The sequence below is a fragment of the Melozone crissalis genome, unplaced genomic scaffold (genome assembly GCF_028551555.1).
Source record: "Melozone crissalis strain CALT ecotype California unplaced genomic scaffold, PUWL_Pcris_2 ptg000019l_1, whole genome shotgun sequence".
Taxonomy (NCBI): domain Eukaryota; kingdom Metazoa; phylum Chordata; class Aves; order Passeriformes; family Passerellidae; genus Melozone; species Melozone crissalis.
This window is the reverse complement of record NW_026535797.1, coordinates 30,015,279-30,303,636: the sequence shown is the minus strand read 5'-3', so window position 1 is coordinate 30,303,636 and position 288,358 is coordinate 30,015,279. Positions and strand designations below refer to the sequence as shown.

Genomic DNA, 288,358 nt, shown 5'->3' with positions numbered 1-288,358 from the left:
CAGGACAGGAGTAATCCACTCCTGAAGATGCTTAGGTAAAGTGGCCTCCCCTACCCCCCGAACAAAAAGCAAAACATTTTTTATTTGAAGAATATAGTTGGGTAATGTGTGGAATACTATGCTCCAATAGAGACAGCCATAGCAAAACCAGTTTTTTTTCACCTCCCACTAATACTCCCTGGCCTCTGTGCTGCTCAGCACACTGACACCAACCAATTTCAGTGCTGCCCCACTCCCAGAGAAATGCTCATACAGGTCATTGATAGAGCAGTGTTTGAGCAGGGTGGCCCAGGGGCAGGCAGGAAAGAGATGTTTTCCATGTAGAATACTTAAGAAAAACCTTTTAACAATCTTACCTGAGATATACACTGGTTTCCTGCCCAGTTTATCTGACAAAGGGCCAAATGTGATATTTCCAATGAGCATTCCAGCAAAAACCAGGGATGATGCAAGGCTTAATCTGTAGGCTTCTTGTTCAATTAGGTACCACTATAAAAAAACATCCTTATTGAAAGTATTCCCTCCCCCCAATAATAAAAGCTATCAAAACTATTCTCTTATCATTTCCCACTTCTTGTTTTATATTCCATTAAACTTTTATTCAAAGTTTGATAGGTAAGCCAACAGTAGTGATATTCTTTCCTCCATAACAGATTCTAACACGTTTCCTTCTGGGAATTTCATTGTAATAAATTAAAATTGTTCCATGTGGTAAGCAACATTAGCTGCACCCCAATTCCCAAGCTTTGGCAAGGCAGCTTATCTTGGGCTATTAAAACAAGGACCTGTGAAAAGCAGAGCTATTTCACCACTAAACCAGCAGAGTTATTTCAATGAGCAGGTATTAAAATTTCTTCCCTAAGAAGTACAATGCACATTCACTACTGCAGTACTTAGAGAGTTAATGCTGTGCTTTCTGAGCAATAAATGATCCCTGGTGCCTTTCCTTACCACACACATGTTCAACTCTTGAAGAGAACCAGAAAGGGATTACAGCAAAATGTCTTGGTTCATAAAAATGCTCAGAACTAGTTATGGGCCACTCATTGGTATTTCGGTATCTTATTGTGCATGTGCATTTATAATAAAAGACAAGTTAAAATAAATTATAGGTTTCTCTATAAAATATATTTTCTACCTCATCTAAAAATCTAAACAGAGGCAGCACAACCACAAGTCATCAAAGAGAAGAAAATTAATTGAGAGTGGATTAAAAATACTATTTATTTCCCAATGAGGCAAGGCACATAGACAGCTTGTACAGTGATTAGTTCCTGAAGCAGAACATAAGAACCACTGGGGAGTTTTTTAGAGAATGCTCCCTGCAAAACCAGAAAGAACTGAGAATATTAAAGTTCCATTAAGTTTAATCTCCATCAACAAAATAAAGGAAATAAACTCTACAGAAGCAGCCCTTGCAGGGCAGAACAAGAGAAAAGATTGCTTTCACAAACTGGTACTTTTGCTGCTCAGTGGCTGCATGTCTGTGCTTTAGCAAGTCTGATACAGTGATCTGTGAAGAATATAACTTCTAAAAGAATGCAGCTATCTACTTTATTTGCACAAAGGGAGCTTGTTAAATATTCTTCAAAATTAACTGTAGCTTGCCAACAAAAACGTTGCCAAGGAGAGAAGGGGCTACCAAGAGAGGAGGTTGGTCCAGGCAGGACTTTGGGGGATGCAGCCACATCTCTGCAGCAAACTGGCACTCCAAGGGGAGCTGCAAGAGACAGCCCAGAGAAGAGCAGAACAGCTTGGCAGTTGTTCCATCATGGTTTGAACAAGGGAGCAGCTTTCCTTCTTCCATGGCCTCTATTTTAAGAGAATCATTGTTTCACATCAAGATATAATCTAGACTGGATAATTTCAAGCCTCTACCAAAGGTTTATTTTGCTCAGTAGCCTTCTCCAAAGGCCAGGAGATTGTCCTGCCAATTCAATGATCAATCTGAACTACTATAAATGCTCTCTTCACCCAGGGGTTTGCAGAGTAACACCTAAAAGCTCCACGTTCTGTGAACAGCACAAGAAACTCCTTCAAGTTAGCAAGAATAGAGACATGAACCATCATTAATTAAACCTGGCAAAAAAGGGTTTGACCAAAGCACAATGAGTGGCTGCTGGTACAGTTTCTTCATGACTAGCACACATGGTAATGGCTGCATTTTGCCTAGCATTACATTTGTTTACAATCACACTAACTTTATAGAGGGTTTTAGATTTGCTTTGGGGCTTTTTAAAAAAGTCTTTCTCCTCAGCCATACAAAGAAATTCTGTTGTTTAAGGCAGTAAGGTAGGATGACTTTCCCTCAGTTTTCTTAGTTCATTTTTACTAAAATGAGTATAAAGATTGGCTGGAGTGGTGCAGCTCTCTGAGGAAGCAGTGAGTGCCACACAACACAGTGAGTGTGGTACACAGGAAAAGCTGTGAGGCTCAAAGTGCTGCTTACCTTGGAACTGCTGCAGCCTGAAAAAAACAGACTTTCTAAACTTTCTTAGCTTCCCCATCCACATAGCCACTGCACATTAGCAGACAGCAGTGAAATCCTACATTTTGAATTCCTTGTAGTCTCTGCTCCAGCTGCTTTCATAATTCCTATCCTAATGCAAACAGAGCAATCTGCTGCTGAAGTTTGGCAAAGGCAGGCAGACACAAGACAGGCTCCCATTCTGTTCCTGAATGCATCTACAGAAAGGAGGAAAATAATTTTGGAAGTCTATTGATTTCACAATATGTATTGGATTTCCCATCATATTCCACCATTTATTTTCCCATACTAGTGGGGAAAATACACAATGTCTCAGAACTTAAAAAACCCCCAAAACCAAAAAACCAAACAACAACAAAACTCCCCAAAGACCTGTCACCATTGCTGCTGCTGAATATTTAACATTTTAACCCAAGATACACATACCAGCACTAGTTTTGAATACTCAGATTATTCCCTGAGAGGGTCTTACCAGCATCATATTAAAAAGCAGGAAGGCAGCTTTTAGCCCACATTCAGGAGTGCTCTCACTACCTGCTAAATGTCAGCTGAAGAAATAAAGGTTAAAAAGTCAGCATTGCTTTCTGACATCCACAATTTCTTGGCAGGGTGCTTGTACTGCATGAACTTTTCTGACATCAGAAACTGAATCACTGCAAGGTCCCTTAAGAGTCAGTCTGTGCTTCTGGGATGGATCTTCATAATGCTTAAAAACTATTTATTGCTATTGTCTTTTAAATCTTTCTCCTCAATATCAAGAAATTCTTTTATTTGAGGAAGTAAGCCAGGAAACTTGCAAACAAGGCCCAGAAAATGTGGTTACTGAGGATTTTGCTTGGGTTTTGGTAGGGGTGTTAACAGATGACTCAAAAGGAGATTTGAAAAAGGAAAGGGCCAAATTCATCTATGCATCTCCTCCCCTGGATTACCAGAAGAACTCTGACTAGGGAATGCAAAACAAAATCAGTTTGATGTCCAGCAGTTCCCCAGGAAGTTACACTCTTTTGGGACACTGAGCATCTCAATTTTGATTTACTCTGAACCATACATCTAATCAAACCAGGTGACACCACAGCATGTCCAAGTTGCCTTTAGCAGGGTACATCTCATTTCAGCCTAAATTAGCTTCAGACTTCATGGCAGAACCTCAAGGGCAGTTTAGTCATACTTTAAAGAGTTTTTCAAGTTTCTCCAAAGTTCAGCTAGGTTGTTTTTGGTGCTTGAACCATTATAATAAGTAACAGAACACAGATTACACAGTGACTAGTTTGTTAATAGTAATTCAGGTAATAAAATATCCACTGCATCTTGCTCAAAGCAGCATTTATTAAAGTCAGCATCAAGATAAGTCAATGCATAATGAAGTTTCCATCCTACAAATATGTAAACAAGTTGACAGCAAGTTATTATTACAATATAAAAATTAAAGCTTACATTGCATTTTTTTAAAGCTACTATCTTCAGTCTAAATGTATATTCTCTGGTTTGTAGCATTTAAAAATACAAGTTCTTGAAAAATGTTAAAGTATTGCCTTGGCACATACATTTTTGTAGAAAAAGTACTTAAAAATACCAACTTCCCATTAATAAAACCAACACCAAAAATAAAACACATTTTTGTCACGAACAGCACATTGAATGTGTCCAGCGTTTTCTTCACCATTCTCTTTTACCAAATTATCTTCTATTTTAAAATTCATTATAGTTTGCAAAATGTTTGTTGGATGTTACTCACTTACTTTCATACACCAAAGGAATTAGCAATATTGGCAATTACATTGCAATCAAAGTCCAGCCTAAGCTCACTTGCAGCTGAGGCCACCAATGCAATCCTCATCTCAGACTGGCTATTTTAACAAGCACAGCAGGCTCTTGCTAAGAAAGCTGAGTCAGTTCACACATATTTTGGAAAGGCTTGAAACCTTGATATGATTTAAACAGAAAAACATATTCTCTTTTAAAGCACTTTTAAACCCCAAGTCTTTGATTGACTACAGTCAAATTAGCAGTCCTGATGGTGGCAGTCAGTCAGTTCTCAGGAAACACTTTGTTCAGAAGATTAGATAATTTGACATCAACTACATTTTACATTCCAAATCCAAAAAGAATGTTAAACATCAATTTTTAACATTTTTTTTTCAAGAATTTTCCTGGCAAGAGCTAGACAGATGACTTCTGCAGTTGCTAAGGCAAAAAATGTTTGAAAATTCCCTGTAACCAAAGTTAAAAGACTTTTAGTATTTTAGAAAGTTAAAACCAAAGTTAAAAGACTTTTAGTAGTGTTTCAAAACCTAAGTAAACTAAACTCAACAAGGAGAGAGAACTATGTATCACTGGGATAAAAGCTGATCATGCCACTGTGCCCTGACAAGCACCACCTAACAATGAACAGTAAGAAGAAAAAATGAAGATAGTCCAGTGAACCAGTTTGAGGATGAATTCAAAGATCAAAATCAGGCTGGCAAGAAAATATTTTTACAGTTGGCTGAATTAGACTGAAGAAAACAGCTAGGAAAATATTGAAGGTTTGATCATGTAAGACAGTTACCTGAAAGAAAAGAAGCACATTTACATGCAAACAGTAATGAATATGAATAATACTGCCAGCTTTCCTAATTACATACAAGTTCCAGGAAAAGGAGGATTTATTTAGCCTTTATCACTACTGAGTTAGTAAGTTAAGTCTGTCAGAAGTTGCAGCCTCAGGTACATAGAGACACATAGAGCAACTTCCTGACAGGAGTGTGGTAGAGCCTGAAACACTTCAATGATCTCTAGCCCTAGAAATGTGTTAAAAACATAAAACAACCCCCAAAACAGGATCTACATGAACCTGTACAGGAATTGTAATTCTGATAAAAATGGCTTACTCTACTCCTTCATGCAGGATTAAGATTTGTACAAAGATGATAATTTTTTTGCCATGCTTGATGGTAAAACAAGCATGATTAGTTACAGCAAAATGTGTCAGCAAGTTTTCAACTCTACAGCAAGAGTTAAGAGATTCCATCCCAGGCCCAGGTCAGTCTACTATTCAGAGAGGGGTGAGATGCAAATACAAGAGCTTAGGGTTCCTTAGTGTCTTACACACAGACAAACCTCAGGGAAACAGAGGAGAAGCACAAACATTCTGGGGCAGAAGTCCCACACTCCAGGGGAGGTTGCTTTTGTGATCACTCCTTGCCCACAGCTCCTTAGAAAAGCTGGATAACAAGGTACAGGTTTGGTTAAAGGATGGGATTTTTGCACTGTACTCATTTGGGAGAGAGCAGCCTTCCTGTCTTCTTGTTCCTGTGTTTCTGAATGAAGTATTACAGGTTTCAGCTTTTAATCACACATGGCCTGCTGGGACTTCTCCCTAAAGCACTGAGGTTCCTCAGAGATGCTGAAGTGCTGTTGTACTTGAGCACAGCTTTGCACAGGGCTTGCAGACACTTCCCACAGCCAGGGAGGAACAACACCAACACAGACCAGCTGCATTTGTACCCACACAACTCAAGCCCTGGCTGAAGCATGCAGAAAACTACTCTGAATGCTGCAGACCAGCAGTGAATTGCTATGGCTGTAACAGAAAAAGAACTGCCCAAGCCTCAGGAATATATTTAAAATCTCTGCTGGAGACTTGCAGATGACTGTCAATACCTGGGGAAAGGCCTAAGGATTGAAGTCAGAGATCCCAGGATAAGAGGAATCCATGCCATTTCCTCTTTGAGGGAAGTAACAAGGTCTGTCCCAAAGATACATAATAAAACACTATCTGCAAAAAGTGGTGGCTTCTCCCTGAATCCACAGTAGAAATAGAGTCACACAGCAAACTAAAGTCAGCCTAATTCTCAGATCTGCAGAAAACAGTACCAAAGGTGACCTAAAAAAAGTAATTTTGACAAGTCACTGCATATTGAAAGACATTTCAAAATTAATCTCTGTGCAGATATGCCATGGGATTCTAGGTTATAAAATGACTGACTAAATCAACTAGACTTTTAGAAGAAGTTATTTATATGCAAATATTTTAGTAATAACTTCAGCAATAAAAGAAAGTACTACACAGGCCATTTTAAAATCCACATATGGCATGAAATATACACTCATACATGTTCTGAAGTGCATATATATATAAATATATTTGTTCTTAAAGCAATGTAGAGCAAAACTAAACCAGGGCCTGACTAAGCTCAAACATACCTTGATGGCAGCATGACTTTAACACACAGCTCATGGGCTGATCAGATCCCTGAGGCAGATCACTGGAATTGCTACAAGTTGTACTTACCACAATTTTAACCAAAAACTGATTTAAATCATGTCACATCTCTTTAGATGGAGGAAGACAGACACAAACAAAACAACCTCACAAATAAAAAAAAAAACAAAACCCCCCAAAAAAAACACACACAGAGACAAAACCCACACAGCCCTATTATACATAGAAAGGCACCTGATAATATTGTTAGTAGCAAATATCTACAGCATCCTAAGTGTACTTAAGGAATCAAGATGAATTTTAAAAAGATCATAAAATACAAGAATTGCTGGCATTCAAAATGTAACTCTAACCTATTTAGCAAGTCACTAAAATGACATGTGCAGTTGTAAATCATTAAGAGTGTGCAAAACTACAGAGTTTTGCATAAAGTGCTATATGTACCCCCAGTTTGCTAAGGTTGGCAATATGATGCAAGATGATGTTAAGGATGTATCCAACCTACCTCACCTTTCCTTTTTCTTTCCCACCATAATCCACTGTCCTTTCAACTGTACATGTAAAAATCACACAAAGGCCTTTTCAGGAATTGTAGTTCAGAAAAATATTTCAAGTATATCTATCTTTCAATGTAAACTTGGGGACAGTATGGTTCAATTCTCACAAGCTGTAGGTACTTAAATCTTCTGCTAATTTAACTGGAGTTGCAATTATTTCAATCTGTTCAATACCTCTGGAAAAGAGTATTTCCCATTCCTCATTTAACTCCTATTTAAGGAGTGCTGAAATTCATGCTGTAACTTGTCCAGACTTAAATCTAAACGATTCTAGAAAAACAGAGTAATACTTGATCTGATCACTTGGGTTCACAAAAACAAGTCCTACCATATCTGTTCATACAGACTCATTTTAGGAATTGTACACAGATCTTTAACACTTGAATTCAAGTTATTATAGTACAGCAGTTTCTCTGGCAGGCATTGTGCAGTACACTTAAAAGTATACAGCAGGTCTCTTCTTTACTCTGTATTTCAGTGATCCATATCGTATCTGGGGGGGAAAATAAAATTATAACAAAGAGTTGAGTCACACCAAGCAGAAATATGATTCACCTGCCCACTAATCTTATTTTGCAAATGTCTTTCAGTGTGCTTTGGACACGCCAGTTTCACTAAGAGAATCTGCCTATGAGTAAATAACAAAGTTTCAACAGAATTGGGCAAGAAGAATAAGTATCATCTGTTTTCCTGGAATGACCCAAAAGTTACTCCACAGAGATTTATCCTGAAGTAGCTTTAAATTTTGTGATGCATGCACATACAAAGTGCCTTGAATACTAACTAGGATCTTCTCTTTGTAGAATCACAGAGAGTCAGGCTGTGTGTCTATAGGAACTAAAAAATTCTGAATATTCTTTATCTATTAAACAGGAGATGCTTAAGTGTGCACAACATGCAAATGATAATATTGCTATCCATAACCCTTCCAAGGTGAGCAGCTCCCGCAACTGGGTTCAGTGGTGTCAGAATTAGCATTGCAAGCACAGAGTCTGTTTCATCTCCTCTCCCCTGCTCCTTGCTTAGTTCATTTCATTCATGTATTTCCCCTAAACACTCCAAACTACAAAAGCTCCAAACCTAGATATTGTTATCACATACTTCCTTCCCCATTTAGCATTCCAGAACCCAGTTATTGCTGACAACTTCTCCAGGATTAAAAATCAATGTCCGCACTATGAAAAATGCCAATATAGACTGAAGAAACAAACTCCATGAACCAGGATTACACTTGCCTCTTTACGGCCTTTAATCGTTTTCACTGATTTCATACTCTGAGTTCTTCGAAGGCCTCTCTGAGCACACATTTCATCCTCTGAATGTGTCCCCTCCATCTCTTCATCTGTTTTATCATCTCCAGGATTTTTTTCCAGTGGAGTTTTATAACCTTTAAAAAAATAATTTAAAAAAAGTAGCTGTAACTTTTTGATTTCTAAGAAAGCCGTGATTTTCATCTTTACCACACATGATTTATCCTTTTAAATGATGTGCTCATTTCAAAACAGAAACATCAACTCTGCCACGAGTTTGATACTTCTAATCCTGCCACGTGGTTCCACAGGTGTGAAATGCAGTGATTCTTCATTTGTCAAAACTGGAACCACAAGTCTGCTGACATCTTCTGCTTTACACTAAACTGCAAAAGCCTTAGTGGTCATCTTAAAAAGTACTCAAGATTTTTGGATATAATCCCCATGAGAGGGAGGTTACGGTTACATAAACCTTTAAAGGTCCCTTGAACACAAACCATTCCATGACTTTCATTCATAGGATCCCTCTTCATTCTCTCATCCTCCTGCATTTTTAACACCAAAGCTCCTTCCATATCAGTAACACACCCAACTACTGTTAAGGGTTGTTAACATCCTGCAAAACCAGGACCAAGATTATTACCTGAGACTCTCACTAGAGGGCACAAACTGCTTAAAAACTCACCCTGAAAAGCTCCTTGGGGTCCAACAGCCCCGAATCCCCATCACAGACCTATCAAAAAGCTCCCAAATCCACTCTGGTTCCTTCTTCTGCCAAACTCTCCTTTTATCCCAGAATCTACAGGCTGTAACACTCAGGAACACCTTTTGGACTCCAAACCAAACTTTATTAATGACCTGTGTACATTTCATCTTAAGCCAATGTTTTATTTAGGCTTAGCTAATTTTTTTCCTCAGTGTTTTTTCCCTAGAACTTAGAATCACATAATCTATTCCACAGCTATTTGAGGCAGACATTCTGCTGTTCTGTTCTGCCATTTTAGAGTTAACACATCTCTGTTTCCAGTACAGTTTCAATTCATCCTTTTCAACACAAAAGATTTCAATCACATCTGTTTCTCTGTTTCAAACTAGCAGTGCCTGCAGTGACACCAATACTTCTTATCTCTGTTTGTAACATGTGATGCATCAGCATCCCATCAGAGCATTCCCTTTTTCACTGCCAGCTCAGCACCACCCTATGATCCATGTCCTACAATTTGCAGAGAACTCCCAGCTCAGACCACAAAAAATAAGATTGTGCTAAGCACAGCAGAATATTGATACACAGCGTTCCTAAATCTATGTGCACTTTTGATCTTTTTAAAGTTCCTAATGCTGCAGAAAATTCAAAGAAAACATGAGAGGTGTATGCTAGATAGCAGACCAGGAGCAGAAACAATTAATTAAATTCAACTAGCTGTAAGAAAGCTTTTTGACATTTAAGATTGAATCTCACAATCAGTGATTATTTATGTAGTATAAATTGAAGCAATAAAAAAAAATAAATTTAGAGCATTTTCAAGCTATTTCAGCTAGGTAGGTAATGCTGTCTTAGTGAGGAACAGACCCTGCACAACAGCTGCAGTGATATCATCTCTAGTGCAGCTCTTTATGAATTCTTGGCTTTCTCTGCAGCCAGCAGCTCCAGTTCACACTGCCCTGCACAGGATACCCTCTGGAAACAATGTGCAATTCAGCTTAGCTGCCTTCAGCTGGCCATCTATTCCTTACAAACACCATGGCCTACCACACTACCCATGGAATCCCTTGGACCCCACAAACACTACTCCTCCCCAAAACAGAGGGATAAGAAGGAATGACAGGCTTAGGTGAAAAGAAATAGCCCAGATCTACTTCTTTTGTGGGAAATATCAGCTCCTTGACATCATAGCCTTGCCATTTAAAAAGGTGTAGTTACCAGGCTTCCAGCAAAACCTTCCTTCAAGCATGACAAGCTCAAGAGCAAAGTGATGATGACAATAACAGTACATGTAATATAATAATAAAATAACAGTATCTCTGAACAAAACCATATATTGGTGACCACACACCATCTTTCAAGTGCTGACTGGCATCAGTCCATTATGAAAACTTGATGCCTTTATTATTCCTATCACCATAAGCAATTTTCCATTTTGATCTAATACTACAAGCCTGGTGAATTAATTTCTATTAATTTTCTCTTCTATTTACTCAGCTTCCATATGTTTGCACATTTAACTTCTTGTACATTTGTCACAGAAACTCCACTTAATCACATAATGTTTGACTTCCAATTAATTTTTACTTTGGTAATAAATTCTTGCTGCCAATTGGCAAGGACAGGAGTAATGAATACAGTATGATTACACTGAGAGTGGCTGTGAGAAGAAAGTAATTCAGGAAAGATTTCTTAACTGTCATAATTTACTTTGCTTGAGTGTACTCTGTTTAAGTGTATTGGAATTCTTTGAGGCCTTTTCCATTTAGAAATGGGATGAATGTGTTTCTGCTATTGCCCTTGTGCTTTGGGAGAATTGTTCTTTTAGGTAGGGAAGAAAAAAAGATACATACCTGAAGATTCACTTGTAGAGGCTCTGGTTTTCTTTTTAGCTTCTGGCAATGTCTGATAAGCTCTCTGTCCAACAGGCTCATCTCCTTGTATAGTAGTCAAATCGTGCATACTGAAACTTCTCAGTTTCTCAGTTATTGCACCTTGGCTCTGAAATACAACAACAATATCTTTGGAATCCAGGCAGAGGTTTAACTTTGCTGCTCAGCTTGGGTTAAGATGCTTAAGCCCATGCTTCCTTGCTGCACAACAAAATCCATTGAACAGACACATGCAGTTGCTTTACACTTGTGAAGGTATTGCTTTTACCCACATTGCTCCCACATGACAAAGTTACACAAGCTGGCAGCTTAATTACAAATGCTGCACTTCAACCCTTTCATCTGAGCAAATAAAGGCTGAGGGTAAGTGTTTAAAAGAAACACATTAGAAATGTTCACTTCAGACATGGCAGTTCAAGGTGGCATGACAGTAACACTTCCACTTTAAAGAGTATGGTTGAAGATAGTTTTCTGCTATTTTATATTTTATCCTCCACAAATTTGAATAAGGTTAAGGAGAAAAGTGTTAAAAATACACTCTGTAACATTAACTCAAATAACTGAGAAACTGGCAGCACTATAAAAGCAGCTCCAGTTGACAGAAACTTGAAACCACAAACCAAAGAGGTCCTGCCTGGACTCCAGGCTAACAGGTCCTCTTACTAATACAGCTTTACTGACATAATACCAACCCCAAATCTAACCCCACACAGGTGAATAGTTAATCACACATCAAGTATTCCTTCTCCAACTGTCTTCCCTTTTTTTTCCATATGGAACATATGGAAGTTTCTCTGTTGGAAAGAAAGGTCACCCAGCAGCTCCTTCATCTTACATCAGATGATGTTATTATTAAAGCATTAAAGATTAATTTATTGCATAAGCAACTAAAAGACTAAGACCACGAGAACAAGTACTCAAAGTCATGTTAAAATAATACTTAATTCTTCCATCTCTGGCATAAGGCAAAAAATAACCATTTCAGGGGAAGGTTGACAAGCCCGTGCATGAATTCCACTTCAAGCAAGCGTTAAAGACTTTGTTTCATTCTTACAAATGAAGCTTTTAAGTAAAATTCTTCATTTGACCAGCATGCTAGTTAGCAGGAGCAGAAACCTGGGTACAATTCCATTCACCTTTCTCTGCAACAGCACCAGCAGAAGGCAATTCTGGCACTGCTGGCCACAGCCATTTGCTCCCATTCTCATGACAACTGTTTTTGCAGTTGGTAGACCAGCACACTGAATTAGTCCACGTTAAAAATAGCCATGTAAAGTGAACAGACAGTTGAATTAAAGTTCCTGAAGTCTGTGTGGGTACCAAAAGGCAGGGGGAAAAGTGCCGGAAACCTAATATTAATTTTTTGATGACTAGTTACTAGTATAGCACATAAAATTAAGACAGTGGACAGCATTCTACTAAAGCACAACAAACTTATGATAATGCTTACCCAATCATTGTCACCAAACAACAAAGAAAAGATTTCTTGTGAGAGAAGTAGAAGCCTTAACTTCTCTTCCTACATACTTGTAGGATGACTCAGTTCTCACAAACTGAAGTACATCTTGTCTTTGAGTTAAAGTGCACTACGAACACTGCACAGTGTCTGTATTAAAGATTGTAAAAATCCCAAAGTCAAATTTCTTCCCCAAAATGGCTCATTTGAGGCAGGTGTCCTAAAGTCTCTCTAAGGCAGGAAAAATCCTGCCCCTCCACTACTCCACTTCTTGCACTGAAAAGCATTTCAAGTAAACTACATCAGGAACCAGCTATGCCTGAGACCTTTATCAGCTGCTAGGACATGGAGGAGAGCTGCAGAAAGAACTGCTTCTTTTGACAAGTAACAGCTTACACTAAATATATTACCCTGCTATAACATACAAGAGTGTTCATCAGGCTGTGTCCAATGCTTAAAGACATTGAACAGGACTCAAGTCTCAGTCACTGAACACTGAAATATTTTACTGAATATGTAAAATGGACCTAGCTGGTTCTCAGCAGAATCCATACAAATTCAGTACAATTCCACTCACCAAGAGTGAACAGACTCTACTTAAAACAGTGACAGAAGCTGGTTTTGGCCAGCAGCAAAGTATAGAAAGACACGCTTGTTTAACAGCTGCCCAGCAAGTTCATTCATCATGTGATATACTACAAAAAGACATTTGGAAATTGTATAGAATAATGCAATAAGGATTATAACAACTAACAAATTAAGAATTCACATTACAAGCCTATATTTCTTATTCCACTGTGGATAGAGGACTAGATCCAAGCTAGGAACATTCAGCCCTATTTTCCAGTGCAGCTTTTGGATACAGAGTTTTGTTTTTCAAAGGAGGAAAAAAAGTCAAGTATGTGCCATAAAATAACACTGTGCCCCTAACCAAACTGCATGGTTCAGCAGGAGCTCCTGTGGAGCACTGCCTCACTCAGGGAGCACAGCAGGGATTTACACAATGGGCCCTTCATTCCAAAACTACTTGCCAAGATGGAAAGTTTTACTCAAGTTACACACAGCAAACATTGAGAAGTTTGAAGGGATATAGACACAAATAAAGATGCAGCACACATGCCTGGGAGTCACAGTAGAATGGAAGCTGTGCTGTGCTGGACAGTCCCCATCACACACTGCACCAATCCTATGCAGCTACTCCCTACAGGGCCCCCAGTCCCTGTTCCACCCCTGGAATATCCAGTCTAGCCAATTCAAGATTGATTTCTACTTGAACTCCACTGCATGGACTGAAGGACCAATTTCAAGGTGTTCTGTGGGAATGTGCATAGCACTGTGCTCACACTGCATTTAAGACTTCAGAAGATTCTTCCACCCCCATGCCCAAAAGCAGCAGTTAATTGCTTTCTGCTGAAACAAAGCATTCTGTGTAGATCTGGATTACTATCAGCTCAGAATGAAAGTCTGGCTGAAAAATATTAAATTCCTTCCTACTGCAGGAAATGTGAGATTAAATACCCTTTACAGCAGGAAATGTGAGAGTAACATTCCCATTTAGAATAATAATGCTTTAAGAACTTTACTATTTTGTTTGAAAGGTCAAAGAGTTACAGCTTGAAAGCAACATGTTTGCCCTAAAAGCAGAGCAATTCAGGTGTAGGTGGAGCTGAAGAGGATCTCCTGCCTCCACTCCCATGCCATGGATGTGGCAGCAGCCATCACCTCTCCCCAGATACTGCTCAGGAGAAGGTGGCAGAGCAGTTATCACTGGTGGCTCATCACATCACCAGTCCCTGCCAGTAAGCAAGGAATGCACCAGGCTGCACTCAGCCCAGAGGCTGGGAACTAAATTACACCCCAAAAGATTGAGACACATACATTTACAATTAGAGTGCCAGGGATAAAGAAAATAAATCACATAACTTCAGCACTAAAATTTCTAAGTAGGCAAACACTGAAGAGAGATGAACTGCGAAGTCTGTGTGTTGTCTTAAACAAAATGCAAGTCTGAAAGAATGATTTTTCTTCATTATTCAATAGCATTTCCTAAAACATACTAAACTTGTTTAAGAGTCCACATGCATTAGCAGTAACCAATGTGAAACACCAATTAAAGTTGTAATATGTTTCTAAATCAATTCTTTGAAATAAACATAGCCCATTTAAGGGTCTCCTTTCAAGACTACTCAGTCTCTAGTAAGCTATTAGTCTCATCAGCTGACCCTCATCTATGAAATGCCATTTTCCATTCTGTTATTGAGCATGTACTTTTATGGAAGTGGCTGTAAACAAACCCCACACTGTGTGCCTCAGGGACTCTGCTGTTCAATGGCACTTGCAGCCCTCAGGGGGCAGGATCACTGTCACTGACTGGAGCTGCCTGCCTGCCTTGGACAGGTTCCCAATGCATGCAGCACCCACATTCTCAGCTGTTCTCTCCCTGATCCCATCCAAGCTGACAGGGAATGACTCCTGCTCCCTCTGAGCCTGCCCAGAGACTGCTGTCCCGTGAATGACCCCTGCAGCACGCCAGGCAGCCCAGCAGGGAGGAGGATGACAGCACTGCTGCTCCCTAGAGAGATCCTGGCTGTGTGCCACAGCTGGCTGCAGCACAGCTCCTTCCTCTGCCCTGCCCTGAGTGGGGATAAGGGGAAGGGTGAGCAAGGCCAGGAGAAAAACACTCCAGCAGCAAAAAGGCAGCAGACTCAGGATGACCAGAAGGCATTCAGGAAACACAGCCCTGTGACAGTGTTCACAGGGGTCTGAGGATGAGGGAAGAGATGAGGATCTGACCTCATGTTTCAGAAGGCTTGATTTATTATTTTATCATATATATTACATTAAAACTACACTAAAAGAATAGAACAAAGGATTTCATCAGAAGGCTGGCTAAGAATAGAAAGAATGATAACAAAGGTTTCTGACTGACCATGACAGTCCAGACAGCCAGACTGTGATTGGCCATTAATTAGAAACATCCAACCTGAGACCAATCACAGATGCACCTGTAGCATTCCACAGCAGCAGATAATCATTGTTTACATCTTGTTCCTGAGGCCTCTCAGCTCCTCATGAGAAAAAATCCTAAGGATTTTTCATAAAACATGTCTGTGACACAGCCCTCAAAACATATTATCACCACCACCAGCACTTTACAAATGAACACTGTTTGTGTGACCTCATAAAGAGGGACAGAGTATTTCACAGCTTAAGTAGCAGTTCCCCTGCTCATAGTGGTAAGGACACCAGGTTTCACTAGTAGCTCAAGAAATCTGAATTCATGGGTTGGCTGAAATTTAAACATAGAGGTAACCATCATCTCAGAAGACCTGAAAAGCAGATGCATCACTGGAACTTAAATGTTGTGGACATAATTTCCCCAAATCCATAAACTACTGAGCCTATTAAGGCATCTTGTTTCTGATTCTTTTACTAATAAAAATTTCCTTCAGTATAAAGAAAAAATTTAACACAGACTATCTTTCATCTCTAAATCTCCAGAAATCAGGATTTTACAAATATTTGTTTTCTGATAGGCTAATTTAACACAATTTATTTTGCCAATGTATGCTATTTAGGAGGTTTTGAAACACTACATTTTATATGAACAGTGGCTAACTACTACCAGCTAAAAATATCAATATGAGAATGCAAGCTATAAGCCACTACTCCTGCCAAATACATTTCAATTTCAAATAGGGGAGCAGGTTTAAATCTATGTCAAATTCCAGCAGACTGACCTGGCTGGCTGCTCCAACCTCCCTAACAGAGGCAACAATGGTAATCCCCTATTCCTGTGACAACCCTTGAAAAAAATCACTCTCTCCCACATTTGATATTCCAAATATTTCAGCAAGCTTCCAATCCATTTTAACATCCTCTTAAAGTCAGCATAAGCAGTTTTCTTGGACACTTTAGTGTCTTTTGACATAGGTTTAACCTTGCACACATGTTTAGCCTCTCCCCCTCTCCTAATTTGAGATCTGCTCTGTCAGAATAAGCAGGTGTGCTCTATGAAAAAAAAAGAACAGTGATGAAAGTGTGCCCTCTTTCCCATCAAGACTGATCTCACTACTACAGTTCTGTTCCTGAAATCCTATAGCATGCTCCACCAGCTCCTGGTGGAGGGATAATCTTTTCACCTGCTGGAGGCAGCAGTCAACTCCTGAAAAACAGGGAACAAAATCAAGAACACATGCATTGTGTCCATTTGCCTGCATGGAGCAGGCACGCGCAGCATTTTGGAATGACAAACCCAAGAGGCTTAACGTGCCAAAATAAAGATTTTCTTCAGTGAGTCTCCTCTTTCACACTGTTAAAAAATCATGCCTATTTTAGGGCTATGGTATTGCGGTGGTTGTTTTTCCCAAGCATCTGATCTGCACTGAACTAATTCTGTACAAATATTCATGAGCATGTTCAACAAGTTTTAACAAATGGAGCAGGCATCTTGCCAGTCACAGCTGAATAGCAATGAAATCTAAACACAGACACTTCAGAAAAAGTTATTAATTATTTCAGAAGAAAGTGGGAGGAGATACTGGTGTTACTTATTTTACAGTATTTCTGCTACACCCTAAAAATTAACAAGGAAATATCCAACCACAGCCAAACATAAGGGGCACACACAAAGCATAAGAATCCTTACAGGTGCTTATTGTAATAAATGTCTAATACAAAGAATTTGCATTTTAGCATTTAGCAATTAAACTTTTTCTCCCAGTAGAGCACTTTGGGTGTTTGTTTGTTGGGTTTATTTGGTTTATTTAAATAACCTATTTTCACTCTGGGTACTTTCATTCCTTTGGAGGTGCACTCTATTGCATTCTAAATTATTTCATGTCTCAAGGCAATATTAAGAATTTGAATAACAAAAAACCCCTACAGCGATCAAATTTAATCATTTTCCCAGTATTTCATGCTCATTATGACCATATTTAAAAACAAAAAGTCATAATGTTACCACCCACACATATCTTTAAAAAGAGAGAAAATGAACAAACAAGATATGCATGACTACTTTTCCAAAGCTTTTTGAGGTAGCATGTGAAAATGTAATTTTTAGGTATGCCTTTTATTTATAATGCAGGAAGTTCACATAGAAGTCCAGACATTTAAGCTAGATGCCAGCTGTACATACTCAACTCTGACAGCCAGGGATCTCTACACTGTCTTCTGTTATCTACTGACAGTGCTCAGATTTTCAGTGCTGTTACTATGAGCACAATGGCTCCATTTATTCCCAGAAAGAAATTAATGCTGATTGCCTTAAACCTGCGATTTCACTTGGACATACACCTTTCTTTTTGTTTGTTTTATTTTTTGTTTTTGTTTAAATTACTAATAGGTAGGACACACATTGTCTGAAGTATATTCCTTTCAGTGGTGCACAAATTGCTTAGAATCTGACATATAAGCTTGTATTTTCTCTTCCTACACCCAGAGTTCTCTGAAACACTGAAGGTGAAGAGTTTTGAAGGAAGGTCATCTGGGAAAAACAACAGATCACTCCATAATTTAATGGAAAACAATGACAAAGCAAGTGTATGCTAAACACCAATAGGCAGGCTTATGCTTAGTATATTAATTTAATAATTCATCCAACAAGTTGCAAACAGGTTAACTGTGTCAAGAGAATTTTTAACCATGGTAGTAGTCTTTCATGCCTTAATTCATATGTGGCATTACCTCAGGCTGATTGGAGAAAAACAGCAGAAAAGCCAGAAATCCTTTCAAAAGTTTGTTTATCAACAAGAAAGCACCACAGAGACAGAAAAGAAACAATGGTCACCTTTATTAAAAGCCTGCACAGAAAACTGAATGGTACCTTTTGAATTAGAGTTAACTGATCTGATCACCCAAGAAGTAACTACAAGCCATCTTAAACAAACACAGTATAAGGAGGAGAGGGCTGCAAGCCTTTAATTGTGTTCCAAGTTTTCCGTACACTTGCAGAATTTACCTTTTTTATATGAGAGTGGTAAATTCTCAGTACAACTGCACTATTCTATATCAAACTCAAAAGCAATTAATGCAAGCAGAAACTTACCTTTACAGCTGCTGTCACTGCAGCAGTTGCTGCCAAATTCAACCCTTGCCTTCCAAAATTCACCATGGTCTCATAGCCTCTTTCTTTGGCTTGGACTATGTACTCATCAATCTCCTAAAAGAAAAACATTTTAAATTTTAGAAGGCTGTTCATAAGAGAGTAAGATTACTCCACAGTATTATTATTTTTCCATCAGTAAAGGAAGACAGAAGAAATATTTAAGAAAATATTTAATGGGATATATCTTTGTATTCAGATGTTTCCTTCATTACAATTCTCTCATTTTACAAAAGGATTATATGTGGTCAAACAAGAAGGTAAAGCAGATCACTTTTGTACAGCTCAGAAACATTGCAACAAGTTCCTTACAGAGAGTGAGCTTAACTGGCTGGACAGAAGCTTTTCAAGAAATAACATCCTCTAACACGAGCTCCCTGGAAAGATAGAGCCAACTTACAAAGAGATTCCAAAGCCACAGCTTTGAAATAGTTCAGTACCAAGGACAATTCAGTCATGGCATTTATCCCCAGCTCTGGTAAATGCCTGGAGTTGAAGATAAAGCCTGTAAGGTGCTTCCCAACAGCTTGGAGACTACAGGGAAGTATCTCCTCACCTTACCAAGCTGCAAATTGTTCCCAGCACAACCCTCAGAAGGACAAGATGACCTTACTGTTCCTATCAGTGGTGATTTTGTCAGCTACTTGCTTTGCCCCATAAAGGCCAAGTCTAGCCTTATGAACTGACCTTTAGAAATGCTATTTTCTGTAGTGTGAGGTTTCTCAGTGCTTGTCTCCACACCTTGGCTAATTGCTCTTTCCACACATCCAAACTGATGCTGAAAAAGAGCTAAGCAGAGCTGTGTCCCTGTCATACTTGGACTCAAGCTAACCATCTTCTAGCTATTTTTATGTTTGGGTATTTACTGCTGCAGACTGGTCTATCCTTCAAACTCAGTAACAAGTCTCTCCTCTTATCTTGTCAGTTTGCAAACCAAAAAAAGTCATTCATGTCAATCATCTTGAGAAGTGTTATTACTAGTTTATCCTAGGAAAAAAAGTTAACATCAACAGCTTTTAGGAAAGCTGTGTTCATGCTTCTGTGCAGAGAGTACTGTACATGTGCTTGCAGCACTACTGCAAGCATTGCTACTTTTACACAGGGGGTATTAGTTGTTGGCTGTCTTGGGTTTGCACTGAAGGTAGTTGAGATAGCAATTTGTGTTTGGACCTAAGTGTTTATTTTTTCTTATTAGAAAAACAGTTTCATCATGAGTTTGGCAGCTTTTCATTAGAAGGCACAAATTGATCAACAATTTTTTGTTACAAGGTATTTTAAGACTACACAATCTAATTAAGAATTGACACTTAGATTATTTTTTCTTTTAACTCAGTAACTGATCCTAAAGAGCTGCAATGCAGATTTGTCCTAATTACAAAATGCTACTCAAACCTATGAAGAGAAGGAAGAAGCATGAAGAAGAAACCCAGGATGACAACCTGTGCCCTCCATCTTGCTTCCATCCACCACATACTAAAAATCCCAAAACCTCAATTTCCCACCAAGTGATACACCTACACCACTTCCTATAACCTATTTCACACTTTTGTGGGTTCTAGTTTATCTTGACATCTAGGAAACTTTCTCCATGAATGAGGGTCAGAGTCAGCGCTCCCCTGGGGGTCAGGGCATCCCAGAGCAGACAGAGAAATATTCCCAATGCCCTGGGTTTCCACAGAAATTCAAGGTGCATCATTTCCATTCAACTGGGCTGCTCAGAGTGCCTAAAGCAGAGCAGGGAACACCAAACTCTCATGGCAATGGAAGCAGGACCTTGTCTGCTCAGACCAGTTAAACAGAAGCACAGACAGGGACAGTCATGTGCACTTGCCTCTGCTAGTCTAAATTGGTGCTGCCAGGCAAGACAGTAACAAGCTGCTCTGCTTTTGTAGTGTATCTAGCAACAGCTTTTATTTCAGCATATGGTGTTTCCATATTAGGCACTAAAAATCTGAGAAGTAATTTCTTACCCTTTCTTTAGAAGAAAGCAGTGGGTGGAGGAATTTTCTGTAGATTAAACTTGCCCCTCTAGTATATGGGGAAAGGAGCCAGATGACAAAAGCTATCTTCAGTTCATAGTACAGTGGAAACCTACAGACAAGTTAAAGGTTGCACAAAATCAACAACTGCAGTAAGAAAATGCACAGTAATTATAAAGAGATATCATGAAGTCATTATGAAGAGATATTAAGTCATTATGAAGAGATAGTTTTTTAAAAAAACACAATTATCTTAGCAGATGGGATTCCTCAAATACAAGAAGTTACACTAGACAAAAAATAAATGAGTTATGGATTTATGGACTACTGTCATTTAAGAAACGACAACAGATAATATACCTGCTTTTCATTATACATTCCTGCCATCCTTTTAAGAGTTCCATTCCCCTGTTCAGCTTCTACAGTGAAGCTGGAAATGTTGCAGTCCCTAATTGAAGTGACAGTGTACAGCAAACTTAAAAACAGATGCTGTTCATCTATGCACCAAGATATTTTCCTGTAAAAATGGCTATTCAACAAGCATAACTTCTTTACACAAAATAAATAAGTACAAATTAAAAAACATCAAAAACAAAGATAGTTTCCTCTAGAGCTCATAAAAAGCAGGATCTTACCAAGAGACTGTTAGGTCAGTTATTGTTTCAGTCACTGTGTAAAGAGCAAACACAATCCAGTACATCATCCAGCGAACCTGGAAATAAAAACATCGTCTTCACTAAGAGCTTGGATTTCACCTTTACACATAACATACTGAACACTGTACAGTGTGTTCAGAGTTGTCAAAGCAAGACATTCAACAGTAGTTTGTTCTATAACAGTTAAGAGAGTCTCTCATTTTTCTTGAGCATTTGCTCAAATTTGGTTGCCTAAGCTGATTACGTCTGTCAGAATAAATACTACAGAAATAGTTCCCATGCATTTATCTTCCCTAAGCTATCAGATGCCAAATGCAATGTATTTCCAAAATGGGTCACTGCAAACCCCCACTGGTTATTTGTACAAACTGAACATCCACATGTTCTTTAAATTCCTAGAAAAAAACAAAACCCTGCAACAACAACAACAACAAAACAAAAACAAAACCACACAAAAACAAACAAACAAAAACATTAAAAAACAAACAAAAACCCAAACAAACCAAACCCGCAAAGAATAAAACAAAACCACCAAAATTGTTAGAGCCTAGTTTGAGCCCTAAATTCATGGTGCTGTCTTTCAAAGGGAGGATATATATACACACACACCTCCCCACAGAGGATGTGGCTCAGATTTAATCTTCACTTTTAAAACAATCTTTTTTGAAGTGGATTTAAATAACTACTCAAAACCTAATGATACACTGCTGCCTGTTTCATGGATGTGCATTATAGTTTAAAACCACTTCCTCTGTCAGAACCTGAGACCCATTTATCTTAAATGCTTTTCAGTGTTTCAGTTTGAAAAGAAACTCAGTCATGTGATAACATTCTTCACTTCAGTCTCTCAGAGGATTTAGATATTTTAGGCTTGAATAAACGAAGACAAATGTACACAGCAGCTGAAGTCATTACTGACAGGCCATGTGACATTTAGACTGGTGACCCTTCCATGAACCTGAGTCAACACCTGAATAAAACAAAATTTAATCCAACCTTGCCCCATTAGCTTAGGCATAATGCAATGCAATTTTTAAGATGCCACACAAGACTGTATTTTTCCCCAAAATTATTTATCCTGTATTTTCTTTAATCAACATCTATTTTACCCAATCAAGAACAACAGTGGAAGTGGAATTTCTCCTGGGCTGCTAGGAACAGTAAAGAAAGCCCTGCAGAAGGGCACATGAGATGTGCCAGGAGTCCTTCTGAGGACTGGGCAAAGACTCTATAAAACACAAATGATATTCTAGTACAACTAATGCAGTAGGGTACCAAAAGTATCCTTGACAAATGAACCTGAGTGACTTAGAGGGGTTTTCATACCAGGAAAAAAGAAAAAAATGACATTAAAAATGGAAGGTCAGATTTCACACTACCCAGAACACTGTCATCTCCTCCAAGTAACAGAAGCTTTGACTGAGTTTTATTTTTCATGTTAAAAGAGTGATTACACATTTGTTTCATTGAGGGGTTTTTTTCCTAGCATCCAAGTGTTAAGCTCATCTTTGTTGGCTCTATCTGAAGCACATTCTTTCAGGTCAGGATTTTGAAGCCAGGATTTAAAAGGCTAGTCTGGTCAGACTTATAAACTACATTTCAGATTTCAAGTACTTTGGTGCAACACAGTGAAAAAAAGGTCTCAAATATCTTAGTCAACTCCACTAAACCAGGGTAATTACAAGAACAAATCTCCTCAAAGGCACAGATTCTAATTTTTAGCACTGAATTCCATAAGTCTTTTACATTACCACAGTCAGCTCAACACTTTATCCCTCAGAAATAATCTTTGATTAATTTGCTGCATCATGACCTACACAACAAGTCAGGATGTCTATTCTTTTTATTTGGTTGCTTTTTAGTGGTGGAAGTAGTGGCTGAGTAAAATATTTTACTGTTAAAAAGCTCAAAGTTGAGCAACACAGATGGCTCCTGAGCCACACAAAACCCTGGAAAGGAAGTTGTGCTTGGGCCATAATGTGAGTGGCAGCAAACCTGTGCCATTTGCAAAGCTGCATTTAAATCTAAACCCTTTACTGAGAAAGAAAATGACCCAGCTGGGAAAATGACAGCCATGGATCATCCCCAAGACCTATCAGGACAGTCATCCCAGGCAGCAATGGAGTGATAATTCACTGATGAATCATTGTCATGCCCTGCTAATGAAAACATCACTGGGATGGCTCTTATTCATCTTGGTCCCATGAATATTTTCTATGTGACTGCAAGTTCTGGGACTGCTCAAAGACCACAGGTTCACACTAAAAGAACTGAAAAAATATAATTTCAGGCCCTACTAGCAGGGGTCCTCTGTAAGGATGCCCAAGAAAGACACTTAGGTCATGGCTGACTGGACAACTGAGGTGAGAAAAATAACCTCAGCATTCTAAAATATTGCTTCTCTTTTTCTAGAAAACATAGTGCAAGGGGCAATGGCAACCTCTTAAAGTGATTTCCTTTATTTAGGTTGGAAACTGCTATGCCCTACTTAGCCTGTGGATCAGTTTTGAAGGAGCAGGGAGGAAAAGCAGATTATAAATTCCTTGCATTATGGACTTTCCTGACAGAGTAATACAAGAATGAGACAGAAAATTCTCCTCTTAGTTTTGGTGATTTTTTCTCCCATGAGTTCAACTCTGGCAGGCACCAGCTCAAATAAGCTCCAATCAGCTTCTACAGAGAAATCAGAAGTACAAGTATTTTGTCCTCTGAGGCCTTTATAGGGTGATGAGGCTAAATTAAGACATTCAAGGGGAGGAACAACAGCTACCAACTACAGTTTACAGTTACCAGCTACCAATTACAGTTTACAACTACAACCAGGTACAAAGTGGAGACACCACCCATGCGACAAGAGCCCTGGGTCACATCTCTGGCTGCCGAGTTCAGAGTAACTGCTGGCCCTGACCCCACCCTGAGGAGTTATGGCCAGGATTCAGGACAGGTTACCTGCTGAAATCAAGCCAGGCTGTCTCTTAAAACAGGGAAGTAGCACAGTGACTAAAGCTCCTTGTGACTGCAACTGGTTAACATTCTCATGATTATCTCATTGCTCACACTGACAAGTCAATAATTTAATAGCTTAATTAAAAACTGAAGTAACTATAATTGTGTTTTTCTCAATCTCTCTCTTCTGTGTTCTGCTTCTTTCCTCCACACCACCTTAACCAAATCTTTTCCTTCCTTGGTTACATTTTTTCTCCTCTTTTAGGAAAAATAGATTAACAAGAACTAACCTTTTTTTAGGTAGATTCTGAGTTCCCTGCTGAGCTCTATACAATGATATTAAGCTGCTGCTGCTCTTCTAGAGGTCACCATGAATCAGTTTGTCCATACTTACACTTAAGGTGTTGGCAGAATTAGCAAACTTGCATTCTATCCCCTGCCTAAAAGTGCATTATTTCTTTGCTGAAATGGAACCAAGACTTTAAGGTTTACATTAAAAATACTCTTTAAAAAATCACACTACAGCATAGTGTGTTGAACATGTTTCAGTATAAAACCATGTAAAGTATGAGATATCTTAACTTTAGCCCTCCAAACAAAATCAGAGCATTACCACTAGGGTCACACAAGTGTTCTATCTAACAGTAATACACTCAATTCAAGCTTTCATAAGATTTATTACACAATGAAAATGCCACAGATCTATATCAGCAGAGGTGTGTAATTAAACAATTAAAAGGAATGAGACTCACATATTCCTTCACATTTTTTGTCTTCACAGCTTTGTATGAGTAGTATGCAGGGTACAGCATCCCAAACACCAACCTATTGGAAAACAGAGAGAGCCTTCAGGATCTGTTCCACACTATATATCAAAAAGTGACAATACATCATCAGAACAATGCAGCCAACTTAATAGAAAAAACCCGGTTGTCTAGCATTGAAAAAAAAATTGAAAATAAAAATCAGTGTTATATGTTCCTCAGAGGAAGTTTGGAAGTTTCATGATAGACAAAACTAGAACGACATGGACAGAAAAGGGTGGATGCCCTAAAGACAACAAACTGTTTTGTAAGACTGTTTCTAATAGATAATGTAAAACCAGTTGTTCTGGTTCTTTTACAAGTCAAACCAGTCCTGCAGCCTGTCCACACCAGAAAATAGTGCTGGCAGTGCTACCACACTTAAAAACCCTCTGAACCTATCAGTAGTTAATCACAATCATCTACTTTTATCAGATTATCAGAAATTTCCTTCCAAAAGAATTTTAAGACAACACTGACTTACAAAATTTCATCTCCTTTTGCTAGAACTCTGCAACAGCAATATTTAGAAATGGAGGAAAAGTGGGAATTAATTGAATTGATTTTTGTTCCTGTGGAAAACTCTGTTCAGTAGCGCACCAGCTCTAATGTCTCTCACCTTCCCTTGCTCTGGCTGAAATTATAAAGTATCAGAGATAAGAAAAGCCTTTGCTCATCCTTTAACCCATAAAATAGCCTTTATAAGGGTGGAAAAGGTTTGTTCAAAGAGAAGATAGAGAAGAGGTTCCTGAACATCATAACCACCATCAACTGTCTGACATGCATAATAACCCCAACAGTTACTGGTTACCTGTGCACCTCCCCATAATTCTAAAAACAGCACTCCAAAGTTATTTAAATAACTATTAGTAGCCTGCTCATGTAAGTATCTTGCAATGAAGCAGATGAAAGGAAAACAGCTTGAGTCTTTCACTTTACAGATTTTTCAGCTACACCTTTCCACTCACTCTGTTCAGGTAGCATCACTTCTATTAAAAAAATGTATTTTTAAATTTAAACAGCAATTTATCCTCTGAACATATCATTCTTGAGTTGCTATAAATATGAACAGGGACAAAACAAAATATTAAGAACAGTTCTTCAGAAACAACTGATCTTAAGCAGAAATATAACTACAGCAAGAGTATCATAAAACTAAAGATGACCTCAAGTTAAATAAGAACACTAGCATAAGAAACACAAGAAAGGTAGCTAATTTTTCCCATCTAGAAAAATCTTTTACTCAATATTAGTCAAATCAGAAGTTTAAAAACACCTATTTGAGTAACCACTTTTTCTTTTAAAGAATTTTTCTGAAAATCACTTTAAAACAGAGTGCAGCAGTTAACACCACCATATATCATTATTATATTATTCTAAATTTTTATTATATATACACCAATATATAATAATTTAGTAGTGTTTTCAATACTATAAAAGGAAAGTATTAGAAAAGCTTCTGTTTGTTCACTAGAAGTGGGTAGATAGGATGAAAACAAAACATCAGCACATTTAGTCAGTAATAATAGGAACCAGTACCATCAAGTTTTTATCTCCTTACAGCCAGAGCTGACATTGAAAGTGTGCCATGATGCTGCTGCCAGCTCTGGCACCATCTTCTTCACAAAGGAAAAGTCCCCTGACTTTAGTTAAACCTACCAGGCATTTTTACAGGCCAAAAGCCAACTTGTCACCAGTGAGTGTAGCTGAAGGCCAGCAAGCTCCCTTTTACCTTGCATCTGTCTGTGCATGCTGGATCAGTACAGTGGCAGCAGAGATCACTGCAGCTGAGTGGGGCAGAACCAGCCAGAAAGGAACAGCAGGGAGCCTGGGCACACAGATGGCTACAAAAACCCTCATATTCCAGTCCTTTTCCTCTCCGCATCCACACCTCCCAAGAGCCCAAAGCTGTCAGCAGCACCTACTGCTGCACATTAGAAGAACATCCATCCTCTGATATTTCTACAGAAACCATACAACTACTTTAAGGATGTTCCCAATTATTCTATGGCTTTTCAAATTGAAAAGCTCCAGTGTTATTTTTCCAAGTGTGGTTTGCATTTCAGACTGAGCATCAGCACACTGCACCAATGGAGCAGACAAAAACAAAGGCAGTTTCCACAGATGGGAACAGATTTCAGCTGAGTGTGACATCATTTACTTTATATTATTAGTAGATACATGGATAATCCTGCTTACCAATGTCATTTCAGTGCCAGTTGGAAGCCCAGCTATTTCAGGTTTTTAGCTGGACTCAGTAGCTGCCATAGCATTCCATTTTTGGTGCAGCCACCTCCTCTAAGACATTTTGCTCAGGTAAAGAAAAATGTTCCTCAAATATATTAGGAGATAAAAACACAAAGAAAGAAGTATCAAAGAGCCTTTAAATCTGAATAAAACAATGAATTTGCATATCCATATTGTATTTTTAAAAAATCCAACCTACTGCCTTTATTACCACATAATCTATGGTCTTAAGAGTTTTAATAGCTTTAAAGTGAATAATTGCTTGAAAGGCTCATTTATGAAGCAAAGCAACAGAGTTTGTATCTGCAGACAACTGAAACATCAGCCATCTGTACACATGTTGCTGTGGCACTGAACATATTTCACCTGGATAGCAACAACTCTAAAGCCACAGTTAAAAAAAACTAAAAATAAAACAAACTAAGACACAAATAAAAGCCACTCAAAAGTACTACTTGCATCCAGACTCCTCAAACACTAAGCCATCAACATTAACAACAATGCATTTAAGGGTTCAGTCTGTTCACATTGCCAAAGTATTGCCCAAAGCATGGAATAGTGTTTGGCACTTTATTCTTTCATTCCTCCAAATGCAAAAAGGGAACACTCTCCGCTCCTTACCTAACAGTTAAAGCAATCCAGGAAACTCTTTTAGTACGAGATGCTTTGGAGACAGCATCATTCACTAAATTCCCTTTCCTTAAAAATTTTGTAATAGAGATGACACCCATTTTTCACTCACTTAAAGGCTGAGGATCTCCACAGACTGACACAGAGCCAGACACTGTGTGCATCTCCAGTAGGAATATGTACCTACACCCTTGAGTGGCAGGCTGCAGAATAAAAGAATCCTCCATGCCTCCAAAAAACCATGGACCTGATAAACTGCCTTGCTTTGCTGACCATGCCCAGTTCCCCTTCTCAGTACCAAGTGTTTCCCAGTTACATTAGGAGTGGTTTCATCCCTGTCACAAACATACACAAGTTTTTCTAAGAGCTGCTCAGACAAAATGGAAATACCAGAAGTAGTGTAGATGACACTGTACTACCTGTGCAGAAACTAGGTCTGGTAGTGGTAAAACAATTTCACTTCTGGATGAAGTATAATTGCTATTCCACATATGATTATCTAGTTTAGCCTAAGCAAGATTTGATTTGAAAGCAAGTTTGCTAATGAAAACTAAAGAGCAGAATAAAAATCTACAGAACAATGCTTGAATCTTTGGCTGGCTGTTCCTGGCTGTAAAAAAGGCAAACAGAGCCATATGCCTCACCAATGGGATTTCAGTCAGCACACACTGGAAGAGCAGAAGCATTTTTGCTTAGACTGTTTACTGCCCATATACTTCCAAGCCACTCCCATCAAAGATCAGGAATTTGGGCTTTGCTCTCCTTTTGTTTTGGCTACCAAGTGATGAGGCTCCAGTTATGGATTGAGTTTTGCCTGCTATGCACCTCCGTGGCACTCTCAAGCTCGAAATAAGGCACAAGGAGTACATGGAAGAATCCTATTCAGGGGGGAAAGCCAAAAACCCTGTATGTGTTGCGTTAACCCAACACCAGGTGCCCACCAAAGCCATTTTGTCACTCCCCCCCTCAGATGGGCAGGGGAGAGAAAATAAAACAGAAAGGTCAAAGGCTGTGGGGAGAGATAAGGACAGAGATCACTCACATGTTACTGTCATGGGCAATTGCCAACCCAGTTTGGGTAATCTGACTGTTAATCTATTACCAATCAAATCAGAATAGGAAAATGAGAAATAAGAGTAAAACTGTGGCAAACAAACCCAATACACTGCCAAAAACACAAGACTCTCAAATCCTGCCTTACCCCTCCCCCTGAGTGTTACAGCTAGGCAATGACTTCTAGACTAAGCCAGCTACCAGCTACAGTTCACATGTCCTGACAAACAAAAGCTTGCCCTGGCATTTTTGTCCTGAATGTTTCTGAAAAGCACTACACTAAACAAAGTCATTCTGTCCAGCACCTGACAGAATTTAGCTCCATTTTGCTATTCAGATACACAACACTAACCATACAATCCACAGTAAAACACCAGTAACTACAAAAACTACACTTGGAACAAAATGCTACAGGACAAGGGAGCATGAGAATCAGCTCCTGAACCCCTCAGGAAATTGTATCCCACTTTTTTTCCAATCCCCCTGGCTTTGGGCAAGGAGCAGGGAAAATCATGTAAATCCTATTAAAAGAACATGTCTGCCAACAGTAGTGAACTTGAAATTCAGCAACTCCTTCAGCAGACTGCAGTTACCAAAATGCAGGAATGCAATGAGAAACAGGTCTGTTAAAATCTTCACAGCATTCTTATGAGCAGAATATAAAAGCCAGAGAACAAAAATGCCTTAATAGTTAAAGAATATCCCCAGAAGCACTGACAGAGCTGAATAAAGCACATTCTTGAGCAGAGTAAGGCAGCTATTAACTTTCCAACTTAGCTGGAATTCTCCAAAGCAACTGCCAGATTCTTCCAAAGAACAGCAAAACCAATAGTAAGGCAATTACTCAAGCAGTCAGAAACCACCCTAGAATTTTAAGAGGAAAAGTGACATCCCTACTGATTCCTCCAAAATGTGGGACTTTTCTATGCCAGGAACTTTCATTTAATGGGTCCCAAGTATAACAATTGTCTGAAAGGAGATAATTAAGCCTTTTTTCCAATGCAGCCGTCTAGGCTCCATTACAAGTACCCAATCTAGTCATGTTTATGGGCTAATTATTGATCCACCCCAAATTATCTGGCACCTTTTGCCAGATAACTCTTCAAGTTGTCTCAACATGGAGATATCCCTGTCTGAACCTTGAAGGAAATCTAAAAAGGGCACAACAACAAAAAAAATTAGAAAAAATTCTCTTCTGTAAAGGATGTTCTGCACTGGAGTGTGTGTTCAAGTGCTGATGCACTTATGGGATCACAGGGGCCTGTGGCAGTCTGGAACAAGGGACAGCTAAAAAACAACTCCTGAAGCAAAATCCAGGCTGCCCTCTCTAATGAGTCAGCCTGGAAACTCTTCCACGTGGTCAAGTTGCATCAGTGTTTTAACACAGTTCTCCCAGTCACCCTTTCACGAGTTGACAGGGCATTACTGGTACACTAAACCTGTGAATCCACTCACCTCCTGTACAGCACAGAAGTACTTGGGGAGAAGCTATTTGCCTATCATTCTAACTCAAAGAATCTTCATCTGTACCTGGAGAGAGTGCCCAAAATTTGTGTCCACAAGTGAGCAGTGTTTCTTGTGCTGCTGGATAGCCCAGGTATATTTTAACAAAAGGGCATAAGTCTGGAGATACCATCATCATGTCATAAATAACCAACAAAAAACCCCAAACATAAATCCTGCTCAAAACACAGTCAAAAGGCCCAACAAACCCAGTTGTACAGAATATTCCAAAAAGCTCATACTGGAAGGCAAATAAAAATTGTTATAAAGCCCTTAATCACTTGTCTGCATGCTGACCTATTCACCTCCTGCTTTATGATCCATGTTTGACTCGTGCTGTAAGAGCGTCCTGCCCATCCCATCCCATCCCTCCTTCCTGTTTACAGTCTCCCAGGTGAGCTCACACCTTGCAGCACTCACACCAGGAACTGCAACCACACCTTCTGCAGCACTGCCTCAAGATAAAGGGCAAACACTGAATGCCTTCAAACACAGAACAACCCTTGGAAGAGAACTTCCATCTCCCACCTAGCTCTCATCTCAAACTCAATACCAAAAGTTCATCCCTGCTGGAGAAGTATTCATTTCAAAACTGCTCACACTCACTTAAATCTCAAGTAAGTTATTTCCTTCAAACACATAAAATCATCTCTGATTTCTCTGTTGCTAGACATCTTACCACTGGAAGCAAAGTATTTGTGGCCCCATGTCAGCCAGGAGCACAACTGAACACTGAGAAATAGCCAACAATTAGGAACAAATGCAGGGACTCCTCAGACAGCCCTTAAGACAGCCTTGCACATGACTTTGATCAAAGAAAAAGATGTGTCCTTGCACTGAACTGTGCTTTTCTTCTAATGATCAGCAAGGACTGACAGCTGGATTAAGGATGTCAGAACAAAAACTGACTGATTTGCTGTTTTTCATGTTTTAAATAACATGAAACCAAGCCTAGTTTTCAGGAGATAATTTCTGTTTTCACTTAGTATACGCATGAATAAACTTATTTCATAAAGCAGGTGAACAGGATAAAAAAAATTCTAGTCTTAATTGTAAGTTTAAAGATGAAAGCTGATACCTACATGCATGTTCAAAGAAACTGTCACATCAAGAGTTTACATAACAAAGGTAATTGACAGATGACAGAGAAACACACTCATGAGCTTTCTTGCTTAGGAAAAAGTTCTTTACACTCACTGCTCTTGGAGGTACTACAACCTACACATGCAGTTTTCATGAGCAACATGATCCTTTCCATTTAGGAGCTTCTGAGAGCTCCTAAAAGACATGGGTAATTTAATGCAGATCATGTGCTGAACAAGATTAACAGGAACATTACAGATCTAGAATTAGGTGTTTCATTTTGTTATGAGGTTTAAAGTTACAAATACACTTGGTAGTTTCTTGGCTTCCATAAATTTAATTTTAAAATCTATCAGCTCTCTTATTTATGCTACTTAATTTTGTGCCTAGTGTCTTCAAAATTATGTTGGAAGCTTCTACAAATGTTTAGGCCTTTATTTCTGTGTAAGAACATGACATCCTTCATATCAAGGAGAAGAATCCAGAATACACCTTAGAACACCTTCCATTGCAATCTATATGGTATATTGGAAAATTGTTCATTACAGTAACTTCAGTAACTTGTGTCAAGCCAGCAGTCACTTCTCAAAGCTTTCTCTGCTCTGTGCCACAGCAAATTTTGAAACAAGGAAAGTTAAATGGATGTTTGGAGAACCAAAGCCAGAATAAAGAAAACAAAGCAAAGACTTATGTTGGCACTGCCAAGTCCTGCACATTTTTAAACACGTTTAACAGTGTTAAAGCTTCAGTTCCTGGAAGCCTCAGAGGTCTCAGTCCTGGTGAAATGACCAGGTAAAATCAGATTTGCATACAAAGATAATATTTTATCCAGCACAAAATTGGAACAGGAGCAGTAAAGCAGCACAGCTGAAGAGCAGCAATACTAATTAAGTTCTGCAGGTGACAGAAAACTAAAAGAAACTTTGCCAAAAACACATGAACACCACATCGCTAGAATAAAAAAAAAAAAATCAAAAAAGCCCAGCAGAATCCATTCTCATTACAGCAACTGTACTTAATTTTTAAAGCAGCCTCACTCATTTAAGGTATGCAAGTCCCAAGAGAAGATAACTCAGTGTTTAAGTGGCAGTAATCTCTTTCACTGCTGTGGGAAGAAAAAAAAATTTGGTTGCCCAAAAGCATCCAAGGCCAGCTTTTTATTTATTAAAGGTAATTTGGGCATATTTACCCTGAGTTATATCACCTTCAATCAAGCTATAGAAGTCACAATGGGAAGCTAATGTACAGACATACCATAGACCTAAGTCTCAACTGCAGGAGATGGGGACAAATTCTTTGCAATAAAGTGTTTTATTTTCCCTATTGTCTCAGCAGCTGCCTAAGGAGAAAGTTTCCTGATGGACTCAATGCTTGAACTGTAGGTTCAGGAAATCAGTACTTTAATATTACCTTCAATATTAGAGGAAACTGAGTTCAGATTCTCTCAAGGCTCTGAAGTCATGCCCATTCTCAACTATTTTTCAAATTTAAAGCTTTATTCAGCTTTGACAAGTGGCTTCAAATCTCACTGCTCCACTGCAGTTCCTCTTCCAGGCTTGGCCATCACTTATGGCCTAGGCTTATTCCCTCTAACACCTCCAAATGCCATAGTCCAAAAATTATTTCCACTTGGATTCTTACCTTTTCAGCTTTGGTTTTCACTCTATATTAAGTCTGCCAGAGACTTGAGCTAATTTCACAAGTTAAAACCCACAGTTATTGTTTGCTGCTCTAAGAGTATCTTTATTTTTGGAAATATTAATCAACATCAAAATAACTGGCTATAGGAAACTAGCATTTAAAATAGGAGTGGTCCCAAATAAAAGTTGTTTCTGCTTATTCCAAGAGAACGCACATTTCATTTTTGAGCTGTCTGTTAGTGTAAGGCAAACCACACTGCATGTAACCACCCATTCATATGGGCTGCATTTAAAAAAAAAAGTGTCCATGCTGCTATAGGTCACACTGTGCAGAATATTAATCTCTCTGGGTGGCTCCAGAGAGAAAAGTGAAGTTCATAACCCAAAGGCTCAGAAAGGTCCTACTTAATCATTACAGATTCCTGAACCCAAGGGTGTCATCAGAGACCAGCCTCAATGACCTGCCTCTCCCAAAAATGCTACAGAAATACCACAATCTGAGCAAAGGGATAAGTGAAACCATATAACACCAACTTTTGAAGTAAAAGTAAGCATGCCTTATCTCTACTCCAGACAGCTGCTGGTTTTGTTTTTAATCATCCAAAGTTATACACGTTAATTTTTTGCCCTAAGTTGCTTGATTTTCAAACAATTCTGTTAATCTTATAACCCAGAAATGCACTTCTGAAGCCTCTTAGAGCATTCAAAGAACAAACCTTTCCACTGGACACAGGAAAAGGTTTCTATGAACTTTGGATTTGGCAGATGCTGCTGAGGCAGCATCTGGACTTGTCATTGCCCGTAATGTGTTTCCTCAGTTATACCTGGTACACAGAGAACTCTGAAGATTCTCTTGGACACCAAGTTCAGGCTAACAAGCAGAATCTCCACCAGCCTTATTCATGCAGTTCTATTAGTAACAAAAATACAATGCTAAAATACCTTAATTTCCTCCCTTTTGAACCCAAATAATTTATGGGGGTTTTTTTTAGACTCATGCATTAATTAGTTTGAGAGTTAGGTTCAAGGGTTTGCTCTCAAAAACAAGTAAAACACACTATGCTAATTAACAAAAAAAAAATTCATGAGAGAAGAATTCTGTTAACACAATTATGTTTCACTGGTTATATGTAAATGGGCTAAGAAACCAGAAGATACAAAAGAAATGTGTGCCTTTTCAGAAGTGTTATTTTCCAAATGCAAATGTAAGATAATTTGCCCAATTCATATTATCCTCTTTATACAAATGTAAATTTCATTTTGTCTCCACCATTCAAGGGTAACTTTTAGACAAGAAAAACTAGCCCTCAAAGTTCTGTAAGTAGAATAGTAAAAACAACATTGCTAACATTGCAACTACAGCAAATTAATGACTGCCAAAGCAGCCATGTAAAACATAGGTTTTATGTTTCTGTGGATATAGTGTCTTTCAAGTGAACCATAAGCTGTTCACTGCTGAAAATTTTGAATAGGTCAGCTTCTAAAACATTCTAATACTAAATACACTGCAACTGAGTAATCCTAGATATGCTTTTAGACATCTATAAAGGCAAGGATGCATTCTAGAAAAAAGTCCTAATCTGGGAAAAAATATTAGCAGACAAGTGAATAATGACAGCACAAAGCCAAATAATTCTTTGGGGGTTTTATATTAGTTTAAGGTAATGTTACTACACTTAAAAACTAATCAGGCTATCTTTAAGCTTCCCGACTCTCCACAGTTGTGATCAATGAGTTACAAAACAGGGTGGGGGGAGGAAATAACAAAAACAGACAGTGGTAGGAAGGCACAAGCACAAAATGTTTTCTGATTTTCCCCTTTCAGCACTGGAAGTTCCAACAGCTTTAACACAAAGTGCAGCATTATGTCAGGCTTCTCATATCAGGAAAAACTCTGCTTGGGAAATCCTTGCACTTAAAGGCAGGTTGCAGGCTTTTGAAACAAACTGCACCTGGTTTTCAACATCAAACACAAGTTCCAACTGTCTTTGGGATGCATGAGTAATGTTCCAAAGATGATAAACACAGGGCAAACATTCATCTAGTTAAACCCATCTCCATGTTGATGCTTGCAGACTGCTAGGAAACACAAGAGAAACAGAAGTAACACCCTTCTATTTTGTCAGTGATAAACTGAGCAGCAAAGAACAGAGATGGCTGACAAGAAGCTCAGTGCAGAGATAGCCTCTGTGGGGTGTTTTATTTCCCTCATACAAAAACCATCTTGTCAGGTTGGTTGTTCTGTGCCACTGAGGCCAGCTGTGTTTGAAGTCATACTGGTCAGCAAAAAACTTGCAATCACCTTCCCTGCCTAGACCCTGCACAGCTCCTCTCATTTGTCCTGGAGCAAACTTATGATCTAGTCTGGCAGGCCCTGCCAACAGAGGGATTGTGCTGTTGGCAGATGGAATATTCTCTTCTGTATAAACCTAGTACTTACACAGGTTTCAAAATGTTGGAATTTCAAAAGCAGAATAAAAAGGACCTAAAAAAAGCTTAGGGAAAACTCCTTTGCACATGGAGCACTGGAACACAGGACTTTGCCAGACACGTTTTACACACATTTTGAAGATGATTTCTATCAATATTAAAATTATTGAGCCAAAGCAACTTTTTTTGAAACAAATCAGAATTTGGCTCAGGATCTTCCTCAGTCCTACCCAAGCATATAGGGAGCTGCCTCTATGTACAAACCCAGGAAAGCCAAGCAATCCTGTCCAGGCTGCAGAAATGCTCAATAGCCTACAATGTGCTGGCTCAAAGCAGACATTGCTTTGTGGAACACTGCAGGAGTGGAGGTTGTTTGTTTTCATTAGAAACACCCTTTTGTGCCAGATCATGCAGTTCTTGGTATTTCCATATCTACAAGGCAGAGGACACACATGTGGGGCTCAGCACATTTTGTAACACAGAACATGCCAAGACCATGAAGTAAGAATGTCAGATTCCACGGGACACCTCTAGACATGCTCCATCTGTTTTGGGGAAGCTTCAGTCCAGCTGCCTGCCACAGGCACACTGAGCCTGCTCTGCACTCCCACCACCCTGTAAACATGGCAAAGAGCAGCTAGGCTGCAGAGCAAATGTTGATTTAAGGCAAGGTGTGCCAGACAAGCAGTAGGGACACTTCTTTCTTACAAGTTGGCAGAGACAGAAATTTTGCATTGTACTAACTCAAGAGGTGTTACAAGTCACATACAAGTGAGCAGAAACTTCTCATTGTGTATGTTAGGATTACCTCACTGAGAAGCTGAACTACTGGAGAGAAGAGTTCTGATGATTTCACTGCTTCATTATGTAAATGATTTTAAACTTTCACACAGTCAGGACAATACACTTAATCCCTAGACTTACATATGCTCACAGATTTCAACCCATGAAACTGAAAACCCTTTAAAAAATCTGACACCTTGTTTGATTAGAACAGCTGCACTGTTATTACTGGAACTAGATTCATAAGAAGAAAGAATAAGCAGCAATGTGAAAGCAAAGAATGCAGTTTCAGAGCATGCTTTAATCATAACCTAAAGCCTAAAATAATGCTGGTTTTGTCCTGCAATCTTTCATTCTCAACACAGCACTTACTTAGCAACTACACAGCAGCAGCGTGAGCTGGTGCAGTTCATTGCAACTAACAAAAGATGAACTTCTATCAACACTAATTTTCATTCTAGTTGACAGAACAGACTCACACAGTGCTCAGAGTTTGGATCATGTGGAAAGTGAATGAGGAGAGGATGAAGGACAGGATAGCCCCTCCCAGCAAAGGGGCAGTGAAATGAAATAGCATGAAATGCCAAGGGTAACTGATACAGTCACTGATTCATTCCAGTTCTGAGATGAGACAAACACTGCAGCACATCTCACTCACGCTGTGACAGCAGCTCCTTTTCCCCCACAGGTGCAGCAGCAATTTATAGGCCTTTAAACCAAAGAAAACTGTCAGAAATTCAGCATCCCACAGCAGCCAACATCCTTCACGCTTCAGCAGCAACCATGGTGCCAGAGAGCAGGCTACAGTCACAAACTCTCCCACAAAGGCCTCCTCTGCCTTGAAGATCAGGCTATGGAGCTATAGCTATTCCTTTTACACACATGGTGCTATTGTTACCTGATTCCATCCCATTTGCTGGGATCACTTCAAGACATGTGACAGCATGTTGATTAGCACACAAGAGGGTAAATATTATTGCAGTTTATGCTTTTAATTTAAAAAATATTATATTCCAAGAACAAGACACAATCTAGGTTTCCAGCCAAAGCATACAGAGTTACATAAAACATGATCCACATGCTAAGCCAGGTATTAGACAACAATTCAATCAACACAGAAGCTATGGCTGCAGCCACCCCTTCTCAGATTTACAGTAATTCTAGGGGCAGCTGGACATCTGGAAATGTCAAACAACAACAGAAGCATTGAAAGTAGAGTAAGATAATGCCTTGGAAACTATCATTAAAGAAACAGCTCCATTGTGTAAAGCAGCAAAAGCTGAAAGAGACTAATACTACATAGCTTCAGGTCACCTCCTGTGTCCCCCAGACAGTCTTTGTCCAGCTTAAAGCAATTAGTTATAATCTAATATCAGATTCAAGGAATATTTGCAAGGCTCTAAACTTGGGGTGGGGAAGAGAGACATTATAAATACAAGCAAACAGAAAGCTAACTACTAGTACCCAAAACAAATCCATCCTTCTGTGGAGCACTGCAACTTTTCCTTCCAACATTGATGGATACTGACCCACTTAACTGGAAACAAACCATGTACTTAAAGATGAAGGGAGAGTGTGCTGCAAAGCAACACAGATGGGAGAACTTTCATTTTTAAGTGAGGAGGGAAAGAAGCTAACAGATTACAGCAGACAGTCTGCTTTAACAGATTGCAAGAACAAAATGGCCATCTACTTGGTATTTAGGATGCTTTCACATCTCCGCTTGGCACAAGAGGATGGTCTGATCTCATCCATACCAGGCTGTGACTGACAAGTATTCAGTGTGTTTACTATTAAATACTGTCTCAGCAACTGATGTGTACACAAGCACTCAGACCTTACAAATGAGAAGAATGAGCAATCCAAGTGGATGAAAAGTCAGGCACAAGCTCTATTTGAAGTTAACAAGATGGGCAGTCACAAATTAAAAAAATTATTTTCACCATCAAAAACTGGGAACATGATGTGCCACACTGACATGTTTTCTGAGATTCTGAATGAAATAATTTATCTTATTGTTAGTTTTGTTATGTGAAAAAAAAAGGAAAAACCCTGCAGTAAATATTCCAAAAATTGTTGCAACAGCAACAGTGTGTTTTAGAAATAATGAGCTATACTTACTGCAACAGCACCCAATTGATATACAATTTGAAAATGGAAAGATGTTTTAATTGTGCACTTCAAGTCTTCTGCTTCTTGACATAAAGATATGCAATTAGTACAAGGTATTTCACAAGTTTAAATGCTTAAGAATAATAGCACTGATAGAGCAAAGGGAAAAGATTTCATTAAAACCAAGTTCTGCTGAAGATTCTTATGTGTAACAGTGAATTTGAACCACTCCCTGTTTCCTGTGCATGACTCCTCAAGACAACTCACATGCAATTAAGAATTCAAATTCCCTACTAACTCCATTCCCTAGTTCCTTAAAATGTCCACCAAAGTATTTTAGTGGAGTTAATGAATTCCAAATTGCAAACTCCCAAACTGAATCAGAAGGCAGTTTGCTTGGGACACACATGTGTCCCAAGCCCAGCACGTCAGAAGTCAGCAGAGGGCACTGCGACTCACCCACAAATTAATATTTTGCTGCTCTTTTGGCCCTGAAACACAGGAGGTCAGTCAGGAGTGCAGAACTCTGCCACAGACAGACAAACTGCTGCTCCTTTCCATCACCAGTCAAGGTGACAAGGACTTATGCACCAGGAAGTCACCACAGCAGAATCCAAATGCTACATAACAAAGAGCCTCAGGTCCTCACAGCTACACAGTATTTAAAAATCTGTTTCTTACGGCTTCTAAGGGAAGGATAGGACACACCTTCCAAACTACAAACACACAGTTCAGAGACTCGAAGTGACTGAAACAGGTACATCTGCGAAGAGACCAGAGGAAAACAGATCAAAAAAGGAAGATAATGGGCACTGAGAAAATAGGACAAGAACACTCTCAACATTCTATTGAAATTGATGACCTCTGGTGTCACACATCTACTTCTATGCTACTTCTCACCTTCTGTTTCCACAAGAATTTTGCTTTATTAGCAAAGTTAAACAACAATCTCAAAGCTGTCCAAGTTCTCAGTGAACACTTCCACCTTCCTGAGAAATTAAACACTGGCAAACTATTTAAATCCCACATCTAGGAAACAAGGACACAAGAAGATGGAAAGGATTTATAAATAATATTTAGGACTCCCTTTTTAGCAAAAATAATTAGGGCACACAGATGAGTGACCAATGGCAACAAGGAAACCAAACTCCACAGAACTGCACAGTACATTATCTTTTACTTTACTGCCTTTTGCAATAAATCTGTGGAGAACAGAAGCTGTTCTCTTCATTCCCTGTGCTGTAGGGTTAGGCTCATGGAGATTTTAACTTACGCAAATACAACCCTTAGGAATTCAGGGGGAAAAACCCAACCACCTACAGAAGAACCTGGTCATCAGAAATGAAGGTACTCAGCATTGCTGCCATCTCCCCTGAAACCAACACAGTCTAAGTAGTTAAAATAAGAATTCTCTGGCTGGTGCTCTTATGTAACAAAGCAGAAACAGGTTGAGCAGCTCCATCTGATGTACAGAAAGCTGGAGTATGCCTCTTGCCTATAGCACCGTGTAAAGCCTGTGGGAAGACCACGCTGCCAAAGTGCACCAACAGCAATTCCTCCCACAGACTCTCCTCCAAACCTCTCTCGTCCCTTGCCAGTTCTGGAACGTGATGTTCCACTTTGCAAGTTGCAATTATGTGACAAGTCTCAGGGACTGCAGGAAGAGGGAGAAGGACTGCTACTTATCGAGGTGGTTGGGCTGCAGCAGGAAAATATACGTGGCAGTATGAGAAAGTAGGAGAAAACTTGACAAAGTTTTCAGATGAAATTACACCAGACAGCTTAAGGGGGATATCTTTCACCAACAAAACAGGACAATCCTATTATGCCCTGCTGTGGGTCACACACTCCTGCTACACACTTTATGCTAATTCGGATGTTTGTTGGACTGCTTTGTGAGCAGATTCATTTCATTTGCCTGGCAAAAGCTCACTCACAGCAAATCTCAGCTCAAACCACCCAATAAGCACTGGGGACCCCAGAGTCACTATCCTTGCCATCCAGCAAGGAGCATGAGGAAGATTCTGCTACCCAAATATTACTCAGCCTTTATGAGGGACTTTATGACATTCAAATGAACTCAATAACTCATCAGTCTCAGGAAGGAACAGTGCAATGCCTATGAAAAAATTCAGAGGTGTCACTGCAGTTTACTCTTTCTCAAATAGAACTTACACAACAGGTAAAATAAAGGTTCTCGCCCTAAGAAAGTTTGTCTCTTTGGCTTTCAAAAACTCGAGTTTATGAGGTGCAGAACACAACACTGCCAACCTATCTCTTCAGCTGATAAGCTACACTCAGCACAGACCGCCATCTCACACGCGCAAGCATTCTTCTAGTCCTCTCAACTCTGCTAGAAGTTAAAAAGGAAAAGTTACGAGATTTTATAGGTTACTTGGGATCAATTTACAAGCAACGGTTGCAATCTGTGCGTGCCAGGCACAAGCAGCGCGAGTTGGCTGGCTCCGCAGCCCCGGGAAACGTGCACTAAGAGCAGGAGATCCACATTACGGGTAACCACAATCCCGGTGAGGATCCTGTGGAGTTTCTGGGAGCACAAGAACTCTCAGCGACACGGACCCCAAGAGGAGCGGGGAGCGCAGAGCACCCGCCTTCGGAGGCTGGGGGAAGGAGAAAAGGGACGCAGCCCCCCGCCCGCCGCTCATCGGGACCATCCCCGCCGCGGGAAATAAGGCGCCTCCCGCAGCCCCAGCCCGGCACTCACACGACCGCTCGGGAGATCATCCAGGACACCATCGCGGCGGCGGCGGCAGCGACGCGTCCCCTCAGCCAGCCGGGCCGCAATGGCCGCAGCCCTGCCGCGCCCCGCCCCATTGGCTCGGGGGCTGCGCGCCTGCGCCCTGCGGCCGCGCGGGCGGGGCGGGAGCGGAGCGGGGCCCGTGGGAGAGCTCGGCGCGGCGAGAGGGGAGCGGGGCCGGCGGCTGGGAAAGGTGTGCGTCTGCTCCTGCCTCTTCATCCAGGACGTGTCTGAGCAGCCGTCCTAGACCCCGATATAGATACAGCCTTTGCAAAGCACCTGGAAGAGAGAGGAGCAGATAGGAGTCGTTAGGATTGCAGTAAGGCACTTTACTCTCACCGCCCCTATTTGAAACACAGTGACCAACTCTAGCAATAGGAGGGGTGCGATGCTCACCCCTTGCCTTGGTCTTTGCCCGTGTGCTCGCAATGCTGTAGGATGTTCGGTAAGCCAAAACATTCATGTGGTTTATTGAAATCACCTCAGGCTGGCCTGCTGCCCCGGAGCGTGCCGAGGCACTCGTGTGCTGGAGGGGTGGGTAAGGCCACTGTGTCACCCCGGGACAGCGGTGGGTCAGGCCGCTGTGGCACCCCGGGACAGCGGGTGGGTCAGGCCGCTGTGGCACCCCGGGACAACCGTGGGTAAGGCTGCGGTGTCACCCAGGGACAGCGGGTGGGTAACGCTACGGTGTCACCCCGGGACAGCGGTGGGTCGGGCCGCTGTGGCACCCAGGGACAGCCGTGGGTAAGGCCGCCGTGGCACCCCGGGACGGCTGTGCAGCCCTGCCGTAAGCACAATGTGGGGCCAGCCCGCCCCTGCGCTCCTGCATCCCCCCTGGAGCGCTAGGAGAAGGTGTTGCTCCTCTGTGCTCGCCAACAAGCACTCAGAACCAAGAGTGTTTAAGGTCACCTCCTTAGGTGGGCCACACAGACTGCTACATGCAGTTAATCCAAAACTGCAGATGACCAGATAGATACACATGAAAGGATTAGTGCTTTTTCTGCCTTGTTACTTTTGTTTCTTCCCTTAGCCATCTTTTTTACCGGCTGCTGCCCAAGGCCTGGGAGCAAGCAAGAATGATCCAAAATGTAACCCAGTCCAGGTACTCTTGCCAAGGTCGTGGTCTGGCAGGCTGAGACATGGAGGAGAAGCTGATTGCTTCCTGATACCTTAGTTAATCCATCTCTGCATATTAGTTTTACACTTCCTGAAAAACTGTCTGCACACATAAAACAACAATATTTTCCTGAAACTGACTGCTTTATCATTTCTCAGAAGGCTAGCTTGTATGAAGTCCTGCCCAAGCCACTGCTGAAAACATTCCATTTTACTCTTGTGATTTCAACGAGTGTAACAGAGCAATATCCAAAGTGATGAATGTCGATGCTGCTGAACATGCCACTCAGAGCTAAGGTAGGGAAAGAGCAGATTACAGTTTCAGCACCACTCCTGTTGCCTCTCACAGTAAATAACATGCCAAAGTCATTGTGACAATCCCTAGAAGAAATTAATACTTTAACACATCTTTAAGTGCAGATTATAGAGTTTCTCTGCCTGCCATACAGAAAGAAGAAAGAGCTTCATCTGTGTAAGCTACTATCATATTCAGGTGAGAGGTGCCAGGTAAATGCAGGATGGTTTCTGTTCCACCAGAATTCCTCACCTCTTCCCACCACTAAAACCCAGCCATGGCCATCTTCACTCCCCTGCAGCCTTCAAACACACCACACACAGCCAAAAAGAGAGAAAGAAAGAGGGTAAATAAACAATTGTGGAACATTTCAACAGTGTTTGAAAACTGTTCTTAGAGTTGTATACTGTGAAATTTGAAGCCTGAAACGAGAAAGCAGACAATGTAAAAAGAAATTATTTTTAACCATGCAGAAATTCTTGCAAACAATGATATTGCCCCATCTTGGGTGTCTCTTCACACTGACCTTTATAGGGGGTTACTGATGCAGGAAGAGGTAGAGAGGAATTTGTTTGTGAACAATTTAAAGTACACCACTCATCAATCTTATTTTTGCAACAGGCCTAACCTGAAAGCATTCTTCCTTTCATTCAATGAAAGCAGAAATCTGAACCACTGCTTCTGTGCACTTTGAATAACAAACCCCTCCAGTGGTGGACTGGGCAGAGGAAATTCACACAGCAGAGCATTTGTAATATAAATTACCTGGCAGAGATGACATTTTAGGCTCCAGTTCTGTAAACTCCTGCTGCCTGCCTGCTGCTCCACTGAAGTTTGTAGCATTCCAGTCCATTTAGAGCAAACAAAGATGAGAGCTCTGGTTCACAGCATGTGGAATTAAGTATACAATACATTTCTTTAATGCAAGCAATTATGTTTGGTACTAGCTCAGAGAACCATTCCAGGAAAAGACTTATACTCTTTTTTACTGTCTCAGATTGTATATACAATAATTCCATAGCTGCATAATTTATTTTATATGGAATACGTTTATACAAAATAAAAAGTGGTTTTCCTCTAAGAGACATTTATTTTTCTTGTGTTTGTTACCATGGTGATACTGTCTCTGTTAGAAAGCTAAATTTACATTTAAAGAGACATTTTTTTAAAAGGGTAAAGGCAGATGGTTCCTAAGAGTAATTTATCTTGCTCAGAAGATTACAATTTATTTCACAGAATGTTTTGAGACTAAATTCAGTGCAACAAACTGGGTGGTGGTTGCTGAGCCCTCAGCAGACAGGCACAGGGATGCCCCATGAACTTCCCTGTATTCCAGCTCACACATAATGCTAATCCATGCTCCTGCATGGCAGAAACACAGGGAGCAGCACAGCAATTAAATCCATGCCATGTACTTAGTCAAACCTGACGTGTCTTACTCATCTGTCTATTTCTGTCTAAGGAGGGGACTTACAGGTATCTCATTATGGGATATTTTTAACACCCCTTCCAAAAGCCACTTAATATAGTTAAAAGTTGCTTTAAATAGTTTTTACAGTCGTTGGAAAATCATTTGTAAAGGCCACCTACCTTCTTTGATATAATACAATGTATGTATACAAACATCAATGTTGAGCTTTCACCTCTTTTACAGGTAAACAAATATTTCAATTACATTGCAGCTGTGCAATCAGTGGATGAGCAACATTTAGGAAGACACAAGCTAGTCTGTGACAGAGGGATTCAGTTCCCTGCAATACAAGGATATGCTCCACAAAGACAACACCAGTTGCATCACACAGGTTAAAAATACACATAGGTTGATCACAGGGATGGGTTTTTCATAGCTGCACTCTTTTATATTCATCTATTCTAGCTGAGCCTCAAATCTAGAATAATTTGAAAAAAATAGAGATTTCTTTCAGTCCTAAATCATACCAAATATGTTTGTAATTTTGGGACCAGAACACAGATTATGCCAGTTTATCTGTTAAAACAGCAATACAGAATGGGTGAAAATTACTATTTCTTACACTGCTCTAATGATGTTATTACCATAACTGATGATTAATTAATATGGTTGAAAAGTATAGTTTATGCTACCTTCAAGTATTTAACTCTTCATCTACCTTTCCTCTGCATGAGGCAACAGCAAAGGTAAGCTCTAATCTCTAAATAAAAAGCCCTTCTGCCCTAATGGGCTTTAATTTGAAAGTGAATGTTGGGCAATGCTATGGATGTTTTAGGAAATCAAAGCAGCTGAAGCTTTTTCTCACACCTATTTCAGCCTCCCAGCACAGCATCTTGCTGAGGAACATGGCAAAGCCAGTTGGTGTCTAATATTGGTGTCTTAAGTTTTTTTTATTCCAGCACACAGACAGAATTCTGACAGGCCATAAGTTTATTTCTTTCAGGAATGTTTGTGTGAACTTTACTAACATTCCAAATTAGGAATGTAAAGCACCCAACTTAATAAAAAAGCAAAGATTCAAATGCATGTTTCTACCTTTTTTTTTTCATTTGGTAGGTTTAACCACTATTGTTCTCAGTCTTATTACAGTCTGACATTCCTATTAAAGCTCTTGCTTCAATATGAATAAGTAGAAACCTTGGGTTTTGAATCATCTCTTTCCCTCATGTTTACAGATATACCTGCAAGGGCAAAACCTGAGAACACACAAACTGCAACATGTTCTAAAATTCATGGTTTAAGGCATTTCTTGATGGCAGTTTCCTGACTTTCAGAGCCCTGAGAACTGCAGTTAGTACTGAATTTTAAGCAAAATGGAATTTGGAATTAAAAAAAGCATCTACCTAGAGTTGTAGGATGCCTGCACTGTGTAGTAGAGGGGAATCCTTGCAAGCAGAGGAGTTAGCAAATGCAGCAGGCCCAGAGACTTGTTTTTTCAAAACTATGAAAGAATGATGTCTAGCACTGTTAATTCCATGAGTTGTAGGTCAGGAAAAGCAGATAAGGCTGAGACAGAACTGAAAGCAATTCAGAACAGCCCTATAAATATAAAGGCAAAGCCTTCTCATCATTCCAGCACCAGCCTGTTTTGACTGCAGCAGTCAATTCAGACAGAATCCAATTAATCTTATAAATACAAATATTAAAAGGGTACTCTACTTACTATTTTAAAGAAAACTTACCATGCTGTGAAAAGGTTTATCATGCAACTGCTGATTTGTTTTATCAATTTTTAATGGGTTACAATGGGTTAAGTGCCTCCAGTTCTTTCTTACCAGAAACATAAAAGCAAACCCATTAGGATTTTTTTTTCTGAAGGGAAATGTGATCTGAAGCAGAAGGGGAAAGTTCAGAACAGCTCCATCTGAGACTTTCTCCTGGCAGCAGTTGTGTGTCCACCCTACCTTATTGCTTCCATTTGCAGTTGAAAGCATTTAAAATGTGGCCCCCACAAGGGCAAGCTGAGGCAACAGAGGAGCTCATTTCCAGCCCAGGAGGCTCTCACAAAGCCACTCTGCTGTACCTGTCACTTTGCTGCTGCTGTGTTGGTAAGCTATAGGCAGAAATGTCTGACATGTAAGATAGAAATGTCTGACATGTGTTGCATGTGGACCTTCAAATATTACCCTGTAGGTAAGTGTAACCATACTGATCACTAGGGCAGTCCAGTGGAGAGGTTTGTGTAGTTATTTCTCCCATGTTCCCATTGGGTCTAGGAGTGACATTAAAGCTGTTGAACTGTTCAAAAGCTGCACCTGAATGTTTCAGTATATATACACCTCCCTCATGAGAGCAGACCCATTTTAAATGGTGAGCTACACATAATCTGGCATCTGATGATGCACTCTTTGGGATTTGAAATCTGTATAGAGAGACAGACACCAAAGCCATATTATTCCTTCCTGTCTGGGCAGTATCATCTCAGCTATATTCCATCACTACTTGTGATGCATCACATTTAATAATTATAGCAATCTGCTGGAGATTGTTTCTAAACACACCTTCTGCTTTTGATGTTTGTGATCCCTGTGGAAAGCTTATGTTATTTTATAGTCTGCTGACTAAGCTCATGTGCACACCAGCTGCATTTTATCAGGGAACAAGGATTGCCTTTTGAACTGACTGATGGATTTTACTTACAATGAAGAGGAGATACACCTTCTTTAGCAACACTTGGAATGGTGTTCAGCACCATCTCTATTTGCAGAATGTCAGAGTCTCCAGATAAACAATGCCTGTTCAACATTGCCACCAGCCCAAAACATAGCTTAGAAACAGAAAGGACCCAAAGCTTTTCTGCTGCATAAGGAAACAAGGATCACCCCCTGTCATTACTTGTTCCTAAAGCCTTGCAACAGCAATTACACACCTTTTCTTAACTATGCTTACTAGTCCTTCATTATACTACTGGGAAGCTTTTCCTTGTATCAAAGTTAAGCTGAGTCAAGGAGTATTCAGCAGTTTTTATCCTGCCTCCCCCAAGTATGGCAGGAAAAATGTTAATTTCCTCTGCAGCACCTTAAAAAACTAAACTGAATACTTATGTATCAAATCCTCCTTGGAATAAAGAATTCCTTACGGCATATTTTCTAGTCCTTTTGATTCCTTTTCTAATCAAACTTTCTTGAAATGCAGAGCCCAGACCCATACGCAGAGCTTGAGAGGAGAATAATCAGCACCAAGACCTGAAGGACTGCCTGGTACATTATCCAGCAACTCAAAAGGCTGCCAGCAAAGGACACTGGGCTATCAGGTTTCCCTTTTCTTGTTTCCCACACTCTCAGGGCAGCACAGCATGATCAGCTGGGACAGATACTCAGGAGAACCTCTGCTGTGAGGCAGGATGGCAATTCCTATGTGCAGCCCCAAGTCAGCCTTTAGCCAGCTGACCCCACTCTGCCCTGCTTGCTCATTCCAAGACAGGTCTGCTCAAAACTGCTGACAAACAAATGCATTTAAGGAAGCTGTTTTATTAAACAATATCCTGATTTGTTTTCCCTTGGAGCTATGTTTTCTGCCTTCTCATTACTTGAGTTCCTTTTTCCCCCAAGTGTTATCGCTCTGCATTCTCCCCTGAACTGGGGAAAAGGTCTCTCTAGATTTTAAAACTGGAAGGGAATATCAAATCATTTCATCCAACTTAAACCCTAGACACAGAATCATTAATTCATGTGTTGTGTCAGATAACCTTTGTTTCCTAGAAGTAGTGCTGCCAACAAAGGATATTGATTTGAAGGCATCAGAACATCGACTTTTTTTTTTAATTTTCACCAGTAACTTTTTCCCTCTAGAAAACTAGGCCCATGCTTTTAAACTTTGAATTTGCCTTTAGCTTCCAGTTTAGGTTTCTGCTATGCTTTAAGTGATAGATTAGAGATGTCTTTCTCACTTGCTAGGTCTCCACAAGGATTAATGTTTGCCTAAGTCACATTTCAGTCTCTTGATAAATGAAACTGCAAGTTTCATTTAAAGTTTTTTTTTTTAGTCCCTAAATGCTTTATGGTAGATTTCTAGCTCTAACCCCAAATTTGTCCAGCATTTTCATATGCTGAACTTTGTAACCACATTTCTGTTAACTTCACCAACTTTCTGTTTGAGTGGCATAAGATAATAAATCAGCCACCCTCTTTTTTCTTTTGTTCTCTTTAACAGAGAAAACAGAATCTTCTTGGGTGCTCATATTCAGTTGTTTGTCCTCTGATCCAGGCACCTGCCTTGCATGCGCCTTCTCAAGCTCCTGGCTACCAGTCTGAATGTTTTGTTGATGTCTGTTCTTGAAGGGCTCACCTAACACAGGAAAAATAACTTTCCTTTCGGAGCCCAGGCTATTAAACACTTCCATTAAGATGCTGTTCTCCCTTACTGGAAGTTAAGAGAGTTAGCACAAGATTTCCCAAGATTCTTCAAAGAAAGGGGATGGACCCCAAAGGCATGGCTGGATAGGAGCACCCATGTCTCCTCACTCCTGCAAGCTCAACAAGGACAACTCCTGCTGTGCCACCTGACTGCCCTCCCTTCCTCCCCACCTCTGAAAAAGCTTCCCAGGCTTGTCCTGAGGTGCAAAATCAAAGCATGTTTCTATAATATATATCACAATCATACAAAGGGTGCAGTAGATCAACAGCAAAACAGGATACACAGCCCTTATACAGCCTCTGACTTTCAATTTGCAAAGCTTCTGGAGGCAGCATTCATTTCCACCCTGCAAGAAACAAGTACTTGCTTCTTGCTATACAGAGTGACTCAAGTGAGCACTGAAGAAAATAAAGATGACCTAGAAAAAAAGAAGTTGGCACTTAGGATTGTTTTCTTGTTCAACATGGCCAAAACCAGCAGATACACACAGCAAAACATCTCTTACAGAAATTTCTACAAAACGTCGCTACACAGAAATTTGTTTCTGCCTAAAAAGATTTTTCCCATTTTCTGTGGCAAGCAAGTCACCCTTGAGTTTTCTCCTCTGTTATTTGAGTAGAACATTGCCAGCCAACAGAAAACATTTCTATGTAGTCTTCTGTAGTACTCTAAGGACACAAGTGCAAGCTGTTTAATATATTAGCAATAATTGTCAAAGGTTTGAAGCCTCTCTGGAGAGCAGCAGGAGGTTTGCACATGGATTTTTACACTGCCAGAAATCCCAAGCAGTGTGTGTTACTATCCACTCAGAAGGCAGCCTGAGAAGTCTCTCATACTCAAAACTCTGCCACCTTTGCTCTCCAGCTATCCTTTTAGTTCTGAGGAAAGTTGACTCTGAGAAAAGGAGCACAGACAGTCTTTCAGCCTGTCTAGACATTGTGGATGCTGAATGTTTAATAGCCTGGTGTAGCATAGTTGGATTAGAGCAGTAGAAAGTGATGAAGGCAGGAAAAACAGTAGGCAGAACAACTGGTTTAACAGACATAAATGCACCGTGTCTGTAGATGCTCTGAGCTGGTAGCCTGCAGGTGGCTAGGAAAAAATCTTGATGTCAAACACATTCTATCTAGATAAATCAGAGCTTCACCTTTTTTGCATACCCCTTGTTTCCCAGAATTCACTAGAAATAACTGTTGGACATCAAATTCTACACAAAAGGCAATCTCCAGCAAGCCAAAAATGACTATCAGTAGCTGGTTTGTTTTGGCTTCCTTTCACACAATATTAATGTACAGACAGTTCTTCCACATACTCTTTTTTCATCCTCTCTCACACATTTTGGGAAAAATCTATCAAGATACATGAAACCTGAATTTAAAAAACCCTGACAAAACTAAAGTGCTACCTAAAATTCAGGACCTTCAGCAGCTCATCTCTGGAGTACTTAGGACCACAAATTACACAAATGATGGATGGTCCTCCTTAAATGAACACTAATTGTGGATAGCTGAATTAAAAATAAAGTCACCTTTATGGTTTTGAGTGGCTTTAATATTTATGTTTGACCCACTGGGTTCATAAGCATAAAACAAGTATTCAAGTTTCACCAGTATGGAGCAAGTCTTGTTGCTTATGCAAATGCTAAAAGGAGGATATGAATGCCTTTCCTCACTTTATTTCCCTGCAGATGAGATGCACCACAACTGTGAGCACCACTAAATCTCTCTTGCATCAATTAGTTCAGCCATCAATTGGTTCAGCAGTTATCAAACATGTGCTTTCAGACCTCTTTTTTGTCTCAAGAAAGTTAACTTAAGCAACATGAAACAAGTGTTAAATTACTGGGTTGTAACTTAGAGGGCTCAAAGCAGTTTATGATGTAAGAAAATTGGAGTCAACACAAGGCTCTGAGGTGGTGCTTACTGCAACCATTTCCTTGAACTTCCATTTCATCTTTCCATCAACATTCATTGCAAACAAGAAAGACACTGGATTTGCATTACATTTGGGCATATGAGAGTCACAAATTACAGATTTAATAAGAGTCATTTAAGGCCTCCTCCTGGAAAGGGAACATCTCTCCCCTGCCCAGCCATGCAGGCTGGCTCATCACCTGCCTTGGACCTTGACCTTTCTGAATCATGTCAATGCTGAGTGCAGTCAAGTCTGCTTCAGGTAAATAACCACTGGGATTACAGAGCCATCAGACATGGCTTGATGGCCTTTTCTGAGGCCCATGTTAATGCAGTGCTTTTAAAACACAGGCCAGACCATGCTGGGGAATATTCTGCATAATACATTCTCATTATGATTACAGTTGCAACTTGTTTTGTAATTTGGGGTCATCTTTTTAAGGTATGGTCAAATAATGAATATTTACAGGTAGCTACTGCTACAATTTAGTAATGCCAAAACAAAGTTCTAGGAGCATCATTTTGATCAAAAGTGAAAAGATGAAAGGGAGGATGGATATAGAGCACCAAGAGAAGAAGATATATCTTCATTTACTTTAATTTCACCTTTAATTTACTTTAAGTTACTTTAATTTTACCTCACTTAAACTACTTCTGATATTTAAGACAAGTATTTTAGTTTCATATTCTGAAAGTAGGATCAGTATCTAAACATAGAAAGGGTGGCACAGTCCTCCTGCTGGGACCCAGTAGGTTCTTGGTTTAGGACTCAACAGCAAGAGCAAGCCCATCCTCAGACCACTCACTGAAAGGAGGCAGGTCTTCTGCAGACCTGTACAGTGTGTGCACAGTGCATGGAAACACATGCACACACCTTACTAAAATGTCTTGAGCAGGTCTTGTATTTTGAGTATTTTTTAATATTAAAAATCCGCACATGCTAAAGTAATTGTTCCTTTGGATTCCTGCATATCATCCTACAAAATAGTATCAGACCAGGCCAGATAAGTTCCTGTATAGATAAAAATTCAAAAATAGTAATTTCTCTGAGTAGAAGTTTCAGGTTCAAAAGTCATATGCAACAGGAAAATAATGATACAAAATGTGATTGAGCATCAGTCACCCTGGGAACAACAGCAATGCAGATACCTGCAACTACTGAGGACTAAGCACATCTTTCTCCACTAATCCTTTCCAAAGCTGTTTTTCCCAATTCAGTCATGTTTACTGTCAGTGGTGCTTCAGCTACAGAGTTCATGCTTTTCTAAGTTTTACCTGCAATTGGGACTTACCTCAGTGAGAAAAACATTTGCCTGGTTGGTACACTATAGTAGCTGCTGCTTGCATTCAGAGTTTATTTACTGAAGACAAACATTTTCTGTTGGTTGAACTTCAGACAACTGGGCAAGAACAACCAATTTCTGCTTCCACCTTTTCCAGTAGTCACTGCAGGAGCAACAGCAAGGATACAAATGTAGGAAGCGGGTCCCAGCACTTCTGGAATGGGAATCTGTGGAAGGTAACTTAGGGAGAGATTTGGATTCCTTTGGTGCCACAAAAATGAATAACAAGTGTAATACATATGTAGTACTAATCAGGGTGTTATTTACACAAACAGCTGTAATTTATATAAAATAAATAGCTACCATTTACACAAATGGTTGCTGAAATCTTTTTTCAAAGACAAAATGGAGGAGCAGTGGTGCCCAGGGAAAGGGCAAGAGGCAATGATCACAGGCTGAAATACAGGAAATTCCATTTGAACTTAAGAAAATACTTTTTCCACTATGATAGATTGCACAGAGAGACTCAAGTCTCCAGCCTTGAAGAAATATTTAAAGCATGGCTGGACATGGCCCCAAGGAGCCTGCTGTAGGTGGCCCTGCTCTGAGCAGGGAGGGGTCAGAGCAGACAATGTCCAGAGGTTCCTTCCAGCCCCAGCTAGTTCCTGACTCCAGGACAACCTTCTCATTCAGTTAAGTGACACAGCAACAGCCAAACACAATCTACTGCTCTTAAATCCAAGACATGCAAGTCCCCTCTCATCTCTATGCTTATGTAGGTTTGTGCCTTTTCAGATTGTCATTATAAGTGATGTTTCATTACAGTTCTGGCAGTAAGGGCAGACTTAAATCAATTGCCTTTATAGGGTCAATTTCAAATGTCGTCTGAACAAATGGGACAGACAGACCCTGGAACACTTCTAATGAGAACAGGAAATTAATCAAAGAATTTACTGGCTGCAGACAAAATTTGTGATAGCTTTAATTGGGATAACAGTGCCAGGAAAAACACAAAAGTACCACTGCTTGATCAGCACAGATTCAGTAACATAATTTGTTTACACCCTGTGCCAGACAACACTATGATATATAAAGACCTAACCCTTACCAAAGAGATAAATATTGTTAAATAATAGCTATTACTGAATTGCAGAACACAGCTGACACTAATTTGTTATCCTTTCCTGATACAGAAACTCAACAAGACAGGCAGCTGGAATACAGGAAAGAAACCTGTGTGTCAGTTGTAAGCCAATTGGCAGACAATTTGCTGGCAGGAAGAAAGAGCAAGCATGGCATAAAAATATTCATCAGACAAATTTGTTAAAGAGTGCTTACCATGTGATATGCACTGTTACTGTTTTAGACAAAACTGGCAAACAATTATACTTGGTGAGATAAAGATATAGGGGAAATACTGCAATTGCATTAAGAAAATGCAAAGGAATTTGGATGGCAGAGTAGTAAATGAGGCTGAGAAAAGATGTTATGGAAATTTCAAAAAGAAAAAGTAGCTATTTTTTTCATATGCCCTTAAGAGCTTTTTTGCCTTCCTCAGTTTCAGAAGGGCCCAACCTGTTAATAGCTTTTCTTCCCCAGACAAGCATAAGGAATGTTGTCATATTCCCCATCTAGTACACTTCAATGGCAGCTGAAATCAGCTGTTTCTTACCTCAGCTTTAGACCTTTCCTAAAGCCCAAAGTCTCCCATTTGATTCTTATTGTGCATATTGTAGAGCAGCATTGTAAACCATTTCCTTACCATAACCATCACCTGTTTTAGTTATATGAGGATAAGGAATACCAGCATCCAAGTAAATTCAGTCCAAAGGTGCTGTTAACAGGAGCTGCTGCTTTTGAAGGGGGCACCACCCCAACACAAATCATAGAGAAGCTAGAGCTTCAGAAGGGAGGAAGCTTCCTGCACTGCAGCACCAATACAGCTCTTAATAGTTTTTTTAAAAAAATACATCATACGTTTTAAAATAAATATTAAGAAATTTATGTGCAGAACAGTAATAAGATTATACAAGTTCTGTTCCAAGTACTTCAGTGCAGTATTTGTGGGGTGCTGTGGAGACCTTTAACAACTCAGGAGGCAGAAAACTCCAGCCAGATATAGTTGTACGTTTTCCCTTCTTTTATCTTTGCTACACAATATCCTAGTGATCTCCAGTGAGGATAAGAACTCAACCCACCTCCCAGTTAATTCAAAGAAGATCTGTAAATTTACTTCAGTGTTGAATATACCCTGCTCTTTTTATCAGTAACAGTATCTACTCATGAAATGAGCTATTAAACACCTTTCATCCAGCACAGATATTCCTCTACAATATTCTAGGAAACTTTAGCACATCTTAAAACTGAGATAGAAGTCTGATAGAAGCAATAACTGCCTTAACATGGCTGTTTGTGATTTCAAGGATTTTCTTTTTAGTACTACCCATCTGCTAACCTTCAAAAGCAACTAATTGTAAAAACACAGTGATACCAAGAGCCAAGCACTTAACATTAGGTAAAAAATACACACAAGATAATGTACAAAGCTGCTGCCCCAGGAGCCCACGTGAGAGAAGCCCACACTTCCACACACTCACCTATCTTTCCAGTTCATAATGCCCCAACAGCAGAAAAAGCCTTACTGACTGACCTTTATACAGCTTAGGTGTGAGTGGGGAGGAAGCACTACTGGAAGCAAAGGTTCATGGGAAGGTGATTAACTAATTTAAAGGGTGATTGGTTTCAGGTTTTCTGTGTGAGTGATTGATAAGAGAAAGGAGCACTGTCGCTGGGAGCAGCCTAAGGTAAGCCAGGTCCTTTCAGGAGGTCCATCAGCAGTGCTGAGGCTGCTCAGGTTCTGAGTAAGCTGTCTCTTCTGGTGTTTTGTTCTGTAGGTGGATCCCCTCAACTAAATAAAACTTTGTTCTCAGTTCTTGTTCTATCTTCTGGGCATTACAGTGTGTGCTGAGGGAGAGCTGTTATGGGCTGACTGATATGCCTAAAGCTCAGTCTGATTCTTGAGAAGAACCAAGCCTCAAGCTGGCATCAGCAGCAAGATGAAAAGCAGGAAAGAAATTTGAGTGGAAATTTAACATTGCCAGAAGGCCACAAAAATATATACACCAGTGCTGCTGTGCATCATCCTTGCTCTTAATGCTTGCACCTGGGTTGAGTGACCAGTAGAAATGGCATCTTCCATCTGTGCCTTGAAGAAACTGAGAACGTTTTCCTCCAAACAAATTCAAATAAGTTATTTTAGATGGAGACATTATCTGATAAGGCCGAAGCAGGGCCATACAGTTTCACCTTAGGAATTAAATCCTTAAGTATTCAAGGAAAGGTGGAGACTGAAAGCCTTGTGATCTCTGTTCCCCCACCCTCTGCATTTTACCTTTACAGGATGTAAACCCATCAGCAGGGGGAGGGTCTGTTTGTCCTACACCAAGGTGTAGTGCTGGTCTAATGGTGATTTACCCTCAGGCTGCATTTAAAAAGCGCTTGAAGGTGATGCCATCCCCAGCAGGAGGGAGTCGGCCAACCCCGGGGCAGGGTCAAGGGGTGGGCACATCCCAGCAGCTCCAGGTCTGAGCAGAACCCATCCCTGCAACCTCATCGGGCTGAGTGTGTATTTAAAGCAGATGTGGGGTTCCCAGGAGTTCTGTTTGCTGACTCAAGAGTAAGGCAGTGGTTAAGGGGGGGCAGGAAATGGGGGCCAGGGGTTGTACAGGGATAGATTGATATCTTAAGACGTCAGCAAATTTCTGAGGAAGAGAATATATTGAAGGCTGCATTTACTCAAAATGTTCAACTTTTTTTTTTTGTGCCATCTCATTAGCTGGAACAGAAGGAAATGCTGGAATTGGAATATGTTGTGTTCATCTGTTCTAGGCTATAAATTGACTGTGAAACATCACATGGAGGCTCAGTAGAGCTCCTTGCTGTTGTCAGCATTGATGGAGTGGCACCCTGTGAAAGGCACTGTTTTCTTTTGCAGATATGGTTGGAGTGATTCACAAATGCAGTTAACTTAAATCTTCCTCCTTTGTGTGCTGTAGCAACAGCCGGGATGGTATTAAAGAAGTCCTGAGGATGAAACCTGGACACGGTGGGGTGCTCTATTTACCTGCAGTGTAAACATAGCAGTAAATTTGCAGCTTTTTTACAACTGTGAAAGCCAAGAGACAGGGAAATATTAGGAGTGGTCAGTCGACAGACCCAGATGGAGAGTGACTGTAGACAGCTGGAGATGCAATAGATCACCACACAGGATGTTAGTGGTAGAGCTGGGGAGGTAATGCCACAAACCACAACTTTTACTCTCTTGCACTTTGTACCTCCAGGTGTTCAGTGCAGCCTTTGCATCTACATTAAATAGCTGTCTTTAAAGAATCACACCTTCTCACTGATTCCATGTCCCATTCAGTGTTCAAGGACTTTCTCACAACTCAAATAATTGTGCTTTCAAGGAGGATGTGTTAAGAAAAGCCCATGGACTCTCTGTAGAAGACACTTGGAAATCAAAAGTTGGCTTTGTATCAGAAATAACGGATGTTTGATGAATTTGTTTTCTCTTGGCTATGAATTTTTAAGTTACAAAACTCTTAAACCAGCCTGTTAAATATAGATTCTTAATTTTCTGCTGCTGAACACTGGAAAACATTAAATGTGGCTTTCCAAATTTCCAAGGAATTATGAATTCAGATGAAATTGGTGGTCCTAAGGAAAGGTAAGATAGATCTAGAAGTATATAGCATATATTTTAGAAAGAATTAGTTCTGTATTAATTCTGCTTAAGAGTTGTGACACTGACAAGTCATTTCGCCTTTTTCTCTCAATTTTTCTTCCTGTAAAATGGAAATAATAATTTCTAAATATGGCATTTATCCGTATGGAGAAGGTGCAATTACTGCTAGTACAGTCTGTGCTTCATTTCAATCAAGAAGTTAGAAAAAGCTCTCAGTAAATATCTGGATTTTGCACCTAACCAATGTGTGTACTTTCAGGGAGAAAAAGTTGAGTTTGTCCACAGTCAATTTCCCAAGAGAAGCTCTCCTTCCCTGGGGCTCAGCCTAGAGCTCTTTTGCTTTATTCTTTGGTGGACTTCTCCATCCTGAAGGTGTCAGCTCTATTTTGTTGTTGCCTATGGGCATCTGGCTCTGGGTATTGCTCCTGAGCTCCAGGAGGATGATTCCTCTGGTCTTTTCAGAGTAATCTACAAGAAGAGACTTCCTTATGCCACTTTTTTCAGAAGAGACATCAATTCATAACATCCCTAATCCTTTAAATCGTATGAATTTTGATGCTTTTACTTTTCAGTTAAAATATTCCTTAATATTTATCAAACAAATAAGGGAGGTGTTGCTTTGAAAGGGGAGTTAATGTATTGGTTTGATGCTTGCAAAGGCTTCTGAAAAAGGAAGAAATCCTACTGGAGTGTGGTAGGGCACAGACTGTTTAAAAAGTTCGTGTCTAAGCTATTTTCAGGCCTTGGCCCACAGCACCATGACTTTGTGTTGTTGAAGACAGAGGTTCTGAGTTGATTTATAGTTGATTTACTCTTATCCTGAGCATTTAGTGCTCTCCCAATTTCTTCACAGAGAAACAAGGAGAGAAGGAAGCAGCAAAGAAGAAACGGGTAAGCAAAGAGAGACCAAGAAAATAAGTTGCTGGAGGTGGAAAATGTTCAGCAATCTGTGGGTCTTGTATGCTGATCCACCTGAACATAGTAATTTTGACCTTCCTAAAGCACCTATGGGTTAAAAAAGCTGCTCCAAGATGAATAAATGAAAGAAGAGCTGAGGTGTGAGTTGTTGGGGAGTAGAGCTGCCCTGCAATATGTCAAGGCTTTCCGTGTTCCATCTCAGTGGTGTTGTGGGGAGCAGGGTAAAGCCCTGCCCATCTCACCTGGCATCTGGGAACTGAGAGCTAACCATGGGAATTGCCACCTAAATGTCAATGGTACTTGATCTTACTGATATTTTCAGGTGATTAACAACTATAAAATGGTTCTGCATTGAACAATAGCCTTCTGTGAATTCTAATCTATACTAAAACATAATTCTAGTGTCAGTGCCTTGAAATGAATTTTTGGAACAAATTAAAAATATTTGATTCTTAATAGTTTGTTATTCTGTGATAAATTCACAAGTTCAGTCTATTAGAGGCATGTAAATTGGCATTTTGGGGTATATTTTATGTTTTATTGCACATTAATGTCATTTAATTGTAGAGTTCAATAATATCTGAAATTACTCTTTGATTAAACAAGAGGGAATGAATACAAGAACTTTGATATGATTAATATTTATTTAATCGGTTTTGTAACTTCCTTTTCCTTTATGCATAACTGCCCAGTACTTACATAATTTTTGTTCTTTCTGTAAGACTGCAGTACACTTTTGTCGGTTGTAGCATTACCTTGGAACATGAATAAAGATTTAATTTGGCTCAAATGCATTATGGTTGTGCTTCTAAAGAGCACAGCTCCATCCATTGCAGCCTGGGATGCCAGGCATCTATAGGTTCCATTATAAATGTTATGTCTTGTAAATTATTCTAATCCTGTGAACAAACGTGTCATGGTGAATGATGAATTGATTTCTTTTTTTGTTTGTTTTCTGTTAATTAACTTCTCTTGTACCAGAAGTTATTTGTTTCACTAAAATATACAGGAATGTGAGAAGCTGGCAATCTTGATTTATGTTTTTCACCTCATAATCTATTTTTCAAAAATGCACTATTCAAATTTGCTTTTAGTGCTAGATGAGAGATCATTAACCTGCTCTCTTGAGCGCAAGCAAACCAGTAAAGGCAGGCAGAAGTTCAGGAAAGCTACACCTCCAGATAACGTGAAGGAAAAACTCTTTCAATGCAAACATGGCATTGCCACAGCATGGGCACAGGAGCCATGGAAAGAACAACAAACCCAGAGCCCCTGCTCCAGAATCAGAACGTGGCTGCACGGTTGCTCAGCGGCTGCAGCCCAAGCTCTCAGCTCCTGTGAGCCTCTGAGCTGACTTCTTGGATATGCACTGTTTGCTGGCATCCAGCAGAACTCAACAGTGCCTTCTGGAGCACTGGAGTGCCCCTGAAAGCCTCTGAGGGATTAAACCGACATTGCATTCCCGGGGAGTTCTGTAGTCTGCAGTAGGGGAAAGTGGATGGATTGGATGGGTGTCTTTGTGGAACTCCCCAACAAACTGACTTCAGGGAGAAGGTGCTGCAGGTGGCAGACCTGCTCCTGCCTCTCCCAAACCCTGCAGGGCTGGGACAGCAGCATGCTGGTGCCTGGCTCTTGGGGTACCTTGCCAGCCTGGGCCCCCACAGAATGGGTCAGGCTCGAAGGGACCACAGGGGAGCACTGGTCCAACCTCCCTGCTTAGCAGGGCTGTCCTAGACAACACGGCACCGGGTTGTGTCCAGGCAGGTCCAGAGTATCTCTAGCGAGGCATACTGCACCCTCCCTGGACAATCTGTTCCAGTCTCATTAGCACAGTGAAGAAGTTCTTTTTCTTCTTCTGGTGGAACTTCAGTGCATCACAGCCCCACCTTGCCTGTCGCTTCGTGTCCTATCGCCTGGTGCCACCGGGGAGAGCCTGGTTCCATCTTCCCGGTACCCCGCCGTCGCACATTTATGCCCATTAATGAGGTCTCGGAGTGGTGCGCCTTGAGCAGGGTGTGGGCGAGCCCGCGGAGGACGGACAGCGCTTCTTCCACCGAGGGAAGAACCCCGGAGAGGCCGTGCCCGAGCTGCCGCCGTGGCACCGGAGGCAGGGAGCGGGTACCCCGCCAGCGTCCGATCACCGCGGAGCTGCTCTCGGGGGGCTCCGCGGCGGCAGGTGAGGGTCGTGCTGCCCCGGCCGGGGCTGGGCAGGGGGTGACGGGACGCGCCCCCGCGGGGTCCCGGTGCCACCGCAGCGGCCGCGGACTCTTTGCCGCGGGGCGGCCGCTAGCCCCGCGCTGCCTGGCGGAGGGAGACGTCGCGCGGCGTCGGTCTCCATGGCAGTGGGGCTGCGTGGGCGGAGTGGTCGGGGCCGCAGCGCGGCGGGCGGGCGCGCGAGGGAGGGAGGGAGGAGGTGAGGGAGGGCGCGCGCACCCCCGGCCCGCCCCCGCCCCTCGCTCGCTGTTTGTGTCGGGCTGTGGCGGCGGCGGCGCGGCCGAGGGGCTCCGACCCTCCCGCCGCTGCGAGCCCGAGAGCCCCGCGCCCGTCCCCGCCCCACGCCCGCCATGCGCGGCCCCTAGAGCAGCGGGCTCGGCGGCTGGTGCGGTGCCTGCGCGGCGGCGGCCATGGCGGTGGAGACGCGGCCGGAGCTGGTGGGGAAGCGGTTCCTGTGCCTGGGCGGCGAGGAACCGCCAGAGAGCGGGCGCTGGCGGGCTGGGGTCATCCGCGCCGTGTCCCAGCGGGACTCGCACAGCCCCGACCTGGCGGTAAGAGCCGCGGCTCGGGCCGGCCCGGGGGCTGCGGCGGGGGGCGGCGGGCCCGGCGTGACACGGCCCCGCGCCCGGCCGGGCACAGGGACGTGGAGCGGGGGTCACGGCTGGCGCCAGGTGCGGATCCTCGCGCCGTGCGCGGCCGCTCCGTGCCCCGGCCCGCGGGGCGACAGGGCCGGTGCCCGGCCTGGCCAGCGGGGGACAATCGGGCTGCCCCCGGAGCAGCGGGGGAGAATGCGGCTGATCCAGGGGAATGCAGGAACTGCCGCCGCGTAGCACTGTCCGACTGGGTCCGGCGCGCTGGTGAACGCTGTTATTAAAAGAATGTCATTGTTTCCCTTCCTTTCATGCCCGCTGTCAGTGTTTTCCTAAGGGGTGTAGGAATGTGCGTGTAGGTTAGCGAAGGAGCCAGGATACGTGTGTGCTCTGTTGTGCTCAGACACACTCTCGCTGTGGGGGGGAAACACGGCCAGGATTTCCTTGGGTTGGTGTTCTGAATGCATAATCTGGAAAATGGAGTTTTATTGTGCTCCCCGGACTTCGGCGTTATATTGTTCGTGAATTCCGCAGTCACAGGAGTGCTGTGTTACCTCTGTGGTTGTCTCCTGCCATGTTTTTATGTCATTTAATGCTTCTGGAAACACATTTAAAAATCTCACGACTATGTAAATGGGCATTACGTAGGCTGAAAAAAGGAATCACCGGACTGCGCTGGGCAATCCATATTGCTGCTGGCAAGGGGGAGGCGTTCGCAGCCCAGCACTGATCGGGGTGGAATGTTGCCTTTTTTACAAACTCATCAGGCAAACAATTGCCTGGTATTAGAGACTATCGATTGCTTAGTTCCAAGTGTGAACCACAGAATTAAGAACTCTTGTTTTTGTTCGTACCAGACTTTAGGCTTTGTTTCAAAAACAGAAAGTGGACTTGAGATGCTACTTTTTTGCTATATTCTGGGTTAGTTTTCTTGGTTGTTTGGTTGGTTTTGTTTGGTTTTTTTTGTTTTTCTTTTGGCATGCTGTTCTGGATTTTTTCCCATTCTCCAGCTATAATTCACGGAGCCCTTGGATTCAATCTCATAATTCAAGTTCATGCCCTTCTTTATGAAATGGTTTGTGTTTTCAGCCTTTGGCCTTTGGATTGTGAGAATCGTCTAGAACACTTTATTTTTAGAACCTATTTTGGATGTTATTCTTGCAGGGCAGTCTCTAGAATCTATATACAGTTATGGAAACACTGAGTAAGGTTTAAGGAGGTATTTACTAACATTTACAAGTCAGAGCCATAATTTGTAAACTCTAGGGGCAGAGTTGACATAAAGAGAGAAAGGCATTTCAGGGGCTGTGTCTGTTTTGTTAAATGCATGCTGCCGATTGTAAAAACTTGTTCCTCTTCTTGACTTTGGTGTCTGTTTTTCTCTTCAGATGCTCTTTCTGTACAATCCTTGGTAGTTTAAGGAAGAACTGTCACGTTTCAGCTGGTTTTTGAGGCAGGATGACTAAGGGTATGGTTATTGTTGTAGTGGAGCACCATTTGCATAGCTCCAAAGTACCTGAGCAGCAGGATGGATGCTCCAGCATTTCAGCCTGGGTGCAGTGCAGTGCTAACGTGGCCATATTCCTTCTGGTGTTCAGGAGAGCTGCACAGCACTGCATTATGCTATGTACATACACTCCCAGTCACCTACGAGTGCTGGAATCTCTGGGAGTTCTTGAAAATAATTTCTAGGTCTAAAGAGGTGCAGTAGTACTTAACTACAGGAACATCATTGCCCTATTTAAAGTGCAGTATTTGGGGTTTGTGTTATGTGTTCTCTGCCTGCAAAGCACAAAGAATGGATAGAGGAAAAAATTATTAGGTTTCTTTAAGCAACAGGTAGTTTCTGCAGGTTGGACTGTCTTTCTGCATTTATAATGAACATTAGCTTCTTGTTTGTCGGTATTTTCTAAGTGATGATCCTCCTGCCCTGCCCCCAGCAGAGGATGAGGATGTTTTTCTGTTAGCTCTGTCCTATGTGTGCTATCCTAGCTGGAGTAACCACTGCCCTTATCCTTCCATGGCTGTTGTTTGGAGGTGGCCATCCCTGTGAATAGCTGCAGACCTTTCTGCTCCCTGTCACTCGAGCGGAGCAGTAATTCTTGTTGACAGTTTCATTGCTGCCCACAGGGTGCGGTATAAAAATGTTGAAATTGACTTTTTGTCAATTTCGCGTTTTCCTGGTCCCACCAGAATGGAGTGGATGAATGAGAAATGCAGAAGCTGCCCTGAACCACAGGACAGGAGGAGGGAGCAGTGGGCATTTCAATGTGAATTGCAACTGGCTGGGACTGAGTTACCTCCTAATCCTGGCTTTGGAAGGCAGTGCTATTTGCATTGACTTTGTGTCTTTTCTTCTTGAGGAAGTGTGAACCCCCCCAGTCAATTTCAACCAGTTTAAAAACAGGGAGATGTTTAAGACTGCCTTCCCCTAGTCTGTGAAAATTGATATCTGAGAACCCTCTCCCCAAAAACCATAAAAGCAAGGAGGTCATGGCATTTGGTGTTGTCCAGGCAATCTCCAGCTGGCCAGCCAGCATGCACCCAGCCTGAGAGCAGCTGCAGCATATGCTGTCTGTCTGTCTGTCTCACACCATTCAGACATAGGTGATGGAATGAGAAGGTGGGTTTAAGGGCATGACAAAGAGCTGAGCATTAATGGAAGTGTGAGAGCAAGCCTCAGTGTGTGCCTGTGGGAATATATGGACAAATGGGGAGTTTTATGGGGTGCAGGAGCTCAAGGAGACATGGGCAAGTTTAGAGGCAACTGAGGTAATTAATGTGAAATGGCCACAGGGCTTATAGGAGCAAATCCAGAGGAACCTGAGCTTCATTAGTTCTGCTGTAAACAGAACTACTCATTAAATCAGGAACTCCAGACCTGAAGGCTGGACTAGCTGCTCTCCACCTTTGAGCAGGGAAATCAAGAGGCCAGTTTTCATATGCTCCTAAATTTGTTTCCTGATTGTATTTTTATAGATAAATTAATTATTATTTTCATAGTTGAAATTATTGTCCTGGTAGGAAAACACAGGAAAGAACTCAATCTCAGTTTTCTAGTATTTTCCTCTTGCTAGGTCTCCCCTAATCCATTAGTGCACTAAATAAAGTAAAAAGTATATTAAATAACTCTTTCCTTATACTTTTCATGACTTCAATATAGCTGATATGAAAGATCTCGTTTATAATGTATTTCTTTACAAAGAAAGAGAACACTATCGAAGTATATTTTCTCCCACTGCTTTCTAAAAAATTTTGCCTTCCTCAGCTTTCTTATTAATTCACCACTAGTGGGGAATACGTTGAGAACAGCTGGCACTGGTTGTGGGTGCTGTTGGTCTCCTGCAATATGAGTGCTCCTGCCATTACATGAGACCCTCCATGCCAGGATTTGGAAGCTGTACCTCTTTCTTAGTCATCCTGTAATGCTTACAGAAGTTGTAAACACCTGCCACACAGGTATAATGTGTGCAATGTAGAAAATCCAATCCAGGAGTTTTCTTGCTGGTTTTCATGGTCTGAGCTTTGTAAGTTAGACCTCTTGATCTTTCTTTCTTGGACATTGTTGTTGCATGCAAAACATTTGTTTAAAAATCAAAGCAAGGACAGAAGTTTGATATATGTGTTTGTGTGTATCTGTGTGTGTGTTTCATAGCCATTGAGAGAATTCATAGCCATTTTTCAGCCTCACGCTGAGTGTTGTTAGAGGAAACTGGGAGCTGTGTTTTTCCTTCCTTCTAACTGCCTGGAAAAGCTTGTGTGCTGCTCTGATTACAGTGATAACTCTGGGCAAGTAAAGAAATGGCCAGGAGGAAGGAGGTGGAGTCAGTGCCATACGATCTCCCTGGTCTTTACTGTCCCATAAGAATTGCTTTCTGGGCCATAGGTTGCAAAACTTTGATGTGGTGATGAAAGAGAAAATGGAAGTAAACTTTTAAACATACAGTGTGCAACTCTTAATAAAGGAATATCTCATTAATTTTAAAATCCTGAAATCTCAGTAATTTTTAAGTTCTTGTTTATTGATGCATGAATTTTCTGCCATGATGCACATGGTTTGGAAGACAGCATAAAAATTGAGTTGGTAGTCTCTAATGGATTATGATAGGCAGACTAACATCTAATAATTGTGCATAGGGAAATGTATTGTGGCAATAAATCACCATATCAGATTGTCTTCATAAAAGCCTAAATATTAATGATAGTTTGAAGCAGCTGTGTGATTTTTACAGTAAAGTCAGTAAGATATAATGCTGTAAACAATACACTTTTGGTGAGTTGTAGTTTTTTGTTATCTCATATTTGGTGATTTATAAACAGGCAATTGTTAAAAATTCAGTAAGTCTGGTAAAGCCACTTGAAGATGATATCAGCAGATTGTGTATGTGTTTTAACTGAATTTGTCTCCATTTAAAAGTAAAGTGGAAGTTCACAAAATGTAATGAAAATTTAACACTACTGTGTTACACTTAATATGAAAATAATTTTAAATAATTTTGGATAATTGGAAAATAATATATTTTAGACAAGTACTCCATACTGTGATTAGTTTCTCACTAAATGATGAAGTTAAGGTACCTTCACTGTTAGTGGAGCTGCTCTTACCTAGTCTTTTTACAAATTGTAATTGTTTTCATCTTCCTGCTTCTGCATTCGCCAAGTTTATGAATGGGATCTGTCTTTGTCATAGAGGTACAGAATTGCACTTCTGTAGGTTACACTTGGTTCCTGCCATATATTGATTTTTAGTGCAGTGTGCTGCATGTTGTCCTCTGTCCTCCTTTTGCTAAGATAGTATTATAAGGAGAAAGTGCATGTGTTAATTTTTTGAACACATTTGAGCTGGTCTATTGAAAATGAAATTTCTTTTTTCATTCCTTACTGTTGAAGTATGTGCTCTGCAGCGTTGACTTGCTAGCATTGACATAAACTGGAAGACACAGAAAAATCTTCAGTAAAATTATTGTAGAAACTAAACAAATAAATATGTTTCAAACTCGTTGTGCACAGCTTGTTGAGGGTTAATGGAATTTAAAAATTTTGTATGTTTCTGCACTAGCATCTGGGTTAAAGATGAAGAGCAAGTTGTTGGTGAGGATCCTGTCACGTTATTTCCTTCAGCTATTGGAGATGACACTAAAGACATGCCAGAGTTTATCACATCACTGCTGCCTCTGAATGAAGGAATGTTGTTGTAGGATGTGTTTTGAATCTGGTTTGAAAGGAGTGGGAGAAGCTCAAAATTCGACAGGGATTTAGGCCTTTTTCAGTTGTTTCTGCTGTTCTGTATCAGTGCTGATGCCAACAAGAGTCTTGGAAGTTTGGTGTGTCAGCTGGGCAGGCTCTTCTTGAAAACTTCCTACTTCCTTTTGTGTTTCTAGTAAGGTTGAGCTTCTCATCCTGTGTCTGTGAATGTGGCCTCATCTGTATTCCAGAGACAGCTCAGGAAGGAGGATCTCTTTCATAGTAATTTGACAAAAAGATCAAACAGAGGAGTAGTCCTATGGAATTGACTGCAAGGATTCAGTGCTTTATACTCTGCCCTTCCCTCTTCACTTCTCTTACTGAAAGAAACCCGAGTATGATGTAGATCAATAAGTAAATGTACCTGCACTGAAGGATTTTGAGTAAAGTTTGTTTGAATGTCAGGATTGCAAAGAGAATTTAGGTGTCCTGAGCTGGGGATGAACCATTTAATTTGTTGCCTAGTTGCAAAGTAAGCATCAGTGAACAAAGTATGGAAAAAGAAAGGTTTTATCCTCTAGTTAAATCTTTCAGGAGGCTCTTAGGAAGCAATATCAGGTATTTTCTTAATTAAAAAATTGCTTTTGCCTTTTATATGTTTTGTGTACAAATACTGTATTATTTCACATTTGCGTTACCTCAGATTTTTCCTCTTCTGGAACTTTGACTCTTCAGAGCTATCTGAAAGCATGGCCTAGCCATCATGAAGAGTTGTAAAAAATGAGCAACTATTTTATAAGAAACCATTCTTCTTGTGCACCTTCCAGGATCTCTGAACCTGCTTGAGAAGGTTCAGAATATCAGCAGAACTGATCTTTAGTAATAGCGAGAATGTATTTTAAAAGTGATCCTTGTGAAATTTGGCCAAAAATCAGCTCAGCCTTCTTCTAATCCTACTATCAGTGAACTGTAGAGATTCTTAGTTGCATCAGGGATCTTCAGTCTTTACTGGGATTAAGCTTGCCTTTCCCATTCAGTTGGACTTGCTAAACTGCTGCTGCTTTTGCTGAAAAGAAAAAAGTAAGTGCAGATCATCTGAGAAGTTCAGCTGAAGTTGGCAGGGAGTGTTTGTCTGGGAAGAGACATCTCTGTGACTCCACTGCTGTGCTCTGGGCTTTGATGTCCCATGTTGCTTCAGGGAGGGTTTCCCTCCTCACCCTGCCAGTAGGGACTGAGACCTCTGCTTGTAACCAGCCTGTTCTTGGAAACTGGTGGAGAATTCTAAGCTAAACTAATGCTGTATTGCTTCATTATATTGATTCCTCCAGAAAGTTACTATTGTTGGGTGATGTTGTACCTGTGTACCACTGATTTTCAATGTTGTAAGACAGAATGAGAGCAGGGGATCCAGAAGAGCCTCAAGGATTTTGCTGTGTTTTGCTTTCTAGTAATTTTCTTTAAAATATTATTATTCTACTTCAAACAGCTGTTGCTATGTTTCAGAATTAAGTGGAATGAAGCAACTTGATTTGCTCCTGAGGAAGTTACTTTCATGTACATACAGCAACTGGCTTTGAGCTAATTCATGTGCTCTATTTGGAGCTTCATGGGCACAGAAGATGCAGGATGAGCATTAAAAGCATCTAGCTTGATCCTTCTGTGGCAATGTTTTGAGAAGTTTAGAAGACTGTGGTTCCACAGACATTTCTCTTGGTGGCACTGCTGGCTTAATTTTTTTTTTAACCCTGAACAGTTTCCTGATCCTTCACCGTATGGCACTTGAAGCAGTTGCAGTGAGGCTGGAGGAGGTATGGGATCAGTCCGAGGGTAGGAGCAGCTTAAGATGGAACTGTGTCCAGGAGAAATGTCTTTGGACCATGGCCTGAATGAAGTTGAAAACTGACTTAAATATCTTTGAGGGTTGTGTGCAGTAACTAGTAGATGTGTTCAGTTGTATTAATGGTACTTATTCACATTGTAGGAGTAATTTCTGCCTTCAGCTGAATAAAGAAATAAATGTTCACAATAATGCATGACATGATCATTTGATGTCTGCTGATGCAAGACTTACTTACAAAAGCAACTTTTGGAAGAATAGATGTGAAACTAAATGCTCTGAGGGAAAAACCTAAGCATCTAGATCTGTGTTAAAGTGCATAAACCTCTGATGACTCAGTAAAGTGTTGTCTATAATATTTCTGCATCAAGGAAGATCTTTTTGAGTATTCTGAACAGCACCACAGCTGATGCAGATGTTGAAATGATTGCAGCGAGGCTTCACTGCAGGTAACTCAAGTAGACACTGCTGATTTATTTTTTGGGTTGGCTCACCGTGGTTTTAGTTTTTGGCTAAGGGACCAGGGCTCTTCAATCAAATGATGGTTTAAAATCTGAATTTTGATTACTCTGTGAAAAAGAGAGCACTTGCTGAGTCATTGCCAGGTGGTCCAAGTCAAATCTCTTCAGTCCTGCATGTCTGGTGAGGAGGGACTGAAAAAGCTGTATTTTGGAGGAGTGTTGGCAAGGACAGTTCATTTTGAAACATTCCTCCAGCTGATTTCCTTATTTTTTTGTTTTTCTTGGCTTCTCTTCTTTCCTGAAACGTGGAATGTAAATTTACTACCTTTCAAAAACAAACAAAGCAACCCAAAAGCCAAGCAGACAAAGAAACTTGTTGGGGTAATAATAGAAAATATGTGATCTAAACTGTTCAGTCAGTATAGAAAATCTTGGAGAAGGAAAACCAGGAAATGGTATTGAAGTCTTGGGCTGGAGTTTCTTATTAATCTGTACCTTTTCTTGCACCCTAAATTGAAGACTTCAATTTTTCAGCCTTGGTCTTCATCAAAGACAGGAGCAAGAGCATGCAATCAAGACATGGTGCAAGCAGCTTTTAGAGGGCAGGTTAATGAGTTTTAGGCTGTAGACTTTTGATGAGATTTAAAGAGTTAGGAACTAACAGTGGTCTAGTTGCCAACATTTTAGTCAAAAGTACAAAAGCTGTTATAATTGAAGACTGAATGGAATGAGGTACTGTGGCCTTCAGAGCCATTGTGATGCTTTGTTGTCACACCTCTACAATTCTGGCACATGGCTGCACTTCCTCAGTGTTGTGTTAGAGGGATTTGGAGCTCAGGGACTTCATGCAGATGAGGACTTTGAGGTTTGTAGCCCTTCCTGGGTTCTCATAAATGAATTAGTGGGAAGTCTTTTTGAATCTCTGTGAACTTCTCAAAAGCCTGTGACAAGGAAGTGTCAGGCTTTACCTGTGCATCACAGTCAGGATTCCCTTCTGTTGTTTCAGATATGCTTTGGTCCCTGCATTGTAAGGTCATGATTTTTTCAGAATTGTTGCATGGCACTCAGGATTTTATTAGCTCTGCTCTGTGACTTCATATTTGTCTCCTGGAGCTTATAAATGTGGCAATTTTCCTTCACTATTTCTTAACCCAAGAGAAAAGGAGTTATCTCTTCTGCCAGTCCCTACCAACCCTGTCCAATTAAATGTCTCTTTGAACAAGATTATTCCAAAGAGTGCAGTTTGTTTGCTTATTTTAAATGGCTCTCCACCAAGATGTGTATCTTCACGTGATTCCCTTTCTGCAGGTTGTTCTGAACAGATTTAATTTAATATTGTAGAGTTACATTTTTTTTCAGGAAATGAGGTAACATTATAAATGAGTTTTAAATTTTAAAAAATTATAATTTATTTCTTCACTGGAGTATATAATTGATTTTTCTTTTTAGGTTTGGTAACAAAATTGTCTAATGCAGGTGCATTTATGTTTAGTATACCCAGATGTTGGTCAGACCTTGGTGGTAATCTATTTAATAGCAGTTAACCAGTGAGTAAGATAGAAAACAATGTGGAGATGATAATGAAATATTTCTGGCTTGCTAACTGTTAATTCAGGTGTGCTGTCCTAAATACACCTGAACTTCCTATATATTGTCATATTTTAAAATTTGTATGTAGGTCAGAATGTGATACGTGAATATTTTTAGGTAATGTCATGATCACTTCTCAATTAAATAGGTAGCTTTTCTGTGTAACTGTGTACTTACCTCCTTCTGTGTGATCTTTTAGAAGAGATAATACATTTTGACTCATTTAAAGAAAGTTCAATTTGTTTTTTTAAATTGAAAATGTTTCAAGTGCTTTGTTACTTTGTAGTATTTTTTCCTCTAAAAGTATGTAGTCTAATCCATTTCTTTTGTTACTGATTGCTTTTACAAGATTTCAATTTAGTGAGTCAAGCCTAGGACTATAGAAAATGAAAAAGCTTGTTTAATAAATTATTCATTGACTAACTTTATGATTCCATCAGATGGTTTCTTTTAAAACTGAGTGTAGTACTTTAGTAAATGATTGCAAAGATTTTTGTATTTGGAATTAAAAGATTTGGCTTTCTGTTGATGCTTAGAAAATGGCTTGCTGATACTGCTTACTTTATTAGTTTGTTTTTTTTTTTTGAGTTCTCTAATATTGCCTTTTCAGGTCAAGTGAGATGTGTGTGTATACACCTTGGCATATTTTTCCCTGTCAAAATTTTTTGACAGTAAGTTTTCAGATATCTGATTTAAAACTTTTTTTTTATATTTTAACTTGTAAATGCATTTGAGCATGGCTCACGTTTCAGTAACATGGCAGAATTGAGTGCTGCTCAATGGCTTAGTTTCAAATGTGATACACAGGATACAAGTGTTAAGTTTGCCCATATATCACTTTTCTGCTGGAATAATGGTAGAATTTAATAGTGCTCTTCAGTTGGTGCCTCTGAAATGGAGGAGGTTTGTATCTCCAGAGGTCTTAGGTTTGTTGGCTGAAGTAAAAGACTGCATTCAATACCCTCTTAGGTTCTTTTCTAAGCTGTGTTTTGTATTATGGTGACTACCCGTTTCCAGGTATCTGGAACCTGTATTCCAGGAATGTTTACTGGTGCATTTGAAAGAGTTTAAGGCTTCAGTTGACATAACCAATTAGTTCTATGTTTGTGTTTTTCCTTCCTTTTTTCAGTAGTCTGGTTTTGGTCTTGGTCTGCACTTTAGGAAGTATGTCTTCAGTTAAGAAGAGGACAATATAAGGACATGCAGAATGTTCTCAGGAGTCTTTGGATTGGGGTAGCTAATATTTGGAGGCAGGAAAGAATGGAAAAGAACTTTTATTTTTTCTTAATTTTTTTCCTCTTTTTTCCTTAAAGACTTTTTTATCAGTTCTTGAGCTCTTTAATCAGGACTTCCCATGGAAAGACCAGGCAGGCACATACAAGTAGGCACACAGTTTGTGGTGATTGGGAGTGGGGCTGTGGCTGAACCTCATCCCCAATGGGCCACAGCTGTGAGAAGCAGGGGAACAGCATTGAGGATAATAAGCCATGGAGTGCTGACCAATCACCAAAGGGAGCAGAGGGCACACAGGTGCAATGCATGAACATGAGGGCATAAAAGATTGGGTTGATGAACAAGATGAGCAGAGACCTGAAGCCTTCTGACCTGGTGAGGTCTTACTGTGTATGGGTTGAAGCTTTCTGAAATTGTTTGATGATATTCTGTGTTTTGTGGCCATCTCAACTGTGACATGTGCTGTGACACATACACAGACTAGAAGGTATGGGTCAGTCAACAGAGGAGGCAAGGAAAGAAGAGAAGACTCTACTTGAATGCAGAAACCCACACATAATTTGATGTAAGTTGACAAAAGGAAGGCTCCTCCTGTCTGCACAAAGGGCAGTATCCCTTCCAGGGAGGCTTCTGGCTGCTCTGGGTCCATTCTCTAGCACAAAGAAATATTAAGTCATTTGTAAACAAGGAAAGTCTAAATGTTGAAGTTCAGTACCTGAATTGATTGCTTTATTCAAACCTAGTGGTTTTTTAAGCTCAGGAAAAAAGAAAATCTCAAAAAGCATTGATTACTTAAGGTCAGAGCAGAGACATGAAGCTGGTATTGCTGTGTAATTAATTACAGCTTGGGCCATGTGCAATTCTTGTTCCTAAAGCTGTCAGTTTGGTATTTCTTAATGTCAGTTGTAGAACTGAGGGGGTTTGTGTGGCTGTTCTTAATTGCTTTGTTTACTTCTCTTTCCAGGACTTAGCTGTGTCTGCTTGTTATTTGTCAGCTCTTGGCTGCAGAGGAGACTCACTTGTGACAGAGCAGGCATGTGCTGCTCTTCTGGGACTGCACGTGTGGGACAGAGAGCCTGAGCTCAAACCTCACTTAGAATTGTAGGTTTCTGGGATAGAGAACTATAGGCTGGTGGTCTGACTACTCTGGATAATGACACAGCAGCATAAGTCTGGGAGTTAGGAAGGTTTTTGGAAAGTTAGGTCTTGGAAAATGCTTCCTTAAAACACATTATGGTAGAGAGACATGGTGCCTCATATTGTGGTAGGTTTGGACTACATGTGGCACACAGAAAAGTGGTTTTGAGTGTGTCTATGCTAATGCACACACATTTTCTCTGAATATGTGCTGCTTGACTTCCCTTTCAGCTGACTTTTTTAATCTCAGATTTTAAGAAAAGCTGCTGTTGAATTCTTTTAGTTATGAGAACTCAAGCAGACAGGTAGCCTTGAAGGGGATTAGTTTATCAGATGTCTGGTAAAGTGCAAACTCTTTCTGAAGCTTTATCCACCTTCAGGCTATTCAAGTGTGAATATCAATCTTAATGTCTGAACCAGTGAGGCTACAGAATTAACCTTTTTCTTTAGTGTGGAGAAGTTGGTGGTTTTTTTTTTCCTCCTTTAGGCCTTAGAAGACAGTGATGTCTAACTTAAATATGTGTTTTGCTGAAAGCTACTTTTAATTAATACCAGGTGTTTTTTCACCACATCAGTATTCCATACCTTTCTTTATTGGGCCTGTCAGCTGGGCAGTGGCAACATGAGGTTTGGAGCTGCAGGCCTGCCTATTAGGCAAGCAGCCAGCTTGCCATCAGCACATTGTGTGGATTTTCAAGTCATTTGTTTTGCAAGCCTCATAAGAAATCCATTTGTGGCCAGAAACATCCAGATCCTCTGAAATTTGTCAGTAGCTGAAAGTTCATAAGGAAATCTTGACTGGGAAACATGCTTAAAAAATTTTATATATGTGTGTGTAATTATACACACACCTAGAAATAATAGTAGAAAGTAATAAATTTGTGTGGTGATGATATATTGCCTACTAGTATTGGCACTTGTGGTAATAAAAACTAGAGATATTGAATAAGAAAATATATATATCTGCTTTGCAACAGGAGTTCAAAATTGCTGCTGCAGTGTTTGTGCAATGGACTGTGCAGGCCTTTGCTCTGCTGTGTGTTATTGGCTTTGTTGATTGAGAGAGCTGAGGGGGTGGGGTTTGTGCTTTGAGGACTTGAGTAGTGGTGAAGGGTGGTGTGGAGAGAGTAACCATGGACATGGGGCAGTGCATGCTCTTCAGTTGTGCTTTGAAATCTATTTCTCTATGGGTTGCTTCTGTGCAATCCTTTTATGTTTTCTACCACTGCTGACATTATCTAAATGGAAACTACTTACTCAGATAGTCTAATGCAAGATTTTAGTATCTATCTGGAAGATTTACTAACAATCTGGAAGAAAATGAAGTCCTGTTTTAGCAGTCATGCCAAACTTTGTAGGGTGGTTAGCCTGTGACACTGGTTTGAGCTTGCAGTGGTCTTTAAGTTAAAGTGTATGTGCATTGTGGGAAATGCACTCCTGAGGAAAAGAATACAATTAAAATTTTTCTACAGGTCGCAATGTATAAAAGTAATTTGCAAAGAAGTCTTTAAACAATTTATTATCATTTAATATCGCAGTCATTCCAACTAGAAGGCATTGTTGATGTGCTGTTAGATAATATCCCCATGCATCTTGTTGTGTTCTATGTTTTTCCTCAGCTTCTAATTTTAGAAATATCAAACCAAGGTAGCCAGCATGAGAAAACTGGCAATGGAAAGAATTATGCAGGGAGAAGGTGTCTTAAAATAGCATATCAGACTGAGATCTTTCTGAATACATGAGTGAAAATTATTGACACTGCTTTTAATCTTCTCTCATCCTGTGCAAAGCACTCAATCCTGTTTAGCACCCAAGTCTGTTTAGCATCAAAGCACCAAGTCCTGTTTACCATTTTTTGTGCCCTACCTACCCCAATGATGAGCTATATTTGAATTTCTCCTTAGACCATATCTCTTTATTGCATTTTTCTATGGTTAGAGTATTTCAGGATTCTCATAATCATCTAGTCCAGTCCTCACAGTTGGAAGATTCCAAACCTCCTTTCCCTCAGGAAATAAGATAAAGTTAGCTAACTAATAACTTTTATTATTATTGTGAAAATCAAACCTACTGAAACTACTGATTTCTCATTTAAAAATAAAAGCTATAAATGCTGCTTCTGGTAATGGTAGATGGTTGCACAGGTCTGTTGGCTCTTTGCTTCTGTGGGCAGTAAATTGATTTAGTAGTGGTATATTTTTGCTGAAGGTGATCTGATGGGTTGGGGGTGGTTAACTTCAAAAATGGACTTGTGAGTATGTGATTTTGTTTGTCTGAAGGTAAGACTGAGATGTTCCAGGGTAAATAGACTGTGTATTGCATGATAAACTTTGGCCAGGTCTGTTTTGGAAATGCTGAGATTAGGGTTTCTGTATCCATGCAACTCTGTTTGCTTTGTAGGACACTCTTTGACCAAGACCTCACTGTGGTAGGTGCTGTGCAAACTCAGGGCTAAAACTGTCCCTGCTACAGAGTTTGAAATCCAGAGTGACAAGGAGCTAAAAAGAGCTTATAATGATGTATTGTTTGTGTCCTGCAGCCTAACCTTTGGGAAATCTTCTGACAGAGGAGAGTAGGAGACATTTTGGAGGTGTATAGCAAAGTAGCTCTGTTGGAGTTTCTCAGTTGTCTGTCAAACATGAAGGATAGCCAGGGATAAAACTCTGAGGTGGCAGGTTGAAATGGAATTTTCCTTTTTTTTCCCTTTCCCCTTCCCTTTCCCCTTCCCTTTCCCCTTCCCTTTCCCCTTCCCTTTCCCCTTCCCTTTCCCCTTCCCTTTCGCTAGTGACAGGTTCTAAGTACGCATCAGAAGTGTGATTTGGCATTTTGTAGCTGAGTCTGAAGTCTTTGAAACCAAAATCCCAGTAAGCTGCATTAATAAAGGAAGGAGGCAGAATGATGTAGAAAAGACAGATACTGTCATTATACAATTACTTTATAACAGCATTGTGAGGTGCTGTGTGTGAGCAGAGTTCTGTGAAGTCCAAAGGACAAAGTGATGTAATAACTGAATTGCAAACCTTGGGGGAGGACTTAAAGATACACAAGGGTAAGGACCTTGAAGGAGATGATAGAAACAAAAAGTACTGGGATGAACACTGAAAGTTCTGTCTGAAACACAATATGCTTGAGGTGCAAACTATGTATGTTAGTATCACTGAGGGAATTTTAATGGGCTTTGTGACCCTAACCATAGGATTGTGCTCAGCAGTCTGATTCACCTCCTTTATAAGTATATTCTGAACTTATTTCCCCTCAGCACAGAGAATGTATTCTTCATTTCTATCCCACTTCTTTTGTTTCTGTGGTATCAACTCAGGAAATGACTTTTGAAATGGATTAAACTTGTGACTTTTGAATTCTCGGCATATAATTTGTGGTCTAAGAAACTAAGTGCTAAGTGGAATGAGGTATTTCTAATAAAAGTTTAAATGAATACTGATCTGAAAGTTTGAGTGCTACCTTTTCAATCCTAAAGGCTTTGGATGTTTTCCTGATGGTTTAGTAGGTCCACCATTATTGACATCTTGATGACAGAGGTTGGTGGCGACTTGAGTTGCCAGCAGACTTTCTCCTTTATCACTTGTGATGCTAGTTGTGTTTTATGTTATAGATGTAGCAAAGACCACTTGGTTTTGACGCTATTGTAGAGGTTTTAATAATTGGGATTGACGGAGGAGTTGAGTAATAGTCAAATTAACCTGGATTGCCCAAATATCAGTCTCAACTGTAACAGTTGAGATCCTTTTTCTGTGAGGAGCTGACTTGATTTGTCAAGATGTCAAATTGGTCACAAGCCAAGCTTATCACTTCTGTGGGTTGCATGAAGAAAAGCAGAAGAAGTGCTCCATATGTTCTGATCTGTATTCATTCAGTTTTGCCTAACAAAATTTTAAGTGTTAAGCAGGGTTTGTGACACCCCCTTGTTTTAACATTTCCAACCTGGAAAAGTGGTAAAACATGGTGAAATCTGGACTGTGCTGTTATTAAATGCCCTCAGGATTAAGTTCTTAATTCTTCTACAAGAGAACAACCTGTGGGAGTTGCTAGGGGAAGAAGCAGCATTGGTGTGCTTGCAGTTCTCTGAGACTTTATGCTTTTTGAGTTGGGAGGGAGTATTTATCCTAATTTGATAGATTTGGAACTACTATGAATATTTTATATTGGCCAAGTTATTGGAACGCTTAACTGTGTGAACATATTGGTTTAGTTTAATGGGAAGGAGGAGGTGGAGGTGTCTAGGGAAAATAGGCAGGAACAGAAAGAATTTTGTGTCTTGGCAAAGAATTTGAGTGCTGTTGAGCCAGTGACTGTGTTATCCTTTGTGTTTTGGGTTTTTTTTCCTTTGCTTTTTTTGGCTTCTTTGTTTTTAATTAAGCCTCCAGGACTGCTGTTGTAAAAGAAGATTTAAAAAAAAAATTTTTTGCCCACATTTTCAGCTCCCACTCACAAGTGTGGGTTGTAATAATTCAAGCATTCGGACTGGGATGTAGGAGTCCTGGAAATGGGTGTGCCTGAAAAAATCACCATAGCCTTAAGTATCACCACAAGATGTTAAAATAGACATTCTTTAGACTTCTTTCTCAATCTTTCTCTCATTGTGCTTAAAGAAAAATGGGAAATCAGTTTGGTTACAGGTTCCAAAATAGGAAATCAGTTTGGTTACAGGTTCCAAAAAGGATAATTTCAAGTATCAGTCAGTAAACAAGGCAGAGCCAGTCGGTGATGAACAGTACTGATGATGGGTGACAGGCCTTTGTCCAAGAGCACAATCAGAGGAATTGTATGAATAAGTTCTGTTGTAGCATCTGGGTGTCTGGAGGGAGATTTGCTGAATTATGAGTGACACCAAATCTTAGTTCTGTAACTAAACCAAATTTTTACTTTTCTTCAATTATGTGCTCAGAGAATTGGTAAAGTTTTTATGCCTTATGGTGGAAGGGAGCTGCCTTTTTAAGGTAAAACCTTGGTGAGCCTGCAGCTTTTGTATCCTGTGCTTATGGTATGTGTATATATAGTAGGCTGTCAGTTAAAAGGGCTACTGAGAGGGGAGGTCATCCAGATTTAGCAAATGTGTTAAGAAAAAATAGGAGCTCTTGAAAGTTGGCCATTATTGTGTGCCTGTATTAGTGTACAGCCAAACCAAGATTCAAAGGTAGAGAAACCATTATTAAATGTTTTGCTGTAGGTGGTTGGTAAAAAACTAGATATGCTTTTCATCATCTGAGTCTTTGAAATAAAAGCAGCAGGGTTGAGGGGATGAGAGGAGGGAGTGAAAGAACTGCCAAAATAAGTTGATTCTCCAGAAAAAAAGAGAAAGATTTGGTTGTTTGGAACATGAAGAGGGGAGTAAAATTACTGGGTTTATGGCACTTTACTGAGTTTGTTTTTTGGTGTTCATTGAAGTTTGTCCCTAGGCTTTTTCCAAATAAATTTTGTAGGCTTCCCTGGTGGATAAGAACAGAGAGGGCAGAGAATGTTATTTGCTGAATGATGTCTTGCTCTGGCAGCTGGGTATCTCTGTCCTTTGTAAATGTCTCTTTAATGAGCTCCACTATTACTGTGGCTTCTTAGCTTCCATTAGGCACATAGTGCACTGGATGAGGGATGTTACATTCTGCAAAGTGCAGGTGCAAGGATTTTGATGTCTGTGTTGCAGAATGTGTTTACTGTGGTGGCATTAGATGTGCTGGCAAGTCATTGTCTGGCACTAATGTAGCTGCTAAGCATTGGGCCAGAAGCCAGCTTAGTATTTTGTGTGAAAGAGAACCCTCTAAAACAAAACTGTGAACTGATTCAGGATCTTCTGTGCTAAATAATAATGTGTTTATTCACCATCAGTCCTTCTCACAGTTTAACCTGTTGCTGTGCATTGGCTGAGAATCCTGACAAATCCTAGGTTGCACTAACTTGTAGGTTTGAATGCTCAGGTATTGCTTGTGTTTGCATTCACTGATCACTGTGGCCAACTTGTGTCTCATGTTTTCTTAGCCAGTCTTTGCCCACTTTTTTTTCCAGAGTTGGTTTTTCTAATCTGACACTCTGGGCTAATAAATCTGCTGCCAGTTAAGTACCAAAACTCTTGAGTTTACTTAGGCAAATGGATTGCTGCACTCCAGATGTGAGGCAGCTGCAGATCCTGTATAACTGGCAATTGCTGGTAAATCCTGTTCTGATTTATTGATGAACCTAATCACAGAAAGAAAAATCTAGGTTTCTTATGTTAGAAATGGCTCTTTGTTTCTCAGTTCAGTATACATACAGCAAAATTCTGAGCCATAGTGTTCAGGACTCTTGGCAATAAATGTAATCCATTTAGATAATCTAGTAATGATCATCTCTTGAATAATTGAGGCTATGAAGCTTTATTGAGGATTGTCTAGCTGAGTTTTCACAGCCCATTTAATGCAAGCATATTTTCTAGAAAGGGCATTCAGGCTTGATTTGAAGGTTCCGAGTAGTGAGTCCATTGTTCTTTGTTAGTGGTTAATCATTACTGTTAAAATACTATTGAATTTCCTGTTGAGAAGCACAACAGGGGGAATTTCAAGCCCCGTGATTCCCCTCTCACTGCTTTGCCACCTGATACCAAAATTGTCAAAGGTTTTTGTGATTCTCGCATATAGTTCTTGAGCTGAAGCCTTAAGAGATTGAGAAGTCCATGAGATCTTGGAATCCTCCAGTGCTTTCAGGAGGCAGGCTTTGAATTGAAAACAGCTGAATTTTCAAGTGAATAATGTTTGTTTAAGTACAAAGCTTTTTGGAAGATACAGATTATCAATGATTGTTGCTGGTATGCTTGGCCTGGTTTTCAGTCAGCTGAGAGCTAATGGCTGAGATCTGCAGGCTGTTAGAAAGAAACTCAGTTCATCTGGGCACTGTCTTCCCCAAACTGGAGCTCAAATCTTATGAAGATTGAATGTTCATGTTTGCTGTGAAACTTCCTGTTGCCCAGTCTGCAGAATTAATTACTTGGAGATATAAATGTATTAGCATTCTGCTAATGAAAAGCTGTCTGGTGTAGCATTAGGTTTTTGTCATGCGAGAACGTCTCAGATCCTGGCAGCACAGACAGCATTATCACTGTCTTCTCAGCAGATGATTTGTTTGGGTTATGCAAATATACTTTGCCTTCCCAAACAGCAAAGGAGAAGAGAATCACATACCAAAGAAGTTTCTGTGAAACTTCAGTACCTATCTATGTAAAAAACTTGGGAGCTGCTGACTGTGCAGACATTTTAATGGTGATAAGATATATTTATTCATTATTTTAGGCAGAGAATAAAAAGAAAAAAAGAAAGTAAAAGAAGTCCCAAGGAGCCCTAGTTGTGACTTTGTCATAGTGGCCTATTACTATCTAGTGTTTTTCTGTGAAGTATTTCCTGGTAATATTTGCAAGTTAGAGTCAGATTTTTCTGTCTTTGCTAATAATTAGCTTATATGGGACTAAATGGATTTTCCTGCCTATTTTCAGCACTTTTCTGCATCCTCCATTTTTTTAGCATGCTTCTAAATATGTGCGCCTCTGGGATAGATGCAGTACTTTAGCTTCCATCTCAGAAAATGTTGGGTAAAATGATTTTGTTCTTTTTGGTCTCTGATGTTCCTCAGAGTTTCTTTGAAGGAGTAGGTATTCACTGTCTGTCACTATGGCAAGGTGCTGTAAATCATTGATGTCTTCTGGTCTCCTGTGTCCCTGAAAGTTGGGCCTTGGGCTCCTGATGGGTTCCAAACTCTGTGGGAAAGTTATCAGCATGCTTAACTCCAAGGGTAAGGGAAAGAACAATACTATCTTAAGCACTTTGAGAAGTTGCCAGTTTTTCTTCTGGAAAAAGAAATTATAGTAAGCTGTGCTGGTTTCTCAGCCTGAGAAAGAAGGGGTTTTTTGTGTGAGTTTTTGGTTTGTTTGGGGTTTTGTTTGTTTTTTATATATTTATTAACATTTCCTTTTTTTTCCTAAGGTTTTTACTTTTATTCCAAGAGATAGTGAATTTCTACATTCAAATCCGCAAAGAAATCAATACCAGAAAGAAGCAAGCTAACACTTGTTAGTATCTTTTTGATGTAGTTGTGACTGAAATTTATTATCTTTCTTGATCTACTTCTGTTCTAGAAAGTGGACCACTCTCCTTCTATCTGTAGTTTTTGTTGTAGAACTGACCTGATTGGCTGTCCATCCTGACTTTTCTTGGCATGGCTCTTATAATGAGTTGTCTACATGTGTTTTATTTCTGTGTCTTCAACATATTTCTTATATGGGTTACTTTGAAACCATATTCTAAATTTCTGAAAAATTTGTGAATTTAAGAAAGTCACAAAAATTCTTCTATTAATGGTAATTTACCTTGTTATTTTCCATCTTTACACAAACACCCATTTGTGTGGGCAGCTTTGTCCAATTTGAGAGGCTTGACAGACCAGAGCCAGCTGTGTTCAAATAGACCCTTTTTCCAAAATACATTCCAAACTACAGAACCCACCTTGGTTGAGGAAGGAGAGCACATAACTGGTGAGGTCCAGCACCAGGGCTGGGCTCTTTGTCTCTTTCTTGCTTTGTGGAGCCCGAGTGGGGTGACAGCAGGGGCACAGGACTGCACAATTCCAGTGCTGTGAGCAAACTGCAGGAAGGACATGGTGAGGAAAAAAGGGAATTTGAGCACTAAAATGGCTGCATCTCCTCTTCCTGGAGTGTCCTCACTTTGCTTCAGCACAGACATTTTCATCCCAATGTGCTCTTTCCTCGCCTCACAGCTCTGAGACCCTGGCATTGCCTATCCCATACTCTGACAATAGCACTAATGGGATCCAACCTTTTGACCTGCTGATGGTCTTCTCTGTTTTCCTTTAGCCCTTTGTCTTCCTGTCAGTCTGGAAAACAGCAATTCCTTTGTATTTCACCAAGGAAGATGCACCTGAAAGGTTGCATCAATACTCTTTGGAGTGTCTGGATAGGAAAAAAGTAGGATTAGCTAAATTGATTTGTTTAGATGGGAATAGAGGGTTCCACCTAAGCCACCAGTGTACTGAAAGTAAAAAAACCAAAGCAAACCATCCCCAGCCCCATCTGGCACTCGCTATCTCTGCTGTACCTTGCTTGTTAGTTATAGTAAGAATTGCTTATGACTGCCAGCTCTCTGAAGTGAGGTGCAAAGAAATTGCATTGTCTTGTCAGAAGAGGCTGGCTTTCACAGCGCTTTTCCCTGAGGAAACTTAATCATAATTTCTTCCTAGTGAAGGAACTTTGTTAGGTATGCATGATGTGCATTTTATTTCCCTCCCCAGTGTTATTGCACACTCAGATCTTATGCTTTATTAAATAGCATTTATAAATTGTTGGGCATAAAACATCCTGTTTTAGAAAGACCTAGTTTTAAAATGAAATGTTTAACTAGAAGAAATCCTTTTGGATTTTCAAACAGCTATCAGCATTAGAAGTACAGTGTTGCTGGAAACATGTGCTGTGTGGTCTTCATATAAATGTATGAATTTCTCACTAAAAGGGAACTGTGGAGCTATTACTGGTGCACTGTAGTATAATGGTCTCAAATGCAGTTGTGATTTAGTAAGCTGTACCAGATTTCAAGCTGTCTGCATTGCAGCCTTTTTGTTATTAATAGTTAATGATACTCTCTGTCTGTAAGCAGATCCTTGCTTTCAGCCTTCCCTCCCCCCTCAATCCTTAGGACATTGTTTTCCTCTTCACTGGGAGTGGGGAATGGGCACAATTGCTTTCAGAGCTATCAGGGATGTTTTGGAGGCAGTCTGGGGAGATTTTCCTGGGGAACAATGCGAGCTGCCCCGTCCCAGGGTGGCTGGGCTTGCCTTGGCTGCAGGCAGGCTTATCACAGCCACTGCTCGCCTGGCAGGGCAGAGCCGTGCGCTCCCTTAGCCCGCTGATGACCCTGGATTATGTTCTTGTTCATGACATGTCTGCAGCCAGTGCAAGGTTCCAATTATATCTGCCTTCAGGCGGTTCTCAAGAGATGGTGGGGGGAGGAGAGGGCAGGAAGAAGAGAAATCGTTTGTGTGACTAAGAAAAGACTGTTTCAAGGAAGAAATCTGAATTTCCAGCGTAATCCTCATCTCAGACTTGTAAATCACAAACACAAATAAATTCAAAATTTGAGACTACCTCTTGGGTTATATTTTTTTGTTTTGGTTTTTTTCCTTCACAAGAAGTCTACTAAAGTGAACTGGTTTTGTTTTAAGGATAATTTAAGGAGACACTACATTGCTGAGAAAACTCACAATTTTCATGTTTTGTACTTTGGAAACAAGTAAGACAGCAATGAACTCTGAACTGGAGCTTGGAAAATGTTTTATTTTGCCACTTTTTTTTCTTTTTTTGCAGATTGAATAATGTCACCAAAACTGCTTGGCTAGTACATTCTTTTTCATTACCTCTCTGCTTGCCTGTTATCTCTTCAGTTTCGATTAGCTTCAGCTTTGCTACTGCTTTACTGGTAAGCAATCTCGTTCAAGACCTGGGGACAGAGAAGGCGTGAACTCTTCACATAGCAGTAAATGGGAGATATTGTTGTGCCAAATTCATGACAGCATAAACTATAATTGAGCCATCAGTGAGACTTTGGAAGTGACTATTCATAGCTTGTCCTGCAAACAGACATTAAAGAAGAGAAGACATTGTGTTTTCAGTTACAGCAACAGTTCTACAAGCTTAGTTTGTAATTTCAGTTAGAAGATTTTCCTAGTAAACATGTTAAAAGCAACTTGTGAAGAGAAGACTTTCCAAAACTTTGGAACCCGTTGGTCATAACTTTCATGTTAGTGTTCAGGTGACCGATGGAGTTGCTTCTTTGTGTTTTGCAAACTAATTCAAGTGGAAAGACATTTGGTTTTTCATTTCCAGTATATTTCTGTTATATATATATATATACATATATATATATATATATTGTGTATATGTATATATATATATGTGTTTATATATATACACAGAAGCAATGCAAAATAGTGATTGACACCCTGTAGTGAGAGGTTTGGCAAGTTTTCATTTAGAGTAGCCATGAAGGGCTATGTGTGGAGTCTTCATGTCCTTGTGCTGCTTACAAGGGCATAGAGGGCACTTTAGGCTGTCTGTATGTCCTGCAGTGCTTGGGCAGGGAGTTGGAGTGAACTCATGGTGTCTCATATTGGGAAGGTTTGTTCCAGTAAACTCTGGCTACAGTGAGTGGTGTTTGATGTGAACAGCTAGAAACAGCTGCCTGGTGTGTGGCAATGTGCTGGTTTGGCATTTTCTCTTCAGAAGAGATTTCTGTATCACTGGTGGGCCCCAAGAAAACAGCAAAATGTTTGTGAAACTTCATTGCCTCTATTTGAAAAGACTTAAATTTCATTAAGGTATTCTGTGGACAATACACTGAATGCTGTTACTGGTCAGAACGTTTGGGAGCCACTTAAAATAGATAAAAACTAATAACGTCTAACCACTCAGTTTCCTGAGTGAGATTTTACAGACTGTTCCTTTTGCTGAGCAGAACTCCATCTTTTTATTAGGATGCTCAAAGTTCAGAGGCAGATTTCTAAGGGAACATATGCAGAAGGCTAGGGAGCCTTCTGTGGTAAGGTACCTCAAAGGGGAATACAAATGAACGAATTCAGGCTGTCCCAGAAAACCTATTTCACTTGAACCCAAATATTTATAAGCAGCATATCCATTCCGGATCAGTGCAACCTTGAGAAACATCATGTTCTGTAGGAAGGGGGTTGTGACCAGTGATTTGATGACTTTAATGGATACCATTGATGATCAGTTTTTTGCCATCAGGGATTCTCTTTGCTTTAAGGGGAAACAATCAGCCTTCGGTGTTATGAGTTCTGTCTCAAGGACAAAGGAGTAAAAAACCTCTTAATTGCAGGTTGCATCTTGCATTGGCTGAGGCAAAGCAAGCAGATCCTCTCACGTGCTGTTGTATGTGCTTTGATGTTGCAGACATCAGTGTTGCAGTCTATTTGGAATTGCTTGCAGAAGAGCCTTTACTGCTGATTTGCAGAGCATTAACTTGTGACTTGTGTCCTAATCTAAAGTGACTTTATTCAGCAACAGGGCATGAAGCTGCTCTTCTACTTTGAGCGACTTTAATTGGTACAGCAGCTCTCCATACCTCAGATTTTGATGTGTAGCCAAAAAGTATTCTGTTTTTCTAGCTTTACCTGTACCTATAGCAGTACTTTTTACCTATATCAGTGCTTTTGTGAGCTCTCAGGCAAGGCAGTGTGAGGCTGATGGTATTCTCTCAGGGGTTGTGGCTTCAGGCTACCTGTGGTGGTAGAAAGTCTGGGAAAACTCAGATTCATGCATTTTGGATGCAATAGGGATGAGGTGGGAAAGAAGCTGAAGATGGGTTAATAAAAAGAAAGGTAAGGAAATGCCTGGTGATTTTAAAGTTTGTAGTGCTGTCTTGAGCGAGAGCTGTGCAGCTAAGTGACTCAAGTTAGAATATACCTTGCTGAAGATCTTAACTTTCTTTGATACTCTTTCAGGAGAGGAGGGTCTTTAAATGCCTCTTGTTTTAACAAGTTTTAAACCAAATCTCTGCATGTAGCTTCTAAAGCAGGTTTTTATGGTTCCCCCAAGGCTGACTTGTAACCAAGACTTTGTTCATTTGTTCTCTGCTATGGCCCTGGTACGAGGAGTGATATCAGTGAAGTAAAACAGGTGGTTAATCCAACTTGGTTTTTAGCCTTACCCTGACAGAGATCTCAACGTGCTGATAACTGCTGTGCTAGGTAATGTTAAATAGAGGACTTTGAAAAACTGTTTAAAAGAGCCAGGACTCTTTAAATTCTTCTAGAAATGCAGCAATTTTCTCTACAGCAGTAGACATCAACTCAAATGCCTTATTAGTACCTTTCAATCACCCACTTAAAATAGAGTAATTTTACGATGAAAGATGATATTTTAAAGCCTGCCAAAGATCTGTGGGCCACATTATCTTCTGTTTCCACATCATCACACCATGCTAACCACATAAATTGGACACCTTCCAAGAGGACTGAGTATCTTTACAGTACTCTCCAATTTTCTCTAGCAGTCATGGCAATTGAAAATTAAAACAACAGTGCCTGAGAAGTCTGATCTCAAGGGCAGATGGATGTCAATAATTCTTTTTTCTCTTTTCCTCCCCCCTCGTATTTTCTAGGCAGAACAGTTTAATATTAAGTTGTACTTTCCAAGAACTTATTCCCCAGTTCTTTTGTGAAACCCACAGGGAGCTTGATAGCAAACTTTGCTCGATTGTTCTGGGTATCAGTGAATGGCCAGAGCAATGCTTCAGTCTCTTGGTGTTGCAGATACTGGTATCACTACAAGGACAGATTTCTGATTTGCAGTGCTTTGCTGTTCCTCAGGGGATACTAGGTGATAATGCAATAACTCTCCTTTGAACAAATTTTCACTTAGTGCAAAACCAGGGAAAACTGTGGTATGGTTTACAGACTGAAATACTTCACTTACTGCATGTCTTTGTGGTTAAGCAGCTCACAAAACGTTATGAGCTGTCTTTTGGTAGCAAAGTCTGTAAGTGTAGTTATCCATTGACATGAGCATGCCTGAAACGTCCCTAGTCAGAAAACAGAGTAATTTGTGATTTGTTTTCAGTAGAGACTTTGTAGGTCAGTGTTACAAGGTTAAATCAGGCTCTCTCAGTCCATAATTTTCTGCAGCAGTTGAGCGGTTCCAGGAAGTGAAAGATTTCCATCAGGACACGTTTCAAATGCAAATCTATTTGTTGTTAAGCTTACAAAGCCACTCACAACTAGGGCTAAATAGACATCACTGCCTGCATTCAGTTGTGTGCATATGTGATACTGCTCATAAGGGTTGCATTGGTGCATCAACCTTTTTTTAAAAAAGCAAATGTAAGACAGGTGGTTTTTCAGTGGTGAACAAAGTGAGAAGACGTTTGTTTCTGGAAGTATATTCACTTTTGTATTGCCTGACAGTCATTCAGTCAGTGATTACTAACTTTCACATGGGCTGTTTGGAAAACAACTACTTGTAAACATGAGGATCCTTCTACCTGATTGTACGTAGAAAACAGAGATGTTCTGAGAAACAGCTGGATTAGGTCAGTGTTACCTGAACAGGGGGACAAATACCCTGTCCAAAGCAATCCAGATGTGGGAATGGTTGGTTGTAAATCTGCAACATTTTATGGCTGTGGAAAGATTGAAAAATGAGCCAATCTTCTTTGTGGCAGATTCTCTGGTTCATAAAATAGACAGAAGTGTTCTGAGCCTGCTGGCCCTCAAATGAGTAATTCCTTGAGTAGGTCAGCTGCTTCTGGAGAGGTCTGTGTTCTGGCAGGGGAAAAGCCCAGTGTTGGTTGTGGATCTTGGCTTAACTACTGTGTACTTCTCTTACTTGTCTGTGAAACACCCAGGTAATCTCACTGCTTCTGGCACAGCCTCACTGGTTTTGTTTATCAGACCTTACAGTAAGATGTTTGTGGTTACAGCATTATTTTTTGACTGAGTAGCAATCACACTTAAGATTTCTCAAGTTGTCTTTGAGCCTCTCTTTCTTCAGTCTGAAGTGCCTGCCTTTTGCTTGCCAGGATGAAGCAGAGTGATATAGTCTGATTTTTTGAAATGCTGGGTTTGTGTGGAGCAGAATCTGTTTGCTTAAAACCTAAATAGTTTTGTTTCTTTTGGTTGTAGAAGGAGTAGTTTTTGGCAGACACTACTAAAGTGGATTACAGATTGAGGCATAACAAAGGATGATATTAACAAATACTCCACTGTATATTGGAAGTTATTCAGCTGGGTCTCAGACTGTCTTCATAGCTTATTTTGGTGAGTTCCCTGTGTTGAGAGGTTGGAGAGAGGATACGTGGTCTTCGTGTATGTGCTAACCAAACAATGTGCTGATGGAAGCACTGGCAACAGATGCAGTGAGAGTTGCCTCTCTGATCTTTCAGATGAATTTTTAGCTTCCATCTCCTACACGACCAAGCTGCTAAGTAAGAGTCACATGCATGGATACTTGAGCAAAAAGCTGTTACTTAATATAACAATTGTGCTTAGAAATGTTGTGTATTTGTGGATCCGGCAGTTTGCCCTCTGCTCACGCAGCTCAGTTTTATTTGCAGTGGGGCCCATGTGGGTTGCCTTGACCCTTCTGTGCTTGAGCCTGGGAGCTGAGGGCAGGGAGAGTGTTTGTGTGACCCCTAATGGAGGCTGCTGAGGAGCATTGCCTGAACTCAGACTGAATGCACACATATGTTATGTGTAGGATCCATAGCTGCCAAATAACTGGAATTGTAGTTACTACTTTAGCATAACTTTGGGGTGATTATAATGTGGTGTAAATGGTTTTGGCAGAGATGAAGCAGATACAAATTTTTATTTCAGTATATAAGTAGATTTACTGAAACAGCAGAATTGTCCTTATGATTTAATGTAATTTTTAAAAGGTAATTCTAGAATGTGAATTTAGTATAAGTGTACTTGAAAATGCCTCGTGCAATGGATTTTACTGCAATAAAATCAAGTTGTTGCCTCCTTTGTTGTGTTACTCAAGAAGTTTAAACTCACTTTGACAAGGAATTATGATCTGCTCCAGTGAGGTTATCTAGCAGAAGTGATAGACAGCTTTGTTCACAAATTTGGTGGCAAACATCTTCCAAGTTCTATTTGCAGGGAAGTAAAAAAAAAACCCTAATGAACCTTAAACTGTGGTTGTTTTTGTTCTCCACTTGTAGATCTGCTTTTTTTCACCTTCCCAATGTTGGCAAGCATTTTCAAAAGAAAGTAGTGTTACTATATTGAGTCATTTTTTATGATGTCTACATGATCCAGTTCTTTCCAGTTCCATTTGAATAAGGGGTCTTGCAGTCATTCAAGTATGGTAGGTTTAACTTGCTCTTCTGACTTAAAGAAACCTTGCCTTACACATGCAAAACTTATTTCTCTTTAATGTTTGATTACTCCATCTTCTAGCATGAGCTTTCCAAAGTGTGTTTAACTCCTTCCACTTAAAAATATAATTAATTGATGTTTTCCTGGTCATGTAGGCATATATTTTGTTCCTGTTGACTGCTGTTGCTGGTTCTTAGCAGCAGGAAAATGAAATTAATCAGGAGAGTCTCTTTTTAGAGTTTGCTTTCAGCTGTTAGGTATGGTAGTTTTCAGACTAATGCAATGATGTTCTGCCTTTAAAATGCAGTCTTCTAATAGTAAATTCCATTTCTTCATCATAAACCTATTGCTATTATGGATTTTTTTGTTCTCTGGGAGAAAGTTGATTGGTAGTTTCTGTTTGGCCCATTTAATTGTTGGAAGAAATCTGATGCCTGGCTCTTGCCATTTTGGCAGTCTCACAGAAGGGCTAAATTACACTGCAGGTCCTGACTTGCCAGTTGTATGAAAATATCTTTGTGCACAGATAAATCAACAAGCTCTGTAGTATTTTTGTACCTAGTACTGCTGGGCAGGTACAGTATTCCCGTGTAAAGTTTACTTTTGCAGAAGGAAGTGTGCCAGGTTACCAGGTTGGTTGTTTCTCCTTACTTTTTGAGTTTCTGACTCTCCCAGACAACATGCTAATCCATTTCAAAATGTTTTAGGATGCAATGTCTGAAGGGGGAAGGAAGTGACTGGCTTTCTGTGTATATATATACATATACATGGAGGTGGCAGTAGCTAGCTGTTTGATGTTTTAGCTTCTACAAGATGCCTTTTTTTTTTTTCCTGAAAGACTTAAAAACCCCACTCTTGCATGTGGGAGTTGGAGTTTTGGGGTTTATTGTTGTTGAGGTTTTTTCTTCCCCAAGAAAATGTTGTGTTTAAATAATTACCTTTCTAGTGCTCAGTTTTTTCTTGGCACTGTGTCAAAACAACTGACTGTGATCACTTTGGAAATGCCTCTGTCCCCAGTGTTGGTGCAGCACATGGGGGCTCCTGGTTCCAGCTGACCCCAGCAGCTGTCAGCTCAACGTGCCACAGCACTGATGGATGTGATATTGCTCAGATTCCTTGTGGGATCAGGGTTGCTGGTGGTTGGCAAGACTTCTTGCCTGCTTGAAAAGTCAGACCTGAATTTTATTGGGTAGAGGAGCCTGTGAGAGACGGGGGAGGATGTTCAAGATACTGCTTAAGTGTATGACTTTGTATAGATTTTTGCTATTTTACAGTGGTTGGATTATTCTGAAAGAAGGGTATTTGAAGTGAGTTTGTGCCTCCCCTGCCAGGTACAGTCATCCATCCACCCAGGAGCTTCTTTTCCTAGTGTATTTTTGTGCTATTGTTGCTTAGACATCCCTCTTAAAATGATTAATTAGATGTACCATAGTCATACACTTGAGGAGAAGGAAAGGGTTTTTTTTGACCTTCAGTTGGCAGAAATATAATTTTCAAGGTCTGCTTTTTAAAAGTAAATGGGTGTCTGGCTAAGAGTTTGTCAAGAATGCAGAGAAGCCCTGTTCTTTCCTGCGCTATAAATGTTAACATGGGTAGATGGGAGGCAGTTACTAGGTAGTAGGTATGCTGTCTTAAGAAATGGTTTTATAGTAAAAGAAAGGTTTAAACCTGTAGTGCTGAGATTTTCCACTTTTCTTTATCCATTTTTACAGGCATTTCAATTTGTAGTAGCACAGTTTGAAGTAAGGACTGCTCAGTGTAGTGGATGCTGGATGTAAGAGTGTACATTGCCTGGTGTTGCTGCTTTAAGACTATTATGTATAATAAGAACCATTCCATGTCTTCATGATTAAAGTAGAAAATTGGAAAAGTTTCTAGACTTCATTGGGAAATAACCATCTGTACTTGAAGAATCTGGTTTGCTGTGCATGTCTGTCTTGATAGACAAGAATTTCCTCTTTTCTGTAACATTCAGATTCACTATCCTTGCCCCTTCTCCCTCACCTCTACCAGCTTCTCTTACTGCTAGCTTTGGAGGACACTGTTGGTGGGCACATCTACCCATGTCCTTCAAGGGCAAAGGTCTCCAGTAATTTGCTTTAACAAATTTATTTCGGGCATGTGTTGTTTTCTTACGGACTGATGTTAGGACAATGCAAAGAAAACTGTGACAGGGGTGTAGAAGCTTAAGCTTCTTCCATAATTTTGTCTTGGTTCTTTTGCCTCTTCTTGCTGATGTTTGAGTCCCTTGACCGTTTACAGTGACATATATGGTGCATGAAACTATGGTAACTAAGAGAATTCAATGAAAACTGATGTTTAGTAAGTGAATGAGAGTCCAAATGAACACTTTGCATACAAAGGCAGAGGGAGCTCAGCAGGTGATGATTTAATTTGGTCACCAACCACTTGTGCAGTCATGTATGTTCTTAAACCTCAGCATGTGCTGTCACATCCCCAATGTCCAGGCTGGATAAAGCTGCAGGACAGTGGTGTGGAGGTAAGATCACAGTGTAAGAGAGGAAGATGATGTAACATTTTGGAATATGTTATGGGAGGAAACTCAGGTTTGCAACACTTGGGGAATTCAGACTACTACAATCAAAGTATATTTGGGAACATAAGACACCACACAGTTGTCTTCTGCTTCTGGGGGAAAAAAGTCAAAACAGTCAAAATCAAAACAGTAAAAAGGCAATGCGTGGTATGAAAGATGTGTCCCTTATAAGCTACTATTATTCAATACAAACAATGAGGCAAGATCAAATTCTTGAAGCAATTTATGTATATGATGTGGAGAATGTAACTGAGATTTTTTTTTTTTTTACATATGTGCACCCAGGTAATGTGGTTCAAAATTGCACTGCTACAAATTTTCTTGATAATTTCTGGTGTGAAAATGTTGTAGAAACTCAAGGTTTACTATTGAAACATCATGAGAGACTTCAGGATATGTACTGACAAATCAAAATTGAAGACTTCATGAAATTTGTTCGTGCTTCCTGAAGTCTTTGCTGTCAGGTGATGACAAAATAATTTTTCAGTGTATGGTAGCATAAAACTGAGGACTAAACAAAATTAAATGAGCACAGTCCCTTCTATATAGAGCATTGTTTTTGTTAGATCTTCTGTGCCTTCTCTTGCAGGTGGAAGGGAAATTTAAATATGTAATTGGATTTCTGTAAGACTTAAAGACTTGGAATTTGTCCATACTATTTGTCAGGCTTGAGCTATGCACAAACACAGGCCAGGCAAACCTTCCAATGCAGCATTCATTGTTGCCAGTGGTATACCTTAGTATTTGCATTTGTGTCTTTATTTCTGTCAAGTGTTGAATGCTGTTTGGGAAGGTAGACTTGAAACATCAGAGTAGAGTTCTCTAGAAAAAGCCTTGAAGTGCTAATCACTGGAACTTGTTTGTTTTTTCCTTTCTTCCCTTCCACACATGGAAATTTAGCTGACCAGGTGATGCTCATTTTTTCAGTGAGATTGTCCTGGCAGGCCAGCTGATAGGTGGGTTAAATAAGAAATTGATGATTACAGTTGGTAGGTTTTTGTGATGCTGTTCTGTGAACTTATTACATGCTGCCTGGGTGTTTAAAGAAATATGGAAAGATGCTAATTCTGGGAGGCAAGAATAAAAGAAGCCTTCTTGTCAGAATTGATAATTGCAATACATTAGCCTGTCTGTCAAATAATCCTGAATATGCTTGCATTTCTAGAATAAGGGAATTGTCACCATACCAAGAAATGTTGAGGTACTGCACACATACAGGATGAACAGCAGTGAATTGAAAAGAGATACAAACAAGGTCTCTTGGGGCTGTTTGGGGGCTTCCCTTTGTTTTCTGGGGATGAAGCATTCAAGTGGAAAAACCAATGCAGCTGTACAAGTAAACAGCTGTTGCCACCTTGAAGTGGGAACAGCTTTGCTCTTTTAGTCTGTGAGAGTCTGGGTAAGGGACCTCTAAGATCCTTCACCCACTGGGATGCAGGGTGGTTGATCTCTAGTTCTTGGAGTTGATCACTAATAGGTTGTGAGTGTAATTGGGTATATTAAGCAGAAGTTATACTCATTCATAAAAAGTCTTAAAAGATTTTCATGTTTTTTGGTTGTGCCATAGCCAGAGTTTATGTCAGCTGTGGTGAACCTTTTGGGTGTTGGCTAACTTGTCACTTGCATAATGAATTGGCCCTGCAGAGTCCCTGTGAATTACTGGTCACATGATGATGCCAGAGCAGTGATGAGATCTGGCATTTGCAAGCTTGGGTATGGTGAAACTTTTTCCTTGGAATAAACATGGATTTATTGCATTTGTGCATCTGTTGTAAAAATATTCTTTGTACTGTGTGCACCGTACAGAGTGATAATTTAATTTCCTGATCTGTGTAAGCAGATGATGTTAGACTAATCCCATTTTATCTCCAGTGAAATAAGAGGCATCATGTGTATGATGGCAGTTTGGCTGGATCTCTTGGTGTTTGTGTTCTGCTTTCTGGATTCTGCCCAGCTGTTGGACATGCAATGTGGACTTTCTCTTAGTTTCCTTGGTACTTTGGGGACTTTGGCTTCTGTTTCTTTTTTCTTTCCAATTCTGCTCTTTTGTCTTCTGAAGGAGTAAATTGCTCTAATTGTTACTTTCTGTGACATGGTTGATTAACTTTACAGGCTGCTACCTTTGCTGACAGTTTAAGTAGGAATCTAAGTGTTTGTGTGCTCACAGATCAGAGTGTAGTTATGCTTTCTAAATTGATTTCATTTTGATACTTCAGTTAACCTTTCTTATAACTCAGTATTCATGTCCTTGCAAGTGAGGAGAGGAGGGAGTATCACAAGTGCTACATGCAAGAAGAGTTAATGAAATAAAACCCATTAAATTAGCTGGCTGCCTAGTATGCTCCTTAAAATTTTCAAGAAGGTATCAAACTAAAGTGCAAAAGTCCTGCAGGCATCTCTGAGATAAAAACATCTTGACAGCTCTAGTTAAGAGTATCATGTACCAGTCTTTAGCTTTCATTTAATTTTGCACTGGACTATCAAAGGATATAAAACAATATGAATGCAATTAAAGATAAAGACTACAAAATAGAATGTCACTACCACTAGAATGTCAGGGAATGGTAATGCACTTCCAGCTCAGCAGAATAATACTACCCTGCCACACTTTGTAGTCCTGTGCATTGCAGTAAAATCTCAAGGACTACTAAGTTAAGGCCGGGAGTTTCATTGGTATTTTAGGATGGGGGAAGAATGTAATCACAGAAACAACTGCAATACTAAAACCATGAACTTCCTAATAGTATTTTACATAGAAAATTGCATAGCAATTTTTAACAGAAATTTTGAGGAAAAGTGTAATTGTCTGTGTCTGTTGTTTAAGTCTGCATTTCTCTGTCTGTGCAGTTAATTATGGTAAACACAATTAATGATGTTTTAAATGTCTCAAGGTTGTTCTGTAAGTCTTTGTCGTTTTGTCCACGTGTCAGTGTTTCCCCAACCCCCAACCTACCCCCAGTAAAATGCTCCCTTTGATTCTGAAAGAGTGACTTGACTTGAGGCTTTATGTAGTTCTCTTCTGGCAATTTCTTTGGTTTGACCCATCTTTCACACTTCATGTAGGCAGCATTCTTATCCGGTGTTCATACAAAGGGAAATCTTTAAGGAGTGAACCTGTGTTAAATAAAGTAGCCTTCTCACGGTCAGAGGGTCAGACAGGCTGCCATGTGATAGCTGTTTTATGCATTCTGGGGCCACAAAGCAACTGCAGAAGGCAGGGCTGATTCAAACAGATTTACAGCTGCTTTGCCTCACTCAGGGCAACAAGACCTGCAGTTTATTTTCATTCTTGATACCTTATGAACTCCTGAATTCTCTCTTCCTTATTTCCCTCCCCCCCTTCACATACATATCTATTTCCCCTTTCTGTGTGTCTATCTTGTTGATGAATTCAGATGCAGCAGCTCTGAGGATGTTTAGGACTGAGATTAATTTTTAGCAAAAGGATCCTAAAAGTGCATTTCTCTCCATTGTGTCTGCAACTTCTCAATTTTCAGTCTGACTCAAGTCACAACTGCCTGAACAAAGATGGTCACTACTTGCCTTCTGTTTTTGCTACTGGGAATGAAGCCAATTGCCCCCAGGGGAGAAAGTGGCTTCCTATCAGTAGGGATATAGATGATGACTTTGAGAAAGGATGAAAGCAAAGTAAGTTTTTCTTTGCTGAGAGACAGCCTATGGCATCCATCCTTTTGAGAGTGTAAGTAAATGCCAGCTGTTGTGGAAAAAGTGCAGTTGTTTTAAAAGGTTCTCTGGAGAGCATTATTCTTCATTCTCTTAAATCCATGGGAGAAAATTACTGCTAAATCTAAAATTTTCTCTATTTCACTTAATAAACTGTAAGATGTCAATCTTAAATATACATGCATGGAGATGATTTTGGGGAGCTATTCTGGTAGCACATACTTAAATAACTTTTTACATGTTTTGAACTATTGAACTTTTGAAAATGCTGTAAAAATATCCATTCAGTACAGAATGAATAAGTGCTGTAATTCTGTAGAGGATAGCTGTAGTTATGCATGGCTAGAAGCTTTAAATCTTAGATTTAAGTACTGAACCTCCTTCCCAACTATTTGATGCTAGGATAGTGGGTATCTAATGGTGACCTACTTGAGCTTTCCTTGGGTAATCATTGACTACTCAGCTCTTGTGGAAGCAGCATTTAGGCACCTTTTCCCCTCCTCTTTTCTCTCTACTTAATTGAGGTACAAGGTTCCATTGTGACTTAGGTGTGTCATTGAGGGTTGTTACTGACTAGTTAAATAATTTGCTTCTCTGGGATTCTCTAGGAGCAGCCTGAGTGAGTGACATTAGAGCACAGCAGAGCAGGATCACAGTCTGTGTGCACTGCAGTGCAGAGCAGATGTACTTGAGCTGGATTGAAGCTGTCGTAGCCACGGTAACACAGAGTTCAAAGTAAATGCTTTGGCAGTTGGCCTGCACTCATAAAACTGGTCTTTACAGATCCTCTGGCTCTCCTCCAGCATCCCTCTTCCTCTATTGTTGGGTCATGTCCAAGCTGCACACTCAATGAGTAAAGGTAGTGTAGGTGCACTCTGCATGTGCAGTTTATGTTAATCAGGCACTTAATTTACTGCTTTGTGGGGTAATACCCTGTCATCAGCAAGTCCCTGGAAACTGGCACCCTCTCTGAGGTAGAGGTGGACATTCATTCATGTCCTGGAAAGCTGGAGGAATTAACCCTCTTCAGTATCTTTCCCAAAAGTAAATTCTGCTGACTGTTACTAGTACAGTTCAATTTCGGAAGTGAGATTTAAGCATGCCTTGTCCTGCCTTGTGTAGAAGTGCTAGTAATAGGAATGCCAGACCAATATCCTTACACACACGTGTGTGGGGATGTGAACTAATGTAATTACTCTGGGTTCTTATATGTATATATTCTATATTCTCATCTGGCCAGGCTGCTTCTTGAGTACAATATTTTAACAAATTAAATCTATTCTCAAGTATATCAATGCTGTTGCTAATGTTTACATATAAAAGCATCCAAATTCTGCAACCTGCCACTGATCTGTGATCCTTACAAAGATTTGCCTTTGGTATGTGTGTTGCTGGATCTTCCCTTATGGGTGATAACACTGCTAAATAGCATTTGGAGAAACCCCTTTATAATGGGGACTTGTACAGATCTGCTGAAAGAAACACAGAGCATGGTAGAGACTTATTGGTCCTCGTGCTCTTCCCTGAAGCATCTCACACAGATGTTTGTTCATTTTCTTTGCTTCTCTTGAATGAAGCATTGGGTGAATTGTTGAAAGTCAGGAGACAGCTGGATACTGATAGGCCTTTCTTGGGCTGCCTTCCATTTTTTGAAATTTGACCAAACTCTGTACCCCTAAGGGTCCCACAAAAATGGGATCAGCCCTGACACTAGCAGCTAGATCAGACAAGAAACACTCAGAATAAAGGTTGCTCAAAGGAGCTGAATGCATTAAAGAATAAGTGGAAGTACTACAGAGAAATAACTGTCTCCTTGAAATATTCTCATGCCTATTGCTGTTGAGTTTTAATAAGGCAATAATTACAAAAACCCAAACCAACTAACAGAGTCATTTATCCAAGAGACATATTTAAATTCAATTTTAATAATTTCATTTTTGTGTCTTGGATGATACCAAGTTTTATTATACCATTAAAACTTTCTGCTAGGTGTGTGTAGAAGCAGCCTGTATTTCCATTGTTTTGCCATTTGTGCTGTGAGGCAGGTCTTGCTGTGGGAGTGCTGGTCCCTTTTCCCATGCCCCCCTGTATGTGTCTGCTGCACAGCCCTCTCCTTTCACACAGGAGCGCACCTTCTCCCAGCCACCTGCCCTGGTCCTGGTTCCTGGCATGATGCTCCTGCTGGGCTTTGCCTTCTGGAAGGAGTGTGGTGCCCCTGGGACTGGCCTTTGGGCCATTTGGTAGGTCTGTCCCAAATGGGGGGCAGCAGCTAACTGAGCACCACTGGGCTGATTTCAGAAAAGAAGCCTAAATTTGTAGTTTGAAGATCACTTAGTGACACATAATTAACATAAAATAATGCCCTGAATTCTGCCAGATTGCTTTTTTACTGGCCCTTCTCTTCTGTGTGCAGAAGGCTTTACTTGTAAATCAGTGCCAGATTATCCATCTATAAAAATAACATTTTATGTGTAAAAGTAGAACAAGCTCAGCTTTTCAGCAGTGTTGGAATTGATCACTTATTTCTTCTGTGTGGACTCTTGCTAAAGCACTGGTTTTATGACATGTGATAAGCTGTTGAAATAAAAAGCATGTTGTTTTTAGCAGGAGCCTACAATTCCCTAATCTGCTAGCATATTTGGATTATATTTCTGAGGTTGCTTAGTAAGGATTTTAGGGCAGAACTTAATGATTTCAAACTGTGTTTTAACTCTGAGATCTGTTTTTTAGAACTTGGCGGAGGGGTGGTGTTGAAGTCACTGAGCTGAAACAAAAGCACCAATTATGTCAATATTCAGTTTTCTGAAACTTTGTTTTTATGTTGATTAACATTTAAGTAAAGCCACCCTTTTTCCCCCCCTCCATAATGTTTCTCTGTATGTGGTATCAGCTGCCCACTATTTAACAATGTGGAAAAATGGGCTGGCATTAAGTAACTCTGTTCTGCTGTAAAAAGCAAAACCAGAATAAATCTTAGCAGGCCCTGCCAGGTAGACAAGCACTCTGTGGGGATGGGAGGGAGGACTTTGCTGGTAGTGTTTTGGAAGATTGCAGGCTGAGTTTCTTTGCTTATGTAAAACAGTGGTCTTTGTTTGGCACTTGCAATGGCGCTGGGGCTGTTGTGTAGCTTCATTGATTGGTTCCATGCAGTGGAAATCTGACCTTTAGCAGATGTTTGAGAAATTGCCAGCATTCAGAGCGATCAGCAGACTAGACAGTTTTTTTCCTTATGTTGATGAGAACTTCCATTAGATTAGTAACGTGCGTGACAATGTAAAGCTTTTAAATGATTAGAAAACTTTTTGAAACAAGGCAGATTTTCCTGCAGTGTAGAGCTGCATCAAGTAATTTATTTTCTTCTATGCATCATTTTGCTAATTGGTTAGCTAATGGAAATATTTTGATAATGTAAGTGGTGTGGGTTTTTTTCTTTTTGTAATGAGACATTTGGATTTTAAATAAGTTTTAGTTTGTCTGTATTTTTCTTCAAAGGTCAGTTTTAGCATGCTGTTGTAGCAGCAGTTTGGGCTAAATGCTTTCAAAGAAAAAAGAACAAGCTGAAATGGGCTGGGGAGGGGGAGGCAGCAGTGAAACATATCCCATCTGGAGCATTTGGCTTGGAACAGGATGTTGCATGACTCCATGTGAAGCCTGCTCTCACGAACAGTATCCTCAGCAATGTAGGAGATTCAGCTGCTCCGTGGTGGGAGTGCAGCATGAAACGAGCTCTGTTTTCTCAAACTCCAACGGTTAGAGCTACAGGAAAGAGGTGGGACTTCATACGAGATTTATGTGTTGAATAACTCAACAACACCAGCAGTTGCCAGGTTAAACCCTTTCCTGCAGGTGCTGGCTTTCCTCAGACCTCTACAATTGTTTTTCAGTGTGATGCATGTGGAAAGAATAATTATTTAAAGGATTAGAGGTTTAAAATGAGAACAATACAATTACTAAGATGTCTGTTTCTGGTTCTAAATTTAAAAATCAAATAATTGCAAGAGGACTGATCTTGTCTTGGCACTAGATATCCTATATACATGTGTGCTTTTAAAAAAAATTTGACTGGGTGAAGTTTCTAAGTTTTTTATTACCATTTTGGGTGCAGAAAACATGTTAAGGAAATAGACTGTATTGAGAGCAAAGGGTTGTCTTGACAACCAGTCCTGCTATTGTGGACTCTTGGGCAAAATGTATCCAATGTATTCTGTGAAAATATGTTGTGGAGTTTTTTTTGTGTTTTTTTTGGTTTGGGTTTTTTTGTTGGTTGTTTTTTTTTTTTAACATGAGTATTAGGAGGGAAGGGATGTGATGGTAAGAGAAGACATACATTACAAAGCCTGGAAATCTTTGCCCTTTGCTCTCAGTGCTCAAGAACACTTAATTTTTCCAGTGCTATGGAACTTGTCAGGTATGTCTCTTTATTTTACGATTCCCATGAAATTGTGCCAAAATTCCTTGGCAGCTCAATTTATCTAATAATCTGTGTACCAAATCAGATGAAGTTTTTTGGGATATAACTAATATTCTGATTCCTTTTTATAAGCAAAACTAGCAAAGCTGTCCTTGCTTATATGCAGCACATTTAATGCTACTTCTGAGTCTTGTTTATTCAGCCTTCATTTCCTGAGCTAAACATGAGGGAATGGGAGATGGTAGAAATGAACTGATTCCCTGAGTGGGTGAAATATTTGTTTGTCTAGTTCATCAGTGGTGATCTCCTTTCCACCCTCAGAGGGAGACTTAAGAAAATAGGTTTTAGCTGTGGCATTCTGTCCTTTTTATTTTTTTAATGCAGTGACTAGGGAGTAAAGGCTCTTGATCTTTCTGGGAAGATTTTGAGGGAAGTGAAATGCATGGGAGAAAAACCTGGCTTTTTTCCCCATTGGCCCTCTCTCTGCAGTAAATTTTTGTACAGGCACTGAATAAAAACATTGGTATATGTGCTTGTCTGAAATGCTGGCACTGTTGTCTTCTCAAAGTGTATCAAAGTTGCACAATTGCAGGTCTTGGCTGTGCTTAAAACTCTTCATAATTATGATACGTGAGTTATTTGTATCACAGTGACAGAACTGAACAAAAAAGCTGTAAGGAATCCAATAATGAACATTACTTTCCAGAGTATTTATTGCATATTCCTTTAATTTATTGCAGTATTAATGTCTGTTGACTGTAGGAGACAGACCTCTCTGTCTTGAATGCTAAATGGACTATTTCACATGAGTAATTGTTCCTTTCTTATGCACAGTAAGTTGATTGCAGCAGAAGGTAAATTTTGCATACAATTCACAAGGCAATGAGACTGACTGTTAGAAATAACATCCAGATTTTAAACAGTTTATAGAGAGAAGTGGAAGGTGTTTTGTAAGACAAGATAGAAACCTCAGTTGTCATTCCCTGATATGTTTTGAAAACAGATTAGCTTCTTTATCACTATCAATGCAAACTGCAGTTATCTGATACCACAAATAGTTCTGCAGCTGATAGTTGAAAATGCCATCTCACAGCGTTCATTTTCCTGAAGGGAACACTTGTGTCCCTTAACTTGAACAGTAATTTTATTGCTCTTTCCCTAGGGAAATGGCAAAGTCTGATGTGACTGTGCTCTATCTTCTCTTGCACTGATTTATCATAATACAGTAAAGCTGTCAAATTCCTCACTGCAGGAAGGCTGGGCTTGCTTCACTTACCTCTGCAGGTCATGAAGGCCCTACCTCATTTCCTGATGTCTTTCCAAAGTCTTGTTTGTATTCTGTGTAGCTGTAGGTACGCAATCAGTTGCAGCTTGTGGGATGGTTTTGTTTGTTTTACAGACATTTTCTGACTCAGACAGCCTGGAATAGATCAAGTTGTGCTAACATTTGTTGTAAGAAAGGACTTGGTTACGTTCATACTTTTTTTAAAGATTCTGAGTGTAAGTGATTATTGGAATTCAAGGAGCTCCTCAGAAAATAAACTTGCAAATAGAGATGGGAGCTGAAAACTTGGAGAAGTTGTCCTGTATTTTCTGTGTATAGGAATGGTTTATTCAGGGGACACAAAAAAACTAATCTTAATTTTAAATAAGCAAGATGATAGTGGGGAAATAAAGGGGAGAAAAGAGGAAGTAAATGGTACCAGCCCTCATTTTTTGGGTACATTTATAGTGTGTATGATTTCTAGCATTAAAAGCTCTCTTGGACATACACTAAACCTTGTTTTGTTCCAGAAACTTGAACAGATGGTGAGAAAATTATGTACAGTTCTGAATTAATGCTTTTTAATTCTCTCCTCTGCAGCATTTACAATTGCAGGGAGGACTTTTTAAAAAACCCTTATAATTATAGTATAAAACCATTGTACATAAACAAACTTTTTTTTTAAATCATTATCACAATCTTCTTTAAAATGCCATTTATTCAAAAATATTATCCTTACTGTTGTGACAAGGAATGTCTGACTTTTTCACTAGTAAGTTACCCAGAGATGGCTAATGCAGTAATTAAGGTGATTAATTGGGTTCATTAGGCAGCTTTTGATGTATGCTCATTGCCAATATTTTGCTCTTATGTCTTTACGTGTGGCCTTAAGCACTAAGGGTTTGATTGTGTTATCTGTGGGATCTGTTGTTCTCTTGGTCTTATCAATGGATCTATTGTTCCTCCTTTGAAAGGAATTACTAGGAGAACTGAAAATGCAGAATATTTTGTTGCCTTCCGTTTTTTTGTGTTGTTGTACGTTGGATATTTCTAGGACAAATTCTAATTAACAAGAGTTATGCTGAAAGCTTTAAAAGAATTATGCCATTAAGTTAAAAATCAAACATTTCTCTGTAGTTGGACAATTGTGATACTGAAATAGGTTAGTTAATACTCAAGATGTAAAAGGTTAAATGACCTCACATTTTTGAGAAATTTTATTGAAGAACAAAAACTGATGTTAGAGAACAGAGAAAAAGTCTCTCTTCTGAAAAACAGTAGTAGACAAACACATGGAAAGAGAATTTTCATCTATGTATTGTAAGTGGCTTCTGTAACCTTAAGTGCTTTTCACCCCTGTTTTCCTGAAGCATTTCTGCATCAGTAATTCTGTTTATTTGAAGCCATTCCTCCTGTGCTGTAGCCTTAGCAGCTGCAACATCAAAGTGGGCAATTGTTCAGAGGAGCTGCTTGTAGTTCTATGCTCCAGCACAATTTGTCTTGTAACACCTCAGCTGCACCTGAAAAGCCCCTGGCATTCAATCTGCAACACATTGAGTGTCATGTAAACATAATCTCAGCTCCCAAGGAATTTGTGGTCAGAGGAGGCAGCACTGGGCTAAAGTGACTGTACTCTGGGTCTAGAGGATGGGTGTGAAGCACAGACATTGAGACTTGGTTTCTATCGTGGAGTGAGGGCAGAACCTCCCAACTCACCATCAGTGACTGAAGTTTTTTGTTTATTTTTTGTTAATTAAAAAGCCAAACACACACAAATTACTATTAAAAGACTTTTGAAATACATTGACAAAATGTAAGTGCTTTGTTAAGTTGGGACCAAACTGTCCACATTGCTAATGTCTTCATTCTGATGTAAACAATCTCCTTAAGATTGTGCAATGGGAAAGATAATTTCCTGAATTACTTATCATGCTACTGTATTTCTGTACATCCATATAGTTTGCCTATTATTTATATAAGTGTAATTTTTTTGCTCAGACATTTGGATATCTGTGACTCAGGAGTGGCCATTATGGCAAAGAGGAGATTGACGATGTGGATTAACACAGTCTGAAACCCCAGGAAGCCATGGTTACATTTCCTCTCCTGCTCCCAAAATGTTGCTTACCTTTGGCAGGCTGTTTCCTGATGTCATGTTTGCTCACATGTGCCACCAGCCCTGCTCTTAATCTCCTCTGACCTTTTAGTAATTGCTGGAGATATCTCAGTGCAGAGTTGAATGAACTTTGATCCCAGTTTGTGGACATTTATGCACTGGTGAACTCTGAACTGTAATGACCCAGTTCTTCTCTGTAAAGTCTAGCCTGCAGTTTGGTGGCAGATGGAAAAATAAAGGAAGCTCATACAGACCTCAAAAGTCCATATGTTAATCCTTTGAAGCTTCAACCTCTTGAGTACAGATCTTACTTTGCTGTTTTATGCTGCACCTAACCTATAAGAAAGAAGTAGACCTGGGTAAGTTTTGTTTATTAATCTTTTGTTAGCAGGTGTTTTTAAGTTCTTAGTTACATCAGAAAAATTTTATGGGAGTCTTTTTGAGTGAGTGGTGACTCTCCAGTGTGAAGTATTAGATGAATGTGAGGGAAACAGATGTAGCATTGAAAGATGACTTGTAGAGGAGGTTGAAACTCAGAGGCTGCAGTGGTAACATGAAGTTGACTCTTAAAAAACAAAACAGTAATTCAGCTTGTGAAATAGCACTGAATGCAGTCACAAGACTACAAGGGAAGACTTTAATAATTCAGATTATAAAAAAATTAGAATTTGAACAAAACAGCCAAAGTCAAATACTCTGAATCTTAGCTAGGAAGAACTTAGAGACTATTTGTCTTTATTGTTCTGCTTAGAGGTGGTTTTTGTCAGGACCAGGAGAAACCAGGACCAGTTTGCAGTGTGGTCATTTGGCAGCCTGTGAATTGGAGGAAAGAGGACAGCAAATTACTCTTAAAACTGTAACATGTTCTTCTCCAATAAAAGATAAAGCTTTAAAGTAATTGATATGGTGCTGACTTCCCTACTCAAATATTCTAGTCCTCTTATAATGGAAAAAAGGCCTGGAAAAAATTTCCAATTATTTTAGCAGATGATCAATGAAGTAGATAAATACTTCACTAACATTTTGTCTTGCTTCAGAAGATTATGATTATTGTTGCTATTACTCCTATTTTCTCATCTGCTTGCTGAGATTTGTTTGGTTGGCTGGTTGCCTGAGGTTAACAGTCTTGGTAACAAGAGCAAATGCTGTGGTTGTCAGAATACAGAAAATTACCATTTTGTAATGGACAATAATTTATAAAAATGCTAATATAATGTCTCTTTTTGGTAGCTCATTTTTTTTCTTGCTTTTCTGGTTACTTTTGGAGTAGTCCCCCATAGTTCTCTTAATTCCTGCAAGATGACCAAAGAAAGCAATGAATTGAGTGAGTTTGTCTGCTGGAATTTTTGCTGTTGATATGAGCTAGGCCTTGAGAAAATGTCTCCAGTACAAACAAAATCTACCAGCCAGCTTCCTCTGGTGATTTGTCACTATGCTAAGGATTTGCTGGTGTCTTTTTGATATCTCTGGCTTTATCTGACAAAAAGGAAATAGTTTGTGAGCCCACTCCTGGTTTGTTTGGCTTGCTGTCTGGAGATTGATGTGGGCACACAGAGCAGCTGAGAGGCACTTGGTCTTTGCTAGCCTGGATTCCCAAGTATGAGTATCAAAAGTTCATCTCAAAACCTTGCTTTTCTTTTACAGTGTCTCTGCTGTTCTACTTCAAATAGAGATTTGCTGTTCCAAAGTGCAGAGTTTAGTCAGTGTCTGCACTCACTGCGGGTTTGGGAGGACACCACTTGTTCTAGCAGCACATGAATCAGGTTGAACCTCTGTCTGGGCAGATTCTGAGAAGTACTTTCAGGTCCTTAGTCAGGGTCAGTCCTTTGAGCCTGGGAAGGATGGCTGGTTTGGCTCCTCACCTGTTGAGGATGGCTGATTGGATTGTGTTGGTAGAAATCCTGTGCTTTTAGCTCTTGATTCCCTTTAGCAGTGCTTCAGCTTTGGGCTGTTCAGCTGGAGTGGGACATCAGAAAAACTCAAGTGACTGTAGCTCCCTGCTCGGGTCCTGATCATCTCCCAAGTGCCAGCTTTGTGCATTTAGACTGTGAATTTGGACTCTCAGGAGGGCTGAAGCTGAGCTGTTTGCCCATGGGTGGCTTTGCAGCCATACCTTGCTGGCTACAGCCACAGCCAGGTAGGTTGGTTAAGTTTGCTGCCCCACAAGAGGCAGATTTCTGTTTCCATCTCAGATTGGGGATGAGGAACAATAGCAATTGGTGAATTTTGACTAGAAGATGACCTATTCCTTTTACCATTCACTTTAATTTAGCCTCCTACAGTACATTGTGATTGCTGATGGCCTGGTGGACAAGCTTTGTCTTCATTAATAAGCCATCACATTGTAAAAATTGACTTAAATCCATTAATATCTAGTGTTTTAAATAGTCTGGTAGTTATTTTTTCTTGGTTTTAGTCACATCTTCAAATGACAGATATATGCAGTCAGCATAATCTTTTAAAAATTGAAACTTAGCAATAATGGTTCCTTATAAAATGACAGGTGTTGATCTTTTTAGTGTGATATTATGAATGTTAGTATTTGCACAGATTAATTAACAAATCATTTAAATCACTAAAATTTTTAAATTGGCTTTTAGTTTACCTTATTTAAATTTATTTAAATTACATCTGCTTTGAAAACAAATTGTAATTTGATTTTTAAATTGAATGTGTAGGCTTTCTATATATGTATGCTTCTTAAGTACTGTTTTTAGAGCTGATCATTTAGAAATTGAGGTATAGTAAAATTTTTCTATGTTGTGTAATAGTGAGAAGAATTTGAAAGATGTTTTCAGGCCTGGAGGGCCAGGAGGTTTTTGTGTGATGTGCTTACTTTACCTAGTTATGATTCAATAGGCTGTGGTTTCTTAAAATAGTAAGTCACTTCTATTTCTCACTTGGGATAAGTAATTCAGGAAATTTCTGGAATGTAAAATATCTTTCAAATGGGGCTACTTGTGCCCCATTGGTTTCTTTGTAAGTCCAGTAGAGTCATGATTTAATTTCTGGTTTGTGTGTCACTTCACTTTGCCGTTAAGATCTGAATTTGGAAAAATATTTGCAAAATAGGTATGCCAAATAATTTAAACACAATGATTTAAGTAGCTTGTAAAATAAAGCTTGGCACTCCTGTAGATTGTCTTTTTATCAGAGGGAAGTCTTTTTTTTAGAAATTCATTTAAAACTCACATACAAGAAGTATAGGATTTTGTTCTCTTTAATTTCATTGTACATCATATTTTCTCCCTTCATCTTTCTGTTCAGAATATGCATTTTAAATTGTGGGATGAAAGTCACATACTTGTGTTAGGTGGTTTTCTTTATTTTCAAGGCTGCTATTGGGGCCCGCAAGTAGGATGCTTTTTTATTCTGTCATCTTCTCTGCAATCTCTACTCTGTGCTCTATGTGATGTGCTGGTTGCTTAGCAATCCAAGCCACAGACTGCAGCAGGCTGTTGCAATACTACTGGTATTTTTCTTCAGTTTTGAAACCAATTTCTTTGCTGTATTTTTCTTCTGCAGAGGCTACTGTATTGTCAGTGTTCAAGCATGCATTTTGGGGACTGCAGAATCAAGGTCTGAAAATGAACCATAAGCTGTACATGTTGATCATTCCTTACCTGTAATGTACCTTGAGACTTTTCTGGAAAGAAATAATTGCTTTTGTTTCAAGGCCTCTCTGTATTTGTAGGATATTTATGTTTTAAGGCTTAATATAAGGAAGCTACCTGGAAAATGCATGTTTATTGGAGCATGTATTTGCTACATCTGGCCCTGTTTGCTTGTGCACATGGCACATATTTGAGATGTCTTGCAGTGAGTGTGTAGCTCTGCTTTATTCAGGAGCCTGGTGAGAGAGCAGGGTTGTCTTCCTTATTCTGCCAGCCCTGAAGTGTTGAGCAATGCTGGCAGTGCAAGTGTGGCCTCAGCTTGAGTGTGTCTGTCACAGTGTGACTCAAGCAGTGACACAGGCTCCTCTGCAGTTTTAGACATCTTCAGCAGATGATCCTGAGGCTGCAGATTTTTTTCTTCCCTCAGTAATGAGAACAGTGGTTTTGGAGGGGATGTCTCGTTGCATTTCAGAGGAGCTGTAGCTGGATGCTGTTATGTGTGGTCTTTCAGTGGGAGGAAGTAAATCTTGGTGCTTTCCTGCTGGACAGACCTACAACCATTTTGTACTAAAAAAAGAAGAGGGGGTTTCCAAGCAGTTGTGAATCCTGAAGCAACAGAAACTTGATTCTCTGCAGATAATGAACCAGCCTCTCTTTTTGTGCACTTCAACTTTCCAGGTCATGATTGAGGACTGCTGCTGGGATACTACACCTATTCAATTTTCTTTTGAATAAACAGAGACTTTAAGTATTCAGAATTATCAGCATGTTGTTTCATGGTTGAAGGGTATATCAAAACAGGATTTAATCTTTGAGGAATTGTCCCTTCGATTTCCACAGTAAATCAAAGTAGCAGCACTTTCTCTTCTCATTTAATAGAAAATTAGATCTTCTGCCCTTAAATTTGTTACTTCTTGCAAATTTCCCAAATAATCAAAACAGATGTGCAGATTTGAATATTTGTTCAAACAATTTCATGTTTTAAGAGCTGAAATAGCTTAAAATAACTCACACTGTTCATTTGTCCCATTTTTTAAGGAGCTTTCAGTGTTCATGTCTATAAAACATCTCTCAGATTCTACAGCTTTTTCCTAGTGCTTGAGAGTTAGAAGCAGGGCTCTTGCATTTTAGAGACAAGCTATTATGTTCCTTAAATTGTGGCCTACCATTTTTGTCAAGAACATTTTCAGGTCTTGTAGAGACTTTGTGTGGCATTGTGGGTATCTACTCACCCTGCCCAAAAAATACATGGTACATTTAGTACTTTTTGTCAAAACTAGCTACTTTCTTGACTGCAAATATAAGTGAACAAACACATCTGATCTGCAGTAAAAATGCTGCCTATTTTAAAGAATATATGGAGGCAGTAAACCCCATCTTTTAATACTAAAATATTTGCTAGTTAAAGACCAATCTATTGCTATTATTTCAGCTGTTGCAGTTGCTTTTAGGCTATATGGAGAATGCCAGTGTACTTTAAAATGCTTTTTATGAGCTTTTTTTATTGTAGAGTGACTGTGAAATACTAAAGTGAAAGACTGAGGAAATTTTGGTAACAAAAAGCAACATTGAAGCCCTTTATTGAAGAAAAATCCTGACTGCTGCCTTTGATTGCTATTTGACCACTTTTCCATGTGGAAATGGGTAGCCCTTGCATAAAAGAGTAATAATTTTCCTGTGTTAAGCTGTTTTGCTTTATAGTAACTTGTGCTTTGATTGCATTTGACTAGGTTAAGATATATTTAGAAAGACTTAACTGCTGGGTAATGCCATCTCCATGAAAGAAACAATTTGTAAAAACTTGACAAGTCAAGGATATTGGGAACAGGATGGGAAGATTAAGTTTTATAAAAGCACCCTTACTGTCTCCATTCCCTCTGTACTTAAACTAGCCTTAGTTTGTACCAGCTGGGTGTTTGGCAATCCCATCCATCTCCATCAGGAGATGGACAACTTTTCCAGAGTCTAGTGTAGTTTGTTTTAATTCTCAGCTGTGTACTATGCTGAGGATCACACCAGAGCTGAGCAAGGGGTCAGAGTTGTCCAGGGCTCAGAACTCCAGGAGCAATCCTGGCAATTTCAAACCCCATCACTGCCATATGTGGCTCAGTGTGGTATCCATGGACTCACTGCCTCCTTCCACCTCTGTGGCAGCAGCAGGAGGTTCTGCCTGCTCCCTTGGCTGCCTGGCTTTTCTTTCCTGCAGGAAGATTTTCTTTCAAAACCAAGAAACTCCCAGAACCCTTGTTCCTGGGCCAAGAATAAACCTTTCTTAAACATCCCATAGAATGCTTGTTACCCAGAATGAAAATGTGCAGGTTGCACTTGACATTGGGGAAATATGGAAAAGGAAGAACTAATTTGGACTTGTATTTTGAATTTTGCAGTGACATCTTGTAATGAAGTTTCTAGTTATTTTGTATAACTTTGTATAACTTCTGTCAAATAGAACATTTTTATTTTGCTTTGATGATGGTACCATCGTTGGAAATTGTGTTGTGTGTTTTTAAGTAAAATTTTGTGGTTGTAAATACATTTCTGTTAAATTACATACAAGATTTACATTTCTGTGCTCACTTGGCTATACATCACAAGGTTGGAAATTTGACAGGTAGTTTTTGAATCTTGATTACATACTAAGAGTTCTATCTTAAGTTGCATAACTAAGACATTTGAATTGCACAGATAATTTTTAGCATCTGAGTCTGCAGTTTTCAAGACTTACAATTTTTTAATGAAGTATATATGTGTAATAATTGATCATGGCACAGTATTCTATCTGTTGTAATAGAAAAGTGTTACAAGTGAATCCCAGGGGGATGCACTCTGAGGATCACCTTGAAGTCAGCAGCCAAACGTGTTGATGAAAAACCATTTAATAATGTATAAAGTAGTGTTTTCTTGCCTCTACTGAAAACATCTTCAGAGAGGTTGCTTGGATTTTTTTTCTTCCTAGAAATAAACATTTTGCCAACAATCATTAGGTGATAAAGGGGAAAATGTCCTCTCTTCCCTTAGGAGGGCAAACAGAACTTGGATAACAATGCACTCAAGGAGTTTTAACAAAGTGGATGATGCATGGACTATGCTTTTTAACATTTTAAGTCAAATTTTTTTGAAGTCAGCATTGCTTTTGTGCCAGTTCTAAAGAGTTTCAAAGTTTATTTTGTCAGGCATATTTATTTGGAGCAGAAATGACTGGAAAACTTTTGATTACAGTTCTGCATGTAGAGGATTTCACCATGGTTGTTGTGTTTGGGCTTAGAAATAACAATATTTTGTTGCAATTGTTTGGCTGACTCCATTGGAAATAAATTTGTTGTCTTGCTTTACTTGGAAAAGCATACTAAAGCTTATGCTGCTTCCTGTTGGAAGATAGCAGTGAGTTACAAAATTAGCACATTAATGCCAATTATAAATATAATATCATCCCAGTGGGAATTTCTCCTTTTTATTCAAGAGAATGCATACGTGGTGAGAAGGCTTCAGCTGCTCTGGGAACACAAACATATAATATCTATCCACACATAGCTGACAAGGCAATGAAGCAAAGTTTGGCTGAAAAATCTCAAAATCAACATTCATTCTTAGGGAGGAAAATGTCATAGAGTTTCTTGCTGTATAGTGTTCTGTCAGTGGAGCAAAAAAATGAAATATTTTTAGGCTTTGCTCTCCTTAGAGGGTCTAACTTTGGCTCTCTATTTTATTTTGTTGGTGTAGGTTGCTGGATTGCCTCCTTTCCTCATCTTTTTCCCTTTTTACTCCCTTTCATAAACTGTGCTGTTTGAGATAGTGCTTGTCTCTGTGTGGGAGGTCAGCAGGCACAGCAAAGGGAAGCCTCTATTCTTCAGAGCCTTTACTGTTGCCTTAGAAAAATTAATTTCCCAGCCAAAAATGGGCAATGAACTGGGCGCTTCATTTCTGCTTTTCAAAAATCAACTTTAAAAAGCCAGCAGATAGTTAATAGGCTTGGCATGGAAACCTGCAAGTGGTGGAAGCTGGCAGAAGTGATTCCCAAGGATCGTGTGTGTGGAACTAGAGGCGGAATATGGTGCCCTGAGCCATGGCAGACTGGCTCTGTGCCATGCTCCATTCTCCACTTTTCTTGGAACTGCTCCTTTGAAGATCTAATTATATGGTGCCAGGAGATTCTGCAGATAGCTCAGCAGTAACTCCCACTGCCGCTATGCTGAATTTTGGTTTATTTGGGGTGCAAAACTTGCACACAAACACTAGATTGTATCACAGCTATCCACAAGCTTTGGCCAGTGGCCAGAAGATACAGTATGTTTTAGTGTGGCTGTTTCTAAACTGCTAACTCTGCTTTAGACTTATCTGTGTTTTTCAGAAATATTTATTAATTTGATTCTCCTTGCCTCTTATTTTTTTTTTTAATGTGCTGCTGTGTGAGGTCTGCTGCTTAACCTCTTCACACTTTGCTACAGACTACTCAGGTGAAGTGTCTTTCCAGATACTAAACCAAAGTTATTTGACCAGTCTGAAATAATTGAGTGAAATTTGCAGGAAGGAGGTGCATTTTAGAGAGTGATTTTTGACTGTACAGTCACTGAAGATTGTCTTTAGAATTGATCAAATGACAAATTTTACAAATAAATGGTTCTCCAGAAGGCTTCAAAATAGCTGCAAATACAAGATAATTAATGCTGCCAAAATGATTTGGGATATCATGTGCTTTCCTGCCAGTGTTTCACAGTTTTACTCTGTTTACTGTTCCTCTTAACTCTTTTGATTAAGAAATGAATATTCTGCAACTTTATTACAGATTTTAGAATTAGTCTCTAGAAATGAAATTATTAAAAAGTGGAGGTTTTTTTAGTGGAAACAGGTTTTGCTGCTGTTTTCTACTTGCTTTGTTAGAAGAAGAGGCAATTGCTGTAGTAATGAACAGTGGAGGTGAGAGGATCTTCTTGATCTGATGCTTTAAACAAGAAAGGGAAAAGCAAAGTGTGTGGGAATGAAGTGGGAGTAATATGGGTCAAAAGTATCTGTGGGGAAAACTGGGATGATGAACTTGGGTAGAGGAGTGAGAAGTGGCTTGGTGAAAATTGAAGTTGTGCACTCAGAAGGCAGAAGGACAAGATGAGAAGGAACACTCTGTAGTACACGTTTGATAGTGTGAGACAGAAAGTCTAGACAAGAAAGTATGTTGTAGGCCTAAAATTAACCAGATCTAAAAGAGAAGAATATTTTTGTGACAGTGATTTTTAGTTCTCAGAAGCAGATAGAGGAAGAAACTCCAGTTTCGGAAATTGCCTTGGGTGTGGCTGAGGCTGAAGTTCAGAGGTGTAGGAAAGCATCTTCCCTTCTCCATTTAGTGTAACAAGCAGTGGCTTTTTTTGTATTTTACCAGCTGCTTTTTTCTTAAGATATTTCTCATTGTGAAAAGAGAACAACTTACTACTTTGAGTTATTTTTAACTTTAAAATTAATTCTTTAATTTTGAAATGTAATGGGTTTAGCAGAGATATGCAGATAGCTTTTGGATACCTCTGAGATCCCTCTGCTCTGCACAAGAGGAGACAAAAGGTGTGGTGTATTTAACTTAGTGGTTTAGTGAATGCAGCTGAGGGGAGAAGGTACAGCTGTTCTATATTGGTATAGCACAAGATCAAATAGTTACAAACTGGTTCCACATTAACCTAGCTGGAAGCAAAACGTGGTGGTATTGTTTCTTGTTTGGTTTGGTTTTTGAGCCAAATTGCAGGAGGAAACTGAACTGCTGCTGTGTGCTGGACTTGCTTGTAGTAGCCAGGTCTGCAGGCTCAGGATGTCCTTTCTGGTGCTCTTCCAATTGACTTCTTTTTCCCTTAAAACTATATCACTGGTTAGTTGGCTTGTATTACATGACATGTATTTGAACTGAAAATGAGAATTATTCATAAAACTTAGTGATTATGTAGATAGCTGTGTGTATTACTTGAATGCTACTATTAAATACTTAATGTAATGCTTGTTGTTAATGTGATAAGACACCCAATGTTAGTGGTAATGTTTTAGTAACTCTCCTCTCTTAACCACAAATGCACTGCCAAGAAAACTATCTTCTGTGGTGTAGGAACTGAATATATAATTTCAAAACCATAGCATTAAAATGGGTAATAAAAAAGATCTTGCATTAAATTTTTAAATCTATACATTAAAAAGTACATGTAGATGAACACATGCTGTGTATGTGCAATAATGTATGTCCTTTCCTTTCTTCAATTTCCCCAGGTGTATGTGGAATTTGATGACCTTGAATGGGAAAAGCGAGAATGGGTTAAAGTTTATGAAGATTTTGCAGCCTTCTTGGTGGAGTACCAGCTGGTCTGGGCAAAAAGAAAGGACCCAAGCCAGACTCAGGGATCAAAAATCAAACAAATTCAATGGCCTGCATTGGTAAGATACTTTAATTGCATTTACTATAGCATTTAATTCTCTTTAATTCTGTCCTTAAGAAACTGTCTAGGTTACTCCAGTGGTGATGGGAAGTGGTGAGCATGGAGGGGGAGAAGGGTAAGAAAAGGATAAGAAAAAAACTAGTAAAGCTTGTTGGTGTTGGAGTGATGTGGTAATAGTCACTCATCTTCCTTTCTGAATCAACCTAAAGCACTGCAAAAGTGGTCTCTGAGTGACATAACAGGATTAATGTCACTTTACATAGTCAAAGCATCTTACAAATATAAACTTGCCAGTAACACATGTTACTGCTCTGGGGAGAATTGAAATTAAGGTGAAAAATAAACCCTTCAGCTTGTGATACCCTCAGCTTCCACGAAGGAGGTATCTGAAATTCAGGTCAGAGTTCAGAAGGATGAGAAAAGATTAATCAAGTAAGTGGTAATTGTTTGCCTGGTTTATGAGGTGATCTTTCTGGATTGATGCCCAAGCATTTAAAGCTGTTGAGATAACTGCTAGGAGGCTGTGTGCATTTGTGACATGCCTTTAGATATATCTGATGAGATAATCTAAAAAGCAATAAACACATGTGCCTTTTTTCTCCAAAGAATCTGGTAGTACTAGCAAAGTCTTCAGAAGAGCCAAATAGATGTGAGATTTTGGAAACCTACTGTGTTGGATGGTTTTGCTTTGTACACAGTTGGGGAAGATTCCTCACAGACTTGTGGCTGAAAGGGGCTCCAACAAATTTGTGAAAATGATGAAGGGAAGTCTTAGATATCTTTGAGAATAAGCTTAATATGTGTAACTCACTTTTTTAAAAAAATGTTTACAGTCATAATGAATTTAGATGATGACTTTTTCCCCCTCTGGCTTTTGCTGTATCTGTTTCCTTGCAATATACTGTTCATATTATTGTCTCTGAGCACCTGATGGATTTCTTGGAATGCTATTGTGGGATAGTTTTTCTGAAGCTGGGGTGGGAACAGTCATGCTGATGGTCATGAAGCAGTCTGGTCAAAAAAGTCATGGATGATTTTGGGTTGACTTAATCCTCTTCAGTTAATACTCCTACTCAGCTTGTGTGTTTGTGCTAATGTGCTTGAGTAAAGCAAGGAAACTTTCTGGATGAGTCATATATTTGCTTGTACAGGCAAGTTAGTATATCCTTGAGCAAGAATTTTTAGTTTTAGGGAGCCATGTTATTTGCTCTTTGAAGCCACCCATCACTCCTTGATTGAGATGGGTCTTTTAAATTCTGTTGGAAACTTATCTTAGTGTCTAAGTACTCTGCTATTTTACATGCTTTTAATCTCACCCTCTAGGATAGAGATCCTTGTTGGGTTTAGAGGGGGTGTATTTCTATAAAGCATTCTACTCTGGCTGCTGATCCTGTCCCCAAATTAAAAGTATGTATTTGCTAATGTGTGAAAGTTTTGGTTGAACTTTTCTCCTAGCAGACAACTAGACAACTTCATCAAACTTGTGGTAGTCCAGCAAAAGGCAAAAACTTTTTTTCTTCCATCTCTATCTTACAAATTCTGTAATTTTTTAAAATGTTTACATTCTTGAGGCAGCTGATAGGCATGAGAAGGAAGATTTTTAAAAGATTTGCCTCCTGCTTTTACAGTTAAAAATTGAAATAGTATATGCTGAAGCGAAGCTCAAATAGCTTCAGGTCGCAGTTTTCAGATGTTAAGGATGAGAAATCCTCAGAAATTCTCTCATTTATACTTGGCCTGGGTACAGATGTCCTAGCAATTGTTTCCTGAGTCAAACCCTCTAGTCATCCACTCCAGAAAAAACATATTTGAGGGCAAGTGCAGATACAGGATATTAGCTGTAGTTAGAGCAGATTCTCTCCACAGAGACCTCCCAAGGTTTTGCTGTGTATCAACAGCAACTCTGAGCACACCATGGCTTGGGGAACAGTGAGGGTGCTCCAACTGCCTTGGAACTTTTGGCTTTTGTCACCAGACTATCAAAACACTGCAGTGGATTGGAGTGGATGAGCTCTGTGAAGGTTTGTGTGGTATGTTTTAGTTGTGGTTTTTTGTTTTTTGTTTATTTTCTGAACAAGACTCACTAAAAATAAGAAAACATGAAAAGGGTGGTAAAAAAAAAAGATTTGTCAAACAGCAATAGGAATATTTGCACTTTTATGTGAAATCCCAAGTATGGTAATACGCATACATTGAAAAAGCTGAGTATTGATGTAGCCTTTAAAGGAAAAGTCTCAAGCATTCCCATGCATGTGAGCAATATTGAAAAAAAATCATACCAAAATAAATGGTTTTGATACAGTTTTGTTTTGGAAGCTAATGTAAATGCAGCAAAGCAATATTTTAGAAAATTTTATGTAGTATTTCTCTAGGATCTTTGGCTTCAGTGGAGTGAATGAAAACTGCTTGTTCATTTCCATGGTTCTTTATCACCTTGTCTTCTTTGATTAATGTAGCCTGTATTTACTGTATGGTATTCAAGCCTGATCAGAAGACAAGGTCTGCAGTTGCTGTGGGGCTTTTTTTGTGGGTAGATACCAGTCTGGTGTCTGAGTACTTCAGTTACTGATTGCTTTCATCACTCAGTTGTGTGATATGATGTAATCTCCACTTTATAGATGAAATTTCTAGAATGCAAGTTGTTTACAAGTGTTGCTATTTTCAAATGCCTGAGTGCCTGAGGTGTAGCTATTCCTGAAAGCACAGCATCTATTGACCTTGTGAAATGATACTTTGAGATTTTAGGCTCTATAGTCAGGCTGAGAAATGGGGAGATGGGAAGCACTGTCTTATTCTCCTTGTTTAGAAACTGTAACAGGAGAGGGGTAGGCTATCATCTGAATTCAGTTTCTCTCATGATGAGATTGTATTTTTTTAAGTGAAATTCCTGCCTCAGGTGAAGACTTGTCTGTAAATGACCCTGGAGCCCTGTTGCCAGTAACAATCTTCATTGTGATGACTTCATGTGATGGCTTAGAGTGGATACCTCTGCCACTGTGCAGGGCTGGGAAGGAGGGAGGAACAGCAGTGCCTCAGGTTGTGCACACTCTAATAAAATGCTTTTTCTTCCTGGGAGCACTGGAGGACTTGGCTGCCTAGCTGGTATAATTAGAAATCACCTTGCAGCCTAAAGAAATGGCAGTAGTGATAAGCAATGTCAGGGTATGTGTAGCCTGGATAATGGGGAAAAGAAAGTTTGGTAAACGGTACTTGTTTTATACCTTAAAGTAATAGAGATGCTTTACTGATGGCAATGCAGGAGAAAACTTCTTGGCTTAAGTGTTAGCATAGGAAAAAGTGAAAGTATGGATTCTGAAAAAAGTTGTAGGCAAGTGGAAATGAGTGGTGTGCCTTTTCACATTAAGGGATTTTTAAAAGTAGCCAAGATAAGCCGTTGAAATTGAAGGCATCAGTTTGGGTTGGTAAATAAGGGGGAGTGCATGTTACAAAGATAGAAAAAACAGGAGTGATAGGCTCCAAGTGATGGGTTAGGGGAATCACCAGCACTTAAAAAATGAGGCAGAACAGGGTTTTTAATTTCTCAGAAATAACTTTACAACAACTGATACGCTGAATAAAATTATTTGACCTGTAGGTAGACAAAGAATAGTTGTATTTTAGGGAGAATAAATTAATTTTCCTATGTAGAAATAGTTTGGGTACTATGATGTTAGAGATGAGTGATAAAATCATGTATTTGATATAATTCAGTCTGAAGTCTCAGGAGTACAGGGGTATCCCCTCAGCAGCCAAGAGGGGAGAGGGAAGTACTTGTGTGGGCAGGGTGACAAATTAGAGCCGAGGTTTTAATGTGGACTGAACAGAATGCTTCTGTGAGCTGTCAGCTTGAATTTAATTACTGCCTCTCTAATTGCACATTAAAATATCTGGAAATAAAACGTACAGGGAGAAAATGGGATGACAAAGGAGAGAAGCAGCTAGAGACATTTTAGAGAATAATAGAATAATGTGCAGGAAAAGTTTTAAGGTCACAGATTTACTAGCAGAGGGCACTATGGTAGAATCATAGATAGCAATTCACATTTTTTTCACAGCATCAACTGTACATGTTTTAAGTACAGGAAGGTGTGGGCTGAGTGTCTTTTTCTCAATAATTGTGTTTGGGAAGAGGGTTTTGGAAACATGAATGATGTGCTGAACCAAAAATTTATTATTGAAGGTCTACAGATAGGAATGAAAGAAAGACATTTCAGACAGGCATTTTAAGAAGTATGTTCCATCATCTTGGAAGGAAAATAAGGAAAGAAGAATAATGGAAAATGCAGTTATGATTAAATGAGTTTAAGGTTGATAGGTTATGGCAAATCTGTACTTTCGGGTAAAGGATCTAGGAGAACATGAAAGGTTGGAAAGGATTGGAATGGAATATAGAGAAGAGTGAATGCATTGAATGAGAACATACATGAGAAACTTCTGCAACAAGAAAGGAAGAGGATGTTATAGAACAGAAAAGGAAAAGTATCTTATTTTGGTCTTTTTATTTTGGAAGAAACTGGTGGTCTTGTGCAGAGTAGATGTCAAAGGAGGAAACAGTTTGACTCAGTATACTGTGATGAAAAGCAGGACTGAGGAATGGTACATTTAGCTGGCAGGGCAGAACTGGGTGCCTGGGATGATAATGAGTCAGAGTGTTTCATGTGTTCCTCTGGGTATGCCTTGTTTTGTGAAGCATGTGTTGCCTTTTTTATACCTGTAAACTAAGTGCTGCTTGTGAATTCAATATGAATCCATATGTAATAAATCAGAAGAAACCATGGTAGTTTGTTGCTCTGAATATGAGGACAATGCTTCATTAACTTTACAGTACTTGCCTTGTCAGACCAAGAGATTTGCCCTTTGGTCTCAACTAATAAACAAAGGTCTGCAGTAACTATCACTCTCAGTTTCATGCTGGTATACTGCAAGAACTGGTTCTCCTGCAATTCTATATTTCTGAGGAATATAGTGATAAAAGCTAAAATACATTTTCATGAGGAGATCCTGAATATGCATATCTCCCCTAAGGTAGGGAGGCTGGAAGAACAACTCAACCTCTCCCCCCTGCTCCAGTAAAAAAATGAGCATGCCTGTTGGCCTGTCTCTCTTGGATCAAGTGAAATAATTGCTAAACCAGTGGCTTGAGAAGAGTTTTTGCTGGGACTCTGTGCAGGGCTCTGCAAGAACACAGAGCTTTAGCCAGACTTATAGTAAAAACAGGGACAAAGAGAGAAACTTCACTGGCAGTGATGAACCCTTTTCCACTGCGAGAATCTGGAGCTGATTTACAATGGCCAGTGCCAGTGGCACATGTGGGACTGTGGGCCTTCAGTCTGACTGTCATGCTAATGAGGAGGTTGTCTTCAGCAGAAGGAGATGAAGTTTGTTTTGGTGGCAGTGGATGTGTTTGTTCTGGTTGGATGTGAATGAGCCCAATATGTTCATGTGCTGACTGCACATGAGGGCACTTGGTGGTAAAGTTTGTGAGGTGAAGCATTCCTGGATACATGGAAGAGAAGACTTGTCCTCTCACCTTAAGTAGCTTTTTTCCCTCCTCCCTCTGTGCCCCTCTGTCCTAGCTGTCAATTGCAGAATCCCTTGGCTTGACTGCATTCTGCTTCAGCTGGCTTGATTCTGCTGGATTATGAAGCAAATATTTTTGAAGTGCCAGTTTATTGGCATTTGTGTCAGGATTAAAGAAGAAAGTGTACAGTTTGTACAACAAGCTTCTGCAGGGCTTCCAGATGTTCTTGAGACAAATAAAATTCTTTATCTTTGGCACAGTAATGGAAAGTAGAACAGGTTCCTTGTTCATTTCTGTTTATACTGTGACACACTACCACTTTTTCACTCTCAAGGATTTGTTTTCATCTTTTTGATGATCTAATTTTAGCATTTCTGAGTAAGTTTCTCTTTTATATGTTGATCCCATGGCTCAGATTGATCCCTGTCCAAAGCAGGAGCTTCTATAGATATTGCTGATGTTCCCCCTTCATATTCAGTTACTTCTTCAGTTACCTCTATATTTCACTGTTCTCTCTGCACAGTGAAATATAGAGGTATACCCTGCCAGATACTATGATTAAATCCTCAGTGGACACTCAAAATACTCCAGCAGTAAAAAGAAATTAATTCACAGAGGATTACTGTGTCTATGGAAAGTAAGGCAGAGAGAAGACTTGGTCTTCTGAGTCCTAAAAATAAGTAAAAACTTTGAGGATATTTCAAATGTGAGGGGAGGAAGTGCTGTAGCTTCCAGGGAAAACAATCAAAAACTAATAGTGGTTTTTTCTGGTATTCCTTTCCCTGCATCAAAATTCTAGTGCTTGTATCCCTTGGTAATATGGGGTAAAGATAAGATATGTGCAATAGAGGTGAAAATGCTTGGAAGCTGTCAGCTTCTTGGAAAACTTCAGAGCTTGGGGAAGAGAAAATTTAAGCAACTGACTCAGCAGAGCATAAATGATCCGATTTTTGCTGCATTGTGAAAGACAGTAACATGCAGAAACAGCACTTGGAGATGGTTCAAAGGTTACTTTGTTGGAGAGCACATTACTGTAATATTCCCACAGAACATAAATGTCTCAGGCAGTACCACATCCTGCCTGTGTACTTTGGCACCTGCGCCTTTTGAACTGCTGCTTACTGGGAGTCTGCTCTCCATGCAGCCTTCCAGGGAGAGGCCCTTACCTTCCCAGGACATGCCCCAAATGCAGAGCAATAAACGGGAATCTGCCTCCTCAGATGATTTGTTATGAAATATGGGCGTTGCCCTGTGGCTTCCCACTCTGGAAATGAGTGATGGGCTGGAAAGCCTCACTGCTGTGCTGTTTTCTACATGGCTCTGGTACTTTCTGTGCACTTTCCACTACTGTATTGGTTGTTCCAAAGATTTTTTTCTTAAAATATTGGCTAATGGCAGCCTTCCTTTTTACTTTCTTGTTAAACTTGCACTCGTAAGCAATGGGGATGATTTTTTTGTGTGAAAGGATTTAGTTTTGAAAAAGCATGCTTATGTATATAAAATAAATGAAATATCTTCTGGTAGTTAAGTGCTGTGCTAAGAATAGTTCTTAATGTTAATTTCATTTATAGAAGTTACAGAATGCCAAACAAAATTGAGTATTTTCAAGACTTCAGCAGTAACCACAAATCACATAGATCATACTGGCCTGGGAGCTGCCATTTTGGCAGCTCATTTAGAGAAATCTGCTTTAGTATGTCACTAAGCATCCTAGATGTCTTTGAACCCCAGGTTTTTTCCTGACAGTAAAGCACTTGCTGTTCTCCAAGGGTTGTGCCAGGTAAAAAGCCTCAGATAATGTTCAGCATCCTCCAGCTGTAGCTGTGTGATGCTCCCAGTTGAGTGTGCCTCTGTGTCTTGCACCTGCTCCAAAGTCAGACAGCAGTGAAATGCTGCTGATGATTTACATGTCTTTCTGTAAAAGAGAGATATAAAACATCTTGAGGTTCCATATTCAAGCTCAGCACTTGAAGCAGAGCAGTTGAAGCCACAGCTGCAGGGAGCTCAGTGCAGGGTGACTGCTTGCATATTGATATTTATAACTGAAACCTGGACTGGTTTGGGACATGGTTATACTCCTGCTGCTAGCCCAGTCAGCCAGACTGCAGTTAGTGTCTCTGTATCTGAAATGTGTTCACACTTTGGCTTCAGTGCTGACCTCCTGCACAGCTTCTTTGTGTAAGGTATGCTGGGTTCTCTGGAATTCACTTGAAAGTTTTAAGTATTTGATTTTTCTTTTTTTCAACAACATTTATGAGAACAAAATTTTCACTTGTGCTGAAGAAAACAAATTACTTTGTAGCTGTCTAGATCATCTGCACTTTTTCTGTGAATTAGGAAGATCAGCTCTATTTTGGAGATATCACAGTGAGCAGGATATAGGCTGGTGGATGCAGGTGGTTATTTCAGTACAGTATTGTGGAAATTCAGCTTCCAGAGCTTAAGCTTTGGAAGATGGCTCTGTATCTCCATCAGACTTATAACTGTCTTGTTGCTGTTTATATAAATTATGAATTATATTATAAATCTATAATATCTATAAAATGTATAATTATATATGTGTATTTATAGATCGTGTGTATAGAGATATACACACAAACAGAATATTTGTCTCTATATATTAAAAACATTGAAAAAAGCCTATCTTCTGAGCTATACCTGTGGAGAGTCTGTACTCTTAGCGAGAGAGATGTCAGCCTGGTACTTGTCCTCCATCCCAAGAGTGGCTGTCCAGATGAAGGAGAGCTGTGCCAAAGCCCTCCATCCCCACATAGTGCTCAGTGTTTCTCTGGTGATGGCAGGAGGAGCAGCTGGGCTTTACACCTGTCAAATCCATTTAGCAGCTAATTTTGAAAGCCACCCACTCTTCAAATCTCCACTGCTGTTTCTGTGCATTCATAACTTGTCAGCTGTGCAATACTAAAGCACTGCTCACATCATGCTTACTTGAGGACGATAAGTTATGGAAAGCATAATTAGAATTTTATGAGCCTTGTGTTCTTCTTTCCCAGAATTCCAGCAGTCTCTTCTGTGCTTATCAGTGAATACCATGATGTGTAGTATGAAGTCTCAAAATCCAACTCAGATATAGCAGTGTGCAAAACCCACCCAAAATGGGAAGGATTTTTTCTGTAAAAGGTACCTCAGTACGTTACAGAACTGTGTTGATACACAGGGCCTGGTGCATTCCTGATTTTCCCAGTCTCATACAGCTGAGACATTGGAGCTTCAGGTGAAATTCATGTCTCAATAAAGCAAAAATGTTGCAGTCAGGACCAGACACTGTGTTTTCCTAGTTGGGAGTAAAAGTTCTGTATTTTTCAAATGAACAAGGCTTTTTTGGTGTTCTTTAGAAAGCATAATATCCTTCAACTCCCTCTGAATTTCAGTTATTGACATGCAAACGAGGCAACTGTTGTTGCTTAGGTCTCTCACCATGCTACCACCTTCCCTTTTTGGCACTGTGGCTTAAACCCACCTCAGTCTCATTTAGATCCAGAATCTGTGTCCCCTCCATTACAGAAATTATTCTTTTAGTGTACTCTAAGCACGTATGAACTAAGCAGACATATATGTGAGAATGAAGTGCTATTGTTTATTTCTCTTAGGCATTGTCTGTACTTGAATTGTATTGATCACTTCTGATTTATTATATTTTTTTGTTTCATTTTGTCATTCTCAGGGCTCTGCATTTGAAAAAGATTTTGAAATGGGATGTTGGTAGTTACCTGCCATTAACAGAAATATCTTTTTCTGGCAGATGTTGCAGGCCTTCAGTTCCACTAAAGCAGGCTAAATCAAGTATTTGGAGAGAAAATCATAGGTGCTAAAGCATTATAAATGGGCTGTCCATGATATATTTATCATGAGCAATCTTTCATACATGGCAGTTTCTTGAGGACAGGAAAAGTCACATTTCCATAGCAACCTCAAACACTGCTGAAGTTGTTCTAGCAACAATTTGATGTTTTACTATGTTTGCTTTTTAAATTTATCTTAACTGCTAAGGAGAAAACTGAACATAAGAAAGTTCAGGAACAGACTGTCAGCTTGAGGTATTTAACTTTCATGAGGAGAATAGCTGAGTGGAATCTGTATTTTGTATTTTTAGCATCCTAAACTTTCTGCTAACTTCATTTCGTAGCAAAGTGACCATTGTGTGCATTTTTTTGAAAAACAAACCCTGAAGTAGTAAACCCCCTATGTCCTCTATTCCTGCCTGCACTGTCACAAGAGCAGCCTCCTGAAGTACTTACCAGTTCTTTCCAGGTGCATTTTTGTATGGGAACATGTTACTTTCTGCTTTTGATGTGATCATTTATGTTGGCATGGATATGATCAGTGTTTCTGAAGCCTTTCTTGGATTTGCTGGCTCAGCATTTGGCCCAGCTGGGCAGGAGGAATGGAAGTGTTGGTTGGCTGCAGGTCACACCACTCGTGATGACAACTAAGATGTAGTTACTGCTGAATCACAGATACCTGGAATTGTGAGGGAGAATTGATGGGAGAGAGGGATAGAGGAGAAGGCTGCTGAAGGCACAGGTTGGTTTCTTCTGCTGAGCGATTTTCCTGTCCTGTCCTCACAGGTTTTATTTATATGCTGTGGGTTCAAAATCCATTTGCTGTGCACATGCAGGGGCCAGGGCTGGGAGCATGTTGTTTTACCACTTCCTTTCTTGTACCCTTGGATTAACATCCTTCCAGCTACTGGCCAAATCAGGAAGTTGAGTCAAGGGCTAGAAATGGCAAAGACACATCCAATGACTTCTTGAAAGAAAAACAGAAACCTCAACTGAAGCTGCTTATGTTTCTCTTTGCAAAGCCTCTTCTGTTAGGCTGATGTCAGTCCTAAACAAATGATAGAACAACACTGAAACCATTTAATTTTTTGAAATTCATCAGATATCAGCAAACCACTTCATGTTCTCTGTGGGTTTAGAACACTTCTGGTTTTCTGGCAGCTGCTGTGTGATAGATTCATGTGAAACTTTGGTTTGGGATTGGTTTTCCCCCCTAACTTATCTGCACTTCCTTGCAGCAAGCCTGAGGTTACTTCAGCAGTAGTTATTTTTAATTTTTTGAGTTGTTGTATCTTATTTAATGTGCATTGCATGTTTAAAGAATTGTTACATACAGTGTGTTTAATACCAGAAGGTGAATCAATGGTAAGAACTATAAATTTAGGACTATATGAAGTCTTGAGAAACCAAAACCATTTCAGAAGAGTGTTTATTAAGCTGATTTTGTAAGCAATCAACATAGACTCCTATTGATTAGGGGATTGATCTTTGTTTACAAGTAATATCCTTTTGCAGTAATTAATACTTTACTAGAGAAATACAGCAGGCCTCATCCAACCTTGAGTAAACCTGACTTCTTATTTACAGATAGGTGAATTATTAACTCAATTAATGATATAGTGTTTATTTTTTGTCTACCAACTCTCAGAGGGTCCACCAGTCATGGGTGAAAAAAAAAATATTGTATTCAGCTTTTTTGTCTTTTATTAGCTGCTATTGTATTTCATTTTGACTACTTTATGGAAAAGTCTCGGTCTGTTAGTTAGCCAATTTTTGAATAGATCTGTATAAGAAAAAAAATTAATTATTCTTACCTATAATGCATCATTCTGAAAAAATCCTGACTGACTATTTTAATTTGAAATTTCCCATCAATTTTGAGTCTAGGACATGGGGTAAGTACCTCATTTCTTTTAATAAATGATGCAAAATCATATTTCTGTCCTTGGCTCTAGTTTCAGATGACTCTGAGAAGTTCTTACATATTTAATTTGAAGGGTTTTACTGAGATTTTAAATGCATATCCTGAATTGCTGCAAACTGTACTAGTACCATCACAATAGGAATAAACTAGTGATTAGTTGGGCTGATTGTGAGTGGTATGTTGTTGGAATCACTGAAACATTTAGCTGCATCCTGAAATGAACTGAATAGAACTTATCACTGGCTGATATATTTAGTTATTTTGAAAGTATAATAATAAAATTTTATATTAATAAAAATACAGCCAAAATCTCTGTGTTGCATTTGAGTGAAATCAGCTTTTTAGGGAACTATGTTCCTATTTATTTGGGTGTATTTGCTGGAATTGGATGATCTTTGTAGGTCCCTTCCAACTCAGCATATTCTGTGATCCTATGGTTCAGTGCTCTGTAAGGCTCAGTTACCAAGTTAAAGCCTGTTGGTTTTGGTTCAAGAATTTCTATTTGTCCACATATGCTCTTGTTTATAGTAGCATTTTTACTATTCTAAATCTCAGTACTTTTAGTGCTTGTAGTTCTTTAGTCCAAATTATTCATTAAACTTCTTTGTTGCTTCTAAATTTAAAATTACCTCTATGTGATCATGATGTGGAAAAAAAGTGCTACAGAAATGACAGGGTATATTTTCATACCTTACAGAAAGGAAAGTTTGAAGATGCATTATGAGACATTTCCTTTCAGGAATCTGGTGAATTGTACATTCACCAGTGTAAACTTCTTGTACGATGTTGCTGGAATCAGATGCTTTATTGAAGTTTGGGGCAAGATGCTAATCCTTTAAATCCTGAACAATGGCCATCACTATTCCCCATCCTCCCCTTTTGAACTATCTCCTTCTGTTCCATTACTTAGGACAGACCTAATTGATTCTGCTTAACTTCCTGGGTAGGACACATTTATAAGGTAGTCTGAGAGGTGGTAATGAATTGATTGTTTATTGGCAAGTAGAGTGATAGGCATTTCTGTGCTTCCAAAATTCCTGGTCCAGTTTATTCAGGAGTAGCACTCAGTTATGGACAGTTATGGACCACTGTGGAGGAATTCCATTAAGTCAGATTTTAGAACTCTGTCATCTCAAAAATAACATGAAACTACAATAGAATCACTGTGTGCATTTATTTATTGATGTGTTTCTAGTGTCTAGTAAGATGCTATCCTGTGGAAAGGAGCAGTTAAGGGTTTGAAATGGCATCAGAAGTTTTGTTGAACTTCTTGTCAAGCTGATGTCACGCTGTCACCTAGACAGGCAGAATTGAATGAACCTGCAGCAAGTGCCACCAGCTTTGCTGGTGAAGGTGTCTGCGGGCAGCAGCAGGATCTGGGCAGTCAGCACTCTGGTGCACTTGCAGCTCAGAAATGTGTATGCTGGATCTGCAGGTGGAGGGATCATGGATGGTTTTATGAGCCTGATTAATACATTCAATATACAGAGAACTTGCTGTGATTCTGCTCTTTTTCTTCCAGCCCCAAAATGTGGTCAGGCAGAAATGCAGCTCTGATGTGTGCCTGAATATGCAGCAGTTTGTGTTTCCTTTAAACTTGGATAATCCCAGATGAGCTTTTGTTAGGGAAAAATTTATACAGTTTTCATATGGTCTCTTATCAATAGTTTTCATTTTCTGTCCTTTATATATATGAAACTTATAGCTTGGAAGTTAATCAACCTATGTAAGGGCTGTGTACACATACTACTAGAGGGTTATGCTTCAGGGGGGCTTGATGGCATTCTTAATTGATCCTATGGTTTTTCTATGCCAGGCCATTTTGCTGTGTTACTATCAAAATACCCAGTGAACTGTAATTAATCACATTTTTGCACACAGCTGTGAAATTACTGCCACTGCTCTAGAATGCTGTTTTCAACATCTTTGGCTGCTGCTATTGCACAATCTTTTAATGACAGATGTACTTGGAGTTCCTTCAATACAAATGACATTATTGGCACGCTAGGATTGTATGCTAGATTATTCATTAGAATAACCATTGCACTTCTTATTGTGCCTTTTAAACCCTCCTCTGAATATCTAACCTAAGCTTCCTCTCACAGTGACAAAATGACCAGTGTCATATTCTTAAATGCTACAAATGCACATACAATGTACAAATGGAAGCAGGAAGGGCAACTATCCCACACATCCAGGCAGGGACAGTTGGTGCTATTGGATGTCATTTGACTGCTCCTGTATTTGCCTGCTTTTGGGGATAGTGTGTAGGACATCTCACCTGCCCAAAGCACTGGAAAGCTGTGAACTGTTCTGTGTCTGTACCACATCTTTCTGTTAGTGTTTTTTCAATCAAATTTTGGATAGTAGGGAAGATAAAGTGTTTTTTTCCCTTCTTTTTGCAGCATTCTAACCAATTCCTTTTATATGTTAATGGTATTGTAACATATATTTTGGTATATCTGTTTGCAGTGAGAGACAGACAGGTTTGTTTTTGTAATCTATATAATTGTACTGTATAAAAACAGGTTTGTTACTTGGCCATGGATGTTTTGGCACAGTGACACTATTAAAGGTAGTTATTATCAGGGAACTGGTTCTCTTTAACATATATTTACTTTTTCTACTGGTGTTAACTAGGGTCTTAGCATCTCCATTGTGAGTTGAAAACTCTAGCTGCAGTTTGCTTTCTTGGTACAGTTTCAGTGTAGTTTTTTCAACTAACGTAGTCCAGATTTTTGTTGGTTGCCTTTGTATTTGAAATGAGCTAAAAGATCTGTTTGTCTTAATAAATGAGAGATGAAGATGGGAGGTAACAGGGAAGTCATTGCAAAATTTCTAAAACACAATAAGTCACAAATACTGTTGTTATGTTGGCCAGCAATAACGTTTTGACTATAAAAAGTAAATGAAGAAACCCCAGTAACTGTTTATATAAAATTTCTTATGGAAAAGAAGTCATTAGGCCAAAGCAGATACTTGCTTCTCCCTTGAAATTCTGTTTTCAACTGTGATCCAAAATTGTGATAAGCTGAGGAATATTGGTAACCATGTATGCTTGTAAACACATTAATTTTTTATTTATCAGAAATTGAGCCTTATTTTCTATTTCCAAGGCAGGCATGAGAAGATGGGTATGAATTACCCACAAATTAACTGTAATAAGTAAGGTTAGTAACATTAGAGTTTCTTTTTCAAGCAGTGTGTTCAAACAGCCTTCCCATAAGAGTAGTGAAAATAAGTTTAAAAAAATCCTTGTGTAAAGTGGTTTTCAGTCCTGTGTGTCTTCAACTGTTGTAACTCATGGCCATTGGTTTTGTTCATGCTCTTCAAGTCATTTGTTGTGCACAGAGTAGTTTGGGTTTTGTTAATGCAGGGTTTTGGGTGTCCCAAGTCAGAGACTGTAGCTTGGATCCACCTTCACTGAATCTCCCAATGCCCTCCCCCATCCCCGCTGACTTTGAGTTCACCAGACCATAGTTCTGTCTCTTGTGCCTTGCAGACAAAACCTGTGCTCTCTTTGTTCTTCACATTTTACTGCTCATTGAACTGTCCTGCACATTAGTCACCCTCTGAGGGAATGAGTCTGCAAGTAGGAGAAGTTGTGGAGTGGGGAAATAATGTAGTTCCTGTCTGAGACTAAGTGATGAAATTCATTAGCCAAAATTTCTTTTTCATACTGTATGTTGAGAAAGGCCAGAGTTCTACCTCATGGCCATTGACTCAGTAGTGTTTGGCTTTGAGATTAACAAGGCAGTTTACAGATCTGATTAATTTTTCCAGATTCATGAAGCCATGATTTGCAGCCTGTTCATAGTTCTAGGCTTAGCTTTCAACCATGAAGTCTGGAATTATACTTTTATTATGGAGAAACCATTCTCTTGAGTAGTTTTGTGAGAAGAGATGAGGTCAATTGTGATTTCTTATGATTCAGAGGGACAGAAAGAGTAAAGAAGACTTCTTTTCCCCACAAGTTCTCATTTCCAACTTTGGTATGATTTTAGCAGTCATGCAAAAAATTTGGCTGTATGTTGTTCTAGAATTCCTTCATTTGTCTGCTGGGATTGCTGCTCAGCTGAGGAAGGATTCACTGTTCCTGTGCCTCCAGGATGTGCTGCTTGTTGTCAGATAGGAGGTTCCATCTCACTGTTTGAAAGGAGATACCACCAGTAACAGGATAGGTGTGAAGGCAATAGATTTGTCTCTACTTGAGCTGTTCATCTTTGGTTCCAAGCTATGATTGGAGCCTGGTTTAGTTCTCTGCTGCTGTTTGATAACATTGCAAGCAGTGTTGGTTCTTCTGGAGCTGTCTGACAGGCTTGCACTGGGATCAGGGCTAGCAGAGGAAAAATGGGAATTTGGAATTCATTGTCAAAGAACAAAAAAACCCCGTGGCTGTGAGGGGAGCTGGGGAAAGAATGCTCTGTACTTGTGCTGTTTACCACTTCCTCACAGAATGACTGGGTTGGAAGAGACCTTTAAGGTCAATCTGTGCCCTAACACCTCAACTAAACCCTGGCACCCAGTGCCACATCCAGGCTTTGTTAAACATACCCAGGGATAGTGACTCCACCACCTCCCCAAGCAGATCATTCCAGTACTTTATCACCCTTTCTGTGAAAACTTTTTTCTAATATCCAACCTCTATTTCCCTTGATGTAGCTTGAGACTGTCTCCTCTGGTTCTGTCAGTTGTTGCCTGGTGAAAGAGCCCAACCCCACCTGAGCACAGCCACCATTCAGGAGCTGCAGAGAGTGACAAGGTCACCCCTGAGTCTCCTTTTCTCCAGGCTGAGCACCCCCAGCTCCCTCAGTGGTTCCTCACAGGGTTTGTGTTCCCAGCCCCTCTCCAGCCTCATTGCCCTCCTCTAACCTTTCTCAGGTTGTTTTGACTTTTTGCTTTTGTCTATATTAAACCTGTTAACACAAAAGACTCAGTCTCTATCCATTTCTCGTTTGCTCCCTTCCCAAAGTAGCCAGAATGAGGTAGAAACTAAAACAAAGCTTTCTCAGGTAAATGACTGCCAGAGTATAAGGTCATCATCTCCCAAATTCAGAGAACTGTTGCAGGAGCTCACTGGTGTCAAAAGGGGGAGTCTTTGTTCTCCCTGTTCTTTTCTCTGAAGGTGATTCAAATGATTGTGCTCTTTAACTAGAACACATAGAGCCAACTTGCTGAGATTAATAGAATCATACAATATCTGGGGTAGCTGCTGTCTCAATTTTCCCTTTGAAAGGAGAATTACTGCTGCCACAGAAGACTTCAGAACAGAACAGGATGATGTCCAGTAGCTGTTTCCTTTTGCTTCCTTGTAGTGGCGTTTTCATGTTGTCTTTTTTGCCATTTTTTGGAGGGAAGAATGGGAGAGAATCCCTTGCCTTGATTCCAGCTGGTGGGCTGAATAGAGGAGTGGATACTGAAAGAAGTACATGTTTGTTTGTGCAGAGCCCCAGATTATCAGTGATGTACTTGTACAGCTTTCATCAGAGCTCTGGGAAGAAAAACTGAAAGCAGGAAACCTCCCCCACCACTTCTGCATAACAGAGACTGGGGTCATGGTCACAGGCAGAGCAATGTTGTAATTTCACAAATGCATCACAATATAATCCAGGTTTGAGGAATCACTGATCCCTTTTCTGTGATGCCTACAGATTCCTTGCTTTAGACACATGATCACTTCCATTCTCCTGTTTGTCCTCTGTCTTCTTCCTCATTTTGCCAGGTCTTGTGCAAGGATCTGTTTAACAAGACTGATAACTGTAGGGATGTCATCTCAGCCAAACTGGAGATGATTCTCCATGTAACACAGCAAAAGCTTCTCATTCCCAGCCACACAACCTCTCCTGAAGTGGAGGAGTTTTAGAAGAGGCTTACCAGATTTCTGAGGAAATGCATGTGTAACAGCCTTGTGATGAGTTTCTTCCTGTGCCCATAACAGATAAAAGGCCCTCTGGACCACACTTCTGAATCCTGTGCCCATAGTTTGGTTTCTCAGGGCACTGTACAAAAGATGCTCCTTGAGGTCATGTCCAAGGCTCAGAGTTACAGACACCTTGTCCTGTCCTGGTTGCTAGAGCTTTGTCTTAAAAACAGTTCTTACAACTCTTCTCCTTAAAGATTTCTCACTAGTTTCAAAACTTTCCTTTTAAAAGTGCTCCCTTTGTGGAATCTGGTTCTGCCATTTGCTAACAATTCAGCTTCAGTAACCTTAATTTTGTAAAGAAACTCAAAACTATTATTGTCTATGGTAAAAAAGAAGTTGACATACAAATGCAGACACATGTCAATGTGCCATTTGTTCCTTTTCTCTTACTCTTTTTACAATGCTCGGAGCCATTTGGTATTTCTTCACTGTCCTGGATCCTTGATCCTTCTTGTCCTCCTCAGCTGTATTTTTATAGAGCTGGTAGCTGCCTCCTGCACAGGGTCCCTCTTATAGCTCTGCTTTCCATGTGAGTCAGTTCAAGGACAGTGGAACGAGGGCTTTGCATTTTCTGTGCAGTACAGGATTATTAATGAGAATCTCCTTTATGTAGTCTTTGTTTTCCTCAGAGGACAGGATGTTTGATTTGTTCAGTTCCTCCCCACAGCTCCCTTTTGGATCCTGAATGCCATGTTCCAGTATTGTTGGTAGATGGTCAGTCTCAGCAGTTCACAGGACACACAGGATGCAGCTGCCTCTAGGAAATGCCTCTCTGGAGTGATGAAGGGCACATTTGCATGAGACAGCTCATGTTTAGTCACCTGACAAGGGTGCAGTCACCATGGCTAAAAGGCAGGCTTTTCCCATGTCTGCTCATGTGCCTTTGCTGCTTTGTCTGCCTGCTAAGGAGGGTGCTAGGAGCCTTCAGTGCAAGGAGCTGGGCTGTGCCTGGATGAACAGCTCTCCTGTGGATCTCCTGTCCCCACACAGCTGCAGAGGCTGGCACAGCCTCTCACTTGCTGTGAGTCACAGGTGGCTCTGCTGTGCTGTTCTCTTCTTGGGTATTGCCAGGATGGGAGCTGACTCCTCACAAAATCCATTTGGGGCTGGTGGTGCAATCCCCAACATGCTGTGCTGACATGTCACAGGAATGAAGTTAATAGCATCTCTGAGAGGAGCATTCCCAGGAACTTCTGAGAGCTTAAGGGCTGCCACAAAGCCTACCATGCTCATAGGACACTGAACACAATGTTCAAGCCTTTTGTTGATCTCAGTTTGAGAGACAAAGGATCATCATTTGGATGGGAGGGGAATAAGTTACTTGAGGAGTATAAGCAACTCTCACAGATCCTTGGACACAACGTGAAATATTGGCAGTTTATGTGTTTTTAGTGGCAAAACCATTGTGAATTGATATTTATTACAGTATGCAGGCTGTCTTAATTTGCCAAGTTTTTATTAATTGTAAAAACAGAGGCATGAAAAGGCTCTGAATTAAATGCCAAAACCACACAGTGACTTAACACATCTTGAATTTATGGAGCCCAAGTTGGGGAAAGGGATCAAAAAACTAGAAGGATACAGATATGTAAACAAATGGGTATTTCTGCTTATCAAGTCATGGAATGCAAAAGTCCTGTATGTCTTGGTCATACAGGTGGTATGATCCTTTAATGACTGACTGGGAAAAAAGAATAGATCTAAATTTATATCCATGGATTTCAAGTATCACTGGATGAAATTGTTGTGGCCATGTAAAATGTACACACAATTACTTGCTGATCTCCATATTAAGAACAATTTCAAAATTTGTTTCCTGACCCAATTATTTATTGCTTTACTAGACCTCCCCCCCCCCTCAATTTACATCACTGAAAACTGCAAGTTAAACTCCTTGATAGTGAAACCTTTTAAATCTAGGCAGCAAGATCAATTCTTCTGGTTTGAGAGTCTGCATTATACCACAGGAAGGGACTATTTCATCATATATAAAAATATCAGCAGATGAAAACACTTGGTTTAACACATAAAATTGTTCTTCCTCAAGAAAAAAAACAACTGAGTTAGGAAATGCTGCCCTCCCTGGATTGCAGTATTTTCTTGAAAAATAGTGCAAGTGATAGGTAAGCTTGTAGCAGCTATTTTGGGGGTGGTAATGAGCAGTGGAAATTGATGCATTTTTCATGATTTATTTCCAGCACTGTAGGTTAATGGAGTCAATAGTGTCTCTTTTATTGTAGAACCACATCCTGTCTGGTTGAAAAGGATGGAATTATTAGCCACGTCTGTCTCTCTCTGTGACTTTTTTGTCAAGACAGGAACTGCTTCATGCCATGCCGTCTGACAGCATTTCTCAAAAGCTCTTCTGTCACATGTCCTCCTTTCTTCCAAAGGCACTGGCTCCTTTTCTGAGGGGTAGACATGTATGTTAGATTTTCTCAAATCTGAAGGTGTTTTTTTGGACATGGTTCTAATGACTTTAATGTCAGTGCTTTCACCACAGTCTGCTAATTAACAACCAACAATTATTATTATTCTGTAATACCAGTTGATGCAAAACACTGGCATATATTTACCTTACTTTGTTGTCAGGTGTTTCTGATGTTTCTTTTCGTGTGTTTCCATGGTCAAACTGACTGTGTGTTTGTACTAAAGGTGGTAAATTTGTAACATCCTTACTGAGGTTGAAGGGCAGGTTGCTCTATGCAGAATTATACCAGGTTATTTGCATGTAATATTCAAAGAAGAGCAGGCTTAGAATTTACTGTCTGCTAATGTTGATCTGTTCTTTTGATTTTGGCACAGTGCTGTGTATGAATCATATTTAATGGCACAGGGAAGGCACCGTGCTCGGCGAGGCAATGAGGCCGTGTTGCATCTGTTTGAGTCAGCAGCCAGCGCGTTGTGCTGCAGCTCAGCTCTGCTCAGAACAGTCTGGAGGTTATTTCAGGGGACAGTGAGTCACAGCAGTGCCTTCTTCACTCATCACCAGGCTGCAGGGGACACGCAGCTCCGGTGCAAAGCTCTGCGTGATTGGAAGGGAGCGATTTAAGGTTAAAAAAGGAAGTGTTGTTACTTGAAAACAAAAAGATTTCTGGTTATACAGATGGGAAAAAATAGCCCTAGAATCTGAGTAAGTCATTGAGGGTCTGCAGGTGGAAAGATATCCTTAATGTGATCATGGTCTAGCCACTCCATTTCTGTAGAACTTGCATTTTCTTTATATGAAAACAAATCTGGATGATAGATCCATAATACTGTATCTGAATTTATTGCTTAAGCTAATAAGCCTATTGCTTAAGCCTATGTAGTTCGTTAAACATAAAGCCACAGCTTTGTAGAAAGCATAAGTATGAAATTAATTCTGGTTGTGACCACCTCTGCTGTGGACACAAATCTATGAAAAACAATGCAAGTATCAGTTCATCCCCATTTCTCATAACCATTATGGGAAAACCTGTGAGCAGCTGAACGAGAAGTTCTGTAATTTCTCTTGCTGAAGTGGTAAGAACAGTGAAAGCAGAAAGAGGCCAACTGGGATTGACCATAAAAAGCATGCTTCCTTTCAGAACTAAAAATAAAACCTGTGAATCCTGAGTACCAAAGCTTGTCTACCAGATAATTATGACACTCATTTGCATAGTCTTTTATCTCCTTCTAGGGACTGGTCGGAACAGTCTTGTCTTAAAAACTCTTCCAGCTTCTGTGGTTGCCTTGCAGCACAGGTTTTCAGGCTCCTTAGCTCAAAAGACATCTGACAACGTAGGTTGGTTTTAAGCAAGGTCTTGTGGGTTTGTGTTGTGTGGCACCCTGCCAGGGATTTCTGTGCCTCAGTTACAGGCAGGAACAGAGCTCTGAGCAGAACAACACTTGGTATTCAGTTGTGGAAGCTGAAGAAGATCCTCATCTTAGGCTGTCATTTTGTTTTAGAAGAGAGAGTGTTTTAGAGTAGGCGAATACATGTAGTTCCAGACAGGGGCCCCCATGCCTGCTGTTCTTCCATTCACTTAATTTGGCTAGTAAATTAAATATGAAAGTTGAAATTAGCATTGTGAGCTCTGTGAGGTCACTGTGCTCCTACATGATGGAATTTCTGTAATACCAGTTTCCATTTTGAGTTTAGGAGATCACAGACCAAAAGACTTGTGCTTTTAGAGTCATTGCTTGGGTTGCCAAGTCAGCCACTGAAAAACTGGAAGACACTGTTTCCCTATATATGGATGAATCTGGAGGTGTAAATTGTCTGTGCAAACTTTCAATCCTCTGTTCCTGAACTTCAGAATTTTATTTCATTTCAGATGAATAAAATTATACCTAAAGCTGCATACGTAATGAAAGGATGACAATATCTATGCCTGATATTCTTCCTCAGTCATCTCAAAACCCACCCGTTCTTCTGTGATGGTGTAAGGTGATCCTTACCCAAGGCCTACTGATTCACTATGCATTTTCCATCATTTTCAAACTCTTTGAGTATTTTTAAAGTTTTACATAATGCAGATGATTTATTCTTCCTTCTTCCCAATTACCTTCCACACAGTTATGCGAATTGTCCAGAACGTGCTTATTCCTAAAAACTGGAAAGCTTACTTAATAGCTAGGCTGGATAGAAGACAAATAAAAAAGGTAATTTTGTTGGAGTTCTACAAAATACCATGGTGGAATATGTCAGAGAGCATTATATGAGTTGTAATTTAATAACTGTAGCTGAGATATAGTTGGTTGAAGTATTTCACACATCATAGAATTTAGAGTGCCTCAGAGTTGTTCTGCATAAAAGTATGTTAAAATATTCAGAGGATGAATTTTGACTATATTTTTTTACTAAAAAAAAAAAGGCAGCTGAGCAGATAGCGTTGTAATACATGATATATGAAATATTATTCAGTAATGGAATTCTTCTGTTCCATCACTGATGCTATAAAAATAGAAGTGGTCAGTTATCTTTTTAATATAAGCATCACTTTTTAAATGTTTACTTTAGGTCAAGAGTTATATAAGGCTTATTCCTAGTACTCCTCAAATATCATTTCTGCTCTACTTTCCAATGCCCAAAATAGTTTTCTGGTTAAAAGGCGTTAATTATGAAGATGGCTATACCTTGTAGTCATCCTTTATAAAATTGCATGTCAATACTGCTGTATTCAGGTGAAAATGAAATCAGGCTAATTGAAATTTTTTTATGCCAGTATAGTAAAGCTTAAGCACATTTTTAAACTCTGAAAAGAAAATATGTTTTTATTTATACTAAAAGCCAAAGTTGGAGAATCAACTACAGTTGATTGTCTTGGTTTGTGACAAATTGGGAGGAATTGTCCTGAAATGCAAGTGTTGTCTGATAGAAGGCAGAATTCAGCAACCCCTCCCTTGTGGTAGTCATATATCTTCTGAACAGAGAGAGACATAGAGACACAGCTCTCCCAGGATTTTCCTGGGAAGCTGTGAGAAAGCTCAGAGAAAAAACTGAAACAATTATCTCAATCTCTGCACCTGGCAGGCAATCTCTGTTGTCAGAGATCTTTACAAGAAAGAGTTATCCCTTCTTGACCAATAGATAAGAAAAGATTCCTAAACGCCAGTCAAGTCTTAAGTCCACCATTGTTTCTATAAGAACTGTAGATTTCTAATAATGAAGTGTCTTTTCATGCCCTCTGAGGATGAAGTCTCTGTATCACCTTTGTCTGTCCCCATTACCCCTTGGTGACACTCTCCCACCCAGATTCATAAAAGAATCTCTGGAGGAAAGTGAAAAAAAAACCTGTTTATGCAACAAGCAGGGTGCTCACAGGCATGAGAAGACAGGAATAATGTTAAATAATAAAACCTCTTGCTGAAGAGAAAGGCTGGTAGTTTGGGAGTCCTTTCTGTAGGTGTGGCTCAGCTCTTTTGGCATCTGGAGCTGCCCTCTGGGCTGGTGTGGGAGCCCCTGGCAATATCCTGGGGTTTCAGAACAGAGAAAAGCTCAACAGTTCCAGAAGAAGAAGATGCCACAGTCCCAGGAAAAAAACTTCTTGCCTCAGTTTACTAGAAATCCAGCTAAAAAAAAGCAAAGAGAAACTCTCTGTGCCTCTCTGCGGAGGAAAAAGCTGCGAGAGCTGGAGAAGACAGCGAGTTCTGAGTTTTGAACAATGCTGCTGAAAGAATTCTGCTGCTTCCCCCTTGTTCCAGCTTCAGCTACAGGAGTCATGCCTGACAGGGGATACAGGACCATAGAGTCACCCCAGGACAATGTATGCTCCCCTTTCTGATCCAAAAGGATTTGCTGAGAGATACTCAATGGGATGTGGCTGCCATTAAGAATGCACTCTTGCAGCTAGAACCTTATAACTGGCTGCCTTTAAATGTTCAGGTAATATGAAGAAAAACTTTCTCTTCCTTGGTTGAAGTGTATAGGGGTCTTTGGTATGATCTTGAAAATAATATCAGTATATCTTTCTTCTGCTCAGTCTGCATTTTTACAAGCTGCTTTGTTGGCAAATATCCTTCTGAATAGCCTCAGGAAATATTTTCAAGTGAAGTTCACCCAAGGCAATGATTGAAAATGCTGTTTTGGTGTTTGTGCAGGACACCAAGGTGAGATTTATCAACTCACAAAGACTTTGTGAAATAGAGTCATATTTTTTCCATTTCTGTTACTTTTTCTCTGGTAAGAGGTAAGGATTGCTGATGGTCCAAAGGTACTCTATTCTTGCCATCTCCTTGTTCCATGTCATCAGGTTTAGTCCACTGTATTGTTATAGTTTCACCTTTTGATAAGGCTCCCTACAAGCCTTGTCTTGCTAAAGCTGGGGGCTTTTTCTTAATGTTTTGTCTGTAAGACTATGAAAATTTTACAGCAAATTTAAATCAAGTTTTTTTATGGCAAAAATAATTTTAGTATTTTTGAGATGTTTCAAATACATGCATCAAGTGTTTACCTCAGCCATCTTTTTCAATTGTGACAGTGAGAAAGGAATCAAAACCATTACAATAGCCTTCTTTCTCAAATATGGGTTTTTACAAATGCAGGCATGTTTCAGGACCTTGGAGTAACACTGACAATTTAAAAATGTCTTGTTAGTTTGGCTCATATCTACCTCTCAAGTGAGACAGACATTTATTGTGTTGACAGTGTCAGGCACTAATGGAAATACACTATTCTGGTAGATCAGCTATTAATCTAAAATAACATTATTTCTAATTTCAAATTTCTGTGATCTTGGAATTCCATGAAATTAAGAAATCTCTTTGTCAAACTCTCCACCTTTATGTAAGCCTCTCTGTGAAGCTCTTTTAGGGCAAAATTGGGAGGAAACCTCCAAAGGGGTCTCTAGAAAGCAAATTCAAGAGGTTCCTCCCCATACCGATTCAAGAGACATAAATCATCTTTGAGACAAGTGGAGAAAACTGTTTATTTAACAAGCAAAGTATTCACAAACATGAGAAAATGAATAAAATTCAACAATGGAACCTGTCATTGTTCTGAAGAGGTGGCAAATCCAGGCATTTTCATGGGCTGTAGCTCCCCTTGCTCAGTCTCTTACCAGTCCCTCCTGCACTGGAAATGCCTCGGTGGGCCACAGGTGTGAGCTCCTGGTGTTTTCTGGGTTTTCAGTCCACAGCAGGTCTGATCAGTTCCAAAAAAAAGCAAAGCCACAGTCCAGGGAACTTCTCTGTCTCAGCTAGCTAAAAAAGCTATCTAAAAGCAAAGGAGAGCTTTCTCCTGCTGTCCATGCTGCAGACAGCACACACCGAGAGCAAAGGAATTCTGGGGGAGTGAGAGTGAAGCTTCTGCACACACAAACTGTGCACCATCACTTCCCCCTCCCTTCACTCCTGACTCTAGTTTTAAAGGTGCAGAACTTAATTCTGGGCTAAAGAGACGAATGGGATACAATTCAGCATCATAAAGTCACCCTTGGACAGTCTTTCATTCAGAAATGCATTGGTGGCATTGAAAAAAGAATTTAGACAATAGAATAACTAATAACTAATAGAATAATAGACTAGCTCTCTAAAAGAGGTGTCTAAATTCTCACTTGAAGTTTACTAAGAATTTAAGCATCATTTTAAAGAGGATGTAGTGCTTACATGTCCTCAGTTGACCTTAAGTGTGTCTTGCCTTTTCCATCTTGTTTTAGCTCTAGTGATCTGCTGAGTAACAGCAAACAGTGGAAAAAGACTGAGTGTAAGGAGAAAGCAAAACTTAAAATCATGTTCCAGTAGAAACTAACAGTGCATGTCTACCTGGCATAGCAAATGCAGGTTATCTTAAGGCTTGTGTAGTAGAACTGTAAAAGTAAAGAAGTAAAGAAGGCCAGAAGAAAATATTCTTGTCAGGACTCTTAAACCGGCTTGGAAGGGTTTGGTGCTGGGGGCAGCCTTTTGTACAGGATGCTGGTGAGGGAGCACGTCAGAAATGACTGCCTTGAGTACCAATGGATGGCCAGTGAAACATGGAGCAGCAGGTTCACAACAAGCAAAAGGAAATACTTCATCAGCAGAGGGAATTGTGGTGACTGCCATGGTGCCCTTGCTGCTGAGTGCTGGGCTGCAGGGGTAAGAAATGTTCATGGACAGGGTGAGTGGTTATGGTGACTCAGGGGAGGATGATGAAATGGGATGCAGATTCCATCTCAGGCAGTCAGTCCATAAACTGCTGTTTGCCAGGAGCTGCTGCATCATTTTGGGTGCCCTTTTCTGGTTTCAAGGAGGGGAAGAGAGTGTGTGTGTGGGAACTGCTGAGACCAGATAGTGACCTGGTGTGACCTGGTATCACTGCTCATAGTCTTGTGAGAGAAGAGATGGGAATAACAGCAGTTAGCAGTTTTGTCTGCTATGATACACCACTTGGACAAGATTTTGTCAGTTTCTTTGGGAAATAGTTTTTTTCCCTTCTAGGTTTTTGATTTCTTTTTCCTTTTAACATCCTTTGATGTGGTCTAGTGAGCTGTGTGTGTGGTCAGAGGGAGAGTTATGCTGTTCCATTTTGACATGCCTTTTCCAAGTCTCTGTCTGCCCTTTTCTGCTCTTGGAAGTTTCTCTTTATGTCCTCTTGTGCCCCTGCATTCAAGTGAACAACTCTGCAGTGATTTCATCCTCAATGAAGACAGGACAGATGCTGCTAACAGCACAAATTAGTGGAGCTGTAAAGTAACATTTCTCTGCCTTCCCAGTTTTCCTTCCTTCCCCTTACTAGCATGAAAAGTCAATTAGCATTGTTTCAGCAGCTGCCTGGGTTGTAAACTCCCTCTGCTCTTCCCACCCCCCTCAGGACCATCCCAGTTTTAACTGCACAGCATTAGCTGCCATGGATGGCCATGGGTATTTGTCAGCCTAAAGTATTCATACCTAAGATTTCATAGCATGTCATGTATCTGAGAGTGGCTTTCTGATAATAAAAGTCTCATCCAAATCTTCTGTGACCAGTTAGAAGTACATTTTACTAGGAGAAAAGAACAACCATACAACAAGACAACATAATCCATAGTTTTCAGTTTGTGTTTTTCATGGTTTTTGCAGGAAATCCATGTAATCCAGATGTTTGGATATGGTTTATTTTGGGCTTTGGAAATGTGTGCCATCTTTTCTAGCTGGAATTAGTCTGTGCAAGAAGCCCCTCACCCAACAAACCCCAAGAATAAAGCTGTTACTGAGGTTCAGCTTCCAGGTTGTCATTGTCAGCCAGTGCTGAGGGCTAGCAGCACATGTGAGACACAGAGGTAATCCAGTGTTTCAGCAGCTCCCTGATGGAACAGAGCTGAGCACACAGAGCCTTGTCAGCTCTGGGCACTTCCTAAGAAAGAGTCTTTGGCTGGAACATACAATTATCCACTGCTGCTCTGTGTGCCTTGAACAGAAAAATGGAGCTACTTGAAGTTCCTACAATCAGTTAATAGACATCTGCAATTATCTGTTCTGCAACCATCAGAAAAAGCAAAAGAATTAACAGAGCTTCCAGATGGAGGTACCAGCCAACCTCATCACCCCAGCAGCTGCAGTAAAGCCTCCCAAAAAGATTTGAAATCTCAGTGCTGAGAGAATTAATATGGGAAAGCAATTTTTACTTTTGCAAAAAAACGCAAAATTAAGGGCAGTACATGGTGCTGCCACAATACTTTTGTAAGCTTTTTTAAGGAATGGGAGCCCATGCTCTCTCTATGCGCACTTGGCAGTTTTTTTCAGTCTCAAGTGGGTACAAGGTACAAATCCAGAGATGTTTATATGGAGCTCTTGAAGTGTCTCTTGTGAAGCTGGGCTGTGCAATTGCTGTGTGGATCTGCAGGATGCTGCAGTGTGTGCTCTGGGATCAGCACTGCATAAACAGACACCTAGAATTGCACAGGTACAATAAGTAAGCATCCACCTGGGGTGCTTTGTGATTTCCCATAGCAGTGTGGATGCTGTGATTGCAGCTCTGCATGTTGAGACCTGTGATTAAAGCTGCTTTTTGTCAGCCCCACCTGGGTTGCTTTTGTCAGTCAGAGCAGTTCTCATGTTTGAGGTTTCTCAGCTGGGGTGATTATCTTGTGTGATTGGAAGAGGTTACTTTAAGAGGTTAATCTAGAGAAATGTGAAGGGCTGATGCAGGTAGCAGTCTGACCTGCTACCTCACACCTGCAGTTTTGAGGAAGACAGTATTTATTTTTTTTCTTTAATAATTCTGGGGTAAAAAAACCCAAACCTTATGTTTGGAAAGGAAGTCTTGAAATGTGGTGTGAATGTAACAAATACAAGGACATCTGCTTGCTGCTTCTGAGAAGCTATAAGAGGAACCATATACTGCCTTAAAAGAGTAAATGCCAAAACATGTGACTTCCCAGGCAGGCTTGCCAGCACCAGTCCAACAGAATACCTCTTGTAGGGAAAAGAAGGGTGCAGTTGCTTACCAGTCTAGCCCAAGGCTTCTGGCCTTTCAAAATGTTAAGATTTCCTCACATCAAAAGTGTGCTAGTAAAAAGGCTGTGAATTCTTGCTACCTGCAAACAGAGGAGGGATGCTGCTGTGTTTAACACAAATTCCCCATGATGCCATCTCTGCTTCTGCAGGAAGGAACACACTTGCTAAGACAGTTTTAGGAACCTGGAGCAGCACAGCCATGGCCTCAGTGCAGGCTCTGGGCATTTTCTCTGCTCCTCAGGAGCTTGGTGTGGATATTGTGTGGCTGCATGTTTTGTGTTCTTTGGGTGAACTGTGGGGTTTTGTTCCTGCCTGTGCCCAGCAGGGTCTCCCAGAGCTGACTGCAGCTCCTCCAGTCTGGCTGTAGGGGATTGTAAATATGGCTACACAAGCAAGCTGCTACTGCTGCCTTTGCATCATGAGCAACTCTGATGCAAAGAGGTGAATTTTACTGACAGACTTCCAATACATCACCATTGGTTTAAATCACTTTTGAGTAAGAAAGTAGGTAACCTACAGTTAAGGGAAATCTGACAGAGAAGTTAGTTTCTTTCCAATTTATTCTCAAACAAATCTGTTTACATGGTAAACTTTGTTGTGTAAGGTATGTGGGGGGGAAAAAAATTTCCAGGCATATGTTAGTCCATCTTTTATCATAGGAGAATATAATTTTCTGAAAAGCATCTAATCATGTTTAATATTCTTCAGTTTTTCCTTCCTAACCTGTCTGGTTTTCCTTATTTATTATGGGAGGAGAAAAGAGCCACTCATACACATTAATGAGTTTTAGCTAGCTAAATTGACACTCTAACACAATAGGCCTTTTATTAAAATAGAAAAAAAAAATTAAAGTGCTTGAATCTTTTGCATAGTTTTTTCTTACTTTAAGCACTGAAAAGTTAGTCTTTACTGTAACTTGGTGTAACCTAGAAGAAAACATACTGTGGAATAATTTAATTTTTAAAAATTAATGTAATTATTAATTTAGTAAGTTTTAGTAAGTTTTGATTGGTCCCATTTCACTTATGTTCTTTGTGAATATGAGAATTTGAGCATTCAGTTAACAAACATGAGTGCTTCTGAAATTGATGGTCATCTGGGCTCCACTTTTAGAGTAGGAAAAACTGTGGTCATTTCACACGTCCCAGTGTGGTAACTGTTGTTAAAACAGACTGCCCATGGGAAACCCTTTTGCAAAACTTGGTATAAATATCTGTTTTCTCTGGACTAAATGCTGCCTTCCACTGAAGAGTATTCAGACTTCAGGGCTGATGGCTGATACCATCCAAAAGTCAGTATGTTGTGCCTGTTGGGCAACAGGCAGAAAACTAACAGGCAATTCAGAGGCAAAAAGTTGTCATGAAACAGATTGAAATTGTTTATTCTGTTAGCAGATTTCTTTCTGTCAATACACAAAGCCTGAAGGAATCCAGACCTTATTAGTGCTCAGGAATACTCCCCTCCTGTCCACTCCAAGGGCTACAAAGGAAAGCTCAGGAGGAAATGCCTAAAGGACTCTTTGGCACATAATGCAAAACCTGGTTTGATTGCTCTTAATAACTCAATATTGCACTCACCTGTCAGCAAGCAGAAATTCAGTTATTCCCCATGCTTTTTAATTCCTAGTGATAGGCAAAATAAATATATTCAAATATATTTATTTGAGCTGCATCCCTTAGGAAGCATTCATAAGCATCAACCTTTGGCATGCTGCATTCTCCTCTTGAATGAGAATTTGGTTTCAAAAATATTGCTGAGGAATGAAAAAAATTTAATTTATTGCACTTTGATGACTGCAGAGGTAGCCTGTGAGTATTCAGGAGGCATGCTCCAGTCAGGAGCACTGGTGAAAGGAGTGCTGACCTTCCACAGTTACTGTGGTCTGACTGGCTTCTCCTTACTACCACAAATCAGGTTATGGTCTTCTTTCTGTGGCACAATATCTACACTAGCAAAGTTTGCATGGAAGAAAAAAAATTTAAAAAAATTTTTTTCCCTCCATATATTTTTCTTATCTTCATCAACCTTCAAACTACTGTGATCCTTAAAATGTAGTTTTTAGACCAGTGTTAAGGGCTCTCTGATTGGCAAAGTAAGATTGTGCAGCAGAATGTCAATTCCAATAAAGCAGACATTTCATATTACTAAGACTGTTACAATCTAGAGTTCAGTGGGGTGTGTCTGTGCATCACAGAGAAAACATTTCTGAAAAGAAACTGAAAGTTTTTGCATCTGAGAAGTAGGGCTGTGAGGTATGGCCAGACCAGACAACAAAACAGAGGGCTTTCCCTTTTTCTTGAAAATGATTGAAAATTTATCTTGGAAAGGTCATAAAAAGCTGATAATAGAATTAATAGCTTTGTTCTTTTAATTTCTTTAAAGATCTAGAACTCAGCTAGTTAAACTTCACTTTCAAATTTCATACACCTCCCATCTTCTACAAATTAGTTTTAATGTTGATATAATTACATTTGATACACATCACCATTACATATTACATATAATTTTCTTTGCACTCTTTTGCCACTCATGTTCAGGAGCTTCTGCACCAACTTCCTATGAGTTCTTTTGCCCTTCAACTGAAGCACATCACTATCCTCAAAAGAAAGGTGGTACTTCTAAATATAGAAACCTAATTTAGATTCTGCTCTGACAACTAGGGGTCCATTTCTTTTTCATTACAATGATGAGGTATTTATTGCTGAAGTCCATTGGTAATGTTACTTAGGTCATTGTAGGCAGACGAAAAGTTGCCAGTATGGGGGTTTCTTCTATTATTAAAGCTACTATTAAAGCCACTTAGTGCAATTACTTCTGCTGAAATAGACTCAAACCTGTGGATGTATTTTTCCTTATCCCCTTTCTTTTCAGGACTAGTTATCTTACAGCGAAAGTCAGGTATAAGTCAGTTTTAGAGAAACCCAGAGAGTTTCAGAGGATGAGTAATGACAGAGAGAAATGAAGCGTTTCTCTGCAGGTGTGCCAGAATGATTTTGTCATATGGGAAGGTAGTTCTAAAAGTAAAGTAACTGTGCTTCTTTCTCAAAATGTTCTTAGCTTTTTATTAGTTGGAAAACATCACATTTATTCCTTTTTTTCCAGAGCAGGTTGTGGGGTGGTGGAGAGCAGGAAAAGGTTATGTTTTTTTGCTTTTTACAGGCCAAATGGCAATGTGATTCACAGCTGGGATTTTGGACCAGAAATGGGTCATTTATTTTATAGATTCTCCTGAAGTAATTCACTGTGCAGTGTTATAGCACTGTGCAGTTGTGGGGGGAGGGAGGAAATGTCCCAGAGATCTTAGTGCTTGCTCCATTGTCTTGCTCTACTTGTGAGTCTTGGTGTGATAGAGCTCTCTTTCAGAGAAAAATAAAAACCTCTCAGTGAGAGTTATTCTTCTGTTCCCTCAGTACCTGGCTGATGTAAAGCTTGGTTCTTGTTACTTTGGGGTTGAGGAAGAAAGTAAAGTTCTTAAAAACATTTTATAGGTATGAGACTATGAAGACCAAAGGGAGGTTTTGTTCTTAAATGTCTATCCATTGTTTATGTCTGTAAGCTCAACTTGATAATATCTTAAATAGAAGTAAACCCCCACAACTTTTGAGTACTTCTAGATTTGAAGCTGTTATCTGATTTATTGGTGGTTTTGTGTCAGTTATGCCTGGCTAGTTGGGCCAAAAAAAAGAGTATTTTAATTTAAATAGTAAATTGAAATACTATTACAAAAAATTGAACACGAGCAGGAGATTTATTAAAAATAATTAATTACAAAACTAAGTTGAAAGGCACAGATAAAGGACAATGTTCTCATCCTCACATGTGTAAGTGGCAAAAATACTCAGAAGTGACACTGGCCAGGAAAGAGAGGAAGGTACTAAGCAGAACAGTGTATGAGGAGAGTGCCTGGGTGATTTCTGCTTTGACACTGCTGTGAGCAGGCAGTACTTGCAGAAATAAAATGCTGCTCCTTCCTGTCAGTTTGGGGTGGGGAGATCCTTGAAGGATACCTGTTTCAAATGATGGAGAGAAGGGAGTGGGGTAGAGAGAAGCTTAATCCCTGTTAATACACAAGCATTTTACAGAGCAAAGTGCTTGTTCCCACATCAGTTGGCTTTGGTTTTGTGGCCCAGGTACAAAAGAAGCAGTAAGTTGTCTTTGTAAAACACCAGAGGAATGTTGCCTGGGGTTTCTAGGTGTGTTTCCAGCTTCCAAGGGGGATGTGTGGTGGCAGTACACAGAATTTTCTATTCTTGTTAATCCATTGCCAGCTGGTTTGTGTGTTCATTCTTTCTCACCCACCTGGTGGTTCCTTCCCTGCCCCTTTGCCTCCTCCTCTGCTTTTGTCTCCCTTTTTCTTTAGTGCTGGGTGCCAGCAATGAGGAGCACTCTTTGTCCTGATCCCTAAGGCCACAACCCTCAGTAATCAGGAGCAGTGATTGTCAGGAATGGAAACAGCACCTTCCTTGCAAGCATTTCTCAGTCAGATATCTGTGAACTCTTTTTTTTTTTTTTTTTTAAGGTCTCTAACTGTGCCAAATTTGGATAGACTTGCATGGGAATAACCAAATCAGACATCTTTGACACATCCAGTTTGTTATACAGCACTGAGCTTATAGCAGAGGTCAGCCAATCCAGCACAGCACTCTCTCCTGAGGCATTGGGAAGCAAATCTTATTTCTTGAGGACCAGTGACAAGTGTTTGATTTGAGTGTAATTTATGGACAGCATTTGAACTTAGGTATGAGGCTGGTTCCTGTTGCTACCCACAGCTGATCTAAATGAAGGGCTGAAATTCCTTTAGACAAGAGGTTTCAAAAGTCAAGCAGCTGATAAGTAGTTGCTGTGTAACTGGTGAGTATATCAAGGGAGTTTAGAGTGTCCTTTTTAAAGGCAGGGACTTGAAATAAAGGAGAGTTAATAATCAAAGAATGGTGGAGGAAACCTGAAAAATATCAGATTTAATAGAGATGACTAAATATAGTATGCATGAAATTGCTAATACTGTTCAAAAGTGAAGAGGAAAAAAGCCAGAAAAGCAGGGAGGCTCAAGATGCAATTGGCAATGAGGCTGGAACCTAAACCAGATCCAAGAATTAAGGGAAGGCTGAGAAACTGCAGATTTCTTGGTGGAACTTTTGATGTTGCTGAATGGGAAGATAAGAAGGAATGAGAAAGCTGAGAAAGATCCTGAAGGGATTTGAGTGGGAGTGGGAAGGAGAGACTCCATCATTAACCTCCATGATAGGGTAAATGACAGTACATTTTCTCTGTGGTGGATTACAGATGTGCACACCATCCTGGAGAAGGCAGAGCAGATGCTCTGACAGTCCTAAGTGGAGTATGGTACTTGGTGGAGAGAGCACTCAGGAGATACTCCTAGAGAGGCTCTGATCCCAAGTACCTGGAAAAAACCTGCCTTCCCAGCTAGTGGCATGGCTGGGAACATCAGTGTAAGGAAAAGCTTTGACCAGCACTGCAACCTCCATTCAGGCCTTGCTGTTGGGTAAATGTTTCTTTCTTGGCATATGGAAAAGTGCCAGTGGGTAGAAGACTAGACTGAGAAGGAACAGAGTTCCAAGATTAAGGAAAATGACAGCCAGGCATTGCAGCTCAGGAAAAATTTCCACTGCATAATGGTATGTGATTACTAAGAAATATCTGAAATGTTGAGAGCGTGGATAACAAAATGGAGAAATCTGAGCTTCTCAATGAGGTCAGGATATAAAATATCCAAGTATCAGAAGGTTGGCAGAATGCTCTTACTAACTGGACTAGATGTGTTTAAAAGGCTTTGTGCTGTTCAGAAATAACTGAACAAAGGCAAAAGTTGTGCAGTAGTAATTATATAGTGGTCTAGGAAAAAAGCTTTGGTGTAAAAAGGTCAGACTGAATTCAGTTTGGCCGAAAATCACTTTGGAAAAAGATGACAGAAGGAAGAAAGAATCTGTGTTAGCCCCAGGGTTAGATTCAAACAGGGGTAGGGATCTTTGTATGTAGTGTTGTTAGATAAATACTGCCTTATTATCAGGTGGTTTACTTTCCTGGGTGGAGATAAGAGAAGTGATAGGGCCAAGGTACTCCTGGATTTGATTGCTGGCAAGTTTCTTCCTCAAACTAGTCACTGAACCAACAGGAAGAAAGTGCTACTTTAGCCTTCATTTTGAAAAGCAATGAGGATATTCTAGAAAATAATTTTGGATTGAGCATTCAGTTTCCCTTTATGCTTTATCATCTGCTGAAGAGCTGGCTTCTCTCCCTGCCCAGTCCAGCTCATCTGAGCAGTCAGGCAGCCAAGGCATGAGTTACATCAGCAAGGTGACTCCAGTGGGAATGAGTCACACTGGGGTGAGCTCTGATGGATGGATCAGATCTCCAGAGAGAGCTGCAGCCACTGCTGGGGGCTCCTGAGCCACTCAGGCATTCCCAGCCAGGGGCAGCTCACAGTCCAGCAGATGAGGTGGAATGTAAAATTGCACCCTTAGTAATCATGGCTTGATTCAGTTTGAAATATGGGAAAAAAAATGTAGAGAACTGGGTTTGGAAATTTAGGTTTTGAATCTTAGGGGCAAATTTAAATAAGCAAAATTGGTCACAGGTGTAAGGAGCCTCAGGACTCAATTTCTGGAACTTATAGATATGGAAAGCTTGCCTGGAAACTGATTCCTCAGTAATGAGTTATCCTGGTCTGTAGCTCAAAATGGATGAATAGCCTGAGAATATATAGTACAATTAATGCAGGAATCTTGCAGGCAATGGAGGGGGTGGAAGAGGACAGGACAACTTAATTCGGGTTTGTTTCTAAAAATTAAACTTGATCTTGTAAATGATGTGAAAGCAAATAAAAATAAGGGTTTGTTCTTAAACTTCCACCCATTGTTTATGTCTTTAAACTCAACTTGAGGATGGTGGTGAAAAGGATAGAGAATAACCATAATACAGAAATAAAACATTAAATATACTGGGCCTAATTTTCAGTAAGGATAATGATAAATAGAGGAAAATGCTCAGGGACCATGAGAAATTTTCATCTCACAATTAGGAAAAAAATAGTGTTGATTGTAACTATTTTAGCTGATTTTTCCTTCAGGGTGATACCAATCATTGGAGAAAGCAGTGCCAACAAGAAGAGGGAGAAAGGAAGAATTAGGCAAGCAATTAAAAGCCTGTCAGTCTATCCTCACAATATGTAAAACTTTGGAAGGCATTGCAGTGTGTGGGTGAGGGGCAGTCAAAGATTTAGGAGATTAAAGAAAAGAAAGTAAACTACAATATATCTACTTCAGAGAGTGGATTTTGTTGACCCTATACTTGTCTTTGGGGAGAATTAATCTCTAAGACAAGGAAGGCCATTCTATGGCATTCAGGTCAGGCATGATCTGCCAGAACCTTTCCCAAGGTCTGCAGGTAAATCTTCCTGTTCATCTCCCTGGTGGGAATATGGAGGCTGGGATCAGAGCAGCCAGGGAGAGAGCTGGGATCAGAGCAGCCAGGGAGAGCTGGTACCTCCCAGCTCTCAAAAGCATTGCTGCCAGGAGTGAGGTCTCGAGGCTCTTTTTGCTTTGCAGCCCTCTCAGGAACAATGGTTTGTTGCTCTTGAGAGAAGCCATGAACTAGCTGATGTTGGGCAGAGAGGTACATGGCATAATAAAAGCAGACTTAAAGATATTATTAATTTGGCCCTGTGTTTCTAAATGCTGTTTTATTTGGGAGAGGTCAGTGACTCTGCAGATAGTCTAGAATCGTACAACTGAAAAAGACCTTGAGATCATCTAATCTAAATTAAGGCAGTTAAAACTTGTTGTGTCTGCTGTAGAGATTAAGAAATTATTCCTTGCAGCATCCTGTTTTCATAACTGGGGACACACCCAGCTGTTTTCCCCTCCCAGTCTCTTCAGTCTGTATTAATCTATGGCATTTTCCAAAACTGTGTTCCTTTTATTGTACATACCTATCTTAAGGAGCAATATCCAGAACTCTGCTCACTTTATAGTACTATAACTGAGGCTTTATGAATGCTGAGCACAGGTTGTACAAACATTCATATATCCCAGTATTGTGTTTATATTTTTACAGCATGATACTGTTAACTCAGTCCAGAAATTGGACCTAAGCTCTCTTTTTCTATGGAGTTCTTCCTTAGCCACTCAGTATTTTTGCTGTTGACTTCTGCCTACGTGCAGTGTTTTGCATATCATCTTTTTTTCTCAGACCACTTGTCCAGTTTTCCTTTTTGTCCTCTAATATAATTTGCAGTCCCATCAAGCTGGTTGGTTGTCAATTTAATAAATGTAGTCTTTGTTCCATGATCTGGGTCACTAATAAATATAGTGAGTATGACCAGACCCAGTGTAGGTGACTTTGGGAACTGCATTCTACATACATATTTTGCATATTTTGACAGATAGTTAGTGGTGATTTCTGAGTATTTGGAGGTGTTTGTTTTTTGGTTTTTTGATGGGTTTTTTGGTTGTTGTTGTTGGGGTTTGTTTTGTTTTGAATTGTTTTGTTTATTCCTTCTTTTTTCCTGATACCCATCTCCATTAGTTTCACTTCAGTCTAATGTGTTTAGCTTGCACACATGAGTGTCATAGGAGGCAAAGTGTCAGGATATAGATCTGCTTCTCTAGCTTGCTCTTTTATTTGGCAAGGAAATTTGCTTTGACAGTTTTGATTTAATGCTACATTTTACTCATGGTCTTGTATCCTTTAAAGTCTTCACAAACAGACTGATTATAGCTACTGTGTGTTTCCTCCCTCTGTCCTTAATCCTAGTCTACTCTTTACCATCAGCACCTTGAAATGCTGTATCATGGACCCACCTGAATAAAAATTTCAGTTTGCTTTGTTGTGAGGCAAGAAAATGTAATTAATATCATTCATTTAGACTTTTGTAATGCATCCCACACTATGTCAAACACTGACCAATCAGAGGAAGACTAGGATTAGTAGAGTGAACATGAACAGTAAATTAGGTAGGAATGAGTTTATAAGATGTTGGCTATGTGGTATTGAAACAGGTGGAGTGTTGTGGTAGAATAGTTTTGTCTGCCAATAACTGTTAGCACATTTTGGGAATGACTTGCTTCATGTTTTTACTAAAATGTTTGGACTAATTCATTAAATTTGATTAAAGCACTAGATGGTGCAGAATAGGAGAAGCCCTTAACACAGAGGATGAGGATTTTTGATGCAAATAAAATGGAATATCCTTGAGAAACAAAGGAATAAAAATGGAGTGAAACGTCACTGCATAAACCAGAAAGTGGTGGATTTAGGAGCAGATGGCAAATAGAGATGAGCGCTTATCCAGGAGCAGCACTGGCAAGGAGAAGCTTTGAGCCTTCTGGCTGGTCAGAGGAGGACTGAGAACCGGCTGTGTGGTGATGGCAGGGGTGACTCTGGGGTGTGTGAGAACAGAGGCAGGATTGTGTCCCCCTGGGGCTGCCCCACAGCCCTTTCACACTCACAGACATAATTGTGCTCATCCATGCTGGAGAAAGATCATTTGAAGCCATAGAGGATGCAGGGGAGGAGGATGAGGATAACCAGAGCACAGAATACAGAGAGACTACATGACAGACTACATGGAAGTAGAAAATGCAGGTTAATAACAGTGCTGTGCATGCCAGTATGGGAGGAATGAGGGAATGTAATCACCACTAGAAATAGATCTTGGAGGGAAGTACTATCTGATATACTCTACAATGGGATCCAGAAGATCCCAAATTCACAATACAGACCTGAGACATAACTTGGAAAAAAATGCATTGCGTTTTTCTAAAATACCAGTGAGTTTAAACTTAGAAAAACGTTCCACATTCTGTAGAAAATTTCTGAGTGAGACGTGTTTCTGTGACCTTTCAGAGACCCTAGAGAAAGGAGATGAACAAGATCTGGATCATTTTGATTTTATCTTTAAACTCACAGCTGTCACAGTGTGAAGATAAGTGAATTTATAAAAAGCGGAAAACTTGTTATCTCTGAGAGAAATACTTTGAACGCCATCTGTCCTGTGTTTTCCTGAATGGAAAAAAAAGTGTTTGTCCATCAAGGTTGCTACTGGACAAGCATGTAGGGCAGATGTGAGAATCTAAAAATAGCATTGGGCGGGGGGAGAATCCATTATCATATCTAGGTTATTTTCTAATTTGTTTATTAGATAGACTGATGGTGTTTCAATATTATTTCAGCATTATCCTGATGCTGGGATATATTGACTAAAACCCTGTCTGTTCCATCAGACTTTTTATTATCAAATGTTAAACTTTTAACCTCACCTTCTTAGTGGCTTATGCCTGTAAGAGTTTTTTTTTATTTGAGAAGTTCTCCCAAGCCTTTAATGCTGCAGATTCAGGAATCAAACCAGTGTATTAGCAAGTGTTTCTGTGTAGGAGGTCTGACAGAGACACAGTATGATTATAAAATAATCATAGCAGGAGAAAATACTGCTCAAGAAGGCTAAAATACATTTCTGTGTAAGGCTAAAATACATTTCTGTGTAGTCTGACACTTGATTGTTTCTTTCCCTCCCTCACAAAGGTGAGGTGAACAGTCTGCTGTTTTTATTTGAGGAGTACATATTAGCACGTTGTCTCAGTAAGATGGAGCTTTTTATAAAGATAATTAAAACATGATGCACACTGTTACTTAATACTTAAGTGTTAGTGTTTGGAAATATGAAAATACTACTTTTAAGATACCCTTATGGGTAAAGTGTACAATGTTTAGAATATAAAAAAGATGTATTGCAAAACACAGACCAATGTTCCAGTATGACCTTACTCCCAGCAAGCTGGAGCTAAGAGCAAAGAGGCACTGAGTCCAAAATGAGTAATTCTCTCCCTCCATGGATGGCCTATGGGAAACCATAGACAGCCAGCTAGAAAGCCTAAAGAACTGCCAAATGAGGTTTCTGCTTTTCTGGAGACAGTGGAAGTAGAAAAGGAGGAAGGAGTAGAAGTTGCAGCCTTTTAACTATTCACTATCCCTGGACCACCCTCTTCCTCCCCAGTTCAGAGTATGTTGCAGATTGAATTGCTTATTCTACAGCTCTTGTTGTATCTGATAAACAGTGAAATTCACTGCTGTCAGTAACAGGGAGTAAATGTAGACCTCGAGAAGTGGCCCTGAGGAGTCTTTTGCTTCTCAGAAACTGAATCCAAATTTATGTACAACAACTTTATTCACATGATAACATGAAGGAGGTATTCCCCTCTTTCAGCTTCTATGATGTGTTCTTTTAAAATATTGCTATCAGTTCTTGATGTTTTTTTCAGTATTTTTCTTCTTCACCTTCTGTGTATTTTTGAGGCTTTTGCTATGGCAAATAACTCCAAACAGGAGCTCCTCTTTATCATATCCAGCTCTGTTTCAAGAGCCAGTTCCACTCTCTGAACTGAGTTGTCCCAGCCTACTGCTCAAGTGACCATTTTATAGCATCGTGTCAAGGCTACGTTGCATGCCCTGGGTGTGGTGTCAGGCATGTAGGGAGCATTTGATGTTACAAGAGTCCTGTGGGGCTGCAGGAATGGAAAATCCCAGCACTGGTGCATGCTCACCACTGCTGCAAGAGGAAGTGATGCCTGCAGTGAGGCTCCCTCAGAACCGCACCCTGGCTCGCCTCCGATGGAGCCAGGGCTGCTTTCCAGGAGGAGTCCCTGACCAAAGGGCCTGCCAGCAGCCTGAGCCATCAAGCAGCCTCAGCTTCAGTGGGAAGCTGAGCTTTTGTGGTGACGATGCTCCCCAGTTGTTTTGGTGAAGAGCAAGCAGAAAAATGCAAAATAAAACACAGTCCATTAAAAAGACAGGAAGATGACTAAGCTGGTGAATAAGATGCTCTAGACAAAGGACAGGGAGGGGCAGGGCAGAGGAGCTGAAAAAACAGCAGAATTGGGAAAAAAACCCCCAACGCTCTGGAAATTCAAGTTAACAAATATGTAGGGGATAAGATGGAAAAAGGTGAGGCAGGTATTTAGGTTCTGGGTAATAAGAACAGAAAGGGACCTTATGAAAGCTAGATCTGAGTGACTCAGGAAGCAAAATGAGCTTCTGAGAGGCAGTTGGGAATGTTGTCTGAGAGGAACAGGAAATAGTAGGAGGGTGAAAGGTGGACTCCTGTTCTGTAATGGATTTCAATTAGTGGGAAGAATGAGAGGGACACGACAGTACTGTGAATCAGAAGAGCAGAAATGCTGTGGATGTTTAGAAGCCTGAAGCTGATTTTCTTACTAAGGTTGTTTTACTGGAGGTGAGGCTGGAAGGAGGCCAGGTAAATGAATGTTACAACCAGTAAGTTATAGGGGAGAAGGATGCAAGAACATTGTGAATGTTGCTGATAGGGCTGGATGAAGAAAGAAAAGCCAAGAAATGAGTTGGACGGAGTTTGGCATCACTGTGATGGAAGCAAGAAGGCTGAAAAAGCATGAATCCTGCAAAAACATGGATGGCACCCAAGTTGAAGAGGGTTTGATGAATATTGCAGATGGAGTGTGGGTAAGAACATTATGAAATTGAAGCTGTTGTGCTTTATGAACTTGAAGCTGTTGTGCTTGCTTTGCAGAAGACAGAATCTGTCCAGACGTTAATGAATGTTATGGCACATTACCACGACAATTGAAAACTCACATGAAAGTCCAGAATTCCCTTGTCCAATGAGTTCTACAACAAGCTCAGAATGGAAAGGGTTCCTTTCTGTACAGAGTTAAAATGTGAGAGTGAGTCAAGGGCAGATGACACACAGAGACAGGAGGTGAGAAATAGAAGGCATTGCTTATGAGGGAAGATGAGACTTCCATCAAGCAGTGCCCAAGCCATTGTCAAGGTTTCAGAGGTCAATACAGCAGGCAGAGTTTTAAAGAGAAAATGGAAAGATGTCAGTGAATCAGCTTTGCTAGTATTGTCAGTAAATTGTTCCTGAAATTGGTAAATGAGTGATACCAGGATTGGAAAGTGCTGTGTCGGGAAGTGCAGTGTGATGTAATGGGGCTGCTGGGGGAAGGAATGCAAAGGGTGGCTGGGAGTGTTTGTGACAGCATTTTGCCTGGTCTGAACATGTGTGCATTTATTAAGGCCAGAATGAAATACAGAATGAATATAGGCAATATAGGCTGGTGCTCTGAACTATGGGGATGGGTAGAAAAATGTGTTTGATAAGCTTTTTTAGAAAAACCTCACCAAGAAGTGAGAGAGAGTAGGTCACACATTGACATTGATGTTACCCAATTTGAGTGAGTGGCATGGGTCCCAGCATTTTGGATCAGTTAATGAAGGAAGGGGGATTAGGAAAACACAGGTCTTTTACAGTGATGTTGGGCTTAAAGTGAGACATCCACAAAGTGATGCCTGAGAGACTGCTTGATATTTTGTATTTGAACATAAATCTGGAGTTAGAGCACTGTCCAGCAAATAAGAAAACTCATACAATTCTATTGACTACAATGATGATGATTTTTTTTAAGGCCATGCATCTGGTTTTTCTTTTATCACAATTATTGGTCTCCTGTTACAGCAGTGGACACTGATTCAGCCACAGATATAGCACCAGATCACTAACAGGGCTTATTCCCACAGCTGTGGTAACAGTACTGGTATGATGAAGTAGATGGGGATGAAGTAATGGGGAAAATTGCACAATCATGTTGATGCATGCAGCATTAAACCCCATGATGCCTGCCCAGGGAAGGACAAAATTGGTTTTAAAAGCAGATTGAAAACATTAAAAAGATAGACACCATATTTTAAATTGGGTTAATTTGAAATATACTGTAAAATCAGTTAGCACTGATCTGGAGTGTATTAACTGTACTGTTGCATATGTTCCTTCATGTATGCTCTTGTCCTCAGCTTCTCAGTTTTGAAAAGTTACTAAAGATAGCCTGGTGAAGTTTTTGCATGTCTGATTTGCCCACCTCAATAACCAAAAAAGGAGAATTAAATGAAGAATTTGCCAAATGAACTGGCACCTGAATGCTAGTTACTGCATTTCTCATGTTGCAGTTCCAGTAGTAATGATTGTTTCACACACATTATTTTCTCCTTTGGACTTTGGCTTCTGCACTTAAGTACAGGGTCTGAACTCGATGGGTTGCACAAATGCATAATGAGAAAGTTAGTTAATTTTTCCACTAACACGAGGCTGACCGTGGCTCTGCCCTTACACTGCATTATTTCTGCAGGAAATATCTGCAGGACTATCACTATGAAACGGTTCTGCTTGCTAAGCAAATGTGGAGCAGCACAGACAGGAAGAAGATAAGTAGAAAAAAATGCTAATTTAAATAGTGAAGACCGATTTAACTAACCTTCATTTGTTTTAAAGTTTAAATATTTACTCATTTGCAATATTTGCATGTGCTCTTTGCTGGCCCGCAGCACCGCGCACGTGGGTTTCCCTGGCGCGGCGTGAAGCACAGGAGCAGGGTTTGCAGGGTTTGCAGTTCAGGGGTTCTCTGCCTGCAGGAAACCCGAGGGGGTGACAGCAGAACCCCGATCCGTGTGTGCTGTGGCTGCCCTGGAGCCGGAGTGGCATTCCCGGTGGCCATGGCTCCCAGCAGGCGGTGGCACCGGGCCCGGCGCTGGCTGCCGGCCAGCCCGCAAGTGCGAGGGCTGCAGCTGCCACCGGGCCCTGCTGAAAAACCTGCCAGGCCCCTCGAGGGGAAAAATAGCAGGGGAAAAAAAAGAGCAGCTCTTGCACAACTGTGCCAGCACAACCTTCCGCCTCAAAGCAAACAAAAAACAAACTGAAAACGTCCAGCAGAGGACGGCAAAGCCAGCCACCACCTGGAATTTTTCGTGCAGTCGCTAAAAATACAAAACCTGCAGTGTTGCTGTCCTCACATGCGTGGCCTGAGCCTGGGCTGGGCTGCAGCACACCGGAGAAGTCACAACTGCGATTTTAGGAAGGGAATGTTTGCATTTTTCCGTTGATTTTCATGATTATCTGTAGTTCTAGTGATTATCTGCAAAATAGGGCACGCTGTGTTACCTGTAATACATGTATCCTGTGGCAGTGAGCCAAGGCAGTAATTGAAGGTCAGGGATTGTTTGTCGAGTGCAGTTCAGTGTGCTGCCTGATTCCATAGGGGACTGGCAGTGCCAAAGAACAAAGGCAGCTCTGTTCTGCAAGCTTTTAGTATGGCTTGTTTGACAGAGCTCAGACCCAATTGTGAGAATAAGCAAACAGTAGTGGAAAACAGTGCTAAAATAATGTGACTACTAAATAAGCCTTTTTAAAGTGTAGTAGTTTGCAAATGTCAAAACCAGGCTTGGATAGACACTAATTCTTTAAATTCTTATTTAAAAATTTACCTCTATGTGGCAAATCTGTTTTGTTAAGAACATACACATATATATTATAGTAAATTTTGTAAGAAGTAATGATGTAAATGTCATTTTATGTTGCCTTAGCCTACTTAACATTAATAACTATACTAGTAGCAATTTCCTTGGTGTTTTTTTTTTTAACTTCCAAAAGGTGTTTTACCACTCAGTGGATTTTTCCTGAGGATGTCTTTGAGTGAAACTCTTGTAAATAAGAGTTGCTGAGTTAGTACCCCATGCATAGCTGGTGCATCTTGAGAATTTTTTGCAAAATCCCTCTGTGGTAATGCATTGGTGGTGCTGGGCTGGATATTAATATTCTTTGTTACTAAGTGGCCATCTATTAATAAAGCTTTGTCCAAACGGGCAAACTTGCCTGTCCTCCAGACCACCTTGTGATTTGTATTTTAATAGTGTCTGTCTTGGATATTATTAAGGATTGCCTGCTTTGACAGTTGCACTACATACCACCCAGCTATCACAGCACCATTAGTTCAAGAGTAGCATGAAGTATGTTGTGCTCTTTGATAGGCATTTCTAATTTCTTTGCCCTTCCTGAAATAGCTATTAAGTGTCTGGACTCTTAAGAGAAATGGTAAAACAAAACCTAAAAGTGTATGAGAAAGAGGGGAATCTAGTGGTGGAAGTAGTATGCCTTTGGGATGCTCAGTACTTCTTGGAGGTAATCTAAAATGTGCTTTAAAAGTTAAATTGAAGATCATACAAGTACAGAATTAAGTTTGGAAAAATACTTTGTTTATTGATTACTTGGCAGAGTCTGAGTCCCAAGATATTTTCTTATGTCAGCTATTACTGATAGGTCAAGTTTTATTTCTTTGTGGCGATGAGGCCTCTGAAGGACCAAGTCTGTGAAAAACTGTCCTGCCCACTTAACAGTGGCCCTGTTGCTGTTGGGTGGTGGATAACAAGGCACACTTCTGCTCTAAAGGGGGAAGAGCAGTGCAAACTGCAGCCCCAAACCTGGAATATGGCTGCATTTCAGTCTTTGCTACTGCATGACCTCTCTCAGTACTGGTGAAAGTGACTGACGTGTTATTCCCCCCTACCCAATGAGAGGTGGTCTGGAGGAAAAGGAAGTGAAAGGAAATGAGGTCAGAATGGCATCAATAAGATGTTTAATTTTTTTCTCTGGAGCTAAGGCAGTGCAGCCCTACCAAGGCATGGCTGGGGCAGGAGGTGTGTTGTGGGGGAACCAAGGAGGTCAGTGAGCTCTGTTCTGCTGGTGGTGAGCCCTGAGTGGATCTGGCGAGGGGCTGTGGCAGGGGTGCAGAAAGCAGAGGAGCAACTGTCCAGTCTGGGTGGTCAGGAATAGATGGGGAGGCTGCTCAAGGCACTGCTGCCTCCCCGCAGCCTTGCTGCCATATAAGGCTGCCCAGCTGCCTTGAGCCAGCCCGGATGGAAGACCACTTAAAAAGGAAAATCAATACAATAAACTGCCTCTGCTAGTGTCCTTTCCAAGTGAAATCCAGGAGCCTTGCAGTTATGTGGTTTGAGCACAGGCTGGGTAGTGTACAAACACCATGTACAGGTAGCCTGGTTCCTGCCCTTGCTCGTGTGCTGTTATGGAAGAAAACCAGTTTGCCAGAGAAAAGCCTCTGGTGGGTAGAAAGCATTCCAGTTCAACTTTAATGTTTAGCTGTACCTAAGTATTTTATTTCAGAGCTTACTATGTTATAGCATTCCAGTACACCTTTAAGCTTACATCATTTGGAATAATTCAAGATGAGAACAGAGATGTAGTCATGCATTGATTTCCCATTATTCTCATACTTTCTTGGCAAATGACATGCCTTGTATTTTTTCCGTGAAGTGAAAAATGTACAGCTGTTTATGTTTAAAGAGATTGGGGAAAACAAATGTCTCTATTGCAGCCTCCCTTGTGATTATTTCTTTTTTTTTTTTTTCTTACTATCCATGTTTATCTATGTGAGCTAAGCTCAAGGAGTATATTACAGGTGTTTTTGCTAAATTTCTCTCAGGAAATAATTTTCTCATTAGTAAGTGTCCCCTGAACCTTCTCCCCCTGGACTATTCAGTTGAAGTTTCCATGTGAACTGTAAACAACTAGCTAGTGGCATTGGCTAGTGTTGGAAAGTGTGAAAACACGTGAGTTTTTTGTTTGGTTGGGTTTTTTTCTGGGGGGGGAATGGGGGGGGGGGGGGGGTCGTCACGTAGAAAACAGGTTATATACTAAAAATTATAAAATTGTGCTTGAAGTTTTCCGCGAGTCCCCGGGCTGAGCCCCGCTGAGCGCTGCGCGCTGTTGGTGAAGGCTTTGGGCTGCGCACCCCGGCTCTGGCGGCGCAGAGGGGAGCGGAGCCGCCCACCGCCCTCTGCTCCGGCTGCTCCTGGACCCAAACCAGGCACTGAGCTCATGCCTGACCCGCCCTTCCTCTTTATTGCCTTTTTTTTTTTCCCCCTTTGGTTGAGTGTGGACGAGCGGCAGCCCTCGCTTGCTAACTTTCCAGAGCCCACCCGCGGGAGGGATGGAGAACAGCTTTCCAAGGCCGGGCTCAGCTCCGCGGGAGGAGGAAGCACCGGGGCTGTAACCGAAGTTCGAGGTTGCGGCGCGGAGCAGCGGCAGCAGGAGGCTCCAGGCCCCCGGGTGCCTCGGCCGCGCTCCCGAGCCACGGCCACACGTGTCCCGGGACTCCGCCCCCGCGGGACGTGGCCGCGGGCCGCACCCGCCGAGCGCCGCCTCTTCCCGCGGCGTGCTCTCCTCGCCCGACGCTCGGCTCGGTGCTTCCCCGCCCGGCTCCTCCCGCCCCGGCACCGCGCACTGCGCGCCCGCCCTTATGTAAGCGGCGGCATCGGCAGCGCGCCATGACCCAGCAGCGGGGACGCGCCGGGGCCTCCGCAGAGCGCACAGCTGCGCGCTAGTCCGCGCCGGCCCCACAAAGGGCGGGCGGTGAGTCGTCGTCGTCCTCCTCCCCGCCGCCTCCTCCTCCGGCCCCGCAGTCTCCGCCCCCGGTGCGGCCGCCCGGCCGGACCCGGAAGCGCCGCGGTGAGAACCATTTTCCTTGTGAGTTCAAAGGCGGAGGCGGGCGCGGAGGTCCCGCGGTCTGGGCCGCCGGGCGAGGTGCGTACCGGCCGACGGGGCGGGGGGAGCGGGACAATCCGCCGCTGTCGTTCGGGAGCCCGGGGGGCGTCTCCGCGCCTTCCCCCGCGGGATACATACCCGCGCGGACACTTTAACTTTGCGACGGGCGCCTTTGTTTGCCCTCGGAGGCTGCTGGGGCGGAACGGGCCGCGCCCCCAGCCCGCGGGGCTGTCGCGGCCCTCGGCCCCGCTCCGTCCTATCCCTGCGGAGCGCGGAGCGGCGCACGTGACAAACGGGCTCCCGCGGGGGCGCGCGCGGCGCGGCACGCGGCCGGCGACGGCGGCTTTGTGCGCGGCCCGGCGGGGACGGGAGCGCGGCGAGCCCGGGACACCGTGAGTACCGGGCACCTCCTGCGCCCGCCGAGGCGCCCAGGGCGGCTTGCGCCCCTCGGGAAACGGGAGGAAAGGAGTTCAGAAAAAAAAAAAAGAGGTTTTGTGGGGTTTTTTTTTTGCTTTCTTCGGTTAAGTTTATGCCGTTGAGGCGGGGTGCGGGAGCGGCAGGACTCGGTGCCGGCCGTTAACGGCACTGAGGCCGCCGTTGGAGCAGCCGTGGGCGCCGTTGGTGCGCCCTGCCATGCGGCAGCTCCGGCGGGCAGCGGGCCCGGCTGGCGCTGCCTTCTCTCCGCGTCCCGACGGGTACTTCCTTCTGCCCCCCCCCGGCCAAGGGCTGCGAGAGTTCCGCCCGGAATAACGCCTTGGCTGGAAACGGCCGCTTCCGTGGGGATTGCAGGCAGGGTAATCCGCGAATGAGGAAACCCCGTGCTCGATTCTAACGTCAGATCTGCTTTACTGATTGTCCGCTCTTTTCCACTCGGTAATTCTGCCTCTGAGTACAAACCATGGCAACAAACTGGCCTTGGAAGAGAGCTACAGCTGTTTCGAATGATTAAGTGTCATAAAGAAAAGGTGCCGGTGTTTGCGCTATGCAGACCAAACAGGCTAGAGAGCAATATGTGGAAAAGTTTACTGAATAGCACGTAGAAATTAGGTTTAATTAATCTTTTCAATTTTTGTGCTTTAAAGAGGAAGAAGTATAGAATGTAGATGTTTTAGTGCAAGAATAGCTTTCTGAATTCCATGATTAACTTTTTAGAAGTCTGTTTGGCTTACGGCATAAATTCCTCTAGGAGGATTTTTAAAAAGGGTCACTGCGGTAGGTGTGCATTGTAGGATGTGCTTTTGTGGTGTGGGGAGCAGGCTTGCGGCACTCAGTATCCAGCTAAGCAGGCTGTGAGCTCCAGGCAGGCAGCTGAGGCAGTGCTACGTGCGGGATGAGCTGGGCAGCAGCTGCGAGCTCAGCTGTAACCCGAGCATTTGCTGCATTGAGCCTTCAGGGTGTCACAGCCTGGCAGCGCCCAGGCTGCAGCAGTCGAGGTGTGCAGCAGCTTTTGGAGCCCTGGCCGGTGCCAGGGAGCTCCCTGCTCGATGCTGGAGGCACATTACCACCACTCCGGCTGCCTAATTGCACTAGGCAGAGGTAAAAATGCACTGTGTGCTTGCTTCCTGCTGCTTCCTTGGGAAAGTGGGTCCTGTGATTGCTATGGGGGTTTTGGAAAGATAAATAAAGAGATGACTTGTGTTATTGGGCATAAGAAAAGGCTGTCACTGGGTAATTTGCTGTATTGGTATTTGGCGAATGCTGTTGAATGATTTTGTGATTGTTTGCTGTGAAGTGATGCTAATTTATGTCTTCTGAAATAATATTTGAATTTCCAGAAGATCCAGAATCCAGTTCTCAGACTCAGTGCTGTGCCAGCTGCCTCTTGTAAGCAGGTTATTTCTGGCATGAACCAGGGTAAAATGATGGTGAGGGGCAGAGTAAGAAACACCCTTTATTCAGCATCAGGGAACTTGTTAGCAAAGCAGCCAGAGAGAGAGAGAGTGTGTGTGTGTTCATGGAGCTCCCTTTAGCTAAGCAGGGAAATCTGGTAGGGGAAAAAGTGGGATTTATATTTTTTTTTAAGCATCCAGTTGGAATAGTAGTAAAACCAGATGTCACTTAAAATTGAGTGCTTGAGTCCTCTGCTCAGTTGTGGTCTTTGGGGAATTGGGTTAACATATAAAACTTCTTTTACAAGCTACAGGTTTGAAAGGGAGATTTTAATTTACAGAGGTTTAGTTTTTCCTAATTTCTGGCAGTATGCTTGGTTGTCCTTAAAGTTCTCCTCTACTTTGGGAATGGAAAGAGGGGCATCTGCAAGGAACTTGTTGGACCTTTTTATCTATATTTTCATGTCGTTACATGCCTCATATGCTTACCTCTAATAGCTGACTCTTGCCTGCTGTGCTCTCAGTCTGTTTGTCTTTGGGCATGTGTGATATGTAGTGTGAAATTCAGTATTGTCTTCCATTTAAAATTCTTCAAATCCCTGACCTATCCCAGGCTGGGAGTCTCCTTGGTGGCCTGCCTATCTCGTGGAACTGATGGAGTCTGGACTTTGCTTTTCCAAGAAGGCGTTTCCTTAAGGGTGGTGTTTTGTTGTTGATAGTGGGAATGTTTTTTACTGTGCAGCTGAGTGGCTGTCCTCAAAGGAGGAGATGTGTGACATGGCATGGTTTTGCTTTATTTATTTACATATTTTTCCTCTGTGCTTGTGGGATAGCCTGCATCCTCCACATGAGTATTTTGGGGGCGTTGTCCTGTCTAGAGGCATAGATCTATGAAAGTGAGGGAGAAGGCATTACGTTTCTCTTCTCACAATAATCACACTCACAGATCTATATTTGGAATTAGTTCTTTTAATACCAGTAGGAAGATCAACCAGTGGCTCACATGTACCTTAATCTGTAGTGTTGAGTGAATCCTGAATGATAACTGCAAGCCACATTCCACACAGTTTCGTTTTAGCTGATGATTTGTTATGTCCTGTTGTTTGTAGTGGGAAACTCATTTATTGACCTGAACAATAGCTCAGAAAGTTAGAAAGAAGACACTGTGGGAAAAGTAGAACAGTGTGAGGGAAGACATGGGGGCAGTTAGAGAGCTGAAGGACTACAACATTGGCTTTTTCAGAGAAAAATCTGCTTGTGAGTTTATACACTCAACACTTTGCAATTTCGTGATGTGAACTCCACCCTCTCTTAACCATTAGCAATACAAGATCCATTATAGGAAAATGATGCAAGAGCAAAGGCCCTTTCTTAGCTATTAGAGGTTAAATAGTTATTTACTATTTGGACTCTGTAGTTGGAATATTATCATACACTCTTGCTCCTCCAGCCCTTTCATCTAGTTACCTATTGGAGAGGTTTGGCTTTTTTTCCTTCCTTGTCTGAGAAAGAGTAGCAGCTGAAGTGAAACTTTAAATAAAATGGAAACAAGAATGCTGTGCATTCAGTCGGAGCATTTGTGAAGTTTGATAGGTTTATTAGAAAGTATAATGTATCTCCCATGAAGAATTCTCTCATTTGTTTAGTGAGTGCCAGAGCTGAAGCTCCAGAGACACTTGGGTTATATTTAGCCTAATCTCGAGGCAACACCTTTGAAAGTAGGTAATGAAGCTTGATAAAACCTTGAGTGCTCTCTCAGGAGCTGCCTGCAGACTGGCTGAAGGCAGGTCACTGGCTCTGCTGCTGCCCTGCTTAGTGGCTTTTGTCAAGTTATGGGATTGCTTCGTGCCTCAGTTTCCCCATCTGTAAATAGGTCGTGGTGATCCTGCCTTCCCCTGTAAGTACTTGGGGTCTGTTGCTGCAGGATGTTGCATGTGAGCTGCTATAGCAGCATTTTATAGATGTTGGTAACATTTGCACAGTGCTCCATGTGGTTTGACCTGCCCTTGTTTCTCCTCTTTGTCTTTTTCTCCTGCCTTTTAAATTTAGTATCGGTCTCAAAGAGCTTTTTTCTTTTCCTGTTTTCCCTCATTATTATTTTTGTGTCCTGTAAAATAACTTTCCTCTTATTTTTTTCTGTCCCTCCATGTTTTTCCCCTAGCGTCCTGCATGTTCTTTCTGCCAGTCATTTCTTTTGTTCACAGATGTCTTCCTCTTGCTGTTCCTGTCTGTCCTCAGAGCAGCATTTCTCTCCCCTCCATCCGCTGGGATTTCCTTTTCACCTGACTCATCCCCAGTAGGTACATCCCCGCTCGGCTGGGCTCTCCTTGTGCTTCTGTTCCAGGAAACCCAGCCAGCAGGGAAGGCTTTGCCTGCTTGTCCCCTCTCAGGGGAGCTCCTGGAGCCATGGCGCCCTCCCTGCTGCATCCTGCTGTGCCTGCATGAGGGCAGGGGCTTTGGGCAAAGGCTGTGCCAGGGTGTCGAGGAGCCTGCTGCCTTTCTCTGTGCCTGGCTTTTGCAGCAGGGCTGGGAGGTTCCTTGCTTCCTCCAGCAGCGGGGGTGGGCCGCACCTTGTTGCTTGCCCAGCCCGGGGGTGGATGAGGGAGGCACCCGGGCTCGGGGCCGCTCCGGGCTCGCTCGGGGGCGGAGTGCGGGAGTAGGGAGCAGCCGGCTGCTGCTGCAGGGAGGAGCGGCTGCGGGGGCGGCAGGAGCAGAGTCAGAGCAGTTCAGAGATGGGCAGGGAAATGAGATGCTCGACTTGAGGCAAGGTGAACGATTTCAGAACAGGAAGCGGGGGGAGGGATTTCTCTGCAGTCTGCTTCCACTTGAGCTGTCCTTAGTATAATCAGTGCTGTGCTAGCTGGTCCTGCAGGCAGGGAGAGAGGAGCTGCGGGCTGAGCTCTGTGCTTAGGATGGAATGGTGCTCCTGTACTTTGAGCTTCTGTGGTAAACAATCTTGCTCAAGCATAGTGAAGGAAAGGAAGAATGGATGGTGTAGTTCTCTTTTCTGGCTGGTTTTCCACCAACGGCACAAAGGAAAAAACCGACAGAACACAAAATCCTCCTTTCTTGTATAATTAGTAACTGTTATTTTAATGGAAAAATACATCAGTATTTATACAGTTTTGGGGGTTTGATATGCTGAGGGGCTTTTTCAGTTGCTTAATTTTCGCTTTTTTCCTTGACAGACATTCAAGCCATTGGTTGGAAAAAGTGTATACAATTCAATTACTGCAGTAGAATTCCTTGTGGACAAACAGCTGGATTTCATAACTGAAGATAGTGCCTTTCAGCCCTATCAGGTAAGAAATTTGACTAGTGTATGAATAGTATCCATTTAATTTATTTCAAAGCCATGATTTTACTATTGTTTAACTGCATTTTATGTTCAAGTTCTGTGTTACAGGAACAATTTCCTATTGGTTATTAGCAGAGATTGTTCCTTGTTCTGTGAAAGGTTATATTGGGTACTCTCTTATTCTAGTTAATCTGATCATGTCAAGGTGTGTACTGTGCCACGAATACTACTGTAGCACCTTCAGATAAAATACCTGACCCCTTTAAAGGTTAACCAGTACCATTAATTGTAGAGCAGATAGAAGATAGTATCCTTCCTTCTGAAGCTTTCATTTTCAGGTCTTTGCATGATTACAGTGATATTCCCCTTCCTGATTTTTGATTCTCTTGGGAAATGAATAGCAGAAAATGTTAATATCTTAAAAAATAAACACTCTTCTTACCATTGCCTGCAAAAATTTCCAGTATCCTTGATTTTAATGCCTCTCCATTAATTAGAAACACATTAATATATTAATGTGTGTGTATTTAAAGAACAAGAGAACTAGTGATTCCCCCCCCTGCTGCTTCAGAAGATCTAAAAATCTCTTCTATGACAAATAGAAAAATACTTGATACTGCAATTTGTGCTGAACTGATTGCAGTTACAATAGCCATAAACTCTTCCTTATGGCTTGGATGGTACACTGTGGTGATACAGAAATAGTACTTAGAGGCTTGGAATAACAGATGGCCCTGAATAAATGCTATGTAATTTTGTCCTGACACCCCTTCTTCCCTCCTGCTTCACCAAGATGATTTTTTTTTTCCCCAGTGCCAAATACAGAGCTAGAAAAAGAGTGGCTGAGAGAGAATCCTAGGAAAAGGGAGAGGGAGGTTCAGTTCATGGAAGGGCTGGTGCTTTTGTGTGTCTGTGGTAGGGAAGCCAAACGAGTTGAGCATTTCTCACCAGGGTGAGGTTACATGTTATGACTCGAGCTGCTGGAACAGTTTGGCTGTGCCGCAGACAGCAGCTCCCACTCTCAGCCCCTGCCTTCAGTCCTCTGAAGCAGCACAGCCTCGATTGTGGAGCAGGGAGGGGGGCATGGCGTGGGGGAGAAGCCTGGGATGTTGATGGGCTGAGCTGGATTAGCCGGGGTGCCGGCAGTGCTGTGGCTTCCTGCACGGAGGGGGTCAGGGTGACGCAACACGGAGTGGGATATCCTCCTTTGGCAGCATCGACCTCTTCAATCAGCTGAGCCGTGGAGTGTCAGTTCACCCTGCCAGGCCAGCCGCAACCTTCCCAATTCGTTTTACAAAGCAAATACTGCTGCTGCTGCCTGTCCTTTGCCTGAAATCTGTCAGGATCATGTGTCTGGTAATGCTCGTTCCAGTAACAGTAGTCAATCTCCTTTTGGCATTGGATCATTTCTGATCTGAACAAAGCAAATTGAGCATGGGAGGACTGCCTTTTGTTAAACAATGCCATTGCCAGGCAGTGACATAGAGATGTTCTATGCATTTTAGGCCCTCTAAAGAATATTAACTGATAAAGCATTAGACTTGGAAGCACCTTCATTTGGGAAGGTGCATTCAGGTTGAAGGTGTAATTTTTTAAAATATGTCATACTGTCTTGATCAGTAATACGAAATTAGAGTGTTGACAACTTGACTTCTCCAAGACGTATTCACCAAAAATTGCTACAAAGCAGTAGCTTGTCAAAAATAGTTCCAGAGTTAAGCTTGTTCTCCTTAACTGTTGGCCTCTATTTTTGATACATAGAGGGCAATTCTGTGTTAGATCAGGCTGTTTGCTCCTCTCATGGAGCTATTAGTTACCTATTGAAACCTGAGATGAGGACTGTTGATCTGTATCCATCATGAGTAGTTTGGTGACAAGATACTTAAATTGTTTATTTTAGTATTACAAGAAGTTTCCTGACAGAGGTTCCTCTTCGTACTAAGGCACCCAGAATTTGCATTTTAACTGGATATTGCTTGGATATTGAGTGCAGTAGTATAAAATAGCATTGTGCTCACTGATGAATAGTGCAAAGATGTCTTTATTTGAATGGTTATAAAAAGCTTGAGAAATGTTTTTCATAGGAATTTCTCTTTGCTGGGCTGGCAATATCTCAGTACCAAATTTCACAAATTAATTGTACAGATAAGAGTTTTACTGAATGATAATGTCTTCAAGAGAATAGAAACTATATGTACTAACAGTATGTTAGACAGAAATATTAGTTTTATTGCTGAGACTTTTTTCTGCTCAGGTAGCTGAAGTGGGAGGATTGTTTCTATTATTCCTTTTGCATGCTGTTTTCTATTAAAGGTAGAAATCACATTCCTAACCATTAGTCACTTAATGTAAGGTAGTTTGTGCTTGTATGTTTTTTGTGAAAGACCTCCCTTTTCTTTGCCATAATACCAGATCCTAGATAAACCTTTGGTAAACTTCCTTTTAGTATCTCCTTTTCAAAATAATTGTGGTTTTGCTCCCTTGTTTAGTCTGGAATAGCATTGATCTGCTTGTGAGCAGAAGACAGAGCTGGGGCATCATTCTTTGCAGGGATGAGTTAACTTTGAGTCTGCTGAAACGTGTTTAGTTTTTTGTTCAAGCTCTCATGGCTGCACATTTTCAATATGAAGTCCTTAGAGACCATGTTGACCTAAACACTTTTTTATTGCATTTTGCTGTTAGTGCCTAAAATTCCAGTATCTTCCTGCCAAAACAAAGTTTGAATTTGTGTGGGAAGACTCCATTTCACTTCAGATACAATTCTTAACTACTGACTAATTTTTCCCATCATTACACAGACTATAATACTGGTAATAGGCAGCAGACGAGTATTTGGTATGAATTCTGCTCACATCAGTTCTGACCAAGAAACAGTGGTGTTTCACATAACTCTTGGGCCAAAAGGCTTCATGAATAAGGTGCTGCTGTCCAGTGTAAAGGTGACAACTGCTCAAAGCAGAGAAAACAGCACACTTGGCATCCTTTGAGACTTGGCAGGAAAAACGAAGTTTGAGTAGGCAAAGAACTAAATTACTGTCGTTACCAGAAGTGGTTCTTCCAGAACAGGATTAAAGAGACTTTGGCAGGACTTCTGGGGAATCGTGACCCATGCATTCCCATGCCATGTCTGCTCTTTGCATAAATAAACATGTTTCAATTGTTAGGAGATTCAGTGACCTTGCTGAGGGCTAGATGAATATCATTATTAAAAACAGAGTATGTTGCTGCATTATGTGAGCCCACTTCCATGTCTTCACAAGATTTGCTATACCAACTCTAACACTTGCCAGTGAATTTGTTCTTTACTGCTAAATGTGCGTGTGGTTCTTCTTTTGCCTTTTGTGTACTGCTTAGAATCCTGCCCTTCTCTTTAGAAGTTGCTTGGATTCTGTATGTGTGGTGCCTTAAACACCAACCTACAAGTTGTTTCCTGTGGCTTTTATCTCTGTTGCTTCATGGAGGATGTAAACTGTATTATTCTCTATTGGAAACGTGTGTGACTGAGTGACTCATTCATTAATATGGGATGGTCAGACCATTTAGTCATGTAGCTCTTCTTATGGTGGTGACAAGGATAAAGCAGATGTGAAGGTTTGCTGTGGTACTTTGCTTAGCATTGGAATGAAAATTCTGTGCTTTGTAGGAAATGGACATAAAGTTTACAGTATTTTGATATCTTTTATATTAAATTAGTATCTGTAGGAAGTTTAGTCTTGAAATGGACATGTAGATTAGGTCCTTGAAGTGAATTCCACTTTGCATTCATAATATCATGTATATTCTGTGTTTAAAAATTCACTAGTGTAGTGAGTTTAATAATGGCTCTTGGTATAGTATGAAAATGAACATTTCTTCCAAAAAGCTGTTGTAAGGAAAAATTCCAGTTAAGTGTACACATACAAGTGTGACCTCAATCAGATACTTTGAACTGAAGAGGTTTTCTGCAATAAGTTATTTGTACTGTTCTGTGCCATCTCTGTGCGTCTGTTTTGTGGTACACATATTAAGTTAGGCAGCAGCAAAGCTAATCATGCCTTAATTTGTTTAAGCACTGTCGTTTACTTGAAGGACTATAGATGGGGATGTGAAGCATTAAAGCCCAGCATATGGTATGTGTGACCTCATCAGAGTGGTGTTTTTGTCTGGCTGGTGTTTGGCAGTGCCCGTCACGGACACTGTGGGGCTGAAGTGTGTGATTCTGCTGTTGCTGGCTGGAGCAGCTGGAGTCAACTGCATTATACTTTGGACAAGCAAATGAAGAATAACAAAAAGTGTTTTATATTGTGGTTTTTTCATAGTAAAATAGGCTTGTGGAAAGATCTGGAAAGACTCTGCTTTGCCTGAAGCAGTGAGTGCATTTCAGCTGTGTCTGGGTCAGGCAGAGCAAGGGTGCATGATTGATTATATACTTCCAAATATGTACATACTGTATGTGATAATGTATTTCCAAAGGATTTCTGAGCACACAGCACTGGAGCAAATGTGCACAGTGGAGGCAGGACAGAATTCAAATGAAGTTCCTTCACAATCATTAAATGTCCTGCGGAGGGTATTTTACCACTCAGGGAGGAAAGTGGAAGGGTGCACAGTCTTTCAAAAGTCCTCTTGTTTATTTGGTTTAAAGAAAAAAAATCTTGCTAAGAATGAATATTTATAGTGAAATCTCTCTTCAGGCCTCACACTCTCCTTCAGAACTTTTTTTTATTCTGGAAGACAAGCCTGGTTGCTTTAGTGTTTCAAAATGGTACAGTCTGCCTGTCTACCTCAGTGCTGAAGGTTGCAGATGTAAAGATAGGGCAATGAGAAATCCCCCGTGGGAGGTGTTGCATGAGCAGTGATAGGCACCTGTACTTTGCTCTTTTTCTAAATGTGTGTGGCACATCTGAATGCTGGCAGGTCAAATGTCTAACATGCCTTAGAGATTGTTGAAATAATAAACTTTCTCACTAATCATGAAGCAGGTACATCAGATACAGGAGCTAATACACACTTATCTTGACCTATTACAAATGCAAGTCATATATGCCATTGAGAAAGACTTGAGTGAAGGGCCATGGGCAACACCACTGCTCTGCTGTTCTGTTCATTATGGGCAGACATTGGATATTTCAGACCTGCATGCCTTTGGGTTCTGTGACTTGTTTGCTTGTAGGAGCAAGTAAGCTGGGCTTGTATAGTAATGACATGTGCACATAAAAAATTCTTTAAACATCTTGAAACAGGGATAAAATAGTACTTTTCTGTCTGTATTTTAAGCATCCCATAATAACATGTGCACTCATCTTTCAAACTTCTTACTTTAGGCTTCGGGCTTAAAAATAACTACTGCAGCTGAAAATTGCTTTTCCCATAAACTTTTACCTCCACTGATGGGCAGGCAGGAGCTTTTTGGGGTTGGTCCCACCCTTTGAGGTTGCCAGAAGCAGCTTGGGAGCTCCGGGAGCTCCACAGAACCTCTGTGCTCCCCTCCTGCTTTTGGTTCCTGCACAGACAACCCAGGCACACACAGCTCTCTGCATCTTGAACTCCTCTCAGTGTTGTGCTGAAGAACTGTCTCCATTCTTTCCCATGTCTCTGGACCACCCATAAGGAGTCCAGCTGGCTTCCCTGGCAGCCTTGTAAAGAGGATGGTCTAAACAGCTCGTTACCAACACTTGGAGTTGAAGTGCTCGGCTCCAACATGTGGGGAAGCACGAAGCTGGTCCAGCTAGAAGTGGGTCAGATGACTCACAGCTCTCCTCACTCCCAGCAACACGTGCAGGACAGGAAAGTTTCATCCCAGCTCACAAAAGGAGAGCAATGAGGGAGGAGGGGTTGGCACCCTCCTTTTGCAGAGTCAGAGGGACAAGTACATCACCTGCCCCAAGCCTGTATTTGTGCTTTGAACAAGAGCTTCTTGTTTGAGAACCTCCTCTTTCTTCTCAAAAGAGGTGGAATAAAATGGCACCTTTCTGTTTTACCTTGATCTGGTAAGAAGTAAGAGCTCCAGTCACTTTTTTTGTCTCTCAGCAAGGTTTGGCTCAGGAGTGGAGTTGTTAAGATCTGATAAGCCTTAGGGAAGTGAGCAGTGTGCAGGGGAGGCCATCAGTCACAGGAAGGTGACAGAAATAGTGTGGCTCCACCAGTTCAGGTGGAACTGCTGGAGCTGTGGGTAGGTGCACAAGGAGCAATGGGGAAAGAGTTGAGAGGTCCTTGGGATAAACTGAGGTTACTGCAATGCAGATGACACTCAGATCCATAGGAAAACAGTTTTCCTTCCTTTGTTATATTCTTCCTACAATTTCTGAAAAACCAGTTCAATGATTTGATTTCATTAATCCTACTCTAGGAGGTAGTATTTAAGTAAGTAATTAAAAGACTGGATTTCAGAATGAAGAGAGAGAACAAAACCTGCTTCGTCTTTGAAAGTGAATATTAAATCCTTTTACTAAAGTATTTTGATACTTCTGAAAGGCCATGCTTGGGATTACTGAGTTTAAAAATCCATCCAGTGGTTCTGGGTAAAAATTTCCTGTGTTTGATCACAAGTGTTTACTTTTTCACCAGTAAAAATCCATGGAAAATATCTCTCAGTAGTAAGTGAAGGAAGTCGTATTCTTGGTTCTATGTCCTTAAAATTTCTGTTTCATCTATTAAAAATGAAAGTTTAAAGTATTTCTCTTATGTGGTGGTCCTGACCAGCCCTGCTTCTGTAATCCAGACTCAGTCAGCTCCTAGAGAAGTCTGTTTCACATTATAACCAGTTGTAGCTTTGCCCCTGTGTTCTTGGTTTCCCAAGCTGCTCTTTGTTGGGATTGGGAATCCTCGGTGCTTTAGGGATCCCAGAAGTGTGAATGCAAGTAAATTCTGTAGTGTTGCATGGGAGTTTGTACCCAGAGCAGAAGGAGAGTAGGCATTCCTGCATTTCAGGTAGGGGCAAACTTGAGTTTCGTGAAAATGTGTTCTTACCCAAATTAAGCCTTATCTTGAAATGATAACACAACAGTTCATTTGGTGAAGTGCCCATGGGTTTGTTTGCTTTCGTTCCTCCCTCGGATACAATGTCCCTTTGTTCTGGCTGCAGCTCTAGATCTTTTTCTTACAGAATGTATTTTTGAAATTGCACTAATAGAAGTAATAATTTGTAGTCTGGGGTTACTGCTTCACGGGAGCTGCTCCACAGCCTTCAGCAAGCTAGGAGAGTTAGGAGTGGTGGAGAGCTATAGGTGTTCCAGGTCTGTGTACCTAATTCTTTTTCCAGGCCGGACATTTGGGGAGAAATTTTATACCAACTTGAAGTTTTAGAAATAAAACCAAGTATGAATCTTGCTATTTTTTTAGATGTTGGAATAACTCTACGAAGGGCTTGTGGAGGACTTGATGCACAAAGCATTATTTATTTTTAACAGTATACTAGTAATTACAGTTCTAAAGTCTTTTCACTACTATTGTTTGTAAATACTGAAACCCCCCCTTTAATCTAGCAAACATTTCCTGTCTTTTGAATGGAATTAAAGTTAACTATTCCCTTTCTTCCCCTGTAACCTCCTCTACTTGAGTGTATCTGCCAGTATTATTGAGGGTGGTATTTTAATGGTTTTGCTGAGCAAATGAGTTTGAATCACAATAATTTCTGTGCATGTCACTAATCATTACATTTTTTGTGATTTTAGTTGTGAATTTTAAGCATGCAGTTTAGAAATTATATTTCAAGCACAGAGGCTGGGTTTTACCCCATTTGAATGTTTTCTTTCCTTTCATTGTCTTATCACCATGTCACACCATTTTGGTATATGGGAGATAAAATCAGGTTAAAGCAGGTTTCAGAATGCAGAAGACTTGGTGGCTGAATTATGGTGCTTGACAGGCTTGAGCTTTTTTCTTCTTTTTTTTTCTTCCCCAAGCAATGTAGTTCAATTCTGAATTATGTCTTCAATAGGAATTTTTTGGTTCTACATGCTAGGAGATTTGTCTATGAAAAGATATGGTGAAATAGAAGATCATTGTATCAATTTTAAACTCTGACTGACTTACCTAAGTTTACCCCAGGGAATTTATTGCAGCAATAACTGAAACGCCCCTGGTTTCTGATTAGCAGTTTAATCTTTCCTCTCTGCAAGACTGTTATTCATCAGTTCTATAAAAGGCATATCCACTTCTTTCTCTAGAGTTGCAGAGAGCTGTAGTGTTAATCCAGCTATGATATATGTCCCAGCTGGTCAGATCTATTATTTATAGGGAAAATTCCTAAAAAGGCTCCAGCAGGTCATTATGAGCTCTCTACAGTAAAAAAAAAAATAAAAAAAAAATAGGGCTGCTTTCAATCCTGTTAGAAATGAACTTTGAAAAGTTTTCTGCAAATACAATGGTACTTTTAAAATGTGAGAAAAATGAGTTTTATTTTGATCTACTTTCATAATACCAGCATGTGGGCCAACATGTATGTATTTGTATTCTAAGAAACACATTATCAAATAAATCTCTGAAAGTCACTTGAAAATAAAACATTAATGTAATTCAGTGGACTAAAACACGCTGGATTTCAAGAACATTTGGATGGTATCTGATGTATTTTTTCTGCCTTAAAATATTTTTATTGTTTGTAGGGATTTGTCTTCTGCCCATAATCCTCATGAGTTATAGAGGAAAGGACCTGGAAAGTTGTAAAGTTGTATGTTGGCAGAGTTCCTATTTGGTAAATAGGATTGAGGATATCTGCAGGAAAGACTAGGTAGCTGTGTGATTACTGTTGGTAATCTAAGCTGGTGGTAGTTCAAATTCCAGAGCAGGGAGTCATTCACAAGAGTGATACACTGATGGATATCTCTAGGAGGTGGTGTTGATTCTAGGATCTGTCATCACACTGGCACGTATTGGATAGTTTCCTGCAGTTTTCTTCTGCAGAACTGGATTGAGAGGCCTTTGCTCTTCACTTAGCTCTCAGCAGTCTTGTCAAGGAATACGGGATTGCTGAGTAATGCAACTGCTAAAGGATTTGGTGGAGGTGACTGCTGTGGGCTGAGAGATGACCTGTGTGGTCAGTCATTTTCTGTGGTGGTGGTACACAGAAGGTACACAGCCTGCCAGCTGCCACAGATAACCTCTGCTGTCCCTCATGCAAGGAACACGTGTCTCTTGTAAAGTGGTCAGTGTCTGAGCAGACCTCTTGGCTTGGCTAGATTTCTGATTGCCCACTAGTCCAGACAACTGGTGATCCACAGAATGTGGTTTTCTTTTTGGCTTAAAGATGCTGACATACAGCTTGTCCTTCAGCTGATGTGATTTGGGTCTTGTTGAATACTTTCTGAAAGCTGCTCACAATTCACAGGGTGTCTGGTTCTCAGTTTAAATTTTAATATCAATGTACAAAAGAGATTTCTTCCATCTACTTACTTAGCAGGTCTCCTTGTTAGCATCAGCTTCACTCTGCTAATTGCTTGCTTCAGGGAAATGTCTGCACTTTGAGGTTTCTTTTCCCATAGTGGCACTGAGTTGCTTAGTGACTCAAAGGCTGTTCCAGTATTGCCACATGACTGAGTGGCTTAGGACCAGTACTCCCTCTCAGTTTCTCTTGCAATTAAAAAAACAAAATGCCAAATCAGTACAAGTTGCATATTGCTGAGATGGTAGTGATAAAAATGTGGAGCCTGCCCTGAGGAAGCGGAAGGAAATATGATTCAGTGGAAAATGAAAGAAAAGCAAATGTGTGGCTGTGTCAGCAAAATGAGAGGGAAGGTGGATATGGAGTAGTGTACATTTGACCTTTATTTGTCTGTATGTGGAGAATGTAAGTGGTACAAACAGTCACCACAGTGTTCTAGGTGGAAGCTGAAAACCCCTCTGTTTTGTGCATAGGAGCCACTTTTTTTGGGAAGTCTTAGATGCTAAAAGATACCTGACTTTGGGGGAAGAGTTTGCTTTTCTGACCCAGATTGTCCTAGCTGCTCAGAGAGGGTAGCATAATTTGTGGACATCAGGGTCATCTATTTTTTAGTCTCTATTTTCAAGTGCAAGACTACTGTAGATGCTACTAGAGCAGTTTTTAGGCCGGTTTTTGACAATACTTGTCTAGCTCAGGTTTGGTTTTGTTTATCCATTGATTGTTGCTTACTTTCCTGCTGGATGTTCATCCTGTCCATGTTCACATTCTGATTTCCCCTCTGCCTTCCCACACCAGATTGTCATCTACAGATAAAAGAATAATAAAGTGACTTGTAAAATGTAAGTTTTAGACGATGCCCATTTCACCTGAGGCATTGATAGTTTTATAGGAAGGCAAATACATCTGTTGATTTTTGTAAGTTCAAATAATGGAGAAATTAGACTACAAGTCAGATTTCCACCCCCCCCCCCCCCATATATTTATGTTCCTAATGTTAGTATACCAGTTATGCTTCCAGATCTGAACAAATCAGTGCAGTCATGCCTCTCCAAGCCTGAAATCAGGACGTGAAGAAGTGTATGTGGCCCTGATCCCTTGGTTCTTAAACCTGATAATCAAAATTTTAAAATCAGTTTCAACTCCTGAGGTAAAATGAGGAAGGGAGTAGTAGGAGTGTGTGGGGAGGAGTATTATGCATAGGGAAGAGTGGGGAGCAGCAGAAAAATCGTTGATAGCTTTTCCTGAGAAATGTTAACTTTACTGACAGTTGGAAAATCACTAAATTTGTATTCTCATCTTTTTTCCCCTTGTAATTTTAACTTCCGACTTACAGAAACATAGTCATTGCTGTTAGACACTGAAAATAACCCCTAATCTTTAAATGTTTGTGGTCTGAACTATCTATAAACATTTGTCCTTGGAACAGAGCATTGAGAGCCCCTTGCTGGGTGGGGATCAGTTATCCCAGTTGTGTGTCCATGCAGGGCGAGCGTCACTGCCCAGCCCTGCCCTCCCCTGCGGCCGTGCAGAGCAGGGCTGACCTCGGCTCGACTTTGTTTCTGCTTTAGGGGTCAGGGCTGTGCCTTCAAGCTTGACTTAACTGGTTCAGATGTAGCCCAGCAGCTGCTGGGTTTGAATGAGGTAAATTGTGACTGTGCGCTCAGAACAGCAGAAAATAGGTCAAGTGTGGGTTGGGTTTACATAGAAAGCGCTCGCGTCGCCTGCTAAGCCTAAGCCTCTTCTCTCAGCTCAGACAAAGCCGTTTAAGGTAAACTGGGAAGTTCCAATCTCCCCAAAAAACTTTCTAGCCTTTCTAGCTTTCCAGCCTTGGTGTCTGTGGGTGGCTCCTGGATGAGGAGCATGGAGCAGGAGAGAGGTTGCCCTGCTGGGCTCGATGGGTTCCCAGAGCTGTCCCCACTGATGTGCCTGGCTGACCTCCCAGCCAGCAGCTGCACTGCCCTGGCAGCTGGGGTAGCCTTTCACTTGTCACAGAGAAATCAGGAATATGCTGCTAACCAGTGGTTTATGCATGGTGTGTGTCTAGGAGGAAGCTGCAGGAGATCTGTATTTAGACTCATCTAAATTTGGTCATTTCCCTCCTCAGTTGTGGTGTGGTCTGTGTGGCAGCTGCAGTGCCTGCCTGGTAATACCCTCAGGGGTGGCAGTTGCTGCCAATTTTTCTGTGTTTTACTTAGATTCTTATCTTCTGCCACTGAAAAAAGTCTGGTAGCAGGGCAGAGGGATTCTGCCAGTTCATAGGTGATGTTCTTGTTATGATAGTTGGTATTCTGCCTGTCTGCATTTTGTGTGTTTTTTCTCACTCCGATGTCAAGTAGGACAATGTTAAGATTGAAGGTTTGTTAAAAATTACTGTCAGTGAAAGAAATTACAGATCAGTGATTTAATCAGTATGTCAGGTGACATAATCAGTGAAAGATGAAAGAAAAGGATTTTGCTGGTTATCAAGAAATGAAAATGAGAGAGTTGTACAGGCCTGCTTTCAAATGAGGGGTAAAAATTGGCATGAATGTGTTTGAGGCTGGGTGCAGGTACAATACTTGATCTTTTTTATGGAAGAAAATAATCAAAAATTGGCATTAGGGGACTAGTATAAATTCTCAGCAGTTTAGATTTTGAGAAGTGCTTTTTGCTGCTACTGTACTGCTCCCTAAAGACTTGTGGCAATCAGTAGGGAAGTGTTGGCTTGTTTTCACACTGCAGTTCTCATACCTAATTTCTATGCAGCTGAAGTTCAGTGCAGTTGTACAAATGACTTGCTGCAAAAGGAAAAAAAAGGGTTGGGGTCTGATTTTATAGAAGCTAATATTCACTTATGAAACAAGAACAAAACTGAAAGTTCAGGACACTTTGAGGTTTTATTTTGCACTGTTTGAATTTAAATGTGGTCCCTCTGCCATTAAAGTTGACAAAATGCTCATTTCAATGTGCAGTGCACACTGTGTAAGCATTGTAAACAGGACTGTCAAGTTGGTTATGTACTAGTTTTCATCTAATTCGTGTCCTAAATTATCAGAAAACCTCTAAGCAGCCAGAGGATGCTATAGTTAATTAAGCCACAGATGGTGAGGACTAATGTGGCGTTGACCTTTGCGAGGACTGCAAAATCTACTTAGTCTTTCTCTGGAAAACACTAGCTGAAAGGAGTTCCTACTGATAGCATGTCCTTGATGCATGAAGCCAAATGCAGAGACCCCATGACCAAGGAAGGAGGTTTCCCAAATGAAAGTTTACAGGTTCCTGATGTGTGATGTGTGTTGAGATGTAGTCCTCAGGGCTCTGATTTCAGCCTTTTCAATGCCAAAAGCCACTGTTTTTCTAGGACTGGCTTACCTGGAATGCATATTGTCAGTTCTCCTTCTCTCCTTCACTGACAGTGGAGAGCTGACAGCTGACTGTGTGCACTGTCCCATAAGCAGCATGCAGGCTCTGTGACTGGGGGTAGGGGCAGCTACTGGAATCCACTTCTTTGTTCCTCTTTGCTCCAGGGTTTCATCTCTCCATGAACTCATTTCTACCTCCCAAGCTTCTGAATAATGACTTTGAAGAGTATTTTGAAATGCTGAGGAAATTGTTGCTTCAGAAGTTGAGGTCTTGCGGAGGAGGTAGCTGTGGAAATACCTAGGTCTTCCTAGCACAGTCATACCCGGCTGCCCAAAATGCAAAAGGAGCCTCTGGTCATTTGAGCCTTTCAGAGCACTTTGTGTGGTCTTTGGGCAGTGGGCAGGTTCAGCACATCTGGGGATAGCTCTCAGTGTTTTGGACAAGATTTTTTTGTGGTTGGAGAGCAAGAAGGAGAGTTCTCATTGGGATTTTGACTTGTTTTTATGTGGGTACTATCTTGAAATTCCTGTTTGATCTCAAAGGAATTTTCATGCGTGGCAAGTGATCTAAGCACTGGTTCACCTGGGACTCTGAATGATAAATTATTTTTAGTTATTTTATTATGTCTGAATAAACTCTTTGAAAATGCTTCTCTGAACAAAAATTTCTCCTTCCTGGTTAGACCAGTGTGGTATCTTAACCTGATGGTGTGGCCTGTGGTTTCAACCTGCTTGTATCCTTTTGCACGAGGAGAAAGAACAGATCAAGTCAGAAATGCACAGCACCTTTTTTGATACTTGGGGGAAAATTTCATTCTGTGTTCTTCTCAGGACTTCCCCTGAGTCGAACACATCCTCAGCAGGTGAGAGTGATCACCTAGAGAGATGTGCCAGCTGACCCAGTTCTTTGGATAATTAAGCATAAAGTCCAGTCCATTGGAAGTGAATTCTTCTTTTGATCTAGAAAGAAAGAAGAATATCAGCAAAGATGTGAAAAGCTAGTCACAGATTGGCAAGCTTCTGATAGTCACATTGCCTCATGTGCCTTTTCCAGAAGGGCAGGAGGGGTTATCTCAACCATATTTTTCTAGCCTATAGGTCTTTTGTCTCCTTCCCAGAGTTGCATCTAGTCATTTGTGGAACCAGAGGCACTGCCACTTGAGGTATATCAAGAGCTTCCTCCAGTAGACTTGAAGAAGAATATAACAGTCCCCTTTATTTGATTTGCATTCTGATTTACATAAGGATTTCAAACCAGTATTAACATCCTTCTGGAGGAGATATTCCAGGACGTGTGGAAAAACTAGTTTAGGAGAGGGTACCATAACTTCTGTCTGTAAAACTACTTTCAAATGAGGAAAAGTCTGGAGGAAAATCCTGCAGGGCATTTAAATCTTCTGGAGGTTAGTCTGTCAATCGTGCTGCATTAGCTAAGAGGAGGAAAACTGAAGGGTTACAATTGCCAAGGTTCAGATCTGTATAGACAGTATTTGTTCCTTGAGCAATATAAACACAGGGTGAGGAAAAGAACTGGGAACTGCAGAGTCACCTGCTTGTCTTCAGTGTTAAACTGGGGAGGAGACTGCAAGTCATCAGCCTTGCCTGTTGTCCTCTCCCTCCTTTTGCCAGAGTTTGTGATGGGTGCTGAGACTGTGTGGTTAAGGCCACTGCTTCACAGTTTCAACACATTATGCAGTTAATTTCCTGGGTTTTAGATATTCAGATTTAAGACTACAGATGGAAAAAGGTAAGTTATGGCACACACATTTTTCATAGGTACATGTACACAAAATAACAAAATTTTTGAGATTACAGAAATTTGCTCTGTTAGTATCTTCCCCCTACCCTGTGATTGATGTGTTAAATGTGTATTGTGTGTATATTTAGAAACTCTAGGCTCTGCTATCATCCACATAATCCCAGTCACACCTGCATGCAGTTTGTGTAATGGGTCTTTGACCTAACTTGTGCCTTTTTAGCTCATCTTTGAGCTCGTCTTTCTCCAAGGGTGAGGAGATAAATACAAAATGGACTTTGCTGGCTCCTTTTCTATCTGTTCCCAGGGAGCACTCTCAGCCAAGCATGCTGATGTCATGCATCTGAACAGGAGGTGGAGGTTCAAATGTACTATATGTAGGATGGACAGTATCTTCAGTGTCAAGTTCAAAGAAGGCCTAGATGCTTAGGAAAGATGTGAAATCTTAAGGAAAAAAGCACCAGTGTGTGTTGCCTTCAGGAAACAAGTCAAAAGTGGCTTAAGATGACATAGAGACTCAAAAACTTTCTGTCAAGAACTCATGAAAATAGTATAATGTTAAGAGTAGCAGGTTTGATTTCATGGTACTTAATGTGTATAATCTCCAAATGAGGATACAAATTTTCACAGATGCAACTGAAGTGATTACTCAGAATGTCCAAGAGCTGCACATCAGCTGCATTTGTAGGTCAGCCAAACTCAGTATTGCTGTCCTCAGTCTGTTGCTTAGATCCAGTGCATGTGGATCTGAGTGGGGAAATTTTTGGTGCAGGAGTCTCTTGCAGCTGCTGTCAAAGACAGTGCATGGGAAGGAGGACATGATTGATGATCACACAGCTCCAGTTCCAGGATCTGCTGTGTTCCCCTGGCAAATAATTCCCTTTTCCCAGTGGTGATGTTTTTTCTGCATGTAGGATCATTGCTCAAATGAACTTGCACATGTAGGCAGAATAGCCAATGCTCTTTTTTTAAACTGCTTTGGGAGAGGCCATCCTTGAGTAAATTTTAGGTATGACCCTCTTGTGCCTCTGGTAATGCTAACAGCATACTTATCTGGTTGGTATTTTGAACCTTGTGGCAGAGGTCCTGTTGATCTTCCTTCCCTTTCACTTTGTTCCAATTGACATGTATTAAAATGTTCATCTTGACCATTTCTTCAGTCCAAGGCTATGTCCTTTGTAGAAGCATAAGGATAGAGAGCAGTAATTTTCTCTAATAACCAAAGCATTGATGCATTCTCCATAGTGGAGCACAGCAAATCTCCAAGTGTCAGGAAGTGAATTTTGAATTGGAAATAGATAACCTGTGATCAGTGGGTTAGCAGGAATAATCTCATCCAGATGAATAGAGAGAAATTGCTTGTGTCACTGGAGGGCCTGGCAGCAATGCACCATTCACTGGATGTTACTTGTATCTTTGTGTTCTGTGGCTGGAGCTCTTCATAATAAATTGTGAAACATCAAGGAACTTGCTGGAGATCAAGGAAAGAAATTGCTTTATCTCAGCTGCAGTACTGATAAAACATTCTACATTTTGTATGTGGAGAATTGCACTCATTATTTTAGCTGTCTGAAGTTCTCTTGTTATAAATGAATGTTGCTGCTGCTCATGGGTTTCCAAGGCCATCTTCAGCCTGAGGAGCCACCAGGCTTTTTTTCTCTGCCACAGCCTCAAAGACAGAAAGAGCAAGTTTGCTCTGAAATAGAGAAATAGGTGTTCTAGGAGTCCAGAGATGAATGGTGATTCTTAAGCCATGCTTGCAAGGATATGAACCAGATTCTGTGCCCAATTTTTTTTCTGTTAGAAGGAGCCACTGAATATATCTTCATTTCCCAGATAATATCCTACCAAATACTGGAAAATAATCTTTTCCAGGAGAACTGATTGTAATAAAAATTAAAACATGTCTTATTTGAAACTACCTAATTAACAAAGGCCAACATATTTGAAATCAGCAATGGTGTTTATCTCAGAATGCTTGTTTCTCCTAAAATATTGCTTATGTGTTACATTTGTAGGTTTGATATCTGTGTTTATGCTCAACATGTCTATATTATTACATTTTACATATATGGAAACCAGATTTTTTTTAAAACAAAATTTAGTAATGAAACAATTCTTTGTGCATACCTGTGAGCACCTAAGTCTTTAGAGGGCATTTTTAGCTTGTAGTAAGACAGTATGAAAGTATGATCCTATTAATAGCTTACTAGTCTGGCCACATGTGGGATCTGACATACTGTGTTCCCATGAAATAACTTCTAGCACTATGTTATGCTTTTAAGTTTTCTCTAAAAATAGCACAGGGATTTGTAGGCAATCAGTAAAATTAGCATCTAACGACTTAATACTGTATTTTAAAATACATCTAGGAAAATAAACAAAAATGTTACAAGTAAACATAACATATGGTTCTTTTTTTAATCTCTACTTTAGGACGACGTAGACAGTCTAAACCCAGTTCTCAGGGATAACCCGCAGTTACATGAGGAGGTAAAAGCCTGGGTAAAGGAACAAAAGGTTCAGGAGATTTTTATGCAAGGTAATTATGTGGGAAATTGTGTTATTTATATTCTGTGTTAGCTAGTTTAAGGCCATTGCTTGTGTGGGACTCATCCCATAGCATTTGTGATATAATGGAGAATATATTTTTTAACTTGGAAGTTATTTTTTGGAAGTATTTGTTAATCAAGGAAACAAGACTGTAAGAAGCTGTTGGTGTTTGCTTCAGACTGTTCTTAACTTGTTTGATGTTTTAGTGATTACAGCAAAAGCTGAATATCATTAGTCTGAATGTAGATGTTTTATGAAGTTTGTTGTGAAAATAAGTGTGTATGAATGGCCTCCACATACATTTTGGCATGTTTAAAACTGTTCTGTGCTCTGTTAGTGTTACTGTTACGTGTGATAACTTCTCAGATACCTGTCTGTGCTTGTAGTTCTTCACAGTTCTGTCACAGATGAAGAATACTTTCAGATCCCCACCCCACACTCTCACCCCGAGTGAAAAGTTGCTTTCAAATCAGTTACAATTTGTAACTAAATTCTAATGCTGGGAGGTTGCAGAAAAAGCTGTGTACAATAATATGTACATTGTAGATACAAGTTACAAGAAAACTAGCATGAATTTGAAGAAATTATATTGGTGGCATCTTGCTGATAGTAAAAATACTGGACGCATTTGCTACATATTTATTAAGTTTCAGGAAGCTCTGCAGAGGAGTTCCTGTTACTAGGAGGCAGAAACCACCCTCTGTGTGTCTGGGCTAAAATCCCCAGGAAAGAAGTTTGAGAACAAAAATGCTTAAGCAGTCATTTTGTAAATGAAGATTAGGAGGGAAGCTGTAAATAATGAGATATTTTAAGGATGGCTCTGAGGTTTCCTTGCTGTCTAGTCTCTTTGATAAAACCAAGATCAGAAGGCAAAAAGAATATGGTAAGTATAATACTGAACTTAGAGTAAAAAACTTGTGTTTTTCCTTCTGTGGAGTTTCTTGTTTGACTAGACATGATCCTTATGGGCCACAGAAAAAGGATGCTGAAAAAATAAACATGTGGAATTGTTTAGATAGTAAGTTGGCATGTTGGTGTTAGTCATTTCAGATTTTACTTTTGATATCATCAGATGCGATACAAGTTAATAGTCTGTTGATGAAATTTGCAGACAAAACTGGATTGAGAGGTGATGCAAAATCAAATCAGGGTTATATGAAAAGGAAACTGAAATTGAGCTTGTTTATTGTATTTCATTAGAGTAAGGACAGTAAGACTATTGTAAAAGTCTCCATGTACTTTGGTACAGAATCAATAGCTGAGCAAAGCTCCAGCACTATAGAAATAGTCATCTCAATGAGACTGCCAGCCCATCACCCACACAACTCTCCCATCATTCCAGGGTCTGTGTTTTTGTCCTCATAGATACAGATTCTCACACAGAGGTTTCTGTGCTCAGAAGTGCACAAATGAACAATAATATAGATGAGAAGATGTAATATAGGTGTAGTGATATAGATAAGATGAATCTCATGCCGGTGTTGTTCTCATCTGAGGAGAAGCTTTAGAACCACTTGCTCCCCTGATGTGATGTGTGACCTGAGGGGACACGTGCTCCTCACTGGGGCCTCAGCTCCATGGGTGGTGGTCAGCCAGCAGGGACTGCTGTCACATTGTTCCTGCCCAGAATCTGCTCCTGCTCATGCAGACCTTGCATTGGCACCAACCTTCCAGTGGCTTACAGACAGCCCTCTGACAGTGCTAGCTGCTGTCATCTGGTCATGTTCTCTTCCTTTTCTCCTCCTCTCTCTTCTCTGGTTTGCTTCACCTCCTCCATTTTCTTGTTCCCTGCAATTTAAGCTACATTTTCGCCTCTGCCTTGTCTAGATGCATCTGTTAAGATTATTACCACATTCTCGTACTTCATTCTCTACAATATTTTTAGTATCCAGCCTTTTCCTTGTTTTCTGTGATGCTGAAACTTTCATACCATAACTTAGTATTTTCTACTTTGACTTTTGCAGTTAAAACACAATTTATCTGAAGAAAGAGGAGGGTCGGATAGAAGCATTAAAATCTGGTTCCAAATATTTGGAAAGGAGCATGCCAATTTGAGGAGGGAGAATTTTAGTCAAAACCAGTCCAATTATTTACAAGAATGAGACTAAAGAAAAAAATTGGCCCCTTTAACTTCTCCTTTGGGCAGCAGTCACAGCAGCATGCTTTGCAGTGGAGATTGTAGCTTTGGCAGGAAAGTAGTTTGTTCCTTGTTTAATAAAAAATGAAACTCCTCCCAAACTTGGCCAAGTTGAAAGCTTTTGGGACAAATAAAACCGGTTCAAGGAACATAGTGAAGTGTCTTTGATTTTGAACAATTAAAAGATTTGATTTCTTTCTTCCGATTAGTTTTTTTTTATCATTACAATCTCAGACTGCATGTGTAATAATCCTCCTGAAACACTGAGTGTGCTTCAGCTCTGAACATATTTTCTCATAGTACTGCACAGGCTGTTTCAACAATGTGTAGCTGGAGTGATTCAGCCAGGGACTGGAGACAAAGCCAGGCTTTTCCTGTAATGGCTGCTTGTGGCTGGGCTGGGCTGGAGCTTAGCTGGTCTGTGTTGTGTGACTGCAGTTCAATCTTTCTCCTTCTTCCTGTCATCCCATCAGCATGCAAGGAAAAAACCCAACCCACTGCTTTTAAAGGTAGATAAACTCTCTTTTAAAAAAAGATAGGGTAACAGCTGGAATGAAGGATGGACACAGATTAGAACAAGGAGTAAGAAGAAAGAAATGGGCACTGAGTCGATGTAAGGGAGTATGGGAGAAGCTGGAAGCTGTTGGAGAAGGAAGGATGGAGCTTGTAAGCTGAGAAGACTGGGGGAAAGGACTTAGAAGTAGTGGCCTGGAGTCACAGTAATGCTAAAATGAGACAAGAAGCTGGGGGGATGCTGGTTCTGCTTTTGCAAGAGACTGAAAATCATTGTGCAGTTTGCAGTAGGATGCAGGAGAGGAGGAGATTGGATAGGAAAGTAGGAATAGCAAATTTGCACAGACACAGGCAGAATTTTACTGAGACTGTCTGAATAAGGCAGAGCTTTGGGACAGCCCTTACAAGTTCAAGATGTGAGAATGTGGATGGGTCAGGCAGTCAGAAGTGTGGGAGCTGAGCTGGAGGCGTTCTGCAGGGTCATGTGGAGTAAGGGTTGGAGAGAAGCCATCAGGAAATGTGTCCCCATGGGAACCCTGTCTGGTCCAAGACCAGAAATGTGAGACATAAATCTGTAGATTCTTCCTCCTTTTCTGCCTCTATGTACCTGTGGTTGGCAGTGCCTGTGCTGGCACACTTGTGGCCCTTGTCTGTGCTGCTGGAAACACAACTCTAGGGGCATCAGCTCAGGGGGTTCAGGAGGTCTCAGTATTTCAGTTGTGCCATGAATGATGTGGATGGGGGTAAGAAGGCTGGTGTGGTGTTTCTCTTCCCAGCTGGTTTTAAAAATTATATAGTCACATGCAAAAAGTATTTCAAGAGACCACTTGGAAATTACTGAATAATTACCACTTTTGCTATTCTCTTGATCTGTCAGATGTTGACCTTAAAAACAGTCCTGGCAGTAGCACTGTCACATGCAGAGGGGATAACAGACCCAGTTGTGTGATCCTGGGTATTTTTTACTAGAGAAAGCTGTCACCTGTGAGGTCCCTGGCCTGTTTGCTGCAGATGTTTGAGCTTGCTTAATATACTGGGCAGGGCTTGGAAAAACTGAGCTTTAGGAAAGACACGGAAATTCTGGCCCTTGCCTGTGTGGTTCAGCAACTGAGCAGTCTTAAATCACTTAAGTGAGGCTGTTTCTAGGTTGTCACTGACTGGTTTTTCCTCTCTTCCTGTTTGCCTGACCTGGGGTTTGATTGCAGAAGTAGCAAAGCCCACACAGTTGGAACTGAGCTTGGTGGCAGTGTTGCTTGGTTATACAAAATGCCATATTAACACCAAGTGCAGTGAAACTTAAAGAGTTCCAGTGATCAAGTAAGACATTGAATATGAATAAAACTTCGATTTCTGGGTCTTGAAACAAACTGTAAAATAGGTACTGTATCACAATAGCTCCCCGTCCCTGTGGGCTTTTGGAGGTGAATTAGACTGAGCTTTGCAAAATGTGTGAGGTTTCTTTGGATTTGGTATGTCTGAAAACAGGAGCTGAAGTGTTCATAGTGTGTGTGTGTGTGTGTGCTTGAATGTTGTGTGGCCATAGCAGTCACGGGATCATTCCACTGCCTTTCTGCTTGCTGTAATAGAGAGAAACTCTGTGGTCACTTATGGGGAAGACTTGGCAGATGCAGAGCCTAACCACCAAGATGTAAATCTTTTAGCCAGCAAAGCAACTGGGCATGTGACTAGCCTGTTAGGTGGCTTCTGTATAACCTGCTGCTGCCACTTTCTAGCATTTCAGATTACTTTTCTGTGGTTGCTGTTTGTAGGCAGGAATTTTCCCATCATGTGTCATCATGGTTGCAGAAAGATTTAATTAGATAAGAAAATTGTATGTTGAAAATGTTAGCAGAATTAACCTTAAAGCATACTTATATGGATCATTTGCATTTCAGAATGTCTTCCTGAATCTGTGGTTAGCTGTCCATGCCATGTGCACTATATATTTGCTGTGAAGCTTAAAAAAAAGTAGGAAAATTCATGTGTGCCTTTTTTTTCTTTTTTTTTTCTGCATTCCTCAATGGCTTTTTTATTTCTTCCCCTTCCAAAGGTCCGTACTCCTTAAATGGTTATAGGGTGAGAGTGTACAGACAGGATTCTGCCACCCAGTGGTTCACTGGCATCATCACTCACCATGATCTCTTCACCCGCACTATGGTGGTTATGAATGACCAGGTGAGTTGATGGATGATACTCACAAAAAAAGCTGCCAGTCAGCTGTGCCTTGGGAGGTTCTAATGTTTCTTGGGAGCACTCAGAATCACTCCAAACTGGTTCAATTCCAGCAGACTGAGGGTATCACTGCACTGAAACTGCAGCACAACTGCATTGAGCTGTCAGTTAAATCCTCTTGCAGCTGAGTATTTGTGCAGCGATGTGATTAATACCAGTCCTACAGTTTGTTCTGCTGTTGCTCTTGGACTATTGAAGTCTTTGAAGTAAAGCAATCCAGTTTGAAGAACTGGTCTTCCCTGTCTGCTCTGTTGAGAATTTCTTTTCCCAAGAATGAAATCTTTCAGCACTGCAGTAATGGTTACCTTTTCCAAGCAATTGAAATAGTCACTTTCTGCAATTTATTGAATTAAGCATTTACTGCAGCCCCAATTTATATTTGCCGTGGTAGGTTTTAGTTTTATTATGGAATTTGATGTTGCAAAAGGAGTTAATACTGGTATTTTTAATGGCAGTAATGAATTCTATTTCAGGAGAGTAGGGCGATGACTCAACAGTAATAGAGTGAATGACCCATCTGCCTTGAAATGACTGACAAAACCATGTGTGACAATAAAAATTTAAGACTAGTCTATTACTCAGATATGTTCTTTCCCCTAATTTGCTCAAATTAGTATTCCCCAAATGTTACTTTTTTCACTTTGTGCTATGTCCTTTGAAGATATGGTTAGCATTTCCTACTTTATGAAGTATACCTCACTAATAATGTTCAACAGTTCTAGAGTTGTTCTTTCCAGTCATTTTGGTCCTGGTAGCAGTTTTGCTTCTGTTGAAAGCAGTGCTGTAATGTGCTTCTGCTGTATAATTTATAGTATATAAATTCTATAAAATATTTGTATATTGTAATTACTGCTTAGGAGTTATTCTATGAATAGCTTGTTAAATCTCAAATTTGCAGGTTAGTGAAGGGGAAGGAATGGGTGGTGGGATACTTGTAGCTTTTTTAAAAAAAAATTATTTTTACAATGGCACATAAAGACACATTTGCTTGGTTTGACACTGTTCCCAGCATTTGTTGTGTCATATGTCAGTTCTGCTTGTCAGGATTAAGTAGGCTTTTCTCTGATTAGTCTTTAGCACACAAAATAGACTGGTGAACACTGGTACAGAAAATACAGATTAGGCATTGTCTGAACATCTGTGGATTGTTATTTTCTCTCTTCTCTTTTTTCTTTTTTTTTTTTTTTTTTTTTGCATAAACCAGGTGTTAGAACCTCAGAATGTTGATCCTTCTATGGTTCAGATGACCTTTCTAGATGATGTTGTTCACTCTTTGTTGAAAGGTGAAAATATTGGAATCACTTCACGCCGACGGTCTCGTTCCAACCAGAACAGCAACACAGTTCACGTAGATACATTTATCTTCTTACCTAAATACTTTCATATATTGCAAATGTTAAAAATACATGTTTAAAGACACTAATTAACATTGCATTTAAGTCAATTAATAACAAATTATTTTTAGGGTCATTATACACGTGCACAAGCAAATAGTCCCAGACCAGCAATGAACTCCCAAGCTGCAGCACCAAGACAGAATTCTCACCAGCAGCAGAGGAATACTCGGCCAAATAAGAGGAAAGGCTCTGATAGCAGCATGCCTGATGAGGAGAAGATGAAAGATGAAAGATATGATTATATAGGTCGAGGAGGTAAAAGTGGTAAATGGAAAGGGTGGGAGAGCTTCCCAAAACTGTATTAGACTGAAAATCTGATACATGTCTTTTTATCTTTTGCAGAAAACCCCAAAACCAAAAATAAACACTTTCTTAGTAAAAGAAGAAAACCTGAAGAAGATGAAAAAAAACTAAATGTGAAGAGACTGCGGACAGACATCTCCTCAGATTATTCTGAGAGCAGTGACTCGGAGATTTCAAATAAAAGATTAACAGATTCATCCTCGGAGCAAAATTCTGAAAATGAGTTAAAAAGCAAGAACTCTTCAAAGGTAAATGGAGAAGAAGGAAAATCCCAAACTACTGAGGGAGTAGAGCAAACACTAACTGATAGACAGTCTCCATGGGATGAGGTGCAGCAGGATAAAAACCATGAAGAGACAGAAAGACTCAAGTCATCAGTCTTGGATCATCAGGAAAAATCTTCACTCCATGCAGCGGAGCAGCCAACACTTTATGAGCAGAATGCCAAGGATCCACCTGTTCAAGAGTGTAATGCAGAAAAACATCATACTGTGGAGTTAAAAAATGAGCAGTTTTTACCCAGGCCTCCTACTCCTAAGTGTGCTGTTGATGTTACTAATAAAAACAACTCTGAAAAGGAGAACCAGGATAATGCTGCAAGTACCTTTGGTTTGCAAACAGTTCAGAAAACAGAATCCTACAGCAGTGATTTAAAGCAGCAATTTGCAAATGCAAATTTCCTTGAAGCAAGAAAACAGGAAGGCGATCAAAGTTGGGTTAGCAGTGTTGGGAAAACGGATTTGACACAACCTGGGGTTGTAAAAACATTACCAGTAAATGAACACTTAAATTCTGAAAAAGTGCAGTATGGCTCATTTATGTCTCCGTTAAACGTAGCTTCTCTAGCAGAAGAGAGTAAACTGCGTAAACAAAGTCCAGTCCCCGATTCTGTGAAGTCAAAATCTAGTGCTTCAGTTGATCATCCTAAAACAAAGTCACCTGATGTTAAGCCTAAATTCACCCAATCTTCTGATACTGTGAAGTCGAAGGTTAGTTCCCAAAACAGCCATGCTACTGGATTAACAAGGTCAGCCAATAAAACTGATCATGATTTGCCTAGGTCTAGTTTTCATCCGGTTCCAGCTAGAGTTAGTGCTCTAGAAGCTACTAAGAGTCCTCTTATCATTGACAAGAATGAACATTTCACAGTATACAGGGACCCCACTCTGATTGGACAAGAAACAGGAACTAATCACATTTCACCTTACTTGCATCAGCATAATTATCCTCTGCATTCGTCATCCCACCGAACCTGTTTAAATCCAAACGCACATCATCCTGCATTAACTGGTTCATCCCATCTGCTCGCTGGGTCTTCAGCGCAGGCTCCCTTGTCCGCTATTAACCCTCACCCCCTTAGCAGCGCATCCCACCATTCTGTTCATCACCCTCATCTACTTCCCGCAGTGCTGCCCGGAGTGCCTGCTGCCTCCCTGCTGGGTGCCCACCCGCGACTAGAGACTGCTCATGCTAGCAGCTTAAGCCATTTGGCATTAGCACACCAGCAGCAGCAACAGATGTTACAACACCAGTCTCCACATCTTCTCGGACAAGCTCATCCTTCTGCTTCCTATAATCAGCTAGGGCTTTATCCAATTATTTGGCAGTATCCAAATGGAACACATGCTTACTCAGGACTCGGTCTGCCCTCCTCCAAATGGGTCCACCCAGAAACTCCTGTTAATGCGGAGGCTTCCTTGAGAAGGGTAAGTTGAGATCCTTTATAATGACGTATTTAGCTGGGCCTGGTGTCTCCCAGCAGTGATTTCCTACGTACAGATGTGGTCGTTTGTGTCACACTGAGTAATGTTGTGATGGTGGGGTTTTTAAGTAGGACTGGAACTGCAGCAGTTACCACTGTCTCATGGTGGATGTGTGTAGGGCGTTTTTCCAGACCTTGATTTCCTAAGAATTCTAAAGAAAGATGAAATGTTTGATTTTAATTTATGACTAAGGGTGAGGTCAGCCAGCATGTTTGGGAACTCGGGTTCACAGGGTAAATATTTGCTGCCTGAAACTGTGTACCATTGTGTGAAATATCAGGAGAGGTGAGACAGTCGTCTTCATAGTGAAGTTTCATACATGCTCACTCAATAATGGTGAAAGACAGAGAAGGAAGGGGTACTAAATCCAGTGGGAAGTTTTGGAGAGAAATACTCTTGCATTTCTAAATGTTTCAAGCACGCTGTACACCCATTTCTCTTGTCTTTACACCTATCTGTGTACCCTTACTTGGAGTGTTATTTTTCTCCCCTTCTGTTTCTTTTTGAGACACATCTCTGCCTTCCCATCTGCTTTCCACTCCTCTGTATTCAAGTCAGGGTGATTCCTCTGTCTGTCTGCTGAGTGTAACCACTGCAGTCTCAGAAGAGGTGGTTTGTGTTTTTCAGCCTAGTGCCCAGTGTGGTGCTGGGGTTTGGCAGGCAGACGTGGCAATTACAGGAAAGGTTTTCTTAGCTCCTGAAGGCTTGGGATATGGCATGCTCATTGCAGGGGCCTCAGAGGAATAGTGTAAGATGAAGCATGTGTAGTGCAGACAGAAACTTTTACTGCCAGCTTCAATTAAACCACCACTGAGCATGTGCATACTGATCTTTAGAGGCTTTCAACTTGGCCTAATTTGGGCAGATTTTCACAGGGACCACAAAAGGCATGTCACTGACCGTGGTCCTTCTGCCAAATTGTAAGCCTTTGTGTCAAAGCTTGGCCTTCTGAATGGTTAGAAAGATTTTTTTTTTTCATCATGGGGAAGGCTGTTCCTCCCCAGATTCATTCTTAAAAAAAGCCAAACCATTGTGGCTAAGTCTTTCCCAAAACAGTCAGTTTGAGTTGGCCTCGTAATATGAAGTGAGTTTGATCTAAAATGTGATAAAATCAAAATGTAGCAGTGAAGAAAAGCCTAAGAGAAAAAGATAGGTGGATTTATCTTTTCGTGTTGCTGCCTGCTCCACCCTATACAGAAGTCTATTTGAAAAGAACTTAAGATAGACGTTGTTTTCACTTTGGCTGCCTGAAGAATGCAGCCCTGCATACTGAGGCACGTAGCTTTTTAATTATGTTGATATGTGGCAATTGTCTTGTGGTGACTTGTCTTCTGGCTCTTGCACTGGAGGCCTTTTTTTAAATAGATCTTAGAAACCCATAATGGGCGTTTCCAAGGTCGGTTTGCATGGATGCCACAATCACAGAAAGGGATCTGTGTTTGAGCTGTAAGAGCAGCAGCAGCAGCCACCCTTGGCTCAGGCTGAGCCTTGTCTCTGAGCTGAGGGAAGGGTGCCCCAATCCCACCTTTCCCTGCTGTCCTTGGGGAGCTGTGGCAGCTCCCTTGTTTGGGCTGGGCACTAGATGCTGCAGGTGGAGGCAGGAAGCTGTTTGAGCAATGCTTGGTGCTCAGGCAGATGTTCCCCAGCTCCTCTAGGGAGAAGGTGATGGGCCTTCTTTGCATAATACTTTAAAGCAGCTTACAGACTGCTCGTGGGAACTCCCCACGGCGTGGGAACTCCTGGCCGAGGAAACGTGCACTAAAACTGCCAGCACAAACCCAAGTGGCTGCTTTAAATATTCAAAAACACAGAAATCACAACTTCAAAGTTGTAGCACCTGCAGATCTATGCTGTGCTGTGTGCATGTGTCATGAGAGCTCTTGGCTCCCCTTCTGCTGCTGCAGTTCCCTACTAGAGTTGCCAAGTCTGAGGAGAAGGATAGGGATGGACTGCTGAGGAGTGTAGGAAGGGGAAGGAGGTAGGGATGGACAAACACCTGAGGCTTTGGGGTGTGCACAAAAGCTCACACTTGTCCCCAGTCCCTTCTTGGCTTGTCCCCAGCACTTGAGCCCCACTTAACAGGTGTCCTGCTTTTCCACTCTGCTCTATGCACTTTCTTGTAAGCAGGTCTCCTAAGCAGAGGGGAGAGAGAGAGAGGGCAAGAGGAGAGAGAGAGCTGCTCCTGGTCTTTTCTGCAGGCTGTTACTCAAGTTTCAGTAAAGATAAGAAAATAGAAACTTAACAAAGTAGTAGATTAAAAAGTAGTTTCATAGATTAAGATTTGCCACTGTGTCTGAGCAAGGAGGCCCACCTTTGGAGTGTTTAGGCACACAGCATAAAATTGGGCTGTGTGTTTGCCATGCTGCACAGTATGGCAAGTGTGTACATTTATGATTTTAATAGCGTGATGATGATGATCAAGCCAAATAAAAATGCCTGACTAAATAAAGCAGATTAATTAGGATTATCATACTTAACCATTTGGTTGGGACAGGAGAGGAACAATCCAGGAAAGAGATACTTACATCCCTTTTACTGAGATTTGTCATAAGGCTGGAGATAAAATTGCTTTTAGAAATATCAAGCCATATTTGTATTTTTTAAGAGATACTTCATGCAATTCTTTGAAGAGGTAATGGTCTTTTTAGTAGTGAATATACGTGTTGTCAGATTGTCATTGGTTTGTTAATTTTGATGAGCTTGAGGTGCTGTTCTGGAATTAACTGCTCATCCTGAGTACTGGGAGATGAAATGGTTCTAAGAATGTTTCTGAAATGTGTAAACTGCTTTGTATGCTGAAAGTCTAGAAGAAGTGCAGTCATATTTTATTTAGTTGGTCAAAAAAAAGTGACTTAAAATGTTAAATTTTATTTACTGTCTATGATTTGGTACTGAAATCTATTACTTGGTAGAGTTGGTAGAGTTAGCCTTGTGGTAGACTTGGTATTGTGGTCCCATGATTATTTTGAAATCTGATTTTATTTCTGTTTTGGTTGGTGTCAACAGAATACTCCCAGCCCCTGGTTACACCAGCCCACCCCAGTGACCTCAGCTGACAGCCTTGGTTTACGGAGTCACATTCCTGTGCGGCCGTCCAGTGCAGATCCCCTCCGGCCTCTCAAGCTGACCACGCATTCCAGCCCGCCTCTGTCCAAAAGCATCGCAGAGCATCGCAAAGAGTGAGTGTGCCCTTGGTGTGTGAGGGTGCATTTCTGCAAATGATGTTGCCTTTCAGCTTCATTTTAGTTTATTCATAAATGTGGATGCCTGTGGGGGACACAGGCTTGTCACTGTGTTGCCTTGCTGTGACTTGATGTGGTACTTGAGTTTGTGAGTCATTTGAAGACTTCTGAAAATTGTACTTGATATAGAGGAAAGTTTATTTTGTGTTAATAGATAACTTGGTTCAGGGCATGGGAAGAAAGGTCTTCCGTCTAGCACGTGGTACCACACTGAGGCTAACCTGTGTTTGCCTAACCTTTCTTCAAACAGAGAACTGGAGAGGAAAGCTTTTGCTGAACCTTTGCGTTCTGTCACCACTGCGCCAGTGAAGAGTGAGCTGGAGCAGAGCAGAGCACAGACAGCAAAGGAGAGCCATATGCACAGACATTATGCAGATCCAATGTTGAACCAGCTGCCAAGGCCACCGCAGGAGTCTGGGGAGCGACTGAGCAAATACAAAGAAGAACACAGGCGGATACTCCAAGAAAGTATTGAAGTTGCTCCTTTTACAGCTAAAATAAAGGCACTGGAGGGGGAGAGAGAGAACTACTCCAGGGTAACATCCTTATCTTCAAGTCCCAAAAGCCATTCAGCAAAATATGACAAAGATGCTGAACGCTCTGTGTCAGAACTGTACAAAATGAAACATTCAGTTCCACAGAATTTGCCACAGAGTAACTATTTCACTACCTTGTCTAACAGTGTAGTAAATGAACCACCAAGATCGTACCCGTCAAAGGAAGCTTCGGGTGTATATGTTGATAAGCAAACTAATTGTCCTTCAACAGCAGCTAGTGCCCAGGCTCTCCCCTCCTACATTTCTTCCCTTTCAAAACCGCCACCTTTAATTAAGCACCAACCGGAAAGTGAAGGCTCTGCAGGCAAGATACCCGAGCAGCTTTCACAGTCGGTGCAGTCTCACTCTGTAAATTCTTTCAGAAGTGACAGCAGGAGCCCTACTCAGTTGTCAGTCTCATCTACAAATACACTCCGGAGTATGCCTGCCTTGCATAGGGCCCCTGTGTTTCACCCACCTGTGCACCAGAACCTGGAGAAGAAGGAGAGCAGCTACAGCAGCCTTTCACCTCCAACTCTAACCCCTGTTCAACCCGTTAATGCTGGTGGTGGCAAAATACAGGAGTTGCAGAAACCGCCAACTTTAGTACCTGAGCCCAAGGAAGCCCAAACTGTTTACAAAGGCACTTCTGAGCAGAATTTATCAGAAATGTGGAAGTCTAATAATGCCCCAAATAATGAAAAAGTGGATTGGCACACCGAAAGAATGAGTGGAAAGTCGCAGTCCGCTACAGCATCTGTTATTGTGCGTCCTCCTTCTAGCACAAAATATGAGAATGTACCAGTAATGCAGTCTGCTTCCAAAGAGCGAGTTAGTGAGAGATCCTCAGCTGTGACAAATCCAGCAGATTGCCTGAAAACAGCGGAAGCCAGGGAGACTGGAAGAGTCATACTGCCAAATATGAACTCAGACAGCGCTCGCACACAGTATGAAAAGAAATTTGCAGCTGTCTCTCAGGGCAGCATTCCTCGTGCTGTCAATCCTACCACAACCATCATCTGCAGCACCAAGACGGATGTCACTGCACCGGCAGCGGTGACCACCAGCATGTCGAGCCGGGGCAGTTCTGCAGTGACGGACTCGGTGTCGAGCGCCGTGTCCTGCGCGCCGCTGGAGAGCACGGCCCCGAGGGCAGCCGGCCAGGGCCAGGCGCAGCCCCAGGAGTGCAAGGTCAGCACTGCAGCTCCGGTTACATCCGCTGCTGGCAGCGCTGCTCAGCCCAGCTTGGCGTTCTCCACCTCTACCGACTTTGTCCATTTGAAAAAGCACAAGGCAGCGTTGGCCGCAGCTCAGTTTAAAAGTAGCAATGCCGCTGAGGCTGAGTCCAACTCTGTGAAAAATCAGACATTTTCAACCTCGCTCTCCCCAGACAGCGCTATCGTCTGTAATACAATAAACAAAGCGAACTCTGTAGGCAGTGGGCAAACTTCCCAGACGAGTCAGCCAAACTACCACACTAAACTGAAAAAGGCTTGGCTAACGAGGCATTCAGAGGAAGATAAAAACACTAATAAAAAAGACAATTCAGGGAACAGTGTTTCAGAAATTATTAAGCCGTGTACTGTCAATTTAATAGCTTCTACATCAAATGATTTGCAAAATAACATAGATAGCAAAATTTTAGCAGATAAGTTTGCGAAGGAAGATAAGCACCCGAGGAGAAAAGGAAAACGAATGTACGAGTCTGGCTCTGAAAGTGGTGACTCTGATGAAAGCGAGAGCAAGTCAGAGCAAAGGACTAAACGGCAGCCCAAGCCAACTTACAAAAAGAAACAAAATGATTTGCAGAAAAAAAAGGGTGATACCGAGGAAGAAGTGAAACCAAATGGTGTTCTTAGCAGGAGCGCCAAAGAGAAAAGCAAGCTGAAGTTACAGAGCGGCAGTACCAGCAGTGAGTATATTAATCTGATTTGGAAGACACAGAAGTGTGTGAAGTCCAACACTGTTAATCCTGGAGGGTTTGTCATGTACCATAGCTGGGAAAAGAGCTAAAAAACATGCCTGTGTAAATGAGTAGGTCCTGATTTATCTGTGTTGAGGCCATTTGAAATATCCTGGTGTAAGAAATAGACCATTTTCTATATCTGTGTTAACAAACTGGTTCTTGGCCTAAAAATAAGCAGTAAACCATCTCGTTTACGCTGTCCTTTGGAATTGAGCAGGCTGGTGCATATAGTTAGGCCACTTGTATTGAGCTCTATATATATATATATGTTGGGGTTATTTTTATTTTAAGATCTAATGCATTTATTTTTAGAGCAGTGCTGGAGGGACAGATTCTCTGTTGTTGAACTCTAACTCATCCTTTGATCAGAAGGCCAGAGGCAGTTCCTTGAGAGCCTGGTGCCACTCAAGTTATGATTTGGTTATTTTAATGAAAGCTTTAAGGGAGAATAATTTCACACTCCTAACTAGCATGTGTAGTACATGGTGTTAACATCGCTCTTGTTTAAGGAATAAAAAAATTTAGGGAAATACAAATTTACATTTAAATGTAATACTGTAACGTATAACAGATTGTAACTAGATTAATCTGAAAAGAGAAACTGGTTTGCCAACATAAGGGATTTTATTTAAAAACTTGCCTTATTTTTATCCCAATTTATTCTTCTCCAAGGATTCTTCTTTGTCTTTGGTCTGGTTAAGTATTTGAGAGTCTACCATTAAATTACTTCTTGTGAGACTTTTTAAGTACAGGTAGCAAGAAAATGAGTAATGCTGCCTGTAATTACATTCTGTGGCTTTTCACTGTCTGGTGTATAAAGTTACTCTTCTGGTATCTGAGAGTAGTTGATCCTGGATTGTACTGGGTGCTGGAAGTGTTGTAGTCCATCTGAAGTATTCTAGATATTTGGTCCAGAGGTAATAGTACTACTTTTCCTTTCTGCTCCCAAATGAAAGGAAGATCAAGGCAAACATGCCTGTAAAATATTTTCCAGCTTCCCTTCTTAAAGTAAACTGTGTCCTGATGCTGTTTTGGAGAGCCCCTGGGAGCACTCAGAGCTCTGGGCTGTGAGGATCCCTCCTGCACAGCCAGGCTTTTCACACCTCTGCACGTGCTGAGGGTCTTCCAAGTGCCTACCCACAGAGCCTGAAGTTTAGCAGCTACCAGATGACACCCAGGATCTCTGCTTCCAAGGCAGAAATCATTGTTTCAGACTAGTAAACCTGTACTTGTGCCCGTTTTACTCCTCAGGTTTCAATCCAGTTACTGTCATGCCTTGGGTGAGTGTGGAATGTGGTTTGTAGGCCAAGAACTGAGGCATAGGCAGTCTGTCACTTGTAAAGTTTGCACAAGTCATCTCTGGCAAAACACCAGTTTGCACCCAGGTACCAAGTCCAAAGTTAACACCCTGACCCTTTTATCATCCTACATCAGATCCCTGTTTACAGGACGTGAACTTTCAAGAGTAGTGGTAGATGAAATGACAGATAATTCTCTGTCTGCAGATAAGAGTGGTGCCACTTTCAAGACTCCTTAAAATGAAAGCTTGGTTAAATGACAACAGGGTTCAGTTTCAAAACCTGTAGGTGAAAATTGCACTTATTACTCAATAGACTTGCTCCTCATGTTACTCAGTGTCAGATCTGCTGACTTCAGTATCGAAAATAGAATTATACAGCTTGGCCTTGCAAAGCCAACGAACCAGACAGAGTGTAAATGGATTCTGTGAATATAGCTGCTATTCTGTAACTTTAAAAAAAAAAAAAGTTTTGAAAGAGTTGGAATTTGGTTTTAGGTTATTTTTTTAAGCTCTGCTTTTTTTCATTTAACTGTGTCTCTTTTTGCCTACACCTTCAGAAACAGAGTACAAACCTAACTTTCTTGCAGTATTGTATGTCTTTGCTTTTTTTGTCAGAATGAGATTCTGAAGATGGTTTTAGTAGAATATCTGGGGAATAATACACCTATTATAAGGAAAAATGTAGTGTCTTGGGAGCTTAGCAGTTACTTAAGTGTGCTCCTGCCTGTGCAAGTTTTATTGGTCCCTTTGCTTTTTTCACTTCAGTGCTGACAGGTGGAAATAGGTGGAAATAAAAATGAAATACATTATACAGGTAACAAATGTACCAGAAAAAAAAGTTGAATTCTGACTGTCTTGTCTGTGATGTGTGAGGAAGCAGTGCCAGTACCTCATCTGAAACTGTCTTCTTTGCAGCTGGGATACCTCGCTCTGTGTTAAAGGACTGGCGCAAAGTCAAGAAGCTGAAGCAAACGGGAGAGTCCTTTTTGCAGGATGATTCTTGTTCTGAAATAGGACCAAATTTACAAAAATGCAGAGAATGTAGGTTAATAAGAAGTAAGAAAGGAGAAGAACCAACTCACTCACCAGTATTTTGTAGATTTTACTACTTTAGGAGGTAAGTGTGCCTAATTTCCTGGTAATGTGGTGCTTCAGCTTTTAAAAATAATATTAACAAAGGACTGGCATACTTGAAAGCATGTCTGATTTTTCTGGCTCAGTCTACCTGATAAAAGAAAAAAGCATCTATTTTAACAGTATTTACATTTGCGTTTCTTTTGTGGATCGACTTCATTGCTGTTTAAAAGCTTCATAGCAAAGACATCAGAACATCTGCCTGCTGTACCTTAGGCAAGCAGAAAATACAGCACATCACCATTACACAGGTGTCTGACATTTGAAGTGGGATTTTCAAAAGGCAAGCTTCACTTTTTCTGGACAAGTTGTACAACCGCAGAGTTGCACTTACTTGTAATTGTTCTTCTGCCAGTATATGGTGGGAATATTGCTCAGGGTTTTCTGGGAGTTTTCTGAGGACAGAGAGGAGTTGTGATCTCCTCTTTTTGGAATTAATGGCCCATCAAGGAAAACTCATAAGGAAGAAAATTTCCTGGGGTTCAGGAAGCTCCAAGAAAGGATAAAACAGCTTCAGTTTGTGTATGGAGTGTGCTGTCAATATTAATCCAGCTTGTATTTGACAAGAAGCTGTTCCCTAAATGGGGTTTAAGTTTTTATAATGAATCTTCAGTTACAAGACTTGGTAGATCTATAAGAATCATTTCAAGGTTGGACTCTGAATACCTTCTCTGTAAGAATATTTCCTTCCACATTTGGCAAAGTTGGAATTTTGGTTGATTTTCTTCCCCCATATAAAGGAGAGAACATAAAAGTTTGCCAACATTTAAAAAAACCAGTATGGAATGTTTTTATTGTATTGTGGTAAATTTTACTGCAGTTAAATTATTTTCATTGTGTTTAGTTAGTAGGTCTCGAATTGCAAAGGAAGTTTACACTTCTTTTGGAAATTGTTGTTTTGGAAGCTGAAAGTTGATAATTTCATTTTGGTCATTTGAATACATGTCTAAATGTTGTTCTTGATATGTCCAAATTCAGGATTGTCTCGATGCTATAAATTCCTTAACTGTTATAATCACATCTGTATAGTGACTTATCCAGTTTTGGATAAGATGGAATGATTGTTACCACTTTAAAATAGGCGAAGTACAGCCAGGGTTAGTAAAATGGCCCTGGGTAGGGCAACAGGAAAGCCTTTGAAAGGTCAGAGTTTAGTGGATACAAAAACCTTAGCTTCTATTGCTGATTTGTTCTGCCTATAAAAATTTAAATGTAGTGTTTGAACCCATGTTTTCTCAGTATGAGAGCAGTGGGATACAAGAATCGATAAAATAAAAGTCAAATTGAGTCAGTATAAGTCAATGTCTGCTATCACAGACATTCTGAAAATTGAAAGTGAGGAGGGAAGGTGGGTGGAACAAACTTTGGCCAAAACAAAATAGAGAAAATTTTTCTGTCTGCAATTTTAAAGGAGTAATAAATGCTAGAGGGAGAGAATGAGTGAATGGAATGTAAAAAAGTTCCTAAAAAGTTAATTTTAGTTTTCATGCTTCCTTATTTCCCTTTAAAAAGGATTTTCATCAGTAAGATTTATTTTAAATTTTAAAGATTATGTAGGATGATAATGTTAAAAGAAAACTTTTGTGTTGTAAGATATAAGCAGCAAGTAAATTGGAAGTCACAGAGTACACTGATACATGCAGTCAAACCATCTGTTTTCATTTTTAGGTTGTCTTTTAGTAAGAATGGAGTGGTTAGGATAGATGGTTTCTCCTCTCCTGATCAATATGATGATGAAGCACTGAGTTTATGGACACATGAAAACTATGAAGATGATGAACTGGACCTAGAAACTTCTAAATACATTCTAGATATCATAGGGGATAAATTTTGTCAGTTGGTAACCTCTGAGAAAACAGCCATGTCCTGGGTGAAAAAAGACGGTAAGGAGCCCTCAAAGCTCTCAGGTGTTCTGCAGTTTTTCTTGGATGACCATTGCTTCCCTTTGTGCAGCTCTCTTCCCCTAGCTGTTGGATTTTCCTAGGAGGACATGCTGGGGAGGGTTCCTTCCCCAATGGGCCAGCCCCATCCCCTCCCCGTGCTGGTGGCTGTGCCAGGCCAGGGCCAGGCTCCTGGTGGGTTTGGAGTAGCCTCCATTGCCAGCTTGGCCTCCAGCCAGAGCAGGCAGCTCCCAGCCAAGGCCTGTGGTGAGCCAGCAAATGGTGTTTGTGATGTGTCTCCTTCCCAGAGCAGAGGAGAGGAGTGGGGCAGCGTAGGTCCTGCAGAGCTGTGCTGACACTGTCCCCTCCCCTCCAAAGCAACCCTCCATCCTTCTGGCCCACAGCAGATGGGCACAGCCTGGTGGCTCTGCTCATTCCAGGCTGTGTGAGGAGGAAGTGGAGCAGAAAACATGTACTAGCCAGGTCTCCTGAGCAGGCACCTCCGTCCCCTTCTGCCAGCTTCCACTGGCCAGCTCACTGCTTTGGCTGCCCTTTAGATCAAACATGTCCTGTGGGCACTCAGGTGAAAAACCCTCATGAGTGCATGGGTTAAAAGTGTATGCTGAAAAAGTTCTTCATGCTTGCAGCAATATATTTTCTGTATTACTTTAGTCTTTGCTTTCTGAATGCCTTATTTCTTTATAATGTGTTGATAATAGGTAGCATTGAAGGGGATGCTGTGTAATGGAACTAAGAGGGCAGCTCTTGATGGCCTGTATATGAAGGATCACTTTCCTCCCCCAAAACCCAGTTGTGTCTGGGGGGAAACTTATGAATGCTTCATCTATAAAGACTATTCATTCTGTGCTTTGCATTTAAATTTCAGTCCTTTTATTCTGCTTATTTTGTATTTCAGCCAAAATTGCATGGAAGAGAGCAGTGAGAGGAGTCCGTGAGATGTGTGATGCATGTGAAGCCACATTATTTAACATTCATTGGGTCTGCCAAAAATGTGGATTTGTGGTCTGCCTAGATTGTTACAAAGCAAAGGAAAGGAAAAGTTCTAGAGGTCAGTTTTTTATGAACTAGAGTATTGTATAGGCTGTTTATTCTCATTTGCTGTAGAGCTGCTGATTCACTAGACCTGTCTTTCTGTAAAGTGTTAAATTACTTCTTGTGTATTGGTTTCTCTTAGATCTTCTTTGCCTCTATTTTTTTGTCACTAGATACAGAATCAGTCATTCTGAAAGCAGCTGTTCTGGAGGCTATTTTAGCTCTTTGTCCACGTTTCAGTCTATTTGTGGGGATTGCTTTGCCATGCCCCTCAAGGTTAAATCTTGTTCTTTGGTTGAGACTGGTGCTCAGTCACACCTCCCTGTTTATGGTAACTCATTGCTGTTAAGACTTGCCTTGATTTAAATGTTTTCTGGAGTCCTCCCTTCAGAAGTGGCTTGTCATACTGATGTAGCATCCTATTTTGTAGATCTGTCATAAAAAAGAAAGAGAAAAATACTTTGGATGATATTTAAAATGAGTGTTAACGGAAGTTTCACAATCCATAAGCTTACACATATATGTGGTTTATCCTGTGCTCTAATGGAAATGTCTGCTTTAGTCTGGAGAGAGAAGTATAATCAGCAAACCTCTGATTTCTGGGTGACCCAGCTGGGTTCCAATTGCAAGGGGGAATGACTTGGAGGATTGATTTGGGCTTGGAGCCCTCAGCTGTGACACTGGAGTGCAGGCTGCTTGGTAGAATGCACTGCCTTCCCTGGGAGGCAGGCATTGTGCCCTGGCTCAGTTCTGTGGTCAGACACTGTGCCAGGAACTGATTCAAGGATAATGCTGTTTTGAAAAGTAGTTCCATGTTTGTCATAGCCTGTAATGTCACAGATGTGAAATGTTAGTAAAATAAAGCTTAACTGTTAGGTGGCAAAGCTTTGCCAAATGGAGAGTCTCACCCACTTTGTCCCTGGCTTGCAGTGACAGGCCTCCTACACTGAAGTTTTTAGGGAGCTAATGTCAGTATTTTCCTGCACTGAGAGCAGTTGTTACTGCTTTAGTGCTGGAGGCTGCTTCAGCAGCTCTTCAGGGGCTGCAGTCTGTGTGTGCATCCATCTGACGTGGCTTGGGACTCACGCCAAACATTATTTACCCTGGTGGGAACACACAGTCAGAGGCTTTTTATAGCATGTGTTAACCAGCCAGGAAAGTTTTAGCAAAATGTCTTAGAAGTTGGAACAAGCAGCAGAAAGAAGGAGGCTTCTCTTCAGTTTTCTTACAGGGAGGACTTTCTCCTTTCTGTTGATTGCAGTTTTACGTGTGAGAGCAGAAGTACAGCAGCTTCCCTTGCTGCAGATTAATTTCGAATGATGCTGTAGGATTCATGTGAACTGTGTTGCTTCTTTGGTACTCTCTTAAAAAACGTTCAGAACCACCCACCCATCTCTATATAATAGGACTTTATATTACACCATTTTTCCTGGAACCAGGAGTTGTTTTTACAGTTGCTGAATGTAACAGAGAATCCCCTGGTTTTTCCCTGCTTCAGCAGGAATGTTAAAGGTTTAAATATTCCAGATTCAGATCCTTATCAATGACTTCTCTTATCACTTTACTACATGAGTGAGTGAATATGCAACCATTGTTACCTTCAGACAGTTTATGGCACCATCAAGTGGGATGCCATTTTATGACATTTCCATGAGGAAATAGATTAAGTAGATACATACTGCTTTGTTGTCTTGATTTATTTATGTTTGTGACCTGTTGGATATTCAGATGTTTTAGGTGCTACAAAAACTACTGACTAGCTTATAAATTTAAGGCACATTTGAAACATTATCTGAAGGAACATTTGAAACACTGTGTACCTACTACAGTGTAAAAAAATGCTTTAAATGTGTTAAATGCTTCCTGTGTTGTGTTCCTTAGTTTAAATTGCTGGAGTGAGCAAACTGGTAAAAGGATTGGACAAAATTCTTAAAATTAGCAGTTCAGTGAATAGGATTGGGGATGGAGAGAGAAATTGTGTTCTTTCTGCCCCAAAATCACATAGCAGGTTGGTGACCAGTTGCTTGGCCAGACATTTTTTACTCTCATTCTTCTTGTGTGTTTTTTTTAAACATTGCACATTTCAGGAGAGTCTTCCTTAAACTTTATAGAACACATGTCCAACCAGTTAGGCCCTTTCTGCTGGCACCAATGATTTTCACCCAGTACATAGAGACTTAGGGTTTCATGGTTGCTTTAATGTGCCATAAATCCATGATGCAACTTCCCTCTCCTTTGTGCCACCAGTACCTCTGGTGTAGCTGTATCATAAGCTGAATCAGAGAGATGACTTGGTTAGAAGTTCATCTTTTTGGCTTCTCTGGGGAACTCTGGTTGAAGCAGACACTTCCACTTGGAGTGTGGACTTTGTTATATTTGATGAACCATAAAATCACAGCCTAATTATGTCTCTTTTCCATGCTAGGATTCATCCAGGGAGGCTCATGGCTTTAATAGCAACTGTAAAGGATTTCAGCCTATGTTAAATTGGCAACTCACTAAATGTGATAAAGGGAAAACACTTTGAAATTTGGAGGTAATTGGCAAGGGCCTGTGTTACAGATGCAGCTGTTTCAGATTTCAGTATTGTTAAACTCTTTTCATTAATGTGAAAAGTAGCTGTTGTATGCAAGTCCTTGTCACACTGGATGCCCAGCTAGGAGGCCTGTATGTGCAGAGAAATGTTTCTAACCAAAAGCAGTGTGAAGGGCCATAGCTCTGTCTGTGTGTGTGTGCAATGTAAGGCAAGTAAAACACTGGCAATCCTGTTTTGCAGATAAGGAGTTGTATGCCTGGATGAAGTGTGTGAAGGGACAGCCTCATGATCACAAGCACCTGATGCCAACACAGATTATTCCAGGCTCTGGTAAGACCATATGCCAACAAGCAGAAGCTGCTTTTTCCCCAGGTCTTTCTGTGAAGCAGGGCCAGAGTTGTTTCAGAAAACTTCTCATTTTCCATTTAAAAACTTGGGAATTGGGTTAAATCATTGCAAGAAGGCAAATGCCTCTGGGCACTTACCAGCACTGGGCACAGATGATGATGAGAGTAAGAGGAGTGTGCTGCCAGATGTGTAAAGGGGTTTTGGGGACAGGCAGTGAAGAATTGGAGGGCCTTTTTTGTGATGGATTTGTACCTTTTCAGAGCAGAATAAAACAATCAGAATGTACCCAATAAATCTGACCTTAGCTGTTAAAAGAAAATGGTTAACAAGTACCACTGAGGCAAAGGATTTTTGGGGATTTGTTTTTCACTGTTGTCTGTCCCATACCCAAAAGAGAAAAGAAAGATTTTGGTTCAGCTGGTTGAGCAAAATGCAGTGAATGAGCTCATTATAATTGAAAAACTAAGCAGGAATCACAAACCCAGCTAGATTCAGATTTCTGCTTACAACTAAGTTCTCTGAAGTAGTGCCTTTAGGTGTGGTATAGTGGTTGCTAGCACAAAATTTCTGTCAGCATTGATACAGATGTGAAAATAAAAAACTGAAATGTGCCCTTAAACGTACTAAGTAAATTCCCAGGTTATTTTAAGCTGAAAATACAGGACCAAGCCATTATTCCATGGGTTGTTGCCTGTTAGTTCAGGTAGAAATGAAGGTTGGGTAGATTCCATAACAAATTCAAATTGTGGCATTTCCCAGAACAGGTTCTAGACTGAAACTGGTTTGAATTTTAAATTGTGAAAGTGAACCACTCATCTGGAAACATCACAATGAAGACTGCCTACTTAACCTCAGTTTTGTTCTTCTGTGCATGCCCATTACCAAACAGCCTTCATTTACATGCTCACATAGTGATTTTTTTGTCAAGACATGGCTCACTTCAGTCTGTAGCTGATGGTTTTATTGAATGAAGCAATGATATACCCATTGAACAATGAGAAGTAAATAATTACTGGCTTGCTTGGTGTGTGCCATGCAATGGGAGTGCAGACTAAAGCTCAGATGATTCAGAAGAGTAGTGTGCCATTATTTAATTGAGTGTCTCTCTGCACAAGCTTAAAGATAAACTGGGCAGTCATTTTGGAGTAGTTTTGAGTGGTAAATTCAGAATTTTTAATATTTTAAAACATCACTCTGTGTATGTTGTTAAGAGGGTTACAATGATTGACAGCTAGTAATGTTTTTCTCCTTAATTGTCTTTAGTTTTGACAGATCTTTTAGATGCTATGCACAATATTAGAGAAAAATTTGAAATTAAATCCCACTGTCAGTGCACCACCAAGCAGAACACACAAGCTGGCAAGCTCCCTGCAATGAATGGTGTGTCTCAGGTGAGTCTAAAATATGTGTATACATTGCATCTTGAGTGTTCTGATCCTGGTGGGTTTTTGTATTTGAATAGTACCAGTTGCATTTCAGTTTGCATATGTGGGCGTTAAATACTGCCCATGTCTTTGAAACACTTTAAAGTGAAGCTGTGTAGTTAAAAATAAATTTGTTCTTTACAGGTTTTGCAGAATGTCCTTAACCACAGTAATAAAATTTCTCTGTGTATGCCTGAGTCTCAACAGCAGAATACTCCTCAAAAGTCTGAGACAAATGGTAACACAAGTCCAAGGAGTGATGTGAGCACAGACAGCAAGTTAACACCGCCTGAATCCCAGTCCCCACTGCATTGGCTGGCTGATCTTGCAGAGCAGAAAGCCAGAGAAGAAAAAAAAGGTAAATATTTGAAATTGTCATTGCATGTCTGTGACTTTGGGGGCACTGCTGGTACCTTTCATATGACGCCAAGCTGGGAGCATGTCTTGATCTGTTAAAAGGTAGGAGGGCTCTGCAGGGAGGCTTGGAATGGTTGGATTAATGGGCAGAGTCCAGTAGGATGAAGTTTAGTAAGTCCAAGTGCTGAGTCCTGCATTGTGGCCACAATAACCCTGCAGTGCTGCAGGCTGGGCACAGGGTGGCTGGGCAGTGCCCAGGCAGAAAGGAACCTGGGGGTTCTGGTCCAAAGCTGGCTGAACATGAGCCAGCAGTGTGTCCTGGTGGCCAGGAAGGCCAAGGGCTCCTGGCCTGGATCAGGAATGGTGTGGCCAGCAGGAGCAGGGGAGGTCATTGTGCCCTGTGCCTGGCCCTGGTGAGGCCACACCTGGACTGCTGTGTCCAGCTCTGGCCCCTCAGCTTGGGAAGGACGTTGAGACGCTGGAGCGCGTCCAGAGGAGGCAACGAGGCTGGAGAGGGGCTGGGAACATAAACCCTGTGAGGAACCCCTGAGGGAGCTGGGGGTGCTCAGCCTGGAGAAAAGGGGACTCAGGGCTGACCTTGTCACTCTCTACAGCACCTGAGCTCAGGTGGGGTTGGGCTCTTTGTCCAGGCAGCACTGACAGAACCAGAGGACATAGTGTTAAGCTGTGTCAGGGGATATAGGATGGATATTAGGAAAAAGTTTTTTACACAAAGAGTGATGAAGTACTGGAATGGTCTGCCCAGGGAGGTGGTGGAGTCACCATCCCTGGATGTGTTCAAAAAGAGATTGGATGTGGCACTGGGTGCCAGGGTTTAGTTGAGGTGGTGTTAGGGCATGGGTTGGTCTTGATCTTAAAGGTCTCTTCCAAGCTTGTGATTCTGTGTCATTCTATAATTGAATTAATAAAAAACTAGTGCCATTTGCTGTTCACAAAAAGAAAAGACAGTGTTCTTTCTCTTCCCTGGTGGCATCAGAAACCATCAGCAGAAGGTAGCTGGTGGAATGCCTTTGTGCTGGGGAAGCATTTCCAGCTACAGCATATCTCACTTGTGACAGGCACTCACTCAGCTGCAGGTCTGAGATGCTCTGGGAGGCCTTTGCCTGGTCACACTGTTTGACTGTGTTCTGAAGGATGCAGATGTCCTCTGGTGTGTTTCCAGGTGAATAAAGCACTAGTGCTGCGCAATCTGTTACCACCACTGGGAAGTGCAGGGTACTGGTGCTGTTCCTATGTGTGCATTACAATACAACAGCATAAACTTGCAATGACTATTTTTGTTTTAGAGAACAAAGAATGTCCTTCTGGAAAACATTCGAAGGAAGGGAAGGATCAGGATAATTTGGAGTCCCCAAACTGTAAAAATTCCCCTCCTTCATCTCAGAACAACGAGCAGGGCTCAACCTTACGAGATCTGTTAACTACAACAGCAGGCAAACTACGCCTGGGCTCTACAGATGCTGGCATTGCTTTTGCTCCAGTGTACTCCACAGGAACAGCAGTAAGTCTTCACAAGATGCACTTTTTCTCTTAGGATTTGAAAATCTCTATCAATCTATATTCTGGCACATTACAGTTAGAGCAGTCTGATAGATGTATTGCTTTAAATACTCATTCATATTTAAAACTTAATATGCACACACACATTAACATTTTATTTGTTTTTATATGTGATAATAATTGATATAACATCAGAAATGCTACTCTTTTTCAAAAGGAATTGCATTAAGTTGCTTTTACACTGTTTAAGTATGCATTTGTTTTCTAACAGAGTGGTAAGAGTGGAAGGACTATGCCAAACATTCTTGATGATATAATTGCTTCAGTAGTAGAAAACAAGATTCCACCAAATAGAGCACCAAAGATAAATGTAAAATCTGAAATAAAAGAAGAGCCAAAGGATGAGAAAAAAAGTATTCAGGATGACTGCAGTAAACGGTACAGTGATATCCAGTACTCATGGATCTGTGACAAGCATGTTCTGTGGCTCAGAGATCATAAAAACACCAACAACTGGAAACTCTTCAAAGAGTGCTGGAAACAAGGAAGGGTAGGTATTGAGCAGGTTGGTCAGTAAAGTGACATCAGCAGGAGCTCTGGGGAGTTGTGTATTAAAGGGCAGAAATGCCTAATTCTGTGTTTAAAACAGGGTAAAAACAGGTTGTCAGGTATAGCCCACAGGTGAACCTTGTGTAGTTCAACTTGAGGTAATCAGTTATAATAAATGAGACATTTCTGTTGTGGAGTTACAGATTCCAAAAAGGGGTGGCACCTTTGGATATGGGTGCTGTTGGAGAAGTATTAACAGCTCAGTAAGGCCAAGGTCTTCCATGTGTGTTCCAGACACATTTGTATTCCAGTTCAGTTAAAGAATTCGTCTACTTGTGAAAGCATAAGTACTGATTTTTAAAAATTATTTGATTTTACTCTTTACAGCCTGTTTTGGTGTCTGGTATGCATAAGAAAATGAACTTCAGCCTGTGGAAAGCTGAGTCAATCAGTCTGGATTTTGGAAACCAGCAAGCAGATATCTTGAATTGCAAAGACAGTATCATTTCAAACACCAATGTCAAGGAGTTCTGGGATGGTTTTGAAGATGTTTCAAGTATGTTCCTTAAAAATGTATTATGGTATTGATTCTGAACATGATCAGTGTTAGAAACTGCAGTTAAAAATTATCATTATGGATCTTGAGGCTTTGAAGAAACTTTCAAAAGAAAGCTCTGGGTAGTCTCTTTCTAGACAATGTGGTAGAAACTTGTAATTTGTATCTCTGCAGAATTAAGGATGCACTATTATACTAGCTAGGTCTGACTAAGAAACTGGACACATGTCCTTCTTACTTAACTAGCTGAGTTTGGTTTGTATCATTCTGGAGTCTCAAAATCAGCTATCTCCTGTTTATGCATAAAATTTTGATTCTTGGCAGGTTTAGAGTTAATGTTTAGGTGAATAAAGTGTAATGCCTACAGTACATGAATTTTTAGTTATTTCTGTTACTTACAGAACGGCAGAAAGTAAAAAATGGAGAAACAGCTCTGCTAAAACTGAAAGACTGGCCTTCTGGTGAAGATTTCAAGACCATGATGCCAGCAAGGTATTTTTAGTTCAATATTAGATCGTCTTCAGTCAATCTTAATATTACTCTATTTCCTCTCTCTGTGCAATGGCACAAATCCAATTCTATTCTTTTTTTCTTCTCCAGATATGAGGACTTACTAAAAAGTTTACCCTTGCCTGAATATTGTAGTCCAGAAGGAAAACTAAACTTGGCTTCTCACCTGCCAGGATTTTTTGTCCGTCCGGATTTGGGACCCAGACTGTGCAGTGCTTATGGTGAGTGTGCCCTGTGAATGCAGCTGTTACCTCTTCCCTTAAACTTGTAGAATATCACACATTGCCATGCCTGACAGAAAACTGAGCTTTCTTGATCACTGAATATAGGGAAATACTGACTGACTTGGGTATTTAGGACTACTTGCACCTGGGCGATGAGAGTCTATTTGCTTCTCCATTTCTTTCCATCTTTTCTTATGCTATTACAGTATTCTGGACCATATAAATGGTTAGCTGCTTCTACACAGTGATAGAACCTGTCTTTAGTAATGCTGTGTGACAAAATACTTCATGAAATATCATTGTATTCATAATTCTGGTCATAAATTAATCTCATCCTATTTCTCATAATTTATTTTGTGTGCTGTACACTCAAAAACCTGTTTAGAAAAGGTTGATTCCCACATATATCTTCTGTCTGCTCCTTCTTTTGCAAAGAATTGTGTTCAATTCTGTTTTACAAATAGGACAAGAAGTGAGTAGGAATTTGTGACACAATGGCTTTGGTTTTAAAAGTTCTCCAAATATCCTGTGAAAGAAGCATATTAACAATAGTGATAATGGCATGGGTCTGAGAACTGAGTCATTAATGCCACTCTGAGGTATTACTGCTCTAAGGCTGTGTTCCAGAATGTCCTTTTGACTTAAAAATGTTCATTTCCACTTCTTAAAACTAAAATTAATTTTCCTGTTTGGGCATAGTTTTGATTAAGGACTCTCTTACAGCCAGACATAAAAGTGACAGATTTGATAACCTTGTGTATTCATTGTGCCTGTATTGCCTTTGATAACCTTGTGTATTCATTGCCCTGAACAACCTGAAGGGTTGAAGAGGAATGGAACATAGTGGTCAGGAAATGTCCCTGACTACTCTGCTGGAACATTTTATTCTGTGTGTAGAGACAGGTACCTGGGCTAAGAGAGAATCTCAAGGACTCTGTTAAAAAGTCATGTTTTCTTGTTTAGCAGAAAACATTGGTATCACCTTGTTTAGGAGGTGAACCAAAAACATGTTTTTAATTTGTCTATCTCAGTGATGCCAAGTATACTTCAGAAATTTCTTCACTGTTGTTACATGTTCTGATTTGAATATGCAATACAAACAAATCTTAATTTTATCTTGTAACATAGGTGTGGCTGCTACTAAAGACCATGACATAGGAACCACAAATCTCCATATTGAAGTGTCTGATGTCGTGAACATCCTTGTTTATGTTGGCATAGCCAAAGGAAATGGAGTACTTTCCAAATCAGGTAATGTGAACCTCACTCACTGTAAGAGGTGTAGATGGACTGAATGTTCTGCCCCTTCTAAAATTGAAACTCTGCTTTGGAAGGCAGATCCATAAGAACCTGCTTGCAGCTGGGTGATTCTTTGTTCCAAGGGTTTGCACACACATTAGTTCTGTATAAAATACACTGCAGTTCATGAATTATGAAATGGTATTTCAAACTCTTTCCACTTTTTTTGCCACTACATATAATTGATGCACCATTGCTGTGCTGGGGCTGGCATAGCTAATGAAAGTGCAGGGTGAAGGATTTTCTCTGGAAGCTGTGCTGGTTCTAACAGTTATGTCAGGATGATGTATTTGCCAAACCTTCTGTTTATGCTGCTTCTTCTGGATGCATTGTGCTTACTCTATTGAATTTGGGCTGTAATGTAATTTTTCAGCACTGGAGAGCTTAAATTGGTGTATGTTAGTTGTCTCTATGAGGTTTATTGCTTATGTGAAACAGTCTTTAAATCACTGAAATAGTTTTGTTTCTTTGCCCTTTTTCTTTTGTCCTCTTATTCCATAATCAGCAAATGTAGATTTTGGGTGTGACTAATAGAGCTGCAGTAAGGTTTGTCTGTCATTTGCTTTGTTTTCACTTGTGTATGCATGGAGTTAATAGCAGCAAACTTGAGCATCCTGGGAGAGCTCTGGCTGCAATAACAGCATGCCATACACTGCTTGTGCTGACTGCAGGAAAACACCTTTTCCATCTTTTCATTTTTGGTACCAGCCCTGCTTGTTTATTTCAGGTAGGAGATTGTGTTCTGTGGAATTCAGGAAATGTGAAAAAGTTCAAAAATTAAAGGTATTTTTAAGGTATCCACAGCATTTGTGTTCTAGTAATGAGTTACAGACACTGAACAGCAAGATCACCTGGTGGCTTCTGTTGTATTCAGCAAACTTCCATCTGCTCAATCCCACACAAGAATTTTGAAAAGAAAATATTTAGTTTCTCCATTTTTTCTTCTCACATTTAAAGAATATTTTTGTTGAACCTTAGGAGTTTTGAAGAAGTTGGAAGAGGAAGATTTGGATGACCTTTTAAGGAAGAGGTTGAAAGATTCCAGTGAATTACCTGGTGCTTTGTGGCACATTTATGCTGGCAAAGATGCTGACAAGATAAGAGAGTTTCTGCAAAAGGTTAGCTTTATTACACATCATTTATAAATAGACCCTAAATAATTGGTCAATCAAAAGGGACTGGCAAAAACCACAAACCCCACCTCAGTGTTAGAGAAGGGAGGAAGGCAAAATTATTTCCTTGATAGCACATAAAATAAACTATACTTGAACTGCTGCACCACCAACAAATAAAGTATGTAACACATAAATTCACTTTGTGAGAGTGACAGGTGGTCTGTAACTGAAGGCTTAGGAGGGCATGGAGATCTGCTCTTGCCCTGCTCTAATACAGAAGATAATTTGTGGGATGGTTTTTTTCTGTCACTGATCCATTGTTGTATTATTGCTGCTGAATTTTTGGTGAACTTTCCCATGCCAAGTCTCCTGGCCTTACCACCCGTGGACACCAATCTTTGCCAGGACTGTCACATCAGTCAGCACAGGAACATGGCTGGGCTCTTGGTGAAGGTGGAAGCAGTGGGAGAACATCCCCAGGGGCAGCAAACTTAACCTGGCTGTGCTGCAGATCATCCTGCAGTGGCTTGTGGTGATCAGAACTCAGAGCCACATCAGAACCTTTCCAGTTGTTCCCTAGGATTATCTGTCAGTGCATTAATTGTAGGGATCCCATCTTGGAAGCAGTGTTCTGTGCCCTGCCCTTAGCACATTTTGTGCTCTGGAAGGTGGCCTTGATAGAAGACAGAAATAGCAAAGTTATCACTGAAGTGATTGCTTGAGGAGATGTCTTTACTGTCCTCTTCTGTGAGGAGAGATCAGATGAGTGTTAACTGGCTGCAGCAAAGGGGTCCATAGACCAACTCGAGGCCAAGGGCTCTGCTGTGAGCAGGGGGAGCCCAAGCAATTCAGCACTGAAGATTCCCTTTGACAATAAAGCAGTGTCTGTACCAGGCCAGCTGTCCTCCAGTGACTCAAACATTTGCTCTTTGGCAGGCTGAGCTGTGGGGAAAAGTGAGCACTGGTAAGTAAAACAAAGCTAATTGCAGGAGATTATGAATTAGTCAGCAAGACTTTTTGTTCATTCAGAAAGTAGGTGCTCATAAATTAGATGGTGGCTTTTCAGTTCAAAAAAGAGAGTTGTGAATAAAATCATGAATGCAAAGGAATAGGTGGACATAGAGAGGAAGTGCTGCATATTCCCTCAGAGCACTTTTGAAACTATAGAGAATAGCTGTGAAACTATTTGAGCAACAGGTTTAAAACAGCCCCATTTAGGATGCTGTGAAAAGAAGTTTGTCACTTGCTACCACAGTCAGCCCTGGTATCCCAAGTGAGTTGTGTGTCACCATGTATTTTAGGAGTGGTGGTATTTGGGAAGTACTGAATTGGAGATTATTGATGAGTAATCATTGGGACCACTTTGCTGCTGCTAAGATACAAAATCTCAGTATCTCATTAAAAGGGTGATAATACTCAAGGAGAGTTTCAAGTTCTGCATCACATAATTACATTCATTTAATAAAATAAAAAAAAACCCTCTTTTTCTAATGAGATACTTGTTTCATGACTCATGACAGGTGGTTTAGGTCTGTGTTCTTTATATGTAATAACTTTTTTTCTTTTTCAGTGACTAGGATTGATTTAGTAGCAGTTGATTAAGAGTAATATTTGTTCCCCTGTGGCTCACTTGATGAGAAATGGTTGTGCCATTCCATTTACTGATGTCAGGAAGTATTTTTATGTGTTATCATTTTTTCTGAATACCTTCATAGGGTGGTAGGAAAGCAGCTTCTTATCCCAGCATGGCTGAGGTTGGAATGGGACCCTTGAGGTCCCTTCTGTCCAGCCCTGTGCTCAAGCAGAGGCACCTGGAGCAGGTTTGCCAGGACTACAACCTTTGGCTTTATTGGCTGCTTTTCTCCTGAGCTAAAGTGGTGATGTTGTGTGTGTGTGTCAAAAGTGAAGAATTTGCAGCATTCCTGAGCTCAGATTTTATTTTCTGCATGAAAAAAGTCACACAGAGAGCATGTTGCTTATTAATAAGTTATTGTGCTGAGTTCTTTAAAGCTCTGCACTTTGGAGTGGGAGTGTTGCAGATGTCCTCAGTTCAGTGAGACCTCCCAGATCCTTCAGGGTTGTTTTGAGTCCCTAGCCAGAGCTCTTGTTTGGTATTGGGAACTGAGTGACATTGCTTGGTGAGGTGGCCATACATAAAATTGATCAGCAAAAGGTTTGGTTCTTTTGGAAGTTATTTGGGATATTTTCTGTACTTAACAGATAGCAAAGGAGCAAGGCCTGGAGGTTTTACCAGAGCACGATCCAATCCGTGATCAGAGTTGGTATGTGAACAAAAAACTTCGCCAAAGACTTTTTGAAGAATATGGAGTAAAAACCTGCACAGTTATTCAGTTCCTTGGTGATGCTATTATTCTACCAGCAGGAGCACTTCATCAGGTAATGTACATTAAGTTTAAGACATGCAAAATTAATAACTTTTTTCCAAAGGCATGGATACATCTGTGCTCAGTTACATTTAGTTGTTTTATTAGTATCTGTTAGCATGTAGGAATGTAAAATAAGATACATCTGCTGGTGTAGCAAATGGAATGCCTTAAGTATGAGTTCTTTTCTTGCTTTACAATTACAAATGAACAGACCATTATTAACCATTGTTTTCCCCTTTTCATTTCTGTAGCAAACATTTCTAAATTCATTTCTAAACAAACTGAGTAGTTATGGCAGAGTCAGGTTGGTAATTTTCTTCTTCTAAGCCAGCAGTTAACCTGATTGAGGAGGGGCAGGGAGAGCAGCTTGAGCAGGTATGGATGGTAAGCACCTGGATGTCAGGTGTCATTGTTTCTGTCTTTAGCTGTAGGAGGATTGTAGTGGGTGTTCTGGTGTTTCTGTAACAGAAATTTGGTTGTTTTCCCATGCCAAATGTAAGTTCCTTTTAACATAGAAGGCACATCAATCACCAGAAGTCATCATACAGAGTAAGTTGTGTCTTACTCTGAGAAGGAGTGATCCCACCTTGGCAGCAGCTGGGCTGATCTAGTCTGTAGTTGGGTAGGAAAGGTACTGCCAGTGGGGCAGTTCTGGAGTAGCAGGATGAATTTTATTAGTCAGCCTCAGTTGCCCCCTGGCATAAAAGCTTTGTTACTGCCTTTAGGCCTTTTTTCCCCTCACAGCCTGTAAACTGCTGCTCTTTGGTGAAAAGAGGAAGAAAGCTCAGTTGTTTAGGTGAGATTTTTAGGCCCTTCTAGATTTATTTCTTTCCTGCTTCAGCAGGAGGTGGAGCTTGCTGTCTTGGCTGCTGTCAGGCACCACTAATGAGGTCCTTGACTGTCAAGGAATGAGGAGCATCCCCACCCTGGAGTTGGTTGCAAACCATTGTGATGTGAAGATCTATCATTGGTCTCCCTGTGGGTTCAAGTGAGGCCAAGGCTTTCTGAAGAAGGTGCTGTTTGGTTTTCAATCTGCAGATCAGCTTCCTGCAGAGAGGAAGCAATGGCTCACCATGTCCTGTGGCCAGGGCAGTGGGGTTTAGTGGGGTTTCCTCTAGGAGAAACTGACAGGATGTAGTGATGGCAGGGGTCATGTCCCTGCTCTGTCTCTGACTGTGTCTGTTATGGGACATTGAAAGCAGCTGGTACCTCACCTGGACTAGGCTCCTCCTCATCCCACTGCCTTTCTGCATGGGTTGGACATGGTGGTACATAGCTCTGGATGGTCTGTGTGGATTTGTTCTCTGGCACAGCAAAGGAAAGACCCAGACAGCCCCAAACAGACCTTGCTGACCCAAATCTAGGGAGTTGTAGGTTGCCTTCCCCCATACAATGACTCAGGGGTTGATGTTGTTCCACAAATGTGGAGGAACACCTGACATTGCTGTTGTTCTTGGCTCCTGTTAGGCTAAAGAAGTTGCACTCCCAGAGTCATGTATCGCATCCTCCAGCAGCCTTACTCTGATCCCATGAAACAGGAGAGATGTATCCCAGATAGGAGAGTGTATGGGAACCCAGGGGAAATAACAAATGTCCTGGGAAATCTGTTCTGTATAGCATGTGCCATTACATAAAGCCATACAGAATATAAAACATGAAGTAGTGGGACTGTTCCAGTCTTCCCTCTACTTTATATGTGTAAGGACCAAAAATAAGACCACTCTTATCTTTATCTCCTTGGCTTTAAACTGCAGATTGTGTTTGAAGTGGTAATGTTGTAGCTTCTGGCACCAAGGAGTTAATAACATGGTGTTTTTAAACCTTAGTGGGTGAAGCTGAGAACCTTTTCATCTTCAGTAAGAAGTTCCTGTGAATCTGCCATGTAGGAGGAAATAAAAGCATCGTGTTCTTTCATGTATGTGCATAGTGCTCTCTGCAGACATGCGTAAATACTGACCTTAGGGATCAGCACCAGCACTTCAGAGATACAAAGCACATTTAAAAACTGAAAAATAAGTCTGCACAAGAGTACATACCATGTTAAGTTTACACATTAAGTGTTTCAGATTTGCATGCATATTATGAACCTTTTAATTATTAAAACTGGGTAAAAGTTGATGCTAAATTAGGTGGTAAATTAACATTTTTATTTGCTCATGAGTAATGTTATGGAGCAGGAGGAATCAGACTGAGGGCTGGAGCTGGGGAGCCTGGCTGCCTGTGGTCACTGCATAAGTGTAGTTCTGACTCTTCCATTCTGGAGCCAGTTAGGATTGTTGGCACACTGCTGCTTCTGACGTGCTGGTCTAGAATTTACTGCCCTAACATGGAGGAGGTTCTGTGTATTTCTTCTGTTTATTGTTTTTCCACACACCAGACCCCCCTGGTTCTATGGATTCATGTCTGGCTTTTTAAAGCTTATTCTTTACATTTCATGGCAGCATGTAGCATTCCTCTTGCTTCCCAGCTTTCTCCCCCTCCCTGTGTACTTGCAGACAGCAGTCACATTCTTCTTGTGATGCCTGCAGCAGGCAAAGTCAGACTGTTCCCGGTGGGAGGGGAGGGACAGCCTCTCCTGTGAGCTGTGACGGGCAGGGCAGCCTTGTCTGTTCCTCTTGTAGAGGGAATTGCTCTTTCAGAAGGAGAATCCAGAAATAGATACAGTGTTGGACTGTCACCTCTGCAGCTGCTCCCTGAATGCTCTGTGAGGGGCATGTCCTTTCCTCTTGCCTGTACAGACTGGGGGCTCAGCAGTGTCCCTGGTTGCTGATGGCTGGGCCTTGTTCCCCCTGTGGCACTTGTGACTGGGAGCCCCTGAGCTCTCTTTGGAACTTGCCCAGCTAAAAAAGGGTGTTGGTAGTGTTCTTTTGAAAGATTCACTCTTTCTGCTGCTCCACTGTGGGTTATGCTGTATCATAGGCATCTCTAGAGATGGCCTCCCTGGTTTTAACTTGGTGGCTCCAAATTGGTAAAATACTTGGAACTAAAAAAAAAAAAGCTAGAAATACTGGAGTCAGTAATTGAAATGTGGTGTTCAGGCACCCTGCAAAACTTGCTCATAGTGGAACAAGTTATTATAATGTTGTTTTTTATAGAGGCATTATTTTGATTTAACAGTAGGATTATGTATTGTACAATAACACGCTCGGAGGCAATGTGACATCCTGGCACCGCTCTGATAAGGATTGTAGGATAAAGGTCTGGGCGTCGCACACGCAGAGCTCTCAGCCTTGCAGGAAGTGACTGATCCTGTGGCCATCAGGATGGCTGGGTGGCCCTTTCTTCCCTGCCCACTCCCCTTTCCCTGTCCCAGCCCAGGTCTGGGGCTTTTCCAGCCCCGCAGCCGCCTCCCGGCCCTGCTGGAAGCGCCGGCGCTGCGTGGGCCGGGTGTGGAGCTGTTCTCAGTTCAGCTGGAAGTGGCATAGGCGTGGGAGTGCTGCACTCCTCGCCCCACAAACCTCAGGGGAATCGTTGCTAAACGTTTCTCTGTGTGTGTCACTGCATCAGCTTGTGTTAGAAATACTATAAATAGAACTGCCTGGGGCTGTCAGCGGGGCATTCCCATGCTGAGCACCAGAGCAGCCGGGTAAAATCTGTCCCCGCAAACTTTCACACGGATAAGACAGGCCCTGGAAGGGAGGGAAGAGCAAACTTCAGGCACGGCAGAATTAAAGGTCTGAGGGAAACAAATGGTTCCTATTCTGCCATGGAGGGAGAAATAGGGAGTCAGTAAAACTTTGTCTTAGTGAGGAGAAAGTGAACGAGTGCTGTGGGATTTGCATGGGCTGGCAAGGAAACCAGGGGCAGGCAGAGACTTGAAAGAGGTGGGAAGCCTGTGAGGGAGGGGAGGGGGCTGGAGCTGCACAAGGCAGAGGTGCCTCACCCCAGGCTCTAGGAAATTCCCTGAGTGCTGGTGGGAGCCTCATGCTGGCACTTCTGCAGCTGCTGCCTCTGTCCTGGCTTTCTGTGTTTGCAGATAGTGTGGCATCAACAAACCCTCCTCGTGTCCAGAATTAGTTGTGTTTTGATGAATTCCCAGGAGGGACCAGCACTGCTTTGTCCTTGATGATGATGATGAGCCATCAAAAACCCCATGTGCAACATGACTGCTGAGCTGAGGGTCACCTGCTGGGATTTCAGCTGTAGCAGGGGGGCTGCTGTGTAAAATCAGACTTGGGCAGGGGTTTTGAAGAAGAAAGAAATTTTTAAATTTAAGTCCTGTGTCCTCAACTGTGTAGACCCCAGTGGTTTCTCTGAATGTCAGGTAAAATAATGGAATTTTTAGAGTACGCATTTAGAAACTCTAGATTTTGCTAGGTTTCTCTTGAAAACAGATCTCTCTCTACACAGATCTCTTATCAGTCCTGAGCAGGGTGGGATGGAGTGTTTGCTGGAATGGCTGAGGCTCTGCCTCCCTGCCCCCAGGCTTAGGGAATTCAAACTGTTGCACAGCTTCTGTGAGGAGCTGTTAGAGTTTGGGGAAAAGAGGATTTTGACTGCTGAATTACAAATTACAGTGGAATTTGTAAAGGTTTAGGGGTGAAAACACAATTGGTTCTGAAGGGAGTGAACTGGAGTTGGTGGTTGGGTCACAACGAGGAAGCAGTTTCCCTTTCCCCTGTCCTCCAGGCACGACCTGGGTGGCAGGAGATGGTGTCTGTTCCTCAGTAGTTATCTCATGTCAGTAAGAAGAAATGTTCAGAGAAAGAAGAAAAGTGCTCTTTTCCCCCTGCTTCTCAGCCTCCCCTTTCTCTGTTCATGGTTGTTTCTTTCAAGTATCTCCACTGGCAGTTCCTTTTCCATGAAGGTGCCAGCTTGCAGTGTGTGTGCGTGGCAGAGGAGCTGGGTCCTGCAGGGCAGGGCAGCTCCAGGGCTGGGCAGGCTGAGTGCAGCTGCTGAGGGAGGAACAGAGCCTCAGTGTGGGATTAATGCCGAGCACAGGCACCTGTGCAGCCTTCAGAGGATAAGGCAGACACACACAATTGCTCTCTACCTGTAAAGGTGCCATAAGGCTCTGGGTAAGGCATCTCAAGGCCCACTCTTTCCTCAGGTACCTCTGCCAAAGAATAACCCCACATACTGATGATCAGTCTCTTTTTGTTATTTTGGATAGGTGCAAAATTTTCACAGCTGCGTTCAAGTAACGGAAGACTTTGTGTCTCCAGAACATCTTGTACAGTCATTCCACCTAACGCAGGAGCTGAGGCTGTCAAAGGAAGAAATCAATTATGATGATAAACTGCAGGTAGGAAATGAATGCTGCTCTGGAAGGGGCTGGGAAGGCAGGGTGTACTCGGGCTCATTGAAATGCCGAGCAGTGCGTGGAGCTACTTCCTTGCTGCTGTTCACACAGAATAACAATGAGCAGCAGCATGAATGTCAGGGCTGTAAATGACTCTCCCTTGAGCTGCTGGCTTTATTTCACATTACATTCTAAAATGTGTAAAAAGCTGTTCCTTTTGCACGGGCTTGATGAAGCCTTTCTTTTTTCCATCCACTAAGCTTAGGCCTCAGTCCTAAACTTCGCAGAGTTCCTCAGGTCATAGTCCTTACTGAAATCTGTCCCATGTTCTTGCAGGTTAAAAATATCTTGTATCACGCAGTTAAAGAAATGGTGAGAGCTTTGAAGATTCACGAAGGTGAAATGGAAGATATGGAGGAGAACTGAGCACACTGCTATTTGGAGGTAGCATCACCCAGAGGTTATTTCACCTGATCTGTGAACAGTAAACACACTAATTTAAGCTTCACAAACCATCAGTGCCAAGAAAACACAGTCATCATATTTACTTGTTAATGACACTGCAACGGTAGAGCTTCATATCACAGCCACTGTGATTCCATGTTCCACTTGCAAACAGTTGAGCAGCGTTCTGCTGTCTGTATTATAATGTACATGAAGTTTGTGAAATGTCAAAGATTTAAGATGATGTATTTATTTTTGGAAAAAAACGACAAAATTCTATGCTATATTGTTGATCAAATGTAAATGTGACTTGTACAGTTTGCTAAAATAATTCAGATCTTTTTCACTACATTGAGACAGTTACTGTGAGAGTAGGACACAAACACCAGCTATTGCCTGCATTTGGGATCTTGCTGAGTCCACACAGCAGTCATGTCATATTCTGAAAATTACTGCCAAATAATTGTAAACTTTGTAAAATATAAAGTATATAAAGTAGATATTAAATACAGACACTTCAGTATTTTATTGAAGCTATTCAGTGTACAATTAAACGTTTTCAAAAGGTGTAATTTATTTAAAATTTGTCTCATTTTGGTAAAATTTATGTGAACTTTTAAAGCTTAAATATTAAACTTAATATGCTATGTAAATATATACATATATACATTCAATGATGTATTTTTTTAAAACATTGGCTTGCTTTAATTTGTTAAAAGTGCAAGTGTTACACATGCTTTGTACATTGAAGTTGAAAGGGGTTTTACATTTTCCATTAAAATGACTTTGTCAGACGTGGCGGTGTGGCTTTGTTTGTTCGCTGCTGCCAGGGCAGCCCCGTGCTGCCCCCTGCGGGCCGCGGCCGGCACTGCCGGGCGAGCCTCTGCCGCCGCCCCTCCCTGCGGGAACCGGCCCCTGGTTCTGTGCAAGGGTTATTTCCCAACGACTCGCCCTTGGTCCTTCAGGGAATACTGCAAAATAATGGATGTCTTTAATTTTATTTATTTATTTAATAATGATAGATGTTAGCAGTTGAGCATTATTCTAGGTTTGGGAGTGAGTTTGAAAAGCTTCACAAGAAGCGTGCTTTAAGTTATTAAAACTATTCAGGTATTTAGACTGATTATCAAATGTTAGACAGAGCCAATGGCCAGCTCCTGAGGTGTCCAAAAGGGGATAGTAATTATCCTGGTTACAGTAATGAGGCTGGTTACTGTTTTCAGTCTGACACATCTGACTGGGTTTGGGGTCACCAAAAACCCCAAATCCCCTGTAAATTACCTTTGAAAATAATAAAGCACAAAAGCAATTCCTCACTCCAAAAGTCAAAATATTTAGTTGACTTGAAAACTCGAAATTTATCAAGTTGCATACCAGGGAGTTAATGGTGCTACACTTAGCAAATGCTTCTCAGCTTTGTACTCTGTTCCATCCATTATCATCTTTATTCTTCCCTGCAGCATTAGAGCATTGGCTGAAAGTGGAAGATCTACCAGTGTACATTTGCTTAATGAGAAGTGGACTCTAGTTGTACATACTTTTATTTTTAAAGTTCAAGATACATAAATATTACAAGTATTTCCTTCTTCAATTGAGTTTTTTTTCACATGCCATACAAGTTATGAAATTATGGTTCCTGCTGCAGAGTCCCATTCCCCTTGGTTCTTTTCCTGCAGCCAAGAGCAGTTGCTGGGCTTGGGCCAGGGCTTGGTGTCCCAAATTTTCACATTGCCACACCTGCCCTGGCCACAGCCTTGGGTTTTCTCCTCTACCTGTTCTCCAGTGCCTGTGCAGCTGACAGCACCTGTGCCTCGAGGGCTGAGCTTTGGTATCACCCTTTGGGCCCTACTGACAGCTGCCCTGCCACCCCAGAGTGCTCAGAGACCTGGGCAGGGATCCCCTGGCACCTGCCTGTCAGGCTGAAGTGTTCTTCTCTCCTTAAAGGAACTGGAAGAGTGACTAAACAGTGCCAGAAGTTGTTGGAGTTCACAGGTACTCCAAATACCACTAAAAGACACCAAAAAAGTTGTTTAAGTAGTTGGTGTAGCACATTCTGCTTACTCAGTACTTCAGGTTTCTGTCTCTGTCACAGTGAAGCCAAGCTCCCCTGCAGGGAATGGGAGCAGGGAGTGGGGCTGGTGTTGGGCTTGTGGCTGTGAGCATGACCAGAGGTGTTCACAGCTGAGGTCTGACACCACAGAGGGATTTGTGGGAAGCTCTTTTGTTCTCAGGTTAGATTTTCCCTCTTGACCATTTTCCATGTTCTGTGATGTGTTTCTGGGCATGTTTTTCCCATCTTCCTTTGCTAAAGACTCTTGGGGGATTTTCTGCTCTACAATCTCAACTATTTTAATACAGCCAGAAGTATTCAGTGAGATCAGCTGAAGCTGTTGGAGTGCAGGAATGCTGTCAGCTGCTAGAACGTGGATATGAAATACTGTGTGTCATCTTCTGCCACCTTCCTGTTGAGCACAAGCTCTCTCTTTGTCTGCTTTGCTCTCCATGAAACTCTTCCTCCTTTCTCCTTTCCTGTCATTTGAAAGATCACACCTCAGGAGTCAGCAAAACTGTGAGCCCTGCTCCCCACACCCCTTTCCCTGTTTCCCAGCTCCTTATCATCATCTCCATCCTCAGCACTGGTTTACAGTAAATGGCCAGAGCAGTTTCTTTCCAGTTGGAACTGCAGAGGTACCTAATGAAGAATAAGTTGTTAGCAAAGAACAAAGCAGGGCTCTGATGACCTGAAGTGTTTTAGCACAGATGGCTGCTGCATTTATGCTTTTGCAGAAACAGAAATTGCTGGCAGGGAAATGATGGTCCCTGTTAGGGAGGTCAGACACAGGGGTTTAGAACACTCTGATTTGCAAATCTATTTATTCTACTCCAGCTTCATGCAAGTTGCTCAGATCTCTGTGAGTAGGCCAGCCCCCATCTGATCAGCCCTATGTTCTCATGCTCCCTGACCTTTTTGGTAGGTGGTAATTTTGTTTGTACCCTCTCCTGTGACATCCTGTCAGGTCCTCTTCTGCTCTCACAGCTGACAGCCTTCCCTGCCCTGTGCCTGTAACTGGGAATTTCCCTTCCTTCCTCCTTCCACAGCCACCATTGCCTGTTGTGCTGCTTTCCAAAGCAGGATGTTTGTGCTCTCCCCCACATCCTGCTGGATGAGCTGCCTCACCCTGTTGAGATTCCTGGAGTTGTTCTCTGCTGTGCTTTCCCCTGCTCAGCCGCAGCTTTGTTTCCAACAGTGTCAGCTCTCACTGTGCTCCTGCTCTGCAGCTCTGACCCGTGCTGTAAAGGCAGGAGCAGCGCTGTGTCTGTCCCGCCGGTGTCACCGTGCTCCGTGTGCCCAGCAGAGCAGCGCTGGGGGGCAGTCCCTGCCTGCAGGGCACCTCCGCCTCCTGCTCTTCCATCGCAGCAGAGTGGCCAGGAAGCTGCCCCAGGAGCAATGCCCTGCGGCTCAGCAGCACACACAGACCAACCTCTGGGCTTCTTTTGTTTGTTCTCACCGGTTTTGAAAAGGAAGTCACCATCTATAAATAGCTGCTAGGAAAATCTTGCCTCATAGCAAACTGAAGATGTGATTCACCTGATGTGTTGTGTGCAAATAGCTGCATTTTAAACAAGGGTCTTTCTAAAGGTAAGTGGTGGACTTAGGGATTTTTGCTGTTAAGTTTCAAGATGAACATTTTTGGTACCTTCCAAACATACCAAGGCTCCATATTCTTGTCCCAGGTGCCTGTTTCCTCTTCCAGTCCCTGGGTCTGTGCTACCTTAGTGAAAAGAGAGAGTAGGGTTTAGTAGCTCTGAGGCAGGAAATCCTGTATTTTCACAGCTCTAAGGATTTCATATTGTTTGATCTCAATAATACCTTAAGTCCTGCAGCAAATGGACCTGAGGGAACACGTCAAATGATTACAAGACAAAAACCCTGAGCAAGCTGAAATTACTTCTGGTAAAACAAACAGGAGAAAAAAAGAAGGTGGAGGAAAAGATGCCCATAGCTCTTGATTCTTTAGGGAACAGTAGTGAACTTTCTCTACAATTGAACTCCACGGTCCTCATAGGCAGGCAGGAAGGTGTGGCAAATAATGTCCAGCCTGTACCTGATTTGGGGCAGCCACAGCCCTGCTCTGATTGCTGTGGAACAGTTTGATTTTGTTTTCTGCTATTTTAGTCCAGCTCAGTACAGGATGTTATTTGCTGTTGTGGCTGTATTTGTTTGTGTCCATGTACAGAGCTGGACTGGAAGGGGTCTCAAAAGATCCAACCTTTTGTGGGAGAGTCTAGCTGAGGTGTAGCTCGTGTCACTGAAAGCAGTCATCAGGAGCTGCAGGTGGCTGAAGAGCTGCTGCTGAAAGGACAGCAGGAAGGAGTTCACTACCAGAGTTCCTGAACATGAAAATGCTGTCAGAGGAAGCAGTCACAAAATCCCTTTTTTCCCTTTTAATAAAAGCAAAATGTAAAACCCAACACGTCTGTATTTTGGGTTTAGCCATCATTTTAAGTAGCAACTGGTAGTGGTGAAGTCTGCACAATTTTATTCTCAGGAGACTCCACATTGCTTCCCAGTTGCCTTTCTTTGGTTTCTCTTTCTGTGGTGATACAGCCAGAGATTGGATAATTGCAGTTTCTTTCGGCATAGCATATGTTGGCAATATTCAATGGGGCCAGTGTTTCTGTGTGCCAAGACAAGGGTGGTTTCTGTGGTTAAAGCAAAGTCTATGAATAGAAGTCAGTGTCTGGATGTGTCTTTTAAAATTGGTTCTTGGTGAGACACTTTGAAACAACGGACCACAGGATTCTTTAACTGTCCATTACAAAACAATGCAGCCCAGACTGAGCACCCCGGGAATGTTTGTGTGTGCTGTGCCAGGCTTTGGTGACGATCCCTGGGACAAAAGTGACTCACGGCTTTGTTGTTGCTGGTCGGTCCCTGCTGCATTCCCGCACCACCCTCTTCCTCACTCCCTCCCGGCGCGGGCACGGAGCCCATCCCATCGGTTTGGCGGTGCAAGGAGCGAGGGCACGGCCGGAGAGGGAGCGGCCCCGAGCCGGGCCCGGCTCCCGCCAGGTGGCGGCCGCGGCTGCGGGACCCGCCCGGACACACCCTGCCCGCGAGTGCAGTAACTTAACACAGCTTTAAATTGTTGTGACATAAATTAATTGCTGACAGCCACGGGAGAAGGATTTCCCTGGCTTTACTGTTGTGAATCTGTAAAACCTGTCCTCTAGTGGTGAGTATTCTTTGTACAACCTACCTTTTTCCAATGCACTGAGTAATTGCTTAGCTCTGGATTCAGACTGAAGAATTTCTTACGTTAAAAAATTCAGCATCACTCACGAGAGTGGAACACGCCCGTGGAGTTGGGATTCAGCAGCAGTCGTGCTGAGTAGGCAGACTGCAAGAACAAACATACATTTGCATTGCAGGAGAGAGAGAAGTCTTAACACCACTTCCACAAGTGGCAGTATGGAGTTTTGCCCCTACTTGGCCATCCTTCCCACAGAGAAGCAGCTTCTTTCAGATCTGGTGTTTTGTTTATGCAGCTACACATGAAGGGACAGTTTAGTGTTAAAATCAAGAAGGTAGAGCTTGTAATTCCAATGCTCCCACCTCTGAAGAACCCTGACTTCAACAGACCTAAAAGCTGTTTCCTTCTCCTCTAGCTGACATTTGCAGACACCACTGACATGTCTGTCTTGTAGTTAACAACCCTGAGCTACCACCCCAGCAGTGGCATGAGGTAGGTGCTCAAATAATTTTATCTCCAGCTTGTGAGCACATGCTATTTTCTTTGCTTAACCTACACAACTAGAAACAGCATGCTCCTCTGCCTTGTTACCTGGTATAGCCAGGCAGGGGCCAGCAGAGACTGGTGGGAGCTCCTTTGGTGGGAGCAGTGAGTTGGGCCTTACCTCATCACAGCTGGATGGGGCTGTTCCCTAAACTGCTCCCCTTAAAAAATAACTTCTTTATTTCCCAGCACAATTCAGCACAAGGCATCTCCTCTAATGAACTTGTCTTACCTCTGTTTTTATAGACTTTCTCTAACACTCAGTCCCTATGCTCCTTCAAGCACAGAAGATACCAGGTGTACAGAGGTAAGGGGAGAATTTGCACAGCAGTGAGGTGTTCTTGCTGCACTTCCAAGTCTACTCTGGAAGAAAAATGAACTCTTAGAAAGCAAGCTTACCTTTTAACAGCATGAGAGTAACTTAAAATGCCGTAGCTTGCAATACTGAACACTTCACTAATCAGTAACAGCTGAAGGTAATTAATGCCTCCACTACAATAAAACACCCCTTGGGAAAGCCCCAGCTGGGCTCCAGGGCAGGAGCTGAGCCATGCTGGTAGGGACAGGTGTGAGGAGGCTGCACAGCCCTGCTCAGACCCAGCACCCTCAGGGTGTGTGCATGGCCCTGCTCAGACCCAGCACCCTCAGCACTGTTCCTACAGCTCCTACTGGGCTGTGTCCCAGCAAACCCACAGAGCTGCTCTGCTGATGCTCCAGCACTCTAAAGGGCTGGAACCCAGCTGACAGCCAGGTCACTCCACTTCATCCCAGCTTTCTTGAATTTGCTGGATGATGAACGTGGAAGCTCAGCTGTAGGTGTATCCTAACACTTAGTACAAGTACTGATTTGTTCTTTATACTTGGCAAAATTTGTACAAATGTAACAGACAGTGTCAAAACACCTTGGTTTTTATTTTCCTATCCTTTTTGAATCAGGTTAAGCTGTAAACAATTTTTTTTTCAATCAAATACTGCCAGCTAGAATTATTTCCATTCATGCATCACTGAAAACAAAAAGGGTATTTTACCTTAAGTATGGATTTTTCATTTTAAACCATGTCACTTTATACAGAAACCAATAGCTAGATTCAATGCACCCTGATTAGTTATGTAAACAGATAACCCCCAAAAAAACCCACATCGACAGAACAAGTAAGTTGGTTCCTTCATAGCATGGAAATTAAAATCTCTCCTGACTTGAGGTTAACATGGTCAGGAACACAGAGTGTGGCACATAAATCCATCTAGGAGGTGTATAAATTGCACTGTATCTGAATTAACAAAGTTATGCATAATGAAATGCACAGTTTAAATTCATGCTAGAAAGCATTTTTCAATATGAAGTGGCAGCCCACTGGCAACCATAACAGTTAGGTTCTGCACCATCATTTATGGCATTATAGATAACTATTACATATAGCATACTTAAAAACCCTGAAGGATTGTGTTACTTGAAACATTCTCCAGGCAGTCATTTGGTTTGAAACATTGGGAGAAAGACTAAAGAGATCACCATCTTATACCAACTATGGTACCTTTCACTTCCATGAAGTAAATCAGGTATGATGTGTATTTCACAGTAACAAAGTTGCTTAATGCCTTTTCTCCAACAGTAGGATTGTGGTAAATGTTTCTGCCCTCAGATCACCATTGTCCTGGTGGCTTTCCCTTTTCTCAAGTTTGGGTAACTACACTGAGCACTTTTCCTGGTTTTTAACTATTCATCAGTCCTTTGAGAATATCATCAGAGAGTTCCAGCAGCGGGAGTTCCGGGGACGGGATGTCCAGGGGGGGAAGGTTGGGTATTGGAATGTCCTTTGCCTTCCCAGCAGTTGTGGCAAACTTCTGCCAAGTTGCAGCTGAAGAAGCAGATTCCGAGTGCTGCTGCAGACCCCACAACTCTGACTTCTCCACAAAGTCAGTGTCTACATCCAACTCCTTGTCTACTGGAGATTTTTGGAGTCTAGCTCTTTCTGCTTTTAACTGCTTATTCTCTCTCCTTAACCTCTCGTTTTCAGCTACAAGAGATTCTATGAGCTGCTTCAAATCTGCAATTTTGGTTGCCTGCTCCTCTATTATTGTTTTGTCATCTTTTGGCGCTTTACTCCCAATACATGCTTCCACTGGCTCCTTTTTTTTCTGCAGCAGAAACAGAAGTGTATCTGGGTCCCTGTCAAAGACACCCCGAACATCCTGTGAATGTTTCTCTGTGGAAGAGCTGTATTTCTGAGCAACAGGAACCAGTATGTTTTGATCATCAGAGTCTTCAGCAGATGGCCTGTAAGAAGTCTGAAGATGTGCAGCAGCTTCCTTGTCAGCACTCTGCTGGGCTTTCAGCTTTTCCTCCCTCTTTGCCCTTTTCCACCTCTCCTGGATGAGCAGTAACTGTTTCATATGACTATCCCTTTGTAATTCCAGTGATAGCTGAGCCTGAGTAAGAACAAGATTAAACAATTTAGTTGGTGATCCCTAATGCCATCCAAATATTCACAAACACTGAATTACATGTGTGTAAATATTTACATCAACAGCATCACTGCATGCCCAAGGGGGGGAGCTTTTGTTATTCAGACATTAAGTCCAACAGGAAATGTTCTCTGCTTCGACAGTGCAAAAGATTCAGATATGTCAGGTTTAGCATAACTACTGCTCTGTTTGTTTGTAAGTCACTGACCAGGCTACAATACCTCTGGGCAGAGGCACCCCAGGGTTTAACTGACCTATGACCAACACCAAGAAGGAAGAGATTCACTTGGCATGCACAGCCACACTCTGGCTAAACAATGCACACTTTTTGTATGCTTCTATGATGTTATCTGTGTAGCTGTATCAATAACATCCAAAATGAAGCAGCAAATTGCTCCAAGGCCAGGTATGGACCCAAATGATTCAGCTATATTTAATGAAGGAGGTGGCAGAGTGGTTATGACCTCACCTGGGTCAAAGACCATTTTTCTACAAGAATGACCCACTGGAGCAAAGACAGATTCTGATCTCCAAGGGTTATTTGATTTCACAATATTGGCTAAATTCAAAGCCTGCTGGTACAAAAGTACTGAGCAGACTACACTACTACATTCACAGATAAATTTGTGCAATGAATAAGAAAAAGTGTCAGGGCTGTTATTCTAGAGATCCTCCAATCAGGATGCATTAAGCCAAAATGACACACTGTAGGTGAGATGTTTGGCTTTTTGTCTGAGCAAAATACTAACAGATAAAGTTAATGACACATGTTTTGTCACATACTTGAAGATGTCTGGCAGACTACAAAGCTGGAGACCCCTTGGATGGGTTAAGGTTTCTCTTGTCCTTGGAAAAACTCTCTAGGAAGATTAGTATTACCACACTTGTGAAACTCCTGGTGCAGTTGCCCAGGGTTCAAAGAATTTTGCAGAGGCTAATGGCCAGGAGGGGTGTGATCAGACCCAGTGGGACCCATGGGCACACCAGGGGCTGTGGCTGGTTCTGGCAGTTGCTGTGCTCAGGTCTCACCTGCTCCGACTGGGTCAGCTTCATGGCGTCCGTGAGGTACCCTGTGGGACAGAACATCATCCATCAGCACTCAGGGCAGCCTGGGAAACCTGAACACCTCCAGAAAAGCTAAGGAAAGCCTTCAGACCTGTGTGCTCAACTCCCACATAAAGGCAGCAGTCTAGAGGAAAGTATTTACAAGTTACAGTGGCTGGAAACACCTGCTGTCTGAAAAAATTACTGTAAGACCTTGTAATGCACACTACACCCTTCCCATGGTAATCCTGTTGGCTTGGGTCACTCTAGTTTGTTTTTAGAGCAGCAGCAATTTCCAGAAAGACTTCGAGCATATCTTACTAGTGCTGAAAATGACAATGTATGAGCAATTCTCAACCAAATTTGGAATGATGCAAGACAAAAGCAAGAAACATTCAGTGTAGTTTTGGGTTTGATCTTGGTATATGAAGGGAAAGAAAACAAAAAGTATGCATTTTAGAATGTAAGTGCAATCCCTCACCACTCTGAGTATTCATAAATACCAAAGAAACTATTAGTTTCTCACTTCATGGGGTTTTCTAGTATTTATGAATGGAGGCAGAATGCCTGGTATCCAGGTTACCATGTTCAGAGTAGTCACTTACTTTGTCTCCACACAAGCCCTGTCACTGAAAATGCCCTACTTGTTGCACCAGTTAAGACCTCCTTTCTTCTTCTGCCAAAGAGCTGGACACTGTCAGAGAGCTGAGGGACCCCAACACAAAAAGTGAAGCAGGACTGTTTAAATGGACAGGTAAAAGCACAGGATCTCACAGAGGAGAGGCTGTCCCTGCAGAGTCAAGGTCTGTGATGGAAGCTGCTGTTTAGCTTGAGTTCTGGGGGAGCTCTCACCTGTTCCTAGCTGCCTTGATGCAGACATTAGGAAAGGGAAGTTTTGTAAGCAAACATTTGTCCTTTACCAACAGAGAAAGCACTGTGCCCTCGCCTATGAAAGCAGTAAAGAAAATGCAAAGTATAAAGTGAAACTGGCTTAGAGCAGGTACACAGCTTCAGTCTGTGCACACCATAAGGTGTTGGCTTCATCTTCAGTCAAGAACTGCCTTCACAGTGATAATCACCCCCAATCTAAACAACTTGGAAATGTCTGACTTTGGCTGCTCACGTGAGAAAAAAAGTTTTCAAAAGGGTTCTTGATCTGGACTGAAAAACCAACTGACATTTTAAAAATATATATTTTTCAAGTTACTAGACATTCTGCTTACACAGAATCACAGAATCTGCTGAGCTGGAAGGGACCCAGCAGGACCATCAAGGCCAACTCCTGGCGCTGTGCAGGACACCCCAAGAATCCCAATCAAACACTGTTCAAATACTTCTTGAACTCAAGACAGGCTTGGTGCATGCAAATCTAGAAACTGATTTTAAGAGCTGAAATGTGAGAAATAACCTACTCACCAGCAGCTTTTTTGTGACAGGAAATTGCTTCTTCATATTTCCCCGCTGCCAACAAGCGGTCTGCTTTTCTGCTTTGCTGGTGAGCCTTAAAATGAAAAAAACAACATTACATCAATGAGGGTTAATGGACAAATAGTTACACCTATCTTTAAAGTAACCAATACATCTGAAAAACCTGTACTGATTCCATTTCTCAGGCTTTTAGGCTCAGATTTTCACTCCCTTCCCAGCTTTGTAACTGGACTTCTTTAATAGTATCTTACAAGAGTCTGTACTGGTAAGAAATGAAGTTTGTTAATGTAGCAAAATTGGTGTGTACACAACAAAATACTTTTGAAGCTGTTCCTCAGAAAGCACATGCTTCCCTTTCTAGGCAGGCATTTACCATAGTAATGCAAAAAGAACACTGGGCCAAAAGAAGTTATGAGAAGTTGGAAGTATTTTGGACCAATTTACCTGGCAGAATTCAAGATATTTCAATTGTGTTACATCTTACAGCTGATTTGATATTTTCTGCTGCCCTATACCCAAGACATTTTGCCTCTTGGGTGAATAACTTGCTTTTTATTTTTGTCTGCAGCTTACACCAATGAATGGTTGCAGCACAGCCATAGTTAAAAGTATCAAAGTCACGTTGTTGCTGCACAACAGTTAAATCTATATGAGTATTTGTAAACCACTAATGTAAACCACCAACACAGACTAAGGTTGTTGCTGAAAACAAACATTTGATGCAAGTATTTGCATATGCTTAGTGAGAAACCATTGCATAACCAGCACTGCAACACTCATGAAAGCAAGGCTTTTTTTTGTCATTACTACAAGACATGGATTTTATGGTCCTTCCTCCAAGACAAGCTGTGGAATGTGAAAGGCTGCAAGCACTAGCTGGTGAGGCTGTGAGTTACACACACTGCTCAGCACTGCTTTACTATATGTGGAGCTTGAAGTAAACAGACATCAGGTACTGATATTTACATGGTACTGACATTAACATCCATTTAAAATACAGGTCCCAAAATGCACGTCAGTTTGTCTGCCAAGTGGAGTTATGCCCTACAGTATTACAGTAAGTTCAGTGTTCTACCAGAATCTTAGCAGCTCTGACACCACAGAAGAGAAAACTTGTAGAGAAAACACCTGTTTGGACAACAGCTGTTCTTAAACAATTCCTGGCAGTAACATCACTCCATGAACACATTTGGCTTTCCTAAAACTGATTTCATATGCTAATATGGTGTGTTCTTAAAAAACCTAAACCACAACTCCCTGATTTTTCACAAGAAATATTCTTTGTTATATTCTTCTTCCTCACCTTCACTGAATCCTCGGAGCATTGTTAGCATTTCCCATTTCTCTGAGGTTAAGTAATCTCAGTAGAGGAAGTATTTTCCTATTGGAAAATCATCTGTTTTATGGCCTTTTTCTATGGACTCCTACGAACAACATATGCCAGAAAGATAAACTTATTTCCCTTTGATATGAACAAACAGTATCAGCACAGACAGAGCCACCTCCTTGGTTATTCCTGGCAGCTTGTCCCATTACAAATTAGCTATGTCATGGACATAAAACACCTGAGCTAGTTCTTTGCAAAACAATTTTTCAGTAAATTAGTATTGATACAGCTGCTTCTGCAAACTGCATGGGCGGGTCTAAAAAAACAGGGAAAGAGGAAATAGAATAGCCAGAGACAGAAGAGCTGAGAAAGCAATTCAACAAGTCAGAGGACAAGTTTCATTTACTAGTTTTTACATATGAGAATTTGAGTCCCATTGTTTTCAAACATTATTCATGTATGTTTTAAACTGCTGGAGTGTGATCTTACTCAAAGCACTTAAGCACATGTAGAACATCTGAGGACATTCAGTTCTTATTTGATTGAGCAATTAAATTATTTCCATTCTCAATTAACTCCCAGTGAAGCTGAAGAGAGTCTGAAGAAGTTGGGCTGAACTGTGAATCAAATTAAGAAAACAAAAGTCCATAGATGTTGGCAAAAACAAAACCTAGGGTCCTCTGATAAAAAGATCACAATGCCTTTCTGACTCTTACATCAAAATATACGTGTCAGGCCATCTTACTCTGATGCAATAGAATTCCCACTGGAAACAACAGGAGCCACACCAGAAAAAAAAATCAGTTTTCAGCAGAGCCCTGTGTGAGAAAACTAGCTGTTTTACAGTCAGTCATGGGCAAGGAATTCCTATTTTCCTATCTTTTCCTGACAGGTTGACAAGAAAATACTTACTCATTTATTCTAACCTGTGTCTGTTCTAATTAGTTGATTGTGGAAAGATCAAGGAATTTCTCCCACTTTCACATTACCTTATTTATCAAGAAGCAATTGGAAGAAATCAGTGGTGCTGTTTCCTAGCAGCAAGTGATGAAGCTGCAACAGAAGCATTTGGATGCTTACTAGCCATTATCATGGATGAGCCTTTACATCTTGGCTACTCTGATGGTTGGTTCTTAGTGCTCAGTTACCCTCAGCCATGCAGCTTCCACCACTGTTAGCACATCTGTTTTGAACCCAGAGTGGCCTGTGTCCCATCATAAAACTGGCAATGGAAGAACTGGTCCTCTGTCATAAAGAGAAGATAATTCTCAAGTTTATCCCTGCTCTGATGTCAAGCTAGAGGAATGTATTTACACAACAGCTCTGGAGCTCAGTGCTGGTTCCCAGCAGACAGAGGCAGGATTGCTTTGACTTTGGTCTTGCTGCTGTGATTACAGAAACACCTGCTGCTTGACTGTGGTGGGCTTATAGATCTCATTTCTCTTTCCTCTTCCACTGCTGAAAATTAATGTAGGATGGGGTGTAAGAAAAATTATACTTTATTAAGAAGCTGTAGAATTGAAAAGAGGAAGCAGGCTGACAACTACTTTCAGATGTCCCTCCCAATCCTGATGAGCAGGAATTCCCAGTAGGCAAATGGACAGGTGTAACAACTTAACTCTTGTAATAGGAAGCAGGTGTGAGTGAAGGATGGCCAAGCTATAAAGCTTCCTCACCTTGCTCCAATGTAATTAGTTCTTAAGAGATTTGGGCAAGCCTTACTGTGTGACTTGGAGCACTCTGGATTAACTGGAGCAGGTAAGTGAGACACTTTTCCCCACCTTCTGTAAATGTAGTGAGATGCTGAGGGATGATACTTGCTTTACTAAGTTTTAGTGCTATTCTGGAAGTGTTCCTATTTGATCTTTCCACCTGACTAGCCCAAATCGTTGCCTATGTAATCTCTGAACAGCAGGATAAAACCCAATCAAAAAATCCTACAGAACAGCAATGAGGGTCTCCTCTTTACCTACAGCTTTCTTTAACCAAAATTTAACATTCCACTTCTTTGTGGGTTTGTTTTTTTTCCTACTATAGACTAGATAATGATGTGACTGCAGGCTGTGAGAAATGAAACCATAAGGCCATTTGCCAGGCCTATTACTGTTCCTTCAAATGAAAAAATAGCAATGTTTTCTTTCTAGACACAGCATCCTCTTACAACTTAAAGGACTACCACAGTGTGATCCTGGCTTGGGTTGTGGGGATAAGGAAGGAAAGCTGCTTCTCTTCCCATACAACTCTAGCTGATGGTTAGCTATCATGGAAAGGAGCATAACAGGAAAAAAAATAAAAATAGTGTTCTAAAAAAAAAAGGCAGATGATGTATACATTTTCAAACAGGGTAGGCCTACTACCCTCTCCTCAGAGCAGTCATTTGCAACAGTGCTCCTGCAGCTGAGACAGGTATGTTTTGTTTTTCTCTGTTCCTCTAATGGAACAGCTCTTCACTGGACAAAGCCTTGCGCAAGATGTTAAGCTTACAGCCTTCTTAGCATATTACAAAGGACTCACCAGAAAATGATGTATTTTAATGGGATTATGGAGCACAGATTACAGCACTTCACTTAAAGTGACAAAGGCAGGAAAAACCCAGCTGCTAGAGTAATGGGGCCTGATGAAAGTTTAACTGCAAAGAAGTTTCTGTTTGTAAATGTTTTAAGTGAAACCACTGTTTGATGCTGCTATCATCTATTTCATGTTATGGACTGTGCATATCAGTTATTATTGCCTGAAAAGATTAATACCTGTGCTCTCCTACTGCTGAAAACAAGGAGGAAGGGTTTTTTTGAGCAATGAGGGATCTATTTTAGGATTTGTTTCCCTAAGGCTATAGGTCTGACTTCTATTTTGAACAGTCAAAGTGAACACTGCATTGCTGCCCTGTTATCCAGAAGAGTGCTGAGTGTTTTCCATGTGGGTGTTTACAGCAGCAGCCCACAAAGGGTGGGATAGGTGGTGCACCATGGCTCTCCCCACTCCACAGACACTCTGTCAGAGGCTATACCTACAGAAGCCTCTTCCAAAGCCATTCTTACCAGGAAATAGTGAATTTAGAAAGGTTTGAATGTGTATGTCCTCATATGCGCTGAAAAAATGTAATGAGAGAATGCAAGTGCAAAACTTGATCTGAGAGGTCTAAGAATAAACTATGGCCGTTCATTTACTAAAAAAAGTGCAACCTTGATCAGGGTGACTATGGAAAATGCTTGTATTCAGTGGCAGTTGCACTAAAAGTAAAAATAATAGTTGTACCATAACTTATGCTAAATAATGAGAATATATTTGCAGAAAAACTAAAGAAATGGCAATGGTTTCGTTTTACCAAGAGAAGCAAGCCCCCATTTGCACCCATTTTTAAATACTTGTGTTCTGTAGAGAAAGATGACTAAAGGTCAACCAAAATATGGCAGAACCCATTGTGGCTGTTCAACCAAGACCACTAGTCACATGTTAGCTCAATTTTCTGTTTTTGAAAGCCTGTATTTAGCAAGGTTGACAGAACAATGACTCAACTGTGTAAATTATGGGTTAGTGTTCCTATAGAGCAAAACAAGTAAGTGACACTATCATGAGAATGTTAATGTTGAGAGAACAGACCCACTTTGAATCACTTTGTATTGAATTGTGAAGATGTCAAAGTTCACCTTGCACGTAAGCAATAGTATTAGACTTTAAATATATGGGCAGACAAGCAAGCAGCTCTTTAGGCAACCCCATTAATTGACTGAATAGCTCTAATTGACTATGCCTGTGTTCCCAACCTATTCCAAGTTTCAGATAAAATGGTTACTCTGAGTTTCTCACCATGCAAATGCAATTAAAAGATCTGGAATGAACCCAACTTGCATCCATACTGCTCAGGTTAGGTGGAATCTTCCAAACCCCATCCAGGCAGAGCTGCAGCTCTTTCCCTGAGCACCTGCACCTTCATTAAGGTGCTGCACAGTCAAATCAGCCTCATTGGGTTCCTTTATTCAGTATGATAAAAGCACTAAATGCTTCCACTTGTTTTTCAGAGCATTTTCAGACTCCCAGAATAAATTAGGTTGGAAAAGAACAGTGAGATTGAGTTCAGCCTGTGACTGAACATCACTCTGTCACTGAGGCCACAGCAATGACTGTAATGTCTGGTCTTTCCTTACCCAGAGATGGTGACTCCACCACCTCCCCAGAGCATTTTGTGTGCCTGCAGATCTCAGCTGCTTTGGCTATGTCCTTTTTGTCCCCACATAAAATGTGTCACAGCTGGTACTACACAAGTCTTACTAACTGAAGGTTAAGTGAGAACCATTCCACTGCCCTGATAAACAAAACCAGTCTGGGCTTTTGTATGTAGCCCTAAACCACAAGGCTCAAGCTGTTGCAGCAACTGAGCTGCCTCTCAATAGGAGCATCTGAACCATTACAACAAATTGTCCAGTAAACAAGCTTCCAAGAGAAACAATTTCAAAACAAGTGGGGCAGAAAGGCTTCAGCTGTGCCTTCACTCTGTCTCACCAGGCTTCTCTGAGATGGCTTCATTTGGGTCTTTAATCTGCTGGTCATGCTTACTCACAGCTGAGCTCTGTGCTTGATGAGAGGCATGCAAGGCCAGTGTGACACAGCAGAAAGGCACTGCTGGTAGGTACCCAAACAGCACAGGTACAGTGAGCAAATAACACCTGCCAGCCACCCAGTGCTTAGCCAATTATGTTCTTGACTGGGAGCTGCTGCAAGTTGTTTTATGTGCCACAAGGAACAGTTTTGTTGTTGTGCTTTTACAGCAGTTACATGCCTGCACACAACACTGTCCAGCTTTTCCAAGGTGGCTATTACTGATCTGGCTGTTCAGCTGAGTATCTGATCACCTCCAGCCACTTCACTCAGATATGCTGCAGCCTCTGTAATTCACACCTTTTGGTTCTTCCACACTGTGGTAATAACAGATTTTGTGTTAAGCATGCCTGTCTAGTGATACTTCCCCTTTTGTTACCTTACAAGCTTGTTCTCTGTAACTGGACTTCAGAACTGAGTGCATCTGCCCCTTTTTGGTTTCATTCTACACTGGAAGATGAAGTCTAGCAGCTGACAGGTTAAGACTGAAAAAAAAAAAATCAAAATAAATGGGGCTCCATGGATGTTTCTGTAGATTAACATAATATTCCTGGTTTTCCAATGAAAATAACAGAAGTGCAGGCTGGCATTAAGTCTCAAACACATTAACATGTGTGGTTTAAATTCTATGGTCTCTAGTGAACTTCTGTAGATGTTTTCTATTTTCTCCTCCTACCCTTCCATGTCACATATTTATTCTGCTTGTTATTCTGCCTTTGTGTGGATGCACTATTACCTCATTTTGAAATAATTAAGTAAACCATTGATTGGCTTGCACTGCAATGATTGCTACTGATGGCTAGCAGCATTAATATTAAAAGTTTTCATTACATGAGATTCGTGGAATACACATTTTGTACTGTTCTCACTCCAGCTATTGGTCTGTGCTTTCTGGTTTTCACTAAAACAGCAGCTCTTCAAGCTGGGTCCTTTTTGCTTCAGGAAACTTCAGAGGTGACAGATATTAACCAGATTTTGGATTTTATTTTACTGCAAACCATACAAATACTACTGCCTTGCAGGAAGAATACAAGGTAGAGGTGCTACAGCTCCTTAGCTACAGGAGAACTGAGCTGTGAAAGTAGAATCTGCAGAATTATGAAGTCCTGGGTGTCAAACTCTGTTTAAGGAGCAATTTCTAGTCTCCTCCTGAGGTTAATACTATTTGCCTCACTTTTACTGTTATTTCTAAGCTTCTGATGGTCAGCAGTGTGTGGTTGTGCTTCTTAACTTGAACTTTTGCTCCTACACCTAAGGGTAAAATTATGGCTGGATGTGGGATCAAAATTCTTTGCCAAAATCAGAGGGCAGCAGGAAGTGCCCCAATGGCAAGCAGCACAGAGAGGCTCTCAAGGTGCTCTGTAAAAACATGCAGTGTTCATAGAAGAATTATCTGCATGCTTTTATAGTGCAAGTTTTAATTTGTAAAAAGAATGTTGGGATGTTTTTGGTCTAGATTATGTGTGAAATAAGTAATCAGCTGTGTATAGCTGCCTGCTGGTGCAGGGACTCCACTTGCTTCATGCTGGTTTTAAGTTCCATGGCATAACCTAAAATTTTTTGTGTGAGGTTGAAGAAGACTCAGTTCCATATTTATTTTAGGAAAATGTATCCTTCAGAAGTTTCAGAAAAAGAGCATAAATGAAGCCAGGAAAATAGAAGATATGACATTAGAGTGTAAGGGGTGGGGTGTGGTTGTTTGTTTTTGTTGTTCTTGTCATTGTTTTGTTTGGGGTTTTTTTGGAGGTCAGATCAACTGGCCAGGAAAATCAGGACAGTATCCATGCTTCCCAGTAACTAAGACTATATGCACCAATCCACTATTAATAGACAATTTTTACAAGACAAAGCAAGATTCAAGTACTGTAGTAATTCTAATGAATAGCCTTAACTGACGAAAAATGGGTTTTGTGAAAATTGTCAAGCCATGATATATTGGAAGAGGGAAAATAACTTGTATTTAAAATATTGCTAGCAGTTAAATAAGACTAATGATTACTGTACCACTTTGTAGTTTAGTTGTTGGGTGATCTGGTAGCTTTGGTTGGTTTTCCTTTTTTTTTTTTTTTGGTAGCTTTATTTTCCTCATTGGCATATTTGGAAAAAGTTGTGCTTTTCCAATTCACTGGAACTAGATCTAGGTAAGAGAAGAAATTAACGGGAAAAGAGAGTGCAATAGGTAACACTGGATAGTATCAAAACCTTAAATGAACATCCTTATTTTGGAGTTGGCACCTTCCCTGAATGATGCTGTCAGTCTGAAGCTCCACAGCAGGGAGGGGCTGTGAACAGCAGAGCTTTGCAGAACTGAAGTCACTCCTTCCTGTTCATGTCCTTGTAAAAATCCAGGCATGCTCTAACCATGGTGCTGCACCCATTCAGCCCTCTTATCATGAGGAGTTTCCATGGTGCTTGACACAGCCTCAATGGATGTGTCACCCTCCTGTATATGATGGTCCATGACTACATTGCACTGCAGCTTCAAGAAAAGTTTTTGTATTTCAGGACACACTCAGGCAGTAGGAACCTATTCACAGCCAAATTCAGAATTGTGTGTATGAAAGTGTGCAAAGCAACTCCTTTTCCTGTATCATCCATTACATCCAGAAGTGTCTTGACCTTATTGTCAGCCTGGAGCCAGACAGGCATGGTGACTGCACACTCCTATTGTGGTTTCAAGGTTATAAACCAGGCTTCAGTCACAGTCACGTCACTCCTACAGTCCTCCTAAGTAGTCTCAGTAAGAAACATGACATTACTGACTGGTGATATTGCCAAAAAAGTTGCTACTTTCAGACCTTTACTAGTGAATGTGCAACTATAATTTTCTCTTTAGAATCTTATGAGCTACTATCTACTTTTTAAAAAGGTTTTTACAATGTCTGTGAAATAGCTATAATTTAGCCCTCCTGTTTTACTATGCTTTAAGTTTGCCTGACTTTAACCCTATGACATCAACAGGTTGCAAGAGCTTTCCTATTTCCTGCTATTCCTTATTTCAGTTACTCTTTCAGTAGACAGAGTAAAAAGTGAAGACAGTATGATGCTGACATACCCAGAGTGGTTCTGCACCACTGCAGAACCCACAGATCTAAATAGACCAACTTCCTATTACACTGCCAGCCCTAATTCCATAGATGGTCTGCAATGACAGCTGTGTAAATCTTTCTGAAACTAGGCAGAGCAACCTAGAAATACCTGATTGACTCTGTAGGCAGTGATTTGTCAGGGCTGCCCCATCCTGGCATAAATAAGCTTTGGTTAAAACCTAAACTGACACCAGTCTCTGAGGTTTGCATGGCAATGTCTAAACAATTCCTGGACCTGACTGGAAGCAATACAGCTGTATTCTCAGTGTGCTGCCTCTGGCTAACTGGACTGCTGGACCCAAACTTGTTTTCTAAGGGAATGCTCTGTGTATCACCACATAGCCAAGCTACAGCTCTGCTAAAACCCACAGGGAAGCAGAGAATTAACTCTTCTTGACCTAGATCTTGTCTATGGGACAGAGACCTGCCAATTCAGACCGTTTAACATCTGATTAGTTTTTGTGAAGAAGCATGTTTTAGACTACGTTTCAGTTCAGGTTTCTTAGAAATTTAGGTTAAGCAAAACAATTACTGACTTAAGGTTTTAAAGCATTTCACCTTCTGAAATTAGAGGAAGCACTTAGCCAATACCAGGCCCTGACAAGCCTCTAAAACTCTTGAAACCCTCACGGTTATGGCCTGTGTCATCTAAACGCTTCCTCCAGACGCTTCCTTCCTGAGCTGCCCTTGTCCCTCGCTTTTGCAAGGCGCTGTTCCCACACCCCTCCAATCTAAACATGCCACGACACGCACCCGGCCGCTTCCCTCTCCGTGCCGCGCTCCGGGCCCGAGGCAGCGCTGTCCCCGGCGGCACCGGCCCAGCGCACCCCGCTCCCGTCCGGACAGGGCCTGGCCCCACACCCGGACAGGTGTTTGGGGGGAAGAAGGGCAGCAAGAACCCCTTGTTCTGTTCAGGTCGCGCATCTCCGCCTGCTGACCAGGGGCTGAGAGCCGAGCGGTGTCACCCTCTCCCCGCTGTCTGAGCGGCGGCACCGGCTGACTCGACGCGCCCCCCCTTCCCCTCCTCTCCCCGCGCTCACCAGGTTGAGGGGCCCCTCCATCACTTCCATGGACGGCGGGGGCTGCGGGCACATGGGCGAGGGGCGCTCGCCGGTGCCCCCGGCCCGGCCCCGGCGCGGGTTGTAAACACGGCGGCCGCTTCCGCCCTGCCCGCGAGAGCCGCGCGCCGCCTCGCGAGACTTCGGGACTGCGTCGCCGGGGCAACGGGCGCCGCGCGCGCCGCCCGCCCTGAGGGCAGGGGGAGCGGTCCGAGGGAAAGTCGGGAATGGAGGGAGAAAAAAAGAAAAAAGAAGGGGAAAGGAAATGTTAGAATAGGATATCCTAGGATATGCGGAGTTGGAAGGGATCCATCAGGATCATCGAGTCCAATTCTCGGCTCTGCACAAGACACCTCAGAAATCGCACCCTGTGCCCAAGAGCGTTGTCCAAATGCTCCTTGAGCTCTGTCAGCCTTGGGGCCGTGACCACTGCCCTGAGGAACCTGTTCCAGTCCTCAGCCATACTCTAGGGAAGAACCTTTTCCTGATATCCAGCCTAAACCTCCCCTAACTCAGCTTTATGCTGTTTTCTCGAGTCCTGTCAGTAGTCACGAGGGTGAAGAGATGAATGCCTCCTCTCTCTCCTCTCATAAGGATGTTGCAGATTGCAATGAGGGATCCCCTCAGTCTCCTCCAGGCCAAACAAACCAAGGGACCTCAGCCACTCCTTGGGCTTTGCTGCTTATGATCTTGATTTAAGGTATTTCGGCACTAATGGTTGTTCTGTAAAGATGGTTAGTCTTGCAGAGAGATTTCTAATCCAAGTTTGTGATTGTGTATGCGTGTTTATGCCAACTTTAGAATGGCTTTTGACACTCTCCTGTAACATCACTGTGTAAGAAGCGATGAGGTCTGATTTAGATAAATTGACACGGAAAAAGACTGAAAACTGGCTGAGCTGCCAGGCTCAGAGGGCTTGCTTTCATTATGATCAGAGGCAGAGTTGCTCTGGTACTGACATACCCCAAGCTATGATACTGGCTCCAATATTATTCAATTCAATCATTATCAGTATTATTTAATGTCTTGCACCACCCTCCGGCATGGAATATTGATAATGAGCTTGCTGGGGTGAGGGGGTGTCTGTGGGGAGAAGTGCCCCCAGCGTGGCCCATACAGGTTCTCAGTTCAACACCAGCTAAATAAGTGCTTTTTACAGTGCAGCATGGAGAGGCTGTATAGAAATATGCATGAAAATATGAATGTCTGGTCAAAACCTTGCCTAGGATAAGTGATGTGGCTCCCAAAGAGTAAGAAATAGTTGTGTTTGAGTTGCATCATATTCTGGGCAGCATCAAGTCAACATTCCCAGGCCTTTAATAAATGTCAGGAGGATATAATTCAAAATAATGGCTGTAAGCCAATATAAGGCTGGAACTGGCTTGTAAAATTTGTGTGTAGTTGTACGTGCACACCAGAAACTAGCTGCTAAAGTGTCAGTGTGAGACCTCTGAAGCTCTGCACCCAGTCACTGCCACACAGAAGCTTTAAAACTAGCATGAAGACCAGAACTGGGTGAGTTTAATTGAAATGCTGTAAAAAGAGAACTACCTTGCTCACCTTTTGGCTATATTCTTGCTATTTTTCTCAGACTTCTAGTTAATGTTATAGCTCTCTCTTCAAGAGAATGCTTATTGAGGGGAATAGAGCAAAATGTGAGGTAATAAAAAAGGCTATGCTACTAAATGCTTCTATTCCATGGTAGCTCAAAAAACACTTTACAAGTTCTAGGTAGAGGTTTCAGGGACAGGCACCCAGGGCTGTGATGAGTGAGTGGGATTCCTGTGGGGAAAACTTCCCCCAGCAGAGTCACAAAGCAGCAAAAGTGCAAGGGCTTCTCATGGCTTTTCATTGCAGGAGTGCATGGAAACAGGTGGCAGTGGTATGGTACTAAAATGGCCATAGTATGTGTATGTGTGTGTTAACAGCACTGTAGTGCCAACTCTCCCACATAACAAGTGATAGAATAAGAGGAGATGACCTCAAATTGCACCCAGGAAGGTTTGGATTTGATATACAGAAAAAAATTGATTCACTGAAAAGGTTGTCAGGCATTTGGTACAAGCTGCCCAGGGCTGTGATGGAATAGCAGTCCCTGGAAGTATTCAAAGAACTTGTAGGTGTGGTACTTAGGGTTTATGGTGGACCTGGCAGTTTTAGGTTAATGCATGGACTTGACCTTTTCCAGCATCAATGATTCTGTGATTAATTATTCAAAATACACTGTCTTGAGAGGGACCAGTGTTACTGACCTAACAGAGCAGTGAGGCAGGACACTGAACATGGTGAGGGTCATGGTCCTCACAACTTTGTGCTTTGTGAAGACCAGAGAAGAAAAGTGTGATAGAGGGATTCTGTGCAACTTTATCAGCTGGAACCAAGGGTGGCAAGAGTTCATATAATAGTCTGAAAAGGGGAAGAAAGCAAGAAAAAATAGGGAGAGATAAGAGAAGGTAGGGCTGAAGCTGAGACATCCAGAAGATCAGAAGTGGAAAAGCTAATTAGCAGCAAGTGTAGAAAGCCCAGAGTTCCCTCTGTGCCCTTTGTAGCCGCAATCCTCAGCGGTGAGTGGTGTCTGTGGGCCTCTGAGGGAGCCCACATGGGCTGATATTGCACAGCTCCCAGTTGTGCCTGTGCTGCAGGGACTAGCCCTGCAACATGGGAGTGCTGGGGGGAGTGTTCCTTCTGACATATGTGGTTAGACAGGATAGTCTCTTCTGGCAAAGAGCTTCCCAAAGACACCTTGCCAGTTCCCATTTTCATTTGCAAGAGTTTATCTATCACTTTGTTTCATTGTGTGTCAGCAAGTCAGATCCCTGTAGTCCAGAGGGGTTTTGGTCTAGAGCCCATTGACTGAATAGGAGATAGGTGAAAATGTCCTGTATGAGTTGTTAAAGGCATTGGTTGGCCTGGGTGAGGGAGAAAGGGTAGCTGGCACTTCACTGTCAGCACTTACACTCAGACATGAGACGATAAAATGGAATTGTTTCATTGTACTGAACCATTGTGTTTTCCTTCCTTTTAGCTTATGGACACACACTCATGAAAAAGTAATATTTATTTGTGGGACCATCCCACTTGGTCACTGTACCTCTTCACAGTGACAAGCCCTTCTCTAATCCTTAGCCCTCTGCAGCCTGGCCTTCTCCTCTCTCTTCTGGTAGTGCTACAAAGGAAGAAGTTTGCCAAAGGTCTTTCCAGTTGGGCACAAAACTTGGTTGCTCAGTTGTTAATGAAGTTATGCTGAATTTAATGTGTCACAATTTACTGATTTTTTTGCATATAAACATCAGATCTTGCACTTAGCTAGCTGATTATCCTTCTCCATAGTGCATTAATCCAGAGGCAGATGTTGATGATCTTGTTAAACACTATGTAGGATGAGATTTTCAGTACCCTGGCAGTTAAATTGCATATTGTCAAGCTGTTAGTTCTAGCACCTTTACTAACTTTTTTTTCATCTATTGTGATGGAACTGGAGATTTTTATTTATTTATTTATTCAAACTGTATTCCTGATCTGTTTGTGTATAATTTTTAAATTTTGTATAAAATATCTGACTTGTGACAGGTAATTGCATAGCTGGTTTTTGCTGTGTGCTTATCAGTTATCTCTAAGTCACACCAATTTGCTAAAACAGATTGTTAGGTCAAACACTTCTGTAGAAATTAAACAAACTAGTTCTGAGAAATGTTTTCCATTACTCCTGCTGCTGGCTGAGGAAAGACAATTTAATTTATTGGATTTTAAGACACAGTCAATGTTCATTTCAGGACACATTATCTTCAGTGGAAAAAGGAGTAAGATGCTGGGCCAATTTACCATTTGTGGAATGGGAGCTAAAGGATTAAGGGCTATTGTATCAACAGAATAAAGGTTTTAGGGGCTGTGTTGTTGAGTCAAGTTGTGTGGATAGATTGTACTTTTTGGCTTTAGCAAAATGAAAATATAATTGTCCCCTGGTCCTCCAAGAAGCATCATGTTGCAATGTCCTGAAATGGCTGCAGAAAGCAAGTAAAACCTGTAACCTCATCTTTGTGAAATTAGATTTAATGTGATATAATGTTATTGCTACTTCAAAAAATCTAAATTTAGATGGAAGTTTTTTTACTTAGAAAATAGTCTTGGGGCATTTTGTGGATTTTTGTCCAAAATACCAAGATCCTGGGATGCTGAATGTCACATATTCATTCCAGATGGTGTGCCAACCTCTGCTGTGCTGCTCTGAAAATGGCCACTGTTTTCTGCAGAGTCTACAGAGGTGATCCAAAAGATAAAAAGCTGCCCTCTGGAAAAAACCAGAGCCATAGTAAGTACTCTGCTACATTATCTGCAAATTTATCAATGAATACAGATTGGTTATTCCTTTTCATTACCACCCTTTCTGTGCTTTGCATGTTTTGCTTCTCCCGAGGGACTGCATGGGAATAGCATGTTGACTAGAAGTATAAATTAAATGTTTGTGTAAAAGAAGAACTATTAAAATGTAATCCTGGGCAGGATGTGCCTGTCAGCAGGAAGCTTCCTAAAATACCCTGTGTTTTAAGGGTGGAATTTTAGAGTAGGAGGGAAGTGTAGAATTGCTATTTACCTGTCTGATGCTGCTTTTGACACACATGATGAGCCAGCTTCATTTGACTGTCACCTCCTTAGGAGGCAGAATTCCTCGGCCCACACTTTGCTCAGCATTGACTACTTCTTTATTTACTCTTTGTGTCTTTGCATTTTATCTGGACTGTGCATTTTCACTGAAGCTCCAGTTAAAGACAGGCTTCTCAGTCATGGCATTGTAGGAGGGCCCACAGAGCCTCCCACACAGTGCCTTCCTCAAAGAGAGATAGGGATGTCTGTTTCTTTGAAGAAGCACTTTTGAAACAAAAGGGATTCCCCTATGCCTCTGACAATTTTTTTCCCACCACACATGTACGGAGCCATGAAACTGATGGGCCTCCTTCTATTTGTCAGATTTTTCAGAATAGCCAGATTTTAGGATTTCCTCCTGGATGTGCTGTGTCTCTTTGGGTTGCCTCTGGGGAATGCCTGAGAGGAGCTGTGGGTGAAGGAGAGCTTTGACAACTGTGGCTGAAGGAACCTCAGTCAGAGGACTGGCAGGTTCAGGACAGCGAAATCTTGGAGAAGGTGTAAACTAAATCAAAACCTTGCCCAGTCCCCTTTACCCCTTTTGTGTCTATTTGGATTTTGCCTTCTCAAGGACTTCAGTGACCTTTTCCTTTATTGCTGACATGTGGTCAGCAATAAGAACCAAAAGAGCAAGTCATTAAAATCCACTGAAAACTTGCAGTTGCAATGCCTTGGCATGAGCATTTTGTCTCTGAAAGAACTTGAGCACAGCTTAGAAATCAGCAACCACAGTTTGGCACTTTTCTTAGCTACCAGAGCAACTGACAGAATTTGAAATCAGTCACATTTGCAGGGAGGAAAAAACTGGTGAGTTAAAAAACAAGAACATAGCAAGACCATGTCTGAATAAATTTCCAGTCGTCTGTACATAGACCATTTATTGAGAAAGATAAGAGAAACTAAATTTTCATAATCCTGATTACATGCAGAGGATTGACCCAGATGCATGATTTTAGCTGTATTTATTATATTTAAACACAATGAATGCCTTCACATATGTTTACTGAAATGAGAATCCACAACCACTTAAATGCTTCTTAAATATTCCTGTTTAAAAAAGAAACTATTGGATTCATGCATACTAAGAAGTAATGTATATGGCTGTGTTGTTCTAGAATTAATTAGGTCTCTTATTTTAGTTTTAGAATCAAGAAGATATTTTCTCATTGCTTGCAGAATAAAATAGTTAAATCCTCTGCTTAGATCTGAAAGTAGTTTTGCCCACAGCAATCAAACTAATATTTTCTTTATAGCTCATTCTCTCTGTAAGCCTTATGCTGATTTCATTAGGCTTTAGATCAGGTTCCAAGTAACTAATTATATTTATAGTGTGATTTCTTTGCTCAGAACAACTAATTTAGTTAAAGGAGTTGGTGGGAATGGTGAAAGGTTAAGTAGTATTACTTTGTCCAGGTGCAAAATACCAGGAAAACTTTTGTCTTTGTGTTTATAAGCCCTCAGTATTAAGCTGAGCAGCAACCTTCCTGTTTTCAGTATTTTGTGAGAGCATAGTGATGAGCAGTTGATATACTGACTCTTTCTTTTATATTGAGTAGGGCTGATACATTTTTGGCATAAAAAATAGGGTCAAAAAGAACTGGCCATCTGAAAGTGATGAGAAGTCAAAATGTGAGGATTTCCATGTTTTTCACGTATGTTCATTGCCCCAACTCTTCTCCTGACATTTCTTAATGCATTTTCTCTCACACAGCCCTACTGTAAAGCCACCACCCTCCCTTTCATCACTTTCCCACTCTTGGTACAAATCCCCTCTCACCTACAACCCACAGACCTGCCCCTATTTCCTCAGCTCAGACCTGCTGCTCCACTCATGCTCATCTTTGAAAGGGCCTGAACTGCATATGTACTTCGGTCACTGCCTTCCTAAACCCTGCCACAGGCAGCTGAATGGTGCTTCTCTCAGCTGGCCCTATCCACAAATGTTAAAGAACCTTTCAGCTTTGGTTTTGGGGATTTAAAAAGCTTGGACAAAAGTAGGTTTGTTCAGCAGCTTTACTTTGCTAAAGGATATGAAGGTTCTGTTCTTGCATCACTAGCACTGATTCTGTTTCTCTTTCTCTAGACTGGCTCTCTTATCCTCACTCCACAGCTGTGTTTCTCTGCACAGTACATTATTGCTTTCCATGCCCTTAGAAATCACCATATTTACAACACTCAGTGAACATCACATATCCAGAGTGCTCAGTCAAAAATTTTCTGGATTCTTTTGTTTTTCCTATCTGAAACTGTAATGCAAAGAAATAGGCCCATTTCAAGTTGAATTTCTGATAGAAGGTCTGGTATTTGACACAACCCTGCAGACTACAAAGCAATGTTGGGTCATAAAATGCTGGATTTTGTTAACATTCTAGTGGAAGCCTGCAGAATTTTGAAGGCCTGAGCCATAACATCATGCTCTAATCTAAAATTTACTGAGAACCTTGAGTTACCTTTTTTTTTTTTCTGGTGTGTGTTTCCATTCCTGAGAAAAGCAAGAGCTGCAAGACTGACTTAGATATACTCATTCAATTAATCAAGTGAGAGTGAATCAAACCTTTCCAGGCAATTTTGTTTGAAGTGTCTGCACTCTTCTCTGTATTGCATGAGGTGCCAACACTAGTGGGAGTTTGCCTGAGGTAAGAGCTGTGGGTTTGGATGTATTCTTCCATTTTTATTAAGCCTTACACTCACAGGAATTTTGTGCTTTTTAATCTTGTAACTGTACAAAACTTATCTGGGCATGGAGGTAGATAACTCAGTGAATTGCTTTAATTATTCTTATAACTAGTCACATTAGGTTTTATGAGCCAGTCACACTTAAAAAATTCCAAGCCCACTTTTATAGGAAGAAGATGTTTAACTGAAATCCTTGTGCCGTACATCCAACCAGTAATAAACCAGTAGCTCAAGTGAGCTACCAAGATACATCAGTACTACATGCTTCTTCCCTGATGGTCCTTAGTTTCAGTGTATCCATTTAAGCCTTGTAAACACCTTTTCTGTCTTTATTATCTGTATGGTTTTCTTTAAATCCTTTATGTGAAATGACTTCTAGCAAAAAAGCAAGTTGTCAAAAAAAAAAAAAATCCAGCTAAGCACGTTAAATATTTATTCCTCTTAATATTCAGAGTATAGCTGCAGAATTGAGTAGTATTTATTTGCAATGCAGTAGCACTGAGATTTCCCATCCTCGTAAACAATATAAGGCAATCTTACACCCCTTGTAATCTTTTAAAACAAGAAAAGGGACTGAAAGTGAGACCAGGACATGAAGAAGCATTTTGGAAAGGTCTTGTGCCAAGTAGTGTGCAATGCATTCATTTGTGAATACAATTATTCAGTTAAGCAGGACTTGTATGCTACTTCACATAATCAAAATTAGATCCAGTAACATCTGATGTCTTGGCATAAGAGTCTACCAAAAAGGTGGTAATATGACAAGATTGTCCCTTTTATTTTTGTATATAAGGTACAAACAAATGAAAGAAGAGACCTGTTTAATCTGTACCACGAGACTGAAATTCTACACAAGAATAGTCATAGATTAATTCACTGAAAGTTTTGAATTAGCACCTCAGACTATTTATTTCTAGGAGCTCTCAATTCTTTGGAATAAGTTTTTTCAGGACAGGTTAATACTTGAATTGTTTTGTTGCAATCTTTCAGCTAGTACTCCCTCCAGTACTGGTTTCTAGAATTCATCATTTAGCTTCTAAAGAGGAATGCTCAAAATCACAAGTTGAATCTTTCAGCTGAGGAATGCTGAAAATCACAAGTTGAATCTTTCAGTTAAGGGAGTGGGGGCATGGATGTTCAAGGCAGACATAGGACAACATAAGCAGATCCCATATGAAATTTTACTAGAATGGGAAATCTAAGTAGATGAATACAATTAGATCTCTCTCAGCTTCAAACACAGCAGTGAAAAGACAGTTCAGTGTTTTATTTCCTGACTGTCAGTTAAAAGTGCAATATAGAATTATGGCCAAATACAAGTAGCAAATTTTCATATGAGCATGTGAACTACTGGTATAAAGCTGAAAAGAAAGCTGCTGTGTGCAGCAGTAGAGGCACATTCTCTGGTGTTCCAGAGTGAAACCATCTCACATTTGTAGATCTAGGCTGTGAACATGAACCCCCATTTTTCTCCCTGCACACCTCCTGCAAAGTCACAAAAGTGTATTTTAGGTAAAAATGAGCAGACCAAGGGCGTCCCATGTGCCTGACACCCTGCTGCTCAAATCAGAGCAAGGTTTTAAGTAAACTGGGCTAATTTTTCCCAGCTGTAGTGGGGAATAATGTTTCTTTTCCCTACACAGGCCATCATCTCTTAGTAAAGGCCTTTGTGCAGAGTATATGGTAATCCATGCATTTTAAAGAATGAGATGACTTGCAGAATAAAAACCCAAAACATTCATATCAGTTACAGACACCGGAATACTTTTGATGGATCTAATATTCAGCCTTTGGCTGGAAGGCAATTTTGAAAGAACCAACTAGTTAAACTTGAGATACTTCTATTTCCTCATAAGATTTACTTCTCCTCCTTAATCTGTAACTCCATAGTGAGTTTCTCTAACCATCAATACGACAGTACAGCAATATTGCCTCATCAGTCATGATTTACTTAATGTTTTCTGAATTTAGTAATATTTGATTAAAATTTAATGTGAACATATCATATCATGCCACATATATTATTGCATCCATTAATCAGGTAACCATAATAATGAAATGTCAGAAGATTGGATGAAAAAGGAGCTGAAGTCTTTGATATATGTTTGGCATGGGTTTGTGAGTGATTAACGAAAAGACACCCAGTCAATTGTGTAAAGCTTCATTAATATACATTTACAATCATCTATGTACTGCATCATCAGATATTTTTAACCTTAGTTAAACTTGATTTTTTAATTTACTGCATGACACTAAATATTAATAATCCTGAAAAATATATAGTATTCTATTAACTCTCATAATGCCAGAATGATTCATAATGTGTCCTAATGCTTTTGTAGCAAACTATGTACTAAAAATATGGTCAGAGTTAATGGATCAATTTTGTTAAAGGTGGAATAACAAATGCTTTATGCATGGCTCTATAAACCTCAAATTACACAATCTTATTAAAATAAATGTAAGTTGGTATTTCCATCTACTTTTTTAATATGCAAAGTTATATATGATCTAATATAGCAAAGCATCTACTGCAATTTGCTAGAGGAGATATTGGTAACAGTAACACCTGAGTTCATACTCGTAAGTATTTTGTTAAACATATGAAAACCAAAATCCAAACCAAAGTTGAAATCCATAGGCTTCAGCTCATGAAGCAGGATTGTAGCATGTTCTCCAGGTGAACTTTGAGAGACATGTCATTGTTTTCTTGCTATTTGTAAAAGGAAACAATTGAAGCAATAATCCGACAGCCTGGATCCATGAAGGAAGTTCTTCATGGTGCAATGGATCTTTTCAGGGTGTTTGTCATGGCAGGAGTGCACAGGTGGCTCTTGAGCTGTGTGTGTTCTTGCACTCAGGGTGGGCACAGCACAGATCAGAACACCCCTTGTTGGTACCAATGCTGAATGTTCCCAATGGCTTGCAGTGTATTCATTGCATACAACACAGACCAGGCTTACAGGGAGTCCTGGAGGTACCTGTTGAAACGCTGCAGCTGTTATACATCTGATATTTGTCTCATATCTTCTCTCACTTTTGGTGAGAATTCAATTTATTTAGTTTTCATATATTGATAACTGTGAATCATAGAGAACACAACCATTATTTTCACTGCAGGTAGCTAAATACATGTTTACCCTACAACAACTTCAGAAAGCAGTTCTCTTCAGAATAGTTTCAGAACAGTGTTGCCATTTGTCTTTTAACATGGCCTGAGATTTTGAAGTATGTTTGGTTAGAAGCTGGAGGCTGAGCTCTAAATGGAAATATTGCCTCTTTTGATGGCTGCTTGGAGATCACTGTTGTGTGGTGTTGATCTGTATAAGCACCATGCAGTATATTGGCATCCGGTTTATATTTTTATCCCACAATGTCTTGTGTTCAGCTGATTTAAGGATGCTTTCTTCAGTAGTGTCCAGTGGGCAAAAGCTGACAGCAGTGTTTGGGTACTGGGGTAACAGCTTAGTTCTGAGCAAGGCAGATGAGAGTGCCCATCAATCCACTGATAAAGGGCATTGAAAACAGTCAGGCCAGGATCTATGGCTCTTCAAACTAAATTCAGCCAAAATAGGCCTATGTAGCTGCATCTGGCACCTGTTCTGCCAAGAAATGTGAAACTATGAATTGAAGGAAAGATTGAGGCTGGTTACTACCAATTTAGTATTTGTAAACAGTCTCACTGGATGCTATGCAGAACCTGCTTACTTGGAGATTGACAGAGACATAAATAAAATAATTATTATTCCACCTAAATATAAAATGATCCACCTGTGCTGACAATATTATTAATACATGCTTTATAAAAAAAAAAATTATGTGAGTGTACAGGCTCTGTATCATTACTTATTTTACACCACCCAGTTCACAGACTGCCTTTGGCACCAATAGGTCTCAGCATATATCTTGAGTGTGCAGACTAGTGATGAAAAAAAATGCATTGTGTTCCTTCATTATGTACCTGTGAAGAAGAATTAAGAAGACACAGGGTACAGAATTCTTTCTTGGGCTTAGGTGGACTTTTGAAAATGAATTTGCTTGTGAGCTCCTGTCAGCAAGAGTAACCATAACTCATTTTCTGTGGCTGTTAATCCTGCTTGTGAGCGGGTAGGGATAGTCATTTTCTTTGTAGTTGAAGGCAGGAACAGCATCATAACAAATAATGACTTTAGGATAAGCCTAAATGGATGAAGTGCAATTGCAGTTGTCCTTCAAAATTAACAACGGTAGGACAAAAAAATACAGAAAATATGATCCAAACTAGTATTACTTTAGCTTTTGTTGGGTGCTCTCTAGCCTAGGACCTGTCAAGGCTTGCAAATGGTAAGGCAATGGATTTTGAAACATCTATGTTAAGCAGTTATTTATTCACTCTCTTACAGGTGGGAAAATCAGAAATATACAGAAACGTAGGATACAAGTATCCCTTGTAATAGAACAGGGGGTTGTACCCCAGAGATCTGTGGTTTACTTTTAGACACTGCAGCTCATCACTGAAAGAGCACATTGAATATAACATACATTCCCAATCTTTTCAGTAAAGCAGCCTTTTTTCCTACACACTCACAGATTTCATACAGGAGAAAACCTATCAGAGATTTGGTGATTTTAAACAGCGTTTCCTCTTTTCATCTTTAGTTATAGCTGGGCAAATGGTGTCAAGTGTAGGTATCAAAAGCCATGGATGGGAACTCCTAAGAGTATGTAGAAGGATTCTATTTTGGTAATTCTTTTGATGAAAGGCATGAGAAGAAGTTGTCTTTGGGAATGTGACAATTGCTGCAGTGCACAAAGTTATTTCCTCCTAGTGGCATCTGTTTTTCAGGAGAGAAAAATGCTGAGATTATGCTACAGCCTGAAGCTCTAGCATGTTGATGAGGTAGAAGGAGTCCAAATAAATTAACTGTTGTCAGACTCTGATTCCAGTGACTGGAATTTTATGTGGTTGGGGAAAAAATGGTCTTACATATTTGGAAAATTGTAGTCTGCTTTGGCAAAAAGGAAAGTGAGCAGATCAGAGCCTGTTTCTCATGTCATTGAAGCGTTTGAGGACTTGCCTTCTGCTGAGATGGGAGAGAACTTTGTGCAAAATTAAAAGTGTTTGTTACATCTATCTAAAATGTGTAGCCCTGTTCTTGATGTAAGATTTGCATGACTTCAATCTGCTCTTCTGGCCCAGGGAGGTCTGCCTCTAGCAGTTAAAGGGGCTTTTTTCAGGAATGAACTCTGACAGTTCCTTGAGTTTATGGTGCTGAATTATGTAAATATTGATGTGGGACTTGAGGAGAAAGAGCACTGTGAATTTGCCAGTGCTAATGCCCTTGCCCTGTCTTTTTGCAGCTGTCTCTGATATGATGACTGAAGTATTGCACCTTGAGTTACTCCTTAGTATTATGGTTGCAAAAAAGGGAGGGGGGATTGTTTGCAGCTGACTGCATCTTGGAAGTTGAGAATTTTTTGCTCATCTTCATGCTTCTGTATTTTTATATTCATATCCAGTGTCTCTCTGATGGGCTTATGAGAATGATGGGCAAATCTTACACTAAGATTTGGATATGAAGATGAACTCTGAGTTTGGAATTTTCATTTTTATGGACTTGCACCTTTTCAGCATGGCATGGGAGAACCTAGTGGTGCTTTAAGCACAGGTTCTTCTCACTCTTGTAACAAACTGGGAGAGGAACTGCATGCATCATAGGCCCTTTTACACAGCGTAGGTAGGGCTTTAGGTAGGTGCTGTAAAGCTTTAGTTTGTTTATGTGGAAATGAGGATGCTGCTCTCTGTAAATCAGGGAGACCAAGGGGATGGAAGCTTTCTTAGCAGAGTGATTTAGCTGGGATAACTGGTAGATAACAATTCATGCTGCACACTGAGAGCCAGCCATTGAGAAATTTCTCTGTTCTGTAGAAACACACAGCCACTCAGTAGATTCGTTTGTGCAGCACTGAGCTGAGTTACAGTACCTGAGATTTCACGTGACAAAAGAATCTTGCTGTCAGACTCCCTCTGCTGAGCTGCTGACACAAAGGGCTGTGGGAGGCAAGTAGGAACACCAAAGAGTCTCCAATTGTTCTCAGATAGCTCTTCACAGAAAGGTCTTCCCAGAGTTTGCTGCATAGAAAGCACAGCCCACACATCATTGTTACTCATTCGTTCAGTTTAAGAGGCTTGTTTTTCACAGATGTGCTCTTCCTGTTTGGCATTTGTAACTGAGGATTGTTGTTAGTTGTAGAAAAGTGTCATCCAACTATAAACTGAGATTTTCAGCTGATTCATGAGCCCCTTTGTTAACTACAGCATAAAAAGGAATATGGTTCAGTGTGGAATGTAGGTTAAGCTATTTCTACCCCAGTATATTATACTACACAGGGAGGGTGAAAAATAAATCTTAATAGCTATGCAAAAAATCCCTCCCCACCTTATTTCAAACAGAATTAGTAAAACAATTAGAAGATAGAGTTAATTTCTATATGTTAGCCTGTATTATTCATGTGGAGCCTATATAAAAAGATGTGTGTATATGGATTTTAAAATAATTAACCAAAATTGCTGTACATGGTAAGTAACGTAAACAATCAGTATGTTTGAGTAAGGCTTTCATGTCAGAAAATTGGCCAGACGTGCTAAGAAAGGCAGTAGAACTTGGGAGAAGAGGAGAAAATGAATTATCTCAGAATAATGGGACCAGGACCCTTCATGTCTGTATAACAGATAATTTGTGGAGCTTGAGAGTTTTTATTTCTACATTAATACTAAAGCCAAATAGGATATTCACAGATAAGTAGCTGTTTATTGTTGTTCCAGGGAATAATGATCAGATGTGTGTTATTTCTGCCCAAGTTCTCTTCAGTATATACTTATAATCTCATGTCTAGCTTTAGAAAAGAGTCTAGATTAAAAAAATAGTAAAAATGCCTTTTGAAAGTGATTTAAAAATAGTTCTTCATACCGAAGTGCAACTGTGAAAACACTTCTGAATTGGAAAAGCAGCTTCCTTTTGGCATATGGATGAAATGTGCTCTCTCCTAGGCACATCTGTATCTGGCTGGGTATTCCATCTCTAGGAATTTACACTCTTCAAAAACAGCATTAGGTGTGAATCTGGCTGCTTGTGAGAAGGCTATCCTTGCTTAGGCTTCCTTAGATCAGTGAGTTTTTTAAAAGTAAGGATATTTTTTAATGCATGAGTAGTCTCCTAAAAATTGCTAAGCACATAGAAAATGTTAACTATCAAAACAAAAAGGAGAAATAACAGCATTGGCCAATACGTTTGCAGCAGAGTGAGAACCCAACACATACCTCTGGAAAGTTGGTTTACTAAATTAAGTGCAAAATAACTATTCTGAATTATCTAATTGTCTTTTCATTCTTAAGGTTTTGGTTTATTGCTGCAAGATTTTTTTTAAACCTACAATCAAGGATCTAATATCTGGTACCTGAGCATTGGCAACACATTGGAGAGAAATATCCAAAATGGAATCAAATTTATTCACTCTGTAAATTACAGCTGTATTTAACATTGAGTGTTCTGGTATTCTTGGAAGTCTTCCTTTTCAGTGAATTTAGGACTAAATGTCAGCAAATCAGTTTTAGTGGTGTTGATATGATATGTGTTCAGTTGGAAAGAACGAGTGGAAGAGACATCTGGATGGTGTTACTTCTGCAAAGAAAATATATATGCTCCATCATAAGGCAGAATGAAGCACCAGAGTGACTTTTCTTATGCTGTGCAAATTGTGGTTGTCCTCAGCACATTCAATTTCTGATCTAAGCCATGATTTTTAAGATCTCTTCACTACTACGTCCATACATTCCACACAAGGTTGTTCCCCTTCAAGATTCTGAAGATGTTGTGGCTTAGGCTGAGATTTAGAGGGGTAAATCAGCTGGGGGCTATAATCTGTAACCCAGTGACCTCCGCCTGTCCTGGGGAAGAAGGGCACTGGCAATGTGCCTTTGCAGTCAGCCCTTCCTCCTGCCTGTCCTGGGGAAGAAGGGCACTGGCAATGTGCCTCTCCAGTCAGCCCTTCATTACCCACAGTGAGGTGCAGTTGTTATGCTTCCTTCCCAAGTGTCCACAATGTGTGTCTGGTCTCACACCAGTGTACTGTAAGGAAATAACCCAGGTGTGCTCTCCTGCCTTCAGCCCACAAACAGGAGGCCGTGGGACTCCTCACCCTCGGATCAAAACATGAGAACTCTCTTTGCATGAGCTTTTCTCACAACCACTTTGCCAAATGTGCAGAGCAAGGGGAGCCCTGAAGCAGCCTGTCTGCTCATCCCTTTGGAAAGCCACTCCTTAAAGGATCACCTCATAATGGGGACTGATTCCCTGTTTGATCTTGGTGAGCCTCAGTTTCACACTAAACCACACAGATGCCTCAGGGGCCACCACAGAAGCAAGGGTGATGAGGGGATATTAGTGTATACCTGCATTCCTGCACAGTGGCTGCTGTATAGTTAAACACCTTAAATAACCCTTGGAAATTATTCTGGCTGTATTGACAAGTGGTAGCTTAGCAACTGTGGGGTTTTTTTGGTGGTTTTTAATTTTTTTTTAAACCAAACAGTAAAGGAAGTGAGTTCTAATCCTCTTGAGGGTGCTGTTTATTAAAATTTCCACCATGGAAATTAGACAGTATCCTCTTTTCCAAAACAACTCTGAACTAATTGCAACAGAAACATTTCTTCTAGCTGAGATGACAGAAATAGATGTTAGAGACAGTAAACAAAGTGGTTTGTTTTTCCAGAAAACTGGAAAATACAAGAAGTTTGTTAGTGCATCTGTTAAATAATGGCTTCAGGTGGTTAGATAGTAGAGGATACAGGCTGTTTACATGCTCTGTATAATCAGTCAAGAACCCATAATGAGAATTAGGGTGCCTTGTAAATGTGTGGCAGTCACAGCATCAAGGTTAAATGGAATTGCCCAATCAGCAGGGTGGTAACAGGGAGTTGATGTTCTTAAACCCATTCTGGACTTTGCATTCCTGTGGTTGGTAAGGGTTGAATTCTGTGGGAAGTGCTCTGGGAGTAGGGGAACAACATGAACATGAGTTGGCATTTGGGATTTGACCATCTTAGAAAAAGAAAGTGATATGGTTTGTTGTTGTTTGGGAGTTTTTCCCTCCTGATGAGTAAGTATGTTCCCTCTTGCTTCATATAAAGCACTTCTGCAAGGTGTAGGCATCTACGTGTCAATCCATTGAAGAACTTCATGCTGTCATAGTATCCTTGACTTCAAAAATGCTTCTGGCTTTGGGGGAAGTACACAAAAAACTACAAATACAGCTGAGTCTGTGCTTTACTGTGCTGCACCCTCAGATGTTTCCTCTGCAGACAAATTTGTACTTGGCTATGTATCTTGAAATTTGTAATTTTACACCTGAATTGATTACATTGCGTTGTTTTCACTATATGTGCAAGGTATTTAGAAATGTATTCTGTTAATGATTACTTTCACATTTGTGACATTGAAGCCAATTAGAAGTCCTTGTGTGGTTTTTGTATGCTTGAGATGTCACTGATCCTGGAATGGCACAATTTGGTCAGTTAATAATTTTTTTTATATCCTTCTTTTTTATAGTGTTTCATTGGTGTTCTGTGGGGAGAGATAGGATAGAATTGAGCTACAGGCTGTGGGATGTGCCTGCAGAACTCCATGGCAGCAGAGGGAAGTTTGTCTCCTCCTGACTTTGGGGCAGGAGGTGCCCCATGGCAGAGCCCTATGGAGAGCAGCCTGTGGAAGCTGACAGAGCCCTGAATAGCAGGTGATCACCCCTATGGGGACATGAGGGAAGTGCTGCTGACATGGCAATGTGTGACAGGTTGCTTAGTGAGACTTCCCATATGGGGAATACTGTGTCTTGGAGAAGTGTGTAAAACCAGCTTGTTTCTTTGGATAAGCAATTCAGATTCTCTGCCAGTCTGAGTCCATGCCTCAGTTGCTGCTGTGTTCCCTATTGCAGACATTATCCATTGAAATTCAGTTTACTCACGTAAATATAATTGTTGCTTCCTCACACTTGTTTTGCACCCATTGGAGAATGCTTTAGGGAAGGAAATGCCAGAATATAGAAGGGGGAGAAAGATCAGTGCTCAGAGGTCCCTCTTGACCACTTTAATAGAGATAATTGCAATAATCATATCTATAGTAAATATGCTAAAAAGCAGTAGTAGGTTAAGATTATAAAATTGCTATAACTATCTGTTGATAGCTGAGCTGTGTCCAAATGTATAGTAATAACATTATTCTGGAAACTTCTCTTGTACCTAGGGTGCCCCTTTTCCCTCCACAACATTCACAATGCGCATCCAATGTCAATCCAGACAGGTTTTTGGACAGAAGGTAAAATAAGGGTAGCTGTGGTACTGAAATAGATGTGCAGTTGTAACACAGGACATGGTGGCATGCTCAGCTGGGTAACCATTGCTCCCTGGACAGTGGCAGACCCTACCCAGCTCCAGATACCCACACCTGTGCCAGGCCAAGGCACAAAAGCTGTGTTTCATTGGGAGGACTTGGCAGTCTCTGGGCTGGGAGGTGAGGAAGGGCACCAGAGAGCTCCTGCACAGTCTCTCCCAGCTCTTGCCAAGGTGTTGAGTTGTGGTGCCACACTTGCATGTGTGTGCCATAAACATGTAGGGTGTAAAGCATTGAAGGCTCTGCCAAAATACCTGTGCTGGTCTCGCTGTATGTCATGCTCCAACGCCAAGACCTCACAGGGAACTTGTGTCTCCAGCTCATCTTCTGCAGGGCTGGAGTTCATAGAGAGTAAATTCCTGGAGTGTTTCTGCCTTGCAGCTCTGCAGGTGGATCAGGAGATGGCCTGGTATGATGCTATGGCAGGGTGCAGTATCCAGGGGAACTGTGAAGGAATACACTTCCCAGCTCCAGTGGAAAGGACAGTCCCTTTTATTGTGTGATCTGACAAATGACCCACTGCAGGTCAAAACAGAGGGTCTGCATTTGCTGGTGCTTAACTTTAAGTGCTTATAGAGATACAAATGTTGCTATGAATATTCCAAAATAGCATTAAAACTCCTTAGTATTTCAAGCCCATATTGCTTAACTAACCCCTTGAAAACCCATGCCCAGGGAAAAATTATTCTAAATCTCCCATGTCCAAATTCCAGATTTGAGTGGAAAGAATTACAAAATTGCATGCAAATGTTTTGGATTAAAATGGAGTTTTACAGTGAAGCCTTACAATTATTATAAAGTAACTGCTATAAACGAATCCATTATTTTAAACTAGTTTGCAAACAGAAGTAATGCATTGGCTCTTGCTTCAGAATCAGAAAATGAATCAGAGGTCATGTTTTCTGAAGGGCTTTGCTGTTAAAGCTCAAGGACCATGTTCCATTTGAATTTGGAAGAAGCTGGTATCAGGCACCCTCACTTGAAAAGACCCACCACTCAGCAGGACAAGGATGCCTGGCTGTGTATTGCTAAGATGGAAAAAGAGAAATCTTTTCTCTCTCCCCTTGGCAATGGTTTGTGGTGCTTACCTGGAACAGGCTCTTCCCATTTGAACATCTCCATAGCCACACACTAGATGAGAGCACAAGATTAAAGCAAAAATCTTGTTCTTCCATCTCAAGAGACAATCTGCCATCTGCACAGCTTGTTTTCATAATACAAGCATAAGTGAAATTTTGTAAATGCTTTTCATTTCAATAATTAAAAGTTTATGTCGATGAAGGAAGACATTTTTAATAATTTTGCTTTTAAGGCTGGGAAGGGGAAGAGGGGAATATGCCAGAGACCAAATGGCTGGAATTTTTGTGTGAGTAAGAGACATGAAGGATTTGATGGTTCAGCCTTATCAATGTTACAAAACATGGGGCAGGTGCATGTAGGAGATGCAAACAGCATTAAGCCAGTAAAGATCGAGTAATTTTTTAAGGGGACATGAAGTAGCATAAATGTGACAGAGAACCACAAATATTCTCCTTGCAAATGTTTGAACTTCAGAAGTTTCTGTAGTTTGAACTTCAGCAGGCTGCATTAAACTGTATTACACACAGTTACAGAGCAAATGAACTTCATACTGAAAGGTGTCTTGGCTGTCTGTGTCAGTAATGACGTAGGTCAGCCTTGGATTTATCATATAAATACTGCTTAAGAAAACCATGTGCCATGTAATAAAAATGTTCTATCTAAAACCACACACTGGCTTAAATAAGAAAAGGGTTGTGTCCTTGAAGAGGCTGTGAAGAACAGGAAACTTCACAAATTCTTGTGTTTAGCACTACTTTTTAATATCCTTGCATTAAAAATGAATGATTACTTTTTAATATTACTTGTAGCCGACTATCCCCTACCGTATAGATAAATTTCTTGTATGATTTTATTATATGCTCAATAATAGTACCTATAAGCTCAGATTTCTTTTGAATATAAATGATTGGAAACAATATCTACCCTAAAGCATCTTTAATGTCATTATAGATGGGTAGGAGTAAATTAAGCGGTATTTAGCCACCAAAGTCTTTAATTTCATTGCATTTGAGTAGGAGTTAGGCATTATGAGGTCCAATTAAAAAAGTCACTAATGTTTTTACATCTGAGTAGGAGTAAATTAAACAAAATCACTCCTGAGCTGCTAATATCATTTTAATTGAATGTCATTCAGTTTCTAACTGCTGTTACAACACAGTAGATAATGAGTCAAGCTCAACAAATCTTCTGAGCTCCAGGTACCATGGCTACTAGGGGTGAGGGCAGAGTTTAGGGATGGAGAGGGAAACTGTTGGAAGTTAGGAAGCTGACAGGAATGATAGCAGGCCTGACATCTCTTGGTTGATGAGACCTATGTTCATCTAAAAATATCACCCTAACAAGAGCTAATCTAGCAAGGCTGCAAGCCAGGTCATTATTTCTAGTGTTCAGACATAAGAAAAAAAAAAGGCAAAAAAGGGCATTTATCCAGAAGATGTGATTTACAGAGTGAATGCTAGAGAGGCTAATGCCATTTATTCACACCTCATGAATAATTCATTGTTTGATTTAACATTAGGCTTGATGATGAGACAATGGTGAAACAATACCAGACAATAAATATATAGATTAACACATGTGAAAATATAAAATCATATTTTATCACGAGCATTATTTTTTGATCTGTAACAGATAATACTGCATTTTCCTCATACATGGAAATCTTTTCACTTTGGTAAATAGCAGGTTTAAGACAAGCTGTGGCACTTCTTATAGCGACAGTTAAAGAGAATGGAGTGAAAAATACCCTTCATTGTAACTGAAATTACTATAAAACAGTAGATATTTTGCCCTAAAAGCAGTTCAAGCTGTTACACAATGCTAGGCTTCCATCTGGAAAAACTGCAGGGTTTTCAACTCACTATTAGTTTGTGAGCATCAGATCTGTTCTGATGTTGCTTGATGTGTACGTGCTTGACTGCTGAGAGCAAATATTCCTTTAAAGTGTGCATGTAAGACCAAGAGAACAGGGTCTCCTGCCTGAAGCTCAGTCCTTGTTCCAAACTCACGTTGGGTGTTGGCTCCAGGTACAATTACACACTTGTGTATAGTCACACCCTTCCTTTTGGCCTGTGTGGTAGGTGTGGCTCTGGCCTCTCCAGAAAACAGTGAAGTCAAGGGGCCACCATGGTCTGTGTGTTCACCTGTGTCTGGTGCTACTTCTTGCTCATGTTCAGAAAGTCCTATCAACTCTCTTGGCTATGTACTCAAAATCGTAGGGGGGAAACTTTTAATTGTGACTGTTTCTTTCTCTTGTATGAGAAAACTGGATGAAGATAGCAGATACCATAGACCTGCCTTTTCTCTTTTCTCTCTGCAAGACTGAGGCCCCTTCCAAAGCTGTGATCCATACATCTTGTTCCTCCTCCAAGGGTAGGGAGAAAGGAGAAAGTCAGCACTGCTGGACAGGGAAAGGCACTGCAGAGCTACAAACTGTCTTTTCTCAGAACCCTGAGGGTATGCCCTGTTATAGGAGAATAGGTTGCATGTAGCCACAGCAGCACCCTTTTCCTCAGGGTTCTCTTGCACCCCCTGTCTCCAGATAACAGAATGTACTAAGGCAGCACAGAGTTGCCACAGGAGAGAGATGTTGTGCCTTTCCAGGATGGACTTTCCCATATTCTCTATCCTAAAGGTCAGTTACTTAGCCCAGGCACTGCTAGGCAGATCTGAGCTGTATTCCAACAATGTCCTTTCTGTCATAGATCATTGCCCAGTTTTTGCAGAGGGCAGCATGGGTGTGAGGAGGTAAGTGTAGAACTTCAGTGGTAGGATAGGAAAGCAACAATTCCTTCTTGGCTGGAAGGACAGATTTCCCAGTGCTAAGGACACTGCCTTCTCAAATATGGTGCTTTGACAAAAAAGACAATTGTCAAATTCTGCTTCTTCCCAGGTGTTTCTCATATTTAATTGTGAGATTCTCCATATACTCTCTCAACTCATGCTATGTGTCATTGTGTAGTTCTGCTTTTACTTTTCTTGCAATAAATGGATGTCTGACAAGACATCCTGGACAACTTGAAATTAGTGAGTAAATTAAAGAAACTGTCAGTGGATGTAAAGAGGGAGGCAATCCACTAGACTCTGGTGAACTTCTCAAATAAAAATCTGAAGTTTGTTAGCTGTTAGTTTCAGATAGAGAAAGAGGATGGGAAGTAAAATTGTTCATTAAGTAGGTTTTGCTTTTAGAGCTGATTTTCAAATGAGCAAATATGAGCAGAAATTCCTGCTTGGGATTCAAGTCTGGCTGCTTTTTGCATTCACCTTCCGTGATGTGGAACACCAAAGAGCCCCAGTGCTGAATTTTGGTTCAGTATTCCCAGCAGGCAAGAGAGTGAGGTCTGTGAATTAAGACTTAAAGCTTTCATGCAGGGTGTGTGAAGAAAAGTTTGAGATTGAGCGTGGGCTAAACTCTCTGTGTAGATGTATTGTTGCAAACATGCTCTGGGACATGTGGAATTATATTGCTACTTGGGGGAACAATGATGAGATGTTTTGACATAGCCTTTTGTCTTTTCTGTGTAGATTGCACTGGAACATGTTACAGCTTGTTTTAACTAATGGGCTACATAAGTTGGTTGTGTCTTGTGTCTGTGAAATTCCAATGGTAGCACTGCAAAAATAATTACTAACAAAACTCTTACAGCATTTGCTTGGGGAACTCCTAAGGAGCTTAATGACTTCTGTCATGTTAAGGTACCTAAAGAGGTATGATTTTACTTATTGAAGGGCAAGGATATAGACTTTGCTTTGGGATATCTGTTTAATGCCCTGCCTGTGCCTAAGTGGCAATTTGTGAAACATTTTGCATCTGCACATGAAGTTGTTCCAGTTGATCTCTGTGTCTGTCAATCACAAAACAACAACACTTTTTCAAGAGGTCTAAAGACTACTAATTCAGCATTAAAATATTAGACCTGGATCTTATTTCCTGAAAAAAAAAAAATCTCATTGCAGTCTCATATTGCCATTTTTCTCAATCTTCCACTGCACTTCCAACCTCCCAGAGTCCAAGGGGTTTGTGAATTGCACTTAGAAGCACTATGGAACTGGGATGCATTCCTGGGTAAGCAATGAAAGTCTGTCACCTATGGAGGTATTGCTAGGCTAGAAGTCATCATGGCTGATACTTCTGCTTGCAAAGAGAGCAGTTTGCTTCAGTAAAGAAAGTTGTCACAGTGAAGATAAACTAATATATGATAGAAGATAAAGTAATAAATGTTTTCAGTTATTCTTTTCTCCTGGCAATCCTGATTTGAGCACTTGCTTCCTTGAATTTTGTTGGTCAGGCAAAGTTCCTTAGCTGTTCAAGTCTACTCTCTATGATTTAAGAGTCATGTTGAATGTCTTTATCTTAAGCTTAAAGAGGTAGGTCAAAACCATCTTTCTTTTCAAATGGGCCAATTTAAATCAAAAGGGTTATGTTTTTCAAAATTTTCTAATTGTAAATGTTGTTACGCGTGGCTAATGTAAATTTAAATTACTAATGAGTCTGCCTTTGCCTCACATTGTTCTTGTAGTCAAGCCCTTAGTTTCCTATCTCAGAAATATTTATGTCTTTCAAAGCTGAAAAGTCAAGTTTTGCTTGGTGTCTGTTCAGAGCCCAGTTACTCTTTCCCCTGTGACTGGAACATGTAAGCTGTTCTCCACATATAACAAATACCTCTGAAGTCTGTGGGCATAAAATCAGGTAGAAGAGCTCTTGAAAATGTATCTGGTCTCAAATGAGGAACTTTATTTTTTTTTCTGTAACCACAAATTATGGAATTAGTTTGATGGAGTTATGTTTACAGTGTCCTTAGTGCTTGCTTTGAAATATGTCAGTAAATACAAAAATCAAACTACTCATTGTATTAATCACAGGTGAATCTAGTTTGACTGTTTGCAAATGGCAGTACCTTCAGTGCTAGCTGAAGATAGGAATGCTGATCTTGAGAGAGCTATTTGTTCACAAAAATCACAGAACTGGGTATTTATGCCCTCTGCTCAGCCATGGCCTACACAAAGCTGAAACGATGAGCTACTGGGGGCTCTGTGCTTGAACTTGTCCCCTGTAAACTAATGTGCTGGAGTTGATGAATTACACTCTTTGTGGGTTTTGCATGGTTCTGACAGGTGACAAAATCATTACAGGTTGTGATCCATGTGCTGCTAGCCACATGAGGCCAGCCTGGGTTTCACCTGGGCTCTCTGGGTGTCTGTGTGCTTTTGAAGTGCTTGGGTTAGAGACAAACCTGGACCATGAAAGGTCTCTATATAAAGGACTCAGAGCTGGTCCTTTTGAGGAGGAAGGACTGCTCCTCCTCGCCCCAGTGCTGCCTGTGACACATTGTCCTAGCTGAGTCTCAAGGAAGAAGAGATGTGACTTTGCCTATTCAAGCAGCTAACAGGCCTAGGTGGGACCTTGTCTTTCTTTAGGGGTACTGGGGAGAACATGCACACACCACTTCCATCCTAGATTTGAGCCCAGACAGGCAAATTCTCTGCTTATGCAGCCGGAGAAAGATGCCCTCAGAGTACAATTTATGGCATTTAAGTCAGATGCTTAAAATGAGACAGTCTGTATGCATCCTCTGTCTGTATTTTGTATGCTAATCTGAAAACCTGGATGGTAGGAATCTAATGCTTTCTAAGCCTGTGGGCAAGACTGCCTAGATATCTGCCTATCCACTGCATGGATACTGACACAAAAACACTCTGTGTTGTCTTTCATCAGCTCTGCCAGGGAACAACAGGACTGAGAATGTGTGAGGTTTGCTGTCCCTGCATCTCTGTCTTTCCCAGGTATGCAGTCATGAGAACTGCTGCCCAAACAGACTGTTTTGCTTACCATCTTACAGGATGCACAAAAGCAAAATTTTGCCTCTGATTAGTTACACAGCATTTTCCTTAGCAGTTAGGAGGTTTTGATCAGCTTAGAGAGTTTGATATGACTTAGTGCTGACTTTAGTTTGAGTGTCTAATTCTGTATAAAAGGAACAGAAGTGTTTTGTGCTTTTGGTGCATTTTAAATGTTGCTTTTTTGTACCCCTTAAGATAAAACTGCAAAATGACCTTTTAAACCTCAACAAAGCAGTGTAAGATATGGAGTAGTGCATTCTGAGTACAAGTTAGACTAAAATTCTTTAATCAACGTCCAGAGTGTATAACAGACTTAAATAGCACTCTTTGGAGAGCAAGTCACGAGCTGGACTTTCACATTATTTGAATTACTTGCATAGGAAAGTACATACCTATTCTTGTGGTTATTTTCTCTGGTAGCATCTCAACTTTCACAGTCTGTGTACCTGTGTAATAAACATGAATAGATGCTGGCAAAGGGGCATCACAGCAAAAATACCCTTTTCCTTTTTATGGTGTTTAGAGACTCATTCTTGTCCAAATAAAAGCTGAGTTCAGGCAGTCAACAACTTAAAAGAAATGTAGCTGTCAGAATGGGTTTCAAAATATCCTCTTCCCATGTACAACACATGAGACTTAGCTGTTCTGTCATCCAGGTGCAATTGTGGCTGTGGTTCCCTGGTAGAAACCAGCACAATGCATTGCTTTTAACATCTTGTTCTGAGGATCCTGGGTATGTTTAGAACATGTTGGTGCCAGCTGGCAGATTGCTGGTGAGGCTGAATACACGAGGCTTCTGCTCTTGCAGTGTCATTGCAGCTCTACTATTCCTTCATCCATTTTTCTGATTTCTGTAATTCAAGAGACTTGCATGCGCCTTCACCTGAGTTTGCCAGGAGTGCTTTTCTGTATCAAACCTCACCTTTGATGCAATTTTTTATTGCAGGATTAAAAAAAAAAATCACATTAAATCAAAATCATGCAACTAGTTTCTTTTTTTTCCCCCTCACTAATTGCTTTTATGTTAGCCTCACTAATCCATAAGTGCCAGTAGTCTCTGAGATACTGGATCTCATTTAATTTCCAAAGAAGCAGAAGAGAGCTAAAACAAGAAAATGTCACAGCATAAACAGACAACAGAAGGGAAGAAAAAACTAGATAAAACAGTTTCTTATCCTCCTACTTTACATTAATTCACTCAGCCATATCACATGTAACATCAGAGCATTCTCATCTTTTGAAACTTCCTTATCACTCAAGAGGAGTGACAAGTTATCTCTCTTCATGTACATAATTGTGCAAACGTCACAGAGCCTGAGGAGGGAGGACTCTCCTCCTGCCCAGTAACCATTACAGCTTTAAAGGTTAGTAGAGGCAGTCAACATTAGTTCAACGTGTTTCCCCAGAACTGAGAGTATAAATCAAAGATGGTTTGTTTGGTTTTTTGTTTTGGGTTTGTTTTTGTTTTAAGGATGATTTTTAGAACAGTATTGGTTTAAAAACAATACAGAATAAAAGCCTTGAAACTATGGAAATATTTCTCTGGATTTTTTTTTAAAGTTAAATTTTTAGTCCAAGTGACTTTTCATTTAGGAATTTAAATTGATTTTTTAAAAAATCAAAGTGAATGTTTAAAAAATCTTGAAGGATTTTGATTGACTTTAATCAGTGTTGTATCTGGATCTCCATTTGTGGAAAGTTTCATCTTTTTATTCTGATTCCATTATTTTCTAAAAATAGAGGGCATATTGAAGAAACTTGAGTATTATAATTTGAGCCATTGAGAGGAAGAGTTAATACTGACTTGAAATTATAGTACCCCATTTACTTGAACAGGTAGCAAAAAAAAAAGATTTCGCACAAATTCTATCTAGTTCATAGGAGTACTTGGTTAAAAAAAACTTAGGTTATGTATATAGGGAATTTTAATGAGAAAATAATCAGAAGATAATTTCCTTGTTTAGTCACAAGCCCCTTTCAGCCAGAGCTATCTCAAAATTTTTTATATTTTTGAGACCTTCTTCCATTAGCTTCCCAGGTTAGCAGATTTGCATTTGCTCTTAAGAAGTGGGATAACTTTTATTGTTTCCTGTTGGCTAAGTCAAACATGAATCTGTTTTATCCATCCCAATCATAATTAGCCTAACCCCAAAGTTATGTGATAGCCTAGGTTAAAAAAAAGTGTAGCTAAGGATCACTATTTTGAAGTAACATATTTATTTAACTTTGACAAATGCACTAGAACTTCTGATTTCAATCCTTGACTTTTATAAATCAATATTAGTAGCAATATTTCTACTGTTAAAAACAGTGCTGTTTGAAACAAAAATATTCTATTCAAAACCAAATGTGATGTAAAAATGTAGGATATCCATTTTGGAAATTAAGTATTGCAAATTTCATTGTTGAATTTGTTTTTGTTCAAATAATATGTCGAGATTTTGGCATTTTGCTTTCATTTGAGACAGAAACTGTTTTAAAATCTTATATTCTCACAAAATTGAGAAAGCAATTTATTCTAGGTAGAAATTATAAAGGTAGTGAGAGTAGCTCTGTGATTTATCCTTCCCAGAGTCTAAGAGTGAAAACTTAAGAAATATTAGAGACAGCAAACATAAAGACAGTTCTTTATCTGGACATTCATCTCTGAACAACTGTGTAGTGGAGAAGCTGTTTGGCTCACACCTGCTTGAGGCTTACCACTTTGCCACTGTTGCTCTTCATGTTTTCTGAGCTATTTTTCCAAATAATGATTGCACAGAATAGTATATGTAAAACATATTTATATATATATATATATATATTTTGCCTGAAATGATCATGTGAGCCTGAGAGAAATGGCAAAATCAGCCCCTGCTCAACATTTCTGAAGTGAAACTGAGCACAGTTGCTGATAGAGCCAAAGGTAAATTCCAGAGTATGAGAAGAAGTGTAACTCATAGTATAATTTTGAAGGTAGTTGTCTGAGTGGCTCTATAGATTGAGGAGTTTTTGCCTGCTGAGGATTTACTTTCATTGTAGCAGAAAATTATTTTGTAGTCAAATTGTTAACACAATACAACACTGCTTGAAGAATCATGACTCTGAGGAGAATTGCTGAGCACATACATGAGGGCAGATACTTCTGTTCTCAAGCCTTTGTTCTCATGGAGAGAAGCCAGCTGTAGTGTAGTGCTAATGATTAGCTCACTTTTCTCATATCAATATGAATAATACCCATGAGAAGTACTCTGCCTTTTCATTTCTTTTAATGATTTGCCTACATGGTGGGTAGCAATGCCCACCCTCTTTCCTCCAAGCCCCAAATGGATGGTCCCCACACAGCTCTGTAATATAAGGGTCTGTCATGGGCAGGATTAGGCCATCTCAGGCAAGCAGAGACTTTTGTGTATCTTCACCAGCAAGATGATGTTTAAAAGCCCCTCAGCCCACAGGCTGTCATGCTGACAGTCCTTATCCTCATCTTGCTACTCTGGCTGGAGGGTTGGGCTTGTGGTCATCCTACAGCACCTGTAAAACAGCAGATGAACATGGGATGGGCATCTTTATTGCTAGAGGAAAAAAGACTGCTCCTCTAAAAAGCTGAATATTTACCTAATACCTGGGAGCTATTTGAGGCATGAAGCCCCTCACAGGAACATTGCAAATCTAGCCAGCTAGTTAATATTGCTAATGTTTTTGAGCAGGTCTGCTGAAAATGGTGATTATTTGTACAGTAAATGAATAACTGAGAGGCTTGCTGCTTTAAGTTTAGAGCATATTTTATGGTGTAATGGTTTCTGACAAGCAGTGTGAAAAAATGCTAAATTGAAAAAGGCAATAATATATGGAAGCTCACAAATGTGAGTGTCAGTGGCAGCAATTTGTTCTTTCTTGTTTGCTACCCAGCCACCTCTCATTATGTTATTCTTCATGTCCTAAAGTCGACCAATTCCAGGAACAAATCAATACCAGGGAAATCCTTTTGTCTTCTTCTAAGGCATAACATGTAAAGAAAGCTCAGTCAATATGTCTTTTAATAACATCTAATGGAAATGCCTGGATTTCCCTTCATGTTCTATAATTAATTGAGCTCCTTGCCACCCACAATGTATAGTTGTTCCCCTCTATATTCTCTTTTGGCCTAATTGTCATTTGTTTTTCTGTTCAATTTGTCTTCAGCTTTTTTTCTTTTTATTTCCTTTTTTTTTAAAAATGGTGTTGGATGTGCTTTGTGCTTAGTTTTATCTTCCTGTGCTTTTGCTTCTAAATGTCAGCATAATTTTTCTGCCTTATAATATCGGAGAAGTTATAACCATCAATCAGTCCAATAGAAGAGCAGAAAAGATTAGATACCATTTATCTGTATTGGTTGCCCATTGTAATGACCCAGTGGACAACATGAACAGATAATCTGTTGCTTTGATGGAAACAAATTATTCTTAAGAGTGACAGTGTCGAAATAGCTTTTGTGACATTGTTTTTAAAAATGATGACTACCTAGCCATTGCTAGTGTAAGACTGCAATTTCTGTGCTGTTTTCCCTATATAAGCAGCAGGAAACTTAGATTTTTTTTTTTCTTTTTTCTTTTTTTTTTTTTTTTAAGGAAAGAACCCTATTTGCAGAGACAAAAATATCTGACATCCCATGTAAAATGCCTATTAAATTTAATACAGAAAACACTGCTCTAGCTGCTGAAAAGTAAAAATGCACTGCCATCTTATTTCTGTTGCATGTAGTTGATCTTGTTGCTCTGTGAATATGAAGCCTTTTTTATTTTGACAGCTAATGGTTCTGCTAGTGTACTGTGCTGGCATTTCACCTCTTGAAAAGAAAGTTTCCTGAAGCTAAAAATATATGTCTAATTGAATGATGGAATTAAAAGCAAGTGATACAGTTAAAAATAGCTGTTTCCATCCTTTCCAGGCACATGTAAATCACACAACTTTTACTCTATGTCAGTGAAAGGGCTGGGGGGCAAAAAGGCAAAAAAGCAAAAACTTTCAAGAACTTCCTTAAAACTTTGCCTGTATGAGGATTTGGTAAATGGCAGGATTCTTCAGTGTGTCCTGAAATTCAGTACATGCAAGCCATTGTTGTCTAGGGAAGCATGAGGAAAGAGTCTGGGGTGTGGGGTCTCCTCTCTGGGACAGTCTGTGACCTCAGATCCTTCTGCAATGACAGGGATGTGTGTGCCACGTCCCGGCTGGGCAGTGCTTGCCTGGCAGGGGCCATGTGCCTTGGCCAGACAGGAGCTTGCTGAGTCTCCTACAGCTGCTGCTGAGCTTGTGACACTGCTGCTCCTTGGGGCAAAGTGAGCAGGGGAGGTGCTGTTTGCTAGGTTTGCACTTTGGCTGTGAGCTGGAGCTGTGCCCACTCCCAGAGTGTGTGATGGGAAGCTGGAGTTGGAAGTGTTTTTATCTCTGCTGTCTGGCAAATTATTGACATGACTGAGAGGAAGTAGAGCAATATCCCTGTCTTCCAAAAGAAATGGAGGAGTATACTAAGCCAAGAAAGTTCAACTGACTCCTCCTGGGTAGATGAGTGCTTTTTCAGTACTGTCATTTTATTTCTCTGCTCTGTGGGATGTCTGGACACACTACCTGGCCTGGTCAAAATGTCACCTTGGCCACTTGGTCAGCTCTGCTGTGGCTTAATGTCACTTGGGCTGTTGGAAATCAAGATGTCAGTTCCACTATCCTGCAAACCCATGGAGCTTGGAGCTCTGCCCAGCATGAAGTGCAGGTCACCACAAAAGGTCTGTGGTCTTGGGTAGTCCAACCACCATTTGAAATGGCTCGAGAAATTTGAAAGCTTTGAAGCAATATCAAGCATTGATTGCTGTGCCCTCCTCTGCACTGTTTTCTTGGAGGGATGGGAAAAGGAAGCTCAGAGGTCAGAAGAACTGGCTGATTTGGACAATTAAAACTGATGCATACTGAGAATAACAGTACTAGACTAGATTTGTTTATATGGGCACTAATGAAAATTTCTTACCTATATGGTTGTTTGGAGTTGGGAGCAAGTAGTAAGTATAAAGGTCTGGACTACTAATGAACTAATAACCTAAAATAACTTAAATGAATAAAATATAGCAGAGCACCTATGAATCCTTCTGAAGCATCTGAAAATTAAATTGTGATGGTACTTCAGGATGAAAACAGTCAATGGTAAAGAAAATTTCAAGTGGTTCTGCAGTGAACAGAGCACATTTAAAATACCTATATGAAGCAGCAAACTTAGTTCAGTGTGGCTTCTGCAGACAGTTCTCTGCTGTTCAGCCCAGTCCACCTTTTCATCCACAAGTGTCTCTTCTTCCCTCTGCAAAAGCAATATATGCCTATGGACTAAAGAATTTTGCTTATTGGTTATGCATGAATTCTCAGCAAGGTTTGCTTTAATCCTGTGTATGTATTTTATTAGAAATACACTCAGTAGAGACATCTCTACACACATCTCAAGTGTGCTTTTGTGCGTGAGTATGCATTTTTAAAAAAATTCTCATAGAAATTCCACTGTCTCTTCCTATGCTTTTCTCATTCTTAAGTTGCTCTGGAGGTAGAGACTTGTAATCAGCCCTTTTCAAAATACACAAAGCAATCTGTCATCTTCTACATGGCATTTCAGATCTTTCCAAAGTGTCTATCTTAGCATCACTGAAAGGAAAAAACCCTGATGTTAAGAACTGCCAAGTTAATGGTTAATCAGTGATGTCTGGTCCCCATCCATGGGACATCTTGTAGAACAATCAAGCCTTGCTCTGTCATAGTCCCAAGCAGTGATTGCCTCTGCATCCTATGAGACATGAGGCACTAGGGATGAAGATGGAACACCTCAGTAGCTAATTAAACAAGGCAACTACAACTGAAGTACATGCCTGAATAAATAGGCTGGAGTACAGGATCTGTCAAGCTGATCTGTCTTTAAGTGCTTTGCACCCTTCACTGTACCTGGTTGAACATTAACATCCCAGATTTGCTGATTTTCACCAATATCCTGCCTCATGCAGAGAACTGGCTGAAAGGAAGGTGGTATTTTTTGTAAAGTAGCTCCTTGAAGCATTATCTGAAAAAAGACATCAATCTTCACAGTTGTAAAGAAAGAGCACAAGATGTTTTAAACATTTTGAAGGCAAAATGCACTGTCTGTACTTTCCTATTTCTCTTCTACTACTTCCTTGCTCACTGGGGATGTATGTTTTTATAAGAATTCAGAAAAGGAGTATCATAAAGAAAATGAAGGAACAATGATAAAGCAAGTGCTCTGCTCTTCCCTGTCTGTTCACACATTTTCTAACTTTGTCTATGGCTGAGCCTTCTAAAATTCTTATCTGTGCATTTCAAGGGTCACCAGGATTTCTTTCCAAAGTCCATGAAAAAAGTCATGCAAAATAAAAGCAGGAATAAATACAGGAGGAAAGCTTTTCCTCAAAGCATTTTATCTTCTCCCTATCCTGGAGAAAGGATAGGGAGAAGATAAAATTCTTTGGATCAAAAAAACCACATATGCAAAATCTAAAGGAAATAACCAAAATATTTCTTGGAAATATACATTAAAAATGGATGGGGAGAGTTGATACAGTTGAAACAATACAGATGTAGAAGCAGAAATGTGAGGAAAAACAGCACCAAGAATCTACTGCTACTGAGGTTGTGAATAACAATCTTCTCTGAGTGAGGACAGCAGAGATCACAGAGTGGTATTCCAAAAATCTGTGGAAAAGTCTGTGCTGTAACAGAAAGATGTCAGTGTAGAGAAAAAATATTTAGCAAATTTGGCAATAGTTACTGAAATAGAGCTGCAAATGAAATTTCTCCTTTCTCTAGAAAAGGTTGCACCTTTAGAATAAATTATCTCCTTAAATGCATGCATTGACTCTAGACAAGGAACTGTGCTAAGCAATTGGAATATACAATACTGGGGCCCAAGGCTCAGATGATTTTGATAGGAAGCTCAATTCTTGTTCAGAGTTAGGAGTCCTCAGAGTAACTGGAGATTTTGGAAGGTTTGGGATGAGCACCCAATTGACATGGGCAGACTTTGTTGAGAATTAGTATTGACTGTGCCAGTGAAAGTGTAGGAATGGTTTTGAGTGGAAGATTCTGAGCACCTATTGTGAAGTTTAAGGGATAAAAACAGGATAAAACTTATGCAAATTGCTGGGGATAGTGTACAGGTAGCTGTCACAAGGAACTGTTTGGTGTGGTTGAGGAATGGAACAAATATGGCAGGACAGAAGTACAGAAATTGTAATAACTGTGCACACTTTTGTACCAGTGTTCCTAGGAAATACCAGCAGTCTAGGTAGATAAAAGTTCTGAAAGTTTGTGAGTGAGATTGGGAACCAAATTCTGCCTTCAAAAGGGTTTAGGTCACAGAAGGATCTGTGTTGTCTGAGCTGAAATCAGGATGTCATATATAGAGTACACAACTAGTCCTTGAGCAGGGGCTGGGCTCCAAGCCTTACTCCAAGTATTGTACTATAGCTCAGATGTGCACTTTTCTCAGATTTGCACTATTCTCTGGCCCCTTTTTTAAAGCAGCTTTAATAGGAAAGCTGGGAATTGCCTTTTCTGCTGAGGAGGGGGGGTCATAGAGCTTTCTCAGGTGCAGCTGAACACATTTCAGCCATTTGGCAATTGCAATCATAGACATGCTCATTATTACATCAAAATCACCAAATGCACCTCAAGTGCAGAGAAGGAGTGTACAGAAGGAATAGTCTCTGCATTGTTTGCTGCTGAAAGACACTCTGAGCAAGTCATTCTCTGGGCACTTTGACAAGATCTCAGTTCTATAATGATGGAAGTTCCTGGATGTTTCTGACCCCAAGAAATTAGTTTGGATTTGTTTAAATGTCTTAGTCCTCAAATGTCTATTTCTATTTATTTTTTTTCAAAGCAAAGATATTTCTAAAGCTATATTTGAGACCTTTTATAGAAAATGGTAGGAAAATGGAAAGTAAATTTTACTAAACCATGGGCCAAGGAAGTATACTATAAAATTACTGACATAGGCTGAAGTCTGGAAGTGCAGATGTATCCTTGCAATAACTTTCATTTTAATTGTCTGTTTCTGTTAAATCAGAGAGAAAATGCAAATTGCCGTGAAATCAGAGTTAATTTATATTCTGTGTAGCTGAACTGTTTTATGAATGTTTTCCCCTACAAAAAAATGTCTTTTGAGATATAGAAAATATTCACAGCCATTTTCAGATACATGGAGATATTCCCGCTTTCAGTACAGTAACTCAAAATGGAAAATGTGCTAAATGAATCTGAAGCTAAAATAAAAGCATCTGGGATTTGATTTACCCCAGTAATTCCCCTCCTCTTTTTTCACTGTTGGGGAGGGGGGAGGAAAATCCCAAAAGCAAAAAACCAAACCATCAAAACTTTTTTAAAATTTAATTTGTTTCAAATCTTCTTTTGTACCTATGTTAGATTCCTAAAATTAAAAATACTCACAAAGTAAGTGGAAGAGGTTTTACTCCTACTGACATTTGAACTTTGCTACTTGTTTCTTCCAAAACAAACCTGGCAGAAGACTGAGCCAGACCATCTCTGTTCAGGAAAAAACACTTTTCAAATCAGTTGATGTATCAGCTATGGTTTCAAAGGCAATAAGGTGCTTAATGCCCCTCTATCTCCTGGCAGGTGTGAAGATTTACCTAATCATTCTGCATTACTGTAAATAACTGGCCAAACCATGATTAATAGAGAATTTGTCCCTAAGGCTTAATCTTAAAGCACTTGCAATGCAAGTGCTATAAGAAAAAGTGATGTCCCAGTTGCACACTGGAGCTCAGTTTTGGTCTGAATACTGAATGTGCAGAGTTTGGCTAATAGCAGTCAAAGTTTTCTCATTATGTGGATGCTCACTGAAACACCTAAAGTAACCCTGGACTGATAAAATTAGAAGTGGAATCAGCAGAATGCTGCAAGACAATATTTCATTTCCTGAAAATGTTTTTCTAGCTAATAAACATCTGCCAGAAAGGACTCCGTGGGGGCAAGAGCATCTAAAAATACGGAAAATTTAAAGAAGTATTCTTCCACATTGCTAATGACTTGGTCAACTGAGAGTGTGAAACACAGCTCATTTTAGTTTGTTGTTAGGCAAAACATGCTTGATTCCTAAGTACAGAAAATATGAGCTTTTGATATCACTAGTTAGTCTAATTGACTCATCTGAGTCCTGTTTGAGCTCTATGATTCATCATTTTTCAAATTAGTAGGGACATAGGTAGGATAATATGTGGGTATAGTCAGTAAAACATTTACAATGCTTTCCACTGTAATGGATTATCCTGTCATTTACAGTATCTCTTTTTTTCTGCTATTATCAGGGCTTCATATCCCAATTAAAAGCTTCATTAGCTCATTCTTGAGGAAGCTGCCCCTCTGCATTGCTGCTGACAGCTGAAGGAAGTGTGTCAGCTCGTTGTGCAGAGCATTATTTGCTTGAAGACGGCAGCTCACTTTAACACAGACGTCCTCCTGCTACACAGGAGATACTCAAGTGTCAAACTTGAGTTTTCAGGCCATCCATCTTCTTTGGCCATTCCACCCACCCATGCTCGAGCCATGTCCACCAGTGCTGCTGCCCCTCTCTGCCTTCCATTGTCATCATGTCATTGTCAGTTGTTCAGTTTATTCAGTGATTAATCATCATTTGGAAGGTTCTGCTGGGAGTAAACAGAAAAGGGGGTATTCCTGCAGGTGGTTTCTCTCTGATTAGTTAAAGCTACAATGGCTAGCTGCTGAGCCTTTGTTTTGGCTTCTTCTGAAGATTGCATGGGGTTTTTCCTTACCAGAATCTAACTGGGCTGGTGACTGGGGGGCTGCCTTGGGTGTCCCACTGGTGAATGCTGAGAAGTAGGCCTGTTAGGCTCAGTGAATTTGTGTCACTCCAACAGAGGAATCAGCTCTTTTGCAGAGATTGCTGGAGGGTTTTTGTAAGGATTCCCTTGCTCTATGTCCAGACTAACCCTGTTACAGGTTTAAAAGCAGAGCTTTTCACTATTCATTTAGAAACACCTGCCTGGCTGCTTTGTGCATAAAGGATAAAATATTGCCTGGAAGATGAGAGCAGTTCAGCTTCTCATGCTTCCTTTGTATTTGCACCAACTATTTGACGAAATCAAGTAATAATAATTTTCATATATTTCAAATTTTCAATTTCAATAACCTTTGAGAAGTGAGAACGATAATATTCAAAACTGTGGAAAACAATGGACTTTAAACTTTGCTTATGTTTTATGCACAACAGCCTAAATGCAACTCTTTCCCTGACCAATAAAGCATGGGTTATTTTGCACCTCTTTGGGTCACGTGAAAAATCATATAAATTCCATGTATTGTCTACTTCTGTATTCCTTGACAATCATACTGAACTTACTGAAACTTATGCTCAGTTAGAATGGTTGATGACAGTAACAGCTATGCCATGGTTCCAGATCTGTTGGCTTGCCTGAGTATTAAATTGCTCTTCATATTTCTCTTACAGATTAATATTTCTTTTTATGCTGCAGCAGCTTTTAATGTCATCAAAAGGAGACAAGATGAATAAGATACGTGTGGGAGGATGAAGCAGTGGTCACTCAAAGTATCCTGCTGTTTACTCTGGCTGCAGAGTTTATAGTCCCTCCCACAAGGCAGCTGGCACTGGGCTATGATTTTAGTACTTGCATTATTTGTAATTCACAGCCTGCAGTTATAAAATGACAAACTCTGAGCATTCAGGTAAATGCAGCAGCTGTACTCTGACAGGCAGACTCGTGAATGTGATGGGGAAGCTCTGAGTGACACGGTGAAAGGATTCTGGGTTTGCATGTTTACTGTTTGTTTTATTATATGCCTAAGAAAGGGTGGATGGGTGCTAGCTGTGGGTGGAAAAGGCCTGAAGGGCTGTGCAATTTACTGAAACCTGAAGATGCAGTTGGTAGCTCGAATGGTTGTATGTTTAACTAAAAGTATCCTCAACTTTTGTGCAAAGAAAAGGCCTTCTTTTGGTGTGTTTGACCAAATCACGATGTGATTCTGCTCCACCCCTTCTCCATATGTAGGAAGTGAGAGGCAAGAAATCCAAGGCAAGCAAATAGCAGCGGTGAATGGGATAGCTTTGAGAAGAGTTTTGTCATGCAGACCTGCTATTCTAGCTCTACTGGGTACAGCCATAGTGAGCATTCCTGTGCCTGGGAATGATTCTCCGGGGGTGTTTCAAAGAGTAAAGAAGCAGCCTGCATGCCCTTTATTGTCCCAGGGCCTAAGCTGGGAGGACATTTCGGGGGAGGGAGGAGGGAGAGGACGGGCCAGCAGCCACGTGTGTGAGTCTGTCCCTGGTCCCGTGTCCACAGCAAGTATGTGGGCATGGGGAGTGGGTAATGTGCCAACAACTGCTGCTCTAAGCTGCTCCAGCAGCTCTTCAGTTCTGCTGAGACAGTGAGTCAAATGAAGGGGGAAAAGGAAAGAGCAATCTTTAAAATAATGTAAGATTTTGAAAACAAGTTGTTTGAGAGTTTGTTTGCCCATACTTCTGAGAAGTGTCTAATATTTTTCACCAAGGCTACATTTGCTACCTAGCAGAATAAAAAAAATGGAAATGGACTTTTCCAGAACCAAATGCCTCTAAGAGGGAGCAGCACCTCGTGGAAAAGCACCAAAATCCACATGGCTTTTAACATCAATACAAGCCCTGATAGTACTACTGGCTGTTGCAATGATAGGGCTCACCCACCTGGCTGCATATGCAGAGCCCTCTTAGAGTTTGTGTCTGTGAAGTACTCCCAGGGTGCTTCCACAGATGGGGATTGTGCTTTGGCTTTTGCAAACCCACATGACTGTTCAGCCCAAAACAGGAGTCTTGGACTAAAAGTCAAGCAGGACGAAGTCTTATGAGTCAGGTCTTGACAATCAGTAAGACTTTTCTTGCAGGAGTTGCCTGAGTCACACGCAGAAGGAGTCGTCTTTGGCAGTTCTAGTCTTGGGCCTTCTTTGTATTTTGCATTATCAGAAAAACCTGTCTGCAAAACACTTGTCCCTCATAGTATTCATGTTTTGCCAGTTAATAATTGGCTTGTGCTATATCCCAGCAGTTTTAGTCTTTTGCAACTGTTGTTTATTGTAGTACACAAATTAATAAAAATCAATAAATAGGCCTAGAGAGTAACAAAACTTCATAGAGACTTAGAACAAAGTGCTATAGAAAAGACTTGAATTGCTCTTTTAGCACTCACGTGGGTCCTTCAAATAAAGTTTACAAAGTTGCCTGCTGTTTGTTTTTCATCAAACATAAGGAAATGACAAAGATGGTGGCATGGGGCAGCTATTACAGGACCCCTCTGGTGCTTCCCTTCCCTTGCCATCCCAGGGCCAGCACAGAGGAGAAGCAGTCAGCAAAAGGCAGGAGCCAGGGACACTGGGGATACAAGGGACCTTCCCTCTTTGGAGCAGCAGGCATATTTTCTTTCTCTCCCGAGGCCCGAGCCTCCAGGAGGTGTGGCCAGAGGCCATCCTGGCTGTTGGGGTCACCATCAGCCTGTGAGCACGGGGTGCATTCACTGCTACTGCCCCCAGCTCTGTGCTTGAGGGGGTACTGGGCACTCCCCAGGGCCAGGAGTGGGTCCCTGCAGCCTCAGGAGCTGACACAAAAGCAATGGCTGTGTAATGCTTTTGTCTTGGGTACTTTATAACATTATAATTTTCTTTTTATGATTATTTTTGTTTACTCAACTTCTACTTAGTGCATCATAAAACAATGTGAATATGCCTTCACACTATTGTAATAATTGTCTTTTAACCAAGCTACACAATCAGGTAGACTTTGTATGCAAGCAGGGGTTTTACATTTTTCAGTGAAAGGTAGGTTGGTGTGTTGTCCATAAAGGGTATCTAATTTGACAAGGTTCTATTAGAAAAATAACGTTATGTTTCTGATGGAAGATGATACTGTGGGATTTTTTAAAGGCCTGATTTAAAACAAAACCACTTAAAAACATAGAAATGAGGTACCAGGGAAAGTGAGATCAACAAATCAAGCTGACTACAGGCAGCAGATATAACTTAAAAAATAGAAAATTATTATTACATTAAATACACAAAATAAAGTATACTCTGGGTTATGTACAGTACATACTGAGCAATTTCAAAAGTTATTGGTTTTGTTTTTGAGGTTTCTGTTAATTGATTAATGCTGTTAATATGCCTGGTACTGTACAGTGAGCTCTACCCGGTTGAAAATAGCACAGCCCCCTCAATGTAAGAACTATACTAAATTAGCATATAGCTGCAGGTGATATGGCATCCTATTTTTACACCAATCAAATATGCACTCTGATCCATCTATTAGATGCTGTTCCTCAGACCTCCTGTCACTGAAGCCATTTGGGGTATGGGGTTTGGTGCTGTGATTAATTCTAGTTCAAGCAGCTATTTTTGGTGTTTGGATATTTCCTATAATGCAGAGCCCAAGACTTCACTCAGATGAAATTTGAGCTGATCTGGTCACATGTGATCTGTATCTGAAGGATACTGGAATAGTAAAGGAATGTCATGCTTCAAACTGGAAGAAAAGCCATGGATCCTAGTCCCCTCAATTTTTAAACATGATCAAATGAAATTATTTTACACACAAACATGCATCTGTAATGTATAGAAGAATATTGTTATGTGTTTTTGTCAGTCTGGTGAGTGTTTTTTGGATATTGACAGCCAAATAGTAGCATCCAATTATATCTTATTCTTCCCATAGTGGTGTGCTTTTTGAAAATAAGATATTTTGGAAAGAGGGTTTAACTGGTTTTGTCCGGATAGACTTTATGAGTTGACTTTTTGTGGCTGTGGTTCAACAGTGCAGCTACATTATGGGAGAGCTGAGGGTACTTAATCCTCTCACCTCTTACTCTCAAGCAAATTATACATTGTAAATGGCACTGAATTTGTCACAAATGGGAACATCTCAATCAACATACTGAAAAAAGAAATAATTTATTAATATTTTACTTCAAGGATAATTTCCCCCCCAGTTATTTTCATTGTTTCTAGCAATATCTTTTATGATCATAAACCCCCAAGAGAGCTCATTAATGTGTATGGTGGGCATCAGTATATAAATAGCTTCTACTGTATGTAATAGTCAGACCATTTTTGTGGGATGGAGCAGGCAAATAATGTTGGTTGTCTTTATTCATTCTTACAATCTCCCTGTTCTCAAAGTTGACACTTATATGTTCTCCCTGTTGAAGCAATTTTGACTCTGGTGGTGATGGCAAGTACAACTTTTGGTTTCTCAAATAAGATAATGAAGGAAAACAATTGGTTCACAAAGTATTGTTAACTATATGATACTGGAATTTTTAACAGGAGTATGATATGGATAAAAGTACAAGGCTTGTTAATTAAGGGCAGTTACTTTCTTGGAACAAGAGAACAATGCAACATAAATGTGTGTACAAAAAATGTGTTCCAGAAATGATTTGCAAATGTGCTTATTTGTGAGGAAAAGGAATTGTATTTAGCTGAGCCCATGGAAGACTTTGAACTGCATGAGGACTATTTCCATGTAATAAAGTACTAGAACATTAAATAGAAAAACAGAAATAATTCCATTATCTAGAAATAGTCCTCGTGCAATCCAATAAATACTACTTCCTATAATGATGAAAAGGGAAACACACACAGTGACTGGTGTCTGCTTTCTGACCCAGCAAAACTGATGACAATTTTTCAGTCAAAACAATATCCAAATGGAAAATAGAATTTTGTTCAAAATTGTATTTTCCTTGTGTAAAGATACAGATTTTGGTGGGAAATTTTAATGAAGTGTAAAAATTTCAGTGCCTTGGGTTTGTGGTTTTTGGTTTGTTGTGGTTTTTTTTTTTTTTTTTTTTTTTAATCAGAACCCCTAATTACATATCTAAGTCTTAATTTCACTTTTTTTTCCCCCTTCCCTCTGTAATGACTTTTCAATGTACCTGTCTCCTCAGACTTCAGAAGAAAAGATAGATAAAATGAAATTATTTCTCATTCTGCAAATCTTAGAGGTTGATGGTCATGAAAAAAGTATTTTTGCCTCTCTAGGCTCAATTTCCAGCTTCTAGGCAAGCTCCCTACCCAAACTGGACTGGCCTTCAATAGTTAAGAATCTAGAATAAATAAAATCTAATAAAACTGAGAGAATTACCCAGTTAACCAAGAATTATTCATATGAATATATATTGCAGCTTGAAATACCGTCCCTCAGCTGATAAAATGTTTTATAGCAATGATCATAAAACCACATGTCATTTCCTTTGTTTATATCTTTTTGAGCTTTGAGAACACACTCCAGAGAGGCCGAGTTGTGTCTCCTGGAATGACAAACCCACACAAGGCGAGCGGTGTCACATGATAGGAGTCTGAAGGAGCGGAAATCTCCCGGATCCTGCTGGCAGCGCCCATGCCAACGGCGTTGGCTGGAGGTGTGAATGCTCCTGCTGGAGCCCTTGTGCTGGGAATGTGCTCCACATGAACAGCTGCCCTCCTGGCCCTGCAGCACAGCCGGCCTGCTGAAAGAGCTGCCGCAGAAAGCTCAGAGAGAAAAGAGCACACAAGCATTATTTCAGCTGGAAACAACAGGAAGATGTGCTTCCCGTTGTAACTGTAAAAAGTATTTGAATATTTATGTGGGATTTATGGTTATCTCTATGAGAGGGGTATTTATATAGATTATTTACTGAACATAAAGAGGAAAATACCCCAAATATACCATTATGTTAGTTATGCCTCCAGAAGCATCCATTATGCAGTTCATTTTCCAATTAATCTTTACTGTCAAACACATGTCATCCTCCTACTCCATTCCAGTAGTAACTTCCATCCTTTGAAACAGTTTTGCAATGGGTGAATTAATGACATTATGTTAGGTGATTTTGTTGCCAATATGTACTAAAATAACAGCCACTGGGAGCCTTGGTATTTAAGAATGACCATTTACAATAGGACAAAATACAACAGTCTTCAAAAAGGTTGTTTTTGTGACAAATTATAACCAAGATGCATATCTGAAAGAGGGAAAATGGGAGATAAAGAAATGGCAATGATTTGTTATTGCTGCTTTCTTCTCCTCCCCAGTTTTAGACTTTTAGTGTGGCCCCTCCCCAAAGCTTCCTAAAGAAGCTGAACTGTGAAAGATGGAAGTACTTCATGTGGATAAGGGAGTTAATTAAAGGTAGAAAACAAGGAGCAAGAATAAATTATTAGGTTGCTCAATGAAGAGGCATCACAGGAGAGTCCTTTGGAAATGAGTGCTAGTCCTGGGCTGTTCTACATCTTCATAATCACTTGTAAGGTGAGTGGTGGTGTAGTGAGAGTATTCACTGATGTGACATTATTAGGGCAGTTAACTAAAGATATTGAAAGAATAAAGGTTTTAAAAGATAGATAGAACAGTTTCATCCTATAGAATGTCTAGGAAATTAAAAAAGGGGATGACATTCAGTACAGATTCAATTAAATTAAGGTACATGGGGAAAACACCTGATGCTGCATGCACAGTAATGGGTTCTGAACTGCTTACTGTCGTGATGGCATTATCACAGCTCTTGAAAACATTTAATCGGTGCTCAGTAGCAGGCAAAACCCACACAAAATTAGGAAGAGAGCAGGAAACAAGATGGAAAAACAGTTTGATCATTGCAGTTAACCATGAGTTCAAATGAACAGTAAGCACTTCTCTGCACAGAAGAGAGGGAATTGAGGAAGGGATTATAGAAAGCTGTAAAATCCATAAAAAATGGAATTGGGAATTACTGTTCCTTGTCCCCTCTACGACTCCCAGGAGCCATTAAAAAAACCTCTCAGGCTGTAGACTGAAAACAAGCAAAAGAAGTAACTTCTTCCCACTGGAAGTCACCATCTGCAAATTGTTACAGGCTTGCATGTTCTAAAAGCAATGAGAAAATCAATGGAAGAAAATCCATCTACTCAGTGCAAAGGTGCCCTGCCTGGCCTAGGAAGCTGCTATGTGTACATCTACCCTGTCTTACCTTCTTTCTGACCCTCTACCGCTGGCTGTGGCAGGGGCACAGGATTGCTGGCACCTGGCTCAGAGTGGTTGCTGCTGGCAGGAGGTTGCCTTTCCTCAGAGCTCTGGAGATCCAATTACAGCAGGTAGCAAAGAGCTAAAAGGTAAGACAACTGCTTGATGCACTTTCAGAAATGAAGTGGTGATTCTGGGAGAAGAAATGGAACAAGATATAGTGAGAAGGGAACTGAGAATTGAGAATGTTGAGAATCATCTGTTCTATTGATGCTGGCTTTTGCAAGGAGGTATGCGTCCCTGCATTTTCACAGAGTTACCTGTTTGAGGCATGTGAAAATTGCTGCTGGAAAGAGCTGAGCTGGGTCATCACCTGCCATGGGGACCATGGCATGGCTCAGAGCCAGGAGTGCCTCTCCTCCTGTCCTGCACAGATGATCCTCAGCAAGAGGCTGACTTGTCAGGGCTTTTGCATGGACTGACCTCCAGGAGTAGGGTTTGAGTTCACAGTCACATGGCCTATGAAAGCTCATGTGATTGGAGGTTTGCAAGGCTGGATCCACAAAGAGCCTGGTGGACTTTGGTTATATTCTTATCTGTTTAGGTAAGGATTACTTAATTTTAGTCAGTTTATTATTCAAGTTTATATTTGTCTTATAAAGAACAAGAGTTTTGCTTTATTCTCTGAAGAAGAATGCAAATAGGTGGGGAGTGTTTTTTACATATTGAGTATCTGGTGGCTTAAAGGTTGAGCTCAGTTGCATAACTTGAGGGCTGTATGTCTTGATGTACTGAACAGTTAAAAAGAAGTAATTGTTTCTGATGTTTTCTCTTTTTTTCTTTTTTTTTTTTTTTTTTTAGTAAAATTCAAATTTGAAATATCTTTTGAGCAATACTTTGAAGTACAGTGTAGCTCCCAGAGGTGGGTAATCTTCATGTTAATTTACTATACAACAATGTGCATTATTAAAGCACACGTGAATGATTCATCCAGTGAATGAAGAAAAATTATTCCAAATTATTATTGATGAGTTAATCAAGATAGCCATGTCAACTTTCTTTTGTCCATTAATGTGAACAGTATTTCACAATCATCATAATAAGAGCCAAATGTTAATGGCTGAGGTAATCAGACTCTAATGAAGAGCAGTGAAAACTGCTCTCTTTAAATAGTTTACAGTTTTCCTAATCACTGGAGTGGTCAGTTGGTCCCATGATTCTTCATATTTCATAATGTATTCCACTATCAGCTTTTTGTTTTCATTTACTTTTTCTTTCTTCAGAAGGTGAGTGAAAAAAAAGTAAGAAACATAAAACCGTGTAATAGCAAAGCAAATAAAACTTTGTGTAACGTGGATCCTTTCTAAAAGAAAATTATTTTACATCTGGAATTACATGTCTCTGAGAGCTTCCTTTGGCCTTTAATTTTTGTTCTTCATAAAGTTCTTTTGTTGAAAATAATCACAGTAAGTGATTTAAGAGCTCAGTACAAGCCTAAACCTCATCCAGCAGACAGAGATCCTTGACCAGTTTTGGGGAAGAATATTTTAGCTGCTATCTGTGTTTCCCAAGTAGTATGCATGTGATCCACAAATAGGCAGTTCAGGAACTGGTTTGTGCGACTGATCATGTGAGTAAATTTACTCAAGTGGCTTTTCAGGTTCTATATCTTTCTCCTTACTTGTATACTTGTCTTTCTCTCCCTGTAGTATCTGAGACTGTTCTTTGAGTATGTTTTCTCCTTGAGTGTAATATTTTAAAAATTAATAAAAAATGATATAATTATATGTCATCTTAGGCCAACAAATTTGCCAAATGCTTGTAGTTCTGACGGGTCCACAAAATATCTATCTAGCTTCCTCCTTCTTTTCCCAAGGGATGGAACTTTGTCACCATCTTATAAAATAGAGACCATTGGTATAAAAGATCTAAAGCCACCAAACTAGAGCCACAGAAATGTCCTAGGACACTGCTGTGGTAGTAGATAGCAATAGAAAGGGTAAAAGTAAGCTTGACCTGGGGGAAAATGTCTTTCTGACTCCAGTGTTTCTTTCCAGTTCTCTTCCCTGGACTAAAACCTTACCATCTATAAGGTTCTGATTTGATGGATTGCTCTGAAGGCTAGAAGGAGTAACTTGAATAGTTCAGTTACTCACAGTTTGTAAGGTGGGACAAACACTATGTTGTTTTGCTGTGCTACGTATCTGCACCAATTCTGAAGACATTTGGCCCAGGACATGGCATCACTGATCATTCCTCAGGCTGCCAGGGACCAAGCACCAGCCAGGGAACAACTTTCCCTCAGCAGGCCCAAGCACAGCTGTTTGCCAGGAGACATTGACCCTGCACTTGCACAAGGCTGAGGTGTCAGAGCAGAAGGTAGAAACCTTCTGCTTCTACTGTCAGATACATGTCAAAGCCATTTGCCCTTGAGGGGGACCACTGGGCAGGAATACAAAATCTCTTACTGTTTAGAGCCTGCCCAGGCTACAAGGAGGCAACAAACATTCCTCTTTTTGTTTCAAATATTTTATCTGTTTTTCAGACTAAACTATTCAGGAATGTTCTTGGAAATCTGGGGGAATAGTAGTTTCTGGGGATGCATAAACTTGTCAATAATTACAGGAGCTGTTTGCTGTGGCTCTTACCTATTCCAGCAACCTGAGATCATAGAGACAGTGTCAAATGAGAAGTGAGAAGGAAGATCTGACAAGGTGTGAGAAGCCCCTATGCAGATAGTAAATGTACACTGTATTTTGTTCTTCCCTCCCCAAAGAGAGAACCTCTTGGATTGTTCAAATGACCAGTCCTGTAATGTAGGTCACAAACAATCTAACAAATAAATAGTAGAGGCAAACATTTCCTTTTAAACTGTTCTAAACTATCATAAATATATGTCCATGTGTATACATCACTATGGCATTGAGAATGCATGAGGAAATGGTGGTTTTCCTGTTAGGGGCTTACTAGTAATAACTTTTCATGTTTTGTTAGCTTCTATTGCTAAGCGGAATTTGTCATGGTGTGTGTGTATTTAATGTGCTCTCTAGGGATGGAGGGAAAATGCAAGCAGTTTTTGAAAGTGTGGCCTGTCTAAGGCATAAGGCTGCATGTGACACCAGACACTGTCACACGTACATCAGAAGGCCAGCTTGTCCTGGCCTGACCTTCAACTTTTGAAGTCAGGCTTGCCTGACAAGCTATAGAATAGAGGTAGTGTTGTAAATTCAGAATTCCTCTTGTGCTGGGTACTGCAGGTTTTGGAAAGTGAATTTCATAACTACTTCTCATTTTATGTCCTGAAATGACATGTTCAAAACACAGGATGTGGCCTTTCCCAGACTCTAGTGGGAGTGAAAATCAGATCTGGAGCCAAAGCCAATGGTTCAACACATCTGTACTGGAAAAAGAATATACTTTCATGTTATAATCATTTGATATACTTGTATACTGTATACCCAAGAGTAAACTCTCTTATGCTGTTTTGTACAATGGTAAACTTGAGATGAACTGCCATAATGGGAATTTCCTGAGTTTTAATATTGATTCTGTAACACTACTTATCCTTTCTCACTTATACACTGCTTATTTTTTTTTTTATAAACACCATTATGTTATGTAAGCTATCAGTAGGATACTCAAATTATCACCTGGGTAAGCTTTTGTATCCTTTTTATCTCTTCTTTTTTACATTATCTGACCTTTAGAAAAATAGGATTAAAATACATTTTAAGCTGTTCATAAATGATTTTAAATGAATTATTTACCAGATATATGACATTCACATGCAGTGTGAGTTACTTATGCATGTGAAAGAAGAGATTAGGAGAGCTGTTTATATTGGGCATACAATATCACATTTATGTTAAGTGTCTACCTGCCATCAGTGGCCTTGTAAGACCTTTGATGTTTGATTTACAGGTTACAATCAAATTTCTTGCCCATTTCTGTGCTGTTGATGGTTTTACTTTCATAAACCCTTGTTATCTTGAGATAGTTTTTTGTGACCTTAGTCAGAGATGCACACCATAATGCTGAATTCTCTGTGAGCTGGTTAATTCCACCTATTCACGGGCCCATCTGGTTCCTTCAGAGGCTGCTGCCTTGGGTTGAACCAAAGCTTTGCTTTCACACTCTATGTAGTATAGTTTGTGTAAATGTAAATATTGTTCAGCTCTCATGCTCTTAGGAATCAATTAGTAGCAGAGGCATATCCTGCCTCAGGAAAGGAGCAGGGGCAGCAATGGTGTTCTGGAAAACAGCACCTGATGCCATATTCCTGCTGGAAGTTCAGCACCCTGAGCTGTAGGAAGAAAAAGCAGGTCTCCAGCTTCTGAAAAAGCAGCCCAGGGGATAAGGCAAGCCTGCACAGAGTATTTCATGGCCATTCCCTGCAACCCCCTTTTGTATCTTCATGCATGTTCCTTCTCTGTTTGGAGCAGTCCTGTTCTATTACATAGCTACTCAAACGTGGCACATGAGCAGCTGGCTGTAAAGCAGTATGAGACTGAGTATGTGAGAAAGATAGAGGTTAAATAAGGTAGGTGAAAGCCCTCCCCAAGCTTTTTGGACCACTCTGGTGTCTTCCAAAGGCATCAAAATTGTGTTTACAAAGTGACTCAACTTCTTCCTGTCTTTGGGGCCTCTGTCATCAAGGTGCTTCTAAAAAACACACAGAATACAATATTGGATTTTCATATATTTCTATTATTTCTGTGCTTGGCTTGGCAGATGTTCCTGTGTACCCATTCAGTCTGCTTCCATGCATCTTCTGCAGACACTATTATGCAGCATATAGTCCTTGTAAACATGTTGGCTCCCATTTATATGCTGCTCTCATTTCCTGTGCTCCCCTGCTTCAAAACCCTTCACAAACAGGGGTACAGTGATGCCCAGTATCTCAGAACTCACAGTATGGGAAACTTCATACTTAGACAAGTGTCTTTGCTACAGCCAAATCCTCTGCCAGTTTTCTTTGGCTGTGATTACACTAGAGCTTGCTGTATTTGAGAAATATGTTCTGTCAAATGATTCAGTGCTGTTTTTTCTTTCTCTAAAGGTTCCTTTTTTTTTTTCCCCGAAACAGGGAGTACCACTGACCATCAAAGCATTTGTGCTTCATGGCCTTACCTGATGGTTGATGTTCATATGTCTTTGCTGCTTTGATTCAAGCAAATACTGGGATTGAATTTGGATAATTAACATGACAAAGTCAATGTCATGACCCATTGCAATGAAGAGAGAGAGTGTTCTTATTTGCAGGGTAGTTTCTCAACAGTCTGGTTGCAGAGAAACACTTTCCCTCCTTGAGTTGTGTAGGTCATGTAGTCATGAGGAAAATAGCTCAGTGGTGATTAATTTGTTGATTTTTTACACTGGTTTGTTTCCAAAAGAGTTCCTAAGAAGGCAACAGAACTGTCATTTATCCTGTTCCCATCACAGTCTTCTAGCTTAATTTTTCAGAAGTACCTGAGTAAGCTGTTTTGCATTCCTGAAGTTCTGTTCAATTACTTCAGCTGAGGAAGACTGGCACCTGCTTAAAGCTGCACCTGGTAACGCCAAAGTTTTCTTTTTCCTTTTTTTCTCTTGAGAGTGGGATTACCCTCTCTGGAGGATCTCCCATCTGGCTGTCTGCACTTTCAGCTGGCTCCAATGGCCATACCCTGCTCCAGCTGCATCTGTGCAAGGTTTGTCTCTGGAACTTCATTGTGCTCACCTGCATGTCATAGAGATGGGTCTTAAAGAGCCTCAGTTAGTCCTGGCATTTAAATGGGTTCTTCCTCCTGACTCTGAGGACTGGCATACTGCTGGTATTACTATAAAGCTGTTGGCCTCCCTTTGTAGGGACAGAATTATATTTTCCATTTTTTCAAGTTAAATGCAGGTGGTTGGCCTTGCTGAGACTGCTGCATGGGGACATCAGTGGCGAAGTTTGTCACTGACTCCTGAGGCTGAGTATGAGCAGTGTTGGGAAACCCGAGCCATCAGCTGTCTCTTCATTTAAGAAAATTGTTCCAAGTTTGTTGTATTTCCCCACTGCAGAGAATTAATTAGTTATGAAATTAAATGCTTAAAAGGGTTATTTCGGGGCTTATAAAATCTGTATAAAAAAAAATAGGAATGATTCAATTGTTTATATAAAGATCTTCTTCCAGGAATTTTTGATCTCTTTACTACAGTCCTCACTATTTCCTACATCTCTGCTTAGTGAAAATAGAGTCCTAAAGTAATAGTTTCAAATCTTCTTCACTACCCCTTCCTTTTAATTTCTTTTTACTATGTGGTTGTGTAGTTCCATGAACTCAGCGTGTTAACAACATGACACTGTCTTTCAAATACAGCTTTGCTGAGGGATATCTTTTTCTGACTGTTGATATTTGGGTTTGTTACTCCTTTGGCCCCTCCCTTTGGATCTGTGGGTCTTTTCTGCCAGCTTTGGGTAAAAGGAGTGTGTGTTTGTATGTATGCATAAGCGTGCATGCAGGAAGGGGGGTTGCTCTTTTTGGTACTGCTGTGTCAGTATAATGGGGGTTTTGTTATGGGTTTAATTGATAAAATAAATGTCTCCTCTTTGATAAAAAAATACTGCAGTGTTTTTAAAACTTTAGCTTGCAATTTAAGACACTGATTTGTTAATGAAAAAAAAATATTTCCAGTGATAGCATTTTAATTCCCTTCAAAGTGCTGTGGATTCTAATTCTATAGAGTTAGGTTTTATGACAACTACTCTATTTTATTGTTGAGTACTGATCTACATTTTAAAACAAACTGAATATAAAGGTTTCAAACAAGAAAGAAATACCAAAATATC

At 40.8% G+C, this 288,358-nt stretch overlaps 3 protein-coding genes across 7 annotated transcripts; 1 reads left to right on the top strand and 2 right to left on the bottom strand.

Moving 5' to 3' along the window:
- Positions 1–3,800: 3,800 nt before the first annotated feature.
- On the bottom strand, positions 3,801–41,318 carry REEP3 (receptor accessory protein 3). Its single transcript, XM_054276749.1, has 8 exons — positions 41,247–41,318; positions 24,990–25,062; positions 21,271–21,347; positions 20,627–20,747; positions 18,600–18,713; positions 11,056–11,203; positions 8,485–8,636; positions 3,801–7,742 (listed from the first exon to the last, which is right to left on the bottom strand). The coding sequence occupies exons 1-8, from the start codon at positions 41,276–41,278 to the stop codon at positions 7,686–7,688; spliced, it is 774 nt and encodes a 257-aa protein (XP_054132724.1). The 5' UTR covers positions 41,279–41,318; the 3' UTR covers positions 3,801–7,685.
- Positions 41,319–59,488: 18,170 nt separating this feature from the next.
- On the top strand, positions 59,489–218,875 carry JMJD1C (jumonji domain containing 1C). Of its 5 annotated transcripts, XM_054276735.1 has the most exons (27): positions 59,992–60,140; positions 111,384–111,548; positions 162,993–163,106; positions 179,997–180,102; positions 184,814–184,938; positions 186,200–186,343; positions 186,461–186,647; positions 186,735–187,684; positions 188,303–188,401; positions 191,465–191,637; positions 191,951–194,148; positions 196,418–196,619; positions 198,305–198,519; positions 199,433–199,585; positions 202,346–202,435; positions 203,717–203,844; positions 204,022–204,235; positions 205,542–205,756; positions 206,027–206,305; positions 206,692–206,860; positions 207,262–207,352; positions 207,461–207,591; positions 208,723–208,845; positions 209,872–210,011; positions 212,229–212,405; positions 217,509–217,640; positions 217,974–218,875. In XM_054276735.1, exons 1-27 carry the CDS (start codon positions 60,000–60,002, stop codon positions 218,061–218,063), a joined length of 6,951 nt encoding a protein of 2,316 aa, XP_054132710.1. In that variant the 5' UTR covers positions 59,992–59,999; the 3' UTR covers positions 218,064–218,875. The 5 variants fall into 5 exon arrangements, with proteins under 5 accessions (XP_054132711.1, XP_054132710.1, XP_054132709.1 ...); XM_054276736.1 differs by lacking the exon at positions 59,992–60,140 and adding an exon at positions 59,489–59,551 and having other exon boundaries at positions 186,735–188,401; XM_054276734.1 differs by having other exon boundaries at positions 186,735–188,401.
- A 5,897-nt stretch (positions 218,876–224,772) lies between these two features.
- Positions 224,773–238,974, bottom strand: NRBF2 (nuclear receptor binding factor 2). Its single transcript, XM_054277054.1, has 4 exons — positions 238,870–238,974; positions 228,806–228,890; positions 227,375–227,415; positions 224,773–226,309 (listed from the first exon to the last, which is right to left on the bottom strand). Exons 1-4 carry the CDS (start codon positions 238,921–238,923, stop codon positions 225,593–225,595), a joined length of 897 nt encoding a protein of 298 aa, XP_054133029.1. The 5' UTR covers positions 238,924–238,974; the 3' UTR covers positions 224,773–225,592.
- Positions 238,975–288,358: the final 49,384 nt, after the last annotated feature.

Bases quoted from the DNA above. Each gene is read 5' to 3' on its own strand.
- REEP3 (XM_054276749.1), bottom strand. From the start codon at position 41,278: ATGGTGTCCTGGATGATCTCCCGAGCGGTCGT. The intron at 21,348-24,989 runs GTGAGTCTCATT...TTTTATTTCCAG, and splicing joins CAAAAAATGTGAAGGAATAT to GTTCGCTGGATGATGTACTG. The intron at 7,743-8,484 runs GCAAGTGTAATC...TTTCCCCCCCAG, and splicing joins CGATTAAAGGCCGTAAAGAG to ATACGATATGGATCACTGAA.
- JMJD1C (XM_054276734.1), top strand. From the start codon at position 60,000: ATGGCGGTGGAGACGCGGCCGGAGCTGGTGGGGAAGCGGTTCCTGTGC. The intron at 186,648-186,734 runs GTAAAAGTGGTA...TATCTTTTGCAG, and splicing joins TGATTATATAGGTCGAGGAG to AAAACCCCAAAACCAAAAAT. The intron at 202,436-203,716 runs GTAAGACCATAT...AATTGTCTTTAG, and splicing joins ACAGATTATTCCAGGCTCTG to TTTTGACAGATCTTTTAGAT.
- NRBF2 (XM_054277054.1), bottom strand. From the start codon at position 238,923: ATGTGCCCGCAGCCCCCGCCGTCCATGGAAGTGATGGAGGGGCCCCTC. The intron at 228,891-238,869 runs GTGAGCGCGGGG...TTTCATTTTAAG, and splicing joins TGGAGGGGCCCCTCAACCTG to GCTCACCAGCAAAGCAGAAA. The intron at 227,416-228,805 runs GTGAGTAGGTTA...TCTGTCCCACAG, and splicing joins CTGTCACAAAAAAGCTGCTG to GGTACCTCACGGACGCCATG.